General features: G+C 46.7%; 1 protein-coding gene and 1 pseudogene across 7 annotated transcripts; one reads left to right on the forward strand and one right to left on the reverse strand.

Annotated features, from left to right (window-relative positions):
* Window positions 1–18,779: 18,779 nt before the first annotated feature.
* On the forward strand, window positions 18,780–19,267 carry LOC112658848 (nucleotide triphosphate diphosphatase NUDT15-like; annotated as a pseudogene).
* Window positions 19,268–76,846: 57,579 nt separating this feature from the next.
* On the reverse strand, window positions 76,847–223,671 carry PFKFB3 (6-phosphofructo-2-kinase/fructose-2,6-biphosphatase 3). Of its 7 annotated transcripts, XR_007405868.1 has the most exons (20): window positions 205,369–205,543; window positions 204,990–205,213; window positions 168,001–168,126; window positions 167,328–167,424; window positions 166,560–166,626; window positions 165,924–165,998; window positions 165,515–165,571; window positions 163,016–163,140; window positions 161,953–162,160; window positions 161,578–161,724; window positions 161,295–161,399; window positions 159,731–159,860; window positions 158,925–158,987; window positions 158,724–158,788; window positions 156,763–156,936; window positions 137,215–137,415; window positions 127,228–127,267; window positions 109,229–109,450; window positions 79,429–83,322; window positions 76,847–79,226 (listed from the first exon to the last, which is right to left on the reverse strand). XR_007405868.1 is itself a non-coding variant. In XM_025445529.3 (17 exons), the coding sequence occupies exons 1-16, from the start codon at window positions 175,597–175,599 to the stop codon at window positions 152,533–152,535; spliced, it is 1,581 nt and encodes a 526-aa protein (XP_025301314.1). In that variant the 5' UTR covers window positions 175,600–175,829; the 3' UTR covers window positions 148,406–151,079; window positions 152,523–152,532. The 7 variants fall into 7 exon arrangements, 3 of the variants coding, with proteins under 3 accessions (XP_025301314.1, XP_025301316.1, XP_025301315.1); XR_007405867.1 differs by lacking the exons at window positions 204,990–205,213; window positions 205,369–205,543 and adding an exon at window positions 223,543–223,671; XR_007405864.1 differs by lacking the exons at window positions 204,990–205,213; window positions 205,369–205,543 and adding an exon at window positions 175,524–175,829.
* Window positions 223,672–245,562: the final 21,891 nt, after the last annotated feature.

Consider the following 245,562-nt stretch of genomic DNA (forward strand, 5'->3'; position numbering starts at 1 on the left):
CCCAGGAAATAGGTACTATAAATACATGTGTGTGCAAATATGCATTTCAATATCCACCTATTTCTATGCTTATGTCTACATCTATATATTTAAAAACCATGAATTTATAACAATACTTCCAATTTCACCCCAACACCATAGCATTCATTCTGTCTCTCTGCCTTTTCATATTTGTAACTACTTTATCCAACAGTGAAAAATATTATTCCTGCTATTTACAATATATTTATCTAGACCTACAATCCCAGAATATATAGACAGTGGTTTCAGCTTGTTGCTGTGTGAAAAAAAACTACTAACTGTAATCCATTATTTAGAGTTCTCTGTGTCATTTGCTGAAGAGTATACAGTTCATGCAACTGATATTTAACTTTATTTTCCATCTGGCACAAGTATATTTAAAATATAATAGATTTTTTGTATGTTTTTTATAATATAATTGATTTTTTATGTTGACTTCCTATCCTGCTACTTCATTTACATCTAGTTTCAAGAGCATTTTGTAGATTTCTTAGAGTTTTCTGTTGAAACATGTTATGTGCTAATGAAAACAATTTTACTTCTTTCTCTACAAGCTGTACATTCTTGTTTCCTCTTGCTCAACTGGCTGTGGCCTCTAGTCTGATGTCAAATCGAAGTGGTGAGCACAAGCATTCCTTTCTTGTTCCCAGTTTTAGGGGGACAAAGATTAATATTCCGCCAATAAGTACGATGTCAGTAATCGAATTTTTATAGATGCTTTTTTATCAGGATGATGCATTTTCCTTCTATTCTCAGGATGATGCATTTTCCTTCTATTCTTGATTTTTGAGACTGTGTTTTCATAAACTGGATTTTAACTTCACCTAATGCTTTTACTGCATCTGATGAAATGACTGTGTACTTTCCCTCTCCTTTATTCTTAATGTGGTGAATAACTCTGACCGATTTTCAAAGATTAAATCAACTTTGTACTCTCTGAATACCCCTACTTGGTCATGACAGATTGCCTATATACTGCTGAAGATATTTGTATACATTTCTGCACAAGAGGTTCCAGGCTTTTCATGTACTTCTCCACTCTATCCCTGCATATCAGCTTCTTGTGACTATAGTAACAAATTACCACAAACTGGATGGCTTAAAACAGCAGGTGGTTCTTCTCTAGCAGTTCTGGAGAAAGTCTGAAGTCAGTATCACTGAGTCAAAGTCAAGGTGTCAGCAGGGCCATGTTCCCTCTGGAGACTCAAGGGAAGGACCTGCTCCTTACCTCTGCCAGCTTCTGTGGCTACATAACCACAATCTCTGCCTCCATGCCTCCATGCGTTCTCCTCTTCTGGGTGTGCATGATATCCTCCTGCCTCCCTCTTACAAGGATACATGGGATTATTGTGGGATCACCTGGATAACCCAGGATAAATCCTCCATCCCAAGATCCTTAAATTCATCCCATCTGCAAAGGCTCTTTTTATGCCATATCAGGTCACATTCACTGTTCCAGGGATGAGGTTATGACAGTTCTTGGGGTCCATTATTAGCCTACCACATCTACTTTAATTTTTTTCCCTTAGCATTTTAAATATGTCATTCTGTTGTCTTCTAGCTTAAATTATTTATGATGAGAAGTCAGATCCTATTATCATTGTTCTTCTCATACATAGTGTGTTTGGGATTGGGTTTTTTGTGTGTGTTTGGTTGTTTTGTTTTGTTTGGCTACATTTATCTCTTTATCTTTGGCTTTCAGCAATATTACCTGCATCTTCATGTGATTTCCTTTGTATTTATCCTGCTTGGGGTTTGTTGAGTTTCTTCAATCTACAATTTGATATTTTTTATCATTTGGAGAAAGTCATTCAGTATTTCCTTAATTACTGTGCCTCATTTGCATATGGTTTCCTCATTATACTACTATTGTCATGAAAATCTCATTACATGGGCAGTGAGCAAAGACAACTTTGGAAGATATTTTTGATCAGATTCGTTGTGTTCCTGTTTAGTCTCATTCTTGTGCTTGGAAGTAGATAAGCTATTCCAAGTTTCTGCCTATTTTCCATCATTGCTTTACATCTCTCCTCAATTTCTGATGTTAACATTTTGGTACCTTCCTTATTCCCGCAATTCCCCATCTGATTCATCCTCAGATCCATACTTCTTTTTTAAAGATTTTATTTATTTATTCATCACACACACACACACACACACACACACACACACACACACACAGAGGCGCAGAGGGAGAAGCAGACTCCATGATGCAGGACTTGATCCTGGGACTCCAGGATCACGCCCTGGGCAGAAAGCAGGCTCCAAACTACTGAGCCACCCAGGGATCCCTTAGATCCATACTTCTGATGTAATATCTATGTCAATTATGCATGGCATAAACATTATCTAGTACCTTATAGCTTACCTTTTACAATTAGTCCCTTTTCTTCAGAAAAAAATCTTTAATTTTAGTGTAGTCAAATTTACCAGTCTTTTCCTTGTTCTTATGGCTGATGATAAGGATTTGCTACTATATTTTCTTTTAAGGACTCAAAATGCTTATCTAACTGGAATTTACTTTGTGTTTGATATAAGTAGTCACATAATTTTATTTCTTTTTTCTAATTTGGATAACCAATTGAACCAGAATGTATTGAATATATGATCCTTTCCCTAGTGTTTTATAATACCATCCTATAATTTACCAAGTTTCCATACATACATGGGTCTGTCTTAACTCTCTACTTTGTTCCCTTCTCTCTGATCTGAACAAACACCACACTCTTATAAATGTGTCTCAATGTCTAGTTTCACAAATATCATCCGTTTCCCTATCCTGATCCTACTTAAAGAAAATCTATATTCATAGCCTATGTAAACATTTAGGGATAAATTTGTCAAGTGTCATTTTTAAAAATATCTTATAGTTTTTACTGTAATGGAATTTATGGATTATATGAAAAGAAGCACCATCTTTATAAGTCTCCCATCCACCATTATCATTATCTGTTGTTTCATTTGTCAAGGTCTTTTTTTTGGTTCACCAATAATATTTTTTTTCCATAAAGATATCCTATATCTTTTGTTAAATGTATTACTAGGCATATTTCAATTATTATAAATGGTATATTTTCTTTCTTATACATTATATAAATGATTATTGTTAATCTATAGAAAAGCTACTAATATTTTAATATTTAGCTTGGGTCCAGAAATATTACTAAAGTTTCTTATTAGTTGTTTTCTTGAATTCCCTATATAGTAATCTTAGTATCTCAAAATAATGACTTCTTGACTCTCTTTTTCATCTAACTCTTACACATTTTTCTTTCTTATTTTTCAGCCTAGGTTAGTACTTCTGGAACAATATTTAATAATGGTATAATAAAGGCTTTTTGTTTCTAAATTTAATACAAAGTATTTTAGAATTTCATCATCAAATACGATGTTCTTTAATTTTTATTAAAGAAATTCCTTTCTATTCTTATTTGCTGATAATTTTGTTTTGTTTTGTTTTACCATGAATGTTGAATTTCATTGAAAACTTTCTTTGCATGCATTACATTAATCATAGGTTTTTTTCACCTTTAATCTGTAAGGAAGTAAGATAATACTAATTTTTCCAAAGTGGAAACATCCTCACATTTCCCCACATTTCTGGGAAAGATGTATATTGGTCATAATGCATAATTGAATACAATACAAACTTCATTTGCTAAATTTTTTGTCTCTAAATTCATCAATAAGATTATTGTGTAATTATCTTTTCTCATATTTTGTATGTCTGGCTTTAAATGTTACACTAGTCTCATAAAAGAGAATCATTTATTTATTTATTTATTTTAGTCCTTTAAAATAAACAAGAGAGATTTTCTCCTTGAAGGTTTGGAAACCATTTAGACATTTGTGCAATAGATCAAATTCCCTAAGGGCATTGACTAATACATAATTCCTATTTCTAGGGAAGTTTATTTCATTTATACTTTTTAGAAAATGTTTTACTTAAGTTGTGTTTTTAAAATCATAGTTACAAAATTTTCAAAGTACTTTTAACTCTGTTCCTTCAGGATATTTGGGACTAAAGCCAATCCATGTGAGACAGAGGACTATACACACAAAAAAAATGTCATATATAAAAACAGTAGTAACCACAAATCTAAAGCCTTTAATAGATACACATAAAATAAAGAGAAAGAAATCCAAACATAATACTAAAGAAAGCCATCAAACCACAAGGTAAGAGAGCAAGAGAAGAAGAAAGGAACAGGAAATATGTACTAAATACCAGAAAACAATTAACAAAAAGGCAATAAGTACACGCCTATCAATAATTACTTTAAATAAATGGACTAAATGCTCCAATCAAAGGACATAGAGTAACTGAATAGATTAAAAACTAAGATTCATCTCTATGCTACCTATAATAGACTAACCTCACACCTGAGACAAACACAAACTTGTGTCACCTGAGTGGTTCAGTCAGTTAAGTCAGCTCAGGTCATGATCCTGGAAGAGTCCTAGGATTGTACCAAAAAGAACAAAATACCTAGGAATAAATTTAACCAAAGAGATGAAAGACCCATACTCTAAAAATGACAAGATATTCATAAAAGAAATTGAAGATGACACAAACAAATGAAAAGATACATTATGCTCATGGATTGGAAAAATTAATATCATTAACATGTCCATACTACAGAACAAGAACAAATTATCTAAAATTTATATGGAACCACAAAAGACCTCAAATAATTAAAGCAATCTTGAGAAAGAATAAAGTTGGATGTATCACAATCCTAGAGTTTAAGATATACCACAAAGCTATAGAAATCAGAACAGTATGGTACTGGCAACAGACACATAGATCAATGGGGCAGGATAGAGAGCCCAGAAATAAACCCACATATTGCCAATTAACCTACAACAAAGGAGATGAAAACACACAATGGGGATAAAAGACACTCTTTTCAAAAAATGGTGCTGGGAAAACCTGACAGCTACATGCAGAAGAATGAAATTGGACCACTTTCTTAAACCATACACATAAATAAACTCAAAATGGATTAAAGACCTGAAATGTGAAACCTGAACAAAGTAATACAGTAATACACTCCTAAAAGAAAACAAAAGCAGTAATCTCTTGGACATTGGTCCTAGCAACATTTTTGTGTATATTTCTCCTCGGGCAAGGAAAATAAAAGCAAAAGTCAACTATTTGTTTTGCACAGCAAAGGAAACCATCAAAACAAAAAGGCAGTTTCCTGAATGGAAGAAGACATTTCAGATGATATATCTGATAAGAGGTTAATATTCAAAAATATATAAAGAACAATAACAAAAAATCCAATTAAAAATGAGCAGGGGAGCTTTTCTGCCCCTGGACATCTCCAAGTAAGCATCATAAAGTCTCCCTTCCCACTACCATCATGTCTAAGTCAGAGTCTCCCAAAGACCCTCAACAGCTGCAGGAGCTCTTCATCAGGGTTTGAGCTTTGAAACAACTGTTGAGAGTCTAAGGAGCTATTTTTGAGCAACGGGGAATGCTTACGGACTGTGTGGTAATGAGAGATCCAAACACCTAGTGCTCCAGGGGCCTTGGGTTTGTCACATATGCCACTCTGAAGGAGGAGGTGAATTCAACCATCAATGCAGGGCCAAACAAGGTAGGTGGAAGAGATGTGGAACCAAAGAGGGCTGTCTCAAGAGAAGATTCTCAAAGACCTGGTGCCCACTTAGTTGTGAAAAAGATTTTTGTTGGTAACATTAGAGAAGACACAGAAGAACATCATCTAAGAGATTATTTTTGAACAGTACTGGAAAATTAAAGTGTTTGAGATCATAACTGAGCAAGGCAGTAGCTAAATGAGAGGTTTTGCTTTTGTGACATTTGATGACCAGGACTCCGGAGACAAGATTATCATTAAAAAATCCCATACTGTGAATGGCCACAACTGTGAAGTAAGGAAAGACTTATCTAAGCAAGAGATGGCTAGTGCTTCATCCAGACAAAGAGTTTGAAGTGGTTCTGGAAACTTTGGTGGTGATCATGAAGGTGGTTTTGATGGGAATGACAACTTTGGTTGTGGAGGGAACTTCAGTGGATGAGGTGCCTTTGGTGGCAGTCGAGGTGGTGGCATATATGGTGGCAGTGGGGGTGGTTATCATGGATTTGGTAATAATGGAAGCAACTCTGTAGATAATGGAAGCTATAATTATTTTGGCAATTGTAACAATCAATCTTCAAATTTTGGACCCATGAAAGGAGGAAATTTTGGAGGCAAAAGCTCTGACCCTTATGCTGGTGGAGGCCAATACTTTGCCACCTCATGAAACCAAGGTGGCTATAGCGGTTCCAGCAGCAGCAATAGCTATGGCAGGGGCAGAAGGTTTTAATTACCCCCAGGAAACAAAGCTTAGCAGGAAAGGAGAGCCAGAGAAGTGACAGGGAGGCTACAGGTTACAACAGATTTGTGAACTCAGCAGGGCCAAGCTGCTACAAAGAAGACATGCTCTAGACAACACTCATGTGTACGGGCAAAAAACTCAAGGACTGTATTTGTGACTAATTGTGTAACAGGTTATTTTAGTTTCTGTCCTATGGGAAGTATAAAGCATTCCAACAGAGGGTTTTAATGTAGATTTTTTTTTGTTTGCACCCATGCTATTGATTGCTAAATGTAATAGTTTGATTATGATGTTGAATAAATGTGTCTTTTTTAAAAAAAATGAGCAGGGGACTTGAAGAAACATTTTTCCAAAGAAGATGTACAGAAGACCAACAGACACATGAAAAGATGTTCAATGTTACTGGTCATCAGGGAAATATAAATCAAAACTATGATGAGATACCACCTGACACTTATCAGAATGACTAAAATCAAAAAGGCAATAAATAATAAGTGTTGGCAAGGATGTGGAAAAAAGGAAACCCTTGTGCATTATTGGGAAGAATGTAAATTGGTAGATCCACTATGGAAAACAGTGGAGGCTCCTCAAAAAATTAGAAATACCATCTGCTCCAGTAATTCCACTACTTTGAGTATTTACCCAAAGAAAACAAAAACACTAATTCAAGAAGTTACACACACCTCTGCATTTATTGCAGTATTATTTATAATAGCAAGACATGGAAGCAACCCAAGTGTCCACTGACAAATGAATAGGCATAGAAAATGTAATGTATATATGTATATACACAATAGAATATTACTCTTCCATAAAAAAATAATGAAACCTTGTCACTTGCAACATGCATGGATCATGAGAGTATTATGCTAAGTGAGTAAGTCAGACAAAGACAAATGCCCTATGATTTTACTTACATGTGGAATCTAAAAAAAAAAAAACAAAAGTAAACTAAGAAAAGAATAGAAACAGATTCATAAATACAAAAAACAATCTGGGATCTGTCAGAAGGGACGTAAGTGGGGGTGTGGGTGAATTAGATAAAGGAAATTAACAGTTGCCAACTTTATAAAATAAATCAGACATGGAGATGAAAATACAGCAGAGGAATATAGTCAATAATCCTGTAATAGCATGTGGTAACAGATGGTCACTGCACTTATTGTGGTGAGCACTGAGTAATGTATGGAACTGCTGAATCCACTACAGTGTACACCTGAAACTAATATAACATTGCATGTCAACTATACCTCAATGGTAATAAAAAAGTTACAACATACTCTACATGTTCAACATGTATTCATTCATTTCTACTTGATTACTCACTTCATCCAACAATTACTCCAGTGTCTTTATTCCACTTTTTAATTGCATCAGAGTTTTACATGTTAATAAGGTAACTAGCTATTATTAAGTCATGAAGTATCAGAGAGTTTCAGTGGTCCCCTCTCAGCAACAGCTTGAGGGCTGAGAAGGGTGGAAGGAAGTAGGAAAGGTTGAGAGAGGAAATGGTCTTCCTGTGGAGTAGCTTATGGGAGAGCATAGGTGAGCTGCAGGTGCTCACCCTCCTGGGAATTTCTCCAGCACCCCAGTGAGCAGATTCCTTCAGATCATCAGTAGCATGTCACCACTGCAGCAAATATCTCTGTCAAAGACAGATCTGGCCTGAATACTATACAAGCTTCTTCACCAGCAGCCAGGACATGCACCCAGGGGCAACTGTACACTCTGCCTCTCGCTCTCAGCCTCAGCTTTGGAAGGTGCCTTCCGAGATCATGGCTCCTTCCTTGTTCACATACTTCCTCTTGCTGCTGAGGTTGTAGCTGCTTCCTGTGCCCATATTGCTATATAGCTATATATAGTTTTACCCCTTCCTAACATTCTTTTACTAATTAATGGCTTTTTTTTTGTATTGAATTTTTCTGTTCCAGTACAGGGGAAAAATCAATATCATAAAGATGGCAAATCTCCATGAATCAATCAGCAAATTAAATGCATATCTCAAACTCCCAGCAGAATTGGTGTGTGTGTGTGTGTGTGTGTGTGTGTGTGTGTGTTGGGGAAGAGCAGAGAGAGATTTTTGCTTGGGGAACTGGAATGATTGACCTTAAAGTTTACATAGAAAGAGTAAAGGACAAAAACCAGCCAAGATAATTTTGAAGAAGAATATGGCAGAGAGACTTGGCCTATTAGATAAGGTACTCATTATGCAGCTCTAATAATTTATATCATGTGGCATTGGAGCAAAGACAGAAAACTAGACAAATAGAAACAGCATAGAGAATCCAGACCTAGACCTAGACACAAGTGAAAATTTGATATAGGACAGAGACAGCCATTAGAAATTTGCGATAAAAATAATGGCTAATATGTATGAGTCTTTTTTGTTTCCAATCTTTATTTAAATTCCAGTTAGTCAGCAGATAGTGTAGTATGGATTTTAGCAGTAGAATTCAGCGATTCATCACTTACATACAACACCCAGTGCTCCACCCCAAATGTCCTCAACTTTGTGACAGGCACTAAGTGTTTCAGATTTAACTCATTTAACCTGCCCCCCAACTGTCCGGTAACTAGTGTTATTATTATTATTATATAGGTGGTGAAATTGAAAGCCAGATAAATTGAGTAGCATTTTCAATTAGATCACAGCCCTAATTGAAAGTGAAGCTGGAGTTTGGACCCAGGCCATTTGATCCCACAGCTCCCTCCCTTAGGAGAGAGAAAAAAAAAAGTTCAATAAATGGTGATAGGACTATTAGTTATATAAAATTTTAATTAGTTCCCAACATCACACCAAACACAAAATCAAATACAGGAGAATTAAAGACTTGGATGAAAAAAAAAAACTTTTTTAACATTCAAAAGACCATCTATTGGAGTATTTGTATGACTTAAGAGTGGCAAAGAACTGCATAAACATAACACACACAAAATAAAACAAGCCATGAAGAAAAATAATAAATTTGACTTCCTTAAAGTGTAAAACTTATCTGACAAAAAAGCATCATTGTGAAAGTGAAAAAAATAATCCATATACTGGAAGAAAGTGTACTCTGAAAAGTTGTCATCTATGTGTAAAGAGCTCTTACAAATAAATAAGAAGACTTTCAGATCAGTAGAAAAATGAAACAAGGATTGGAAAAGGTAGTCACAGAGAGAAAATCAAATGGCAAATAAAAATATGAAAACACGCCTAACCTCTCTAGTCATAAAAAAAACAGAATTTCCTATCAGATTGGCAGAAAGAAATTAAATCAGACAACTGCGAGTGTTGGTGAATATCTGAGGAAGTGGGAACTGTCTGTTAGGAGCATAGATGGGTAGAACTATCTGGGGGAGTAATTTGCATTAAAGGAGCATTTTTGTGGAGACCTCACAATTCTACTCCTAAACTGATACATGTCGTTCTAGATAATTCTTACTCTTGTATAGTATTCATTGGGCAAACATGCTACTATTCCACCAATAGACATTTGGGCTATTTCTAATTGTCATTTTAATACATAAAATCATAATACACAGCCATCAAGATTTCTTTTCACATTTATGTAAAAGTTCCTCTGGAGTACAGTGAGAACAAGCTGTACATGGAAAGAACTCCCACCACTTACTGATGGCTTGTGTGCCAGTTGTGGTAAGTGCATTATTTGAGTTAAAAAGGTAATCACTGTGGTGTTATAGAAGTTAAGTTTCTTACTAAAATCAGAAATTCTGCACTGGTATAATCTGCAATTTAAATTTTAGTCACTGGAGGACAACTCAAATTAACATCATTATAGCCAATTTCTGGAGCCACAGGTTAGAGTGTAAAAGAACATAGGGCTTCACCGTCAAACCTACCCTTTCAGAGATGCCAAAAAAAGTGACCTGGTTCGTGGGTGGCAGAGACTAATCTAGAACACAGTTTTGAGTTTTAAAAGAATAATCTTAGGGTGATATTTGGTAAGGCATGCTCTAAGGTACCCAGTTCTAAAATAAATCAAGAATTTTCTAAAATGTGGTATATTTTAAATCCATACCATTGTTTACAAACCAACCTCAACTTCAAAGGACATAACTATTATGCTTTTTTGCCACTTTAATAAAATATGAAAAATGCTAGTTGCTACAGAGGTTCAAAACAACCAGCCAAACTGCCCTCAAAGATGGGACACCTTGGGTGTGCAAGCTCTTAGTAGCCAACATGCCTAACTTGAAATCCTGCCCAAGCTGGAATCATGATTCCACCCAGAGGATTTCACTGGCAACAGATGCCTTAGATTTTGGAGCTATCACTGTTCCCATGAGCACAATAGGGAACATGGACAGTAGGGTAAAGCAGCCGGTACTCTCACATCCTCCATTCAAAGCCTGGTGCCTCTAAAATAATGTGAATGTCTTTTTGGAAAGAACAGAACATAAAACTGAGTCACCTCCAGGGAGTAGTTTGGAAGATGCCAGGCAAATTTACTCTTCCAAAACATCTGTCTTCCCACCTACCCAGCTTAACATTTTACTGTTAAAAATCTTATTATTTTTTTAAAATTAATATTGAGGACACAAAGAAATGGAAAAACATTACATGTTCATGGATTAGAAGAACAACATCATTAAAATGTACATGCCAGGATACCTGGGTGGCTCAGTGGTTGAGCAGCTGCATTCGGCTCAGAGTGTGATCTCAGGGTCCTGGGATTAAGTCCCACATGGGGCTCCCCTCAGGGAGCCTGCTTCTTCCTCTGCCTTTCTCTGCCTCTGTGTCTCTCATGTATAAATAAAAACCTTTTTTAAAAAATGTACATACTACCCAAAGCAATCCATAAAAATACCAACAGCATTTTCTACAGAGCTAGAACAAAGAATCCTAAAATTTGTATGGAACCATGAAAGATCCCAAACAGCCAAAGTAATATGGAAAAAGAAAAACAAAGCTGGAAGCATCATGATTCTGGGCTTCAGCTATATTATAAAGCTGTAGTCATCAAGATAGTATGGTACCAGCACAAAAACAGACACATGGATCAATGGAACAGAATAGAAAACCCAGAAATGGACCCTCAACTCTGTGGTCAACTCATCTTTGACGAAGCAGGAAAGAATATCTACTGGAAAAAAGTCTCTTCAGCAATGGTGTTGGGAAAACTGGACAGCCAGATGCAGAAGAATGAAACTGAACCACTTTCTTACACCATACACAAAGATAAACTTAAAATGGATGAAAGACCTAAAAGTGAGACAGTAAACCATCGAAATCCTAGAAGAGAACACAGGGAGCAACCTTTTTGACCTTGGTCAGAGCAACTTCTTACTAGACCTGATGCCAGAGGCAAGGGAAACAAAGGCAAAGATGACTATTGGGACTTCATCAAGATAAAAAGCTTCTGCACCATGAAGAAAACAACCAATAAAACTAACCTCCAGCAATCTACAGAATAGGAGAAGATATTTACAAATAACATATCTGATAAAGGGTTAGTATTTAAAATCTATAAAGAACTTATCAAATTCAATACCCGAAAAACAAATAATCCAGTTAAAAAATGAGAAGATATGAATAGACAGTTTTCCAAAGAAGCCATTCAGGTGGCTAACAACAAACATGAAAAGATGCTCAACATCACTCATCCTAAGGGAAATGAAGGTCGAAACCATAATGAGATACACCTCACACCTGTTAGAATGGCTAAAATTAGAAACACAAAAAAACATCCGGTGTTGATGAGTATATGGAGAAAGGGGAACCCTCTTGCACTGTTGGTGGGAATGCACACTGTGCAGCGTCTCTCCAAAACAGTGTGGAGGGTCCTCAAAAAGTTAAAAATACAACTGCCCTATGATCCAGCAATTGCACTACTAGGTATTTATCCAAAGGATACAAAAATACAGATTCAAAGGGGTGCATGTACAATGATGTTTGTAACACCATCATCAACCACAGCCAAACTACAGAAAGAGCCCAAATGTCCATTGACTAATGAATAGATAAGAAAGATGTGGGGGAGATTATATGAATATTATTCAGCCATCAAAAAGAATGAAATCTTGCCATTTGCAATGATGTGGATAGGGCTAGAGTGTATTATACTCTGCAAAATAAGTCAGAGAAAAATATATACCATTTAATTTCACTCATATGTGGAATTTAAGAAAACAGAACAGATGAACATATGCGAGGGGAGAAAAAAAAAGAAAATGAAGAAATAGAGGGAAACAAACCATAACAGACTCAAAGATAAAGAACAAACTGAGGGTTGAGGAAGGGAAATGGGTGGAGGGATGGGCTAGATGGGTGATGAGTACTAAGGAGGGCACTTGTTATGATGAACACTGTTGTTGTATGTAAGTGATGTAAGTGAGGAATCACTGAATGCAACCCCTAAAACCAATATTGCATTGTATGTTAACTAACTAGAACTTAAATAAAAATTTGAAAAGAAAAAAAAAGATATTTGACATAAAATACCATATTAGTTTTAAGGTGGACGTCATAATGATGTGATAAATGTATATATTGTGATATATTGTGTGCATGTGATATATATATCTCCATAAGTTTTTTCAAAGATTTTATTCATTGATTTAAGAGAAAGCTAGAGAGAGAGCATGAATGGGGGGCAGGGCAGAGGAAGAGGAAGAGAGACAAAATCTCCAGCAAACTCCCCACTGAGTGGGGAGCCTGATGTGGGACTTGATCCCAGGACCCTGCGATCATGACCTGAGCTGAAGGCAGACACTTAACTGACTGAGCCACCCAGGGGCCCCGCACTGTAATAAATTTGTTACTATTCTAGATCAGAAAGATTTTCAGGGTGTGGGAGTTTCCTGATTAAAATGTCAATTGCACAGGGAAATTAAGGGTTCGCAATTTGAAGACCTGTGAGAAATAAGACCGGAAGAGCCCTGGGGGTGTCGGCAAGGGCACGAAGCAGGAGGACAGCTCATGAACATGGAGGTGAGTAAAGGCCAACTTAGAGTTGCCTAATGCACAGATTTGCTAGAAGGCAAATGACTGCCCAGAACAAGCAAATCTGGTTAATATGGAAAACACAACCCATTGTCAAAAGAGATTGGTGGTGAAGAGACTCTCTAAACCTTATGTGAGATTTGAGTATGTCCAAATCTCACAGTTTCCATATAATACCTCTCTCTCCTCTCTCTCTCTCTCTCTCTCTCTCTCTCTCTCTCTTGATTTTGCCTTTTATTAACCTTGGGAAGGAAAGTGTTGAATTGTGTCTTTTATCCTGATTGCTGGAACTGTGGCCATAATGGCTAGAAAGTGTGTCTGAGTTACAAAATTGGTAGGTACCTTTTATCACAGTTTGTCTTTTTTGCTTGTTTTTGGTTCGTTTGCCTTTGTACCCTGGTATCTTAAGTTCATATGTACCTTTATGCCTTATCTCTCACCATGAAGATTATGAAATCACAAAGACCCTTCTCAAAAGCCTTCATATCGCACTTACCTGTTGTCCCAGAAAGTGTGCTTAGGAGTATAATTTGTGTGTCTCAAAATCAGAACAAAGTATTGCTGAACCTAATCATTACTTGTTTATTCATTCATTCGCTCATTCTTGAAACAAGTAACTATTGAACACCAACCATGTCCCAGATGCTGGGAAACCCAAAAATAGATTCACGTAATTTAAGCCATACAGCTATTTCCATCCTGGTGGGCAAGATAAACCCTGGATGAGATTACATTGTGCTTCGGTACAGTGAGAAACACGCAGATAAAAACTGCCTGGAATTCTAGATGAAATATTCATGTAATATCTTTCCCAAGTCCCCTTAAGTCACTAGCATGGGGTGAAGCACAGTTTCTGTGCCTATCAAAGGTCCCCTAGGAGTGATCCAGGAACGCCTGGTCCAGAGACACTGGGCAGCAGGACAGTGATGGGGATGCTACACTAGACTCCTCAGGTATTGGATGGGGCGATCAAGCCACTTGAACCTGTAGGGGCCAAGGGCAGACTGCCACGAAATGTGCCACTTTGGCATATTGATGATTTTAAATAAAAGTTACCTAAGAGACAGCCTGTGCAAGAACACTACTCAGACCCTCTTCTGTCACCCTGAAAGCAGGAAATAAATCTCCCCTGTGAAAAGAGACGTCCTTCTCGCCAGGGACAGAACATTTGGGCCCAGAAGGCTATATGAAGAAACCTTATTACTTTGTATTGATTTACTATCACAGTCCAAAGTCTGTTTATAATTCCTCACTAATGGAAGCTCTCAAAGTTACATTTTCTTAGTCTTATCAATTCCTCACAGACTTCTTATCTCTTTGTCTAAAAAAGTATATATAAAGACAACATGCCTTGGTCATTCTTTAGTTCTCAATTTCATTACTGGGTGTTTATGTGCATGTGATAAAGCTTTGGATTTTTTTTTCTCCTGTTCATCTATGTCATGTAAATTTTATTCTTAGTCCAGCTGGAAGACCTTTCAGGGTAGAGGAAGAATTTTTCCTTCCCTTCAGATCCTTCTGTACCGAGAACATGCTAGAAACCCTTCCTTGCCTTCCTGATTTCCAATCTAGAAGGGACTACCTGGACTAGACTGCAGTCTTGCCTTGTTTTGACTAAATGGCTAGTGGCAAATTCTGTGTTTGTGTGATTACAGTGTCATTGAGAAGCCTGGTTCCTGCCCCACCCTGCCTGAGTTTTTACTGCCTACAAGTTTCTGGAAACTAAATGTTCTAGCATGGAGGTGAGGGATCTCTTTAGCCGTGAGAGCCAGCAGCAGGGCTGAGCGGTGCCTGAGGCTGTCTCTGGCTTCTGTGTCTAGAATATAGATTGGCAGAGGAGATAAAACATAAAATAAAAGCGCATTGGAAGAACAGGGAGAGGAAAACAGGAAGGCATGAAGGACAAAGGTGGTCAGAATATAGTTTCTGAATGGATGGATGTCTCAAGTGCCACACCATGCTTAACTTGGTATAAGAAAGACTGGAACCAGGAGTAGTTATTTCCACTCTTCTTTGAAATTTTAAGTCTTCTGTATCTTTAGGTACAAAGAGGGTATGCTGAAGAATTGTAAAGTGGGGAAACGCTGAGTCAGGCTTTTATCTTGGTGTCCTTGGTATTGAGTTCAATGTTTCACGCATATAAGATGTAAAGGAGGTAAGGGGGGAATAAATGAGGCTTGGCTTTTATTTATTTATTTTTGTAGCTTCTGTGTCCTTGCAGTAACCCCTAACTCCCTACTACAAAATGTGTGTGTAAAATATATATATGTAAAATGCATATACACAAAATGCATACATACATATATATGGTAGAGTCACTAGAGGGAGACAGAGGAACGTGAGAAAAGCTGCAGTTGCCACCAGGAGCCGGGACCATCCTAGACTTGATCTGAGAACATGTGCACTGCATTGACCAGGCAAGATCAGAAATCAGAATTTGATTGTCCTTAATTCAAAATGTGCATCTACATTTAATCAGTGTAATCAACACATTTCCTAAGAATGAGAAAAAGAGCTGCTCATTATAGAGCAATGCAGAATGAGTGAGTCCAAGTCATAACGGGCTATCAGGTCATCTGGCCCGTGCTCTTACTCAGCAGGAAAACATGTGGGAGCCAGAGCCTTGAGCCATGTGCTCTCTAGCTATGCAACTTTTACCAAGTTATCGGTCCACTCTGAACCCATTTTGATCAGGAAAAGAGTAACCATAATTGTTTCCACCTTATTGGGTTGCTGTATAAACTCATAAATGGAAAACTTCTTCATAAAATAGCAAAGAACTACATGGATATGAATCCAACTATTATTAACCAGCAGTTCAAGATCCAAAGTTGTCTATTTAATCATGTTCTGAAAGTTCTCCAGTGAGAGAGCCCACAAACCGTAAGTTGTGGAAAAGAAGGAGCTATGGCCCTTACTCTTAGCATCTAAAATGGTACCTGGTAAAAAGTAGGTATATTTTTTAAGTTTCTTAAATGAATGAATAAAAACACTTACATGTAAGAAAATCATATAATTTAGTATCCAAAACAAATCTTTTTTTTTTTTAACTGAAAGGAAGCACTATTAGTAACTACTCCAGGAAATGGGTCATAAGCAGAACTGTCCCAGGCCAGCCAGGACATAAGACACATGGTCACTCTAATCATATAGCACTTAGTAAGCCATAGACACTACCACAAACATATTATAGTACTAAATCGCTTAATCTTCATAACAATACATCTAGGTTGGTACTATTATTAACTATCTCTGGCAAATATTTATTGACCATCTATGACATGTCTCAAGTCTTCTAGATTCTCAGGACACATCAAAAACAACCACCACAAAAACAAAGATTTCTGTTATTTAAGGGGAGGGGACAAGAAAGTCAGACAGTAAGCTATAAACATGATAAATAAACTGCAGAGCATATGAAAAGGTCACAGAGCTGCAGATAAAAGCAAGAGACATTGGAGTGTTGAGTGAGAAAACATGGGTGCAGAAATATCATGTGGGTTGCCCACCATCTCCAACAGAGATGCTGGAGTGATTGAACCCCCGTTCCAACTGAGGTGGTCTGTCTCCAGTCCCTGATTTCAACCTTAACACTGTTTTTATTTCAGCTCTGACATCCAGCTAATCTTGCTCCACATGCAAATTCATTTCCTCATAAGTACAGAGAGAACCACACAAAATCTGGTGATCCTCTCTTAAACTCAACTCAGTACCCTCTTTTTATGCCAGACATTTGCCCCAGTGGATGATGTGATTAGGGTTATAGCTGGGCTCACTCTGGAGGTTGGACACCTGGAACCGCTTGCCTACCCAGCAGGAATGAAGGCTCCGCCTGAAGAACTCTGTTCATGAGTTTGGGGAAATGGCCAGGCAACTCACCAGATAAGAGTAAACAAATGACTCGAAGGGGAAAGGGACAGCATCTCAGTAAGTCTCCATTGCTTGAACTAACACTGACACTTATGTATGCTCGAGCCAGTGAAACCACATGATGTTGAACTTTCTCTGCGTCCCCCCACCAGCATCCTCCCCAGCTCCTGTGTGTGCTTCTTGCCCTTCCTCATCTTGTGACTCTGGAGGAACTCCAGGGTGCTTATTCAATCTGTCTCCAGACACCCTGGGCCAAAAAAGGAAGAAAGGGCAAGTGCAGGCTCCAGGGCAAAGCTGACTGCCAAAAGCACTGTCGATGGCCTGAGGCCGGCCAGCAAGTACAAAGCGATCTTTAAATGGGAAAGTCAGCCTGCAGAAAGAGATTGAGCATACCCCCCATGCAAAGGATATCCACATGCAAAAGGGTGAATACACACACATACAATACACAAAAATTAACTTGCAAATAAGTCGCAGACCCAAAAGAAAAAAAAAAAAGAAACTACAAAATTCAGGAAAAAAAATAGGGGAGTAAACCTTCATGACCTTGGATTAGGCAAAGATTTCTCAGACTTAACAAAAACACAGAAGAGAAAAAATTAATAAATTGGACTTTGTCAAAATTAAAAATGTTTACACTCCAAGTAACATTAAGAAAGTATAAAGACAATCAACAGACTTGAAAAATCTACTTGCAAATCATATATCCAATAAGGGTCTAGCATAAACAATATATAATTCTTACAACTTAACAAGAAAAAGATAATCTAATTTTAAAACGGGCCAAGGAAAAATAAATAATTAATTAATTAAAAATTTTAGGGATCCCTGGGTGGCGCAGCGGTTTGGCGCCTGCCTTTGGCCCAGGGCGCGATCCTGGAGACCCGGGATCGAATCCCACGTCAGGCTCCCGGTGCATGGAGCCTGCTTCTCCCTCTGCCTATGTCTCTGCCTCTCTCTCTCTGTGTGTGACTATCATAAATAAATAAAAATTTTAAAAAAATTTTAAAATAAAATTTTAAAAAATGGGCCAAGGATGTAAATGGATAGTTTTCTAAAGTAGATATATACAAAGAGTCCACAAGCACATGAAAAGATGCTCAATCATTCAGGAAATGTAAATAAAACCACAATGAGCTGCTACTTCACACCCCCTGGGATGGCTGAAATTAAAAAGGTGGACAATCACAAGTGTTGTCAAGGATGTAGAGAAATTAGAACCACCATAGACTGCCAATAGGGATGTAAGATGTGCAATGACTTTGAAAAACAGTTTGGCAGTTAAATGTTAAACATATAGTTCCCAGATAAATTAGCAGCTCCTCTCTAGGTATCTACCCAAGAGAAATGAAAACATATGGCCACATAAAGATTTGTACGTAAAGCTTCACTGCAACATTTGCCTAAAAGTATAAGCAATCCAATTGCTCATCAAATGATGAATGAATATATAAATGTGGTATATCCATACAACAGAATACTATTCAGCAATAAAAAGGAGTGAAGTGCTGATATATGCTACAATATGGTTAAAACTCAAAAAAACTATCCTAAGGGCTGTGTCCCTCACCCCCAGCTCCAGGGGTTGTGAGCTATGACCATTAAGCATAGGCCCGCTGGGGAAGTGCCTGGAGTCGTGGTAGGAGCAGTGGTGACTAGCGGCAGGCATCCTCACTGCGTCTTCCTGGGGAAGAAATAAAGGTCAAATGGAGCCAGCAGGTTCCAACTTCTCTAGGGCCATTTGTGTTCAGTAAGTAGGAAAGAATGAGCTCAGTGCTCAAAGGAGAACCAGAAAAGAAGCAGCTCTTGACCTGAAAAATGTTTGCTTTGCCTCAGTTGTGAATTCTTTTATTGAGAAAGAATTACCAGCATGTCCCTATATTCATGAAAGGAGAGGTGGGTGTGACTCCAGAACCACAGAAGGCAGAGCCTGAAAAAAATGAAAGCTGAAACCAGGAAGAGTCTCCTCCACTGGACCAGCCTTTCCAGGCACCATGTTGCTTAAGGGAACAAGGTTCTGACCCATTTAAAGAAGATGTGGACCATCTGGCAGGATACAAGGGGAACAAGAAGATAACCTGATTTATTTAAAGAAGACAAAATAAGGTCCAACTAGAGAATGAAAAGAACCTACATTTCAGAGCAACTCCATTGTATGTAATAAGTTCCATGGGATTGCCAGCTGTTTGCCACCTCTTTATATACCCACCACCCTTTCAGCCTGTACTTGAGGGACATTTTCTGGCATTAGGTCATGAGTTGCATTTCAGACTCAGAAAATGTGATAAACGGTGACATCGTGGTAATTCCATACTTCTCTATTATACTTACTATGCAGCTGGTCGCAGCGGCTTGCATGGACTGGAATGCAATAGGACTTGCCTTAGTGCTTCAGTTCAAATAGAGATCCTAATTCAGGATGCCAGTTGCAGAATTTTACCATGGTTGCTGATTTTTTTCCTTTTATTTAAAACAAAACAGTTTTGAGATAGTCTTTGCAATGACAGTGAACAGGACAAGGACAGGTCATTAGGGTCTACTTCCCAGGTTTCTGATTGGGAACCTAAGAGAAGTGAAACAATCCATCTGGGATTTTTGTCCTATAGTTAGCTTAATCTCTGTGAGATCCAGCTTTCTAGTATGTAAAATGAGATTAGACTAGGGCAGTGGTTCCCAAAGTAGTCTGGGAAGGTCCTTGAGACCTTTTCAAGGGCACTCAAGGTCAAAGCTGCTTTTGTAATGCTAAGACATCAGAAGAATTTTCAGATGCTACAGGATGTCTGTTATTTTAACAAACTAAACGCAAGAAGAAACCAGGCAAGTCCATGGATAAAAGTCTCTTGCATAGGTTTATCCCAAATATACTTGATGGGGAATTCATTGAGATATCTCTTTAGGCCAGTACCTATCCCAAGCAGATGTTTTAGAGCTTCAAAAACACCGCAAACCTGTAGAGTTTTTCCATCCCTGCTAAATTTTTAGTAGATGGACTTCTTAGGAGCTTGTGAGGTTTTTCTATTTGTTTTAAATTCACCCAAATAGATATGAAGGCTTATTTCAAAAGAAAGTAAAAATTACCTGGCCTCTTATTTATAGGAAAAGGTAAAACAAGAAGTTTCACATCAGAAGAGGAATGCATTTACCTACCCCAACACCTAATATGCTCGGTTGGCATCCAGTAATCACTCAGTAAATATTTCTCCCAATGAACAGGATTTGCTCTTAAGTAAGCAGTTAATTCTTAAATGGTTTGAGAATTACCTTTAATAGAAAAAAAAAAAACTAATGCTGACTACTAGCAATATTCTCATAAAATTAAATGTCAGCTTAAGTTCCTGAAATATGCCTCCCTCTGCCAGGATGCTGGGGAGTCTGAAATATCTCTTCATCTATTTGCTACACCAAGCCTTGCAGTGTCCTTTATCCTAAGATAAGCAAGTGCAACATCCTACCAAAGGTCTTTCCGGTGGAGTTGGATGTGAACTTGGCCTCCCTTAGCTCCACTTAGAAGAGAGGGTTCCTTGATATCTTCACTGCCAGCTTTCCAAGCAAGACAAATGCTTTCAGATGAAAAATTATCTTCTTTGGGGCACCAAAGATGATGTTAACTGGACAGTGTGGAGAAGGAAAGTTCAGGGAGTCATCTGTACGGGAGAAAACAGTCTTCTTCCAGCATAAAACCAATCACATACTGATGCTGCCTTTAGGTGTTGTTTTTTGTTTTTGTTTTTTAATGAGATTATTTGTGTTGTACTTAGAAGTCAGTACTGCACTTGAGTGCAAATTTGGAAAAGATGCAAATTAAAGATAACAATATGAGCTGAGAGGTGTGTGCCAAGCCTTCCATTTTATGGGCTTCAAGAAATTGAACGTATGAGTCCATATATAAAATCCTCCACAAACATTTAATTTGTATCTACTGTGTGCCAAGTACTATGATAGGTACTTAATAACATTTATACTGTAAATTAAATCTATCACACATTTACTTAATTCCAAATTCCCATTCTAGATACTGTTCTATTTCTATGTTTAAATATTTAAGTACCCTTTTTTTTTTTGCAAAATGATGTTGCTCAATAGCTTTATAGACAAGGTATCATTCCTCATTTTATTTATGAGAATAATTCATGGGCAAAAGGAACAAAGCAGCAAGCAAGGTTCACCTTGCTGTGAACAGCAAGTTGTTCACCAACTTCAGGTTGACTTAACCCTGTTCTTTTTTTATCCTGTTCAGATTCACTTTCCACCTATTGTATGGTGATTCCCCAACAGCATTATCTACAGCTCAAATCTTTGCTCTAAGCTCTATTCCCAATCACACACTAGTCATTGCTACCTGAGATGTTCCACATCCCTCTGCTTTGACATGTTCCCAACTGCGTTTCCTCTTGCATTCCTCTCCGGGAATGACTCCGCCATCTGCTGACCTGCCCAAATTAGATTCCCTTTCCCCACATAAAGCAGCCACTTGTGTTTGTCCATTCTGTTTCTCTCATGCCTTTGTTTATTTGTGTAATGGTTAAAATGGCAAATGTTATGCTATATGTATTTTACAACTTTAAGAGATTAATAATGTTCTATACTAAAAACATTAAATTGTGCACCTTTTTTCTAGTGTAATTAACATACAGTGTTACATCAGCTTCAGGTGTACAATATGGTGATTCAATAATTCTATACATTTCTCAGTTCTCATCACAAGTTCCCTCTTAATTTTTTTTTTTTTTTACTTATGATAGTCACAGAGAGAGAGAGAGGCAGAGACACAGGCAGAGAGAGAAACAGGCTCCATGCACTGGGAGCCCGACGTGGGATTCGATCCCGGGTCTCCAGGATCGCGCCCTGGGCCAAAGGCAGGCACCAAACCGCTGCGCCACCCAGGGATCCCCCACAAGTGCCCTCTTAATCCACTTCACCTACTTCTCCGATCCTCTCCACCGCCCCTCTGGTAACCATCTGTTTGTTCTCTGTATTGAGTCTGTTCCTTGGTTTGTCTCTTTGTTTTTTTAATTTCCACATATGGGTGAAGTCATATGGTATTTGTCTTTCCCTTACTAACTTATTTCACTTAGCATAATAATCTCTAGATCCATCCATGTTGTTGCAAATGGCAAGATTTCATTTTTTATGGCTGAGTAATATTCCATTGTATATATATATGCCACATCTTTATCCATTCATCAGTTGATGGACACTTGAGCTGTTTCCATAATTTGGCTATTGTAAATGACGCTTCAATAAACACAGGGGTGAATATATCTTTTTGAACTAGTGTTTTCATTTTCTTTGGGTAAATACCCAGTAGGGGAATTAGTGGATCATATGTATTTCTATTTTTAATTTTTTGAGGAACCTCCATACTGTTTTCCACAGTGGCTGCTCCAGTTTGCATTCCTACCAACAGTACATGAGGGTTCCTTTTCTCCATACCCTCCCCAACATGTTGTTTATTGCATTTTTTTAATTTTAGCCATTCTGACAGGTGTGAGATGATATCTCACTGTAGTTTTGATCTGCATGTCCCTGATGATGAGTGATGATAGATAAATTCCCAGAAATATGTCACCTCCCAAAACTAAATCAGGAAGAAATAGAAAATTTCAGCAGACTGAGTACCAGCAACCAAATTGAAGTAGAAATCAAACAACTCCCAACAAACAAAAGTCCAAGACCAGATGGCTTCAGAGGTGAATACTACAAAGCATTTAAAGAAGAGTTAATACCTAATCTTCTCAGGCTATTCCAAAAAAATAAGAGAGGAGAGAAAGCTTCCAAATTTGTTCTGAGACCAGCATTACCCTAATACCAAAACCAAATAGAGATACTGCGGAAAAAGAGAACTAGCCAATATCTCTGATGAACCTACAGGCACAAATCATCAACAGAAAATTAGCAAATCAAATCCAACAATACATTGTAAGAAATTATTCACCATGATCAAATGGTGAGTTGCAAGCGTAGTTCAATATTCATAAATTACTCAGTGTGATACACCACATTAATAAAAGAAAGGATAAGAACAGGATGATATTTTCAATAGATGCAAAAAAAGTATATGACAAAGTACAACATCCATTCATGATTTAAAAAAAAAAAGACTTCAACAAAATAGGTTTAGAGGAAATATACCTCAACCTCATAATAAAGGCCATGTATGAAAACGCCACAGCTAATATCATGTTCAATGGGGGAAAACCTGAGAGATTTTCCCCTAAAGTCAGGAACAAGACAGGGATGCCCACTGTCTCCACTGTTTTTCACCATAACCCTTGAAGTCTTAGTCTCAGCAATAAGACAAAAAAGAAATAAAAAGCATCCAAATCGGCAAGGAAGAAGTCAAACTATTTTACAGATGACATGGTACTCTATAGAAAACCCTAAAGATGCCACCAAAAAACTCCTCAAGCCTTTGAATTCTTCATCACATTGTCCCAGCTACCTCTCCCCTGGTCCAGATCTTCAACACATTTTCCCAAGCCTGTGCCTACAAGCTTTACTCTTCTTACTGATTAAAGTAAAATATACGTGACATAAGATTTACCACCCTAACTCTCCAACTTTTGACAGTACTCCTAGGGTGACTTTCCAAAAGCATAAATTTCATGGTCACTTGGCTTTTTCCTAGTTTGGGGCCATGACAAATAAAGCTGCTATGAACAAAAGTACATGCTAGTTTGGGGGTTCACATGTGTACTTATTTCTGTTGGAGGAAAGAATCCTAAATGTGCAAAGGTTGGGTGATAAAGCATATATAACTTCACCAGAGAAATTTTAGTGTGTTCAATTTATAAGATGCTTCTTCAAACCTTGTTGGTGGTTATATAAATCCTATTAACATGCTAGAATATTTTTAAAACTCCAAATTTTGAAATGTATTTAGACCCAAGAGTTTTAGATGAGGGGTTGCAGAGTTGTGCATAAAATGCAAAGTGAGCATATACACAGCAATTTGGTTTCTTTGAAGTATACATCAAATTCCCATTTGTTTTCCAATCCACTACCCCATCAATGCTCCTAAGGAATCAATATTTCTTATTCCTATTTTTCTGTTTGCGTTTATTTGTTACCATGTTAATTGCTGTGTTGGTTTGTTAAGTGCCCAAACCATAGAAGGTAGAGGTGCTAAGATTCTTGGATGGCAGTGACCGAGAAGGGTCCTCAAAGGCTTTAGACTTGGTGCTCACACTTGGATGGAAAGGCCTCACACAGATTCCCATTCCATGGGTAAGGAGCAAGTTCTTGAATCTGTCCATTAGCAGCCGTCCGGTAATTCTGTTATGCTTGGTTATGGCCACACTTTGAGAAATACCACTTTTAACACAGTTTGCAATATAACCAATATGGCCATTGTGCCTGCCAAGTCTAATATCCTTGATACAGGATGTGCTTTTCCTAAAGGCAGTTGTAGGACACTAAAGCAAGTTGTCTTAAATGTTTTGGATACTTTGAATGGAATCCTATTGTAATAAATTTGACCAAATATCAACATTATTATTTATAGTTCATTAAAATGAAACTGTCATTACACAACAGGGAAGAACACAGTACTTTCTTTGTGTACACAAAGTATACCTAGGTTAGAAAAAAAAAAACTGAGCAGATGGAATTTTGAAAAAGCCCATTCTTACAGCACTAAATAGTGATGCCTTAAGATGTATTCATACCAAACATGCAGCAACTGTGTTTTCAATGACAGAGAAATGAGTGATGTTGGGTGAAGGGAAACACAATATGCCACCCCAAAATAAGCCATTTTGGTATATTGATTATTTTATTTTTTTTAAGATTTTATTTATTTATTCATGAAAGACAATGAGAGAGAGACAGAGACACAGGCAGAGGGAGAAGCAGGCTCCATGCAAGGAGCCCGATGTGGGACTCAATCCTGGATCCCGGGATCACACCCTGAGCCAAAGGCAGACGCTCAACCGCTGAGCCACTCAGGTGTCCCTATTGATTATTTTAAATTAAAGTTACTTAAACAGTCAAGTGCAAAAAGGATACTCTGACCTTCTTCTGTCCCCTAAAATCAGGAAATAAATCTCCCATGTGAAAGGCACCCTTCCTGTACCAGGAGGAAGAGAGACAACCTTATCACCAGAGACAGGGAATTTAGGGCCATGAGGCTACATACAAAAATTACTTCTTCATTAGTTTACTACCAAGTCCAAACCCCTTATACTGTCAATTCTTCACTAATTTATTGTTTCTCTTTCTAAAAGATATAAAAACTAAGACCATCTGCTTTAATAATTTCTTTGAGTCTCATGTTTTTTTAAATATTTTATTTATTCATGAGAGAGAGAGAGAGGCAGAGACATAGGCAGAGGGAGAAGCAGGCTTCATGCAGGGTGCCTGACGTTGGACTCGATTCCGATTCCAGGTCTCCAGGATCAGGCCCTGGGCTGAAGGCGGCGCTAAACCACTGGGCCACCTGGGCTGCCCAAGTCTCCTATTTTTCTGGGCTCCTATATGTATGAAATTTAATTTGCTTTTATCCTGTTAATCCTTTTTATCCTGTTAACTAATCATTAATTAGCCAAAGAACCTAATGGGCCATTGACTTTATGGATTATTTTGTTGTGAAAAACAAAGGTACTTTGCCTGTGAATCATTAAAAACATAGGCACAAACAAACAAAAAACCCCACTATGCTAAGAGGAAGAAGCCAGTCATAAAAGACCATTTATTATGTGATTCCATTCTTATGAAATATCCAGTCTAAGCAACTCTAGAGACAGATAATAGATTAACAGTTACCTAGGGTCAGAGATTGGGGAAATGGAGAAATCTCTTTGGAGGTGATGAAAATGTTCTAAAATTAGATTATAGTGGTAGTTGCACAACTCTGTAAATTTACAAAAAGCACTGAGTTGTATATTTTAAAAGGATAAATTTTGTGGTATGTGAATTATATCTCAATAAAGCTTGTTTTAAAAAATCAACTTTTTAGGGGGAAAAAGACTTGTTTTTAGCTAAAGAATTAAAATCTAGCAAGTGATAATGGGAATTAATTGTTGGGCTCTAGCACTTATAGATGATTTTTTTTGAGTTATGATACATTTTAGTGTGATAATATTAGCCTTTACCTTCCCAGAGCAGAAATGATATCACTATTAATTAGCTATTTGATATTGGGCAATTTTAATATCTATTAATTTTTTTGTCCCTTGAGTTGGAAGGTCTTACTACTTGCAGATTCTGTTAAGTCTGCATACCTCTCACTGAGAAAGAAAATTAGGAAAATATTACAGTGGTTCATTCAGACTGTCATGACAGCTAAGAAAAGTGGAAAAGCAAAAGGGCAGCTTCTGTGAGATGTACTCAGCATAGTGTCCTGACAGACAGGACCCCAGCAGTGTTGAAAATAATGAATGCAGCACTCCTCTGGCACATGGAGGTTCTTCAGGAAATAATCATTAAAAGAAGGGATGAAAGACATGTTTCTGGAGAAAAACATTCTCAGGTATTCAATCATTCTTATTCAGGCATACTCATCATTTATTTTTTAGAAAATAGACTGTAAACTTGTTCCATGTTCTTGGAAGCAACATGGGTTTTCTTTTTCCTCCTGGATTTTCAACTGTCACTTCCTATTTTCTCAATCAGTTGTTGAGCCAAATAAGTTGACTTCAACAGACTATCCAGTATGTATTCCAGTTGCAATAATTTGGCACACACAATTGACAATGAGTGCCTGAGAAAGCAGGTTCCCCTGGTCCCTAACACAACCAGGCTCCAAGCTGTGCCCATAGTCAGGATGAGGGATGGTGTTGCTCATTGAACTTGAAACCAATAACCTGATTACTCCCACATTTTCAGACACTTTTAGATAGATATTTTAATTCTTCCCCCTCAACTTTAGGAAATAAGTGGCAAATTCGAAAAATGTTCAAGGCTCCAGGCCATCAAAAGTTTGTCATTTGCCCTATGAATCAGCAAGCAGACTGGAGACACAACACTTCTCCAGAAACCAGGCCTCCAAATGAAAGACAATGAGGCAGAGACAGATGGCCTAGAGTGTGTCAAAGTCAAAATCCCTCAGGTCTCTGCTAAATACCCATCTACCACCAAAGATAAGGAACACACTGAAGCCCACCTGTGCGAATAAACTAAGCAGACTTTAACAGTCCTACATAAATGGTAGTAGCAGCTTCCTTTTCACATGTATTCTATGAAATCATTTCTCCCTGCACATTAGTATCTGGGGGATACTAGAGGCTTCACAAAAGGGATTAAGTGAACATATACATATGCTGAGACCTCCTCCATCCCCACCCCAGCCCTCTTTCCCTCTTTGATTCTCAGAATTCAGAGTCAGGACTTTATCCCAGACAAGAGATCCATGTATTTTCTGTAGAATCTGCTCCATTCAAGAGGACAGGAGAGCAGGACAACCAAGGAAGCTCTCAAATTCAACAACTCAGTTGGATGGTCCTTCCCTAAAGCTCTGTTAGCATGCTCCATCCACACGCACATATCTCTATTAATGTCACAGTTGATCTATGGTTGTCAGGAAACAATCACAGATTACCAGACAGCTGAAGAACACCTCTAATAAGAAAGACAGAGGCCAAATTTTTTAAAAAAGAAAAAAATTAATTTAGAGAAAACAGAGCCTAGGTTTAAAGGGAAAATTAACTTCCAAAAGAGAAGTTATACTAATAGCTTTAGAGAGCTATACAAGAAACAAGAAAATACACTATGTAAGGGACACCTGGCTGCTCAGCGGTTGAGCATCCGCCTTTGACTCAGGTCATGATCCCAGAATCCTGGAATCGAGTCCCACATCGGGCTTCCTGCAGGGAGCCTCGTTCTCCCTCTGCCTATGTCTCTGCCTCTCTCTCTGGGTCTCTCATGAATAAATAAATAAAATCTTTTTTAAAAAGAATAAATAAAATCTTAAAACAAAAGAAATAAAACACACTGTGTAAAAGTAACACTCCAAGGACAACAACAACAAAAAAAGAATTCTTGAAAATTCAAAATACAAGTGCAGAAATGAAAAACAATAGGAGACCTGAAATATAAAATTGGGAAAATATCCTATAAGGGAGAGAAAATAAAGAGATGGATAATAGGAAATAAAAATAAGAAAATTAGAGTCAGGCCAGTGGATCCAATCCCTGAAACTAGGAATACAGAAAGCAATAGAGAAAACAGAGGAGAGGGTATCATCAGGGAGGTGGTTCTGGGAAATTTATCAGAATTGAAGGGCATGCATGTGAAGATTAAAGGTATTACAAAATATCCAGGAGGACGAAAGAACATTGCTCCAAGGAATATTATCACATAATTTCAGAACACCAGGAACAAGAGATGAGCCTACAGCCTTCCAAGAGGGATGGAGAATAGTTTTTTTTTCAAAGTCTCAGGAATTAGAATAACATCACATCTCTCAGTAGTACACTGGGAGATAGAAGGCCATAGAGCAATGTCTTCAAAGTCCTGATAGAAAAAGGATTCCTAGGGCAGCCCGGGTGGCTCAGCGGTTTAGCGCCACCTTCAGCCCAGGGTGTGATCCTGGAGACCTGGAATCTAGTCCCATGTTGGGCTCCCTGCATGGAGCCTGCTTCTCCCTCTGCCTGTGTCTCTGCCTCTGTGTGTGTGTGTGTGTGTGTGTCTCGTGAATAAATAAATAAAATCTTTAAAAAAAAATAGAGAGAAAGCAAGGATTCCCAACCCACACTAGTATATCCAGATAAAACATTATTCAGGTGTCAGGAGGAAATATACACATTTTTGGACATGCAAAGTAAAAGGAAAAAAAAATCACCTACCATGCACCATTTTCAAGAAGGTATCAGAGGATGCTTCACCAAATTGAAAAAATAAACTAAGAAAGATGAAATCAGGAAATATGAGAAACATGATTTTCACCTCCGAGTGAATAAGGGAATCCCTGAGACACTGATGAAGAGAAATCCCAAGGTGACAGCTGTCCTCCCTAGCACAGAGTTCAGGTAGTCAAGAAGTGGAGCAGGTTGGAAGGCTCCAGTCTTTAAGAAGATGACATAGAACACCTGAATGACATAGAACACCTGAAGCCTCTAAATGTCTTAAGGAGATATTTGATAGAAAAATCTGGGGTTTTATTAGTGAAGTGATAGGTGCATTAAAAAAATCAAGAAAATGAAATACAAGCTTGGTTTAACTTTATAGAAAACAGAAGGCTGTGTCAAGTAAAATAAGATTTACCACTAGAGGAAGAGTATGTGTGAACTCTATACTATTTTTACAACTTTTCTATATCCCTAAAATCATTTCAAAAGAAAAAGTAATGATAGTATATGTAGCAGACTGTCTCTAAAATGATCCCTGGGTTAGCTGCTCAGGCTACCAGAACAAAACATCACAGACTGCATGGCTTAAACAACAGACACTTCTCTCTCACAGTTTTGGAGGCCAGAAGTCCAAGATCAAGGAAATAGGAGGGCTGGTCTCTGTGGAGGGCTCACTTCCTGTCTTGTGGATGGCGCCTTCTTGCTGAGTCCTCACAGGGTGGAGAAAGGGAAATTTCTGGTGTCTGTTCCTCTTCTTATAAAAGTCCTATCACATTATAGCCCCACCCTCATGACTTCATTTAACCTTAGTTACCTTCCAAAATCCCCCCCCCCCAATACAGTCACATAGGTGATTAGGACCTCAACATGTGAATGGGTGCAACTGAAAGGACAGAATTCAGTCCCTACCAGCCTACAATTATCCTGGCCTCTAGACATTCCCACCTTTGCAAGGTCCCATGGCAGACAGAGTCAACTGGTAACCCCGTGACCCCATGTCCACACCCTCTGTAATCCCTTCCCCTTGAGTATGGGTGCAACCTGTGATTTGCTTCTAGCCAATTGGATACAACAAAAATGATGGAATGAGTATGGTTACATCATGTTAAGACTGTAGCACTTATCCTGCTGAAGTCTCTGTCATTGCTGACTTTAAGGGAATGAGCAGCCATGTTGGGGAGCCCCACATGACAAGGCTGGGTGGGTGTCCGGGTCAAACTAAGGGCAGCCTCCAGCAGGGAGCCAGCAAGAAACCACAGCCTTCAGCCCTGCAACTACAAGACCAGCAACCTGGATAAGCTTGGAGATGGTTCCCTTCCCAGTCAAGTGTCAGAGGAGATGGCAGCTCTGGCTGATTCCTTCCGTGCAGCTTTGAGACCCTCACCAGAAGGCACAGCTCAGCCATGGCCAGGCTCCTGACCCACAGATACCCCGAAATAATAAATAAGCTACTAAAAGTGTGGTAATACTGCTATCAGCAGTAGATAACTACACAAACCCCTCCTCTTAACTGTGTGGATGGACCCACTGACTCACCTCTAATGACAAAAATGATGGAGTGTCACTCCTGAGATCAGGTGACAAAGAGAATGACCTCCATCCTGCTCTCTCCTTCTCTCTCTGAGGGGAGTCACCTGCCATGTCGTGAGCTGCCATCTGGGAAGGCCTAGGCAGCAGGAGTTGATACATCCTGCCCACAGCCACGTGAGTGAGCTTGTAAACAAATGTCCCTAGGTTGGTCCCCACGGTGACCACAGCCCCAGCCAGCAACCTTCATGGCCATGTGTAAGAGACCAGAGGCCTTGGAGAGCCATACATGAGCTCTAACCACAGAAACGGTGAGATGATAAACACGTATGGTTTTAAGCCACAGAGGTAATTGGTTATACAGAAATCGACAACCAGTATAGTATCCTAGGTGGCTCAGCAGGTAGACAGTCCTGGGAAGGCAAACACTAAAAATGAATCTGCTGGGATTATAAACCCAGCTGGATAACTACATGACTCTTGAAACTTGGTGAACATATAACTTTGATAAAAACTGAAGTTTAAAGACATTTCCTCACTGCAGAACTCATATGTGATTTTTTTTTCTTTTCATGTCATCTAAATTTCTTCTTCTGTCTTCCACAGAGTGGAAAGATGTGGGTGGCTTTCCTCTAAAAAATGTTCCTTTACATTATGTTCTGACCCTTGAGTCCTCATTCAATATTTTCTAGTTTTTACAACCTCAAATTTTTTCACTCTGTATTGAAGCTTCTGTTTCCTTAAATCCCATATTCTTTCATCCTTGTTTCCTTTCCTTTGGCTTTGTGTGCATGTGTGTGTGTACTTGGTCCTTTCCACTTTTCCCTCAATGAAACAGGAAGTCCGACCATTATATTTGTTGAGTCTCAACTTCTAGCCAGTGCCTGACACATAGAAGGTATTCCATACCTTTTCTGTAAAGGAATGAGCCTCCAAACTGAACATGTAGTCCACCAAAGAAGCCTGGAAAGTTCGAGAACTGGTGACACTGAAAGTCAAGGAGTGACGGGAGGCTGTTGGCTAAGAAACCTGCTTAATCCCTCATGAGTGCCTGTAGCTGTTTGGCTCAGAGGCAAGCCCTGAGACGCAAACCAGGTAGCAACAAGCTAATGGCTAAAAGAGCAGAAAAGAAGCCAGGACTGCAGCCAAAGAGATGTCATGCTCAACACCAGGCAGTAATCGGCTCTGCAGTGTCAGTGCTCATCACCAAAGATGGAATCCACTCCCCCAAAGCAAACAAATAACATGCCAGGGCAAGCGAGTCAAGGACTGAGCCTTCAGAATGACGGGACTTGACTTCTGCTTAGGGTGGTACTGTTGTTGACCAAGGCCAAGTCAAGGAAACTCTCCCTGGCCAACTCAGGAGAGTTCCTGTTAATTTGGGGCCTTGGACTGCCAGGAATTGGTGACTCTCTCTCTCTCTCTCTCTTTTTTTTTTTTTTTTTTTTATGAGTTATGAGGTCCAGAGCCTGAAGAGAGGTATTTAACTTCAGAAGAGCTACAAGGGACCTCAGAAATCCTCTAATCCAGAGCCTTTCAGATTATTGGATTAGTGTCTGCCTACCCCTCTAAGCACCAGCTCCAGGGGTGCAGGGGCCTTACCGGTTCTTGTTCCTCATTGATTCCCCAGTATCATACTCAGTGCCAGGGACAAAACAGGTGCCCAGTAAATACTGAACAAATGAATGGGTGAATGAATGAATGGGTGAATGAATGAATGAGATCCCTGGGAGCTGGGGATGGTTAATTTTATATATCATCTTAACTGGCCACAGGGAACCCAGATTAGACATTATTTCAGGGTTTCTAGATGAAATTAGCATTTGAATCCATGGACTCAGTAAACAGCCCTGCCCCATGTGCGTAGGCGTCAACCACTCTGCTGAGAGCCTGAATAGAGAAAAAAGGAGAGAAAAGAGAAATTGACCCCTTTTTTCCTGCCTTATTATTTGAGCTGGAACATCTCATCTCATCTTCTCCGGCACTCGGACTGGGGCTTATACCATCAGTTTCCCTGGTTGTCAGACCTTCAGGCTCAGACTGAATCACACCACCAGCCTTCCTGGGTTTCCAGCTTGTAAAGGGCAGAGTGTGGGACTTCCCAGCCTCTAGACTTGCATGAGCCAGTCCTTGTAATAAGCCTCTCTCCAGCATAGATATGGACGGCAGATATAGGTGTGTGTCATGTTTGTGTGTATACCTACTGGTTCTGTTTCTCTGGAGAACCTAGAGAAATTATTCTAATACAAAACCAACCCATCTGTGTTCCTTGTCAGGAATCCTGGCTGGATATTTTGAGTTTTGGAGAAAACTGTCTTCTTGACAATTTTTGACGGGAAGAGAGTAACTCAAGCCTTCCACTGCTCTATCTCCATGGAATCAGATGTTGATGTTGGGGGATGGCACAGGCTGGAAGGTGATACCCCCCAACCAGGGATTACCTCCAACTGAAGCCTCAGGGTCTCCTGGGGGATGGCAGGCCTGGTCATGCCTCCACGCACATGGAAGCATCTGTGTTTGCTCTCTGCTGGCTGAAATTGTACTCCACTTGTTAGGATCCGTGATGTTTGTCACCAGCTTGAGATGACCTCCTCAAAGAAAAATCACTCAACTCCTGTGATGCCAGACCTCAGCAGAGAGTTTTCAGGAAAGAAAAAAGATGGCAAAGAAATATCTGATCACCCTCTGAGACAGTTTCATAGGTTCACACTCAGCACACTTTGAGGACTGAACAGATAGTAGATGTGTCCTCACTTTTCCACATTGTGCCAGGAGCCTGTGCATCATGTATTTAGGTGACAAATACACACTGGGCACAGCTACCCAACTCACTAGTCTGGGTTTATAAAAATAGGAGATTTTAATGCAATAATTCACTCTCATGGGAGGCTCTAAATAGGACAAAAATAGCTAGTTTACTGGGCTCATATGAAGTGCTGGGCACCATGCTGGGTATGTTTCTCATGTAGGCTTATCTCCAAATCTCACTGCAAGAAAGGTATCCCCTGGGCTAATGAAGGATGGAACTAAGGTTTCAGTGGTGGTGAGCATTTTACCCAGACCTCAGTGCCCATATCGGACAGAACCAGAATTCAAACCTGGGGGATAGATGTGACCCTAGAGACAAATTACCTGGGTATGGGTCCTGGATCAGCCACAGCTACCGGGGCCCATGAGGGTAGGCAGGGACCCCATCGGTCCTGCTCACTGTTCTGAGCAGAGAACCCAATACAACGTCATTATGGAGCGCAGTATACAGACGGAGCTCAATAGTTATGTGCTGGCGATGTGCCCAAAGCCAGTTCCTGGACTCTCCCACTCCCACCCCACATTCATAAGCAGGAGATAGCAATACCCTCTCAGAGGGTTGTCCGGGGATGAGGGGGATAATACAAAAATAGCACTTAGAAGACTATCTCAGGTACAAAGCAAATCCTCCATAAATGGTAACTCATAATTAAAACATGGCACTGCCCTTTCACACACACACACACACACACACACACACACACACACACACACACTTAGCACCATTCACAGCTTATCTGCAAAATGCAGTCAGGCCTTCATTAGCACAAGGGCAGAGCTAATCTAATCATTATCCGTGACCAAGTCTAGCAGTGAAACAAATGGATCCTTTATACCTTAAAATAGCTGCACAGTTAAGATTGCTGCTCTTCGAAATAACACAAAGAATAACAAATTCCACCATTTACTGGAGGCACAAGCTTCTTCTCACACCACCTTCCGTGGCTTCCTAGAGGAGACGACATTATGTGCCAATGGCTTCTGCCTCAGGAGTACGTTTTGTGCTCTAATTATTTGCCCAGGATCTAGTGTTCTGTATAGACTGGTGTTGTTCCACAGAAATATAATATGAGCCACATGTGTAATCTTAAGTTGTCTAGTAGCTGCATTTAAAAAAACTAAAAACAAGTGATATCAATTTCAATAAAGCCTCCTATTTAGTCCATTAAGTCCAATATATTACAGGTACAACATGCAATCAATAGAAAAAGTCATTAACAGTATATCTTACCCTTCGTTATACTAAGTCTTTGAAATCGGCATACATCTTACACCTGCAGTACACCTCAGCAAGGCCCCACCACGTATCAAGTGCTCAATAGTCAGGAGTGGCCGGTGGCTACTGGGGCCCTTGAGGGCAGGCAGGGACCTCATCGGTACTGCTCGCTGTTCTGAACACAGCTCAATACAACGTCATTATGGAGCGCAGTATACAGAAGGAGCTCAATAGTTATGTGCGGGGTGATTGCGTGGATGAACGAATGGATGGGATTCTAAATGCATGGTTGACATGGAATCTTAAAGGATTGGTCACACTTGTGAAACAAACCCTCACAGGTCAGCCGTCTTGCCGTGATCTGGGGAGTGTGCAACACCATTCTGCTGTTGTCACAGAAACACTGGGACTTGTGTTTCTAAACAGAAAGGTAACTTCAGCCTATACAACAAACTGTTTACCGAAAGCATGTTCTATAGTGACCTGGGAGGTCTTTCTAACGTCTGTCATGTCTTCGCGTGGGTCTCTGGTGGGGGTCTGGGAGGGGCAGAGGAGGCCTGGCAGGGGAAGGACCGGCTCCTGACCCTGCCTCCCTCCAGCTGCAGGGGCCTTAGGCAAATTACTGCTCCTTTTTGCATCTCAGCTTCCCCATCTGTAAAACCTCATTAGATTGCTCCGATGGTTTAGTAAAAGAATCCAAATAAAGCCCTCGGAGCAAGGTCTGATGTAGAGTGATGCTCCGTAACTAACTAACCACGGCGTCTCAGCAAACAAGTTTCCTCTGCGATCACCCCACTCTTCTCTTCGGCCTCCCTCCCTGTCCAACCTGCCAATTCTCAAAGTTTTCCACTGTGTCCTTTCTATGTTGCTTCCTAGCTCTGGGGCAAAATATTTGCCCAGGAACTAGGACAGTCATCGGTTAAACCAGTCTGTTTGAATCTTTGTGAAATTTGGCGTAAATAACAGGGAAATAAGTGGCTCGTCAGGAAGAGGAGGCCACAGCACACACATATAGAGAAGCAGCTGCACCAGACAAAGAGAACACTGGGGTGTCCGTTCCCTATGGGCCACTTCTGGGGTTCACAGGTAGACTGAGTTAGAAGGAGCACTTGCGTGTGGCATGTTCCTAGCTTCTTGGTTATGTCCACAAGCAAATCTCACCTGCTGGTGCTTTACAGAGAGGCGAGTGCAGTCCCCAGGGCGGCCAGAGTGAGGGGAGAAGGGAAGGGAAGTGAGAACATGGGAAAAGCAAATACAAGGTGTGTGCTACCCAGCTGTCATCACCTCGAAAGAAAACACAGCTGTCTGGTCAGTCATGTGGAACATTTCGGGGAAGGTCAAATGGCATCGCTGCACTAAAAGAGTTCATGTGTGGGGGCAGGAGGAAGGTGGGAAGGGGCGGGTGAAGGAATTTACGTGCCAACTCCTTCCCCTCTACTGTCTCGTTGGTCAGAGCTGACTGCACCGGGCATTGAGCATCCCTGCTTCCCACCCCCCACCCCCCACCCCATGCTGTGTGAACACACCTGCATCTCCAGGTTGAGCTTCTCCAATTAGCACCTGGGAATCCAGATCCTACACCACCTTGCAGCACCCCACCTGAGGCTGGATGTGGTGGGAGCAGCCAGGGCCACCAGGAGACCTTGAGGTGGGGAGGAGGAATCATTGCCAGAGCTGCTGTAGTTCCCACCACTGGACAAGCACCTGAGGGCCCTGGTGAGGTCAGGTAGGAATGGAAAGATGCATGTATACATTCAGCCCAACGTGCCCTTTTTCAGTAAGGTGAGGTTTTACTTTTTACAGTTAAAAAAGCCTAACTCAAAATCCTCACTGTGTCGTGATCACCCTCGTCATGCCTCCTCACTCCAGTGCCAGGTATAATCTCTTCCAAAATCAGCTCAGGTGAAAACCCTTCTTAGCTTCATGCATTCCAGATCCCCTTTATTATACCCTCCCCTCCCTAATAAAACAAACAAACAAACAAACAAAACATCAGAACTTTCCTTAATCTAACATTTCCATATCCAAAGACTCAAGTGTTCCAGCCAGAGGTAAGGACTATGTGCCCCAATAATTTAATTCAGAAAACATGATGGCTATCACCACAGCTCTACGGTATGCCGAGGGCAGAGAATTCCTCATTCCCAAAGTCTTTACATTCTTGTTGGGGGATGTTTACAAAAACTTCATAGTGTGTTTTGTTTTGTTTTGTTTTTTACTACTTCAAAGTACCAGGCCTGAGCAATGATATATAGGATTCAATATGCTTCGTTACATCACGTTGCATGAGGACGTGGATATAAGGCTGTGTGATGTCATGGGGAGAGTTGATAGGAGTCAGGAAAACTGGCTTGCACTCCCCACTCAGGCACTAACAGCCTGTGTGTGGGGGATGAACCAGTCCGCCTCCAGAAGTTCTCAGTGTCCTCCTCCAGAACAGGAGGGAGTTAGATCCCCGCAGTGCTAGCATCCTGTGATTCTATTTTATATGACTAAGCAAAAGAAAGCTACTTTCAAAGGTTTTTACCTCGACTTTCAAAAATCTAGAATTCCCCAGGTTCAAAATGGAGAGGCATAGTGCTCACCAGCACTTCTCTTCTCTCCAGTGGAGTATAAAACATTCCAACCAGGCCACAGAGGGGTTGGCATTCATATTAGTTTACTGAGTTTCCTTTGATTCTTATGACTTGTATGACCATGTGATTAGAATCTCAAAGTCTGCTTAGCTGGACGGGCTCCTCCCATAGTAACACGGGAAGCCTCCCTTCTGGATGTCACATTATCTATAAAACAGCCAAGCGGTGCCTACAGAAACCCTACAGGAGGACTCCCTGGTGCTTTGAGAGACTACCACTCAGAAGTGTATCCCTGAACAGTTCATCTTAAAATACCTTGATTCTGCTACTTCTGCACAACAGCTCACCGTAAGAAAAACATGACAATCAAAAAGGGGGGGGGGCGGGGAATCAAAGATCAAATAAGAAAGAGAAGACTGGGCTACATGGACCAGAGGCACACAAGTAGGTCTGTGAGCCATGCAAGAGGGACAGGACAGGACTTGAGACACACTATACAAATTCCTGAAATGAAGCTCAGGAATTGTCAGTGAGGGTCACAATGCTGAATCCGAGGGATGCAAGCCCATCAACATCTTCCTGAAATCCCAACTGGGGAATGCAGACTTGGAGGGTTGGTCACTAAAATGTCACTCACTTCCGTGTAAGGTTATGTCAGCTTTAGCAAGTATTAAATATGGAGCCAGCCATGGACGGCTTACCAAACTTGAAGAGACACTAAATCTGGAAGGAACTTAAATTTTCCTACAGGTAAGCGAAGAAAGCTTGCTCACTGTTCTCTAGAGCTCTTTAAATCGAAAGAACACTCATCAGGCTCTAGAGATGAACTATAACCTGCGTTATAATTTGAGACAGGGAAAGACTTTGGATCTCATCAAATAATGTAAGGTTCTCAATGATGCATAGATATACCAAGTATGTATGTGTGATTCTATAGAAAGTAACTTGCATGTGGTTCTGCTTTTCTTAACTACACCACATGTGTTCTATTAAGAGCCTCTTAAGTATGATGGATAATTGCTTAACTATGTCCATATTGTAGGCACTTCCTTACTTTTTACATATAATGGGTACGATTCTGGGGCAAGAAATATTTCCTAAATAACTAGTAGTTTTTAGTGCAGAGAGCAACAGGAGTGCAGGCCAGAGATGATGAGTGCCTTTGGGGCCAGGAATCATGTGTGGATTAGCCAAGTATCAAAATGATGGCTGACAATGAAAAAACAGTAGGAGACTAGTAGAAATACCATTGGACCGGAAGTCAGATGACGTGAACTGGAACCTCGTCTCTACCACTTCTCTGTGTATGATCTTAGTCACTGACTCACTTCTACAGACTTCAGTTTCTTTACATATAAAATAAGAGCATAAGGGGCTCCTGGGTGGCTCAATCGGCTGAGCGTCTGCCTTTGGCTTAGGCCATGATCTCAAGGTCCCGGGATTGAGCCTCACACAGGCTCCCCGCTCAGCAGGGAGTCTGCTTCTCCCTCTCTCTCTACCCCTCACACTGTTCGTGCTCTCTCTCATGCTCACTCTGTCTGCCTCTCAAATAAATAAAATCTTAAAAAAAAAAAAAAGAGCATTAGACCCTATGATCTCTATACTCCCTTCCAGCTCTGAATTTCTATTCTGTAGAATGACTTGGGCCTTCCCTGGACATAAACAGACATATCTTTAGATCTCTAAAGGAAATATTTAGCAAAAATGATTCATAGGACCCAACGTAATCCTAGAAGTGAGACAATATGACTTCTAGAATCAATATGTACTGACTCAGGTAACCCATTCATCAATAGGCTCTGTAAATATCTAAGCTTTTTTGAAATAGATTAATGAGGTCATAAGAAAACACTGTGTGTGACTCAGTGGAATATAAGTTGTTGTGAAAATATCAGGGGTAAAGGCCACAACTCAGGTGACAAAACCTTCACGTTAGGCTCTACGATGGGCAGCTCTATCTCCTCTTTCCCACAACTTGAGAGGGGTATGGAGAGTCTGGAGTTCAGAGGACTAGGGCATTCAGATGTCAACCACGGCAAAGGGGACCCGAAACAAATAGTACCATTTGGGGAGGAAGAAGCTGCCTTAGAAACAGTCTCTAAGGGTATAAAGGGTTAACACGCCCAGGGCTGCTGCCCTGCTACTCTACTGTCTGTAAAACAGAAGGATTTGCTGTAGCTCCCATCAGAGCTGACCTTTGTCACAGTCACATGCTGGCCACACACTGAAATCTCCAGAAGTTTCAAATCCACATGACTGGACCCCTGAAACTCTGACTCGGTCAGTCTGACAAGGTGACAGCCTCGTGGACAAGGAAGTAGCTGTGGATGGTGGGTCTGGGTGGTCCAGATTTCCCATCCATCGTGCACACTTAGCCCCATCTGAAACATGGCATGTTCTCCGAGACTCCATCAGGGGTTCTGGAAGGCAAGAGCTTCTCAAGGATCCGGAGATCTCAGAGGCTTCTGGGGCAGCTTCCAAGGCACAGAAGAAGCCTCATGCCATTGCTGGGAGGCTGGACAACCAATATTCTCTAGGAAAACTGTGGGCAACAGGTCTACCTCGCTTCTCCTTTCGGTTTTCTTCACTCTCTTCCTCACTTTTCCCATCTCAGGCGAGCGTGTATTTCTGAGTTTTTACTGACTCCTTCTAGATCAAGAGGTTCCCTGAAAGGAAGGGCAGTGTTCCCATCATTCCTTCTACTGTATGCTTCCAGCACATGCTGGGCCGCTGCAGGGCCCTGCTCGCTTCCTGGTGGCAAAGCGCAGTGCCCAGCGAGGCAGCAGGCAGGGACCGAGGAGAGCAAAGCGGTGGCAATCTCCACCCCCGCAGCCGTAGGACCAGCACTGGGAATGAAACAGAGGCAGTTTCCACTCCTTTTGGTGGAAAGTTTCCACCATAGGAAAACACATGTCCCCTCCTGCATTCTTGACATGCCAGGCCCCCACCGCCCCCACCCATAAACCCGGGTGCTAGGGTAACCACTTCACACTTGGTTCCCGACAGCCTCCAGCAGAGCCCCCCAGGCTCTTTACATTCCAACCAGTCCTCAGCTTGTCTTGCAATGAAGCAGCAACAAGATAAACCAGTTTCTACAAAGGCACTAGTTTAGAGACAGCCAATTGCTTCCTCTCAAATCCTGGAGCAGTTAGGGGCTTTGGGAAAAGAAGATCTTGCCCGCAGCCTCCATCCCATAATTCTGCTGGTAGAGAAGGCAGCTGGCCAGCCACTAGGGTGACTGGAGAGAGCTCCGAAGGCTCTATTTGGCCAAAGACATCTCCTTCCCATCAGGCTCCTCATTCCTAATATGAAGGCCAATTCTGTCTCTATAAGGAGCTTTGCACTGGTTTGAGTGAAATCGTGATCATTTCTAAAGGTGTCCTCCATGGCAAGGACCCATGAATGACACATTGCAAGTACAACCTGGAGGCCACAGGACGGAGAAGAGGCGAGTGTTGCAAGGGAAGCTAGTTAGGGCTGTCGGAGGCAGTCCGCCTGGTAGGGGTGTGGCTCCATAGACACAGCCGGAGGGCGCTGGACAAGTGAAAGGGACCAGAAGGCCCTGGAAGCAGGCCTCGAGGGTCACAAGAAAAATCCTTGTAAATGCTCACAACAGTGCCCAGGAAGACTCTGTCCCGTGGTGACATTCCAGCTCCCCCCAGCGAACGCGAAGCCCTGGAGAATGAATGGGTTTTGTTTGGCTTTTCTGAGATGCATCTTAATTCAAGGGCCTTTGCCTGAATGAGTCAGAGACAGAAAAGTCTCCAGCCTCACACCAGCTGGTACTTTTCCATCCCTTCCCCTGGGTTACATAACATGGCACATTTTTAGAAACTTGGTTCTAGCTGTAGAGACTCCTGTGCTAAAATATTAGTTTTCCCATCCTCATACTCTCAAACTTTCAAGAAAGGAGACGCTAATGTTTTTAAGCTAATGAAGAGAATAATGTGTCTTCCTATATGTAAAAGGAATAAGGAGTTTTGTGCAGTCTTCTCCAAATAGCCCCTTCCTATCCCTGTGTGTACACAGGAACAGGGCAAGAGAACCCGCAAAAGGCTGCATTTTATCTTGTTGCTCCTAGGGAAGCAGCTGGAAAAGTGCCCAGCTTGGAGATTTTTAAATGTAGTGTCACATATGGAGGTAGAACGTTAGCTTAAATTTATACTAACATGTAGATGACTGATAGAGTAGTTTTCCATAGCAAGGAGGTTTCATGGGGACATCTTGAGAGAACTAGGCTCCTGAAATAAGGAGAGGTTAAAGCCAGAGGACAGAGATGCGTTGACAGAGATGGAAAGAAAGGGGCTCAGGGTAGAAAGGAAATCCAAGGCAGACCGCTTCGGTGACTGTCAAGTTCGTACTACAGGGTGACAAGTCCCAAGGTTCCCTCATTTCTCAGCTTACTTAATAGAAGGTCCAGCCTCATCTTCTCTGAGTCCAAAGCAGACTCTCCAAGTCCCCTGAGAGCAAGTCGCCTGCGGTCTAAGTTCCCAGGAAAGAGAAAAGCAACAGTCTAGTGCCAATGTGACCTCCTCAGTGGGGCTTCGGGCAGAGCCATTGCACTGGGAGAAGTGTCCTCTTGCTGGATGTCTTCTTAGCCACCAAAGATCACGAAACCTTAGTCATAGCCCAAAACCCTGAGCCAAGCCCCAGCAGGAATGGAAAGGAGCAAAGGAAGGGGAGAGCAAAGTGAGCCAGACGTCCTCGCTGGCGTGTGTCTGCTCTATTCCTCTGCGTGCCCACAAGCGCTGACATCTGCACACATGCCACCCCCGCAGGCCTTTGAACCTAAAATCCATCTTTTTCAGCTGCCTTGCATGGTAATAATGTCACATCAACCATGTGGAGAGCTGAAGCTTAGTTCAGGCCTGATATTTTTGGGGCGACTTTTTTTTTTTTTTTTTTTGCAGCGAGTGGCTCCTGGCCCATCTCTGGGACAACCTTTCACGGTGCCCATGGGACATCCCTGCACCCACCACTTCAGCTGTAGCTACATTTTAGATTAACATTAATCCTAGAGTTTGTGAGGCAAACTAGTGGAGAAGCGGAAAGATCTTGATAGAGGAGTCCCCAGATCTCTGTCCCTGTTTCCAGAATAAAGACGGCCGCATGTATGCTGCTTGTCCTGCATCCCACTGGGTGATGTGGCTTTCTTTAGGGTGCCCCGTGTACGCGCAGTCACAGTGACCCCATCCACAGATTCATCCAGCCTGTGGGTTCATGGGGAGCTTTGGTGACCAGCTAGACTTTCATGTGATAAATAGCTGCTGCTGGCTATTTATCACATGAAAGTCTTGCTATATGCCAAATACAGGATTAGACCCCAGACCCCAAAGATGAGCAAGACGTGCCCCCACTCTCCATATCATCAAAACATCAGCAGTCTATGTGAAAACTGTAGGCATCTCTCCCCAACCCCACATCAGAAATGTCACAGGAGCTTGGGACCAACCACGGTGGGAGTATTTACACTGTAGAAACTGGTCACCACTACAGACCAGGCTCTTACTATTGTTCTTTTGGTTTCTGTTGTGTGGTTTTTGTTTTTTGGTGGGGCTTTTGGTTTTGTTTGGTTTTGTTTTTGAGGTGGTTTACCAGCACACCATCGTCTGTAATGATGGGTCACTGAAATACAATAGCAGAGAGCCTATTTTTCTGCTTTTAAGGGATGGGGTGAGGCTTTACATAAGAGATGATATACTGGTTGTACATTTAAAGCTGAGTAAGATCTCACTAAGGAGCAAAAGAGGAACAGAGAATTTCAGGGAAAAAAAATAGCATAAGTAGAGACACAGACATTTCTAATTTTAAAAGCACTAGGGATTCAGAAAAGGAAACCAATACAACCTGTTGTCCTGCCCAGGGAAGGTTACTGGCCCTTAAAGGATTAACCGGTCTCCACCAGATGGGGCTGGGGGCAGGCAGGAAGGACTTGAGAAGACAGAGCAGATGGGACCACCAGCAGGAGGGGCACCCAGCTAAGCTATAAAAGATTGACGAGACAAAAGCAGCATCCTCTCTCCTCCCATCCTAGGAGAGCTCGGCCCCATGAAAATTGGAACCCCCATGGTAGAACTGACATGTGAAAAAGAACACTGAATGAAATTGCAGAGAAATATCAAGGTTTCTACATATCTGCAAGTTGCAAGGATGGAGGAGGAGTCTGTCTTTACTTCAGGTGCTAAGCAAAATTCCAATTTCCCTGGATTTGGCGAAAGGTACCGGTATCTCCTCCAGGTGAGAAATTCCTTCCTTTGAAAGCACTGCTTATTCCCTTCCTTCTCCCCAGTAACATAAACAGCGAGTGAAGAACTTCTGAATTAGAAGTTAGAATGGCCAAAATCCAGAGTCATGACAACACCAAACGCTGCTGAGGACGTAGAGCCAAAGGAACTGCCCCTCACTGCTGGTGGGAATGCAACATGGTGCAGCCACTTTGGAAGCCAGTTTCGCCGTTTCTTGCAAAACTAAACATACTCCTACCATACGATCCAGCAATCACACTCCTTGATATTTACCCGAAAGAGCTGAAATCTTACATCCACACAGAAAAACTGCACATGGATATTTCCAGAAGCTCTATTCATAACTGTCAAACTTGGAAGCAACCACGATATCCTTCAGGAGATGGATCAACAAACTGCGCCATATCCAGAAAATGAAATAGTAATCACTACTAAAAAGAAGTGAGCCATCAAGCCATGGAGAGACACCGAGGACTTAGGGAGCCAGTGTGGAGAGGCTCCATACTGCAGTGTTCCAACTATGTGACATTCCAGGAAGGGCAGCACCATGGAGACAGTAAAGGGATCAGTGGTCATTGAGGGTGGGGAACAAACAGGCAAAGCAGAGGGGAGTTTTAGGGCAGCGAACCTACTCTGTTGGTTCTATACATTCTATACTATAATGGTGGATACCTGTCCTGATACCTTTATCCAAACCCATAGAACGTACAACACCAAGAGTAACCCCTAATGTAAACCATGGACTTGCGGTGATGATGGGGGATGGAATGTAGAAATGGGGAATCTCTGTACTTTCCCCTCAAGCTTGCTATGAACCTAAACTGCTCTAAAAAAAATAAAGTGTAATTAAAAAAAGAAAAAGTTGGGGCATCTGGGTGACACAGTCGGTTAAGTGTCTAACTCTTGGTTTTGGCTCAGGTCATTATCTCGGGGTCTTGAGATTGAGCCTCCTGGTCAGGTTCTGAGCTGAGCACAGTCTGCTTCAGACTCTCTCCCACTCCCTCTGCCCCTCCCGCTCATGCTCTCTCACTCCCTCTCTCCAAAATCAATCAATCAATCTTTAAAATAAAATGAAAGACCAAACAATTAGCACAAGGAAAGAAGCCTGAGTTCTTAAGGGGTCTCTGCTCCTCCCACTGCATGAACTTCCTTCCCCTAGGAACGTTCACCCCTCGCTGCAGTGCCCGGAAGCCACCAGGTGGCACTGTTGTAGCCATAAGGGGCTCCCTTGGGTTGGAGATACAGGTGATGATGCTGTTGAGTCAACCAGTTTTGGAGCTCCAGGTATATGCAAAGCTCTGCCCAGATAATTAAATGCATATCAAGTTAAGGAAACTAGTGTTGCCATCAGGAGGTTTAAATGCTAGCAAGAGGGGCGCCTGGGTGGCTCGGTGGTGGAGTGTCTGCCTTCGGCTCAGGGCATGATCCCGGGGTCCTGGGATCGAGTCCCGCATCGGACTCCCCATAGGGAGCCTGCTCCTCCCTCTGCCTGTGTCTCTGCCTCACTCTGTGTGTCTCTCATAAATAAATAAAATCTTTTAAAAATAAAATAAATAAACACTAGCAAGCATGTGGGACCCACAAGAATGGAAAAACCTAGGTTGAGAGTCAGGAGACCCAGCAGCTAATCCTGACTTTGCCACTGTTCCAACCAGCCTCTGCTAGTTGCCAGGAAGAGATGCCAAGATTATCTTTAATGTAATAAAACAGAGGGGGAAGTGGTCATCACTGGATACAAATGCATCATGGACTACCAGTCTGTCTGTTGTCTAAGCCCTCCCCAAACTCAGGCTTGCGACAGCAGCCCAAGCAGCCAGTATAGCATCTTAACCACATTTAAGCGTACAGTTCAATGGCATTAAGTACATTTGCACTCTCATGCAAAATTGGGTTTGTTATCAGGGAAATACAAATCAAAATCACAATGAGATCCCACACCAGTGAGAATGGGGACAATTAACAAGGCAGGAAACAAATGTTGGAGAGGATGTGGAGAAAGGGGAACCCTCTTGCACTGTGGGTGGGAATGTGAACTGGTGCAGCCACTTGGGAAAACTGTGTGGAGGGTCCTCAAAGAGTGAAAAATAGAGCTGCCCTAGGACCCAGCAATTGCACTGCTGGGGATTTACCCCAAAGATACAGATGCAGTGAAATGCCAGGATGCCTGCACCCCGATGTTCACAGCAGCAATGTCCACAATAGCCAGACTGTGGAAGGAGTCTCGGGGTCCATGGACAAATGAAGGCATCAAGAAGATGTGGTCTATGTATACAATGGAATATTCCTCAGCCATTAGAAAGGACGGATACCCACCATTTGCTACAACATGGGTGGAACTGGAGCGTATTACACTGAGTGAAGTAAGCCAGTCGGAGAAGGACAATCATCATATGGTCTCACTCATACGGGGAATATAAGAAACAGTGAAAGGGATTATAGGGGAAAGGAGGGAAAATGAGTGGGAAAAAACATGAGAGACTCCTAATTCTGGGTAATGAACAAGGGGTAGTGGAAGGGGAGGCGGGCAGGGGGATGGGGTGACTGGGTGACAGGCACTGAGGGGGGCACTTGATGGGATGAGCACTGGATGTTATGCTATATGTTGACAAATCAAACTTCAATTAAAAATATATATATAATTTTTTAAATTGGGGTTTGTTAACGCTATTTATTTTTTTGTTAATGCTATTTAATTAGCAGTGAGACAATTGTAAAAAAATTAGGGATGAAATAATGAAAGTATAGATATGCATTCAGATCACTTTTCGAGCATCTTAAATTCTCACTTTTTAAAAGTGGAAAACAAAACTTTCTGACTATTGTTTACGAAGAAAGCCAATAAAGGATTTTAATTGGTGAAAGCACACTCAAAAAGCCTTACACCAAAGAGTCAATAAATGAATGTTCTCAATATAAGTGACAATGTTTAAGTAGTTTTTTTTTTTTTTAATTTTCTTCCTTAACTGACTCTTGCTTGATCAGCTATTGGTGGTGTCAACCATGTCAGATAAGGCAATGTGTACAGATTCCATTTCATTTGGCCATGCCTTAATGGATGAATGGGTGTACACCAGGCAAAAGAGGAAAAGATTAATAATCCAGGCAGAGGAAACAGGTGGAACCAAGGTCACAGAAGCGTGAGCACGCATGACCTGTTATGGAACTGGTGAGATGTGGAGCTCGACTGGGGCTCTGGATCACAAGGGCAGCCCAGGAGGAAAAGTCAGAAAGGCTTGCTGGTCCCAGACCGCTCATGGGTTGGAAAATCAGCCTGAGACAAGTGGACTTGTTCCTAATGACAGCCATGGAAAGTTCTCCTTGGGGCTATGTTCAGGTGCAAGCTATGGTTAAACACAGTGCCTACACGGAAGGAGGGACAGCTGGCTTCGGGCACTTTCTGCAAGAGTCCACATAAGAGATAAAGATCTGAAACAAACAGTAGTGGCAAAAATAGAAATGTGGAAACCAACATGGCAGGACTTTTCTCAAATAAAGTTGACCTTTCGTAAAGAAAAAGATGGAAGGCATTTTCAAGGCTGGTGCAGAGGTGTCTAGTTGTGTCAACAGTGATCACAAATGGAGCTGGCAGGAAATTGGCCTCTGTCTCCCAAGCAAATATCTTTTTTTTTTAACAAGGTAAATTAATTTTAATGGACGGCTGCATATTTCTGAGATATTGTCACATTGAACACAGAGAACAAGGCTTGAAGTGTGAGAGAGAACCCAACACTCCTCTGGTCACAGTGACCTGAAACACCAGGCAGGGTAACAGCAAAGACTGTGAATTCTCCTGGAATTGGCTGCACAGCCAGACAAGGGTGGAGGTTCTGCCTCTGTTGGAAGACAGAAATGTGCCAAAACAACACGCATTCAGTGATCCCATAGAGCTGGACAAAAATACCATCTTCCCTTGTGCCTAATGGGATCAGTAAATTGAAACTTAGTGAATTATCTTGGTCATGTACTTCCAGACAAGCCTCATCCACTTCAATTCCTTTCCCATACAGGAGTCCTTTGAGACATTTCCAGCAGAGTTTGAACCTTAAGCCTTTTTTATGACTCAGAGTATTCAGTGGTAGTTACTCGACCATGAATATTCACAGATATACCTTTTGGCTACATCTTTTGTGTATGTTTAATAATCGACAGCATAAATGGCCACATAAACTTGAGTCAATACTCTGATTATGATAATCTTGCCTGGGAGATGTTTATAATCTAGAAAGACAGGATGATATATAAACAACTCTAATACAAATAAAAGTACAAAAAAAATTGTATCAAGAGGGAAGAGGTAAAGTGCCCCTGTAGTTAAGAGAAGCAGAAGTTTCATCCTCTTAACCTGGAGAAAATGTTAGCCAGGCTCCCACTATATCACTGCCCCCTCTTTGATTTCAACCTTCTGATCAAGCCTTATCCAAGTCATGGTCCAGACTGGCTTTTATTGAAATGGGTCTATATTCTCTTGAGTGCAAACTTTCTCAAGGGGGATAGAAAGAATACACACATGCTATGGGAAAATCCAAGAATGTCTAGATGTGGTAAAAATACTAATGTTCCTCTGGTATGCACATCCAGATGCTGGTCCTGGAATAGGAGGCTGATCTGTTTACCCTGAAGGCAATTAAGACTGAGTTCCTCTGGAACTTCAACTTCACATTCCTTATGTCTGTCCTTCCTGAAAGCCTCCATTAGAAATATCTTTGTTAACTTTTTATGATAGCTTCTCAGTCTGCCAGCAGTAAACTCAACTGAAGTAAGGGAAATTAATTTAAATTCTAGATCAAGATGCTAAGTCTTCTAAAATTGTGCCTCCAACAGCATGCTCCAAGTTAGTTTAGATGCAATTTCTGTCTGAGACCAGGCACTTGTGATTTCTTCTAATCCTAGAATTCTGTAATCCTAAACTTACTGGGGAAAAATTGAAGCTCAATGAAAAGACTACCATCTATTAAATCTTAACATCTGCCAATATGTCTCTATAGATGTCTTTTATTTAATCTCCACAATACCCCTATGAGGAGGTATGAATCACCCCATTTTAGAAATAGAGAATCTGAGACTCAGAGAGGTAAACTGGCTCTAAAACTCACACAGCTTGAAAGTATCAGATCAGAAATCAGAACCCAGATCTGTGTGATGCCAAAATCTTTCTGCTTCTGTTAGAGACAAGTCCAGTTCTTAGTGTGATGCCAGCAAACTGAACTGTATGGAATAGCAACTGATAAAAATCTAAGACTGCAATGAAACTGATACTACAGAAGGCACTTTGTATAATAAAATAAAAAAAGGATCTCCATTGTCTGGGAATTTATAGCCCATGAAGCAACATAGGGCATGCCACACAATGAGAAACAGCTGAAAATGAATGATCTTTTTCATCTCCTTCCTCTTCCCCATCCTGAGGTATGGAAGTTAGGAGGTCATGGGATGCCGGGATCCTCTCAACTTTTTTCCCCACTACAGTTGTCCTAAAGCAACTACTGTAAAGAGGTAATATGCTTCCAATTTTCAGCTGCATGACATGCTGGATGTCCTCATCAATTCTCCCACTGCAGATAAGTAAAAGTGTTGGCAAGACATGTCTTTAAAAGGAGCAACAAGATGGCCAAAAAGGAAAGAGTACATGAATGCCAAATTATAAGACACTCAGAGAGGTAAATCTGCTCTCATCTTGATGGTATTTTCTATACCAAGTGGATTTAAGCTTGGGCATTCAGAGGTTCCTGTGGTACAGTAAATAGAAATAAAGCCCAGAGCCAGCTCAAGGTGACAAGAAGTCTACTAGAAAACAGCTCCAAACACATTCACAATAAGATGAAAAAGAAATAAGTTTGCTCTTAGGAGGAAAGTTGCCTATTTCAGGCCAAGGTACAAACTGGAAAACAATACTTCTCAGAGGTTATGGCCATAGGCCAGTACCCAAGTCTGCAATCCAAACTCATACCATGGGTCTTGACAGTCTCAAGATGAAAATTTTGTATAAAGACGTTGAAGGTTGGAGATGGCCCCAGGCTGTGGCAGAAGCAAATGCAAGTCATCCCCTCCCATATGGACATGATAGCATTTCCCATAAAGTCCAGGAACCACTAATGCTGCTGGTCCGCAGACCACATTTTCAGCAGCAAGGTGGTCTCCGGGGTCAGAAAAAAGTCCACTTTTTCTCTTACTTCCCCTTCCTTTATCACGAGGGCTTCCCCTCTATCATACCCCCTTCTTCCAAACGTCAGCCCATGCCTTAGCCTTAACAACAAGATTCAGGTTGAGAAATTGGCTTACGCTTACGGAATTGGAAGGATTGTCAAGATATCAGATTCCATCATACCCAGTCAATGCCTGGGAAATGTCTGCTGTTCCTCTCACATCCCCCTAGCCCTTGGGTGCATAGCCCTAAACAGCTTGGATTTGTTAGATGCTGTTGTTCATGGCATTTTCCAGGTTTAATTAGCACATTTCTCCCAAAATAGCATCAGCCTTCAAAGGCAAGGACAGCAACACTGCCACCACCAATAATAAAAATAAAAACAAATTTTTAAACCATACTGCAGAATGGTTTTGTAACCTGTTAAGTGTACCCACTTTCACACCCCACCTGACACCCATCCTTAAAGAATCGGTGCAGGCTTCACTGGCTCTGAATATTCTTCTCTAGGCTGATGAGGACACACTATCACATTTTGAGGTTTTGTTTATTTATAGATCTTATTCCCCACTATAAACTCCTTGACGATAGAATCTGTGTCTCTGGCACATATAGGTTTGTGCTGCTCAGAACATCATCTAGAATGATGAGCGATTTGATTTACACTTATAATGTTCACCACCACCGTGTCTTATCTCCATTTTGCTGGTGAGAAACCGAAGGCTGAGAAGATAAGCAACCTGCCCAAGGTCACACTGGCTGCTGCCAAAACTCCAACTCTTCCCCTCTGCCATATAATCACCCCCCAACTGCCATCACCAATTGCCTGTGCCTTTAAGTCTCCCAAGAGAGGTTTTGGGGAATTTTCTCCTCAAATGATGTCATTTGACATGTTCCACTCTGGGGGTGGTGACTTGGTCACACACAGAAGTGTCATTGTTCACCTAAGTTCCCAGAGTAGCCGCTGGCAGACAAGGAATCAAGTTCCAGTCTGACTTCCCATATGCCTCCAGCATTCACTTCACTTCTCCACCCACATTGGGGACCAGTTTATATACGGGGTCCAGTCCTAGGTACAGTTATAGTGCTTAGCCCCCATGGTGACTATCCAGGGCCAACCGTCAATTTTAGAATTGAATTTTCCATAAGTGACTCTTCCTAGCTTTCAAGTGATTTGACTTTAGCAGAAAAACACTTTAAAACATGCTATGTAGTATTTTTGCCTTCTTTGGCATTTAGAATGTCAATATGGGATAAATACAAATTAACTCATCAAAATAAAAGCAGTAAGAGAAGCCAGTTATCTCCAATATTTCCTGCCAACGCATCCCTTTACTCTCTCCAAAGAGGCAGAACCAGGCTGTCTGTTGATATTTAGCACTCAGGTGACACTTTACAAACCCAGCATCCATTTTAAATGAATTATCGTACATACAAGCCCAAAAAGAGAACTTACAGGAGATAGCTCTTTCCAACAAATAAAAGACACATCATAAATATACATAATATGTCTAATTAATAGAAATAGGAATGGGCTGGTGAGAGACTTTATATTCTTTAGTGTTTAATGGTTGCCTAAAATGTGTGTTGATTTCTATTTTTTTAGAAATTCAAATGGATGAAGGAGTTGTAAACACAGAGTTTACAATTAGCATGTCAAGTGACCTGATTCAACTCAATCATTCAAAATTATCAGACTCTGCACATCTAATAACTAAACATAAGAACTATAGCTCTCATCATCCATTACTGAGCTTCTAGAAGATGTCTGATTGAGACAAGTCCCAGGCCAAATTCTACCACACGTAGAAATATTCATTAGCAAGGAGGCACAAAAACAGTCATTTCTGTAAACTCAATGAAGTACCAAAGCTCTGACCTTTCCATGAAATATTAAATCAAAACAGATGTAACAATATACTAGCACTAGTATTCAGCTGCCATGTTTCGTGGGGTCAAGTTGCTAGAACCCTTGATTCTACACAAATTGGTGTATCTGGCCTAGACATCACTGCAAAGTTTATAATTTGCTAGAATTACTGGATTCCTAAACCCTATTCATGCAAGAAAATCTTTAAATAGTTCTAGCCAACTCATGTATCAAGAACATCACTCAAGTCTCCAATGAATAAAACTTCCCATATTTATTAGGCTTATTAAGGAACCCTCTAGAACTGACCAGAGATAAAGATCACTAAAGCCTTATAGTAACTCCTCAATACTCCTAAAGAATATGTCCAGTTAGGGACACCACCTGGTTGGCTCAGTTGATTAAGCATCCGATTCTTGGTTTCTTTTTTTTTTTTTTTATTGGTGTTCAATTTACTAACATACAGAATAACACCCAGTGCCCGTCACCCATTCACTCCCAACCCCGCCCTCCTCCCCTTCTACCACCCCTAGTTCGTTTCCCAGAGTTAGCAGTCTTTACGTTCTGTCTCCCTTTCTGATATTTCCCACACATTTCTTCTCCCTTCCCTTATATTCCCTTTCACTATTATTTATATTCCCCAAATGAATGAGAACATATAATGTTTGTCCTTCTCCGACTGACTTACTTCACTCAGCATAATACCCTCCAGTTCCATCCACGTTGAAGCAAATGGTGGGTATTTGTCATTTCTAATAGCTGAGTAATTTCCATTGTATACATAAACCACATCTTCTTTATCCATTCATCTTTCGATGGACACCGAGGCTCCTTCCACAGTTTGGCTATCGTGGCCATTGCTGCTATAAACATCGGGGTGCAGGTGTCCCGGCGTTTCATTGCATTTGTATCTTTGGGGTAAATCCCCAACAGTGCAATTGCTGGGTCGTAGGGCAGGTATATTTTTAACTGTTTGAGGAACCTCCACACAGTTTTCCAGAGTGGCTGCACCAGTTCACATTCCCACCAACAATGTAAGAGGGTTCCCTTTTCTCCACATCCTCTCCAACATTTGTTGTTTCCTGCCTTGTTAATTTTCCCCATTCTCACTGGTGTGAGGTGGTATCTCATTGTAGTTTTGATTTGTATTTCCCTGATGGCAAGTGATGCAGAGCATTTTCTCATATGCATGTTGGCCATGTCTATGTCTTCCTCTGTGAGATTTCTGTTCTTGGTTTCATATCAGGTCATGATCTCAGGGTCTGGAGATCAAGCCCTATGTTTGGCTCCATGCTTAGTGTAGAACCTGATTAAGATTTTCTCTCTCTGTCCCTCTCCCTCTGCTCCTCCCTGCTACTTGTACACTGTATCTCTCTTTTAAAAAAAAAGTCAAGGTATTGTATTTTATTGTATTTTATTTTATTTTATTTTACTTTATTTTATTTTATTTTTAAGTCATGGTATTTTAAATGTTAACTAACAACCCCATATAGGATTACGAACAAAATATACATACATACATATGTATGTATGTACATACACACACACACACGCACCACTATCTATGCTAAAATATTTAAAAGTAAATCAGAAGGGACACATAGGTGGCTCAGTTGTTGAGCATCTGCCTTCAGCTCAGGGCATGATCCTGGGGTTCTGGGACTGAGATGAGTCCCACAACAGGCTCCCTGAGGAGCCTCTGCCTGTGTCTCTGTCTCTGTCTCTCTCTCTCTCTCTCATGAATAAATAAAATATTTTTTAAAAAAGATACACAGGAGTATAATGATGGACCCTCTGAGCTCCTTCCACAAAAGTAAGCACATTTTTTTAAACCTTAGCTTGAGTCTTAATTACACATAAAAATCACAGCTTAGTCTCTTCATTTTAAATCCAACAAACTGAAGCCCAGACAAGGGACATGACTTGCTCAAGGTTGTCCTGAGAATTAATGACAGAGCTAAAACCAGCACCAAACTTGAGTCTTTCCATGGCTACTGTGGAGCTTCTGAAAAAAAACTTTTCCAAACATAAAAATAATACACAACTTTTTTTTTAAAGACTTAGCTTAGCCCCCATGGTGACTATCCAGGGCCAACCGTCAATTTTAGAATTGAATTTTCCATAAGTGACTCTTATCCATTTGAGAGAGAAAGAGAGAGAAATAGTGTGAGGGGAAGGGGAGAAAGAAGAATCCTCTAGCAGGCTCCCCTTTGAGCAGGGACCCCCACCCCACCAGACTGATCCCACAACCCCAAGAACATGACCTGGGCCGAAATCAAGAGTTGGCCGCCCAGCCAACCAAGCCATCCAGGTGCCCCTACAAGTTTTTGTAGAAAATGTATAGGAAAAAAATTAAAATACGTAGATTTAATAAAATGCTATCCATAATTCCTATGCTCAGATATACCCACTATTGGTGTACCTCCTTACATCCATACCTAGTAATTTTAATTTATATTATACCTTACGGTTTTGTGGACTGCTTTTATTTAATTTGCTTTTACATTGGAAACATGTAATCCCCATGACATATAATAATCTTCAAAAACATTATTTTTGTAATGATTGTATGCAGGACAGTTCATCATTTATTTATCCATTCCTCTATTGTTGGACATAAATATTATCTCTAAGGGTTTGCTATAATCACTCTAAGATGAACATTTTGTTCCTAGAATGTAAGTATTATGAAGGTAGAGAATTTGTCTTATTGCTCACAGTACCCTCAGCCCCCAAAGGGTGTCTAGCACATAGTAAAAGCTCAGGATGGATGGATGGATGGATGGATGGACGGACATAGATGGATAGGAATGGATAGATAGATATCAATGGATGATTGATATGGATTTGTATGCATCTCTGATAACTTCTCAAAACTCTTTTTAGTTTGAGGGATAACATAGATTTTCTGGTTAAGGTACCGTGTAAAAATAGGGCATCGATTTATTTGAAATGATTTATTATCCCATATACTAAAAACCTATTCGTTCTTTATTTGTCATTTAAATGGAAGTATTTATTTACCTGAAATTCAAATTTAACTTGGCATGCCACAGTTAGATTTGCTAAATCTGACAGACATAATTCTTAATATACCACCTTCATAGTATAAGCTGCCCAGAATACCCACACTGGTCCCTGAGCAAGACTCCAATCCTCTTAAGGAGTTTAAACCCATTGGCCTGTGGCAACCAAACGGGGAATGCTATAAACAGCCACTATCTTTTGAGCCCCTGATCTTCCTTCATGAGTCAAGACAAATGAGAAAAACAACAGCAGAGAGAACACCCAGCAATGGTGACGCACCCAGCCAGAACAGGATTTTTTCACACAAATCACGGTACAAGAGTGTCTTCTCAGCACTGCTCTCTCCTCTACCCCCACCTCTCCTCTTCTACTCATGACGTGAGTCATTCCTTTGCCCCCTCGCTGCTCCTGTCATGACCTATAAGAAACTGCATGATCTGTCCCCTGCCTAGATAGGCATGTTTATCCATCTGCCTCTCTCTTCCTCTCATTCTCTGCACTACAGCCACCCTGGACTTTTTCAGTTCCTCTCATGTACTGGGCTCCTTCCTACCACAAGATCTTCACACACACACACACACACACACACACACACACACACACACACTTGCTTCTGCCCAGAAAGTCCTCGCTTTCTCCTCCTCCTCCCGTTATTCAGGTCACTCTCCATCTCATCTCCAAAGGCACTCTCTCAAGAAGCTGTCCCAAACTTATTTTGCAGGCTAGGTCACATTCATTTTTTTCTAAGTCGTTAAAAGCACTGTATGTTCGTCCTTCCCTGCACTTACCATAGTTGACATTTTAATTTCGTTTTCGTGGTTGTTTGCTTAATATGTATCTCTACTAGAATCTAAACTCTAGGAGGCCTAGAAAACCATGTCTCTTTTTTTGTAATCAGTCTGTTCCCAGCACCTAACAGAGTTTCCGCCAAAAGAAAACAACTGGGACACTCAAATATTTATTGAGCAGGAAACGGAAGCCTGCAAGCTTGCTAACATCTTATCCTTCCCAAAGTGGACAAATAGCCACTCCTGACTTGGGAGACTGACTCACTCCAGGTGGGCAAAAGGAGGAAGATCAAAAATCCAACTTCTTCTTTGACTAAATGTCTACAGAACTATATATAATCCCCATATTACACATACAACAGGACATATGACCACAAACAATTATAATGTTTGTGTGGTGCAATGTGATATTTTCAGAGGCATACAGGGGTATAATTTAGAAAATGTAGGCAAATATGGAGTGAAAATTAAGAACTTTGTCCTGTCATTCAAACTAACTTTTCTTCTAGCTGAAAGTTTCCAAACTTACAGGTCCATGGGGATTTTCAGTCATCCAGAGGATGGTCTTCTGTTAGCTTACCCCCTACACTGGATCCTCTTCCTCTTTCAGACCTAGGCCTCTTTTCGCCTTACTCTAAATTATTAGAAACATGTTCAAACATATGTAAAGGTAAAAAGACCAACAGTACTCATCATCCAGTTCAACAAATATCAACACATGGCCAATTTTGTTTTATATCCCACTCACTTTCCTTCCCAACACCACTGGATTATTTTTGAAGCAAGTCTCAAATATCATATTATTCCATCTATCAATACTTCAATATGTACTGCTGAAAGATAAAGACTTCCACAAATGTCATAATTTATCAACAATTGGCTTGTTCAAATTAAGATCCAAATAAGGGCAATGCATCAGTCTGACTGTATCTCTTAAATCTCTATAGGTTCATTCTCCCTAATTCTTGCATTTTATTTATTGAAGAAACAGAGCTATTTGCCCTATAGAGTCTCCCACACCCCAGGTCTTTTTTTTTTTTTTTAGTCACACCCTAGATCTTATTAATTACAACCCCTAAAGTGTCTTTCATCATGTTCCCCTGCCCTCTGTAGTTTCTTTCTCTAAACTGGCAGAACTAAAAGCAGAATAAATGTATGATCTTTCCTCCTTTACTTGGCTAGTTTTCAGAATAATCACAGGTGACAGACTTCTCCAAACAAAACAAATGAACTGTTGTTTTGAAGATCATTGTGAATTCATGGATTTATACATATTTATGTGTTTAAATCCCTTGTAGTCATTATACTTTGTGATATTCAAATTGTCCTGTCTTTGGCCAATGGGAACTTCTGTGCCCTTGTGATCTGACCCCAGTTGTCATTAATGGTTTCCATGCTGGTTTGAGAAAAGGTTCTTGGCTCCTCTTATATAGTTCCTGACCCAAATCTGGATCAGCTATTTATCCAAGGACATTTGGTCACTTGTACGTTGTAATTCACCTACGGTTTCAATTTCCCCATTCAGTGACCCTAAATACTCCTGTTAAGGGGTTCAGAATAAAAATGGCATAAAAATTATTTTGAGCTGAAGGCATTTGAATTCCTGAAATGGCTTATCTGTCTAAACACTGAGCCTCCTATAATAACTCAACTGGCATAAGTCCCTCCTTGAGAGCAACGGTAACCCTTTTGGAGATAACTCAGCACCACACTCAGACATTGTCAAAAATTGTCGTATCTCCCATCCATTTCCTTTGGGACCATTTATCTTTCCAAAAAGAAAGATAACCATTTTACGTTTAAATTGTTTTCTCATAAAAAAATAATAAAAATAATAGTTTTCCCATAAGTGCCCTTCTCCCCGTCCCCTTCACCTCATAAGATGGTATATAAGCCCCAAATTCTAACTGTCCTTTGAGCCACAGGACTTTGTAAACTCCCATGTGTACATATATGATGAAAGTTTGTCCTTTCTCCTGCTAATCGGTCAGTCTGAGTTTAATTTGCAGACACCTCCAAACAATGAACCTAAGAGAGAAAAGTCTTTCCTCTCCAACACCGTTCAGATTTTCCTACTGTTCTATAGATGCATATGCTCAACAGCTAACTGGACATTGACATCTCTGCATCCACTGGACACATTTCAAATTCAACTGTTCAGATATGAACTCATCCTCTTTCCCTCACACCTGTTCTCTAATTATTATGGCCTTTGTCGGTACTCCGGTATCTGTGTTTGGAGTCAAGTCAGAGCAAGACTGTTAGAAACATGTGGATTCCACCCACACCCTCATGAAGCAGCCCTCTGTGGCTGTCCTGGTTAAAGCAAACTTCTACGGTACAGCATGATCCTGGGCTTTGCAACACTCATGAGGCTCAAACATGCTGAAGACTCTCAGCCAGCCACATCCCTTAATTTGCATGAGGCTGTGAAAAAAAAAAAAAAGTCTTTGAAGAAGTCTGGCCCTGAGCAGGCTAGTGTAGAAGATGATGAGAACAGTTCTTACAGCATGAAGCTGTTGTCCGATCTTATTTTGACACCATGCTGGCAAAAAGAGGTGGAGGTATAAAAGCTGGGTCAGCTCTCCGAAGCCCCTCTGAATAAGCTGTAGTTGAAGGGAGAAAACACTAGAAGGTGTAGGGCTTTCCAGGTGGGCCTCACACAGACAGCAGCACAGATGTTAACCTAGGGGCAGGAGAGGCACCACAGGAAGAGGGCCGAGGCTTTGGGTAGGACAGCAGAAGGATGGCAACAGCTCTGATTGGACAAAGCAAAGGGGTGACTGAGGGTGGGGTGGAGTAGACTGGACATGCTGCCGACAATCAGACAGGGCCTCAGGGCACTAAGACTGTGGCCAATGTAAACTTGTCCCAGCCACGGCTGAGTCCTGGGACACAGTGGGCACACGAGAGGCACATTCCCTCACGGGCCGAACCCAACCCCTCTACTCCCAGACCCGTGGCCCCTTCAGGAACCAGCTCCTCCAGTTCTGGCTCCCTCTGCTCTGGAACAGGGGGCTTCCTCAGCTAACAGTGTCCTCCTGGATCACTGACTGCTTCCAATGGCTCCTCCCCCTCGGGCTGCCTCCCCTGCAGGCCCTCCTCTACTGCCTAGCATGGCTTCATCTTACCCCACACCCCAAACATAAAGTTCAACACTTTGAACCCACCCCCAAATATATTTATATTTATGCACAAACCAACAATGCCTCCACTGAGCTGAAGTGTAGGCATAAACACGCACAAAAGAGAAATTAAAAGGGAATGGGAAAAATAAATGGGTACATGTGCTGGTACTGTCTTCCTTTAGCCCCCAGTGGACTGTCTCCCCAGCCTCACCTGAAACCTCCCTGCAACATTACTGAAGGAGTTTTGGATTGGATGTGTGGCTGATGTCTTATTTGGCCTGGACAGGATTTGTGAACCCTGAAAGTGAGTTTTCATGATCTCAAAAAAGAGACTATGCTTCAGGCTGAAGGTGACAGGGAAGGGGTAAATTAAGGAATCTGTCCAAGACCGCTTCTTTGACAGCAGAGACAGAAAATAAATAAATCCATTTCCTGGTCCCACCTCCACTGAATTCAGTCTATTTAATGTACTCTTTGTCCAGAGCCTACACTACATCGTTCTGGCTAAGACTTAAATTTCTTACCTGGTCCTGGAATAGAACACACAAGTGGCAGCTACATGATCATCAGGTGTTGCTTAGGGGCTGAGTCTTCAAATCAAACACGGGTATTAGAAGTACAAAAGCAAAGGACAGGGACCCTGCAGCCTGGCAGTGGTCCCACAAGACCACAGCTGTTAAAAGACAAAGATGATTCTTGCAAGATCAAAAACCAACTTAGGTGACCTCAAGTCCGACCCTAAAATAGATCTGTAGGCATCGTTTAAGACTCAGGTTTGCTTTTCCTGTTTTTCCATCAAAGCAAATTAGTCCTTAAAAGAAAAAAAAAAATAACATTCCAAGTGACCTAAGGTTAGAAAAATGGTCCTGCCAGTGTTTTGAATTCTTTGTCGCCCCTGATTTCTTTCACGACTGAGTACGGTCCATCAGCGAGGTTACTGGCTTGGGGAGTGACAGCTTCAATGTCAAAACAGGATGTGTCCCCACCAAGGCCCCTGCTTTGCCGCAATCTACTGGAATTAATTGGTCTTGGGGTTTTTTTTTGTTGGTGGTGACGGCGGTTTTCTTCTTTTCTTTCTTTTTTGCTTAAGAGCCTCAGATGGGCAGACATGGAAACAGCTTCTCATTTGCATAGAGCCTGGCCCGACAAGGGTGAGCTGAGGACACGCTGAGTTGCCTTCTTGGCAAAGGCAGGAAGTCAGCTGCAAGAAGCTACCACTTTTCAACCCTGGGTGGCTTTTCCTTCTCTCTCTCTCTCTCTGTCATTCATTTTGGAAGAAAACATACATTTAATTTCAAACAGAGCACAAGAGCTTCAAAAGGGAAGGGAAAGAAGGCAGCCAAATGCTCCAGGCTGGCCCAATAATTCCTGCCCCCACATTCCTCCTTACTCAATTAGAGATGCCAAGCCATCAAACTGAAAGGGGCTCGGGGTCCCCAGCCATGCCAGAGGATGGTTGGTGATGACTAACATGACCGTGCCCTGCACGTGCCCCTTTCCACGTGGTGGGGAGTTGACACCCAGGGGTGCAGCACCTTCTCAGCCACATGGGCAAATCCAAACCTGAGTTTGTCATTCCACCTGAGAGAAGTCCCTCCCCTGTCCAAGGAACATTTCTGCATGAATAGGTGAGAGATCAGAGCAGAAAGATCTAACACTGACAGCAATGGCTGCATTGCTTCAAAGCAAATTGCTTCCTTCTTACTGACGTCCAGATGCAGGTTAATGCTCCCTAATTTTTTTTCTCTTGATTTGAATCTCTTTCTCAGATAACTGCTGTCTGATACCTGAGCTCCATATAAGATATGCCCAGGGACACAACTGAGCAGCCTTGCTTTGATATGGGTGGCGAAAAGGCAGGCAGGCACAGACCAAAGGAAACTTTTTTTTCCTACCATGCATATAGATATTTATTAGGCAGGTAGTAGAAACCAGTTCATACCATCCTGTCCTGTGGGCCCAATAAAGTCCTTTAGGAGCTTCTACTACTGCTTTGCATCTCTTCTGGCGATATGACATTGTGCAGAGGGGGATTCTGAACTAGTTGGCATCAGGCGACCAGAAATTCTCCAGCCCTGTGGCTGAATGCAGGGCCTTTGGGTCCAGCCGCAGGCCCAGCACCAAGGATATGTGTTCTTCCCATTTCTGGACTCTCAATCCCTGATCCTACAGGGAAGTGTCTCTAGATTAAAAGGAAACTGTAGGGGTAGCCCGGTGGTGCAGTGGTTTAGCGCCGCCTGCAGCCCAGGGTGTGATCCTGGAGACCAGGGATCGAGTCCCACATTGGGTTCCTTGCATGGAGCCTGCTTCTCCCTCTGCCTGTGTCTCTGCCTCTCTCTCTCTCTCTCTGTTTCTCATGAATAAATAAATCTTTAAAAAAATAAAAAATAAAAAAAATAAAAGGAAACTGTATTTTGTGGGTGGTATCTGGTCAGGATTCATGTCATGTCTCAGATAAAACAATGAGTTCTTCCCCCAACAGAAGCGACATAATAAAGTGTATTTATATGTTCATTTGTTATAAGGAACAAAAAAGAGTGGGAAATTAAACGCAGTAATAAGGCACATGGTAATATTCAGAAATGCATATTCCCTTTCATGAGTGTTTCACCAATTTTATAAAAATCCTGAATTACCTCGGTCCCCCAACAGACCTTACACACTCGTAAAGAACGTATTCCCAGACTTCTAGAGAGTTCCAGACTATTGAATCAAATGTATTCATGGGTTCCTGACTTTCCGGAGTCATATGCCACTGAGTCACAGTTCTAGAAATATCCTCATCCCACAAGTTGTCTTTTCAACTTAATATTTTGTCTCATATCAAATTACTAGAAATCTATATTTCTAACAAGAAAGGAATATTTCATCACTCAAAATGCTCTACAGGGTTCGCTAGTCCCCTCACCCCTCACAAACCGTGGAATTCCAGATACTGGTTGGATGGAGCATGGACAGTATCGCAAGCGTATAAAACTAACTACACCTCCACAAAATTAAAATAACTACATATTAGGGACTTTTGAGGTTGGTTGGGAGATCGACACTGGAATGCTATGTCCTTTGAAGGACTAAGAGTACATGCTAAGCTGTGAAACAGAACACATTTATAATTCAGATATTCAGGTATCCAGCAAAGAACTCACATTTAAGACATGGTTTGGCTGACCTTCTTCTACCCAGTTATATCTAAGGAAGGCATGATAGGAAAGGTGGATATATCTGAATTGAGGGGATAAGTCATAATCTAGGAGGGTTCCTTTTCTATTGACCATTGGAGACTTGCATTTCATTAGCCTTTGCCACTAAAATGATTTCCTCTTACTCAACTCATCTGATGACTTTTTTGAAGACTTATTTATTTATTTTTAGAGAGAGAGTGTGGGATGTGGGTAGGGGGGAAGGGTAGAGGGAAAGGGGGAGAGAGAGAATCTCAAACGGACCCCATGTGGAGCACAGAGCCCAGGACAGGGCTCAATCTCATGACCCCGAGATCGTGACCTGAGCTGAAATCAAGAGTCCTATGCTTAACTGACTGAGCCACCCAAGCGCTCCATCCAATGACTTTTAACATCACACCTTTTTTACTGGGCATTTTAAGCAAGTTTCTAGAGCACAGGGCAAACAGCGATAGGTTGTACACAGAGTCTTCTACCAAAGGCCATCAAACAAATGTTTTTAATACTATCTGCCCAGGGTCTGCACAATCAGTATGGATTGGCTGAGATGAATCCTCTGTCTGCTTGTCATGTAGACATGTAAACCACTGCAAGTCAACCTAGAAAAGCAATTCGGTATCTCATTGTGCAGCAATGTCCACAATAGCCAAACTGTGGAAGGAGCCTCGGTGTCCATCGAAAGATGAGTGGATCAAGAAGCTGTGGTCTATGTATACAATGGAATATTCCTCAGCCATTAGAAATGACAAATACCCACCATTTGCTTCGACGTGGATGGAACTGGAGGGTATTATGCTGAGTGAAGTTAGTCAATCGGAGAAGGACAAACATTATATGGTCTCATTCATTTGGGGAATATAAAAAATAGTGAAAGGGAATAAAGGGGAAAGGAGGAAAAAATGAGTGGGAAATATCAGAAAGGGAGACAGAACATGAGAGACTTGTAACTCTGGGAAATGAACTAGGGGTGGTGGAAGTGGAGGAGGGCGGGGGTGGGGGTGACTGGGTGACGGGCACTGAGGGGGGCACTTGATGGGATGAGCACTGGGTGTTCTATATGTTGGCAAATTGAACACCAATAAAAAATAAATTTATATTAAAAAATAAAATAAAATAAAATAAGCAGCAATAAAACAACAACAACAAAAAAAAAAGAAAAGCAATTCGGTGTGTAGGGTTTAGAACCAGATCGACACATACAAAATATTGGGCATGAAAAAAAAATATTGGGCATGTTAGCTCTTCGATCTCAGGCAAATTACTTAACTATTTTTAATATCTTTAATCTCATTTCCTAATTTACATACCTCATGGGTTTCTTCCTTTTTTAAATTTAAATTCAATTAACATATAGTGTATTATTAGTCTCAGAGGTAGAGTTCAGTGATTCATGGGTTTCATAGAACACCCACTGCTCATTCCATCAAGTGCCCTCCTGAATGCCCATCACTCAATTACCCCATCTCCCTCACCTGTCGCCACCCTCCAGCGACCCTCAGTTTGTTTCCTATAGTTGAGCCGCTTAACTTCACCAGTTTCTTAGGAGTACTGTGTATATAAAACGTTTAGCAGAGTTTTCCTGAAACACTTGATAAGTAGGTAGACAGATACTCAAATATTTTGGAGGAAAAGGTGAGTTTATTTCTCAAAAACTCTTCCTGGGGCAAACCATCCAACTACCCAAATAATAAAAGAACTGGTCCTCAGTGTTTCGCACTGTGAAGTATTAGTACCTCCAGCTCCAACCTGCAATCTCCATTTCTTTTCAGGAATTCCACTCGTAATTTTAATTCACTATTCTTGATCCTATCCTTCCCCACCTACAATTCAGCTCTGTTTGGGGAAATAACACTTGAAGGAGACAGCAGGAGGGCCTAAATTGCATTCTTCCTTGCAGCCAATTTCACAGCGGCGTCAGATACATTCAGCCAACCTGGGGTAGTCGCCGTCTGTGAAAAAGGCATTATTTTTCTAAATCGTTGGGGGCAGTGATAGAGATAAATCAGATCATTTTTTGCACAGCGCTATTGATTCCTTAAAATAAAAGAATATATACTGACTTTCTGGCCTAGTTGCCATGACCCCTCACAGCGCTATGCTGCTTGCACGGGTCCCTCCTCTCCCAGGCCCCTCCAGGCCCCAGCCCCCCTTCCATGTGTCCTTAAACCAAACTCACCTGTGTTTGCTTTCATTGGCATCAGCGATCCCACCGCTGGGGTCTGATGTGAAATGATTTGGGACAAACCTCCCAATATCCTTCTAATTTCAAAGGGTCATATGGTGATGAAGGGGAGTGGGGGCAAAAGAAAGTGGGTGACGCTTAAGGTCATTTTCAATGCCCTGATTCCGAGATAAAAATAGGATACTGAGCAAGCAGGTAACAGTCTCAGACAGGGTTCCTTCCCCCAAAGCTCTTAGGGGGTCCTAGTCCCAGGCACCTTCCCTGCACTGTTCCTCCTTCCTCTCCAACCTTACAGGAGCATCCTAGCCCCCCCTCAGGCAGCTCCCTAGCAAGGCTCCCTTTCCCATCCTGACTTTGGATTCCTACTCGGGGAGAAGCATCCTCTGGAGCCTCTCCAACCTCGACTTCCCGCTCCCAGGGGCACAAATGTGTGGAAGGGGAGCCGGGACCGCGCAAGGAGCAGAAGGGCAGTCCTGGAGCTGGCTCCCAGGCTGGCATCTCTACCCCTGACCTTTAACCAAAAGAGACCTCGGGGAGCAGTTTCCTTTCCTTAGCCCGACCTCAGAGCATGGCTGCCCCTCCTGCCTGTTTTATGATTAGCAAGAAAAAAACAATATGCGTCCAAAGGAGGAAGAAAGGAGCCCCCCCTGCCCCCCCAGTACCCCTCCCAGGCGCAGCCAGGGGGGGTCCCCGGGGAGATGGGGGAGGCCGCGGCCCCACGCACACCTGTTGAGCCTGCAGCACCCACCTGATGGACCCCGCAGAGCAGGCTGGGGATCCCCCCCACACCCGGGGCTGCCCCTGCCCGCGTAGACTCCACAGGCCCGCGCTCCCACAGACGCAGAGCCCGGGTTGGGGAAGGGCAGGTCGGCACCCACCCGCCCCCTGGCACCCACCCAGGACCGCCCGGCTCCCCCCGCCTCCCGCTCAATCTGTGCGCAGCCCCGCAGCCCACGAGCGCACGCTCACAGGAGCGCAGGTGCACAAGCAGGTGCACACGCAGGTACACAAGCTTCGCTCCCGCCGAAGGTCGCCATGCAGGTGCGTCCCTGCTCTGTTTGGGTCTGCGGCTCAGGACCCCTGCGCCCTGGCTTCGGACCCACTGCCCAGCCAGGAGCGACGGGGCTGGGGCCAGCAGCCTGCCTCCGCACCCAGGAGGCCCTCCGGGTGCAGCACCCCAGCGTCCCGCACTGACCCCCAGGGCCCCCGCCTACCAATGGAGACCTCCGGGTTGCAGAGCCGGTTCCACCATCTTTCACCTGGGGGTATCCGGGTGCGTGGCAGGCCCTACCAGGCCTCAAAGTCTGCCCTATGCACTTGGTTTCTAGCACATATTTTCAATATCTAGACAATTTCAATATCTAGAAGGTAATTCTCCGTCAAGTGCCCATGTCTCTGGTTTAAAGAGAAAAACAATCACACTCAAGTAATGTCAACCTTCCAGCCCTGGGCTCACTGGAGCTGTCCCTCTCTCCCCCACACCGCCAGTCCTCTCCTTCCCACTCCCTTCGTTTAGACTCAGGTTCTAGAACCTTCTCCGCCCTCCAGCCTCCACTGGAACCAAATACCAAAGCCTGATCCGAATCCCTGAGCTCTGTGGCCTGTCCGCCGGGAACAACTTGGCAAACCTCGCCTCCCCACCTGCAGCTGAGTTCTTTCTTAAAACCATGTCCCCTGCTCCCACCCGCAGACACCCACTCCTCAGTGTAGACACTGACATGGACTATTCCTGGCCCCTAGCCTAGTCCAGGTTTGTGAGTGGTAAATTCTGCCCCGGAGAAGTACCAATTTTTAGTAGCACTTGCTCTTAGGAAGTTCTTACATATTCAGAAAAATCATAATCATTTCCAAACGAGATCCTCACTGATACTCACTCCCGGGCCAACTGGAGTAGGTGCAGGAAATACAAACTAGTCGTAAGCTCCAAAGTAAGTCTCCTCTAAGAGGCGGAGAGGAAGAGGAATTCCCATTAAATATTTGTGCATGGTAACGTAGCTGATGTTTTGGTGACCATTAGAATATGACACTGGTATTAATCTCACTTCCAGATGAGAATGTTTGCTATCTAGGTTAGTTGATTCTTGCCTGCTGATTCCAAAGCTTCGGTCAGACTAGTCAAAGGAAAAGTGAGGGGGGAACTATTCAAACACAAGTAGGTTGAAACAGCAAAAAGCTTGATATTTTGAGGTAGACTGTGAATCTAGTTGGTCTACACCCCCTCCTGGCCATCACAGTTGGTCTTAATTCTCTTTCTCATGTCCAACCTCCTCAAGCAGAGAGCGATTGGAAAGGTTGGCTTAGTGAGACAGGATACTCAGCACCTGGGCTCATGCTCTGACCCCTTCTCCAGCTACATGGGCCGCCAATAGTCTCCATCTTGCACCTGGGGGTATCCGGGTACGTGGCAGGCACTACCGGACCTCAAAGTCTGCCCTACGCACTTGGTTTCTAGCACATATTTTCAATATCTAGACAATTTCAATATCTAGAAAGTAATTCTCCGTCAAGTGCCCATGTCTCTGGTTTAAAGAGAAAAACAAGCACACTCATGTAATGTCAACCCTCCAGCCCTGGGCTCACTGCATTTCTTGGACTGCCTTTTGTACTCACTGGTCTACACTCTGTTGACACAATCTCATGTGATCCTCTGACTTGTCACCTCCCCGTTCCTATCCTTCTGAGCTCCTGGCCTGTATATCTGATCCCTATTTGATGGCTGCACTTGGATCCTTCACAGACATATTGATCGCAGTGTAACCAAACCTGAGCATTAGAACCCAACTCCCAACCTCCCTCCACCTCCAATATGTTCCTCCTCCGGTGTTTGCCATCTCAGTAAGTGGTGTTTTTAGTGTCTCATTGCTCATGTCAGTAACCACGGTGGCGTCCGACACCTCCCTCCCTGGCAGCTCTGTCCCCATCTCCCTCATCACTACCCCCGGGTCCACACCTAGGGGATGTCAACCCCTTGACAAGGTTGTCAAGTCAACCTTGAAAATGATTTGAGGATCCATCCGATTCTGCTCATCTCTACCTGTTCTGTCCTGCCCTCTTATCAGGGCTACGCAAGAGCCTGCGGGCTGGCTTCCATTTTGCTTCCCACCCCCACCTCCCTGTGTAGCAACTGTAGAAAACCTTTTTTTTTAAATTGTGGTAAAATATACATAACATTTACCACTTTAGCCTATTTACATAGGCTTCGAGTGGCATACACATGGCCAATGGGTACATGAAGAGGTGTCCAGCATCACTAGTCATATCCCATGATAATTTTGTGGCACATAAGTACATTGTATGCAACCGTCACCACCATCCACCCCCAGAACTTTTTCATCTTTCCCAGTTGAAACTCAGTTCCTATTAGATAATTACACCCATTCTCCCCACCCATCCACCAGCTGACCCCTGGTAACCACCATTCTAAATTTCTGTGAATCTATTCTAGATACCTCAACAGTATCTAGAATACTGTATCTAGAATCATATAGTATTTGTCCCTCTGTATCTGGCTTATTTTTTTCTTAGCATAATGCTTTCAAGGTTCATCCGTGTGGTAGCAGGTGTCCTAACTTCCTTATTAAGTCTGAATATCCCATTGTGTGTGTATATATATATGTGTGTGTGTATATATATATATATATATATATACACACACACATTTTGTTTATTCTTTCATTTTGTTTTCCACCTTTTGGCTATTGAGAATAATGCTGCTAAGAACATGAGTGTACAAACATCTGTTTGAGTCCCTGCTTTCGATTCTTTGGGGTATCCTCCCAGGAGTAGGATCCATGATAATTCTGTTTAATTTCTCGAGGAACCATAATAAACTTTTATAAACATTAGCCAGATTATGTCTTTCCTTAAAGTCCTTTGACGACCCCCTGTCACACCTGCTCAGCAAGAAAACAGTGTCCCAGTTTTGCTTGATCTGCCCTGACCTTTCCCACCTCACCCACTAGCTCAGCCCCTCCCGGGCCTCTCCAGCCTCACTGGTCTTCTTCTCATCACTAGGGGGCACAAAGCACTTCCCTGTTGCACCCCCTCACGCAGACCGTCCCTGTGCCTGGAATTTCCTTTCTTCTGTTCTTCTGCTCTCCTGCAGTTTAAACGTCATGTACTCAGGAAACCCCTCCCTGAGCTGGTCCTAGACCTCCCCACCATCTGAGCTTGATGCTCCCCTATAATCTCTGACAGAGCCGCCAGCTGGCTGGTGGAGGGACCATGAGGTCAGGTGTCCTGACTCTCCCATTCCCACTCTTATCCACAGCATCCGATCCCGTGGTTGAATGAAGACCCCTTGTTTCACTAAGGGTTTTGTCGTTGTTGTCATTGTCGCTGCTGCTGTCTCCAAGCAGAGCTAAAGTTTACCAGAGTGGCAGCAAGGCAGTGCTTGTCCTCATAAAGTCATGGCTGAGCTTCTATTGGATATTGAGAACTTCTGTATGCCATTGCCATCTGTCACAGACTGAATGTCGCAGCCCTACTGCTCCACGTGATGGTATTTGGAGGTGGGCCTTTGGGAGGTGATTTGATCATGAGCGCCAGGCCCTGGTCTGATGGGATTTGTGCCCTCATAAGAAGAGACAGCAGAGCACTTGATCTCTCTGCCTCCCTCCCTGCACTAAGGAAAGGCCATGTGAGGACATAGCCTGAAGGCAGCCATCTGCAAGCCAAGAAGAGGGCTCTCACCAGAACCCAACCATGCTGGCCCCTGACCTCAGACTTCCAGTCTCCAGAGCTGTGAGAAAATAAATGTCTGTTGTTGAAGCCTCCGGGCTACGGTATTTTTTATGGCAACCAGAGGGAACTGAAATACCGTCATCTCAAACCCATCATGTTACACACAACTGTTACAACTTGAGCTTGTTACTACTCCAGCTTTCCTTCAGCACAGCTGTCATCCCGTCTCATTATAGCCTTAGCCATTCATGTGCCCCTTTCTGCCTCCAAACTTGAACTAGTTGGGGTATGAACCACACGTGATGTACTTTTTTTGATCTCGCCTGCTGTTAACCGGATCCCGAGCCATCCCCTCAGCAAGCATGTTTGTTAAAGTTGGCTGAAATGACTCGGTGGCTTCTATATGCCTCCAGAACTTTGACAGTTTATGAACGTTTCCTCTTTCCAAAAACCGTTTCAAATCAACTTGGTTTCTCAAATAGTTAGATAATCGTTAAACAGTTATATTGCTATCTAGCCATATTGCAATTAGAGCAAACATATGATACATCCTTTATGCTAAGGAGTGATTTATCACATTTCTCTCTGTATTTGTGAATGTTTTATCAGTACACAGCACTTACTGTGTACGTAAGTTATTTAAATGCCTCTGTATGTATATACATGAATGTTAATAATGACTACCCTTGTTGAGCTCTTACATCTGGTAAACCCATTGTGTTGGGCTCTTACACTTTTCTAAGTGTTATGTGTGATATCATTTAATCTTCATAGAATTCTGGAATATGGGTATTTTAATGCCAGGTTTATGGAAAGGAGAGTGATCTCTGACAAAGACTGGGTAAGTCCCTAAGCCTATGCAGCAAATGAGTAGTAGTACCGGGATTTGAACTCAGGACTGCCTGATTCCAAACCCTATGCCCTCACCTATTCTCTGTATGTCAGCTTTATCTTCGCTGAAGTTCCAGCAAAGCCCATTTCTTTCTGTGATGCACCCTCAGTGCAATGGAAAGTGCATACCCTTTGAATCTACCTTATTTCTCAAGTCGGGGAGGCCTTCCCATGAACAGAAGTTACAGTTTAGGAAAAATATCAAGTCACATAATAGTCAAGACAGGCTAGGTCATGCTGCAAGGAGAAACAGCCTTAAAATCCCAAAAGTCTAGGATAACAAACAATTTATTTGCAGCTGACAGTGTGTCCATGGCAGGTCAGTAAAGGCTTAGCTCCACGTCTGGAACCAAAGCTGGGGGCAGCCTCTATCTGAAACGTTGCCTATCTTCAGACAGGAGGAAAAGGGGGAACTGTGAAAACCCACAATGACTTTGTTGGCCAAAGACACATGAGCCAGCCTGATCTCTTGGGGTGAGAATTATAATCCTCAGTAACTGCCCAGAAAGGAGCAGTTACTACTTTTAACAATACTGTAGTCTATCATAAAATTCTTTTCACTGTGGAAGAAAGAGATTATTTCAATCTGGCAAAAACATTTCTGTTCTTTATTCTACAAATCCACAGCACTGTGCTCTTTTTGCCAGAACGCTATGATAATTACTTTTTTTCTTTTTAATTTAAAAAGGCAACATTTGGGGGCGCCTGAGTGGCTCAGTTGGTTAAGCATCTGCCTTCAGCTCAGGTCATGATCCTGGGGTCCTCGAATCCAGCCGCAGGATCATGACCTGCTGGGGTTCCCTGCTCAGCAGGGAGTCTGCCTCTCTCTCTCCCTCTGCCTCTCCCTTTGCTCCTGCTCTCCCTCCCTCTCTCAAATAAATAAATAAAACCTTTTAAAAAATAAAAAATAAATTAAAAGGCAACATTTCATTTAAGAATTTAGAATCCAGAGTATACACCTTTTAAGTAAACACAACCACATGAATATAATAAGATTAATTTTCCAAAAGTCAAATACAGACCCTTCTATATATGTGTACGTTATCTTTTCTGAATAACAGTCATTGATTCAAAACTTAGAAATACTTTCACCACTTAATTTTGGTCTTGTATCGTCACTATAACTCTCTAGTTGAGCTTTTGGAGTTTTTTGGTTTTGTTTTTGTTTTCTCACAGTTCTGGAGGGTAGAAGCCCAAGATGAAGGTGCCAGTAGGCTATGTCTGATGAAGGCCACCTCCTGGCTCAGCGACAGCTGTCTTTTCAATGTAACCTCACTTGGCAGAATGGGAAAGGGAACTCTCTGGGGTCTCTTTATAAGGGCGCTAATCCCATTGGTGAGGGCTCTGCTTTCATGACCTCATCACCTCCCAAAGGCCCCACCTCCTAATACCATGACAGGGGGCATTAGCTTTCAACATAAGAGTCTGGTAGGGGACTCAAATATTCAGCTATAGTACTGTATGAGATTAATATTTGAGTCAACAGACTGAGTAAAGCAGATTGTTCATTCTCCCCACGGTGGGTGGGCCTCATCCAGTCCACGGCAAGACTTATTGCCTTCAAGCTGAGATGCAGATCATGTCCTGCCTTAGGACTCAGACTCAGACTATAACATCAGCTCCACTGGGTCTCCAGCTTGGCAGCTACATAGATCGTGAGACTTGTCAGCCTCCATAATTGACATGAGCCAATTCTTTATCATTTATACATATAATATTCCTTGTATATTTATTATTCTTTATAATTAACAGATGTATTTCTCATGATTTATATTTATGTGTGTGTGTGTGTGTATCTCATTGGTTCTGCTTCTCTAGAGAACCATGATGGATATAAATAGATTGGAAAATCTTCCTTCTATACAGATGGGAAAACTGGCTTAAGAAGATGAGACTTCTCTTGGGTCATACCACAAGCAAGTTTTCTGGACTCTAGACTCTAAATTCCCAGCTTGGACCAAGCCAGAAGGATTAAAATTGGCCAGCACCCCCCCTCCAACTCCAAGGCCAAGGTGGCACAGACGAGTGTGGGCTCTGTTGCTTGTGGTTGCTTCCACGAACCTGGCGCCAGGAGATCTCTCAGAGGCCTGCCTTGCCCACACTAAGCACAGGGGAGAGGTTCTGCCTTTTTCCAGTTAGGTTGTGGCGAGCCAGAGGCATTGAACTTTCAGATGGTTTGGCTCCTGGTTGGGAATTTTCAAGGACAAGGTCAGAGATTAGTCTGGTTGGCTCTTCCCGTGCCAGCCAAAATATTCTTAACTATAATCAAAACCAAAATGAAAAGTGCCAAATAAAATGTGCAAGGGCCAAACTTTTCATTCCTTTAACCTGATAACCAGTTTTAAGACCAAGGAATCAGACAAGGTTAGGAAAGTTATTTTGTTCAGCTGAAGTGACCCCACCCAACTTTCTGTTCCATGGAGGGTGTCTAATCTAAGCAGAAGCTCATAGTAAATCTCCTGGTTGCTCTTACCACAGTGGTTGTACATGAAGTTAGCCTGCAGTTACATAGGCTTCGCGTGGCATACACTTGGCCAATGGGTACATGAAGAGGTGCCCAGCATCACTAGTCATCAGGAAAATGCAAATCAAAACCATTATGGTTCTTTATACTTTTCCAATGTGAGGAAATGCGCATACGTCCACATACATATTTTAGTCCATTTCAATTTGTTTCTGAAAGCATTATATATTCACATATCAACAAACGTATATGGATTTATTTATGTAATTTCATCATTAAAAATATGTAAGATACCACCTCACTTGTTAGGATGGCTTTTGTCAAAAAAGACAAGAGATAACAAGCATTGGCGAGGATGTGGAGAATAGGGAACCCTCGTGTACTGTTGAAGGGAATGTTAAATTGGTGCAGCCACTGTGGAAAACAGTAGAGGTTCCCCAAAAAAATTTTAAGTGGAGCTATCTTATGATCCAGCAACCCCATGTCTGGGTATTTATGGAAAGGAAAGGAAATCAGTATCTTGATGAGATATCTGCACTCCCATCTCCTCTGAGCATCTTTCACAATGGTCAAAACATGGAAGCAACCAAAGTGTCCATTGACAGATGAATGGGTGAAGAAAATGTGATACATCCGTGCACACACGTGTGCACACACACACACACTGTAATATCATTCAGCCATAGAAAAGAAGGAAATCCTACCATTTGCAACAATATAGATGAATCTGGAGGACATTTGCTAATGGAAATAAGCCAGACACATACTGCATGATCTCACTTACACATGAAATCTAAAAAAGTCAAACTCATAGAAGTAGAAAGCAAGCATGATGGTGGTTGTCAGAGGTTCAAGAAAGGAGCAAACGGGAAGGTGTTGGTCAGGGAACACAAAGTTTCAGTTATGCAGAACGAAAAGTTATGCACGTAGAGCATAGTGGTGATAGTCAACAATACCGTATTGGATACTTGAAATTTGTTAAGAGAATGGATCCTAACTGTTCTCACCACAAATAAATAAATATAGATAGATGATAGATGATAGATAGATAGATAGATAGATAGATAGATAGATAGATAGATAGATAGATAGATAGATACCTATGTGAAGTGATGGACATGTTAATGAGCTTGATTTGGTAGCAATATATGCATATATCAAAACATCACATGGTGCACATTAAATATATACAATGTTTGTCAATTATACCTCAATATAGCTGGGTGAGCCAAACAAACAAACAAAACAAGCTTAGCCTGAGGTCCCTGGCTTCTGACTTACAATCTTGAATGAATAACTCATCAGCCCTTGCTGTGGGGGGTCCTAATTGTAATGATATCCAGCTCATGCAGTCATTGCAAAGACTAAATGAGATCCTATGTGTCAGAGTTTCTCAACCCAGGAAAAATATATGTTCTTTATTCTCACCAATTTAAATGTACTATTAAGCCTATCCTCACATCTTTACTCCCCTTTAATGGTTTAAAGTAAATTATAGACATTTAGGCCAGATAACCTTTTGTTGTGGGGCTGTCCTGTGCAGTATAGGATATTTAGCAACAAGTCTGGCCTCTACCTATTAGAGTAACACTCTCACCAGCTGGAACAACCAAGAATGTCTCTGGACAACACCAAATGTTCACGTGGGGAGAGGAGGGACGTCCTGGAGTTTCTCCTGGTTGAGGAACACTGCTTAACCTGAAGGTATTTTATAGAAACATAAAGCATTGCCCAATTGTTTATTATTATTATTAACATGCAGTGATTTTAAACTAACCACTTTCAAATCTGGACTGGCTGTATGTGTACAGAAAAGCAGTGGCACCAAAAATGTAAAAGCCACCGAGATTCTCTATTGAAATGTCCAAAGGTTGTTGTGTGGCAAGCCGAAGTCCTGGTTGTTTTATGTTTCTAACAATGTTTGAGCACAGGGCAGCTGTTGGAAGAGGAAGCAGTCCCATGGTCTTCGAGCATGTGAGCAGCAGGAGAGAGCCCATGACCAAACGCATGGGGCTCCCTTCCATCTTTGGCTGTGTAGCCCCAGATGTGTCCCCTGCAAGTACTGGCACCATATCTTCACCTTTGCAAAGTCAGCATCTGTCTTAGTCCATTTGGGCTGCTATAACAAAAACACCACCAACTGGGTGGTTTAAATAAGAGACACTTAGTTCTCTCAGCTCCAGAGGCTGGATGTGTAAGACAAAGCTGTTGGCAGATCTAGGGTCTTGCGAGAGCCCTTATCCTGGTCTGCAGATGACTGTCATCTCACTCTCCCTCCCACGTGGTGGAGAACAGAGAGACAAAGCAAGCTCTCTAGTGTCTCCTTATGAGGGTTCTAATCTCATTTTAATCTGTGGTCAAGGTGAGAACCACTGGCAGAGAAGGAACATAATGGAGCTATTGCCTTTGGCTGCACAGGTGAGCAGAATCCACAGAGGGTTCCCATCCGGGCAGCTGCTTTCCACTTGTCCAGTGTCCAAGCTGTCCGTGGGACGTTCCAACCAGTCCTGTCTCACCATCTCCCGGGAGACAGTCTCCGGGGCACACTTTTCTCCTCTTCTGCTTTAAAGTCTCCTGAATGCATTTCTGTGTCTTTGGCCTCCTCTCAAGAGTCAGAGGCCACTCAGCCTCACATCAAATGTACTTCCTGGAGAAGTTCCAGAAGCCTCGCATAAAGATTACATAACCAAGAGGGAAAGGGGAAGGCCAACGTGCTGGCAAGGAGGGTGAGAGGGAAGGAGGCCCGGCTCAGAGGCTCGGTAAAACGTAAATTATCAATTCACCCACAAGCGTTTCCATCACTGTTAACACCTGCATGTGTGACTCTTCTGGAGAACAGAGCTTTGGAAATTTCAGTCCATTCAGCAGAGGGGAATGTGGGCCTTGGAGCATTTTCTCACATCCTCCAAAGCACAAGAGTGATCAGCTTTCTCCTCTACCTGTGCCTACAGCTCTCTCTGGGTTGAAAGTGAAACTGAGATCTTCCCAGTTTCTCATACTTTGGAGACAAGGGGTAAATTCCTAGTTATGCTCTTAATTCTTTTGAAAGCGCTCAGCACATAGAAGTTCAAGGGCTTTTATAAGATTAACCGAGTTTTTAAAACATCAGATGATTTAATCACTGTACAACGTTGAGTGATAACCTGAACGGATGCATTCACTTGCGCATTTCACAGAAGTAGGTGTAGGAGCTGCTCTGTGTGCATCTATCTGACTTAGTGCATTCCAGAAAAAAAGCTAGAAGCAAAATAGATGCAATTTAATAACACGATGTCCGAGTCATTTCTCAATTTACTTTGGGGGAGGATTTCTTTTCATCCCTTGGTTTCAGCCAAGTACGAGAAAAGCAGGCGTATGTGAATGGGTCTGTCAAAGTCTTACCCAGCATGGAGATCTTTGTTTAACCCATTGGCAAGATACTGATCAGACACCACATTCTTGGTGAAAAGCCTCTTTCACAGAGAGAGTGCATTCAAGAAGAAAATAAAACTTGAATTGCTATTTATAAAGCAGAGTTTGAAAGACAGATGGAAGGAGCAGGTTCCATGGGAAAGGAAAGAGAGAAAGAAAGGGAAAGCAGTGACTTGCCAAAGTAAAGCTGGCTGCGGCTTCGAGTTCTTTCCAAAATGCCAGGAACCTTGGGAGGCGAACAGTCCTCTCCTGGGAGGAGACCCAGGGTAAAATGGCACTTCAGTAACTGCAATGCACTCCTCGGAGGCAGAGCCCACTTGGAGAGCATTAAAGGAGTTCACAGAAGGCCTTCTCTCCTTTAGTGACTCAACTGTGGAATGGGTAAGAAGCACATAAAACTCCCCAAGTAGCAGGATTCTTCACGTGGACTCTGAACCTCTGGAAGGTTCGTGAATGAGCACTAGGAGTTCTGTGAAAACCCCAGAATGTAGACGACAGCTAAGTTCAGGAAGAGGTCAGTAGAAGAATTCTAGGCCAGATGGGTCATGTCGAGAAGACGTTTTCCTAGTATAACCATTGTTCTGTGTGCGCGTTTTAGTCTTCACTTACGTGGGTATAGTTGACCACAAGTACCTTTATGAGACCTTTAACCTTTCCCGATGTTCTAAAGTTCCCGATCAGAACTAGTTCATCGCAGGGTAGTGGAGGGAGAGAAGGAAGTTTGGGGAGGGAACTACGCAGGTGTGTTTTTATTTCCATCTTGATGAACCACTGCTGAGTGTGAAATAAGTGTGCATTTCTGGGCTGTGCTGTCCGCAGACACCATTCAAGAAATCAATGAAAATATGCCTTCTTCTTTTAATTTTTTTATTGGAGTTCAATTTGCCAACATATAGCATAACACCCACTGCTCATCCCGCCAAGTGACCGCCTCATTGCCCATAACCCAGTCACCCCAACCCCTCGCCCACTTCCCCTTCCACTACCCCTTGTTCATTTCCCAGAGTTGAGTTTCTCATGTTTTGTCACCCTCACTGATATTCACTCATTTTCTCTCCTTTCCTTTTTTTCCCTTTCACTAATTTTTATATTCCCCAAATGAATGAGACCATATAATGTTTGTTCTTTTCCAATTGACTTATTTCACTCAGCGTAATACCCTCCAGTTCCCTCCACGTTGAAGCAAATAGTGGGTATTTGCCGGAAAACATGCCTTATTGCTACTGTTTCCATCGGACAATCTGATCATTTCCTTAGAAATTATACTCACCGTGTTCTATTACTTTATATGTCACTTTAAATTGATCCTTAAGGGGATGCTCCATTTTAATTTAATTCTGAAAACATCTTTATTCAGAGTGCTGCTGCCATTTTTCTCTTTTAAGAAATTTCTGTCTCCATGAAAGGCAAGATTATATTTATTTTCCTGATTGAGTTGGGGTAGTGTATTTTTGGTTACTAAAATACTCATGGCTTTTCCTGGGCTCCTCTTTCTGAGAGGCCTACATGCAAGGTACCCCTTTTATTCACCATGCTAGCCTTACACAGGCCTTTCTTCCCTTCCCTGACAAATGTCAGAACTCTCCCTGGAGTTTCTGGAAGGATTTATGATCCTACAGGTCACAGGGTAACTGGAAACACTTATTTAATGATCCCAAGAAGAGTGAGCTTCTTGGGTGAGTCACACTGAGGTCCCTGGTGTCACACCCTGAAGCGCTAGAAATCTTCCAGGTCTGTCTCTCTCTCTCTCTCTCTCTCTCACACACACACACACACACACACACAGTCACAGTCACTTTCATGACTTTGGAATTTTGGTAAATATTCATGATGCATGAAATAGCATGATAGATACTATTTGACCTTATCTCCAGAACAATACGAAGGGCAACTTAGAAGGTCAAGGTCAAATATAAAGTGCTTGTGATTATGAATGATTTCTGCATTCTTCACTCTTAGTGTTTCATATTTTCAATAATGCATACATTATTTTCAATAATGCATGATAAATTATATTTTAAAAATATATGCTGAAGCTTTTATGTATATGCATATACGCATATCTGTAGGAAGAGGATTTATTTTTATAGACTCAGAGAAGCTGTAAACTCCCAAAATCAAGGTCAACTGTGCTTTCTCAATGTTTTTTCCCCATTTTCTTTTTTTTGTGGTAAAATATATATAACATAAAATCTGCCATTTTGATCATTTTTAAGTGTACAGTTCAGAGGCATTAAACATACTCTGTTGTACAGCCATCACCACCATCTGTCTCCAGAACTTTTTCATTTTCCTCAACTGAAACTCTGTACCAATTAAACACTAACTCCCCCATTCCACCCTCACTCCAGCCCGTGTTCTACTTCCTGTCTCCATAATTTGACTTGGTATCTAATATAAGTAGAATCCTGCATCTGTCTTTTTGCCAGCTTATTGCACTCAGCATGATGTCCTCCAGATTCATCCATGTTGTAGCAGGTGTCACAATTTCATTCCTTTTTTAAGGCTGAACAATACTCCATTGTATGAATGGACCACAAGAAGACTACACGAGAATGTTTATCCATTCTTCTGTGGATGGACATTTCAGTTGTTTTGACCTTTTAGCTATTGGAATAATGCTGCTATGAACACGGGTATGCAAGTAATCCATTTGTGTTTCTGCTTTCGATTCTTTAGCCTCAAAAGTGGGATTTTTGACTAATTTTATGTTTAATTTTTTGAGGAAACACCATACTCTTTTCCAAAGCAGCTTTATAATTTTACATTCCCTCCAGCAAATGCACAAGGGTTCCAATTTCTCCACATCCTCACCCTCACTTCTTGTTTTATATGTATATGTGTATGTATGTATATATGTATATAGTACATAGGATATATATGTGTGTGTGTATAAACATATATAAATGGCTTTCTAAATGGGTGTGAAATGGCACCAGTGCTCTTTTAATTACCTTACAGAGTCAGAGTTAGCAATCCTGGCCTCAGATCCTCACCTGTCCTAATGTGCAACTTGAAGAAAGCCTCTTTTTTTTCTTTTTTTTTCTTTTTCTTTTTTTTTTTTTTTTTGAAGCAAGCTTCTTTAAGTGAAGTTGTTTCCTCATTTCTGAAATAGGAAGATTAAATTATTTATATAGCAAACACATATAGTGTGTAAAACGTAAGGCTAGGTCTCAGAGGGTGAGAAGTGGGGAGAAAAGGGTGTTAGGATGAATAAGATGGAAGAACTCTGCTTTCAAAAGAGTTCACAGTCTGCTGAGGAAATGAGCCTGGAGTTGAGGGGAAGAGGAGGAGATGAGGGATCAAGCACTGAGGTGGGCTTGCTATCAAAATTCCCAACTGGTGTTGGTGTCACGGTGGCATTCTGAACACCGGCACAGTGGGTGTTAATAGCTTTGTCCAGATCAGGCTAGAGAACAAACACCCTGCCGGTCACCATGTAATGACATCTACACTGCCTTGATTCCCCCTCTCCCACTAAGTAATCTGCATTATCCCTTCCTTTGACCTCATGTGCTAGATACCCAGCATCACAATTTGATCTTAGTCTAGAAGGGAACAAATATAAAGAAATTGCACTGCTGATGTTACAAGGCATCAGAAAAGCTTTAGATGATTCCCAAATGATGAATTTTTGAAGTTACTACAACACTTACTATCAACAGAAGGGTTGAAGAAGTTCTTTTAACCCTTCAGAAGAGTGAAGATTGATAGGTTTAGTTTATAGTAACTGTCCCACAGGAATATGAAAGTAGTCTTAAAGAAGTCATAATACCAAGTGATTTTTTAAATTTATCTTTCTCTATTATTTCAGAAGATGTCATTATGAGAAATCTCTGACTGATTCCAGAACAGTTCATTTCAGTCATAGTGCCATCTGCACCTTCTGTCACTCATAGAATTAATGCCTCTTCCTTCCTTCCTTTTCCCCTCCTTTCTATTTTTCCTTCCCTCTCATTAATGACTAGACTTAGATGTGTTCATAAACATTACCTTAGACAGTACTCATAACAATAAAATAGAAAGATTATTGTAATTCTTTTTACAATGTGGGAAACTGAGTCTCAGAAACATTAAATAACTTGCCCAGAGTCACACTTCACAGTCTACATTAAAACCTAAGACTGAGGGATCCCTGGGTGGCGCAGCGGTTTGGCGCCTGCCTTTGGCCCAGGGCGCGATCCTGGAGACCCGGGATCGAATCCCACATCGGGCTCCCAGTGCATGGAGCCTGCTTCTCCCTCTGCCTGAGTCTCTGCCTCTCTCTCTCTCTCTCTCTGTGACTATCATAAATAAATAAAAATTTAAAAAAAAAAAAACCTAAGACTGAAAGACTCCAAGATCTATGATCAGTCAATTTTATCAGTTTGTTTCTGATTTTTAAAAAATGTAGTGTTGAATAATCCCAAAACTTGTATGAAACCACAAAAGACCTCAAATAGCCAAACAATCTTGAGAAAGAGGAACAACGCTGGAGGTACAAAACTCCAGATTTCAAGATACACTACAAAGCTATAAAAATCCAAACAAAATGATAGGGCAGCCCGGGTGGCTCAGTGGTTTAGCACCACGTTCGGCCCAGGGCCTGATTCTGGAGTCCCGGGATCGACTCCCACATTGGGCTCCCTGCATGGAGCCTGCTTCTCCCTCTGCCTGTGTCTCTGCCTCTCTCTCTCTCTCAATCTCTCTCTCTCTCTGTGTCTCTCATGAATAAATATATAAATTTTTAAAATAAACAAACAAAATGATAGTGGCACAAAAATAGATCAATGGAATAGAGTCCAAATAAACCCATGCTTATATGATTAATTCATGTTTTTGAAGTTTTCATTGATTTCTTTAAGAAAGAGAGAGCATATGCAGGAGGAGGGGCAAAGAAAGAGGGAGAAGCAGACTCCCCACTGAGCAGGGAGCCCAACGCAGGGCTGGATCCCCAGACCCCAAGATCATGATCTGAGCCAAAGACAGACATTTAACCAACTGAGCCACCCAGGCATCCCATGGGTAATTCATTTACAACAAAGGAGGCAAGAATATACAATGGGGAAAAGACAGTCTCTTCGATAAATGATGTTGGGAAAACTGGACAGCTATGTGCAAAAGAATAAAATTGGACCACCTTCTTATACCACACACAAAAATAAGCTTAAAGACCTAAATGCGAGACTTGAAACTATAAAACTCCCAAAAGAAAACATTGGTAGTAATCACTCAGACATCAGCATTAGCATTGCCTTGTCTCCTCGGGCAAGAGAAACAAAAGCAAAAATAACCTATTGGGACTACATCAAACTAAAAAGCTTTTATAATTTTTTAAAAATATTGTATTTATGTATGGATGTCTGTATTTGAGAAGGGGGGGAGAGAGGGACATAGAATCTGAAGCAGACTCTGCAGTGAGCAAAGAGCCCAAGTCAGGACTTAATCCCATGACCTTGAGATCATGACCCAAGCCAAAACCAAGAGTTGAACACTCAACCAACTGAGCCACCCAAGTGCTTCAAACTATAAAGCTTTGCAAGCAAAGAAAACCATAAACACAATAAAAAGGCAACCTATGAAATGGAAGAACATATTTGCAAATAATATGCCTATAAGCAGTTAATATCCAAAATACGCAGAGAACTCAACACCCAAAAAATATTCAATTAAAAATGGGCAGAAGACCTGAATAGACATATTTTCCAAAGAAGACATACAGATGGCCAACAGACACATGAGAAGATGCTCATCGTCAGGGAAATGCAAATCAAAACTACCATGGGATATTACCTCACAACTGTCAGAATGGATTAAATCACAAATACAAGGAACAGCAGTGTTGGCAAGGATGTGGAGAAAGGGGAACCCTCTTGCACTGTTAGTGGGAATGGAAACTGGTGCAGCCTCTGTGGGAAAAAGTATGGAAGTTTTTCCAGAAGTCAAAAACAGAAATACCTGATCCCAATAATTCCACTAGTAGGTATTTATCCAAATACAGAAACATTAATCCAAAAAAAAAAATACATGCACCTGTATGTTCATTGCAGCATTGCTTACAATAGCCAAGACATGAGAGCAACCTTCATGTGCACTGATAGATGAATGGATAAAGATGTGGTGTATATATACAATGAATATTACTCATGAAAAAGAATGAGCTCTTACCACTTGCAATGACATGGATTCTCCTTGAGGGTATTATACTAAGTGCAATAAGTTGGACAGGAAAGATAAGTATGATTCCACTTATATGTGGAATCTAAAAACCAAAACAAATGAACAAACAAAAAAAAACAGAAACAGACTCATAGATACGGAGAACAAACTGAGGGTTGTCAGAGGAATGAGGGGTTGAGGGTTGGGCAAGATAAGTGGAGGTGATTAAGAAGTACACATTTCCAGTTACAAAATACGTAAGTCACAAACATGAAAAGCACAGCATAGGGGATACAGTCAGTAATATTTTAATAATGTTGTATGGTGACAGCTGGAAACCATACTTATGGTGATGAGTAGTACATAATGTATGCAATTGTTGAGTCACTGTGTTGAACATCTGAAATTAATATAACATTGTATGTCAACTAAGATAACAGAAAGTTCTTTAAATGTAATTGTTTAAAAAAAACAGTGAGGTCTTTTAGAGGTTATTAAAAGTTAATTTTAAAGCTAATGTTAAGGGGTGCCTGGGTGGCTCAGTCAGTCAAGCATCTGCCTTCAGCTCAGCTCATGATCTCAGAGCCCTGGGATGGAGCCCCACATCAAGCTCCTCTCTCTCTGCTCTTCTCCCCTGCTCACGCTTGCTCTTGCTCTCTCTCAATAAATAAAATCTTTTTTAAAAAGCTAATATTAAGGTAGAAAAAACTGGCAAAACATAAGATAATTTGAGAAGACAACATGCTTTTTATAGCCTTAAGCAAAAGATAGACTAGAGGAAACGTAATGCATTATTAGAATTGATCATATGAAAAAAAAAGGAATTGATCACACATCCTTTAAAAACATAATATAATTATCTGGGGGGTTGGGGGGAAGTCAGGAAAAGAAGGAATAGTCAGCAAAAGAAAATGAGAAGAAGAAAGGTATAGACGTGTCAGATGATGGAAAACCTGGTAAAGGAAACAAAATAGAATTTCCATGTGGAGTTGAGCTTTCACTTAAGGCTTTCATAATTGTGAAGCCACTCAATGCAAGGTAAGAGTTTCTCCAACAATATTCATTAGTTCAGTTCAAGTACAAAGGAAGGAGATCATTGGATTCAATTCAACCAGGGTTGGAATTTTGCCAGGTGAGTGCAAAAGAGAGTAGATGGACTCTTAATATATGCTTATTGACCTGCATAAGAGTCATACTCTACAGGGTGAATTTTTTTTCTTTCAGGGGAAAGAAAGCCAAATAAAATTATGTAAACACAGTAAGATTATAGAATATACCAAAGTGGAAGAAGATATGCCAAGGGAGGTCATTTATCAGGAATCATCAGAATGAGTAATTCTTGTCCAATTTGTTGACCACTGAATCTCCAGCATCTAGAACATATAAGGGACTCAGTAAATATTAGTTGAAAGGCTTCCTCTTATGAATATCAAGCACCTACTCTCAGGCCCTGTGCCAGACACGATGCTAGGATGTGGGGAAATGCAGGTCTCAAATAGCAAAAAGCCACACTTTGAACCAGGACCACAGCAGGATGATGGTGAAGCATATGGATGGAGGCAGCCTTGGAAAATCTCCCTTGGCCTCCAAACCTTTGCCAGGCCTGTTCACATTTGTGCATGACACATTCCCAATTTCACCGCAAAGCTGGAGCTCCATGCAATGGCCTGAGTCCACAGCCCCGTGGAGGGATTGCCTGCTGGGAATAATATTTTTCCCCTTTACACAAATTGTCCGTGGCCTCCCACATGCTTTCCTCCAGGCGCTTGATCTGTGAGGCTCCTGGGATTTTTCCACAGGGGAGTAAATGACATCAATCACTACAAAGCCACAGCAGACAAATCATAGTGGTCGGGTGTAAACATGGAATGAGCATCTGTTTCAAGTCAAAACATCGGAGTGATTGTTGGCAGGAATGTGGCCAGCCACAGTCTGCTGGCAGAAACTGAAGCACAGCTCTGGAGATGGGCAGGAGACTTCATATCCTTCTGACTTTCTGTCCACGTCTGAGCTTCCAAGAGATAAAGTTGCCAGCCAGTCAGGTTGTCCTGGAACCTCAAGGCCATCATTGTACACCTGCCCAAAAAAAGAAAGCAAGTGACATGCCTTTCAAAAATCCTCTGCTCTTCCAGTATGGTCCTCATCAAAGAGGAGCCATTTGGGGCACTGTAGGACACACCTGCTCCCAGGACCAGTCTCGGGAAAGGCAGGTGGCCCAATGCAACATCGGGTGGGGTCCTCCAAACACCTTCGGTGAGTCTTCCCCACTGAAGGAGCCTTGCACCCATCCCTTCCCCTAAAATGAGGAGCACATAGAAATTCTGGAATGTTCCTGGTAATAGTAAGTACCTCCTAGGAAGTGGATGTAGGATGGGGGGACCATAGTGCAGTGAAAGGCAATTTTCACACTTTTACTTTACATATGTCTATTATCTGAATTGCTATCATGAGCACACATTGCTTCTATCATAAGGATTTTTTAAAAATCCCTGGTCATGCTGGGAATCACTGAGATGCTTCCAAAGATTCTGTACCTATCACACCAAATGTAAAGCCACTGTCCCCTGAGAACATGCAGTCTTTGCTCAGTTTCCCCTCTCTCCAATACCCTTCCCCTGATCTATCCCTCCTACACAGCCCACCCTCAAACTTCTTCATGATTTTTCACCCATTCCTACCCTCAGCCTCCAACCTCCAAATTATACATATTTTACATAATCACTCAAAAATGCATTTCATCTTGGATCTGCTATCATTGCTCTTTATGGAAGAAGGCAAGATAGAAACCAATGTAAATGAGGTATTGATGTAACTAATTTGCTGAATCCTAGACCTCAGGGTTTTGAAGTGCTCATTTTCCTGCTACAATATCCCCATCCAGCTCCTTTCACTCCACAGCCCTGAGAACACAGCACCAACCCTCAATAAATGCATACTCTTTTTTTAATAAACATGACAATTTTCTAGACTCCCTACCATCTTCCTTGCCCTGGTTGAGTTGGACAATCTAGGAAGAACCTGAAAATGGATTTTTTCCTTCTCATCGTTGACTCTAAGATGCCAGCTTTCCTAGATTCCAGTGTCTGCCACCCTGCTTCTCTGGAGTGAAATACAGAAATCCCCCCTGGATACCAAAAGGTCTCAGAACAATTTGTTACCTCCTCTTCACAAAGGCTCACTACCAGAAGAAAGGTTGCCTATACCTAGGAGGTAAAAGGCGGGGAAATATGTTGCTACTACCCTAGAATAAGACAAAGCTTGAATTAATTTTAAAATCATAACACTTCCTGGACCCACTATGTCTCATAATGGGCAGGCTCTTATGCCACTTCCTTTCTAAGTCTCTGGCCAGGGCAGCCACCTTAGGAAACCTGCCCTGGGTGACCACCCAGTCATTGAATGAGGATTGCCCAGTCATTGACTGAGGATTTGCTGGGAGGAGTGTGGCTTTGTGAACCACTGAGTTGGATCCTGAAGGAGCTAATAGAGACAGCTGGCCAACCACAGTTCTCAGAGCTGGGGGCCTAAAGAGGGAAAGAAAGATGGATCTACCACAGTCTGCCTCTTGCTCCTCACAGAACCACTTCATACACACATGTCAGGATCAGCCCCCAAGGTTCCAGTGGGCTGCTCTTCCTAAGGGCAAATTTACCTCCTAAGAGGGAGGTAAGTGGGAAGAAATACAGTTCCTATCACTGCAGTTTGTCATTGCCTCCTTCCTATACCACCTACTCAAAATTCATCTTGCTCTAAGCTGCTACCTCTGCAAGCCCTGGGAACTTACCTGGTAATATGATACAAATCTTTATTCCTGAGGATTTAAGCCCTTGGTACCCATACCTTTCTCTAGCAGTGTTGCTGCCCTTGTCCATTCAGTCACAAGGGGTACCCAAGTAGGTGACCTATGTTGCACTCCTCTCCTCCCCCACAGCATGACAACAACCCCACCTCCTCCTGCTGATTAGAGTCATTTACCCCTGCCACGATGGTGACTCTTCTCCTTGCCTGCAGGTCTCTGGACACCAGGAGCTCACACTACCCAATCAGCTGCCATGGACTATAATTTAGTGGGAACCTTACTTTTCTGCTGGTGAGAGAACACTCCTTTTGCAGAGCTCAGAGTTGCGGAGACAAAAAACACAAAGCTTCTTAGTGGGTCACTGGGACTAATGATAGCTTCTACTCTTAGTTCCCAGATCCATGTGTTTCTCCCAGTGGGCATGCAGAACCATATACAGGTCTCCAATTCAGATATTTTATCTTGGAAATTGGGTACCATCTACACAGGGCACTGCATCTGAGCTTCAGTGGCATCTTAGCAGTCCATCCCAACAATCTGTCAAGCTGACAGCTTCTGGATAGGATGGAATGTATACAGCCAGTGAACCCATGTCATGGAGCCACATCCACACCTCCTCTGATGAAAGTGGGGCCATGGTCTGACACAGTGTTACATGGGATCCCATGACAGTGACTCAAACACTCCATGAGGAGTTTCTACTCCCACCTACAATACAGAAAAGCTAGAAAAAAATATTGCTGTCATCCCTACAAGAGAAAGATGAATAAAATTTAAAAGCATAACTTTTCCTGAACTCATAGAGAGATTAAATTGTAGAGAAAAGAAATAGCCTAAAATCCAAGGGAAGACAGTTGTCTCCAAGGAGAGATGGATCCAAGCATGGCTCACCTGTGGCAGAGCACAAGAGGAAGAGACCTCGGTCATCACACCAGCAAGTAGGAAGAATTTCAGATTTTTAACAAAATGCTAAAATATCAGAGAGGGTAACAAAACATGAGAGACTTCTAACTCTGGGAAACAAACAAGGGGTAGTGGAAGGGGAGGTGGGTGGGGGGATGGGGTGATTGGGTAAAGGGCACTGAAGGAGGCACTTGACAGAATGAGCACTGGGTGTTATACTATATGTTGGCAAATCAAACTCCAATAAAAAATATATAAAAAATTAAAAAATAAAATAAAAATGAACACCACCATTATATTATTTAAAAATGCTAAAATAAAATGAATATGGGCTACCATGGGGATATAGAATACCAGATGTTGCAGACCCAAAGAGTTTGCACCTACCCAGAGCGTTCTCCATGGATCTCTATGGTATATTCATAAGAAAGATTAGAGGCTGGAAAGAAAACCAGAGAAACTGTTCCTTCAGTGTTTTAGGCTTAGGGGAGAAAAGTAGCTATCTCCGTGAGAAAGTCACAGAGTCTCCTTGAAACTTCCCTTCCTACATAACAACAATCTTAAGCCACTTGGAAAGGGACAGAAGACCCTAGTACAGGAATATAGGGAAAGCTAAAATCTGGGGGTAGAATGAAGATACTGAGGACAAATCCTCCAGCACCTCAGATAAAAGCACAAGAAAATTCTAGAGAAATTTGAAACTAGTGATGCTCTGAAGGTAATCATATCCATAACAAAATCCAACTTCCTCTTAACTTCTAACTGTATTCTGACTCAGATACCAATTTTTTTTTCTGATACCAATTCTAATGTATGTGGTGCAGGGGGAAGTTGCACACCAAATAAGCCTCTAACGCCAGCTGGGTGTGCTACAATTCAACTCAATCCTGACACTATCTACATGGAGATAGTCAGATCCCACAGGTTAAGGGATAAGTTCTACAAGATTGTCCTCCCACTGCTTCAGGCACTGATTACAAGTCCAGGTTGTTACCTGTGCTTCTGACTGACCAGCTAAAGATTGGAGATTCAAAAACCCCACCACCACACACCCACCTTGAGTTCAATTAATTTGCTTGAGTGGCTCATGGAACTCAGAGAAATATTTTACTTACTAGATTACTAGTTTATTATACAATTAAATTTATCTATTAATGTAAACTCAGTTGTGGTTGTAAGGGGCTTATTTCCCAGAAATAATGAAATACACCAAACCATAAATGTAAGAATCCTCAAAACCCCCAAGCAAGATAAAAAAAATAAAATAAATGAAACAGGTAAACATAATGCAAGCCATAAACAATGGGATATTTTTAAGTGCTGAAAGAAAAACAGTCAATCAAGAATTCTATAGCCAGCAAAAAATACATTTCACTGACCATACAACCTGGAAATTGCATTTCTCATCATTTATTCCAGAGAAATAAGTTTATGTCTACACATTCCCCTGAAGTATCATGCATAAACCAACAACACCCTGACTTCTGTCTCTCTTCCTTGATTCTTTGAATAGCTTTGAGATCACCTCTTAGAACTGCTTTTAACCTTTAGCTGCAGTGGCCATGCTGCCACACGTGTGTATATATATGATGTTGTACAATGTACATATCCTTGGATCTCCATAGCTTGATCCGCCTCCCAGGACCCCTCTACAGTATGATGAGTTAACAGGCTGGTGACATTTACAAAGTAAGACACAGCTATTTAATTTCTTGCCATACATCACCCCTCTTAGCATAATGGGGAAAAAATGTTATGTTCACACAAAAAAGTTTACACGAATGTTCATAGGAATAGCCATATACCTTAGGGCCCTCAAATAGTGGTACTACTTGAAGCTCTGTAGGAACAAAGGGCAAACCCATTCCTGGAATATGTGTCTATTTCTATTATAACAAACCTCTGGCTCTTCCATAATGGAAGGGGCCCAATGTAGTAAACTGGTCACCTAGTTATACTTCAAAGTATAACCCTAATCAAGAGCTCAGCATTGGTTTCTATTGCTGGCCGGTTGAATATTAGAGAGTTGCAATAGCTACATCTGCTTTGGTAAAAGGAGTCCATAATGATGAGCCCATGCATAGCTTTTATTCTCTCCTACCATGGACTCCTTGTTCATGTGTCACCAGCACTGACATTTGACCAATGTCAACTGGCCAAAACATTAATGCCTCTTCTATGATGGTTGTTCCCTGGCGGGTTTAACATGTGATAAAACTATCTCCATATTTTATTCCATCCCTCCTCCAAACTTCCTTGTCCCTAGTCTTCCAAAATCTCTCCCTTCAGACTTTCATGGCTGGCTAAGCTATCCATGCCATTTTCCATTCTGAGTCAACAAATATTTTAAACTCAGAATACTTCTCCTTCAGCACAAAGTAGTCAATCAGCTTCAACACCCAAAGTTCTACCCACTGGGAGATTCTTTCCTCACTACTGTCTTTCATGGCCACTTCTAACTAGCCACAGGCCATTTTTGGTTTGCATCACCTACTTAGATGATATGTCCATAAACCAAGCTCAGAGATTATCCTCCTCTATTTTGCTAATAATTTCATGGATTTCTGTCAAATCCTGTTAATCAACACATAAGGCTTTCAACTTTTCTATTCCAGAAGGCCATGTCTCTGTCAGCATCCCACCTTCATCATCAAAACTGTCAAAATCTGTGATGGATCTGAGATTTTTACCCTTGAAAGCTATCAAGTTCACCTGGCATAGCATAGATGCTGGCACAAAACTTGGGTCAGAGACAAATGACAGTTTGTTATTCACAGCAATAGCAGCTTTCAGAGTAGCAGCATTTCCACTCATTCCCCAAACCCTAGTTCCCATGAAGCTACAAATGACTGCCAGGTAAGGCATGTGTCTCTATGGGGTTGCATTACAGTAGACAAATCCCAAGCTAATGGAACCTTTTAGAATAGGCAAAGACTACCTAACCATTGCACCAAAGAGAAACACTAAATTTGCCACACTGAAGAGTAAACAACCTCACCTTTGCTCTAGAAGGAGACACCATCTCTGATTCTCAAGGTTGCTTACTACACAAATATCTTTGAAAAGATCATATGAAACAAAAGCCATGAGTGACATGTAGAAACATGAGAGACCCACAGAGAATTGTCTTCCAAAATAATTCTGACAATTTCATTTTTAGAATTCATCCTACAGATAGAATTGTGCCAGTGTGAAAATATATATATATCTTTGAATATGATGATGAATATATGATGAATATATATAATGAATATATATATTCATTAAAGCACTGCTTGTAACAGCAAAAGATCACAAACAACATAAATGGCAATCAATAGAGACTGTATTAGATAAATTTTGGTACATCCAAACAATGGAATGAAATATTACAGAGTCACTAAAAAGAAAACTTGTTCTACTTATGCATATATGGAGCAATCCATGATATATTAAGTAAAAATGAAATAAAACAAGATATAGAGAATGATATAGTAAACTGTGTTTATATAAAAATTAAGAACATATTTTATAGATATTTGCCTGTTTATAAATATCTCTGAAAAGATATATAAAAATCTAACAACTGTAGTTGCATCTAGGGCAAGAAGTTGAGAGACGGGGGTTAGAGAAAGTCTTATTTTATACTGTAAGCTCTTTCGTACTTACAATTTTTAAACCTACACCTATGTTAATTATGCAAAATGATGAAATTTTTTTAAGAAAACCGGAATTTTAAACTTTTGATGGCTCTTAGTGTATCTATGGATAGAGCATTGGAATTAATGGCTTTTTGCTTAAGGGGATACCCTGATGGTCTATTTTGATTAAAAAAATAATGGCCCTAGGAAGAAAATATGGCATTGCATAATAAAGCAACATGAATTTGTTATTTTCCTAGTGAGAATTTTAAAGGTTTGGGGAAGAGAAGTGGGGAGAGCTTGTAGAACTGAGAAAAAAATAGAGTTCATGGTTGTGCAATACAGCAATAATGATATCTAAGTAGAAAGATTGCTGTTGAGGATATCCCTGTGACATACAGAAACTATCTAGTACTGAGTCTTAAGCTATTTCTTTTTTCTAATATTTTTATTTATTTATTCATGAGAGACACAGAGAGAGAGAGAGGCAAAGACATAGGCAGAGGGAGGAGAAGCAGGCTCCATGCAGACAGCGGATGTGGGACTCCATCCCCGGATTCCGGGATCATGCCCTGAGCCAAAGGCAGACACTCAACCATTGAGCCACCCAGGTGTCCCAAGCTATTTCTTTTTCTATGTTCTGCTAAAAATCCATTCTACTATTCTCAAATACTAGCATTAGTCTATTATATATAATTGTATATATATTATAATAAGAAGGAAACTGCTCTGGACACCATTCTTGGAGTATCAAATTTGACAAATCTATCATTGCTAATAGTAGGACAATCTGAAATTGCGAGCTATTTGGTATGACACTATATGAACACAGAATCTATTGATATGACAACTATAAGAACCTATTGCCAAAAAATGTTTTACCTGAATTCAATCAGTATACAAAAAACACTGGGGATAGAGAAACAATTTAAATGACATCTCAAAGAATAATCAGACAGATCTAGAATTTAGGACATACTATAAGACAACTGGTCTGGTATCTTTAAAAGATTACGGTCATAGGGCAAAAAATAGTGGGGAGATTATTCTGGCACAAAAGAGATTAAAGAGACACAAAAACCACAATGCAATGCATGACCCTTGATTGATCTCAGTTCGAAAAATATGTAGAACATATATATAAATGTATTTGGTGCATGAGTGGAAATTTATTCAAATATTCATGGGCTGAATCTTACAAGATATTGAAGTTTTTTTTTTTTTTCAGTGAGAGAAAAAGAGTACCAGCAAGAGTAAGGGCAGAGAGCTAGAGAATCTTAAGTAGCTTTCACGCTCAGTACAGAGCCTGATGTGGGGCTCTATCTCACAACCCTGAAATTATGACCTGAGCTGATATCAAGAGTTGGACACTTAACCAACTGAGACACCCAGGCACCCCAAGATAATGAAGACTTCTTAATTGTTTTGAGTGACATCATGTTTTCGTAATTATGTAGGACAATGTCAATAAGAGATGTAAACAAAAGAGTTAGGAGGGAAGTGTCATGTATGTAAATATTCTATATATTTGTAGACAAAGCAGGTATGAAATCTGAAAAATTTCACAATACATAATTGAGGATAGAGATTAGGTTTGCGCAGAAATCCAGTGCAAGGGTAGCCCGGGTGGCTCAGCGGTTTAGCGCCGCCTTCAGCCCAGGGCCTGATCCTGGAGACCTGGGATCGAATCCCACATTGGGCTTCCTGCATGGAGCCTGCTTCTCCTTCTGCCTGTGTCTCTCATGAATAAATAAATAAAATCGAAAAGAAAGGAAAAGAAAAGAAAGGAAAAGAAAAGAAAGAAAAATCCAGTGCAAGAGGCCATAGAAGCTAGGCACCACCTCAGGAATCTTTGAAATTTTCACCAAAACTCCAGGTGAACTCTTAGCCTTTCTTTTGAATATTTTTTAAAGGATGACCCAAGAAGGACTTCATTCAGTCAATCCTTTATTAAGCCCCCACTACATGTCAAATACTCTGTTTGCAGTGGTGATAAGAAAGCAGACCTTGGGCCCAATGAAGTCTCCAGTTGGGAAACATCTGTAGTGGCATTCACCCTTGGAGGCTAGCAGCCCATCCCCCTGCCTCCTTTGTTGGGGAACTTGATTTAGTTGGGGCAGTTTGTGCCAAGCCCCAGAGATTTGTCATGTTTGAAGTCAGTCAGTCAGGGTGATTTCACTCCCCTTTACAATTGGCTGCCTAGAGACAGGCAGGCGAGCCAGGTTTAGCTAATGTGATGCAAGAGAAAGACTGTTGGGAGCTTCTAGGTCAGGTTTTCCTCCTTAATCACAGAGGGGACAGTGTCAGGGAAAGTCCCTCGCCCTGGACCTTTCCCTTCCTGCTTGAACTCCACCATGTGAGTACACAATGCTTTGAGCCGTGGCATCTGTCATCACCTGTGACAGGAGACATTTTCAACCACACAAAAAAATGACAGCATAGGAAGAAGGGAGAGCCTGATCCTTCATGGCTTCATGGGTGCAGAACTGACCATGGAATCCCCTACCTCTAGGCCAGGCTTCTTCTTATAGGACAGTAACAAACCCATACGAACCTTTTTATCTATTACCTGCAGCTTATCAACTCTTAACCTTTAATCTAGCAGCTCCACTTCCAGGAATTTATCTGAAGGGTCATTAAGCATTAATTCATTTCCTTAAGGATTCATTTATGATCACAAACAGCATAGATATTGTTCTTAAGCAGTAAGAATAAGTTTAAAACAAACTTAAAGATTCATTAACGGAATGTGAGTTAAATAAATTATGATATAATCGTACAGAGCGATACTAGTCAGGTATCACAAATAATACTATAAATTTTTTTAGGATTTTATTTATTTATTCATGAGAGACACACAGAGAGAGGCAGAGACACAGGCAGAGGGAGAAGCAGGCTCCCTGCGGGGAGCCCAATGCAGGGACTCAATTCCAGGACCTCGGGATCATGACCTGAGCCCAAGGCAGACGCTCAACCACTGAGCCACCCAGGTGTCCCTTACCAATTTAAATCTTAAACACTAATGAATAATTCCAGGTGGTCACAGACAACCGTGAAATAACTCAAGTTCTGTTTCTCAGTCCTTCCAACCAACTGGCTTCCTTGTTTCCAACCAACCAACTGGTCCTTCTGACTGGCTGTCCTTGTTTATTTGAACCTGTTTAAATATAGGTATATGTAGTAAGGCAGCCACCGGGGACAGTAACTGTGTCCAAAATGCATCAGAATGGTGCTGGGCTATTCCAAACTTCCTCTTGAAACAAAGGTGGGTACCCAAGTCCATGTGTGTTGGAGGCTGACTCCATAACTAGGAGTTTTCAAGATTAACTGTCACGTGGGAAACAATATTTATGAACAAACAAGTAATAAAAATCTACTCACTTTAAATTTATATGATTAAAACCCAGCCATAAGCACAGCGACTATTTAGAAGTTATACCATCGAAAGACTTTTCTTGTGGGAGGTATATCTGTCACTGACATTGCTTAAAAGTGTTAGGGAGATGTGTGTCAAGAATGCTGAGAAGGCTATATGTGAACCCAGTGGCATCCAAAACAAATAACAATGCTAGCTCCTGAGGAGCTTTTCCACTGAAAATCTATTGTAAGGATTTTCATCACCTGTTGGGCTATAGCACCAGACTGTGGATGCTCAGATTCTGGATTATCAAATTTCTGCCATGACCAAGGTGGTGCAAGATATAATTATGGCAGAAGAAAGGAAGGGGAAAAAAAGTCAGGGAAGGAGGTAGTGAGGTAGGAAAGAAGGAAGGAAAGAAGGCAGGCATTTTAAGCCGATCCGTTCTCAGAGCATTGAAATTATCCTTCCCTTAGGGCCACTCTTGGTACCCATCTACATCCCGGATGTATTAGTCAGGGTTCTCCAGACAACAGAACCAATAGGATGCATTATATACCTGGGAGTTATATAATACAAATATAAAAAGATTTATTATAAGGAATTGGCTCATATAATTATGGAGGCTGGCAAGTCCAAAATCTGCAGGGTGGGCAAGCAGGCTGGAGGATCCAGGAGAGGCAATATTCCAGTTTAAGTCTGAAGGTTGTCTGCTGTGGAAACAAGAAGAGTTGATGGTACAGAGGTAGTCTGCTGGAGAATTCCCTCTGGCTTGGGAGAGATCAGGCCTTTTGCTCTATTCAAGATTTCAGCTGATTAGATAAGGCTGCCCACATTATGGACAGCAACCTGATTTCCAACCATTTAAATGTTAACCTCATCCATGAACACCTCACAGAGACACCCAGCATAATATGAGACCAAATATCTGGGCACCTGGGCACCTGGTCGAATTGACACATAAGTTTAGCCATCACTCTGAAGAGCTGGGAAAGTTGCCCTGATTACTGCTTTTATTGCCCTACAGCTTAGTTATCCCACCTCCTATTGGAAAAGCCTCATGGAAGAAACGTGAGTGTGTCCTCATCTTTAGCCAGTCCTGAGACTGCACTGCTCTGTGGGCCAAGGACAGGGCTTTCCCCATACAATGTCTTGAAAAAATAATGATTCCACTGAACAGAGCCTCTGTGGTAGGACTGAAGGCGCTACCTCCTCCCTCTACTCACTCAATCTCTGAGCTCACCTTTCTGGAGAGTCTATATGGTTATTTCATTGTTTGGGGGAGTATAATATGTAGGCAAATATGTTACATTTAAGAAAAGCAAACCTGACTTCAGCTACCTGTTGATCTGAGCCAACCCCCACCTCCCTCCCACCACATCACTGTCACTGGGCTGACCCACAAACCCATGGGGAAGCTGCATAAACAGTCCATTTGCAGCAGTCTAGAGGACTGAATACCCTCAAAGAGTCTTGCAATGAAAATAGCCAAAAAGCTAGATTCAGCATTGAACAGATGTTTTCAAATGCATGTCTGAGAGGTAAGGCACCATGGAAGCCCATTCATATGCTAAGTTTCTGCCTTGGCAGATGCACAGGCCTGAAAACAAGAGATAAAGCTCAGGGCATGATCAAGGTATGCTCTTGACATGGCCTCTCCCCACAACTCCACCCCAAACCCCGACACACACATACTCCCCTCAACCACCCACCAAGGACAGATTACCAGAATAAGAGGAAGGAGAAACTAACCTAATACATACAAAGAAAGGCAACAAAACTTGCTTATCTTGACCTTGGCACAGTGTGGAAAGGGGGAAAAAATCTGCTTTTAGAAGTTGTTACCAGAAACCTTAATTAACTGAATTTAAATAAAACTAAATTAAATTTTTTTAAGTCGTTACCAGAAACCAGATTTCAGTCATGTTTTGAGTCTGAACGCAAGTTTGCTGTGTGATCTGAAAAGGTTCATTTTGATATTTTTATTTAAAGTGGTCAAGGTTGATAGCACTCCCAGACAACCAGCAGAAGCAGAAATTCTCTAGAGAGATGCATTTCAACCAAGGCTTCAAAGAAATCCCACAGATAAAGCAACTGAGGAAGATTAGCAACTCTCAATAAGAGGATCTCTAAACACAAAAGAAAGCAAAGCACCATGTGTGAAAGTAAGCAACAACAACAAGCGGCTGAATCAGGCTTGCCAATATTTCCTACATATTGGGATTATCTGATACAGAATATTTTTTCGACTATATTTGCTAACCTTAAAGAAATGGATGGAAACTTGAAAGCAAAAGCAAGGAATGTGAGACAATAAGGAAGGGCTGAGCATATTTGAAAAGATATAAATTTCATAAATGGAAGAATGCATAATTTCCACTAAAATTTCTGGGGGATTAGGGAGCAGAGTAGATACAAACAGAAACTAGTTGTGGTAGCATATGAAGAGAATTCGTATCCTGGAACAGAGGCCTGAAGCAATGACGGGGGATACAGCACAGACGCAGGCTGACTACGGTAATCCATTGACCCAAATGCATCACTACTCGAACTCAACACAGGTTGACTTTTATTTAGAACACTGATCAGAGCAAATGAGCTTTGTTCACAACTGCTCCACGAGGTAATTCAGAGACCCAGGATCCTTCCACCTTGTGTCTCTACCATCCTCTGGACACTCTTTCTCATTCGAATGCAGCCAGCAGGTGAACCCTGAAGCATGGAGATGCACCTGTGTCTTCAAAGTCTTGCCTAAAAATGAACAGCTTCTGTCACTGTTCCACTGGCTATAACTCACTATCATCATTTATTTCTCATTTTCCCGATTTTTGTCTTTTAATCAAGAGTAAATCAATGCTATTTTAGCATTTATTGAAGTCATGAGCTTTCTGTATTAGACCCAACTTTGTGATATTTACATTTATAAAACTTTTTATATTAAGACACCAGTGCTTTCTTTGACATCAAACCATCATTGTATGGTGTGATATTGCTATATTGTACCACTTACTCATTTTTTTCTTTTTATATAATTTTATTTTTTATTGGTGTTCAATTTGACAACATACAGAATAACACCCAGTGCTCATCCCATCAAGTGCCCCCCTCAGTGACCGCCACCCAGTCACTCCCACCCCCAGCCATGTCCCCTTCCACCCCCCCACCCAGTTCATTTCCCAGAGTTAGGAGTCTCTCAAGTTCTGTCTCCCTTTTTGATATTTCCCACTCATTTTTTTTCTCCTTTCCCCTTTATTCCCTGTCACTATTTTTTATATTCCCCAAATGAATGAGACCATAAAATGTTTGTCCTTCTCCGATTGACTTATTTCACTCAGCATAATTTTTATTAGAATTTCTACTTCTCTATAAAGGAAATCAGTCTCTTCTTATTTCCTTTCTTCTCCTCTTTCTAGTTCTTTGTATGAGATTTCTTCTACCTTTGTAAATGAATCAATGTGCTGCCTACACAGTATATGACAAATTTATTACTCTTGTAAGATTGTAGTGGTCCATAAATCCTAACGACATCAAGCAGGATTAAGAGTTAATGCATAGTTGTCGAAAAACAAAATATTTATGCTTTATAAGACTTTCCAGATGATTGCTTTTATCAGCATGTTGGCACATGCCAGCCATTAGAGGACGGATACTAGTCCCTGCTCTGTTCCACTTTTACCTGGGGCATGTCACAATGCTACATCACCTAGAGTTTCATTTTTATCCGTAAAAAAGGTACTGAATAGATGTGATATCCAAAACTTCTTCCAACAACCCAAGTTTTTTTCTGAATTCCACAGATGACTTCTTCAGCTCAGAAGTTAAGGAAGATCACTTTAAAACCAAGACTGTTTTTCTCTTTCTTTGTTTTGTCTTCCTACCTAAAAGGGAGGCAGGTGTGGAAAAAATCACAAATATGTTAGCTTTGTATAAGTAATAAAATCAGCACACTTCTCTGTCCCTGTCCCATGAGGAAGTGGAGAAAGCGAAGTGATACTCTGGTCACTGAACAGTCTCATGAGGAATCTGTCAGGTTGATCAGTCATTAATCATTTACCAGAACAAATAGCACAGCAGGTGGACCTCCACCCAGCTTTCTGCAGGGGGATATTGTGAGCTCTCATTTCCTGGAAATTAGTCATAACAGGGGTGATCTGCAGTGAGCCTCCCTTATCAGGATGGAGTAATGATGATTAATTAGAATCCCATCTCTGCTGTGGTTTGCCCCTATTAGGACAATGCCCACACAAGATCTTTGAGCTAAGCTGCTACTTAAGGCAGACTTGTTGCCCTACTAAGTCAAGCTGTTATTCGCAATTATATCAACCGGTGCTTTTCAAAGGGGGGGGGGAGATTTCTTTAATCTATTTGTTATCACATTAAGTATCTGAAAATCCAAATTAGCACAATTCTGTTTAAAAAAGAACTCTTCACTTTAAGAATGGCATGCTTCCCTAGTATATTTAGAACAAGTCAATTTCCAAAAAGAAAACCCTTTTGATCAACACTCAATATTTTTAAAGGATATATCTCAAACAATCCAAGACTATACATTGACCATTACCTACAGGAATAGTGAAGGGAAATAATCTTTATCAAGTTCCTTAAACATCCAGGAACTACAAGATGACTTATATAGATTCTAGGAATAAATCTTAGTCCTGCATTCCAGATATGCATGAATCATCACATTTCTTTATTTCCTTAAATCAAAATCATCTCCAACTCACTGAGATAGTGCAAAGTCCAATTGTGGATGCTTCTTCCCATTCAACACCTTATCCAAGGTTATAAAGAGGTACAAAGAGCAAAACATTCATCTTCTGTTCATACTCACATAGCCCTTTGGAATCTGATAGCCTGTGGCTCCCATGCCAAACTTGGGCAGAGGAATCTGCAGCAAGATGGTAGCTTCAGTTGCTAGGGTTCGAATCCATGGTGCACCACATGGCCATTCCCTTCACTATTCTTCCCACCTTTTCAGGTGTTGCCAGAGAGAGAAGAGCAGGATCTCCCTATTCATGGGACCCACAGGTTCCTGACCCCTTCCTAATCTTGAATTTACCCTTCTCTTAAAGGCAATAGCTTGTCTTTACTACCTATGGCATAATGACCTCAAGAAGCCAAGGCTTCCAGAACTCAAATCTGGAAAGAAATCAATCCCACTGTATACAACTCCTGACTTCCATTCTGCATCACAAGACTGGCTTTGCTGAAACCTGAGCTTCTGGGTGCAGTTAATAAGAAAATAGCATGGGACGCCTGGGGCACTCACTTGGTTAAGCATCCAACTCTTGATTTCGGCTCAGGTCATGATCTCAGGGTCACGAGATCGAGCCTGCACTGCGCATAGAGCCTGCTTAAGATTCTCTGTCAGGCCAAGAGAAAACCTAATCCTTTCAGAAGTGAAGACTGACTTGACTCAGACTCTTGAGTTAACTTTACAGGATCTAAACCAACTTTGAGCATTCAGATACTGGACCAAATGGAGCCAGAGAATTGATGATGCTTATTTTGAGCTGGACTCAGTCACCTTAAGATGACTTGCCTCCGTTCCATGCTGTATTCCCCATTGTGCAAGCCCCTTCATGAATACATAAACACCCTTAACTTAAAATGTCTCAATTTTGTTGTTCAGGGAGATCTGCTTTGAGAAATATCCCCAGTGTTCCCCAGTGTTGCATGTAAAACTCTTCCTTTTCCTATTCTTTGGCTTGGTGTTGCCTTTTGGCTCAACACCCACCAACAAGGAAACCCAGTTTCAGTTTTAAAAAGTGCTGTAATCAAAACATTTTCATGGTTAATGGGAAAGTAAAATGGTACAACCACTGTGGAAAATAGTATAGACGGCCCCCAGATAATTAAAAATGGAACTATATTTTGATCCAGTGGTCCCACTTCTGGGTATATATCCAAAGGAATTGGAAGCAGGATCTCGAAGAAATATTTGCACACCCATGTTCATTACAGCATTATTTCTAATATCCAAGATATAGGAGCCCCCTAAGTGTCTATCAAAGAATGAATGGATAAAGGAAACGTGGCATATGGTCTATCCACACAATGGAATATTATTCAGCCTTAAAAAAGAAGGAAATCCGGTCACATGCAACAATATGGACAAACCTTGAGGGCATTATGCTGAGTGAGATAAGCCAGTAACAAGAAGACAAATACTGCATGATCTCACTTATTGAGGTAGGTAGAATAGTCAAATTCACAGAGACAGAGAGGAGAATGGTGGTTTTCAGGGGCCATGAGAAATGGGAAGACTGAGTTGTTGCTGTTTAGTGCATATAGAGTTTCCATGTCAGAAGATGAAGAAGCCCTGGGGGTCTGTTGTACTATAACATGCATATAGTTACTATTACTCTACACTGAAAATTGTTAGGAGGGTAAATTTGTGTTACATGTTTTTTTAAAAACACACACACACACACACATTTTCAGGCTTTAGCCTTGCTCAGGAATCACAGTTTTCAAGAAAAGGGGTGCTGTCTCCACAAAGCCTCATAGGAAGGGTAGAGATTAGGAGGAGAAGCAAAGTTGGGGGAAGAGGTTCTAAGCCAAGGAAATATACAGAGCCCATACGACTGGGCAATTTCTTGGGAAGACAAGTTTGAGCGATTCCTGCTTGAGGAGCACAAGTAGTAAAATCAGAGAAAAGAGGAAAAGTACTATCCTTTATCCGCCCTAACAGAGGGAACAACAGCCTGTGAATGATCAATGCCAGGGAGAGACTGAAGTTCATGTCCAACAGCCCTTGACCTGCTGCACATGATTTAGCTACTTTATCTCCACAAAACTACATAAGCACCATGAGGTGGCTCCATGCCTTCCAGGGACTCTCTCTCTCTCTGTCCAGGCTTTGGAAACACCACCCCCTGGGGTCAGCCAATTCACGCCTGCCCATAAATCCTAGTCCAGGAGAAAGGAACAATGTAGACATACGAGTATAAATCCTGCCTCTGAATAAAGACAAAAACCAAGTATGGCTCATTATAGCGACAACACAGTCATCACTGCAAGCACGTATCATTCCTGAAAAATACAGGCAGAATGTATCCCTGTAGGTTAGCAACTGATATCTCCCCTTGTGGTGTTAGCTGACCTATCTCCCCTAGTGTGGAAGCTAGGCCATCATTTTCAGTCCTACAAAGAAAGCACTGGGAAAAACAGAATTTAAAAGTCATGTAGGTTAAGCAAGGAGTCAACAGCTATAGTTTGGGTTCTTTTGCTTTATCAGGGAAGGAAATGAAATCAGCAGAGGTCAGCACGGGTTTGGGGCTTTATGGGAAATACAGAGATGAAAGAGACACATCCTCAAGAAGCTCAGAGTCAGGCAGAGAAAATAAGACATTTTACACATCAGAGCAGTGATTGGTACCACACAATAAGCTCTTTAAATGATCGACATTACTCACAGCCACCAAATGCTGGGCTCTTTTTTAAGACCAACAGATTTGGGAAGGCTGTAGGGAGTATCCACTTGGGGGTATATCACAGAGATCCATCTGGAAGACCCTAAATCTTTTAAGACCGTTCACAACTCGAATACACCTGAGCAGCTGCCTGGGATTGAGAATGCCTCTGAGGATGAAGGATGCACTGAAAAATGGACTATGGCTTCGCTGTTTTCCCACCTCCTTTCTCAATCCAGCTTCTATGGGCATCACCCAAGGACATTCTGTAATGGTTACCCTGGAAGAAGCAGCACCAATCTCATGGAGCTGAAATATAGCTGTGGGCTAGGCTTGATTTGCACCTACATGTCCCTGGGTTGGGTCACAGCATGTGCACCTTTTCTTTTGGCTTTTACTCAGACTGATTTGCAAGGTAGGTAGACTGCTAGCCAAGAAGTCTCTTTTCCTCTTCTTATTGCTTTGATAAGTTCTTCAACTAAACAGAACATAGTGACTTATGGGACCAGCCCAATTATTAAGAGCCACTTTAGTTTGAAAATGCAATTTATTTTTGTTCATCCACATGCTTTTTTTTTAAATAAATTTATTTTTTATTGGTGTTCAATTTACCAACATACAGAATAACACCCAGTGCTCATCCCGTCAAGTGCCCCCCTCAGTGCCTGTCACCCATTCACCCCCACCCCCTGCCCTCCTCCCCTTCCACCACCCCTAGTTCGTTTCCCAGAGTTAGGAGTCTTTATGTTCTGTCTCCCTTTCTGATATTTCCCACACATTTCTTCTCCCTTCCCTTATATTCCCTTTCACTATTATTTATATTCCCCAAATGAATGAGAACATACACTGTTTGTCCTTCTCCAATTGACTTACTTCACTCAGCATAATACCCTCCAGTTCCATCCACGTTGAAGCAAATGGTGGGTATTTGTCATTTCTAATGGCTGAGTAATATTCCATTGTATACATAAACCACATTCTTAACAGATGAATAGAGTGATGCCCCTAGGAAGTTGTCAACAGAGGGAAGAAAGCCTGGTCTTTAGGGACACCTTTGACTCAGCTGTTAAACAAAAATACAAGGACAGGGACAGGTATTAGAGCCAGAATATCTAGACAGGAAGAAGACCCACCTGTGATATAGTGAGAAGGAAAGGTTTGCCCACTCAAAGGTATTCTCCACTTTGCACAGCCTCTAATACCTCATCATCAAGAGAGCACTGATCCACATAACAAGCCTCTTGCTCAAATGCAAATGACCTCAGACAGGTCCCCACACTCAGAAACAGGTCTGCTTGTACTCCATCCTCCATGCATCCCTCATGGTGGCATCTTGCCAGAGCTCCTGCAACAGAAAACATTCTTCTTCCTCCCAACGATATCCCTACACCCCACCCAACTGTGCTGCATCCATAAAATCTCTGCAAAGAATAGGATGGACACCTCACTGACAACTCTATTCCAGATTCTGACATTTCATCTTGTCACCTAGGCCCTACAACAGCCCTCCTCCTGTCCTTGACTCACACAAAAGCAGTATTTTTATCTTTTACCTACTCTCTCCCTGGAGTTCAGACATCATCCCTGTGTCCTTCCTACCTTGAGAATAAGTGGTATATTCCATTTTCTCTCTGAAATCTGCACAAAATAATTTCTCCCATGAAAAACTCTTCTTTCATGCATGTCAACCATTATAAATGCATACTTGGCAGTGGGACACTAGGCCATTATTCTAGCACTCAGACTAACTTTTACTGTCAGATTATGCTCTAGTGGAACACATAAAGATGTCCTCAGATACCCCCTCCCTCCAATAAAAAAAATCCCAATTTGCCCAGGAAGTCTGATCAGTGATAGATCAGTAATTCATCTCAAGATTGTGTTGCCATTTTCCTTACACCTTTATCATGCACAGGTGAGGTCCAGTCCAATCATTCCTCTGCCTTAGCGTTCTATAAACTAGGTATGGGAGCCCCTTTTATGAATTGAGTAGCTTCCAGGGAGTCTCTGACATTAGTTGCAGACATCTATCTATAGTAGGTAATCTCAGTCCTCAAACTGAGATGTACTTTCTGAAAAGCGCTAACTTCTTGTTTCCAGTCCAACAGGTATAGAAGTTAGAAGTCATCACTACCATCCTCACAAACGAGAAAAAAAAGTTGAGCAAACTAAATATCAACAAATCTTGTTAGAGCCATCAGAAAATTGAGGTCACAAGGCAAATGGCTGTCCCCAAAACTGGAGAGATAGACAGGCAAATACAAAAAAAAAAAAAATCACAGCTCACCCAAAGTAGAAGCCTGCAGCTGGAGCTGGAGTTCCTACTGTGTAGAACACAGTAAGCTGTAATTGACTAATTGCTAGAGGCTCAGTGTAGACAAGCTTGAGAATGAGAAATTCTAGTGGGACTCAGTCCTAGGACTTTCCTCACACTTGTATAAGTTTTACCTCCAGGGACCCTGCCAAGTTCTTACTGTGAAGATCTGAGAAAAATCTCCTCTTGCTTCCAACAGGAAGAATGGAAAGCTCTATTCTCATTAACAAGGCCTGCCCTCAAGAGGAATTATTTACCAGAGTCTCACCAACTGGGGCTTTACCAAAGCTAGGGTGGGAAGATGGGGGAGGAATATTCAACTGAGGCTCATGGAAAAAACGAGACCTCATAATCTTTACTACCCCTCACATCTCACCACCACATCAGTAGGGCTCCTGTATATAACAGCTGATTACAGCAGAAAAAAAAAACAAACAAAACAAAACAATTTTTTTTAAGAAAAGAAAACCACCAACTGTATTTAAGAACCCTTTAGGAAAATCTAAGACAGCAAAGAACAAGAATATTATGAAAACAAGAACATTAAAGGAAATTTTAGCATCTGAGACCACAGCTACAGTAAAGAGTAAACACAGACTAACTTCTAGCCAATTAGACCTAAAATTCATATCAAAGGCCTACCTACCTTATTTCCTTTCACCTGATATATCATATCTGACTTCTAACTTCCAAAAATTACAAGGCAGCTAAAAGGCAAAAGGCATAATCTGAAGAGGCAAAGCAAACATCTGAACCAGACTCAGATATGGCAGAAATTGTGGGATTATGAGACTGAGATTTTAAAAGAACTATGATTCATATTCTAAGGGCTCTAATGGAAAAAGACAGACAACATGAAAGAACCCATGAGTAATGTAAGCAGAGAGATGGAAACATCTAAAAAAGACTCAAAAGGAAATGCTTGAAATTGAAACCACTGTAACAGAAATGAAGAATGCCTTTGATGAGTTCATCAATAGACTGGATATAGCCAAAGAATCAGTGAGTTTGAAGAGGTGTCAATAGTAACTTCAAAATGGAAAAGCAAAGAAAAAATAATGAAAAAGGTGGAGCAGAATATCCCAGAACTGTGAACAACTATAAGCAATGTAACATACACATAATGAGACTATCAGAAATTAAAAAAAGAGTAAGGAACAAAAAAATATTTGAGATAATAACAGGTGAGCATTTCCTGAAGAGAAACTCAGAGAACACCAACCAGAATAAATATTTTTAAAAATCTATATCTAGGTATATCATATTGAAACTGCAGAAAGTCAAAGAAAAAGAAAAAAATCTTAAAAGAAGCCATGGGGGTAAAAAACACTTTACCTACAGATAAACTAGAATAAGAATTACATCAGACTTCTCTTCAGAAACCATGCCAGCAAGAAGAAAGTGAAATGAAATGTTTAAAGTGTTAGAAGAAAAATAATCAAACTAGAACTCTGTATCTAATAAAACTATTATTCAAAAGTGAAGAAGAAATGAAGATGTTTATAGAAAAACAAATAATGAGGAAATTTGTTACCAGTAGAACTGTCTTATAAGAAGTCATTTTTAAAATTCTTCAGAGAGAAGAAAAATGATATAGGTAAAAAAAATCAAATGTACAAAAGAAAGGAAGAGCATTAGAGAAGTAATAAGTGAAGGTAAAATTCAATCTTCTTAGATGATCAAATAGATAACCGTTTGTTCAAAATAATAACAATAATTTGGTTATTATAGCTTACAATGAAATGAATGACGACAACATTATAAAAGACAGGAGAGAAGAATTGGGAGTACTCTGTTATAAGGTTATTTGCACTAACAGTGAAGCAGCACTGTTGTTTGAAATTGGACTTGAATTAGTTATAAATGTAGATTGCACTCTCTAGGACAACCACTGAGAGAAGTAAAAAAAAAAAAGTATAATTGACATGCTAAGAGAAGAGAAAAAATAAAATCATACAAAGTGTTCAATTAAAACCAGAGAAGGCATTCAAAAAGATGCATGCACACCTATGTTTATTGCAGCATTATTTACAATAACTAAGATATAAAAGCAATCCAAATGTCCATTGATAGATGAATGGATTAAAAAGATGTGAGGTACAATAGCCAGACTGTGGAAGGAACCTTGATGTCCACTGACAGATGAATGGATAAAGAAGATGCGGTCTATGTATACAATGGAATATTCCTCAGCCATTAGAAACAACAAATACCCACCATTTGTTTCAACGTGGATGGAACTGGAGGGTATTATGCTGAGTGAAGTTAGTCAATCAGAGAAGGACAAACATTATATGGTCTCATTCATTTGGGGAATATAAAAAATAGTGAAAGGGAATAAAAGGGAAAGGAGAGGAAATGAGTGGGAAATATCAGTGAGGGAGACAGAACATGAGAGACACCTAACTCTGGGAAACGAACAAGGGGTGGTGGAAAGGAAGGTGGGTGGGGGGATGGGGTGACTGGGTGATGGGCACTGAGAGGGGCACTTGATGGGATGAGCACTGGGTAATACGCTATATGTTGGCAAATTGAACTCCAATAAAAAAAAGATGTGAGATATATATAATGGAATATTACTCAGCCATAAAAAAGAATGAAATCTTGCCATCTGTGAGAACATAGATGGACCTAGAAGGTATTATGCTAAGTTAAATAAATGAGACAGAGAAAGACAAATATCAATATGATTTTACTCATACATATAATCTAAAAAACAAAATAAATGACCAAACAAAACAAAACAGAAACTGACCATTAATACAGAGAACAAATTGGCAGTTGCCAAAGTAGACAGGGGAGGATGGTGAAAAAAAGGTGAAAAGGATTAAGAAGTACAAACTTCCAGTTATAAAATATATTAACTGGGGAATATAAAGTACAATATAGGAAATACAATCAATAATCTTGTAATAACATTGTATGGTGACATGGTAACTACACTTGTGGTGATAATTTCATACTGTATATAAATGTTGAATCACTATCTTGTACACCTTAACTAACATAATATTGTATCTTAACTATACTTCAAAAAATAAAATAAGACAGAAAAAGGGTAGACATGGGGAAAAAAGAAAGAACCAAGGGCAGGGACAGCCTGGTGGCTCAGCAGGTTGGTGCCTGCCTTCAGCCCAGGGCATGATCCTGGAGACCTGGGATCATGTCCCACATCTGGCTCCCTGCATGGAGCCTGCTTCTCCCTCTGCCTGTGTCTCTGCCTCTCTCTCTGTGTGTCTCTCATTAATAAATAAATAAAATCTTAAAAAAAAAAGAACCAAGGGCAATGAGGCAATGAATAGAAAACAGTTACAAACATAGTAAATACTAAACCAATTATAATAATAATCACAACAATCACTTTAAATATGAATGGTCTAAATATACCAATTCAAAGACAGAGATTGTCAGAGTAAATTAAAAACACAAAACCCATTCAATTGCATGTTGTCTATAAGAAACCCATTTGAAATATAACAATACAGATAGATTAAAAGTAAATAGGTAGAGAAGAAATTAAAATTCTTGTATACTTCTGGTAGAAATGCAAACTAGGGGCACCTGGGTGGCTCAGTTGGTTGAATGTCCAACTGTTGATATCAGCTCAGGTTATGATCTCAGGGTCATGGGATTGAGCCCCATGTCAGGTTCCACACTCAGTAGGGAGTCTACTGGGTATTTTTCTCTCTCCTACTCCTTTTGCCTTCTCCTTTTGCCCCTCCCACATTCTCACATTCTCTCTCTCTCTCTCTCACACACACGCACACAAACACACATAAATTAATATTAAAAGAAAAATAAATGCTAACTAATGCAGCTGTTGTAGGAAACAGTTTGATAGTTCCTAAAAACTTAAGCATAAAATTATCATATGATCCAGCAAGTCCACTTCAAGGTTTCTACCCCAAAGAATTGAAAGTAGAGACCCAAACAAATACATGTTCATAGCAGCATTATTCATAAAAGCCAAAAAGTAGAAACAACCCAGATGTTTACTAATGGATAAATGAATGAACAGAATGTGGTATATACATATAATGAGATATTATTCAGCCTTAAAAACGGAATGAAGCTCTGATATGTTACAACATGGATAAAATTTGAAAACATTATAAATTTTAAAAGTCAGAAACAAAAGAACAAACTTTGTACAATTCCACTTACATGAGGTACTCACAATAGACAAATTCATATAGGCAGAAAGTAGAATAGAGGCTACCAGCTGTGTGTGTAGGCAGGGGTAGTTATCCTTAAATGTTAGAGTTTCTGTTTCCAAGTTCTGGAAATGAGTAGCCATGATAGTTGCACAATACCGTGAACATACTTAATGCCACTGATTTGTACACATAAAAATGGTTAAAATGGTAAATTTTACATTATGTGTTTTACCACAGTAAAAAAAAAATTAAGAGAAGGAATAGAGAAAGATATATCATGCTATCATGATCAAAAGAAAACTGGGGAAAAAAAAAGAAAACTGGAGTAGCTATATTAATTTCAGACTTGAGAGCAAGAAAAATAACCAGGGATAAAGAGGAGAATTACATAATAATAAAAGGGTCAATTCTCCAAGGAGACATAACAGTTCTTAACATGTATGTGCCTAAAACAAAGTATCAAAATTCATGAAGTAAAAACTAATGGAACTGCAAAGTGAAACAGAAAAATTCAATAAATACCCCTCTATCAGAAATGGTCAGATCCAACAGGCAGAAAATCAGTAAAGACACAGCTGAGCTGAACAGCACCATCATTCAACTGAATGTGACTGACATTTATAGACCACTTCATCCAAAAACAGAGTATACATTCTTCTCAAGCTCACATGGAGCAATCACCAGGAGACCATATTCTGGGGCAAGAAAATGTATCATACAAAATATATTCTCAAACACAGCGGCATGAAACTGGAGATTAATGGTAGAAAGATGGCAGGACCAAAACAACAACAACAACAACACAAAATAATTGGAGATTAAACAGCACACTCCTAAATAACACAAGTCAAAGAAGATCAAAGAAAAAAATTTTAATGTTTTGAAGAAAATTAAAATACAACCCACCAAAATTGTTAGAAGCAATGCTTGAAGGGAAATTTTTAGCATGGAATGCATATATTAAATATATGTATATTCATAAATATATATAAATATATGTATAATCAATTATCTAAGCTTCTATGTTAGGCAACTAGAAATGGTAGAGCAAATTAAATCCAAAGTAAGCAGAAGAAAAGAAATAAAAATTAGAGCAGAAATCGGTGAAATTGGAAACAGGAAAACAATAGATAACATCAATCAACCCAAGAGGTACTTCTTTGAAAAGATCAATAAAATTAGTAAACCCCTAGCCATGCTAACCAAGGGAAAAATAAAGACACAAATTACTAATACATGAAATGAAAGGACCTCATCACCAAAGATCCCACAGACATTAAAAAGGTAACAAGGGAATATTATGGATTACTATATAGCCACAAATTTGATAACTTATATTAAATGAACTAATTCTAAATAATAATAATAATTAATTAATTAATAAACAAACAAACTAATTCCTTAAAAGACACAGTCTATTAAAACTCACACAAGAAGAAATAGACAATCTGAATGGGCCTATATCTATTAAATAAATTGACTCAATAATTAATAATCTTCCAAAATGGAAAGCACCAGGCTCAGGTAGTTTCACTGGTAAATTTTGCTAAACGTTTAAGGAGCAAGCCTCACTCATTATTTACCATCCGTTCTCGAAAATAGGAGAGGGAACACCTCCTAACTATTCTATGAGCATTCCCCTAACACCAAAACCAGACAAAGACACCCCAAGGAAACTACAAACCATTATCTCTCATCAACATAGATGCAAAAAATCCTCAACAAAATATTAGCAAATTGGATCCAACCATGTACAAAAAGAATAATACTTCACAGACCAGTGGAATTGGTTCCAGTATGCAAAGCTGGCTCAACATTTCAAAATCAATGAACATATTCCATCTCATCAATAGGCTAAAGATATATTTTATTATATATTTATAGTTTTTTATGACTAATCATATAAATATAATAAAGGGCTGTCACCACAAAGGAAAAAAATAAAAAACCTGACTTCTATCTGGTAGAAGTAAGGAAGGCATCATAGAGGAAGTGACGCTAGAACTAGGTCTTGAGAGATGAGTAGAATTTCTCCAGGGAAGGGTGGTTTAGGGAGAAGAGGCACCTGAGTGAAGATACCATGGCAGGAAGGTAACTAGTCAGGTGTGGCTAGTGTGTGATGTTGACAGTATAGAAAGCTCCGGAATCCTTTGTCTGTCATATCTGGCTATTTCACCCACCTGCAAATCCCAGATTCCTCCAAGAGGCATTTCTTAACAACCTTTCTTACACACACTGCATCCTGCCAGGGTCAAGCACAATGACAAAGTAATCTTTATAAACCCAACGTTGCCTCGCACACCTCCCTCACAGAAGGGCCTTGACATGTCAAAGCCAGTTGACTCTAGCTCCATTTATGTAATGGTAAATATCACTGGTCTTTATTTGTCAAATAGCTGGAAATTTTACTCACCTCCTCCTGCCCCTGCAGCTAGTTAATGGTTAGTTTCTAATTGCTGCCTCATGTTGTCTGGCGGGAGGTTCTGTATGACTCAGGGTTTTATTGAGTATGACATTCCAGGAGGTCACTGGAGACACTCCTCCTGAACGTGACCCCAGGCACACAGGCTGCGAGCACAAGTGGACAAGAGGAGATACTCTCTCTTCTCTAAGTGTTCAGATAGCATTGAAATTTCTGAAAAAGAAAAGACAAAAAAGAACCAAGACACTTGCTGCAGATAGTAGGAAGGAAAGGGAAAAATAAAATCTGTTCACCCACTTTTATGAGACTAGATGCCATTTTCCAAGGTTGATAGAAACCACTGAGCATCTGCACAGAAAAGAACATTTCCATCCTTCCAAATGCCTAAAGATATGGCCATATGCATGTTAGATGTTTGACTATGAATGTTCATGGCACCATAATTTACAATGTTAAGCAAGAGCTGTCATTTCAAAAAAGGAGACACAAGGCATTTTAAACGTTCGTGTGCACATAAATGCAATTTAAATTTGCATAAATGTCATGAATATAATGGTGCATCTTCAATCAAATGATTAAGCATTTCTGAAGAAAAGCAATTAAGAGTTACAGTGACTGCATCATGATGATCTTAGGTAGAACCATGATCTGCTTCGGGATAGTTAGTACCAACAACGAAAATTGATTATCCACTTACAAAAAAACCAGACTATGCTCAGAGCTTCATGGGTCTTCACAATAATGCCCCTACGACAGCTGGCCTGGAATCATCCCATTTTACAGATGAGGAACAGAGGTCTGCATTAGATCGGCCAGGCCCCAAATTCTAGCCTGGATCTAAATCTTTTATTTTAACCAGCCCCCTACTGTCTCCTTGAAATGGCTGGTTGGCATCTATCCTGTCACTAACTAAGCATTTATTGAGCATGTAAACAGTAACCTAAGAACAGGGAATAATGTGTATAAAATGCAATCTGCCCTCAGCAAACTGTTGGTCTAGTAGGCACTTTTTTTTTTTTTACCTTTAATATTACTATGCAGAAAGCAGCTTTATTCATAAGAGAGAGAAAAAAAAACAGGAAAAACATTTCCTTCCTTGGAGAAATAGTCAAATAAAACCATGGTACACCCATATCACAGGACTATTATTTCAGCGATAAAAAGGAACAAATTACTCATACATGCAACATCTTGGATGGGTCTCAAAGGAATTATGCCAAGTGAAAAAAAAAGTCAACCAAAAGGTTAAGCGCCGTATGATTCCATTGATGTAACATTCTTGAAATAACACAATTATAGAGATGGAAAACAGGTTACAAGTTGCCTGGGGTTAGGGATGGGAGATGGGTGTAGCTTGAGGAAGACTTATATTGATGGAACCGGTTGACTTTGGTGAGTTAAAGGAATCTACACATGAGCTAATACTGCATAGTAGTCACACACACACACACACACACGCACACACACACACGAATGCATATAAAACACGGGGAATCTGGATAAACTCTGTGGACCGATGTCAACACCCTGGTGGTAATATTGTCCTATAGTCACGTGGCATGTTACCATTGAGGGAAGCTAGGCGAAGAGCACGAGGACCTCCCAGTGCTTTTTGTTTTGCAACTCCCTTAAATCTACAAGGATTTCAAAATTTTTTTCAAAAAATTTAACTGCTATGCAAGTAATTCTCCTTTTTTAGACACTGTTGAACTCCACTGGGAGCTGTAACTCCTCTGCCATTGCCCTGAGGCCATTGCCCTGAGAAAGCAAAGATTTTGCTGGTCCTTGGCAGAAATTGAGGTTATTATAGTCAATAGTTTAGTAAATCAGCCGTTAACACGCAACTAACCAGCATGTTAAAATGACAGTCTCGTATAGAGATTTTTGTTTTTTGCTGAAGCATAATCCTTTTGTTAAATAGATCCACAAACACACATTTTGTACTTTTATACGTTTTAAATTTTTTTTTTATTTATTCATGAGAGACACACAGAGAGGCAGAGACACAGGCAGAGGGAGAAGCAGGCTCCCTGCGGGGAGGCCGATGTGGGACTCGATCTCAGGACCCCTGGATCATGCCCTGAGCCAAGGGCAGATGCTCCACCTCTGAGCCATGCAGGTGCCACTATACATGTTTTAAAGTATGATCTAGGGATCCCTGGGTGGCGCAGCGGTTTGGCGCCTGCCTTTGGCCCAGGGCGCGATCCTGGAGACCCGGGATCGAATCCCACGTCGGGCTCCCGGTGCATGGAGCCTGCTTCTCCTTCTGCTTATGTCTCTGCCTCTCTCTCTCTCTCTCTCTGTGTGACTATCATAAATAAATAAAAATTAAAAAAAAAAAAATAAAGTATGATCTAAAACACATTATGACCCATACATAAAAAAATATGTCTTTCTATTCCTATGCCATGCTTTTTAAAGAATTATCCTGCTTGTAATCTGTACATAAAATATACTGCCCATGAACTTGATTCATGGCCAAAAATCCCACAAAATTAAGGAAGCATTTGGCTATCTACTCTAAGTGACCAAAGTTTCCTCATGGGTGGGCAGATGTGTTGGTCTTCTTTTCCATCAAAATCTTCTACTTCTCTAATGGGCTTTCTTCTTATGCCCCCTTTTGACCCCATTTTGTCAAATACAAGATGCCTGGAATTATAAGAAACATCCTGACTTCAGAGATATTCAAGCATGAAAGAAGCGTGTCTTAGAATCAGTAGAACACTGTGGCTCAGCTCAGTTGGTTAAGTGTCTGACTCTTGATTTCGGCTCAGGTCATGACCTCAGGGTCATGAGATTGAGCCCCATGTTGGGCTCCATGTGGGGCATGGAGACTGCTGAAGGTTCTCTCTTTCCCTCTGTTCATGCTCATGCACGCTCCCTCTCTCACTCTCAAATCAAGTCAATCAATCAATCATAGAATCAGTGGAACACTATAATATTCCATCCAAATACCTCCAAAATTCCATCCAGATACATCCAAAGGTAACCCCTGTGTTTATTTGAACCAGGATCCTCCCTGATGCCATAAAGAAAATGTTTCTACTTATGGTGATGCAATCCCTCCATTCAAACTACAAGGTCCAAACAGAGGTTTCCTTTTTGTGGGTTAAGAACCTATATGAGGAAGGGGAGAGTGTGTGGTTATTTGCAATAATGAGATGAGTTCATGTGAAACTTCCCAGAGAGACCAGAGCCTGGGATACGCCATGTGTGAGTGGAGACCAGCTGACTGGAGGCCCATGATTCATCGACCACTAGCTCCATTACAAGAGCAAGGATGCAGTTTCTGGGATAGATAATCAGCTACTTCCTGCCTGTGTGGGACCCCAGGAAGGCTTAGCTGAGTCACACAGCAATGATTGGGGTGGCTCTGCTGAGTCACAGGCCAGCTATGCAGAGAAGTCTTCCCGAATAAGCACTGTGCTGCTTATGCTTGAGAAGGGGGTCACTTCCAGAAACCAAACAGGCCCTGCCACCATGACAACAGAAAGGAGGGTACGGCATGACCACAGCTCCTGGCACCAAGTCACCAAGGCCCAGCTGGAGGGTTAGCGGGACCAGGCAAGAAAGCCACAGACTTTAGCCTCCAAGAGGAATTAATCCAGAGTCTCCTAATCACAGATTAGGCCATAGACCTCATCCAGTCCAGGAATAGGTACACTTGGATGAAAAAAATAGAAAAATCTTTGTTCTGCTAACCAACAATGGAGATTTAGCATTTAAAAAAAAAAAGATTTTATTTATTTATTTGAGAGAGAGAGCACAAGCTGGGGGAGGAGCAGAGGGAGAAGCAGGCTCCTTGCTGAGCAGGGACCCCAATGTGGGGCTCCATCCCAGGATCCTGAGATCATGAACTGAGCTGAAGGCGATGCCCAACTGACTGAGCCACCCGGGCTCCCAGATATTTAGTATTTTAAGTATGAATGTAGTTCATCAGCCTCATCTGTGCCTGCAACCAATAAAAATCATAATATGTTCACATCACATTATGGTTGTTGCAAATATCTTGAAATATCGTTCGCCCTTCATCCCTCCTTAGAACTAATGGTTGTTTTAGACTCGCCACAATATCTTGCCATTTTAATCCATTATTAAAGTAGCACCTACGTTCCTCTTCACAAATGTTTGGGTTTTTCGAGAACTGTATTTCAACAGACATTCTTAGTCATTCGATGTAATGTTTTTCACATGGAGGCATATTCTGAGAAAGGGATCCAGGGTCAATCTTAGATCACCAAAGGGAAAGAGCATAAAAGCATCATACTAGTTGGCTAGGGTTGCCATAGTAAAGTACCACAGACAAGTGGCTTAAGCAACAGAAATTTGCCTCACATTTCTGGAGGCTGGAAGCCCAAGATCGAGGGGTCGGCAGGGTTGATTGCTTCTGAGGCCTCTCTCCTTGGCTTGTAGAAAATGGGCCTTCCTTGTGTCTGTTCACATTGTCCCTGTGTCCAAACTGTTTCTCAGGACCCCAGTCATGTTGAGTGAGAGCCCACCCTAATGACCTCATTTTAACCTCGTTAACTCTGCAAAGACCCTATCTCCAAGTAAGGTCACATTCTGGGGTACTGGAGGGGAGGACTCCAACATATGGTATTTTTGGAGGGGGAGGGGGGACAATTCAACTCACAACAGGCACATACTGTCGTCCAATCTCCCTGCTTTCTTGGTGAGGAGCCTCAGCCCCAGAGCAGAGGAGTAACTGACAAAATTACTAGTAGAACTCAGGCTTCCCAACACCTCGTTCAGGACTTAAAGGGCTTTGTGGACTGTAAAGGGCTGCACAGTCATAGGTAAATGGCAATCTCCCCGCTGCAGACTCTCTCAGTTGCCCGAGAGGCCCAATCTGAATGCTAAACCTTTCATCTACCGGGCAGCCAGTTCTTTGGTCCCAGAAGAGGAGGAATGGGAATCACCTGTGATACAATTTATTTTCTGTTGGAAGCTGCTTGCTATCCCATCTTTACATTTTGCAGCAGTTATGATCACCTGCATACAAGGTGGCGAGTGATGGGGCATGGGGAGTCCACTTGCGGTCCCCAAGAAAATGCCTGCAACCCTGACTGCACTTACTGCACCAAAGACATTTGAACACTTCAGGAAAATGAGAATATTTTCTCACCCTTTATTTTCTCTCTGAGACTCTCCCTCTCTGATAAATCTTGACCTCAGGCCTATTAACCCACTGAAATCCTGTCTCCCCCGTCTGACCCTGTTCTCTGAAGAACTGAAATGGACTCTTTCCGCAGAGCTGTTGGCATGCACAAACCCAAGATGCAGAACAAGTCTGATGGAAAGCAGTCCAAGCAGAGAGCTGCTGGGATCCAGATAGACCGACTTCAATACACTGGCCAGGATCCATATATCTGATTGTCATTCAGGGTTTAGTTAAGAAACCAGCACCCCCATGTCTTCCTGGGGCAATCATAATGGTCACCTCCTCTAGCTGGAAGGTGGAAGTCAAGGCAGGGAACAGGAGAGACTATTGCCTGCAAGTCCTAAAGCGACATCTGGGACACTTGTCATCTCTGAGCTGTGCCCTCCTCGGCCCTTCACCAAAGCGTACAGACTGCTTACAGCCTGCACGTGGCGTGAACCCAGGGCGCTTTGCACTTCTCCCCACATACTAACTACACACACGACGGTGATTAAACACCTAACTGCTGCATCCCTGTCTTCCCCACTAGATCCTAGGGCAGGGGCCACCGTGTCTCCTTCCCACCACCGTGCTCTCAGTGCTAAGCACAGATTCCCACACATGGCCCACACCCATCAATATTTGCTCAGCAAATAAACGAATGCCTCTCCCACTCCAATACCCACCTCCCTGAGAGCCTATGCCCTGTTGCAGTCCTCTCTGCCCTTCAAAGTGACCCAAGTTCATTTAAATTTAGCTTTAAAAATATGCTCAAAAAAGGTGGAGCAAAAACCCCTGCTGCAACCTGCCTTATGGACCCGCCTCTCAATGAGGCCCTGCGGCTGTCGGGTAATAGTACCCCAGCTGCCTTTATACTTGCTATCAAGTATAAAGACTTGATACTTGGACACTGCCTCATTTATTCTCCACAATGGCTTCATTTTAGAGACTCTCAGGCTCAGGGTTGGACCTCTTATGTAAGGTCACACAGCTAAGAGGGCATACTGGGAAATATGTTTGGTCTGTGTACCCTATTCCTGGGGCAGCGCTCCTAAAACCCTTGGAATTTCCTGAGTAATAGGAGTATCTTTTGCTTTTCACTTTTTGATCACACCTGAGTTTATGCTAACGAGGTGACACAGGTGGAGCCCCCAGATAGCCTCAGGATGGGGCTTTCAGGGCGGGGAAACTTCAGCCCTACTCACGGACCCCTCAATAGGGCAGTGGGGACCGCAGATGGAGCCCCATAAAACCTTTGAACCAAGAGATGTGCTTCCTGGTTGGTGATGGTGGAGAGGTGCTGGGAGGGTGCTATGGCAGAGAGAGCACGCGAGCCCCCCCCCCCCCCGCAAAAGACCTAGGCATGTCTTCCCCCTGGAGGGGGGTCTGAGGGGGTGGTGCATCCCCCCCACCCCTAGGGGGGTTGCATTCTTGGGATAAACCAGTAACAGCTAGTCAAGTGTTTTCTCTGAGTTCTGTGAACGGTTTAAGCAGATCATCAGGGGCGCCTGCTTGGCTTGGTGGCTGAGCACCTGCGTTGAGCCCAGGGCATGACTCCGGGACCTGGGATGGAGTTCCCGGGGGCCTGCTTCTCCCTCTGCCTGGGTCTCTGCCTGTCTTTGTGTGTCTCTTGTAAAGAAATTAAAGGCTTAGCAGATCCTCAAACCTGCATTGGAGGCAGTCCGCCGGGAGTGTAGGTGACCGCTGGTGCCCACGACTGGTTCCACTGAGGCTGAGCCCTCCCGCCATGGGCCAGGATGTGCCTGCCCCCAGACAGCCCATCAAGGAGGGGGCGCGGGTCCTCGGGGAGAAGCCCCCGTGGGGAGTCAGGGCTGCTCTGCTCCACCGGGAGGAACCAGGCCCAGGGCCCGGACACTAGGCCTGTAAACGTCTGGCTGTGGCTTTGCCACCTGCAAAGTCCTCCTGGCTTAGGTCTCTAAGCGCCGCGCCCATGCTTCTTGGCCTGGGACTAGAGGCCTTCCCAGGCTGTCAGCCGGGAGACCACACTTCTTTGCCAGCTCTCAGCCCTGTCCTACCTGAGGAACCTCAGCACCAGGGCAGCAGCAATCACCACCAGTCCCTGCTGCCCCGGCTGATAAGCAAAGGGAAGAGGTCTCCCCACTTCCTGGAAACACCAATGCCCCTCCCCTGACCCTGTAGGTCCTCACTACTACAAAGCCCGCAGCTAAAAAAAAAAAAAAAAAGAAGAAGCGAGAACCTATAAGGGACAGAGATTTTTCACCCACACAGCCTCCTTGGATGTATCTTCGCAATTGCGTTGCACGAATGTTTCCAGGAGAATCTGTTTAAATTCTAAACACATTTTCCCTTGGCACTTGAAGCCAGGTTCCAGACGAGGGAAGCAGCTGAATACTAATTACTTGTAGCCAAGGACATTTAAAGACCAATCTTTCACTTCTTTTCACAACTTGAATCATCTGTTCCTAATGCGATTTGCCCAACCCCCTTTACAGAAAACAAGTTAATAAACCAGCAAAATCCACAGAGAGGATGAATTAAATGAAATTAACAAGCTTGCTTTCCTTCCTTCATTTATTTGACAAATATTTACTGGATGCTTCCCATCCCCAGGCAGTGGGCTAAATGCTGGGGAGAGAGCGATGAGCAAACACTGGCAGGGTGCCTCCCCCCAGGTGCTGAAGTCTAGTAAGAGAGGAGGCATGAAGGAAATAATCACACCAACGAACATAAAACTGCAATTCTGGGGGCCCAACAGGAGAGAGGTTAGGCCTGCTGGTCTAATGAGTGCATTTCACGGGGATCTGAGCTAGTCACCAGGCTGGGAAGACTGCCCTGAGGACAAGACCCTAGATGCATCAGGAGCTAAGTGGGCCAGGGGGCCAGGGGGACACTTGCTAGCCAGATGCACTTTCCAAGGAAGGGAACATGGCCAGGTCAAGGGAGCTTCAGAAAGTCAGTAGGACTGGAGGAGTAAATGGTCTAAGATGAGGCCAGGGACCTGGGCAGGGGCCAGGCCACCAGGTACGGGGTGAGCTGTGCTGGGCGAGTTTGTCACTAAGCCCAAGAGCATGGGGAGACACTGAAGGGCTTTGATCACCCGCGTGCCACAATGAAACTGTTGCCTCCAAAACAGTACTCTCATGGTAGCAGAATGAGTAATATGGGTCATGCTGTACTTTTCATCTGAAATAGGAAAGATTAAAAAAATGAAATAGGAAAGAGTATGAATTATTATCTCTTCTAGAGATGACAGTAATGACATGTTGAGAAGGAAAGTGACTTGTCCACTCGTAGCACACTAGAAGCTAAAACATGGAACTCTTGTCCCATGTTCCCAAGTCTCTAAACACCCAGTTTTTAAAAAGTAGATTGAAAAATCTGTCAATTGGGACGCCTGGGTGGCTCAGTGGTTGAGCATCGGCATTCGGCTCAGGGTATGATCCTGGAACTCCAGGATTGAATCCCACATCGGGCTCCCCACAGGGAGCCTACCTCTCCCTTGGCCTCTGTCTCTGCCTCTCTGTGTCTCATGAATAAATAAAATCTTTTAAAAAAAGAAAAAAATCTGTCAATTATCATATTAGATATGACCTCTCAACTTATGCATTTGACATGCTAAGTTGTGACATCCCGTGGCTATAAAGGACTCAGCCAGGGGCCAGAAATATAAGCCACCTGTCGTCCACTCCTAGGAGTGGTTATGTCTTACTCCCTCTTCTCTCCACACACTGGACCTATTTCTCCTCCCTTTCTCTGCTCTAAGTCACCCGAACTTCTTCACTGCTGTGTTACTCCTTAATACAAGTCTAAATCATCCTAGACCACTGAGTGATAAACAGTGGGGAAAAAAAGACCCAGGGCCCCCAATGAACTAGCACAGACTGGCAAATGTTTCATATGCCAAGGAGATAACATACAAAACTAAAACTTTTAGCAGAAGAATGGAAATTATTTCTTTGAAGAAGAGCCAATGGGAGCTCTAGAACTGAAAATACAATGCCCAAAATTAAGAAGATTCTATGGATAGGCTTAAGAGAAAGTTAGGAAATCAAAAAATACAGAGAGGGGGGGAAGCAAAGCATAATAAGAAGGCACAGAGCAACAAGAACATGGAAAGCACAACAGAGTAGGTGACTCAGAGGATACACTGAGAATGTCTGGTATATGTACATACAAAATTCGAGGAGAGACGAGAATGAGGGAAATGTGATATTTAAGAAATAATGGCTAAGAAGTTTCCAAAAATGGTGAAGATCAAACTTCAAAGTCGGAAAACCCCGAGAATTCCAGCAGGATAAACAAACAACAAAAAAAAGAAACCCTTCCCTAGGCACACCATAATGAAACAGATGAAAGTCAAAGACAAAAGGAGTCTCTTGAATACAGCAAGAGGCAAAAAAAAGGCATATTATCTTAAAAAGACCTAAAATAAAATGTCAACTGACTTCTCACTGGGGAACAATAGAGTGGTATCTTTAAAGTGTTTAGAAACAGGGATGCCTGGGTGGCTCAACAGTTGAGCATCTGCCTTTGGCTCGGGGCATCATCCCAGGGTCCCAGGATCAAGTCCCACATCAGGCTCCCTGCATGGAGCCTGCTCTCCCTCTATGTCTCTGCCTCTCTCTCTCTCTGTCTCTCATGAATAAATAAATAAATAAAATCTCTTTTTAAAAAGTGCTTAGAAGCAGCACACATATACTAAGTCAGGAATAAAAAAGCAGCAGCAAAGTCCCACACATATTAAAAATATACTATGAAGGTATTAGAAACAACCCTGTGAAAGGTTGGATGGATGGTCAACTTATCAGAGGAATAAAGCTTACCCAAACTGGCACAATAAAGTAGAAAATACAGCCATGTTACTATTAAAGTAATTGAATACATAATTTAAACTCCCTCAAAAAGAAAATCCTGGTCCAGATATATTCACTGATATTTCCAAACACTTGGAAAAGAAATAACAACGTTTACACAAACTCCAGGGGGGGGGGGGGGGAAGGCAATCACAAACTTGTTTTTTTGACCATAATCTAAAACTTCTTAAGAATATTACAAGAATGGAAAATTTCAGAACATTCTTACTCATGAACACACAGAACCTTAAAGCCAATTGAACAGTATATATAAAGAAATTAACACATTATAGCCAAGGTAGGCTCCTTCCAGGAACACTGGGTTTGTGTAACCTTCAAAAACCAGCGAGTCATAATCACATGACATCTCAATAGATGCAGGAAAGACATAAAATTCAACATACATTCATCATTATAAAAACAAGCCCATAGAAGACTAGGAATAGAAGCTAACTCTGTTTTTATATTTAAAAAGCATCTACTAAAAACATTGTTGGTAACAAAATTACACACTTTCCTTCTGAGATCAGGAATGAGTGCCCACCATCACCACACTCCTATTCAATGCCCTACCAGAGGGCCTAACAGCAGTAAATCAAGAAAAATGGAGAAAGGATAGCATTGGAAAGAAAGAAAGAAAACTGTCATCATTCTCCCTGACTACATGATCGATTTATGTCCCCAAAAAATTACAGCTGAACTATTAAGAGCTAGTTTGTGAATTTAACAAGGTCTGGAACTACAAGGATACTTTTTTTTTTAAGTTATTTCTACATAACTGTAGTAAATAATTAGAAAATGAAAATTTTAATATACCTTTAACTTCTTTATGCTTGATCTTTGTGAATGTATTATCCAGTCCACACCCCCACCCCGAAAAAAGTTTTTGATTAAACAGTCTTTTGTTGTGGAAAAAGAAGATAAATTTTAACAATAGCATCAAACACACTTATACACACACACACACACACACACATACACACATCCTAATCTGTAGGATAACAGCAGCCACTTGAGCTTAAAACTCTGCACACAACCTCCCCCAAACTGCCTAAGATCAAGGAGTAAAAATAAACCACACATGCCTTCAGCATTACCAGAATTGAGAGGAACTTCAAGTTATGCAGAGAAATATGCACCAAATGGCAACAGACTGGGTGACGGGCACTGAGGGGGGCACTTGATGGGATGAGCACTGGGTGTTATGCTATATGTTGGTAAATTGAACTCCAATAAAAAATAAATAAAATAAAAAATAAAATAAAATAAAATAAATAAAATAAAAAAATAAAATTAAAATAAAATAAAATAAAATGGCAACAGAGCAAGTTGTGGCTGGAGCTCTGCTCGGGCTTTAAGACTTTGGGAGTAAAGAGTGGGGAGGGAAGCTTAAGAAGATGCTTGAAAAATAGGAATCCTGCGCACCGTGCAGTCACACAGGGCTCTGTACTCAGAAGGATGCACTTGGCCTAAAGTTCTGTGGTCACCATCCTGAAATTCTTCACAGGTTTATCTTTGAAGGGACACCATCAGTGTAGAATTCAGGGAGGCTCGAAGTGAGTGCAAAGAATGTGTGTAATGCCCACAACTGGGTAGGTGAGACGAGAGCCCCAGGAGACCACGCTTCGTTGAGTCAGAACTTGCTGTGACTGCGCACAGAAGGCGGCGTGTCCGTCGTAGGGCAGGCTCACGGCCAAGGAGTCCAGGGCCACCTTCCTCCCCCTCATCCACCAACCACATAGGCCGAAAACGATGACATACAGAGAAGGGGAGAGACAGATGACCAGGGTGTCCTTTTCTTGCCTTTTCTTCCCAGTCCTTCCTCACTTATCAGTAACCCCAAGAAGGGTTACTAGAACTGTTGGTCGAATGTGAGCACATTCAGAAGTGAAGCAGAAAAAGTTAGTTTTGTACAACCATCCCGCTTTCTTCCTAAGAACAAAATACACACACACGTACAGGCTAGGAAATAGTCACATCATGTGATTTGGGGGATTTCATTCAAGAGTTGCTTGATTTTTTTTTTTAAGATTTTATTTATTTGACAGAGAGAGAGAGAGAGCACAAGCAGGAGAGGCAGAGGGAGAGGGAGAAGCGGGCTCCCCATTGAGCAGAGAGCCCCATGCGGGACTTGATCCCAGGACCCCAGGATGATGGCCTGAGCCAGAGGCAGATGCTGACCCTCCCAGGCGCCCCTTCACTTAGGATTTAAATGCTCTTATATTTGCATTTAAAATGGCCATTGTAAAAAAATAAAAATTAAAAAATTTTTAAAAATTAAAAAAATAAAAAGGCCATTGTGCAATATAAAGATGAACAGTAGAATTCATGCAAATAATTCAAATTTAATTTTTTTTTATTTGGGACGAGGTTAAATAGCAAATAAAAAACGCCATGGAAAAATGAGGAGATGGCAAAATCAATTCCAGGAGGATGGAAAGTAAATACAAAAGGCGAAACAAAAAACAAAAACAAAAAAAAAAAAAGGCGAAACAATAAAACTTCAAGAAGATTTCTGTGCCAGGTATGAGGCTCTTGTCTCTCAGCTCTGGATCTACTCTGCTTTGTGATTCGGGGGCTGGGACCCTACATTTCTCCTGTTAGTTGGTTTCCTGCTAGATTCCGCGTCAGGTGCTGCACGGGGGAGACTGGGAGACGGGAGAAGCCTAGAAGAGCCTTGTGCTGTTGTGCACGCGTCTCCCCAGCTGCAGCCTCCCAGGCCCCTAGCACCTGCTTCCAGGTCCGGCTCAGGGTATCCCCCCAGGCCCCTCCAGTCCCACCCCCCCCCCCAGGACCCAGCAGCAGCTGGAGCGCACCTGCACCTGCCTCCCCGGCTGGGCTGCCAGAATCCCTTCTCTCAAGTTCAGGTTCTGGTAACACCACCTCTTCTCTTTGCTCCCCTCCTCTTAGGGGCACCCCTGTTTTCTGAAGCCGTTATCTCCATGCTGCTGTGAGCTTCCTTGTTTGTCTTCGGGCTCTGATATCCGTGCAACCATTTCTCCTTGTGAGATCCTCTCTGTTGTACGTGGTGTCCGTTTCCTGGCTCCGCCACCACCGATACAATAACATGCAAGAAGATTTCTTTTATGACCTCAGGGGAAGGAAAGGTTTCTTAAGCAGGACACAAAGAGTGCTAAACACAAAGGAAAAAGCTATCGAAAAATAGCATTTAAAGGATTAAAAGGCAATTATACCTCAATAAAGCTGATCAAAGGGGTGAAGACTTCAAAATGTACTTCACAAAAGGTGATAGACAAATGTCCCAAAAATATACAAAAAGGCTTTCAACCTAATTTGTCATGAATGGGATGCAGATTAAACCCAAGAGGAGAGACCACTACAAACCATCCAAAAAAGCCAGAATTAAAAAGACTGGACATAGCGCCACAAACATACTGGTACACTTCGGGTGGAAGGGTAAATTAGTACCACCAGTTTGGAAAACCGTTTTGCATTACCTACCAAAATTCAATGCATGCCTATCACCAAGCAAGTTCACTCCTATTTGAAAACCCAAGTAAAATTCAGGCTCTTTTCACTGAAAGTTATGCACAGAAATGTTCATAGCAGCATTTTCGGTAATTGCCAAAAATTGGAAAACCACAAATGCCCAAAAAAATAGTAGACTGGAAAATAAATGGTGCTATATTCATATAAGAAAATACTATACAGGAAAGAGAACTAGATACAACTAATGCAACAACATGAACCTTAAAAATTTAATGTTGTGGGGGGAGAAAACAAAATCACTAAAGAAAACATACAATATGATTTATGTTTAACAAAACAAGCAGGACCAAACTATAGTGTTTAGCGACACATGCTTACACGTTAAAACTATTTTTTTGAAAAAGTAGAGGTCCTTATTATACACATATATATCTATATATAAAATCTCAGGATGGTGGTGATGTCTAGAAGGTAAGGAGTGGGTGGCACTGAAGGAGGGGCACACAGAGGGCTTCTGGGTATATATATATATGTATATATATATACACAACTTTGCTTTTCAATAAATTATAGAGTCATACTTTATTGTGGGGGTGCATTTCTTGATATGTGTTGTATCTCACAATTAAGAGGATGAAAATGTAGATAATACACACGTCTTAGGATCCCTGTAAGGATTTTTTTCTTTTTTTTTGGATCCCTGTAAGGATTAAATGAGATAAGGTGTACAGGGAATTTTGCAAAGTACCTGACAGGTAATGAGCATTCAGTACCTGGTAGTTGTTATCCGGTGTGGTAGTACTGAGAGACAGAAGGAGCTACGAACCCAAAGCAAGGAGAAAACAAACCCTAATGAGAAGTAGTCAGAGGACCTGACATGGTTTCTAATATATGCTAAAGGCTGTAGGTAAAAGCTGAAGTGAGTTTTAAGAGTGTTTGCAGATAAATGCAAAAGACTAGGAATGCCTACCGCATTGCCTGGCTCATGAGAGTCTCTCAAAAATTATTAGAAAGATGGATGGATGGATGGATGGATGGATGGATGGATGGATGGATGGGGAAATGAGCAGGTGGGTGAATGGGTGCATAGATCAATGGAAAGACAGGTGGGTGGCTGGATGAAGAGTAAGTGAGTGGATTGGTGGGTGAGCAGATGGTTGGGTGGATGAGTGAATGGACTGGAGGATGGGTCGATAAATTGAAACAAGAGTTGGTCTGATGCAAATCTTGCAGCTCCAAAGTGAGGAGACGGTTCTTCAAGCCCTTCTCTTTGACCACAGCTTAACACCAGTACACAAAGCTTTTATTTCAGGCTTTGTGATTACAGGGATGTTGGTACCACTCTTGCAGACCTTTTCATGGTTCTTTTTGGTTGTTTACTGGCCAGAGGAAGGGATTATATCAACCTGGATCTAGAATACCTACCATCAAGGAGGAGGAGAGCTGATTTCACCTACAAATTAAGCGTCTGGCAGGGCTACCAATTCAGGCTGAAGGCAGAGTATTAGAATAGTTTTTATACCCAGACAGACCCCCCAGGGGGAGGGGAGGCTAAACCAATGAACATCCAAGGGATAGGGACTCAAGCATGAAGAGGAGGCACCAGGCTAAAAACATGTTTTCTTAAGACAGTCGAAAATGACAAACAGGCATCTGGAATGGAGACCACTGAAGCCACAATTTCCAGTCTAGTCTTGTACGTAATTGTAGACTTCAAAGTTTTGTCCATCGCGGGGAAACAGCACCATATGCACCAAGCGATCACTATGGCACTCGGTCCGTAAGCCTGTCTGGTTCTCAGAACTGCACACAGAGATGCCCATGGGCCACAGAGGCACACGCTCTTGTCACATGACAGAGGTCTTGTACACTGCTTTATTTTTTTTTCCTATTATAAAGCATAACGACACGCTTGCTCAGAAATCTGAACATCTCTGCCTACCCCCCCACCCCAGCCTTCCCCAGTCCCTCATGTGGTAACACAATCAACAGTTCGATCTGTTTCTTTCCAGACTTTTTTCTTTACGTGCACACAGATGCACACTTCTTTTTATTAAAAAAAAAAGTTATCAAAATATCTCTGTATGGTATAAGAAGCAATCTCTTTGGTCTTGTCCCCAGTCCCTGGAACAGAGCTCCTAAAATCCTTGGAATTTCCTGAGTGATTGGAGTGCCTTTTTATGCATAAGGGACCCATTTGGATCACACCTGAGTTTATGCCAAGGAGGTGACACAAGTAGGGCCCCTAAATAGCTTCAGGATGGGGCTGCTCCCAGGCGATTACAGAATCAGAACTTCCAGCTCCTTCCACCAACCTCAGGGAAGAGGGGAGATGGGGCTGGAAATTAAGCTCTATAAAAACTCTTGCATGAGGTTTGATGAGCTTCCAGGTCAGTGAACACGTGGTGGTGCTGGGAGGGGAGCTGCACCCAGAGAGGGAACTGGAGACTCTGTGCCCCTTCCTACATCCCTCGTCCTAGGCATCTCCTCTACTGGCCTTTTCCTGAGCTGTACGCTTTATAATAAAATGGTAACGTTGGGTAAAAGTGTTTTCCTGAGCCCTGTCAGCCATCGTAACAAATTGTCAAACTTGAGTGGGTGGTCCTGAGAGCCCCAACAAGTAGCCAGTCGGCCAGAAGGACAGCTGACCCCCTGGGACTGCAGTGGGGGCTCCTGTGGGACTTAAGGAAACTGAAACTCACTCCAGAATGGAACTGAATCCCTGGAGACCCAGCTGGTTGGTGCCAGGAAACACCCTAGGATATGTTGCTTCTGAACCTGCTTTTTCGCTCAGAATTTACCATAAAATATTTTTTTTTCAATGGAAGGACTTGGCACTTCCTTCTCTTCAATAGTTGGATAGTAAAGCCAACACTAACCAAACCCTCCCTCCAATCCCTTCACCATTTCAGTGTGTGTCCCTCTAGCCACAGGCACCTGCAACTCCTTTCTTGGAAAACTTTCTGCCCTTGAGGTTCTGGAGCCATTCTACCTGTTAACACAGAGAGCTAGGAGGGGCTGTGGGACTGTGGGACCCTAGCTCCTTGCATCCAGTTGGTTCAATCTGTGCTCCAGAGCTACCCTCTCACCCACCCCCACCCCAGGGATCAATTACTAAGTGCTGGGATTTGTCTGAAGTCACTCCCTGACTTGATTTCTTTCCCTTTCCCACTCCTGCCTCCCTCCTCCTAGGGGCCTAGGAAGGCTTCTGTAATAAATCATTAACAAATCATATGCAGACGAGTCCTCACTGCAGGCTGTTTCTGGAAAGATGATGCACCATATTCCATGGTATACAATGTGCCCTCATCGGCCCAAGTGATCTGTTAATGGACTTTCAGGTTATTTCTGAATTTGCCTATCCCAGACCGTGCCACACACATTCGTGCACACTACTTCTACAGCAGAGGTCCCTCGCGGTACCCACCCCTCACCCGGCTACGCTTACCAGTTGCTCTGGTGGTCAAGTCAGTTGTCTGGCCTCCCAACGTCAGACTTTAAAAATAAGAAGGTAAACGCCCCTGCAAGCAGCCCACTACCTTTATTAGCAACCCTGACGATAAATGACTCAGTGTGCCTGTTTATTTTTCCTGGAGTTAAGTTAGGATCAAAGAGCTCAGCCCACACTGCTTCCCGAAACACCCTACTCTCAGATTCCTAAGTAATCAATGGTTATTATCACACACCCTCCCTGGAGGCTGGTGTAGACGTTTATTCAGATCAATGACTCAGAAAGAGTCCTTTGTCTGAGAAATTACGGGGTCTTACGTCTCTCATCTCTCTCGTGTGTAACCTTCAACTAACTCCTTGGATGGTCCCAAATAAAAAAAGATGAGCTCCTGGTGCCTGAGAACTTCATTTACTGACACTACTGTGAAATTTTCTGGGAATTCCTGAAAGGAAAGGGCTCCAAGCGGGCTGGATATTTCTTTTTGAAACCATCAGCGAGGACGTATGAAAATCTGCTTGCAACTCTTCTTTAGGAAACCTTGAAAAATGAGCTCAACTGTCTTACTCTCCAGGGAATCCCCAGAATAGAGATTTCCTCCGTATCCTTCTCTTTTGGCACAGAACCTCAGGCTGCAGTAATCTGGTTCCTTCCTTTTTCTCTCCTCATGGGTGAAATTATCTACCAACGTCTGAAAGGCCCCCCCTTCACCTCCGACTATGTATTTCCACTCACTGAATAAGTTCCGCATGAAGTTTCAGGATGACAAATCCCCATCACCTCCAACATGCCTGGTAGTGAGCCCCACTTCGTTCTTGCGGTTTCCCAGGGCGATCAAAGAAGTTGGTCCACTTACAACACAGCCATCGCGTGAAAAAAGAAGTGTGGTGGCTGCATCTCCCCAGTTCCATGGCAGCTTGGCCTCAGTGGGGAGTAGGAGAGAGCACTGCACACATCTTCCCAACACCCAGCCCTGGGACCAGCTGGGTACAGACACAGCCATCTCCCCTGGGTGCTAGCACTCACATCCTAGCAAGGACACTATCTTTCTTGTTTTTTTGTTTTGGTTTTTGTTTTTTTCCATCAGGGATGACAAACTTAAAACAGGTTGACTCACCTGTACTTCTCAGTCTCCTACTGACCCACCCCTTCCTGTCCTGAAAAAAAAAAAAAATTCTTCAATTAGTCTCAGGCAGTTCACTTCCTCTGGTTGGCTGGATGCTGGGCCAAACCTTCCAGAAGGGGAGAATGAAATGTTCAGAAAGTCATCTCATTCTGATGCTGAGCCAAAGACAAAGTAAATGCTGAGGGCACAGCCCTAGAATCTCGGTGTAGAAGGGAACCCGGCGATCAGACTGCGAGGGTGTGGGGTGTGGAATACAAGTTTTCAGAGCCTCAGTGGTTTACCCCAAAGCAGGCCATTAGCAGCAAGTCAGAGATTGCAGCCTGCTTTCTCAGTTCCTGGCCTGGGGCTCTTTCCACTAGAATACATTGCTAATGTCATTAGAAGCCCAAGGAACACAAGAGAGAGAATAGTCAAGGCCCCTCTGATCACCTGCCAACATTCTCTTTTTATTATTATTACTATTATTGGTAGTATTATTATTATTATAGAATGCTGTTGTCACTTTTATTTTCACACTTAGCTAAACTAATGGCCCTGAGGGGGAAGCAGCAGTGCTTCCTTTCCCTGACTGTAGGGTCAGGCCCGCCCAAGCCACCCCCTGGACCAAGAACCCAGAGCATTGCCGGTGGGCTGATGTTCAAAACGCAGGGCCTTCACCCCATGAAATCCACGCATCCAGACTGGGCAAAGCCTGCCCATCGAACAAACCCCACTGTTTGCCTGACCTGGCGGAGTTCTGCATGCTAACCGAACAACACAAAAAAATTACTCTTTATTGCTCTCAAGTTTTCATCATCGCAAGGGGAAGACACCTGTTGAAAGCATCTTACCCGGACAAAACATATTTTGCATTTGTGTATTAAAATTGATTGATTTTTTTAAAAAAGAAGTTGATTCAATTTTATTTTATTCACATCGGGGTTAGACATATAAAGAGATGTAAATACTCCTCATGATGCTCTAAATGGGGCCCAAGAGAACTAATGGCACAAAAAAAAAAAAAAAAAAAAAAAAAAGGCCAGGCGAAGGGATGTCTAGGTGGCTCAGCTGTTGAGCATCTGCCTTGGGCCCAGGGCGTGATCCCGGAGTCCCAGGATCGAGTCCCAGGTTGGGCTCCCCGCATGAAGCCTGTTTCTCCCTTGGCCTGTGTTTCTACAACTTCTATTTTACACAACTTACTCTGACCTGAGAAAGTGCCAAATGGCCACAGAATCCTTGTCTCTGAGGCTCATCTTGGTCTCAGGTTAATGTGGTTACTGTCAGCCAGGTATCAGCTGCTTTCAGGAGAACCAGAGAAGTGCAGGAGCAGTAAAAGACCAGTCTGGGCCCCAGGCTGCTGGGTGGAGAGCCAGCTCCGCACCTGGATCCCCTGGATGCCCTGTCTACCTACGCCCACCAGCTTCGACTCCTAAATAGGAAGGAGCACACCGTGGGTTGACTGGCTCGAGTGGATCATCAGAAGTGGATAAAGAGGGAAGTACATGAGTTAAAAGACTATTTCTGGTCCCAAGTGAAACATGCTGCTTTTTTCTAAAGGCTGCCTAGCGACAGTGCTCTTTCCCTTGTCTTGATGGAGCACCAGCTGCCCTCCCTGCAGCTACCCCACCACCAGGCTACAGCCACGCACTTTAGCTTTCTCTTCTCTATGCCAGCAACCCAGGGAGCAGATTGTGGGAACGAAGGACGGGGGTGCTCACCCCGAGGTAACAACACAGTGTCACAGAACACACCCTGCCACTGGCTGTGGGGTGACGACACCCTGTCACCCTCACGTGGAGCAAATCTGTCTGCATTAGACCACATCCTGCCACCCACAGACATCCACTTCAACACACCTGTTTGCAACTTTGCCAAGTAGCCCATTCACCTCAAACCATTTTCCCAATTTGTTTAATTTTATGAAACCACTTTAGATCTCTAGAAGGTATTTTTTTTTTGTCTTGCAATAAGCAGCCAAGCTTCAAAAGAAGGTACATAGGAAGAAACTAAAGGTCAAGGCTTTTTAAGATTTTACTATTTTTAATTATATATGTAGTGGATATAATTGTTCTCTTTGGAAGCGATCCAAATATAGATGTTTACAGAATAAAACATAAAGGTCCTGCTTTATCATCTCCACCCATTTCACCTCCAAAACTAACTTATCTCCATTAACAGTTTGATATGCATCTTTCTATATGCATAAGATTTTTTTCTCTGAAATAGCACATAACATATATAAATAGCATATACAGGACATAAATGACTCCATACTGTCAATAATATGTATTAGAGATCTTTTCAAATCTGCACATGTATATTGATCTCATTATTTTTAATTATTGCTTTCCATTGTATGACTATATCATAGTTTTTTTAGCCACTTCCATATTGATAGCCATTTAGTTGTTGCTAACCCTGTTATAACCATATTTAAATGACTTTACACATATGTGTGTGTGTATATATATATATGTCATTCCTTAATGTAAGACTTTTCAATAATTTCCAAATTTATCCTTATTATATATGACTTTCTGTATAAATCTTTGTCTGCCTTTATATCTTGGGACAGATTTCTAGAAGCTGAATCACTGAATTGGAAGAGACAAACTTTTTAAAACAAAAGTCTTACATCCTTACTTACCTGATTACCAATCAGAAAGCATACACCACTGTTAATCACAAACAACACCAAAAAAGTCACAAGGGACACTTTTATAGACAACGATCTGGGTATCTGTTACCAATTATACCATGAGTTTTGGCATAAGTTTTCCGAACTATGTCATTCATTCTCAGATCAAAGTTCTGTGTAGGAGTCCCAAGAGCCAAAAGTATATTCTACAAATACACCAGAATAACAGCTTAAGCCAAACAGTATTATTTCTATATTAGCCATTCGGCAGGGGCAGTAGCTTCCTGTGGCCAATTACACAAAGGATACAGATTAAAAAGTTCAGGCATTGGAGTCAGACACCAATTTAAATCTTTCCCTACCTACAACTGAAGCTTTTTCTCTCATAATACCTCTCTCATTCATCAACTTCCGTTCCATTCTTACAACATCCTCCCTCCTGCCCATATCCTGGCTCTCCTAAATTTAACTCATCCTGCCTTTGCCCCCAGATGAATCTTCCCATACAGCAATTTGCATGCTTCCCTTTCCAGGGCTTCCCAGTACCTAAAAGAATTCCACTTCCTACAGGAATGTAGAAGAGACCATCACACCCACCTACCACAACACCTGGAAACAGGGAAGCAGAAAAAGAAAACTAGATAAACCAACAAACATGTATTTGTTAAAAAGCTATTAGGAAGTATGGATTCAAGGCAGTCTACAAATTAAATTGTAGAAGGAGCAAGGGTCTCCTCCCTGTAAATGTAGAAGGCACTTCATTCCGAAGGCAATGGTGGTTGGTGGATGGGTGGATGGGTCTGCCGTAGACTGAGGGAAGACGATGAATAATCCCTACAACGATTCACTGAGATAAAATATTTAGTTTGGTGGTTTCATCCAAGGTTTCCTCACATCAATTTAGACTTACATAATCTGAGAGTTGGAAAAGATACCTTGGGTTATTGTAGTTCAGTGGTTCTCAACCTTGGCTGCACATTAGAATCACCTAGGAAACTTGAAAGAACAGCCATGGAGGGGGAGGAGGTGCAGGGGCAAGGGTGCATCCAGACCAATTAAAACAAAACCTCTGTGGTTAAGGACCAGACCTCAGCACTCAGTAAAGTTCACAAGGTGATTCTGGTGTGCAGGCCAAAATTAAGAGGCACTGGCTTAGTTCAACATGCTCATATGATCCCTTATGGCTTAGGTTAGATTTTTATGTGTTACACTATTTTATCTCCTTCCCAATTTTGAGGGCTCAGGCAATATATAAGCCATCTTTATATCTTTCACAGCATTCAACATAGACTTTACCAAAGCCAGTAGAAGAAGGAAATAATAAAAATAAGAGCAGAAATAAATGAAATAGAGACTTAAAAAATAATAGAACAGATCAATAAAACCAGGCACTGGTTCTTTGATAAACCTTCAACCAGACTCATTATAAAAAGAAGAGAGAAGACTCAAATAAATAAAACCAGAAATGAAGGAGAAATAAGTACCAACAGCACAGGAATACAAAGGATTATAAGAGAATATTATAGAAAATTATATGCCAACAAATTGGACAATCTAGAAGAAATGGATAAATTCCTAGAAACATATAACCTTCTAAAAGTAAATCAGAAAGAAATTGAAAAATTTGAACAGACCTATTACTAGCAATGAATTTGGATCAGTAATCAAAAAAACTCTCAACAAACAAAAGTCTGGGACCAGACAGCTTCAGAAGTGAGTTCTATCAAACATTTAAAGAAGAATTAACATGTATTTTTTTCAAACTATTCCAATATTAGAAGAGGAAGGAAAGCTTCCAAATTCATTCCAGAGGTGAGCATTATCCTGATATGAAAACTAGATAAAGACACTACAGAAAAAAAAAACTACAGACCAATATCTCTGATGAACATAGATGCAAAAATCCTCAACAATATACTGGCAAAATGATTCTAGCAACACATTTTTAAAAAAATCATTCACCACATCAAGTGAGATTTATTCCAGGAATGAAAGGGTGGTTCACTACTCACAAATCAATCAACATGATGCATCACAAGAAAAAGGGTTAAAAATATATGATTATCTCAATATATGCAGAAAAAGCATTTGAGAAAGCACAACATTCGTTTATAATAAAAACTCTCAACACAACAGGTTTAGAGGGATGTACCTCAACATAATAAAGGCCATATATATATAAAAGCACAGCTAACATGATACCTAATCATGAAAAATTGAGAGATTTTCCTCTAAAGTCAATAGCAAGAAAAAGATGTCTACTCTCACCACTTTTACTCAACATAGTACCAAAAGTCCTAGCCACAGCAATCAGACAAGAAAGATAAATAAATAGCATCCAAATTGGTAAGAAAGAAGCAAAACTGTCACTATTTGCAGATGACATGACATCATGTATAGAAAACCCTAAAGACTCCACCAAAAAACCACTAGAACTGATAAATTCAAGAAAGTCACAGGATACAAAATTTATATAGAGAGATATGTTGCATTTCTATACACTAATAATGAAGCAGCAGAAAGAGAAATTTAGAAAACAATCCCATTGATGATAGCACTAAAAAGAATACCTAGGAATAAACTTAAGCAAGGAGGTAAAAGATCTGTACTTTGAAAACTATAAAAGAAAGAAATTGAAGATGACATAAACAAATGGAAAGATAGTTCATGCGCATGGATTGGAAGAACAAATATTGTTAAGATGTCCATACTTACCCAGAGTAATCTACAGATTCAATGCCATCCCTATCAAAATACCAACAGCATTTTTCACAGAACTAGAACAAATAATCCTAAAATTTATATGGAACCACAAAAAACCTTGAATAGCCAAAGCCATATTGAAAAAGAAGAGCAAAACTAGAAGTATCATAATCCCAGACTTTAAGATATACTAGAAGACTGCAGCGATTAAAAGTGTATGGTACTAGCACAAAAATAGATACATAGATCAATGGAACAGAATAAAGAGTCCAAAAATAAACCTATGATTATATGGCAAATTAATCTATGACAAAAGAGGCAAGAATATTTCATGGGAAAATGACAGTCTCTTCAACAAATGGTGGTGGGAAACTGGGACAGCTATATGCAAAAGATTGAACCTGGACCACTTTCTTACACCATATACAAAAGCAAACTCAAGATGAATTAAAGACTTAAATGTGAGACCTGAAACCACAAAATTCCTAGAAGAAAACATAGACAGTAATTTCTTTAACATTGGCCATAGAAACATTTTTCTAGATGTATCTTCTCCGGCAAGGGAAACAAAGGCAAAATTAAACTATTGGGACTACACCAAGATAAAAAGCTTCTGCACAGTGAAGGAAACCATTAAAAAAAGACAAGCTACTGAATGGAAGATTATATTTGCAAATGATATATGGGATAAGGGGGTTAATATTCATTTTATAAAGAACTCATGCAACTTAACACCAAAAAAGCAAATAACCCAATAAAAAAATACACAGACCTGAATAGACATTTTTCCAAAGAAGACATACACATGGCCAACAAACACATGAAAAGGTGCTCAACACCACTATCGGGAAAATGCAAATTAAAACCACAATAAGGTATCACTTTACACCTGTCAGAATGGCTAAAATCAAAAACACAAGAAATAACAAGTGTTGGCAAGGATGTGGAGAAAAAGAAACCCTCATGCACTGTTGGTGGGAATGCAAATTGGTGCAGCCACTGTGGTTCCTCAAAAAATTAAAAATAATCATATGATCCAGTAATTCCACTATTGGCTATTTACCCAAAGAAAATGAAAACACTAGTCAAAAAGATATATGCACCCCTATGTTTACTGCAGCATTATTTACAATAGCCAAGGTCTGGGAGCAGCCCAAGTGCCCATCAATAGATGAATGGATAAAGAAGACATGGTATATATACTCAATGGAGTAGTACTCAACCATAAGAAAGAATGACACTTGCCATTTGCAATGACATGGATGGAGCCAGAGAGTATAATGCTAAGTGAAGCAAGTAACTCAGAGAAAGACAAATACCATAGGATTTCACTTGTATGTGGAATTTGAGCAAGAAAAGAAATAAAGAAAAAGAGACAAACAAAAAAGACCATTAAATACAGAGAACGAAGTAGTAGTTGCTGATGGGAGGTAGGTGGGAGGATGGGGTGAAATAGATAAAGGGGCTTGATGATGAACACTTGATGAGCACTGAGGAATGTATGGAATTGTTGAATCATTATATTGTATACCTGAAACTAATATAACATTGTGTGTTAAATACACTCAAAATTTTAAAAAATAAAAAAAATTTTAAATTATTAAAGTGATAAATAAAGACAGTGCTTTACATATAATAGGGATTCAATAAATGTTTTCAAGGTGACTGATTAAACACACTCCCATGAGAGTTAGTCTTTAGGAACTCAACATCAGGAACCAAATGCATGTTTTTAAACTTAAAAAACATTAAAATTATAATTTATTAAAATTATAAATGTAACACTTTAAGTAAGTAAAGAGAGAGAATGGTATTACCATGCCAGAAAAATTCAGACCTTACACTACCGGCTCAGGAAAGTGAAAGTGACTAGTGACTACATTTCCGTGGAAATCACATGAACAGAAATGAAAGGAAAGGTCCATTTTCTCATCTCACAATCTTGTTCCCACAGGGTTTCTCCTCTTTCTGGAAACTCACTGACTTTTCTCTAATCAAGTCGGATCCAGCAAAAGAACAAAGGCGTTGGCTTTAAGGCCACCTGGTAACTGTGGTTCCCTGCTTTCATTCCCCTTCTACCCATGACCATCTGTGTGATCTGGGGCAAATTATTCAAGTTCTCAAAATTATTTAACCTTTGAGCCAGACTTCTCTCATACATGTTGTTAAAAGATAAGCTGAGGCCTATTACAATTTTTGAGAGTTTGAGCAAAAATCCATTCATATAGGACAGCATCCAATCTAGAAGATAAAGAGGAATTCTGAGTTGCTGCGCAAAATGAAAGACTTTTATAGGCAGAGGGGAGTGGGAACAAGGCTGTACTAAGCCAAAAAAAAAAAAAATGCATGTTGTTTATTGCAAGGTCACTTTCCTCAGGAGGTGGCAGGGGTCTATCACGCGCATGACCTAGCCAGTGCTGATCGGAAGATTCTTGACCCGCAAATTTAGGATTCCATTTCTGGGAGAGCCCGAGCTGTAATTAAGTTAAGTCTTGCTTTGGTGACATGGAGCTTAGCACAACTGACTCCCCTTGGAAGCTGTTATCTTGTTTTTAACAATATAAAATAGAAAAGGAACAGAGAAGTAGCTCATTAAGCTATGGAGAAGATTGGGTGCAATGTCCTAAAATTAAACATCTAGCCCAGAGTAGGCATCAGACAGTACTTCTGATTGTTCTTTGGGACCATTTTTCATATGTTCTCTGGTAAGAAAATCAAGTTCGCGCTTCTAGTGATTCCCAGAACTGTCTGAGCACCCAACCTGACCGCTGAAGAGATAGGAGATATGCCTGCCCAAAGCAGAAAGGTTCAATTAGGAAAGGCCTGGAAGATAAAACATCACAGCAGTGGAATGAGAACAGAGCTCCAGACGGGCCAGGAAAAGAGAGATGGTTTTTTCTCCTAATGAAGGGAGAGAGCTGAACTCTTGAACCAACTAGATGTGTTTTCCTTTGTTTTGCCTTCCCCTGGACTAACCCAGAGCAGTGGGCGGATGGAGGTCATTGCCTATTTCCTCCCGGTTGTTTTCATAGACCTACATTTTGAGAGGGCTAATTGTTGGAGTCCTCTTCCTTCTTCCCCACAAAGAAAAGAGCTTTGTGCAGCAATTAAATCGGGCTGTCTGAGATGCGAAGCCCCTCACATCAGAGGCTCGAGGTTTGGCCCCCAAAGTAAAAGAAATGCTGCCTCTTTTTTATTGAGCTGACGATGTTTTCTCCCCCAGAGACCAAACTAGACTTTTCCACCCGAAAAAAAAAAAAAAAAAACCACCGGTCCCACTGTGACACATAGCAGGAGGTGAGGCCCTGCTGGCGGAGCAGGGCAGGAAGGCCACCATTTAGACATCTTGTTTCTACCTTCCAGTGAACCAATGCAAGCAGATTGCCTCCGGTTTATCCATATAACCGCCTCGGGTCTCTCCCTTCCCTTGTTCTCTCAAATATCAGACTCCTAGGGAAGGGTAACCCCACCAGCCACTGGTTACCCATGCTGGCTAGCTGTTGCCACCTCAACAAAAGTTCTGGGCACCCGACTTTGCAAAACTGATGTATTCTTCTTCAGCATGCTGGAGCCCCTAAGAACTTCTTGTCATTCTTTTAAGTGATTGTCTGCTCTGAGATGAAATGGTTGTGTTCTGTGGTTTTAATCTTTTTTTTTTTTTAAGATTTTATTTATTTATTCATGAGAAGCACAGAGAGAGGCAGAGACACAGGCAGAGGGAGAAGCAGGCTCCATGCAGGGACTCGATCCCAGAACCCCGGGGTCACACCCTGAGCTGGAGACAAGATGCTCAGCCACTGAACCCCCCAGGCTCCCTACACTTCTCTTTGATAAGAACTAATGCTTTTCTCCTGCAACTCCTATAAAAGTTCCTCCTGGCATGTAGCACGGTGTTGGGCCATAATGGGAACTCCATGAATTTGGAGTGAGTGAGTGAATGAACCTGATTTGAGGCCACTCTTGGCACTTGGGCACAGTGCCATCCTCAGGACATGGGGCCCCAGACGGCAGGGCGATACACCTTTGTCCTTACCTGCTCCACCCTAATCCTTTGTGAGCTGTGGATTTAAAAGACCCAGAATGACTTGTCCACGTACAATCTGCTGGCCCACCATGTGCTACAGAGCCCAGATTCTTGACTGGGCTAGGGTGTACTTTCGGGTCCAACTGACCCAGAACACCTGCCGAGTGCAGCTTTTCCCAGGTGCTGGGCCCACACTGTCAGGCGTGGTCTGAATTGGAATACAGTTCATGTCCTTCTGAGACAGAGTGAGCAAGCAGATTGCTCCAGGGACACCGTAGTGTCCCCAGGAATTCCCTTCCACTCGGACCAACTCCGCCTTCCTGTGGCCCGTGGTGGTCCAGCTCCCTCGGAGAGCTGGGTCAGGGGGTCCCTAAACCTGCTTCACTGAGTCGCCTGTGTCTAGTGCTTTGTTAGTCCGGGTAAGGGATCGGAGGCCCAGAAAGGCCTGCGCAGCTGAGCTGAGGTCGCCCTGTCCCCTGATGCGCAGAAGAAACAGAGCCAACCCTTCAACTCCCCAGCCCCGAGGTTATAAAATGAAGACTAATGGTTTATGTCGCACCTTCTTCCCCATTCCGCGTAGTCGAGGTGCAAAGTGAATTAGAAAAAGAGAATAGGCCCCGGTAGGAAAACGTACCTGCTTCTAGGGCTCCGGTGTGCAAAGGACATCGAATGACAGGGCCCAAAGGCCAGCCTGCTCAGAGGGGCCACGTCCTCGCTGCCTGGCAGAAGGGAAGGAGGCTTTTCCCGAATCCGTCACGGGGGGTTACTTCTCCCTCCTTGTGTGTGACTCTCTCTCTACTTGTCGTTCCTCAGACACTGCATCCACTGATGCCTTCTGGAATTTAAGAACAACAGAAAGAAGTCTGGGACCAAGCTTCCCTCAAGTCTTGGACAAAAGATGCTAAGTGTGTTGTGCTGAGACCAGCAGGTGCTCCATTTCCAAACATGTGTGAAGGAATCTCTCTCTCCCTTCTCTTTCCCGTTCTCTGAAGCTCTTGCCTCCCTCTCCACACAGCTACCTTGGCTGTTCTGGAACTTCACGGACCTGAGCATCCCTAGAGAATCCATTAGATTGCTGCTAGCTCTGATACCTACCACACTTAGCCTTGCACGTCACAGGCGGTCCACAGGGGCTTGCCCCGGGGCTAACCCCCCCACCCCCCGTCACATGGGAAGGCCTCACGGAATAGCTAAAACCGAACCCCTCCAGGCTGCACAGTCACCAAACATGCTTTTTTTTTTTTTCAAGATTTTATTTACTTATTCATGAGAGACATAGAGAGGCAGAGACACAGGCAGAGGGAGAAGCAGGCTCCATGCAGGGAGCCCGACATGGGACTCGATCCCAGGACTCCAGGGTCATGCCCTGGGCTGAAGGCAGTGCTAAACCGCTGAGCCACCCAGGGATTCCCCCAAACGTACTATTTATAAAAACATTTTCTGGAGCACCTGGGTGGCTCAGTGGTTGAGCATCTGCCTTCAGTTCAGGTCGTGACCCTGGGGTCCTGGGATCGAGTCCCACATCAGGCTCCCCACATGGAGCCTGCTTCTCCCTTTGCCTGTGTCTCTGCCTCTCTCTCTGTATGTCTCTAATGAATAAATATAATCTTTAAAAATAATTAAAAAGATAAAAAACCGTTTTCAGTGCATTACCATGAGAATATTTTCAACCTACAGGCTTCATCTGAACAGCCAAGTGAAATCTTGCCATACTAGTTAAGCCATTTGAGGAAAATATGAGCCAGGATGGTGCTGACTTGTAGGTCAGAGTGGAAACCCAGGGATCCACCTCTTGCCCAGTCAGGTATATTAGGTGCTTAATATTCTGGGTGGTGGAGGCCTGTCGTTCATGGAAATTGAAGAACTACAAAGCTGGTAAGAAACATACAAACTCATCTATGGGGACACCTGGGTGGCTCCGCAGTTGAGAGTCTGCCTTCGGCCCAGGACATGATCCTGGGATCCTGGGGTCGAGTCCCACATTGGGCTCCCTGCATGGAGCCTGCTTCTCCCTCTGCCTGTGTCTCTGCCTCTCTGTGTCTCTCATGAATAAATAAATAAAATCTTAAAAAAAAAAAAAAACCTCATCTATGAAGGAAGATCTGTGATTCCATAGTGATATAAACACACAGTTGAATTAAAAACAAAAATAGGGAAAAGGCAAAATTTTCCTTAGGAAAGAATTACTCATAATAAGTGTAAAAGGAATAAGGAAATTTAAAAATTGCCATTAGACCATCATAGTATTTGCTGCAAGGAAAATAGGCTCATGGGCACTAAAATCAGAGGCTGAAACTTTAAGAACCAAAATCTTTGTATGTCCTCAAAGTATCTCTCCCAATATACATATTAATTACTGCGGTGGTTTTAACATATGTCCACAAATTCTTTGATACTCCTCCCTGCTGGAAGTGGAGCTAATGGTCTTCCTCGCATGGGAACTGTGACTCATTGCCAAATAACTAAACATTGAGAGGGAAAAATACTAATTCGACAGTGGCAAAAACCGGCAGATGCCACCTTCCAAGTCATGGGTTAACATTACCAGTAGTAAGTCCTATTGTTGTCACAACTTCCCCCACACAGGGTGTGATGAGAGAGTCACCTCACCTCTGCACGCCTCTTCCCCAAAATGCATAACCTTAATCCAATCACCAGAAAACACCAGATAAGCCCCAAATAAGGAACATTCTACAGGACACCTGACAAGCACTCTTCAAAGGCATCAAGGCCATGAGAGAAGAGGAGAGACAGATTATCACAGATGGGTTGAGGTTTAGGAGACAGCAGAGCAAAATGCAATGCGCCATCCTGACCCGGCATGCTGGAACCAAAAATAAAAAAAGGACACTATTGGAAAAACTGGGGAAAATTCAAACAAAGTCTGTAGTTTTAATAGTATTGTATTAATGTTAATTCTTAGTTTTGATGACTGTGCCGTATGTTTGTAAGATGTTAACATTCGGGAAGACGGATGAAGGGCATATGGGGACTCTCTGTACTATCTTTGCAACTCTTCTGTAAATCTAAAACTATTTAAAATTTAAAAGTCTTTTAGGGGCGCTTGGGTGGTTCAGCCAGTGAAGCATCGGACTCGATTTCGGCTCAGGTCATGATCTCAGGGTCATGAGCTCCAGCCCTGCATTGGGCTCCATGGTCAGTGGGGAGTCTGCTTGACATTCTCTCTCTCCCCTTCCCTCTGCCCCTCTCCCTCCACTCTTTCTCTCTCTCTCTGATAAATAAATCTTTTGACAAAGTTTTAAAGAGATTGGGGTCTAAGCTCTTCATTTTATATATAAATCTAGGTAGGGGTCCTAAGCTTAAAAATGTCCAGCATCCTAGAAGCAGGCACATGGTAAGTGTTTGATGAATTTTTAATTATGTGGATTTTATTCTAATAGCTAGTGAGTAAACAGCCTTCAGAACCCAGGTGTCCTGGGCAGGTCCAAACAAATGATGACTCTGTAAAGTAAGGATAGTCATGTTTTTTAAGTTTTGTTTTTAAAAGATAAAACAAAGTAAAAATCAGAAGTAGCTTCATTGCTTCTACTAGCCATCAAGTTCCGATTTTCTCTACATACACTTCATGATAAAGAAAGGCAGGCATATCTAAAATCTAGTCTGTCGGGCCATGGGCACAGAATTTTAATTTTTGTTAATAGGAGGTAGACATTACTGCACAGAATATAAAATATAGGGAGGATTGGCAGTAATCAGAATAAATATTTTATCATGATTTGATATCACAGGTTTTAGTCTCACCTTAAATGGCAGAGACTCTTCAAGAATTCATGAAATCCTTTAAGAAGAAACTATTTTACACATTTTCTATATCTACGTGTTCATGTTATCACCCTTTCCGTTTTGTGAGAAACACTGGACAGAGCTTTGTCTTTTCTAGTCCTTGTTGGTCTATCAATTTAAAAGCCAACTCTGTAGACATCTTCGGAGTTTAGTTTTGTAACAAAAACCGTTTGAATAATTAGACCTTTATATTCCTGAAGATGAAATGAACCTGTAATCTTTTATCCTATTTGGCTCAATAAAACTGTTCAGAAGATCAAAAGTGGTAAAGACAATGTGAAAAGTTAACTTTTGCGGGGATCTGTGGGTGGCTCAGCGGTTTAGGGCCTGCCTTCAGCTCAGGACATGATCCTGGAGTTGAGTCCCACGTCGGGCTCCCTGCATGGAGCCTGCTTCTCCCTCTGCCTGTGTCTCTGCCTGTCTCTGTCTCTCATGAATAAATAAAATCTTTTTTTAAAAAGTTAACTTTTAAAAATATTGATGTTGGACATTATTTTACTGAACATTTCAGGGAGTAACTGCTTCCGACTTCGACTTGAGAAAACACTTTTTTGTTTGCAAGACTATTATAAGAATATCGCAAAATTGCAGGAATAAGAAGAGAACCACAGCAAACTATATGCTTTTACCAGATGTACTTATTGTCAACACTGTACTCCATTTGCTTTACTATTCATTCTGTGCATGTGTGTGTGTGTGAATTTAGCTCAATCATTTTAGAGTAAGTTGTAGGTATGGAGACATCACGGTCCTGGAGCTTCTGTAGCATAACAGATGACAAGAGAAGTTTTTATCTGTGGGGATTTTTCCAATGTTTTCTGAAAATACTTTTAGTTCTAGAAAACATTTCCATCACATTTTAAAGAATATGTATGGCTAACCTATATTGTTGTTCCAACTATTTAAAGGTACTTTTCTTTCCAGCTCGAGAATATTGAGAATGTTGTTCGTGTTTTTACGTTTTTAATTTTTAGCATTCGGTATTTCTTTCTGATATTCTCTGCTTTGCTTTCAAGGGGAACTCTCTCACAAGAAGGCTATATCCTCCGATACTAGCAGAGAAATAGAAGAGGGCAAGACACTGAGACAAAATTATCATCTCTACCACTTCATTCTACCATATATTATTTGGAATAATATATCAAAATGACTCTCCCTGTAAAAAAAAAAATGCATATGGCACAAAAATCCTTAAACTCTGTGTGTATTCTTTTGCAGATCCGATCTGAGAATGCACCTCTTGTCTATCTCAAATCTCACTTAGCTGCATGGCCCCCAGGACATAAGAAAATTCTAGGGCACAAAACAAAGAATAAGACTCCCTTAATTATTCAATGAAGGTAGCATAAACCGGGGATTTCAAGATCTGAGCTGGCTAGAAAGTATTGCTATTTCCCCTACTTCTTAGAAGGCCTTCCCTAAATCCCCAGGGGCAACCCTGTACCAGTTTAAAGGCCACTTTGCTAAACAAATCATGGTTGTCTGAGAAAAGAAGGGATTCAACTGGGGGAAGACCAACTGGTCCCAGATTCTGCAAAAGCAGTCAGGGACACAGGCCATCCCCACCTGACTCCTGGGATCAGAGGGAAGTGCAGAGTTGCATGGGTTCCATTTTGCCCATTGGTTAGTGGCTATAGTTAGAGCATCTAACAAATACTGTATGATCAGAATGGTGGCTGAGAATATGATGTGTGATCAATCAAGTGAAAAACAATTTGGTTGACAAAGACAAAAAGGTAGGAAGTAACCTGAAACAGAAGGATGAGAGACCCCACAAGATGGTCCTTTCCTCACTCATTCACCATCATCTTATTCATTCTGTGGTTGGTTACTGAGTACTTAACACACACACACACACACACACACACACACACACACACACACAGAGTCCACTCATTCTGCTCCTCTGGAGAATAACCCTGACACCTCCACATTCCATACTCTGAGAGCACCCCACACTCAGCTTCATGTTGTCATATGGCTACATAATAGTCTGTTTATAATCTGTACACTTTATGTATATGTATTTATATATATATATTTGAAGGGGGGGGAGCTAACAAATCCCAAGATATGCAGGACCAGTCAGCAAGCTAGAGACCCAAAAGAGCTGATGGAGGTCAGCCTTTCGTTTTATTCAGGCCTTCAGCAGATTTGGTGAGGCCCATCCATATGAGGCAGGGCAATCTGCTTTATGCCATTTACCCATTTAGATGTTAATCTCATCCAAAAACACTCTTGCAAAACAACAACAACAAACAACGCCCTTGCAGATATTTAATATCTGGGCATCCTATGGCCCAGTCGATACATAAAATTAACCATCACAAAGGTGAAGGGAAGACAGACCCAAAGACTGACATCTCAGATTGAATCTTAAAGGATTAATGGGACTTGGTGGAATTGGAGGGAAATATTTGTGATCCCGCCAGAGAGGAGAAAGTGGAGAGGTTCAAGAATGGAGGGCATGGCTCAGGATGGTGACAGTTGGGATGGCAATGTCTGGAGGTCATGAGGGCGGGATTAAGAGGTAAGCAGAGGGTCCTTGGCTTGGGGAATTTGTCACCATGCTAACATCCTATCCTTTTCTTGTGGGAAATAAATGGGTGGCCAGTGAAAGGATTTATGCATAGGAATTGTCAGATTTCCACTCTACAATAAGGGGGGGGGGGCATTTAAATTGTAAAAACAATACCTAGAGTCTCTAAAAAATGCAGTGAGCTACCACTATGGAAAACAACTGACAGTATTTGTTGGAAATTTCAAGTTTTGAAATAAAAATTAGAAATGTAGAAAACATATCTGTCATTACAAGACTGATAGTTTTTCAATGCTTCGAGAATTTTCTAACGAGATTAAAAGGATATTAATCTTAGTATATATGATGCTGAAGCGAGCATTAGAAGGATATCCATCAATGTGATTTTTTAATATTACGTTTTGAAATGTGTCAGCATTTAGAAGATCTCTGTAACTCGGTGAACCAATGTTTTCCAAATGACCTATGTTGGATATTATATAATTATGCATGGATGAAAAAAATCAATTCAAAGAGCAAGATCAACCAAATGAATTTTAATGTAACAAAGTATGAAAAATTCACTGATACCGTTGCAGATCCAACACCCCAACAAAATTTTAAAACACTATAATGTGTCCACTTTGGGTGTAGGATCAAAGAATACTCATGATTATCTGAAAAGGATATTAATATACTCTGCTCATGTTCATCTACATAACTGTATGAAGCCAGATTTTCATTATATACTTACTTCAACCCAAGCAATAAATATATCACAACAGATGGAATACCAAAATCAGATATGAGAATTAGCCCTGAAAGAGATTTATAAAAAAATACAAATGCCATTCTTCTCACTGCATATTTTCTATTTTGAAAATCAGTTGCTTTGCATGTCATTTATCACCTGTAAGGAGTTTGTTATTTTAAAATAAATTATTAAGTACACGTCTTTTTAAAAAAATGTCACGGTTTTCATTTCAAATACACTACATATGGGTAGAAGTAATCCATATCAACAAGGGCTCTTTGGAATCTTTAGAAATTTTAAGAGTCTAAAAAAATCTTGAGACCAGAAAGTCGGGGAACTGCTGTACTAATTTATAGTGCTTCACTTGTTCTCAATTTAGAACATTCCAGTAGTAGCGGAATCCCAGCTTTAATAGAGAGCCAGGTTAGGAAAGAAATCCATGGGCGTTCACAGTGTCTGGAGTTAATCATTAAAGGAGGCTTCCCTCTGCTGGGTGCCCAGGAGCTGTTTCCACCCTTGGGCAATGCACTCTAGTAACTGCTTTTGGGGTGGGTGAGGGATTGCCTTTTGTTTGCAAAGCAGAGAAACATGAACTGTGAAGGTGGGTAAACTTCTCAGGCTGTTTTAGAAAGAGTGATGGAATATAAAAAATAGTGAAAGGGAATAAAGGGGAAAGGAGAGAAAATGAGTGGGAAATATCAGAGAGGGAGACAGAACATGAGAGACTCCTAACTCTGGGAAATGAACAAGGGGTGGTGGAAAGGAAGGTGGGCGGGGGATGGGGTGACTGGGTGACGGGCACTGAGGGGGGCACTTGATGGGATGAGCACTGGGTGTTATGCTATGTGTTGGCAAATTGAACTCCAATAAAAAATAAAAATATATTAAAAATATATTAAAAAATAATATAAAAGAGTGACTATGGAAGTTGAGGATCTGTAAATCTATTCCCCTAAAACTATCTACGTGTGTGTGATACGGAAAGTCTTTTCGTGTACGAAAGTCTTCATGTACACCCAGGAATAGGATAGCCCCAAAGACGCTGGTCTATAGGCCCTATTTGGAAGAGGTGAGTGGAGGAAAACACAGAACCTTAGACACTGGATATCTGGTCTTCAAGGCTCTGCAAGCCTCCTGAATCACAGGCCTTTAAAGAAAATCTGCTCTTCATTTGGATGCAGACAGACCTCTCCATAGCCCCAGGACACAAAAGCGAGCTCGCTAATTAACATGCAACTCGGCCCCAGTCTTGTGGTTGGTGACTCATCCAGCAGGGCCTTGCTCAGCCGTGTGGTTCTTAGGCTGCGTGATTTGGCAGTCTAACCAGCCTGGGGCTTACCCCTAGTAGTGGCTAGGCAAAAATCAAGCAGGATCCTTCATCTCTCCTGGCCTCAGCCACACCTCTATAAGGTGGGAGTAACAATATCTGCTTTGCATTTGAAGCATCTGATGCGCATCATTAGATTAATAGCTATCACTTGGGTGCTTACTCTGTCAAGGTCTCATTTATAAAAGTCCCTCACAAAGTCTGAAAAGTAATTATGGTATTTCTCCACTTCTAAGGACAAATTTCGTCTACATTTAACACACCCAAAAGTTCAACTTTTTTCTTGCATTGGATGTGCAGATGGTTCATTCTGCTTTGTGTGAAAATCAAATCGACAGTGAATCTTATTTAAAAATAAAAAAATAAAAAATTGATAGTGAATCTTATTTAAAAATTTAAAAAAAAGATAGTAAATCTTATTTAAAAAAATGTGGTATGAACTTCTCCACTTTATGACTGAGAAACAAGTTAAAAAACATGAACTTGTCCAAGGCCACACATCTAGAACGTGGTGGGAAAAGAGATGGACCTGAGACTATCCATCTCCAAAGCCTGGGGTTGCCTGGTCAATTCATCGCCCCAGTCCCCGAATTCTATCACACAGCCAGAACTTGGAGATGAACTGAGTCCCACCCAGACCTTGAGTGTCCCCTCTGTCCTTTACTCGCCAAATGCAGTTGCCAAAATATCCAGGTGAGGCATCTTTTGTTCAGTGATCCAACATGTCGAAGTAGAGTTACTCTGATGCCTGCAGCCTGGAAAGAGCTTACCTGTACCCCCACCTGACCCCAGCATTGAGGATTCATTGACAACGCAATGTCATGAAGCCTGTTGCACAAGGGGACACTTCTCCACTGAGCCCACCCACCTCCCCACCACCATTAGGTTTCTTTCCTACAGTCTTTTACTTACAACGGTGGCTAATGACTTTGAAATTAGAAGTATTTACATTGTGGAATCTCAGTGTTTCCTCTGTGGCTTCTTTTATAGCTTTTAAGCTTGATTTTTGTCCACCCAGTATTTTCTTCTCCTTTTTAATAGTTTGATACTTTTTAACACCTCGCTCAAATGGATGGTGCAACACTATGGTCTAATTAGCTGCTGCTTGTCAAATACTGGACTATTTTTCTCAGTTAGGTTTATTAAATAATCCCAAATTAAAATATTCCCAACAATGCTGGTGAGAAAAATGTTAAAGGAGCTGAGGGCAAAGTGTGACGAGAGTCAGACTAGCTGGTTGCTCCCACCAGCAGGTCTGGACTACAGGGGGGGAGCATCTAGCATCAGGAATGCAGGTCCTGCCCAGGTCCCCAGAAGAGTGATGCCACCAGCTCTGTTTACTCAGAGGTAAACCTCCCTGAGCACCCACTTGCCCACTCCCCACCCCTCCCGGGCCTCCCACCCTTTATGGCACAGTGCTATCTGCTACTTCTTGGAAGTGCCAATAAAATTCTTGGGAGGAACTCCTGCCAAGATAGATTTTGGATATTACCTGGGGATTTCTGAAATCTGAGCCATGGCTCCCATCTTCTGCTGATGACTTCTCTAAAGATCCTGACCATCTGACCACCAGCTGAGCACCACAGGGAGCACGATGGGAGGGAATGCCCATGCCTCCCAGCCCGACAGGCAAGCAGCTTAAAGCCGCCCTGCTTCCACTGCTAACTCACTTTACTGTGGAAAGACCAAGGAGACATGAAGGAAACATTTTTTAATGGTTAAAGCCACCAACTCTAGGGTCCCAGATACCTGGATTTGAATCACTAAAAGTTACCTGCCAACGCAAGGGCTAAGTCACCTTCATTAAGTCTCAGATTCTTCATCCATAAAATAGATGTGACAGTAACAGTCCCTGAAGATGGTTAACTAAGTCCTCCGCAATGTAGTGGTTAGTCCTTGGCATAGCTTTATCTGCTCCAGGGGAATTCCTACTCTGGTTTTCAAGGTATAAAGAGGCACAGCGTGGCTTGTAGGACCTCAGTAATGAATCAATTTCCTTCTGGCATTCGCCTTCCCGCAGCTTTCTGCCTCTCTTCCCCCACTCACCCACCTGGTCACCCTTTCCTCAATATTTATTCAGTCATTATAGCTCTGGCCCAAGGTGACACACAGATGTATTCAGGAGATTGCCCAAAAGGTCAGGAAACTTGCAGATTCCCATCACCTGGTAGGCCCAGGACTTTAAAGTATGCAAACAGGGGCACCTGGGTGGTTCAGCATCTGCCTTTGGCTCAGATTGTGATCCCGGGGTCCTGGGATTGAATCCCACATCAGGCTCCCCACGGAGCCTGATTAATTCTCCTTCTGCCTGTGTCTCTCATGAATAAATGGGGTCTTAAAAAAAAAAAGTATGCATACAACCTCTTTTAGGACCACCTTCTAATTTCTTTGGTAGATAACCTAAGACATCAGCCCCAATCTAGGGGCAAAGACCCACATCTGTGAAGGCCACATAGTGAAGCCCTGCACCCAACGCATAACGAGCACTCAAACATGGGCTCAGAACTTGAGAGGCTGGCCTGAAGCGTGGGTCAGGCCTGGCCTGCAGCGGCTGCCTGCACTCCCTGTTGCCAGCCAAGGCCCTTTATCAAAGCGCTTGGCCCCGCCACGCTGGTTACAGATAACCTTGGAATAGAGGTGCCCAACTGCTGACTCCTGTTCTCTTCACAGCTAGGGTTGAGAAAGCGAAAGGGAGGCGGAAAGAATATTTGGGAGCAAGGTCTATTTCTGGAGCAGAACAGGGGGCGCCCATGGGAGAAAAGTCAGACCCAATGAGAGCACTGTCGGTCATCAATACTCTGTGTGAAGGAGATTCTCAGGGCTGCCTTCCGGCCACTCACGTGTTCTCATCCAGCCCTCGACCCTGCCTGTATGAGAGAGTCCTCATCCGTAGAGACAAAAGTGCTAAAGCAAAATAACTTGCTCAGGAATAGTAGCAGAGTGACCCTAGAAGTTCGACTGAGTTTTTTCCCCAGTAGAAACTGAAAGGGCCACAAGGGGGTAGGGGGAAGGCAGGGAAAGTGAAAGGAACCCAGAACCTAAAACCAAATGCCTTCCTCTAATTCTGCCCAGGGCCATCATGAGCTGCAATGCTTGCATGAGCATGCTTCTGTTGAACGGGCTGAAGAGCAAGGGTATGGGATGAAGGGAACACAAAACGTGGGGCCTCTGTATGTGGTGATGGGACACCCCATCGGTATGCATCTGTCAAAACCCATAGAACCCAAAGGGCACCCTACTGTAAACTGGGGGTTCTAGTCCACCAGGACCTATCAGGACCTGCATGTCCTGGTTAAAGGACGATGATGGATGGTAGGTCAGTCAAGAGCCCAGTGGTAGAAACTTGGTGCACTGACCACAAGTGTCACCACCACCACACCCCCCACACCCCCAGAGAAGGATCAGAGGTATACTTCATCCGCTTATTTCAACCAGGTATTTTATTGTTTCGGCAATTGCAAAATATACAAATTTCTGAAAAGCATCCCCTGTTTGAAAGCTGGCACAGCCTCATCCCAGGTCATTAATTCAGACAACATACAGAACACAGAGAAGTCTTAAGTCACACGTAAAAGGCCCCCAAACCAACCAACGAACAACTAAACCCAATCTATACAGCTTTCTATTTTCAGGCTCCCTTATACATATTAAATAAATAAATAGCACATCTGCTATCAAAATAATAAAAAAATAAATTTCAAGTATTACAAACGAAAACATCATTGGTGTGGTTGTGTCTCTTCTCCCCACAAGTGATGAGCTTCGCCCGTGGTCTCAGGACAGAATTACGGGCAGGGGTAAACCCACCCAAAAACAAACTTATGCCAAGTTAACAAAATTGGTCCCGAATATTTTTCAGGGGGTGGAGTGGGGGGGGGGGTGAGAGGCAAGAGTCCAGAGCAGCAGGCGCCCCGTGACTGCAGCTCAAACACTCCCTCTGTCCGGCGCCTCAAGTCAGATCACGGCTTTCATCCGGACAGCATTCTGTTCTCTCAGAGGTCTCTCTCCTCGTCCGTGTTTGTTCTCTCGCCCCACCTGGGCCTTTACAGCCGGCTGTTCAGGATGTTAGCTTCCGTAGGGACCGAACTCAGCAGTCAGGCAGGGGGGGTGCACCTGATGGCTGGGAAGGGTCAAGACTCCGAGTCGGCTCTGGCAGCCAGCGTGAAAAGGAGAAGGCCATTCTCAAGAGCAGAGCCGCAGGCCCTTCTGTCAAAAACTACGACCAACCTACAAGCACGTGCTGGTGCGCACACACACTTGCCATCTGACGGGACTCGGGATGGCAGGAAAGGGAAATCAACCCATCTTCGGTTGCACAGGAACTGGGCTACACGGACATCCTCTCGGGCAAAGTGCCCCACTGGGGAAGAATGGGGGGAGGATCTGAATGGCTCGGTGTGAACCCCATGGACGGGACTCTATGGTACCTGAAGCACGCCCCAGGTTCCCACCGAACCCCAAGCAGGGAAACGCGCATCGTCCGGTTCCCGCTCTGGATGCCCAAGCCCCGGTGACCCTGCTCCCAGCACCTGCCTCGAGACCTAGGAGGGGCAAGGCTGTCAGGCTCGAAAGCAGAGGGCGAGCAAGGGAAGTGACCTTTGGCACCAGCTTTTAGAGATCCTTCAAAGGGTCGTTTGGACAAATTCTACCAGAGTCTCCAAATCCTTTCTTCTGGGCCTCAAGACACCTCCTGGTCCCCAGTCCACGGAGGCAGCAAGGAGAAACCAGTAGGCAGACACTATAGGTCTTCAGAACCGTATGTCCCACAAGCCCTGCTTTGAACCACCCCCCAAAGATGCCACAGGAGCCACGAAGGCGAGGACATTCTCTTCTTCGGAATTCCGAGCAACCCGGCAGCGTGCCAGGTGTACAGCAGATGCTCCACAAAAATACGCAGGATTGAGCTCAGTCCTGCCAGGAGACCACAGCCAGCCTCCTGGAAGTGGCCACAGCTGAGGCCTGGGCTGGGCCACTGTCCCCTCCCCGGAAACACAGGGAGGCGACAAACATCCCGGAAGGAAGGAGGCCGGACCCCTGATCACCTCTACTCCATGTGCCGGGTCAGCCTTGCAATGATCCGAACAGCGTGCTCCCGGCCTGGTGGACTGGGGTCCCCCAGAGCTCCCCATTGCGCGGGCGGCATGCCCCACTCCCCATGGAGCTCTGGCCTCCCAGGGCACGAAACCCAGACATCACCCAAGGTCCTCCAGAGAAGGTGCATCCCTCCGGCCTCGCGCTCCGCCACTTAGAAAGTGCAAAAGCAAGCGGCCCCCGGGGAGCCACCTCACGGGTGCCTCGGTTCGGGTGCCTCGGTTCTCGCAGGACGGCAGCCCCAGGGCTATGCCGGCAAGATTATTTCCTCTTGTCTACAAGGCCAGACTGTCCGTCAGCATCTCCAGGGGCAGAACAGAGGTGGGGCGTGGGGACCCGCGGCGGGGGGCTGCTGATGGCACAGGCGCATCTGGCTCACCGCCCCCCTCTCCACCTGCGGCCCCCGCCCCGCACCCGTTCGCACCCTTCCTTCGCAGGGCGGCGTCCCAGGCCCCGAGGCACAGAAGAGCCCTGTGAAAGTGTTCACCATCCCTTCATCTTCAGCAACTGGGATCTAGGCTGCCTTGAAATTTAGGATTGTGGGGCCAGCGTCACCTCCCCAAGCTGGGGACATACCAGGTCAGGATCATAGAAACTACAACAAAATGAAACAGCATGGAGGCCAACATCCCCTCCTGGGGAGGGGCTCGTCCCACGTCTTCCACAGCTCATTGTCCTTCCCAAGCCCCGTGGAGGGTCCGCAAGTCCAAGGAGAGCGCGGGGCGGGGGTGGCCGCAGCACGGATTCCACACGTGTGCGCACACAAGGAGAGGCCTCCTGGGGTCTGGGCCGCCCCGCTGCTGGCGGGTGGGGGGCACGGTTCTCTGCGGCCGGCGGGCCCCGCTTCCACACCACCCACCCGGGGCTGGAAGCAGTCCTTGGGATCGCTGGCCTCAGGTAGATGGAAAAGCACTAACTAAGCGGTAGGAATGGAACTGGCATGGAACCGACGGGGCTGCCTCAGTGGGTCCTGGCGTCGATGCCGCTCTGGGTGCCTTTCAGGTTCTGTTTCCAGGAGAAGAGAGGGGCGAGGAAGGGGAATTATTACTTACCATCCACTAGGCTCCTAAACCCAAAGACTAAATGAAGCCATGCAGTCGAGACCACCCCCCCTCCCTCAGACAAAGGACATGGCCCCAGAAGAGCGCCAGGGCCTAACAGGTGGAAAGAAGGGCAGGTGGGCTGCAGGAGCGTGGTGGAAGCTAGGCCCGGGTCACCGGGAGAGGGCCCTCGGGGCAGAGGCCTGGCATCTGCCTCTAGGAGGCAGGGGGCAGCAGGCAGCTCTCGTGGGTCGGGGCTCTGGGGACTGTTGGGAGCCCTGGGACTGCCCCCGCCTGTACCTGGAGGGCTCCTGCCGCCTGCGGAGATATGGGGAGGGGTGGGGGATGGCGCCTTCCTCCATAGAAGTGTAAGGACTCTCCTCCCAACGTGGCTCAAGTAGACCACACACTCCGGCCCCTGGAATCTCAGTTCCAGAACATGGGCTGGGCAGCTTGGACACGGGTGCCACTGGCTGGCGGGTGGGGACGGGGACAACCCCGGCGAGGAAGCCAGGCAGGGACAGGCAAGTATTACTAAAGCTCTTCCTGTTCTAACAAAAGCAACTGTAGCTGGAAGTCCCACCCCCTGTGAAGCTGACCAGTCTCAAAACCCCCTTAAAAAAAAAAAAAGTGTTCCCATCAGCTGGGGACAGATGGCAGCTGCCACTGCCCAGCGGCGGGCTCTCTGTCCAACCTCAATCCACCCCACAAAGAAAGGAAACCCAATCTGGGAAGGTGCTCTTTCCCATCCCGAGTGTCTCCAGCAAGTCGGTGCAAAGGGGGCAGGGTTAAGGGGAGGGCGGAAGCCGGGGACACAGACACGCAGGGGTCCAGGGATGGCGCCAGCCGGCTCCCCTGCCGTGCGGGACCGGGGACATCTGCAGAGAAGAGCCTCGTGGGAAGCACCGGGCTACGCAAGCCCGTGCTCAGCCCCACCCAGCCCGGGCCGCCCCCCGCCACAAGGACACCACGCGGCGTCTGTGGCCGGGGGGCCTCCTCGGGGGGCACCTGGCAGCCTGCACCCCGCCACTCGTGGGGGCTCCCGCCGCACCTGCCGGCCCGAGCCCGCCCGCACACCTCTCACGCCCAGGGCTTGGAGCGCCCGCAGATGATGACAGATGCAACAATGACACTGGGGACTGCAGGCACAGGCCACGTCACATCACTCACTCATGGTGCCCTGGCTCAGGCCATGTGGAGGGAAACGGGGAAACGAGGAAACGAGAGAGAGGACCTCCAGACAATGGTGCGGCTCTTGGAAGACACGTGTTCTCCGGCACGGGGTGTATGAGTCACAGACTTGACAATGGCCAGTCTTCACACAGACCGAGATGCCCTGGCAGGCTGAGATGCCATGACTCGGGGAGATGTGGGGGGGACGGGGAGGGGCATGCACCGAGCCATTTACCTTTCCAAGGTTAGTAGGGAGAAAACTTTGAGAAAATGTGACAAACAGTTCGTCTTTCAAGCATAGTGGGGGGGAAGGGAAGAGCATGTCAGAAAAGAACAGAAAACAGCTTTAGTAGGAGCTTCTTTCTCGTGTGCGTTTGAAACTTCAAAATCGAGGCCGCCCGATGGCCAGCCGGCCCCAGAGCACGGGCGCCACCCCGGGGGAGGACTGCAGGGCGCTGCGCCCAGCCCGGGTGTGCTCAGGCCACACCCCGGAGAGCCCCAGGGGTCCCCCCGGTCCCCAGTCCTGGCGCTCTTGCTGCTCCTGAGAAGACACCCCACCGGGCCCGTGCAGAGGAATGGGGAGGAGGGATCAAAGTGCAGTGGGAGCCAAACCCCAGCACCCCAGGCACCGCAGCAAAGCAGGGGGCGCGGACTCTCCTACACTAACGGCTCCTGCCCGCCCCGCGCTCTCTGTGCCGGGTATCCTAAGCGCTGCACCTGCAGCGTCACCACCAAAACGCCTCGTAACGTTACCGTCTCCGTCTTGCAGATGAGAAAACAGAAGAGCCTGGAATGGCAGGACCTCGCCCAGAATTCCAAAGACAGAGGGTCAGATAGGAAAACCAAGATCCAAACCCGGCTCGGTTTGAATGGAGGCGTAAAACCGGGGGCCTGCGGTCTCAGACACGGGCTCACCCTTCCAGGCTGGGCTGGATGCCGGGACCCCGGAGTGGAATGCAGGGTGTGATGGGTCCAGAGGGTACATTTTTTGCTGACCTGGAGGGATTCTAGCCAAAGGCATTAGGAGCCATGGAGAAGGGGCAAGTTCAACCTTAGAAGGTCGGGGGTGGGACACCTGGATGGCTCAGCGGTTGGGCATCTACCTTCAGCTCAGGGCCTGATCCTGGCAGGATTGAGTCCCACATCAGGACCCCTGCAGGGAGCCTGCTTCTCCCTCCACCTGTGTCTCTGCCTCTTTCTGTGTGTCTCTCATGAATCAATAAATAAAATCTTTTTTTTTTTTTAAGATTTTATTTATTCATAGAGACAGAGGGAGAGAGGGGCAGAGACACAGGCAGAGGGAGAAGCAGGCTCCATACAGGAAGCCTGATGTGGGACTCGATCCCAGGTCTTCAGGATCACACCTGGCTGCAGGCGGCACTAAACCGCTGCGCCACCAGGGCTGCCCAATAAATAAAATCTTAAAAAAAAAAGAAGGTGGGCGAGATGCCCAAGGGGGACCCTCCTCCCAGCAGGAAGCTCTCTTTCCTGGCAACACCAGGCCATGAGACTCAAAAAGAAGAGGATATGCACAGATGCAAAAGTAGAAGGCTCCAAATCCAAAGGCTGATTTTCACGGCAGGGGATCTCCTGCTCTAGAAGCACTCGGTGTGCAACGCCTGGGTTCCAGGAGGAACCAGACATAGGACAGTCTGTCTTTAAAGACTGAATTTAACGGACAGGCCCCCGGTAAGTAAACACAGCCTAGGCGCAGAGGACAGCTGCAAGGGAGAAGCTGCAAGAGCTGAAAGGAGCACCCAACAGCTCTGGCCAGTGCCCCACGGGCCGCAGACGTCAGGTGCCCGGGGCCAGGGGTAGGTGAGAGCACCCGGACTGTGCCCAGACTATGCCAGCAGAGGGAAAGTGGTCGGCCTTCAGGAGAAGGAGACCCGGGTGTGCTACTGACTAGCTGGACGGCCACAGGCAAGTGCCTGACTCTGGGTCATCTGGTAAAAAGGGCCAGAACTGCCCCCCACGGACCTCCTAGGGTATTTTAAGGCCCAAAGACACGGGCTATATGCAAACAAGCCGCATCGCAAAATAGATTCCGCTGCAGGTGGGGGCCCCTGATCCAAGCACGATGAAACAACCGTTTTCCAAGAACAAGCCACACTTTTAAGCCCCCAGGCTGAGCTCACCGAGTCACCCGACTGGCAAAAGGGACAATGGGCAGATAATGCCCTGAGCGGCCGGGGCAGGTGGGTATCATGGTGGCTGTTAATGGAACTCCAGGATGGAAGGCCTCAGGGCTCCTTCCTTGGTGGGGGCCACAGGAGCCCTGGAGACACCGAATTATCTAGCAGCTGCTCCAGCTGACGGTTAGCCAGAGACGCCTTGCAGAACGCCAGCAAAGGACATGGGAAACCAACGGGTCTGATTCAAATGCTGCACCCAATCCTGAACGTGACCATCACGGCTAAGCAGGTGCTGGTACAGGACAACCAGATCCACAGCCACGGTCCCCAAAGAGACCTCCCCAGAGTGCCGGGGTCCCGGAGCCCCGAGGGAAGCGGGTCTCTGCTGGGACAGAAGGGAGAGGCTGCAGGGCTGCAGCCCCCACCCCCACCCCCCAGAGTCTGTCCTCCTGTCTTGCAAACTAGGCCCTGAGTTACTTTTCCTTTCATCATGAAAGGCCTCTCCCCGCGGAGGCACAGACCCTCAAAGACGATGCATCCGATGCATCGGGCATAAGGCATCGTCGACTGGCACCAAATTCTGACTCCGAGGGAAAAAGTAGACTCAGGTCTAGCCATGCCCTACAGCAAGTCCAAACAGTCACCAGGACCCCAAGGTGCGGGCAAGGAAGGAGCCAGCCGTGGCCAGTGGCGGCAGCAGGACGCACTGAGGGCAGCTGGGCCACATAGCTTCTTGGCTCCTTTTCTAAATATTCATGAGTCCCCTTCCCCCTCCCGCATGGCCATCTCCCTCTGTCAGATTTGACAGGAACTGTCCTCATCCTCCACATTTTATCAGGCAGGAGGCCACACTGGCAAGCAAGGAGAAACAGGTGCGAGTAGCAAAATTATTCAGAGAAAAATACTTACAAACAGGCTTTCCCTAGCAAAGGCTGCAGAGAGAAAAAGTAGAGAGAGAGAAGTGAGTAGAGGGACAGGGTACAGGCCCCGCATCACTTGAAACCAGGACATCCTCTGCTGGGATGAGGCCCCGTGGACCCTCCCCGCCCAGCACCACCCAATGGCTTCCAGACTTCCTGAGGATTCGGGTGGACCACCCCCAAGGGCTGTCCTGTCAGAGTCGGGGGAGCCCCAGCCGCGCGTCCTCCGTGACCTTGCAGACGCAGCCCCAGCCCAGGCCAGTCCGGCCTCGGAGTGTCTGTGACAGCAGCCTCTCAACTTCCAACTGTGCCCGCACAGCAAACGCCAAATGTCACCCACAAACCACTTCAGTCCTCGGTTTTCACGCAAAGACACGATAAGATCCCACAGCTGGCGCCAGTGGCGGACACCGACGTGTCAGAGGCTCAGCACAAACCGCCCCGCATGACCCGCCTTTTGCAGGAGGTACCATCTCTCCCTGCCCCCAACCCACAGATGGGAAAACTGAGGCCTGAAGAGGTTCAGTGGCCTGTCTGAGGCTGCCCGGCACTGTCCCCCACGACCCAAGTCCAGACACCACCAGATTTAAACATGCCTCCAAACGCGGGTTTGTGGGCCCCGGCACTGAGCTCCTACATCCAATTTGAGATTCAGCCTCTGGCTTATTATCTGCGAAGGGCCCGGACACGGTGGGTGGAGGTGAGGGGAGATCTGGAGGTGGCCCCCAAATTTGTGCCCGGGAAACTCCTAGGTCTCACGTAGTGGCAAAGATTCCTAGTGGCCACTGAGAAAGACAATTGCTGCTCTTCTGAAAATAAATCCTAGCGCCCAACAGCCAATATCTTGCAGCTTTTCATCTTCACAGCAAACGGCACAAGGGAAAGCTAGCTGGGGTTTTTGCCTTTTGAGGTCTTTACTACGTGGCGTGAGGTGGCACCCGTGTCACGTGAGAAGGCGGCTCTACCCCGGCTCTGGAGGAAGACACGCTTTTCCCTACGACAGGGAATGTGCACGGGGGCACGTGAGGCAGATACTCGGCCATCGGCCTGGGACAGAAGAGGCGTCCTCAGGCCACGCGTGGCCGGTGACCCAGAGCTGAATGAAGGGAGGCTTGTCGACTAGGGCTTGGTCTTCGATCTCGTGTGACAACAGAGCATTCGGGAATGAGAGTGGGGTGCAGATGCTCGGGAATTTCTTCTGCTCTGCCCAGTTCTGCCCCATGGAGACCAGCTCCTCAGAAAGCGGCCGGCGAGGAAGGACCCCAGGGTGCACGACCTCGGGGGGACACCCCCACGCTCCCCCGCTCTGCCCCCCGCCACCGCCCACACACGCAGGCCTGGGTTTGCGGCCCCCCGCGGCCCCCCGGGCGCTCTCCTCCCGACCCACAGTGACTGTGAGAGAGGAAAGGGGTCAACGCACTTGTCCGGGCAGCTGCGTGGGCACCTCCGGGGGCAGGCAGTTGGGCAGGGCAGCGGAGGTGGAAGCCACATGCTCCTCAAAGCTGTTGATGCGAGGCTTTTTGGTGGGCTCGGGGCTGGCTAGTGGGGTGACACTATTGCGTCTCATGAGCGGGTTAGGTGCCTTCTTTGCATCCTAAGCGAGACAAAGACAAAAGAGAGAAGGCGACAGTTACGAGGAGTGGGGCGGTAAATAAGCCAAAAACAAAAACACCAAAAAAAAAAAAAAAAAAAAAACCAACACCAAACAAAACATGTTTCTCTGCTTCTGGATTTTACAGACTCAAGACTGAGCGCGGTGACTGGCCCCGGGACCTCGGGGCTGCCATTTGGTGCTGATTCCCTGGTCGGCACAAACGAGGGACGACGTGCTGAACCCCTTTTCGGGAACATTCCAAGACTCCCACTTGGACAAACGCGACGCTCGCAAAGCAGGGGAGGGCAGAGCAGCAGGACCAGCTGTGCAGACAGCCGTCCCATGACGGCAGCTAACGAGGTCGAGGTCAGAGGAGGGACCCGGCTGCCAGCCTCCAAGAGCGCCGAGAACGGGGAAAGGGGACCTGAGCGGAGGGGACAGCGGGAGGGGGAGGGGGCGGTGCTGGGCTCTCCTCGCCCAGTCGCGAGCCAGCAGGTGTACAGTGGCTCCTGCTCCCCATCACGACACCTGACACCCCGGCTTAGGGCCAGAAACGTGAGCTTCAACCCCTGCCAAGGAGACCAAAGAGGCAGAAAACCTGAGGTTTGCAGAACGGCAAGCCAGGGCCGAACGAGAGCCTTCCCAGCAAGTAACAATGCAACTGGAACCTGGGGAACCCGGGCCCAGTCCCCAGGCCTGTGCCCCTACAGCCTGCAGCCCCGCGGCCTGCGTGGAGGTCTGACTGTCTCCCTTGAGGCGCTGCCCCAGCTCCGCACAGTGTCCACGGGCCATCGGAGCCCAGCGGAGGCCCCGGCCCGCGGCAGGAGTCAGGCAGAGTGTCTGGCCCTCACCCCCACCCACGGCCGGGAGCGGGGCCGACACAGGGCCGAGGCTGGCCGTCCTCCTTTCCCTATGGCCAACCAGCCAGCCAACCGCTGGTGGAAGCTGGGATCTTCAAGCCAGAATCTTGTGGCCACGCTTGGGAATGGGGAGGCAGGTGTCCTGCTCAGACGGGACAGTCGCCGTGGTGTGAGAGCAAGGGTCAGCGGGCGACGGATGCGCTGCGGTCTGACGGCTGGTATACAGCAAGCCCGCCATTCCCTCCCAACCACGCCCTGGGCAGCGCGCTGCTTGGCCCCTGGGGGCTCCGGCCAGGCTGCCCCCCAAGTGCAAGGCCTCCCCAGGGGAAATCGGATATGACCAGGCCTAGGGTCTCCTGATGGAGCCTTCCACATCCAGCCTCCCTCGAGTCCCTACTTCCCAAACCACAGCATCTGGCCAGCCCCGGCTCCTTTCCATGGTTTTCGTCTTCCTGCTAATTCTGCGCCTCCACCCATCCTGTTTGCACCAGTAACTCTGGAACCCGAAGAAAGGAGACTTAGCTGCCCCAGAGGAACAGACAGCAGCTGTGCTACGGTCAAGCTTGCAGGAGCGGAATGCATCTTCTGCTCTGATACCCACTTGAGTCGAAATGGGGGAGGAAAATAGGGAAAATAAGAAAAAGAAGATGCAAGAAGCCACATAGAAAGACACGGCAGGAACGCATGGATGGAAAGGCAGGCGGGCAGGGGAGGGTCAAGACCGGCCAACTCCACACACGCTTCTCCAGCGAGAACCCGCTGGAAGACACAGGCGCACGGTTACAGGCAACACAATGTGGGGACCTCTCGAGGGCTCGCAGCCACCGGCCCTGTCACTCCACAGAGTCCCTCTGGGAACGGAGGACAGGATGGATGGAGGACAAGGTGGGGATGCTGGAGGGCCGGGGGCACCGGGCTCGCACTCACCTCTGACCTCTCCCGGTGCGTGCTCACGGACTCCACATTCAGGTAGATGGACTCTACGCGGCAGCCTGGGGGAGGGTGGGGACAGAGGTTGGCTTCGGCTCCAGGGGACAGGCCACTTCTAGCCCCAGAGACGCCAGGAGCCACCGTCCCGGGGGGTGGGAAGGGTGCAGGGTGTGACAGGAGCTGAGCCGAGGTACTCACCGTAAGCGACAGGGGTCAGCTTGAGGACCGTGTGAAGGGGGCATTTCAGATAAGGCATCTCCTCTGAAAAGAAAAGAAAGGGCCTCACGGTGAGACAGGAGCCTCGAGGATGGACACCTGCAGGTCCCCAGGGACAGCTCCTTCCGTGGTGGTGGTGGTGGTGGCGGCACCCTTGGGGTCCGGGCCAAGCAGGAGCATCTCTGCCTCCCCCCACCCCACACACAGGCCTCTCCTGCTCAAGGCAGGTGGCCCTAGAAGCAACATCCAGCCAAACGAACAGAATTAAAACCAACCCCAAAAACACCCTCACACATTAGAATTTACAAAAAAAGAAAAAAAAAAGGTGGGGGGGTCATTTCTCAATTCCCCAAACAGTTTAGGTATGAGCCCTGGGTAGACACAGGTTTAAATTTCAAGTCTCGTGAGAGTTTTCTGGGTGCTTTGTTCTTTACAGGTGGGCTGAAGGGAAGAGCGGCCCCCCCCAGGCCCCCCGACCCAGGGCCCCTAAGCCCCTGAGATGTGAACAGCTGAGGACTCTTGGGGCCGTTTCACAAAGCCAGCAGGTCCACTGTGCATCAGACTGAGCATCACAGGGTGCTCTGCAGACCAGTCCCGAGGGTGGCCAGGAAGCCCTGGGCCGGGAAGGCCTCTCTGCAAGCCGCCAGGCCTGCGTGCTCTGGTGGGCAAGGCCTGGTTTGCAGCAACCCCAAACTCAAAGACCAGTTCCCTCCTCCGTTTTGGGGAGCCCAACTGGCTCCTAATCCCCTACCCAACCACCAAGAGGAAGCTTCAGTAGCCAGCAGCACCTGCACTCTTGTCCAGGAAGTAGGCCAAGAGGCAACGCAGGACAGCCTGATGGCAGATGACCAGCACATTCTCCTGGCGCTCCAGCTCCATGATCACCGGCTCCAGGCGCTGGACCAGGTCCTGGTAGGACTGCAAGACAGGGACGGGGACGCTGGGTTTGGGCAGAGGCACAGGCAGGCAGGGTGGGGGCTCTGCTAGCCCAGCACGCCCCTCCTATCGTTAGAAACCAGGGCACAGGGGCGCCCGGGTGGCTCAGTGGTCGAGCACCTGCCTTGGGCTCAGGTCATGACCCCAGGGTCCTGGGATCGAGTCTCACATCGGGCTCCCCACAGGGAGCCTCCTTCTCCCTCTGCCTGTGTCTCTGCCTCTTTCTCTGTCTCACTCATGAATAAAATCTTTAAAAAAAAGAAAAACAAGAGGATGTGGGATCATTCATCAACAGCCGGTGGCAGTTTCAGGGGTGCAGCCCTCATAGGCACTGGGGGACCCCCCTCAACCAGCTTCCTAGGCAAGAGGCACTGTCCCCATGCTGGTGAGGATGTGGAGAAGCAATCCTCCAAGAGTTGCACAGAGCATCCTCTCTCCCACTACCGCATCCTAATCCTCTGCACGGGGGAGGGAGGGGACGACGACCCGACACAGGCTTACAACGTGGACCTTGAACGTGTTAACTCGGTGAAAGAGGCCAGACACAGAAGACCACGTGCTGTACGACCCCATGCCCATGAAACGTCCAGAATCGGCCACTCCACAGAGACACAAACAGTCCGTGGTCACCAGGGCCGGGGCTAGGCAGTCACAGGCTGGGGTTTCTTTTGGAGTGATAGAATGTTCTAGAATTAGCGGCGATGGTTACACGGTATCCCGAGTATACTAAACACTGCCGAACCATATACTTCAAGATGGCAAGTTTTATATTATGTGCATTTCCTCTTAATAAAATAAAGAAATTGAGGAAGAAAGGGGCAGGCCCGTGGCTCTTAAGACCACCGAGGCTCCCACGCACGCCACTCCCTCTGGGGTCCCCCCTCTTTCTCTTACTAATCAGGCTCCAGGAACGAGGGCCAGAGCCTCAGAGGAGGTCAGCGCCCTGAGCGCGAGCAAGACGGAGACGGAGACGGAGACAGCCTGCAGACGGTGGCGAGGAGCCAGCAGATGTCACCTGGTGGCCTGCACAGACCCCCCAGAGTGCCACCCACACTCCAGCGCTCACTTGGCCAGATGGGGCTACGCGTGCCCTCAGTTCGATTCGTGCCCACGGCCTGCGGACCAATGTCACGTCTGCCGTCTGGTCTGCAGCCGAGGGAATGACCGCCCGTGACTTCAGTACGAACTCCTCAGAGGAGCACGCCTCCCGCTGTTGCTCACGGGGAAAATACAACTGTGCTTCTCTGGGGCCCTTTACAAGGTTCAGTCCAGGAAGCCTCGAGTCGGGGGTGAGTGTGCCCGGAACAAGCGTCCGAAGGCGCTGGGGGAGGCGGGATACAAGAGCCCGTCCTGCCCACTCCGCCTCCCCAGGTCCATGCCCGGCCTAGACACACGCGGCCACACCTGTGCACGTACCTCCCCGGTGGGGTAGCGGTAGTAGTACTTGTCCTGCTCCCGCAGCGCGTACTCCTCGGGGTAGGTGGCCCTGATCTCCTCGTAGGTCATCTCCTCGCAGACGCCCTGGCAGGAACACGGGCGTCACCGCCAGCCAGGCCCACACTGGCAGGGGCTCTCACTTTGAGCAGATGGGGAGGGGAGAAGCCTCCGAGCCCTCTGGCTCCAGTCTCCCGCCTCCCACAGCCAAGGCCGGGGGTGGGGCCCACCCCCGACCACCCCGACCACCCCGCGCTGCACTCACAGCATCAATCTCGTTGAGCGCCTTCCACTGCTCATAGGGGAGACGAAGGGCCTCTGCCGTCTGGATGGTGCTTTTCAGCTGGCTGGTCCACACCTTGAGGTCCTTCAGGTTCTGCTCCTCCACGAATTTGCTCAGGGCGTTCGCGAACTGGGAGGGCACGGGACAAGAGGGACACGCAGACTGGGCTCAGGCTCCTGCACCCACCCTGCGCCCCCCGGAGAAGCGGCGCAGGCCTGTCCCACGCCACGTCAGGGACGTTACTCTGCCATCCTCAGAAGAGTGAGGAGCAGCCCCTGCAGGGACATGCTCCCTCAAAGCCCTGGAGACCCCCCCCAACCCCACACACATGCAGGGACTCCCTGCACTCCCCCCTACCTTCCTGCCTCTGCTGGACAGACCCGAGTCCCCTCCGATCTTCCCCTGGAGGTTGTGCTCGCTCTCCCCGTGCCGACACAGGTAGATGGTGCGGGGCTGCACGTGGATGTTCATCAGGTAGTACACGATGCGGCTCTGAATGTGGTCCTGAACTCTGTTCACCAGGAACCGCCGGCCCACATCAATCACCTTGATCAAGGAGAGGTCCCTGCACGGGAGGGCGGCCAGTTGAGCGGCAGCCCCTGGGCCCACACCCCCCGGGGGCCCCCAGGCTGAGCGCACACACTCAGCCCCACCAGAACCACCACGTCGGACGTCTGGCCGAGAGCCCCGTGAGGGCACAGACTGTGTGTGTTTGCTCAGAGACTGAGAAGAAGGGTGCAGGGCATGCTGGAAAGGCCGCTGCCTCCCAGACGGGGAGAAGAGCAAAGCATGGGGACAGAACAGGACAGAAAGGACACAGGGACACCTGGGTGGCATCTGCCTTTGGCCCAGGCCGTGATCCCAGGGTCTCGGGATCGAGTCCCACACATCAGGCTCCCCGCAGGGAGCCTGCTTCTCCCTCTGCCTGTGTCTCTGCCTCTGGCTCTCTCATGAATAAATAAAATCTTTTTTTTTTTTTTTAAGATTTTACTTATTTATTCATGAGAGACAGAGAGAGAGACAAGAGGCAGAGACAGGTAAAGGGAGAAGCAGGCTCCCTGCGGGGAGCCCAATGTGGGACTCGATCCCGGGACCCCGGGATCACGGCCTGGGCCGAAGGCAGGCGCTAAACCACTGAGTCATCCGGGGATCCCCAATAAATAAAATATTTAAAAAATCAAAAAAAAAAAACAAAACAGAAAGGAAGCAACAGGAGCAAGACGGCGCTCAGCACGCACTTTCCACACCTCGACTCAGCACCTGAGACATTTACACTGAACACATGCGATCAAGGACTTCTTTAAAAGACATTTTAAAAGGTAGTTTTTGAGAGTATTCAGGAGCAAGTGCTTTCACGTGGACAGCAAGAAAACACTAACGCAGGGGATTGGGCAATGGTCCCCTCTTAGGAATGAATTACCTGTCACATTTGTCGGGGTCGAGGGGCTGGTAGCTGGCTTCATAGCAACTGATTCTCTTCATGAAGTCGTCCATAGCTTCTGCTGAATTGCAATCTTTGTAATCCGGGCTGGAGATTTTGACTTCCTGCAACACCACAAAAAGGCAGCTGATGAATCACGCTGTGCAAGGCTTTCTGCTTAGACGAAGCGGGATTTGGGGCTTGCAAACAGGGAAAGCACAGACCAGCTCAGAATAATGATGATCCTACCCGGCATTTAAGAGGAAAAAAAAGGGGGAAAAAAAAAAAAAAACCACCGGGGATTGAGTCATAGTCTGATGATTACATGGGGAAAGCACCCAAGGGACACAGAGGATCCCTGCCTGGAGGGATGGAAACAGAAAACCCACAGGATTCTAACGAACACATCTGAATGGGCCACGTTTGGGGATAAACCCAGTGGCCAGGACGCCACCGGACCGCCACCCTCAATCCCAGCTCTGGATAGGCACCCATGACGTTCCGCGCGTGGACAGTAGGTGGCCCGCTCGCAAAGGTGCACTCGGGGGTGCCAGCGGTGCTCTGCCCTGCGCGCCAGGCGGGACTCTTCCTCCCACCTGCCCTAGACGGGCAGCACATGCCTGCAACCCGGCCCCGGTCAGAGCTTCTCCCCCTGGACCACACGCCTTGGGCCTTCCTCAGGTTTGCTCCCACACAAAAGAGGTCAAGGAGGAAGGACCCCCAGACCCGCCGTCTCCTGTAAGTGAGCAACATGTCTGAGAAACAGGGCAGGTTTTAGGGACACTCAGGATTTGTTCCTGCGTGTGCTCTCTCCAACAAGCCGTGAGACAGGCGGACACTCTCCAAAACCCCGAGTCCGCGGGGAGTTAGGGGTCCACGACACTAGGGCCTCCGCCTGGGAAGACGCGGACCTTCTGCCGTCCGGGGAGGTGACCACTGCGCGGAGACGGGAGCGCGCTGAACGCCGCAGGCGCGGAACGCTCGCACGGGTCAGACGGCAAATCTGGTCTCGTGTGTATTTATCGGGCCGCGATGAAAAGCGATCTAAGTGGCCAAATCCCTCTCTCCCTGGCACGGCCACCACAAAGAGCGCAGCGGGAAGGCCTAAGCTCCAAAGCTGCTCCAGGGCTTAAGCAGAGCCCCGGATTTCTGAACACAGAGGGGTCAGGGCAAACGACCAGATGTGTTAACAGAGCACGAGATAAGCGGGGAGCTCCCAGCCAAGCACGTGGGGCCCACTCGCTGCGGAACACCAACTGTGCAGCTGCACCCTGCTTCGCCACCAAGGGGAATGAGGACCAAACCCAAGAGACACAAGCAAAACCCTCTGTTCCGATGACCGCCACGTCTGTGCTACGTCCCCGTACTTTGAGCCTCTTCCTTTGGACGTGCTGAAAACTAACCGGGCCTGATTTTCCACTAGTTGAATAGCACTTCCTGACATACAAACTCATTTCTTAGAAACGCTCGTGAATATTCCCGCTGCCTTCCAAGCCAATGGATCTTCAGCAACCCCCTAAGGATGCACGCGTGGGGGATCCCTGGGTGGCTCAGCAGTTTAGCCCCTGCCTTCGGCCCAGGGTGTGATCCTGGAGACCCGGGACTGAGTCCCATGTCGGGCTCCCTGCATGGAGCTTGCTTCTCCCTCTGCCTGTGTCTCTGCCCCTCTCTCTGTGTCTCTCGTCAATAAATAAAATCTTTAAAACAAAAATAAAGATGCACGTGTGTATACAGCAAACCGGAGCACTCCCTGTACAAGCCTCAGACCCGCTTGTCATTAGAGACATGTCTTACTCTCATGTAATTTACACAGAAAATTATCTACTTGGGAAGGTGACCTGTGGTAAGGTCTTCATGGTAATAGTTTCCACTTACAATGTATCGCTCTCAAGTGGCAAAATTTAAGAATCAATCAAATTAAGCTGCCAGTTACCTTCAATTTATCTGGGCAAACTCCCCCTTGGCACCGGGAGAGGAGAAGGTTACATTACAGATGCAAAAGCAGGAAGATCGTTTTCCTACCTCCAGTCTTCCCACACATGGGGGTTCTGGTTGAGTTGGCTGCGTCCTATGGCGTTTTATCGATACACGATCATTCTTACTAAGACCTTAACAGCTAAGAGTCCACCCCACTGCCTCCTTTCCCATCTGGAGGGGGTGAGCTGCCCTTTGTCCCAAGCAGCCCCGTCCCCAGCTGGCTGCCAAGCTACCCACAGAAACTGTTTCCAATCTCCTGCTTTATCTCTCACGTCCTGCAAAGATTGGTTTCTGCCAACGGTCTGCAAGGACCCCAGATAAAAGCCAGCCCAGGTCACAGAACATGCTTCTAAATTAAATACTGCTCTGCACCTCCCTCCTCCCTGGATTCCCATTTCTCCGACAAAACCAACAAGTGGGTCAGCCAGCTCGCTCTCAGCACCCAGTTATTGCTCTGGGCCTGACCTGGTTCCCCACTTTTCTCTCACCGCCACCCTAGAGTGGGGTTCTGCGTGGTCTTACCATGATGTTCGAGGCCACAACCATAGGGTCATCGCACACAGACTCAATGAAAAACACCTGGAAGTAAAAGTAAGGCAAAAACGTTAGGACACCACAAATGTGGTTAACACAAAGGGCTGACTTGGGTGTCACTGTGATGTCATCACCACACTGGAGGAGACAGGACCTCTTTAAAAATACCCAAACACATAAAACCAACCACTTGCTCAATCCTACCTCCTAGTCATGGTAACCCCTGAGAGTCCCCACCAGGGAGACTCAATCTGTAAGGCAGCAAAGCAGGGGCAGCAGGAGGTAAAGATGCAAGCAAGGAGCAGCGGTGCCCCAGACATGGCAATCAGCCAGTTCCCGAGGGGTATGTTTTCCTCACTCCTCCATGCTCCAGAGCAAGACAAGAAGTTTGGCTCACCTTGAAATCATTTTCTTTGGCAAAATGAAGGATCATGTGTCTCCTCTCTCTGGTAGTATTGGTGGCATCGAAAACCTGATAGCAAGAAAGACGGGCAGTGAGGAGAGCCCAAGTTTGAGATATATAGTATTTACCAAACCACAAGTAGGTCAGGCCTGTCACCTCCAGGTGTAAGCCAAACGAGGTTCCAGGAGAGATGGTGCCCTGCCCCCTGGGCCTCCTGCTGCCTCCAGCACTCTGGGACAGATAGGGAGCTGGGGGATGGTACTTAAACCAAATGAACAGTAGCAACGCACAGGAGAGGGTGCAAGGGAAGGGACCCTGGCTACCATGGCACAGGTACCCCAGGCCCATCCTGCCTTGGAGGGTGGTGTCCAACGGCATACAGATGAGGGGTGATCAGAGCATACCAACCAGCTGTGCCCCGGGTCTGCACCCAGTTAACCCCCTTCCTGGGTCCCTGTGCTGCACTAGCCACTTGCTTCCCTCAACTCTCAGGCCAGAGGCACTTGTCCCAGTAGAGGTGTCCCTGCAATGTCTCTTGGCACTGCTCTGGCCACTGTTCTACATTTTGCTCCCTCCAGGGCACTACCCCACTATGGCACTGGAGACAGGGCTGGCAATTCCCAGACTTACTGCAATTTGGCCCCCTTCCTTCATCAGGTAACTTTTGACGTCTCTCAAGGCAGCTAGAGCACACTGCCTGGAACACACAGAAAGAGAATGCAGGCATCAGAGCAGCACAGCCCAAGGGGGAAGCCCACGCAACCCCCCATTCATCCTAACAAACAGACTGACCGGCAATTCCACCCCTAAACCGCCAGGCTGGCCAGGGCGGCCAGGCCCAGCCCCCACACACCCAGAGGCTCTAGGGGATGCTTGCACGGGTGGCCACAGTCACCCTCGGGAGATGGTGCTCATGCCTGGCTGCACACAGAAATCTCTCCGGGAGCTTTTACACATCAGCCGCCCAGGTCCTGCCCCTGGATTCTCACTGCACTATCTAGGGGAGGGCTGGCATCAGGAGCTTCCCAAGCTCCCGGGTGCATCTAGAATGCTGTCAGGGGTTGAGCGCCACGGGACCTGGGTTTCACGACCACCCCGGGCTTAAAAGAAAAATGCTCAGCAAATGTAAACAGATGATTTTACACACACATACACACACACACATTTTGTTCGTCCTCGACGAGGCATCACTGCTGATCTGTATCAACCCTCAGATGAACTGGGCCACGGGTTGCAGATGAAGCAGCGAGCCCCAGCGAGGCCGACACACACCCTAGCACACTCGGAGGCCCGTCTGGGGAGCCACACCGCAGGCAGCTTCCTCTTTCTCCCAGAGAACCCGGCTTCAGGAAGCAGAGCAAACCCACGTCCAGGCTCCCGCAGCAGCTCGGGCCTTACTTGCGGACTTTCATGGCTTCCTCATTGTCGGGGCGGAAGAAGCTGTAGGAGCTGTACTGCTTCACGGCCTCCCGGCGGTACTCCCCGACGTTGAACACTGCGGGGGCAAAGGCAAGGACCCTTACTGACCCCCTCTCTACCAAAGGAAGCCACGCCAACGCACCGACGCCAACCCGAGTAAGGTTCCGCTAAGACGCAGAGACCAGGGAGTGGACCTCCCCACGCGGGGCTGGGAGGCCAGAGGCAGCCCCGCTTCCCCAGCCCCAGTGCCGCTCACGGTGGCCTGCTCTTCCAGAGCCCGTCTTCCACCGCCCCGCCTGCAGTCCAGCTGCATGAGACCGTGCAAAGAGGCCGCAGCACACAACTACGTGCTGGTGGGACTTAAGGGACACGGATCCCCCCAGACCATGTGGCCAGAGAAGGCGTCTTGAAGGAGGTGCAGGGCAGTAGGAAATGAGCAGCAGGTGGGAAAACATCCAGCACAAACGAAGGGTATGTCCATAGGGTGGTGAGTGACACGGCCAGAGGGACGCCCCCCACAACCACAGGGGGCAGGCCAGCCCCAGCGGGGCCCCACAAGGCAGGTCCCAGCAGCCATTTAATCGGTTGCAGGGGTCAGCGAGCAAGACCACAGAGCTCCAGGTGACCAGCCTGGCCGTGGCACTGGCCTCACCTTTCGTGGGGACGCCAATCCAGTTGAGGTAGCGAGTCAGCTTCTTCGAGATGTACGTCTTACCCCGGGCTGGGAGGCCCACCATGACGATCACGGTGGGGGAGTTGGTCAGCTTCGGCCCACAGGCTAGGGGGAGAACAAAGAAGGGAGTGAGCGAGGAAGCAGGTGCCGTGACGAACTAAATCCACGATGAACTCTCAGGAATTCTGCAGCAATTCCTATTTCATTCCCACCTCAAAGCCCAGGGTCCAGCGGGGCTGAGACACCCACACACACACCCCACCCCAGTTACGCATCCCCATCTTGTTTTCAGGTCATGAGTGGCAGGGGCTGTCCCAACCCCAAATACCGACCCGATACCTGAGGGCCCTAAACCCAGCCAGGAACCCCATTACTAACCCCAGAGCAGAAAGCACTCTTGGGGAGAATGAGGAAGGGACTCCCCAATACCAGTGGGGGTGCGTTAGTGGTAGGAAAGGTGTTTCAATAAGACAAAACATCAGGGAGAGAGGTTTTCACTGGTTTTAAGAAAGGAGCCCAAAGAACCCTGTTCTGGACACTCAATGGGCAACGTTTTCTTGGCTGGTGTCTTGCCCTTGAGATGCTAAGGTGACTCCAGCATCCTGGGGACAAGCATGTCAGGGGCCCATTGGGGACAGGAAACCAGCCGCCTGCCCACTCCCAGCCCAGCCACACTGCCTGGTGCTCGCTGGCCGCCTGGACGGTTACGTGGCATTGCTTCCTGGCACCGGCCACGTGGTTGCAGACAGAGCTACTGTCACCACACCACAGGTCTAGGCAGACGTCAGATTTAAACGTCAGATTCTGTCTGCTTCTAGGCGAGTGAGTGCCAGATGGGGAAGGAAGGAGAGCCAGCAGGCCACTGACAGGCACCGGCTTGAAGGAGGACACCACCTCCAAGGGGGACGCCCCAACACGGTCCCATGCTGAGCCTGTGACCATGCAACCACGTGTCCAAACACCCACCGTATTATTCTAGGATCTGCCCCCTGGACCTGTGGGCTGGGGGCAAGGAGGAAGCAAACCACACAGAGGGGGCTGTTTCTTCTTTCACATTTGAGACCATCAGTGACCTTCTCCACGCAGAGTCAGGAGGAGGACAGGCCATCAGAAGGCCAGGAGACATTTGGGAACCACAAAACCCCTTGGCTGGGAACAAACGAGTTCGTAGCAAAGAGGCATTTCCCTGCCCGGCCTAGGTACCCAAGTTGAGCAAAGAAGCGCCAGTGGGCTTTCTTGAATCCCAAGGGGCGAGAAGAGAAAAGTGTTGGCCTTCCGGAAAACCAGTGGGGCCCTAAGACACACTCTCTGCATTGTGGCAGCTGCAGGTGACTCATGAGAAGACTCTTCTCACTTATGCCTGGAACCATTTACTCTGCAAGCCCTTCCCTCAAGCCACTGGCTTTCCTCTGCTCTTGCGTGATGTCCCCACCATGCCACTGCTCCACGAGCATCCTAATATGCAGGCACCAACCAACTGACTCCCCCCACAGCTGTGCCCATGTATGCGATGCTTATGATGGACTCATGCCAAGTAAGTGGAGACAGAGGCTGACCGATTTATCAAATAGGGGATCAAGGAATCCTATGCACAAATCTCTGGCAGGAGATGCTTTGGAAGGAAAAAAAAAAGCCATGTGGACACAGCAGAGTAAATATCTTAAGCCAAAAATTCAAGCTGAATCTCAAACCCCAATAAATCATTTCTCTCTGATTTGGCAAAGCAGAAGCGATTTTCCCTATTCCTTTGGCTTCTTGCACAAGATTCAGTGGAACCCTCGGCAGAGGTCGCAGCCGTCCCTCCACCCTGGCACTCCTGGGACTCCAAGCAGGGAAACCTTTTGACTAAGCTCAGAGTCTGACTCTCCCTCATCGCTCCCGGCTCCTTTTGTAAACTCCCAGGTGATCTCAAGAGCCTTCACGCTATAATCATCTGCCCAGGCTGCAGCCCCCCACTACCCCCCCCCTCGATTTCTTCTTCTCTGCAGATCCTTCTTAGCCCATGGAAGAGGAGCACCTCTGTCCCCCTGTCACACCAGGCTCACTGGGGCTCTGCTTTCTCCTCCTCTCCCCCAACAGCAAGGGACTGGGGGAGAGCAGGTAGGAATTTAACACAAAAGTCTCCAAAAAGTTCGTGTATGTTTCCCTTCATCTGATACAAACATTTAATATTTTAACTTCTTTTTGACCCTCCCTCCCCCAAGTTTTTATACTCAGATATATTTAGATGTCAGTGTATAAGCATGTTTCGGGGGATGCGTATATGTTCACGATGTTAAAGCCAGAGAAGCAATTGTTGAAAGGAGCTGGGTTAACAGACTATTAACACCTTGACTGTGGTTTGCAGCAGGGAGGGGGACGGAGCTCGGGCTAAAAGCCACATCCAGGGTTAAGGCTGTCACTAGAGCAAGAGCCGAGTTCTGGGCGCCCCCCCTCAACTCCCGTCATTCCATTCATTCATTCATTGGCCCACGGAACACACGTGCTGGGTGCCCTGGGAGCACAGCCCCTGTGCTCACAGCATCTGGTCTGGGGTGGGGAAGTGACAAAGTATGAGCAAACAAACGCACAAAGTCATTTCGGAGCGTGGTGAACGCTGTGAGGGCGCAGAACAGGTGTATGCGTGGAGTGCTGGGGCGGGGCGGGTGTGGGCATGGGGGGGGTGAATTGGGGCGCTAGGGCCAGTGTCCCTGAAGAGCACCTGAGCCCAGCCCTCGCCATCCACGGCCAGCCACACCAGTCCATCAGCCCGCGATGCCCCCTGCCCACTGGGTGCCAGCCCCTGGGTGTCAGTGGACACAGGAAAGTCTGCAAACGGTAACCAGGAAGCCAGCTGCCCAGGCCAGTGAGCAGCAGCCCCTGGGGTGACCTGAGTGGCCGGTCCTAAAAACAGTCAGTGAGACGGGCCAGGGTAATGCCCCTCGCCCTGCACACAGGTTCATTCTAGGGTTCCAGCTCCAGCCCTACTCCCCAGATTAAATGACTCACTTCTCTGATAACGTGTAACCACGGACACCAGCAGGCACCCAGCAGCTGTCCTCACCCACCACACCGACACCCACAACCCACGCTCAGAAAAGAAACGAAACCATCGGAAGACACTTTATTGTCGCTCCCCTATTTCCTGCGAGAAGCTTCCTTCTACCCAAAGGCACTCGGAAACGCCAGCTTCCAGAGATGCCAAGTCACTGGCATGCCTTTCTGCAAGCAGGTAATCATGCTTCCCGTGCTGAGTTCCGGGGAAACAAATGGAAGGGGTGTTTCAGACAGACGGACAAGCTGCACACGCGGATGGGGTCAAAGCCCAGAACGTCCCGATGGGGGACTCCCCTGCCGGGGGTCTACAGGACAGTTTGCAAGAGCAAACCAAATGCTGCAGACAGAGACCCTCTGGGACGCGGCCACCTCTGCAGGGCTCCTTGGGAAGGGCTCACATACCTGACCCTGGGGTGACAGAAGGCAGGCCCAGAACGCTCTCCAGTCCCACTGCTGGATACCAAATCGCTCAATGCTTTGCATGCAACACTTCAACCCACGCATGTCCAACAAATGGCCCTCCTCCCCTGACATGGTCTCTGCAGGCCATAGTGAGGAACCGGGCATTTTAGTGACTCATCTGACAACCCCGGGAGGCGAGCCGAAGTGCGGTGGCTGAGAGAACAGAGCGTGCAGTCGAATAAACAGCGTTGGACGCACAGCCCCACCACTTCCTCGGACCTGGGCCAAGTTACTTGAGCTCTCAGCATCTTGGTTTCCTTGCCCGGGAAATGGAGGGACGCTTCATAAAGGCTCTTGGGAGGATCAACTGCAATGCAATAGGCATAAAACATGCTCCCTGCAGCATCCTCATCAGTATGAGCCGTTATGGTTTCCATCATTCTAGACGTGACGAAGAGCCGCAGGTGAAGATGGGTCCCCCTACACCCGTGGTGAGGGACAGAACTGGGGCTCGCCTAGATTTTTCTCACCTGGAAGTCTTCAGGTGCGCTCTCCTAAACTAAACTGGCTGTTCTCAACCGGTGGCTGAACCGAAAACAGCCCCACTGTAACACTTCCCACTTGGCTTGGGCTACCCCTAACGATTTTTTTTTCCCCAAAATCTCCCCCCAAAGAACTCTAAAGTGCAGCCAGGGCAGAGAATCACTGCTAGATAAGGTTGGGAATTCTCCGGAACACCCTCCTTTCCCTTCTGTCTTCAACTTGGAATGCCACCCACGGGCTGAAGCCCCTACCGAGATGAAAGTCCATCAACAGTACGTACCCTATTAGATAGACTAGAAACTCAGGTTTTGCGTGGATAACTACCTCGCCCAAAAAAGTAGAGGCTCACATACAGAGGTTCTTAACTATCAGCGCTGGTAAACTAAGCGCACAGCTGGCCTTTCCCACTAATTTACTTCCTTGTCGACGGCTTCCTTGTCAGTAAGTCCTGCCACAGTTTGCAATCGAAGGAAACTGCAGGTTTTGTAAGAAACGTTTACTACAACGTGGGTGCGGCAACAGGGCAACCCAACTGATGTGCTTTAGACACAGACATCATCGTCAGACTAACCCACCTGGAGCGCTCGGTCGTTGTTTTACTGTTCCTTGTATACAAACACTAATGGTCACCATGTCATCTTTTAATTAATAAAGCTCAGAGGAATCTGCTGCAGACCTTCAATTAGGACACCAATTAGAAAGGCGGTTGACAGGTTTTAGAAGGAAGAAAATCCACCCAAGTTTCCAAGTACCATTAAAGAAGGGGAAGAAGGTGATGGGGTTGGGAAGGGAACCAGGAAAGACCCTTCAAGGAAAAATACCCTCTTCTCCCCATTCTGTCGAGAGACAAATGTGACTATGTGACCCGAGAAAGACCCCACTACTTGAAATAAGGTCATGTAATAAATACCCAGGCTGCAGATATTTTTATAAGGAAGAATGTGTCTGAGACTACACCCCAGAACAGGGATTCCAGGAGTGGGCGGGGACAGGAGACTTAATCTATCAGCTTTAGCACACACACACCCCTCCCCCATGCACACACCAAGCTCTAATGGTTCTCACAGGGATTTTAGGCAAATCTCTCATCTGCGTGTGAGACGTGCAGACTGATAACGTCTAATGGATGGGTCTCTGAAGCCCAGAGGAAGGAAGCATAGCTGCACGCTTGTGTCTCTCCGATTCACACGACTGAGCGAATGCCAGCCAATCTCAGTGTGCTCCACACCAAACCTCACGTCTCCACCATGAACCTCGGGGCCCTTCTAAATGGGTGCACATGTGTACACACACACCCCTACAAAAACACGTGTTTTACCTATAGAGCGAGAACCAACCTACATTTGTATGGCCAATTATAGCTTACAAAGTGCTCCATAAATACTGGTTTTATTCAAAAGCCAAGAGGGTGGGGCTGTTTCTGTGTCTTGCTGTGGCCACATCTCCCACACGACTCAGGGTACTGCCCACTCCCCCACCCCAACAGGGGAATATTGTGGTCAGCCCCAGTGCAGAAAGCTACTTAAGAGTGTGTCTGAAAGGGCTGGGAGCAAGAAACAGACCTGCAGAGAGCCCCTGCCCGTGGCTGCCTTGCAAGGAAACCAGTTCTTAAGGCTTCTGTGGCCCCAAGAACCTGAGGTCCAGCAGAGGAGACAAAATCGTGGAGGAGAGGCCCCCACTGTCAGGAGCACCTTGCCAGGTCCCCATCAACAGGATGACCTAGAAGCACCCCAGAGCCAGCTCTCCCCGCCTCCTGTCTGGGACAGGGAGAGAGGGGGGAGGGTTGGTGATTCAGACCTGGGCAAAGCCTGAGGTGGCAAGATGTCACCATAGCCTCAGCGGCCATCTCCTGAGAAACGTGGCAAGAGAGGAGGCCAGCAGGCAGCCTGGCGCTCAGGAGCCACCCCTGACTGGAAGCCACCCTGAGGATCGCTACCCAGGATTCCCTGTGTAGTCTCAGGTAACCTGACCCCACCTGAAGCCCAACACCCAGCATTCCACTGGCCCCATTCGGCCCCTTAGGCTCCTGGGTGGGTTACCTGGACAGCAGGTGTTGCCTTCAAACCACTGGGACCACTCTTACTAGGGGCCTCTCTCTGCGGCTAGGGAAGAGCCCAAGTTAAAGGTAAACTTTTCCAAAGCATTTATGGCTGATGACAGGGCAGGAAGGTGAACTGCCAGCAAAATCCAAGCACAGTGGAGTGTGTGTGTGTGGGGGGGGGGGGGGGGGGGTGCGTGTGTGGGTGTGCTCATGCACGCAAGTGAGAAATGCTGCCAACTGTGTGGTCACTGATGTGCGGACCCTCTCCAAACCCAGGAGCAGAGGCCTGGTTCCCGGCCGCTCTCTTGTCACCCCCAACATAGAAACTGATGGTGGAGGCCCGGAGAAGAGGGCACGGGAAGGAGAAAGAAAATGCACCAAGGGAGAAGGAGGGAGCGAGGCGACAGGGAGGCAAAGGAGGGAGCCGACAGCAATATAAAGAGGGCTGGGCAGACCGGGGCTCAGCGGTGCAGTGCCTGCCTTGGGCCCAGAGCGTGACCCAGGAGACCCGGGATCGAGTCCCACACTGTGCTCCCTGCAGGGAGCCTGCTCTCCCTCTGCTTGTGTCTCTGCCTTTCTCTGTGTCTCATGATAAATAAATAAAATCTTTAAAAAATAATAATAAAGACGAGTGGAGATTTCAAACCCCCAGAAAGAAGAGAGAAACTGGAGATGGAAATCCAGAGAAGGGACAGATGCATGGGCAGCGGGAGGGAGAGGCGGCGGAAACCGAGGTAGGGGGCCGGGAGGGAGAGGCTGGGCGGGGGGCACCCGCCGCGGCTCCCGGGGGACTGGGCGCCCCGGGGCCCCGCGTCCCCGCAGCAGAGGCTCCCGCACGCGGGGCCCCCGCACTTCCGACTGTCCCGGCGCCTGTGCGCTCCCCACGCCGGCCGAGCCGAGCCGAGCCGAGCCGCGCCGAGCCCAGCCGAGCCGAGCCCAGCCGAGTCGAGCCCAGCCGAGTCGAGCCCAGCCGAGTCGAGCCGAGCCCCGCCAGCCGAGCCGAGTCGAGCCGAGCCGAGCCGAGCCCAGCCAGCCGCGCCGAGCCCAGCCGAGCCAAGCGGAGCGGAGCAAAGCCGAGCCCAGCCCAGCTCAGCCAGCCGAGCCGAGTCGAGCCCCGCCAGCCGAGCGCAGCCGAGCCGAGCCGAGCCGAGCCGAGCCGAGCCGAGCCCCGCCAGCCGAGCGCAGCCGAGCCGAGCCGAGCCGAGCCCCGCCGCGCCCCGCGGGCCGGGCCACAGCGCCCCCGACGCCGGCCGCAGGAGGCGCAGCGCGCGCCCCAGCCCGGCCGGCCGCCCGCGGGGAGGAGCGGGGAGGAGCGGCGAGCGCCCGGCCCGGCCCGCGGGGACCGCCGAGGAGGGCGGCGCCCGAGCCCGGAGCCCGCAGCCCCGCGCCCCGCCGGCGCCGGCGCCCGCCACACAATGGCCCGGCCGTGCACGCGGCGCGCCGCCCCCGGCAGCCCGGCCCCGCGCGGACCCGCACTCACATCTGGGCAGCGAGGGGCGGTGGTCGACGGGGATCCAGATCTTCTGCACTCGGCTCTGCGTCAGCTCCAAGGGCATCTTCACAGCCTGCACTCGGCGGCCCTGCGCCCCCCCGCGAAGAAGTCCGGCGTGGGGAGGAGCGCGGCCTGCCGACCCCCGAAACAAAGGGGAAGGGGGTGGGGGTGCGCGGGAGCTCTCCCGTGCGCCGCTTTTTGGAAACGTGCTTTGTGCTAAATGACGAACGCTCGCCCGGGGCGTGAGGCTCCACGCGCGCCGCGCCGGGGCCGGGGCGGGGGCCGGGGCCGGGGCCGGGGCGGGCGGGGCTGGGGCTGCACCCGCGGCCGCCGCGGGGCCGGGCGCGTCTACGCGGGAGCCCGGGATGCTCGGAGCGCGCTGACAGCCGCGGTCGCCGGGTGCCCGCTCCGTTCCGGCGCCCGCGCACCCGCTCGCCGCCTCTCCAGCTCTGCTAGGACTCCGCGCGCTGCGCCCGGGCTTTTTAAGAGTCGGGGCCGGCAGCTCCGCACGTCAGCCTCGGGGCGGGGCCGCATTCTTCGGGTTCCAGCCCTCTTTCACGTGGGGGGTGGGCAGGCCCGCCGGCGGCCTGCGGGCGCCCCCTGCAGGTGGGCTCCTGCGGTCCCGGGGCGGACGCACGACACTCGGCTCGGGCGAGGAGGCCCACTCTGAGCCTGCCCCTCCTGCGTCCCCTAAAGATGCCTGGCGCGGCTGCCCAGGAGCATCCCCGCAGCAGCGCTGGCAGGGACGCAGCGGCGCCGTCCATGTGGTGCGCGGAAGGGCCCTGGCGGCCCCGTCGCCTAGGATGCTGGTTAAAATGCATCCTGCTGACCCGGCCTCTCTGGGACGGGGACCCCAACACTCGACATTCTTAACGCGCGATCCAGGTCAGGCGCGATGAAGTTGAAGACTCGGGCCCAGGGCTACAGATGGAAGAGGGGTTGGGGGGTTCGGGGGTGGGGGGGTCTCTGCTACCTTAGGGAGAGCCCGAGGAGGATGTCCAGAGCGCCTGTGTGGCACAGGTCTCCGGGTCACCCCGCTTGCCAAAGCTGCTCCTTGATAATCATGCGTGTTGAGTCTCACCCGCCACGACCCCTGCACCCCCCCCACCCGGGGAGGGGGCTTCCCTGGTCCTTCATCCTCACCCCGCCCGCCTTCCTAAATCCCTTAGAAACCTTGACTTGTGCTGAGCACCGTTCCCCCCACAAGCAGCCCCGAGACCTGGAACCAGCCCCCCTCCCCCGCCCCGGGGGTCTGGGCACCAGACCCAGACTGGAAAGCTGGAGCGGGGTGGGGGTGGGGGGGAGGGGGTGCAGAATGCAACGGGCCAGGCACCTTGGTCTTCGCTGTCACCTTTTACAATATTCACGGTACTGTCAACTCCGAGCAGAAGAGTGAGTCAAACTAGAGCCTGCAATGCGTCCCCTTGACTACAAAACCCTGGAATAACTATTGGGAGGTGGCCCCTGGATTATGCAAACCCCTAAAATTCAGGACGTTCACCCTGCACAGCTCGAACCTCCTCCTCGCCGTGTTTTGGGTTTGTGTGTCTCCGGCCTCCACGGCCCTTGGGGTTTTGCATCGGCTCGTGCGTGACACGGGACAGCCGCGTGGTCATGCCGGTGACCCCCCCCCCTGCCCCCGGGAAGATCCGGGTGTTTAGAGCGGGGACTGCCGCCCGCACACTGGCCCTTAGGCAAGGGGACGGCACCGAGGGGCTGCGCTGCCCTGCAGAGATGCACGGGGCTCCCTCCGCGACTCCAGTGCGCCTGGAAGGAAGAAGGCGGCGCTGCTGGAATCCACTCTGCAGCAGAACAGCGCGCAGAGCCTGCCACACGTCGCTCACGTCCCGCATGGCTCGGCTGGACCGCGCCCGCTCCCTGGCGGCGGGCGCAGCTGCTCCGCCCCGCCCCTCCCGGGCCTCCCTCCCGGGCCTCCCTCCCTTCCCTGCACCCCAGCCCGACCCTCACTCCGGGCGCCCCCGCCCCCCCCCCCAGGGCCTTCCCCTCCCCTTCCCCGCACCCCAGCCGGCCCAGGGGCCGCGGGCGCCACCCCCCCCCCCCGCCCTGGGCATCCCGACTGCAACCCCCCCCCGCCCCCCCGCGGCCCTCCCCGGAGTCCCTGCTCTCTCTCTGACAGCTTTGCTGACTGTCTGGTTTCGGCGCTCGGGCAGCTGTTCAGAAACCCGAGTGCATTGCAATGGACTTGTTTTTCTGCAGTGGGAGCAAATGCCAGAGATGACACCCTATAACGCCCCAGGGAGAGTCCCACTCCACTCCTGAAACAAGAGTGGGCTGATCCAAAGAGAAAAACAGCAGCAAGCGGGCGCTGGAGCCCCCCGGGAGAGCTGCTGGCTGGGCGTTGACTGGGGTCAGGGAAGGGGGGGGGCCCCGTCGTGCACGTGAGGCCGGCTGCACCCCTACACGCTTGCACGCTTGCCTCTCCGAGAAGAATCAGTGTGCCTGCTCGCGTGCCTGCTACCTTGCCATCGGCGTTTTTGGACAGACAGGCAGGGCGCAGGGACGAGGTGGCATTCTTCCAACCTCTAAGCTTGCAAACAGCTGTGGGGGCCAGCTCAGGGGCAGTGGGGTCCTCGCTAGCGGCGGCCAATCTTTAGTGTCCTGACCTAGATAATGTGTCTGGCAGGGGCCGCTTCTGAGGGCAGGAGGCACCTGAAGTTCCCCAGCAAGCACGGGCACTCGCCACCAGACCCCTCGCCCTACCTGTGTGTCCATAAATGCCTCGGGCTCGTGTGTGTCCTGGGCCATGGATCAAAGACCAAATTCTTCCCCCATCATCTCCTGCACCTGACAGGGGGACAGGCAAACGGAAGTTCACATAATCCCCCTAGCTTCTGATATGGGAGTACAAACAATGTGGGAACTGGTGGGGTTCAGGGAGGAATCCACACGTGACCACAAGACAAGGGGACAGCTAAAACCCATGTGGCAATTGCAACCCTCAAGTACATTAGGGTAGCGTCCTTAGGAGGGTAAGATTGCCTCACTGCAAAACAGTTTAAAAACAACCCCACTGTAACCGAATTCCAAGAATGTGCGAGTTCAGACTTTATGGATTTAGACATCGTCCTACCCCCCGCCCCCCCAACCCCGCTCTGTTAATAGCTCCATCTCCGGCCAACTCCCCTGTCCCCAAGCTGGCAAGAAGGCACGCAGTCCTTTGGAAAAGGCTGCAGGGGATACACAAATCTGTCCAACGGTGATGTTTTACAGACAGGACGGCTCCGCGCACCAGGGGAGATTCCATGATCCTCGGTGCACCTAAGGCTACCAGACTCCTCCAGACTAGTCAGCCCTTTGTTTTAATTGAGTAAGAGGAAGTTTAGAGAGAGAGGTTAAGGAACTAGGGCAAAGGTCAGGACCGCCAGTTATTAACTTCTTTTCCCCGACTTGACACAGGCATCCGATAGTTCCCAAGGGGCCATGTGATGGGCACGGCAACCTCAGGGTGCTGAGTAGAGTCTGTGGTTTGGGCCTTCTCGCCCAGAACAGCTGAGCTGTTGGACAGAAAAGGGCACAGAAAGACCTTGCACAGTCATGCCTGGTGGAGGTGCTTATAGAGAATTCTTGAATAAGGTAGAGACTCAGAGAAAGGTGGTGGAAGAGTGGCACCCTCTTCTACCCCCTGTTGGCCAGTGTCATCGAACCCTTACCCCTGCTCCCCGGCGGGGCTACACAGCAGCAAAAAAGCAAACCCCACTTCCAAGATCTCGTGCCAGCGAGCCAGACTGAAACCCTGAAACCATGCGATACCCACCTCCTCTCCGGCGGGAGAATGACAGAACAAGCTGTGGCAGGCTGGGAGCCATCAGAAGTTGTTAATTAGACACAAAGTGTCATCATTTGCTCCCTTAACAATCCCGAGTCTGAGAGAGCGAGGCAAGACACCAAATAAAAGACTGAAATAAACCCTTACCTCACCATCCATCCAAAAACAAGAGAGAGGGTGAGTTGTTTTTTTTTTTTTTTTTTTTTTTGTATGTTCCTCACTCATGCACGAATGGTTTCGCAGACACAGGTGCCCACCCAAGTCCACATCGGTGGGTTGAAAACCCAACTCAAAACCTGCACATGGAGCTTGGTGGCAGCTCCATTCATCATCGCCAAAGAATGCAAGCAGCCAAGATGTGCTTCGGGAGGTGAGCGGATAAATAAAGTGGGGTCTGTCCAGACAGTGGGATAGCATTCAGCACTGAAAGGAAATGAGCCATCAAGCCAAGAAAAGACATGGAGACGATAATGTGCATATTATTACTGTCTGACTGCAAGTCTACGACACGCTGGAAAAGGCACAACCACAGAGACAGTAAAATGATCAGGGACGCCTGGGTGGCTCAGAGGTTAGGTATCTGCCTTTGGCTCAGGGCGTGATCCTGGAGACCCGGGATTGAGTCCCGCATCGGGCTCCCTGCATGGAGCCCGCTTCTCCCTCTATGTCTCTGCCTCCCTCTCTCTGTGTCTCTCATGAATAAATAAAAATCTTTAAAAAAAAGTGATCGATGGTTTGCCGAGGGTTGTGGGAGGGGATGGTTAATGGGAGAAACACGGGGTTATGTAGGGCAGTGCAACCGCCGTGTCAGAGGCTGTAATGGAGGGTGCACGTCATTACACGTGTGTCCAAACTCCTAGCATGCACGACACCAAGAGTGAGCCCCGAGGTCAACTATGGACTCTGGGTGATGATGCTGTGTCAGCGGGAGTTCATCCTCAGCCACAACGCCCCACTCTGGTGGGAGATGCTGCTAATGCGGGGTGCCAGACCTGTGCGGGGCGGGGATATACGGCAGCTCCACGTTCCTCTCACTTTTGCTGCGGACCTAAAACTGCTCCAAAAATAAAGTCTATTTGAAAAATTGTTATGTTTCTGCCGGTGGCATAAGCTTGTCTCCGATCAAGTGGACTCACACGTCTCATTATGAGGCTGTGACAACAGCCCAACATGGCAAAAAGCACACCATGCAGTCCCACCAAACCCAACAGCAAGTTTCCATCTCCCTCCACCCGGGCTCTGTTTCTCCACTTTCTCCAGGCCTTTCCTTTCTTTAGGGTGCCCCTGAGCTTGGGACCAGGCTCTTAAAACTGCCCGACCTTGTTTCTTATCCAGCATCAAGCCTGGCTACTGCTTTCAGAGTATCTTTCGCTCCTGTCAACCTCCTCACCCAATACCAAGACATAAATCATTTGCGTTTTAAAAACACTATTAAAAAAAAAATAAAAATAAAAACACTATTTTACAACTTCAGAATATTGGTGCTTTTTAAAAACCAAATATCCCACAGTCTGGGTAACAATATCATAGCAATGTAACATTCATTTCCCGGTTTTGATATTTTGCTGTCATGTAAGATGTTGCCAACAGAGGAAGCTGGGTGAAGGGTTCACGGGACTCTATGAACTATTTTGTAACTTCTGGTATTTCAAAATAAAAAGCTTTAAGAAACAAAAAAATCTAAAATAGGTGAGAGTACAGGGCCTCTGAGCCAATGTCTATTTGGACTACTAGCGCCAACATGAACTGGTGCAGATTGTGCAGATCCAGGCATTGAGGGAGAAGGGAATTGCCAGAAAGGTAGTCAACAACTCTACAGTGATTTGCATATGCACCTAACATCTCTGCTTCTTGCAAATGACACACATATACAAACAGAATTTGCATGAATCCTGTACCTGTGGAAAAGCAGAATCAAGCTCAAGCTGTGTTTTAATTTAGGGGGAAATGATTCTATTTCTGGGCATTGCATAGACTTTTGGGAGAATACCAATGGGTCTGTAGTTTGTCCCCAGTGTGCATGCTGAAAATTTGAAAAAGACAGTCATGCAGAGTTCAGCTGACTCCAGAGTTCAGTGGCTCCAAGAGGTTCACGCTGATCCCCTGTCTTTCCTGGAGTGGAAAGGCGTGCAAGGATGGGTAACTACTTGAGAAGCTCACTGCCCAATCTTCTGGTGTCTATTCATTAAATGCTCACATTTATTAGACACTCACAGCAGCGACTGTGTGTCAGACGCTGCAAAGAACAAGCCACACCAGGATCTCAATGATCTGGGGTCCAGCCAGGGAAGACAAGTGGGCGGGCAACTAGCTATCATCATGGTGTTCTGTGCCCAGCCTCATGCTGAGTATCACAAAGAAAAAGCTCCCACGCCCAAGGCCTTGTAACTGAAGACTGGAGTGGGGAATGTACATGTATGGGAATCAAAGCAGGAAACAGAGAGGCGGTAGGTAAAGGGAGGCTATGGGTAGATCCGTTTGGGACAGTAAGAAACGTTTGCACCTCAAGGGGGGAAGCCAGCTGGCAATTTCATGTCCTAGTCATCTCATGCTTCTTCGGTGTTTGTCTAAGAAGACACATCGAACAAAGTCAACATCTCTCATTTCTTGCCATATGCAACAAGTACCTGCTGAGAGCCACTGTACCAGAGAGGATGAGGACAAGCAGGATGTGGTCCTTGCCAGAACTGCAAATTCACTTTTGAATTTTATAGTGTCCCCCTAGCACGCATGTGCGCGCACACACACACTCACTCACTCCTCCCTTTGTTCCTTACAGTTAACAAAACTGAGGTTCAAAACTATTAAATTACTTTTCTGTGGTCACATAGCTAATGAGCCAAGGAATAAAAAAAACCATGATCTTCAACGAGCCTGGTAGTCTTTCAAGTCTCTCCCATTTCAATCCCCTTCCAAGTGGGACATGCAATTTCCTTCCCGATAACAATGCCAACGACAAAATCTTGAATCCAAGTGGCTTTGACGACGGACTCAAAATTACTTAGAATTTGGCTATGATTTTGAAATAAGATGAAGAATCATCTTCAGAAACTACTGGGAAGATTAAGACCTAAAAACTCTCACATGATCCTACAGTGGAAGGTGCTACTTAACCTATGAAAACAAAGCCAGCCCCGCGGAGATGCCCACATCTCTGTAACCCAGCAGGCACGCCTGGAGAGCCTTCCACCTAACGGTGTAGGAAAGCCTCATGGTCGCCAGTATGGTAAATTTAGAAAGAAACAATGGTTTTGTGGAATGAAAATGCATCAGCATTCAAAAAGAAAAAAAAAAGGTGGAGGAGGCCTTGGCATTTTGTGTACTTCCCAAAACAAAAGTTTTAGGATGTCCTGATTTATTAGCAAAGGGAAAGAAGAAAAGAAGAAATATTTCCCCATCTCCAACCTCATTCAAATGATTAGATAAACCTCAAATTTCTATTGTTAATAATTCATTTTTACAGAATGGTCACCTCACCCCGGTTGTCAAGAGCCTGACATCTTCATGAGCTCTAAGGCAGCGCCATTCCATAGAAGCTACAATCTTAAGATTTTCTAGTCGTAAAAAGAAACAGGAGAAACTAGCATCACTCATATATTTTAGTTAACGTCATAAATCCAAAATATCATTTCCACATGTTACGGTATGACACACTGAGGTACTTTACACCTCCGATCTCCCTTCCAGACATCTGGAGGGAGAGCCATCCAAGGAGAGGGAACAGGAACAAAGGCTCTGGCCTGGGATCTTGATTTGGGGATGGAGCCAGGGTGGGTGGGACAGGCAGGGCTTCGGAGGAAGGGGGAAAGAGGTGCTACATGGAGTAGCACCTTGTAGATCCATCAGGAAGGCTGGGTCCTTTTCTGACAAAGGTAGGAAGCCACCAGAGGGTGATAAGAAGGCTGAGCAATACACAGATGACCCGCTAGGGCAGGGAGGCCGTGTTCAGGAACACATTCACGTTCACTGGTGTAGCCGTCCCAGGTGCCTAGAACACAGGCACAGCCACGGTAGACACCCATGGGTTGACCGAATGAGAACATGTTTAAAGAGTGGCCTCTGGTTGCTGAGTTAAGAACAGGTTCTAACAGGCAGGCAATGATCCCAGGATCCTGAAGTAATCATAAGGTCCAGAATCTCTGGTCTGGATTTATAAGGAAGAGGGGGTGAATGACCAGGCCCCTGCATGGAGACATCCAGGCCCCTGCATGGAGACAAGTCTCAAACAACTTGGCTCTCGAGTTCTCTTGCACGCCTCCCCCTGACCCCATAGTGTTAACCTTGCAAAACTGAAAGAGGAGGGCGAACCAGAAAGCTTTATTCTGGAAAATTCCTCTCGAAGGCTTGAAAACAAGAGGAAGGGATGGGGCAGCAAAAGAGCTGGATGTGGGAACCCGTAACTGAGCTCTATGAAGCAGCAAGGGGCCCTCCTATGATGAAAAAGGTCATCATCTGCAGTGAGAAAAAAATTCATGGATAATTCACTGCGAACCCGATGTCTTGGGCGGCCTTGGCTCTTCGACAATAGCCAATAACCCACTTTCTCCTTTCTCTGTTCTACCCTGCACAGCAGCCTTCTAATTATCACTCACCTCCCCTCGCAGAGAGAACTACCACTTACCTCCCCTCGCAGAGAGAACTACCACTTACCTCCTCTCGCAGAACTATCATTTATCTTCTCTCACACAGAACCCACGGGTGAGCTGCTGTGAATGTTCTGTTCCAACCAGCAGCTGGAAATGTGTCAAGTGGGCAATCTATACTTACATGCCATTCTCTTAGCAGTTTGGTTTGTGACTCAGTCTCCCGAAGCTCGACTATCTCCGGATGCACTGCTAAAACCCAGTTCTAAACAGAAACACCTGAGGACCAGACACTGGACCAGACACTCGGCCAGTGGACCACAGCCACCCGAGCCACATTGGTCCCTCCACTGGCCCGGTGATTTCTGACACCTCCATCTTGCTTCTTTTCATTGTAAGCCTGGAGATATGCCCTAGAACACTCGTGGCTATGCTTCTTGCCAGAGTAGCTTCCCAATGACAATATTTTATTGACACAGATACAAAACACAGATTGAAGAAAACATCCAGGAGTGTAGTTAAGACCCAGAAAAGCTGGTGTAACAATCTCTGGGTAGACTCATTATGGGGTAGAGAGAAACCACGACTACCCCAACCCCAGATGTCTCCTATCTAAGGGTCTCCAATGATCCTTATGACACTTTCTCCCAAATCACAGGTGAAAAGGTAATGGGAGAAAACTCACCTTTCTAAGAAAAAGACCATGGGACTTTCAGAAGGTGCAAGATTTTCAGAGTGCGTGATTGGATAAACTGTATACAGGTCTGTTCAAGGAGGGTAAGTCAGACAACTCCTGGCGTTATCATTATTATTGTTCTTGAGAGTTCAGGCTGTTTCTTCATCAGTAAGAAAATGATTACTCAGCCATCAGTCACCCATCAATTTGGATCAGGGATGCCAAGAGCAGTGCGCAACCAGCTGGACAGCAATTAAGCCCGTGAAAGAGGCCAACCCCTTCGCCCGTCCCGTGGCAAGCTCACAACAACACAGCTTGTCGCCAGACACCTGTGTGCCAGCCTCAGGGGGACAGCGATGTCAGAACTAACCCTGATAGCGAAGGCTGGACGTTGCATGCGCACCCGGCCACTTAACCACCAGTGTCTGGGACAGTGTACACTTGCTACCTGGCCCTCTCTCCCATCCGCCCCCCAGGGCCAGTAACCTCTTTGTGTAAAGAGACAGTGGGCGTAGCAACATTATTCACAATAGCCCAAGGCCCCCATGTCCATCAACATATGAATGGATAAACAAAATGTGGTCTAGCCACACAATGGAATATTCTTCAGCCACGAAAAGGAAGAAAGTACTGAAGCATGCTGCAACACGGATGAACCCTGAACTGTCACTTTGATGGACCAGAATTGTCCTCTCCCAAAACCCTTATGTGGAACCCTAACCCCTAGCACCTCAGCATGTCACTGCGTTTGGACACAGTGTCCTGAAACACATAATTACGCTAAATGAGGTTAGGACGGGCCCCAATCCAACCTGATGAATTTCTCTGCGAGAACATTTGACCCACAAAGAGACTCCGGGCACACGTGCACACAGAGGAAAGACCCTACGAGGACATGGCAAGGCAGCAGTCGTCTGCAAGCCAAGGAGAGAGGCCTGAGGGAAAACCAGAGCTCATCTTGGACTTCCGGCTTCGAGAACTATGAGAAAATAAATTTCAGCAGGCTAGAGTATTTTGTTATGGCAGCCAGAGCAAACTAATACAATCATGCTCAGTGAAAGAAACCAGACACAGAAAGCCACATATCATATGATACCACTGATGTAAAATCTCCAGAATTGGCAAATCTAGAGGAACAGAAGGCAGATTTGTGACGACCAGGGACTGGGGGAAAAGGAGAAGGCCTACTTCGTGGGGACGGGGTTTCCTTTTGGAATGATGACAACATTCTGGAGCCTGACCAAGGTGATGGTCGTACAACACCGTGAACGTGCTAAGTGCTACTCAACTGTGCACTTTAAAATGGTTGGTTTTAAAAAATAAAAATAAAAACAAAAAAAATAAAAATAAAAAAATAAAATGGTTGGTTTTACAAGACAAAATCAGAGAGGGAGACACACCGTAAGAGACTCTTAATCATAGGAAACACACTGAGGGTCGGTGGAGGGGAGGGGGTTAGGGGGATGGGGTAACCGGGGGATGGGCACAAAGGAGCGCATATGATGTGCCGGGCACCGGGTGTTCTACACAACTGATGAATCACCGAACTCAACCTCTGAAACCAAGAATACATTATATGTCAATTAACTGAATTGAATAAAATGAAATTAAAAATGAAACGGTTTTATATTATGTGATCTCAATTCAATTAAAAAAGGCAAAAAATAAAATTAAAAAAACCAATGACCGTAGATCAGAAAGCTATCTGAAACATGAAGATGTGAAGCCTGTTGGAGTTACAACAAGGCAGTTAACTAGACCCAGGAGAGGGGGGTGGTAGGAAGAGCAGGGAAAAGCAAATTCAAGAGACTTGAGATGGTGGGAAAAGCCACGGTGGGCCCAGAGCTCCCCACGGGAGGCCCAGGGCACCAGCAGCATGGGTGGTGGCAGGCAGAGGAGCGGAGTCTGAGGACTTGGAATGAATCACCCCCTGTCAAGCGGGTCTCCCGTGCATGGCTACAGTGGCTTGGTGCGCTGTAGAGCAGGGACGATGGCCACCGCTGACAGATGGTTATGCCCAGTGCAGAGCACAGGACCTGGCATGTGGTACACTCAATACCCGGGGCCACAAGCTCTATGCGAACGGAGCCCTCAGCTTTCCACGGAATCTGCCTCTCTCCCAACCCTACACCAGGTTGCGGCACCTACGTTAGAGGATGGAGGGTTTCCTGGTTCCTCCTCCTTTCTCATTCCTGCCAAGGATCACGTATTGGGGAGGTTTCGTTACTTCCTGTTACTCAGGGCTCTGGAAGGAAGGGAGGAAAGAAGGAGAGAGAGAGAGGAGGGAGGGGCGGAGGGTGGGTGAAAATTAGTGAAGGGAAACCTTTGACATGGAGTCAGGAAGGCCAGAAGGGGGAGCTTTTGGGCACGTGCCCCCTGGGGCAGCTGACTCCACATTCCCTGGCAGGAGGAGGCTGACTTGACTACCCCAAGGGGACCAAGGAAGATTTTCTCCTGGTCCAGCAACAGCCCAGCCAATGAGAAGCCCCTGCACCTCAAACTCCCAGGCTCCTCCCATGGATTGGACTTTTGTCAACACTACTCCTTCCTTCTAAGTCCCCTCTCTTCTCCATAAAAGAATGTTCCTCTCCTTTGTTCTCTGGCCTGTGATTTACCAGAGTGGGCATGTCCCAAATTGCAATTCCTCTGCTATTCCCAAATAAACTCATTTTGCTGGTCGACTAACTGGTTTGTTTTTTTTAAGACTTCATGTCTTTATTTATTTGAGAGAATGTGCAAGCGTGTAAGCAAGGGGAGGGGCAGAGAGAGAGAGGGAGTCTCAAGCAGACTCCACACTGAGCACAGAGCATGGAGCCCCACACGGGGCTCAATCTCACCACCCTGAGATCATGGCCCGAGCTGAAAATAAGAGTCCATTTGTTTCACCAACTGAGCCACCCAGGCGCCCCTGGTTATTTTTATTTTTTAAGGTTGGAAGTACATATGCATGAGAAGAGACAGTCTAGTATTTGGCCCATATGGTCATGGAGGCTGAGAAGTCCAACGATACGCCATCTGCAAGTTGGAGAACCAGGAAAGCCAATGTCCTTCAGTCCAGAGTCTGAAGGCCTAAGAACTAGGAGCGCCTCTGTCCAAAGACAGGAGAAGGTGGATGTCCTCACATGGAATGTCACCCTTCCTCCACCTTTCCGTCCCATTCAGGACCTCAGCAGATAGGATGATGCCCACCGCAGTGGAGAGAGCCATCTGCTTTACTCCATCCCTCAAATCAAACGTGATCTCTTCCAGAAACATCCTCATGGCCACGCCCAAAAATTGTGTCTCACCAGCGACCTGGGCATCCCTTGGTCCACATGTAGAAGATGTGTTACATCGCAGTCCCATCTTCCTTCACAGCAGAGCCCTGGTTTGTAGCTGCCGGCTAAGCACTATTTTTGAGACTTTTAGACACGGCTGAAAGGCTACGGCGGGCTCCCCTCACCCTCCCCTGGGCGTCTTCTGTGGCTGCAACAGCATCTACATGAGGAACAGCAAGTGCGAGGTGTTCCCAGCAGTGAACCGGCTCATCCTGCTCCAGCCAAACCTCGGGTGTCCCTCAGGCCACTTCCTCCCTGAATTTCTAGAAACCCCCCTCAGACAGCCCTCCTGCGCAGCCTCAGCTCAAGCTCGTGGCTTCAGGCTGCTTGTTCCATTTTTAGACAGTGCTACTGGCCAGACAGCCTTTCTCACACTGAGCCAAACACCTCTTCCCATAACTTTCCCCCGTCGGGTTGGTTGTCACTCTGCTGCTGGGGACACAAGCTTGTGCTCCATCCTGGCAAGAGAGGCTTGCCCTCTAACATTTGTGAGCAGCTATCATGTTCCCACAAAAACACACAACCTTCAGGCCAAGAAGCTCACCCCTGGGCCTGAAAACAGCGTCAATATGGTCTTCAGCACACGGTAAAGCCAACAAAAAGCGTGAATTTGTCTCGTGATGTTAAAAGCACCAGGTTCGAGGGAGAAGTTGTGGAGTGATGCCATTCGATCTATGGTAAAGACTGGAATGAGCCAGGCACTCAAACCTACTGTGACAAAAAGCAATTCTAGGGAACCTATGGAGGATCTCAGTAGGTTTTGATTCTCACCTACTGAGAACCAGAGGTCTGCTCTCCTGCCAGAGGGAGCGGGGGAGGGGCCTCGGGCTGGAGCCAGGAGCCTGGGCCCTGCTGCTGGCCCCCGCTACGCCAGGCCGCAGGGCTTCTGGACCTCGGTTCCCTCATCCGCTGATCTGGGTGGATGGTAGGTGGTCTCTCGGCATCCCTTCCACCTCCCCAACGATCCTAATCGTTCTCGGTGAAATATAAATAGAAACTTGATCATAATCATGGGGCTATAAGCTCTGTGTCACCAGAGCCTACCAAAGTGTTGGGCACGTGGGAGGTGTTCATATACATCTGTTTGATGCAAAGAGCGGCTCTAGCACAATGACCCAGGGTGGCTCCCATCGTGGACTGGAAACAGCCTCCACAGCTGCTCCAGGGACCACAGGGCCTACAGGTGGCCACGCGCTGCGGCTACCAGACGTTCATCTGCAGAGTGAGGGCAACACCGGCCCTGTCCACCCTGAGAGGGCCTCGGGAGGATCAAATCAGACCTGCACGAAAGCGCTCCTGGCAAGACCACGAGGTACTCCGCAAATATGCGAAGATTAGAATTTCTGAATTGCCCTGGCCCACCCGTGGTGGGTGATGAAGACGTCTGGGTGCCCTACTCTGTGATCTGGCCTCCATCCCCCCCGGTTTCCTTAGCACCCAACGCCGGCCCCCCAGCACACACACAATGAGGGGAAGAGCCCAGGTTACAAGGGCTGAGGTCCCTGCCCCCCCACCTCTGGTGAGAACAGAAACTGGCCAGCAGACCACCTGCTGCTGAGTATGAAAAGCGCACCATGGGGACACGCCGAGGGGGGCCCAATGTGAAGAAAGTTGGGAATGGGTGCTATGTTGCAAGGCCTGCTTGCGTGGTGCGGTGCACGCAACTCTGGGATTGCCACATCAGAACTGGCATCCTGGCCCTTCTCTGTTCTCCTTACACTTCTTCCTTCTCCCAGGGGAAAGCATTCTAAAAATAGAGCTAAATCAAGACCAAAAAAAAAAAAAAAAAAATTTTTTTTTTTTAAGTAGGTTCCACACCCAGCATGGAGCCCAACTCAAGGCTTTATCCAACTGTAATTTACTTTCTATGTGAGATAAGTAGTCATGTAATTTTCTTTTTTTTTTTAATTTAGAGAACCAATTGAACCAGAATGTATTTTCAAAAAATTTTTAAATTAAAATCAATTTAATTAACATATACTGTATTGTTAGTTTCAGAGGTAGAATTCAGTTAATTCGTCAGTTGCAAAGAACACCCAGCGCTCACCCCATCCCATGCCCTCCTCCATGCCTGTCACCCAGTGACCCCACCTTCCCTCCAGCATCTGTTTCCTAGAGTTAAGAGTCTCTTATGGTTTGTCTCCTTCTCTGATTTTGTCTTATTTTTTCTCTCCCTTCCCCTATGTTCATCTGTTTTGTTTCTTAAATTCCACATGAGTGAAATCACGCGGTATTTGTCTTTATTTCACCGAGCATAACACCCTCTAGTTCCATCCACATCATTGCAAATGGCAAGATCTCATTCTTTTCAATGGCTGAGTACTATCCGGTTGTGTACATCACATCTCTAACCATTCATCTGTCGATGGACATCTGGGCTCTTTCCATAGTTTGGCTATGGCGGGCACTGCTGCTATAAACATTGGGGTGCAGGTCCCCTTTGGATCACTATGTTTGTGTCCTGTGGATAAATCCCTAGTAGTACAAATGCTGGGTCATAGGGTAGCTCCACATTTAACTTTTTGAGGAACCTCCAGACTGTTTTCCAGAGTGGCCGCACCAGCTTGCATTCCAACAGTGCAAGAGGGTTCCCCTTTCTCTGCTTCCTCGCCAACATCTGTTGTTTCCTCACTTGTTAATTTTAGGCATCCTGGCTGGTGTGAGGTGGCATCTCATTGCGGTTTTGATTTGTATTTCCCTGATGCCGAGTGAGCATTTTTTCCATGTGTCTGTTGGCCATTTGTATGTTTTCTTTGGAGAAATGTCTATTCATGTCTTCTGCCCATTTCTTGACTGGATTTTTTTTTGGGGGGGGGGGTGTTGACTTTGATAGGTTTTGGATACTAGCCCTTTATCTGAGAATATCCTCTCCCATTCTGTAGGTTGTCTTTTAGTTTTGTTGACTGTTTCCTTAGCTGTGCAAAAGCTTTTCATCTGGATGAAGTCCCAGTAGTTCATTTTTGCCTTTGTTTCCCTTGACTTTGGAGACCTGTCTAGTAAGACGTTGCTGCGGCTGAGGTCACAGGGGTTACTGCCTGTGTTCTCCTCTAGGATTTTGATGGATTCCTGTCTTACATTTACGTCTGTCATCCATTTTGAGTTTATTTCTGTGTATGGTGTAAGAAAGTATGACCATTCTTTTTGGTAAAAAATAAGTGACATTCCTCTGGTTTAAGCTACTGTTGGTCAGGTATTCTGTTAGTTGCAGCCAAAAGCGTTCCTAACTGGTTAACAAATCATGACTCTCATCAAAATTTCACTAGTACGAACTTTATAATTAAAATGTTAATAATTGAGAATAGTTTTAATTAAAATCATTTCTCTCTCATAAACCACCAAAAACACCACCAAAAACTTTTGATTTCGGCCACTCTGCAACCCTGAAAGCAAGGTAAGCTACCAACAGCCTCACTGGAGCCACCCCAGAAAATTCAGCCAAGGCTCCTGCTCTTGCAGGAGAGTCAGAGACTACATCGCTGTGAAAGGGGTTCCAGAGGCTTTTCTAATGGGGGGGGGGGACTTTTGATGTAGTACAACCAGGTGAGGTCTGAACCGGAGTGGCTCGGCTGGGCCTTCAGATGGAGTACTGGTCCAGCCACCCCAGATGGAAGACAAACGAGACCAGAAGGGACAACTTGGAGGCCCTGGTCTTCTTCCAATGCCCTCCTCCCCCCATCAATGGACAGTTTTTATGGTCTGTGATCTCCATCCTTATTAAACTTGCTTTGGGAAAAGAATCTGCACGCCATTGCAGTTAGAGTGTCTATGACTGCTAAATGGCTTCCAGCAAACCCTGTCCCATGGTGTTTGACTTCTAACTTTTCTCCAGGACTTAAGCAGAGGGAGAAAGCTGAAGGAACAGCATGTCAGGCACCAACCAAAGCCCTGCATTAGACAATGGGCACCTGCCCCTGGCTGGGCTTGGGAATGGCATCTTATGGCTTATGTCTACTTCAAGGGACTGGTCTCTTCTGGAAGGATCCGTGAGCCCCTTCACAGGCTGCCTTCTGAAGGGGTTCCCCCTTCACTTTGGTCTTTAGGAAACTGGGTGGAGCCACTCAGCGTACTGGCCCAGGAATGCTCCAGATTGCCACCCTAAGAGTTGGAAAGACACCCCAAAGAAGGCAGAGGCATGAGGCTGGACTAGCAGAGATGTGTCGGGAAAGCAGCACTTGCTCCAAACAAGAGGGAACCCCTAAGGGGATAGAGGGGCACAGCTCTGTCTACAAGGGCGTCTCTTGGTGTGGGTAAATCAAGTAGAAAGCACCATCGTAGACGAAGAGGAGCCCATCCAATGACACGCTGCTGCTGTGAGTCGTCAGAAACTCATCACCAGGAAACAAGAAACAAAAAGATAAAAGGCAGAGCACACAGATGGCACAGGACACGATGGGGTCACTGTCAACATGACCAAATCCTTTGAAAACTGTGATGAGCCATGTATAAGGTGTACTAACAGCAGATACGGTGGCAAGGAAATTCTACATGAAAGTAATGCTAGTGGAATCTCAATTTTCTAAAATGCATTGGGTGTCACCACACGTTCAAAAATAATACATCTAGGTGGTTGAATTACAGGCGATTGTCATTCTTGTTTTGTGTGTCTTCCGTGTATTTTATAGTAACTACATAATATGCTACTATCACGGCAACCACTTTATAACCCTAATAGCAATCATTATTAAAACAGCTACCATTTACTGAGCACCGATCCTGGGCCAGACTCTGTGCTCAAATTTTGCAAATATTTTCCCAACCATTCATTGGTAAGTAAGTGTCAGTATTTTTCAGATAAAGAAATGCAGACTGAGAGAGACAGAAGCCTTACAGTGGGCCACGTAACAGGGATTCCAATACAGATGAGCTCTATGCCCTACTGATTTCCAGAAATGAAACCTATTTTTTATTTATTTTTTTAGTAATGCATATAGAAATCTGGTGAAAGGGAGCAAGGAAAGAGGAAGCGCAGCAGGTCTGGGCTGGAGAAGGTCTGCCAGGAGGCCTCAGGCAGGAGGGGCCACCGAGAGCCCCCATGTCATTCCAGAGGACGCGGCTGCCTGGAAGGACACCCCCTCAATGAACCAAATAGCAGTTAACAAGCGGAAATGAAGGTGTCTTCTTCTGATCCTCTTTTTTTTTTTTTTTTTTTTTGGCGAAGGGACAGTTGTGTAAGAGAACTCAGGAGCCCTACATTGGAAGGTGGGGTAAAGGCACTGAGAGGAGGAACTTCTGAGTCAGCCAAGGACAGCCAGGGTCAGCAGGGGTCAGCCGGGGTCAGCCAGGAACAGAGCAAGGCTGTGCCTAGCCACAGGTAATTTTGACACAGCTGCAAAGTGTTTTAAATGGGTTGACATGTAATACTAAAAGGAGCTTTCTGGGCACCCAGGGGGCTCAGCAGTTGAGCCTTCAGCTCAGGTTGTGATCCCGGGGTCCCAGAATCGAGTCCTGCATTGGGCTCCCTGCATGGAGCCTGCTTCTCCCTCTGCCTGTGTCTCTCTCTGTGTGTCTCATGAATAAATAAATAAAATCTTAAAATAAAATAAAATAAAATAAAATAAAATAAAATAATAAAAATAAAATAAAATAAAATAAAAAATAAAATAAATAAAATAAAATAAATAAAATAAAATGGGCTTTCTTCCACAAAGTCCCATCACTGAGAGGCCCCTGTGTGTGGTCTCTGAGATGCTCAGGGCCTCATCAGAAGAACACAGAGACCAGCTCAGCCCTTTCCATATGAAACAGAAAACTGAACTGCTCAGTCCCACCTCACCTCGTGACCTCTGGGACCCTGAAGACACCCCACAATTTAGATGGCTCTGCCTAAAATGACGAGCCTCACAAGCAGGAGACAGTAACCAGTTATTCATGGTTCAAAATCAGGTATCACAGGTTTACTAGGCAGGAAAGGGGGACCAGAGGATCCCTACAGCATGCACCCTCGGAAAGGGAGCCAAGGTCAGGACACGTTGTTCCCAAAAGCTCTGGCCCCCTTGGAAAGTGGATGAGCTTAGCTACCTGCACAAACAGCCCATCCTGGGATGCCTTCTAAATGGATTACGCACTAAACCAGCCGCAGTTTCCATAATCCTCCCAAAGCAACGAGGGGGTCACATGAAAATGTACAGAAGCAGCTGGAAGGTCCTGTGGGCAGAGAGGAGATGTGACCCAACTTCACCAGGAAGCCCTCCGGGGCCCAGTTTGCTGGCCTAAGCATTGCTTCCCCTGGAGTCTGCATGGAAAGCCAGAACTCGGCCTCCCGGCTACTTAAATCAGGTTTCCAATGTCTGAATTGCCAGGCTGATACGCTGTATAATCGAGGGGACAGGGGAGAGTGAACCCGAAAACTGATGGGCCTGCACCACCCAGGTCCCTTGGTTTTCAACACCTGTGATGTGTAAGCATCACCCGGAGAACCTTTTAACAATACCCAGTGTGTAAAGCCCAGGCTAGACCAGTTGGATCACAACTGCTGGGTGGGGGGCCCCTGGGTGGCTCAGGGGTTAAGCCTCTGCCTTCGGCTCAGGGTGTGACCCCGGGGGCCTGGGATCAAGTCCCACATGGAGCTACCTGCAGGGATGGAGCCTGCTTCTCCCTCCACCTGTCTCTGCCTCTCTGTCTCTCATGAATAAATAAATAAAATGTTTTAAAAAATTAAAAAAAAAAAAAAAAAAGGAAGGCTGGGTGGGGTTCAGGCTGTGCAATTTCTTAAAAGCTCTCCAGCGAGTCCAGTGGCGAGCCCATGAAGACTCTGGGTTTCGCCTGCATCAGGCCAGTGCTGCGGGACCAGGGAGGAGTACATGGCACCTGAATGCAACTATTTTTTACCCTGTTGAGGAAACGGGCAGTAGATGCATGGGAAGCAAGGAGCAAACAAAATCACAGTGGAGCGTGGAGGTATTTTAGGGAGATTTCTGAGCAAAAAATCAAGAGTCTAGAACAAGTGAGCCCTTTGGAATCGACATTCCTGCTGCGTCTGCAACTTTTTTTTTTTCCTAAGTGGCTTATGACCAGCCAGCCATTCAGCAGCCTTGAAAACCCTTTTGTTTGTTTCGCTTATGAGGATGAGGAACTGGGCTGGCCTTGTCCAAGAAGCTGAATAAGCGACCTTAGGATCCCGAACTCCTAGGTAGTTTCCAGAGACAAAGCCCTCCTGCCTGCTATCTCAGGATTAAAACAAGTCCCCCCTAGAGGCCGCCCATCCCACGCAGGCCCTGGCCCAGCAGACAGGCACCGAAGTCCCCGTGGAGGGCGGCAGGTGTGGCCCATGGGGACGTGTCCGAGGTGCCCCGGGCTCTGCGTGGCCGCCTCCGCAGCCTGAGGTCAACGAGTGGGTTCACGGGGACAGGCGGCCGCAGCGCAGGGGGCTCCCCTCCCTCCTCCGCTGGCCCCTGCCTCGGCTCCCACTCCCTCCCGGCCTGTTGTGGCGGGAGCCCCGCCAAGGGCCAAGGCCTGGGGGACCGACAGGGTGCTTGTGCACCACCAGTGCTAGCCCCCACGGAGCTCGCCACCCCGCTAGGCCCGCTGCGCTTTAGAGCCAAGTACAGACTGCTGCGGACAGAGGCCATGCAGACCCTGGGGAAGAGCCGGGCCTGCGTCTCCCAGGAAGTGGCATTAGGAGTCCCCCCCCACCCCACGGGCGCGCTGCACTCCCATCCAGCTGCTTTTCCTTCCCGCTCTCATCTCATCCAGTCGCCCTCTCACCATCCCCACCCCGTCCCTGCATCAAAAACTTCCATTAGTTCCATTATTGGATTCTATTATGTGTAGGGGGGGAAATCTGGTAAGAGCAATTCATACTAAGATGTGAACGGCTGCCGCTCAGTCACCAGGTAGCCTCTGAACTTCTCCACCCACCAGGAGGAAAATCAAATGAGTCAGCCAACCCCATCAGAGTTTACAGTCCAGCCAGGCAATCTGTCACGCAGGAAGCCATCACGAAGTGCTGTAGTAGCCCCACGCGGGCCGAGGGCTTTAGAAGCCTGGAGCCGCCTCCCAGTGTGGAAATGCAGCCCTGCAGTTCTCCCCGCCCCCCAGGGCTGAGTCAGGGTGCTCCTGCCTGCCTCCTGGACCCTCAGCCAGACAGTGGCCACGGCTCCTTGGCTGCTGTCACGCCCAATCGCACCCCAACCCACGGGATCTGCTTCATATTTAGATTTCGGGCAACGCTTTATACAGAGATGGTTCTGGGCTGTGACGGATTTGCAAACCGTGGTCCGGTCCAAACCATCGATTTTGCAGAAAGCGGATCCAGGCAGGAGTGATTTGCTTGAGGTCCCCACAAGTCAGGCGGACGGGGCGGGGGTCCTCAGGGACCCAGGCTCCCTGTCCCCCCAGTCATGTCTCAAATATGAAACATGCATGGATCCATAAACGCTCCGAACAAACACACCTGAGTAACCATCGCTCAGCTCAAGAGCTAGGTCATGTGCCAGCACCTCAGAAGCCCCCCCGGTGCCCCCTGCCAGTCCACCCCCCCACCTCCCCGTAACCAGTATCCTGACTCAGGGAATTGTTGGTACGGTCTGGACTTTGTATCAGTGGATTCGCACAGTATGTATCCTACGGGTCTGGCTTCAGTCACTCAACATTTGTCCATGAGCCTCTCTCGAGTGGCCTCCACAGCGGAACTTCCTTCACTGTCACGGTTCTACAGATCCCGCTGCACAAATATACCGCGATTTATTTACCCACGTTGACGGTACATCGAATGGCATCACTTTGAGGCTGTCACAGGTAATGCTGCCGCGGACACTCTCGCACACGTCAAGGCAGGTCTGTAGGGTCTATGCCCCTCCGTGGACTTGCTAGATCACATGTGTGTGTCCGCTCGGCCAAATGGTTTTCCGAAGTGATTACATCAATTTTCACTCCACGTGACAGTTCCCATCATTCCGTTCTGGTACAGAGTAGTACAAAATATGTATACAGGGGTACCTCACAGTAGCTTCCCTTTCTATTTCCTAGATGATTTTTTTTTAAGATTTTATTTACTTATTCATGAGAGATGCAGAGAGAGAGGCAGAGGGAGAAGCAGGCTCCCTGTGGGGGGCCTGATGCAGGACTCGATCTCGGGACCCTGTGATCACGCCCTGAGCCGAAGGCAGGCGCTTAACCGCTGAGCCCCCCAGGCGCCCCCTATTTCTTAGATGATTAAGGCGCTGGAGTGGCTTTTCATTACTTACCGGCCCCCTGGAGATCTCCTTGTGTGAATACTATTAAACGCACACCTGTTTCCGTGCCAGTTTGCTTGGTTTGTGTTTTTCCTTTCTCCATGGTTGACCTCGGTGGATCCACAGGTGCATGAACAAAACCCCTTCCCGAGCAAGGGCTCGGGAGCCAGACCACCCGGGAGATGTTCCAGCCCTAGCAGGGCCTGCCTGTGCCTCTGGGTGGCTCAGGTCCCGTCCAGCCCCCGCTGTAAGATCAGACGGGGGTACCGGGACCTCCTCCGGGCTGCGTGAGTGAGCGCATGCGTGCAAACACCTAGAACAATCTAGGCACATCCCACGTGCTCCATACGCTGGGCTTCGTGCAGTTAGCCCTAGCACGCCATCCCTGGGAGGGCTCAAGACTGAGGCGGGCACGGAGCAAGACCGAGATGAGGTTGCACAGTCCGCTGGTAGCGGGCACCACCTGCACTGCAGCAAACAACCCCCCTGCTACCGAGAGCTTTCCCTTGTGCGTGGAACCCAAACTGGGGGTGAATCTGGCATGTGGGGGAGACGCTGGGGCGCACAGATCTCAGCTGAACAGAAATGAAACAGAAGGAGACACACAAGGGCCCCACGTCCTGGCATCACCCGCATGGGCTGCATTACAGGGACGCCAAGTCCGTGCAGCGAGGAGCCCCCCAGCCCTCCGAGTGAGCACCAAGTGCAGCTGGGCCCCCCACTTCCACTCCCCCCAGGAGACGCTCACGGCCCAGGGGGCCAGGAAATGAAGGGGAAGGGCCTCCCCACCCCCGGCTTAGTCTGGCCCCCAGCTGGAGCCCCCGCCCGGGGCCAGCAGGCTGGCTCCAGAGACAGAGCTCCACCCGCCGACCCAGCCTGAGGCCTCGGCTTCGGCCCCGGGGCTGCGGGGCTGCAGGGCCCGGCAGCGCTGTGAGGTCAGACAGGAGGAGGCCGGGGAAGGGTCTGCCGCCTCCGTGTGCGTGAACACAGCGAGCGTGGCCTCCCCAACCAGGTCTGGCACAAAACCCGACTGGGTCACAGGGGCCCATTCCCTTATCCGACGCACTAGGAAACGGAGGCTCCCAGCCTCTGGAGGGGGCCCCCGGAAAGCCCTGGCCGCTCCTCACACCCCGGCCGCTCCGAGTCCTACCTTCCGTGCGGCTCACGCCGGTGATCGGCCTTCTTCCCCCCAGACCTGGACGCCTCACCCAGAGCACAGGGCGCCAGCTGCCATCGCGCCCCCAGCCGCCCCCAGCGCAGGCCAGGTGCGCACCTCCGGGGCCTCCCCCAGCTCTGCTCTTCCCCTGTTCACAGCCTGCGTGTCCCGATTCCTCCGGGGCCCCGCCGGGGGCTCCCGACCCAGGTTCTCCGTCACCCCTCTGCTCATCCGAACTGTCTGCCCCCCACATCCTCTCTTCCCATGCACGTCTGCCTCTCCACCGCTCCCCCAGGTCCTTCTCCTGGCTCATCGCCATGCATCCCACGTGTCCACTAGCGTCCCCCACTTGCTGTGACCACACGCTTCTGGGCCCCGGCTACCTGAGACTGGCGACCGGCCCGCACCTGTGCGTACAGGTGGGTATGTGCCGTGCAGCCCGAAGTGCACGAGCCGGGGGGCGGGGGCAGCCCATCCCCGGTGGCAGACGGGCAGAGATGGGGTGCCAGGGGCTGCCACAGAGACCTGAATGACTGCCGCGGGCGAGGCCTGAGGATTATAATCGAAGCCTCCACGAGGCTTAACGGGGTGAAGACACCGGGTTAGAGTGACTCCCCGCAGGGAGGGATGGGCCAGCCATGCCCCAGCGCCGCAGGCCACGGTGGAAGAGCTGGTTCTGTTCCTTCCTCCGCGGCAACTGTCTGGCCTTGGGCAAGCCTGCACACTGCTCCAGGCCCCAGGGCCTCGGGGGGCATTTGCCTCCTGCCTTCCTGTCCAGCGGGGTGACCCCGAAGAATCCACCTGTGCCTTAGGAAAACCACACCCACACACGCAGCGCATTACCCGCCAGGTGGCTCGCCCCGCAGACCCTAGGTCTTCTGCTCCAGTCTAAGGCACAGGCGTCCCGCCTCTGGTGGCTCCTCCCAACCAGGAAGGAGCCCGCGCCCGCTGACCTGGTCTCATTAGGGATCTGAGAGCTCAGGGGTGGCACTGCAAGAGCCCGGGGCCCGGCCAGAGCGCACCAACAGGGCTCGTGGCTATTTACCCAGAGACCGTGGCTATTTACCTGGAGACCGTGGCTATTTGTCCATCTGGATGGGACAGACACAGAGGTGGATATCCTTTCCCAAGCCCAGGGCCAATCCCCTTTGCCACAGGTCGTGTCACGTCGTCCTGGCCATTGCACTGCAGACTTGAGGAAAGGAGGTAGAAATGCTGCCTTTGAAGGGATTTTTCTTCTGCTGCCTTGGCGCTGCTCACCGCAGCCCAGGAAGCTGTGAGATCCACACTGGTTCTGTGTACGCTACGGAAGGAAACCCCTTTTGCAAATCAAGCAGCTCTGGAGGATTATAAGGCATCCTCATGAGGCCAGTGAGCTTTTCTCAGGCCAGAAAGGGATTCGAGGGGAAATGCTGGAGGCCTTCCACGGCAGGATGTGGGTGCGAGGGCGGAGAGAGTGGTTTCTACACTGGCTGCACCGGCTGGCCATTTCCTTCTCAAACTAGCACTCCAAACCTGAGCTCCACGAGCCCCACGTCCAGGAGGCCACTGATCCTGGGGCCGCTGCTGAGGAAATCTTCTCTAGAGCAAGCCAGCCCAACCCACATCCGGACTCTGGCTCAGAACAGGCTGGACAAACAATCCTTCCTGCCCCACATCTCTGCTCCCCTGAGAGGAATGAGGGACGAGGAGCTTCTGGTTCTTGCACCTGATGACGGTTTATAATTACACTAAGTGTAAACGGTCTAAACCCTAATCAAAAGACACAATAACACTGGATAAAATGAGAAAGCAAGCCCGATGCTAAGAGATCCCACTGGAAATAGAAAGACGTGGACACTTCAAAGTAAAATACACCAGGCAAACAGTGATGGGCAGAAAAAGGAGTAGCTATATCAAGAGCAAAGTAAATTTCAAAACCAAGACTACCTGTGGGGTTCAAGAGGGATATTTCATAACGATTAAACCAGTCGATCTGGCAAGAAGACTCAGCAATTAACAAGCATGTCATTAGGATTATCTTTATTAAGTTTCAAACGTATTAATTACCATCGTGTCTATTTGGGTCGTATTGAGGAACCCTTCCTGATGTCAGCATCCTGATTTCCCTGCCGGGAGCATCCTTCCCCTCTGTCCTCTTGTGGGATTATTCACCCTTCAGAGACGCTCGTGCCAGGTAACTGTGCCGTGCCCTCTGTGGGCAATGGGACCCTGACCCCTTCAGGACACTCAACAGCCAGGTAAATGCATCTTTGCTTCTCTGCCCCCCTCCTGAAGGCCACGGACTATTTCTGTCCATCTCTGAATCCTGAAGACCTAGTACCAGACACATCATCTTGCTTGATGGATGGATGAATGAAGGAGAAGGTCTCAGAAACTCAAGCCTCTGAACTCTCATGGCTCCCAGAACAGCGGCAGGTTTTGCTCAAGCAGAAAGCACACTGAGCCCATGGCCAGAGGAACGTGCCCTGCTCCACGGCGTACGTACGAGCCCTATGATCTTAGATCTGTGACTTAACTATTCAGGGCCTCAGCTTCCGTATCTGTAGGTGATGAAAGAGAGGAGTGGCCTCATGGAACTGTCGGTTGAAATGTGCTCAGCAAATGTTAGCTAACAATAGAAAGGCCAAGGAAGGCCCCCAAGCCGGCCGGGTACAGAACAGCAGGCGGGGACGGCCGCCGCCGCGTAATGGGTGCACCTGTCTACCCCCCAGCCATCGGCTTTTCCCCACCTGCACCCAGCGCCTTCCAACTCTGAGACGTGGGCCACAGACACCATCTGGACCGAGAAGCAAATTAGCGTCACGTGACATAGGACAGTGATGCATCCCTAATGGGATGGGAACGGATGCCGGCAAGTTGATCCACACGCGGGACTTCCTGGCGGTGTCAAGAGCGAGGGCGAGCGGGGCATTCCAGGAAAGGAAAAGCCGGAGCATCTGTTCCTGACCGCCCGGCAGCTTCGGGTTTCCCTCTCGTCCGAGACCCCAAGTGCCACCAGCAGCACGCAGAGGAGAACACCATCTCCCTCCACCTGAGTCAGTTCCACCTGCAGAACCTGGGGCTTTGGCCCAGGCCTGCCGACCACTAATCTGCGCTGCGACAACGCCGCCGAGGACTCTTCTGTATTCAAGTCTGAGAAGCAGGGCCTGTTTCCCTGCTCTGTCATCACTTCTGGGAGGAGGAGCAGCCTCCCAACGTTGGCCACAAACTATCACCTCCCAAAAAGGCATTTTTTTTAAATTGTAAATTATACACATGTGCTCTTATACCGTATCAAACTTCAGCAAAAACTAGAAATTCAAAAGGATGCGCTGAAATAAACAGAAGGGAAGCTGTAATATTTTCTTCCTGCACCCAAAGTAATCTTTTTTTTGGGGGGGTGGGGAGGCCACAGAAGGACGTGAGGTGTGCCCTGCCTGTCCTGACGCCTGGATTAATGGAAACCCTACTGGTCCTCTCCTCTTCTCGGAAACCCACCCAGCTCCCAGACCACCACCTCCTTACACTCCGTCCACCCCACGCACATGTCCACCCCACCCCAATTTTACTCCTCATCTTCCCTTTCCCAGCATCAACAGCCCTGGGAATTGCAGTGGCTGAAAGTTTCTAGTCCCATTTAAATGTACATCTGCCTTTCTTTCATTAGAGGAGTAAGAAAGAAAATATAAACAAGGGGTGGAGGCGAGTGGGAGGGCAAGAGTCTGGCAGGTGGATTTCTTTTTTTTTTTTTTTTTTTTTACGGTAAGGCACTCAGTATTCTTCCTCATTCCTAGGTCAACAAACAATGTGACAAGTCACTCAAGATAAGGTGATAGTCAAGAGCGACAGGGGTTTTTTAATTGCTTCTCAGCCTGCCACCGCCTCCTGTCTTGGGATAAGCATCTATTTTTGGAGCTCTGGTAGCCGGTAAACATGATTCTCCTGCTTGAAAGCAAAACCATGGTATCCTCCTTGGAGAACCAGAGGGTGGGTCTCCCAGGGCACATTCCCCCAACCCCACCACTTCAAAACAACCACAAACAGAAGTCCAGGAAAGTCATCACATTAAAAAAAAAAAAAAAATTCCCAAAACGTTGCTAATTGAAGGTTCCTTCAAGTAGAGAATAGGGCAAGTCTTTCCGGAGAACACGCCACACACATACATACCACCAATCAATATTGCCACCTTCTCAGGATCTAGACCCAGAATCTCCAAGAAGCTGGGAAAGGTTTGAGAAAATGCACATCCATGAAAGAACTACAAAAACACTAATCTGGGAGTCAAGCAGGGGCCAGTCCTCCCTTGAATCCCTCTGAGCCTTGTGGCCAATTCCATACGCAAGAGCTCAGGGACTGGGATATTACCCCACAGCGTAACATTTAGATACTGAATTTTTCACAAGTATTTTTAAAGACTCTGCACACGTGTGAGCTTTGGTCTAGACCCCAGCAAACAATCCCCTTCCTCCGGTCCCTGAGCCACACCTCCCAGCCCACCATCAGCAAGGGCAAGGTCAGCCCCAGAGCAGCTTAGGGAGCAGAAACAAAGGCCCAAGAGCAACATCAAAGCCTCCGGTCTTTTCGGCACCTGTTGATGCCCCCTGCCTCCAGCCCCTTATCATCAGCCCACCTTGGAGCTACTTCATTCCTCCTTTCACTAAAATTAAGTTCCAGGCCTACTGGTCCCCGCCAGAGACCCCATCTCAATTCCGCAGGTAGGAGAAGGAGAAAGAATGGGAAGCCTTGTTTCCCAGCCGCATGAGCCACCCAATCTGTTACTTCATAGCAAGAGTACAGGACAGGCGACCCTGTTAGAGAACTCAGGGGACAGGAAGGAGAGGCGTTTGGCTAAGGACCCATCTGGGAGAGGTTGTCTCGGGCGGATCGACCATCAGCAAGTTTGCTGGATGCGAGTCAGGGCCCTGCAGACCGCCTGGCCTTCCACGGGGCAGGCCTGGAGGATAGGTTAGTGCTTGGGGCGGGAGCAGCTGTGCTGACCACCCATCCTTGAGGCTCCCAGCCCATTTCAGCTCACACGGAAGCCGTGGTGACAGCTCTGTGGGTGCTGTCACTGCCGGGCTGAGGGCTCCTTCAAGTCAGGAGTCAAAGCCACCGCCTATGAGGCCCAAGCAGGTGCCAGGCGTGTTTGGAGAGCTTGGGGCCTACTCCTCACGACCACCCAATGCCACTGAAGGTGAGGAAGCTGACGCACAGAGACGTAAAGACACTTCTCCAAGGTCACACAGCTTCTGCGAGGTGGACCTGGTGTGGGAGCCCAGGAGGTCTGACCTCGGAGCCCAGGCGCAGCTTCCCACCCCCTCACTCTGGCTCCCTGCTGCAGCAAGAGCCAGAGGGGTTCCATCTCTGCCTCATCCATGAATACAAAGACGGCCAGGTGGGTGACCAGGGAGCTCGAGACTAGTCTTCCCACACACCACCTCCACTTCTCCAGCTGCCTGACCTGAGCTGCCCTGTCAGACGAGGACGCTGGGGTGGAGACAGCATAGGGCCAGGGACGGAATAACGTGTCCAAACTTTTGCTCCAACCCTCTTCCTAAACTGTTTATGCTGTAAAGCCCATCATGAGGATACCCTCCCTTGAGTTCAAGATCTTTGACATCAGTTAAAATGCAAACTGAGCATTATCGCTTTAAGAATCCTCCTGAATGGGGCAGCCCAGGTGGCTCAGCGGTTTAGCGCCACCTTTGGCCTGGGGCCTGACCCGGGGCCCAGAATAGAGTCCCATGTTGGGCTCCCTGCATGGAGCCTGCTTCTTCCTCTGCCTGTGTCTCTGCTCCCTGCCCCAATCTCTCATAAATTAAAAAAAAAAAAAAAAAAAAGAATCCTCCTGAATGGAAGGATCTAGGGGAGGAGAACGCAGGAGAGTACTTGCAGGTGGACACATTTCACCTCCTCTACAAGCACTGCTTAGATCTTAATCCGAGATCTAAGCACTGCTTAGCTGGGCTGGACGGGCTACCTGGAAGATCTCCAAAGCCTTGATACCCCGGAGGAGACACGTAACACCCAGGAGGTTAAGAAGGAAGAACCACAGACTCACTGAAAGGAAGGTAAGCAGGTCCTCAGCGACAGCTCCTAGATCTCTGAAAATACGTCCAGGGTAGAGAGGGGCCCAACTCTGGATGCTGCCTCTGGGGGAGGAGGACTAGGTTTGGCATTTCCTGGCTGGATTTTGATTAAGAAATCGTAACCAGGTCTGCTGGAGAGCCGAGAAAAACCAGGTATTGCTTCTTTACACCGTCCCATATGCCCACCTTCCTCCCAGGGATGCCATCGTGGGTTTGTTTTTCGACAATTTAATACATGAAGTGGAGGCAAAAGTAGATTCGTAAAGGAGCTCCTATCTTTTCATAGTGTGTGAAACAATTAATTCATAAAATGAATCCAAACCTTCAGGGAGCTGTGCCCCTCCCCTACAGGCTTGAGGTACGCTGTGCACCTCCCCTACAGGCTTGAGGTACGCTGTATCAGACACCGAGGGCCGCGGAGCGAGTGGGAGCAGCCCAGGTGCTTCCCACCTGACCTTTCCTGACACCGGGATCTGGTGCTGCCTGACACCCAAGTTCCCAGGCCTCCACTCCTCAGCTCTTACTGCGTGGCTCCCAGGCAGAGAGCTGGGCAACAGGAAGGAGGGTCAGATTTGGAAAAAAGGAAGGGCCAAGAGGCAGTAAGTTATGCTGGATGACAGTTGCATACGGGGACTGCATTTGTTAAACTCAACGTCAAGATTACTGCTTTAACAGGGTGAAGAGCACTCACAGGCACGGGGGTCAGAGCTGTGCCCTGCTGGAAAAACGTGACTTGCTGGTGAGACAGGTGGCCTCCTCCCTCTCAGGTAGCCCTGGCCTCCTCCTCTGGCCCAGGATGACCTCCCTCTTCATCCCAGGTAGAGAAGCAGTGACACGGCTGAACACGGCTGAATGACCTCTAGCCCAGCAGGTTCCATCCATGCAGAAGCCCTTTGGCACGGCTCCCAAAGCCACCTGGTCCATGAAACAAATGCATCATGAAAGCCAAAGGCTTTGGAGTCTGGCAGATCAGAAGTCGAAACCGAGCTCCCCCCATTTTCCTGATACAGATGCAGAGGTTTCCTGGAGGGAACTCCACAAAGTGCATTCCTCCCCCTTCTCTAACTGACCTGGAATTCACCTTCCCCCAACAGCTCGGTCCCGTCCTCTGGGGCAGCACGGGGACCAGTCAGAACTGATCACATGAGTCTTTAAATACTTGCAGACAGGCTCACAGGGCCCCGGGGCCTGTCTGGTCCGGGCTCCACACCCCCGGTTCTTCGAGCTCTCCCAGGACCGCGTTTCCTGCCCTCCACCAGCTGAGTCACTCTCTGCAAGCCGAAAGGGTCAGATGCAACCAAGGTCCCAATTCCTTCCAGGCCAGGGGATGGGGGATGGGAGGGGAGCAGTGTCCTCAGCTCATGGGGAGTCGGGGCCCCAAAGCAGGGGCTGGGACGACCTGTGCCCAGGGGGACCGCGCGGCCCGCAGCACCTGTGCCTGCTGTTTACAGCGGGACAGAACATCGCGTCCACGTCCGTCCGGCAGAGACAAGCAGCGCCAGGCACTTCCAGTTACTCCGCAAAGGGACAAAGGCACCTGTTGATGCCCCCGCACGCTCCGGCGCGTGCATGCTCTTTTGCAACCTCGCGCGTCCTCTCTCCGGACGCTGCCCCGCGTGTCCTTCCCGCGCCCCCGCCCCGCCCGGGCCCGCCAGCCACCTGCCGACCTACTTCCTCTGGCGCCCTGACAGCGCGCGTCCGCTCCCAGGCCTAATCGGGGAGAAAGCGCGGCCCCGAACGCGAAAGCAGGCCACGGGGCGGGGGCGCTCCAGCCGCCTCCAGCCCCGCAGCTGCGCCGGTGCACGCCGCGCCCACGTGCCGGGCCCGGGAGGCGGGCGGGCCGCGGCGGCGCCACGTGAACGCGGCGTGCCGCGCGGGGGGGAGGGGGGGGGGAGGGGGGGCGGGGCGTGCGCGGGGGGGGCGGGGGCGTGCGCGGGGGGGGCGGGGCGTGCGCGCGGGGGGGGCGGGGCGGGGCGGGGCGGGCGCGCGGGGGGGCGGGGCGGGCGCGCGCTGGACGGTGGGAATGTGACCTGGTGCAGCCACTCTGGAAAACTGTGTGGAGGTTCCTCAAAGAGTGAAAAACAGACCTGCCCTACGACCCAGCAATTGCACTGCTGGGGATTTACCCCAAAGATTCAGATGCAGTGAAACGCCAGGACACCTGCACCCCGATGTTTATAGCAGCAACGTCCACAGTAGCCACACTGTGGAAGGAGCCTCGGTGTCTGTGGACAGATGAATGTATAAAGATGTGGTCTATGTATACGATGGAATATTCCTCAGCCATTAGAAACGACAAATACCCACCATTTGCTTCAGTGTGCTTGGACCTGGATGGTATGATGCTGAGTGAAGTAAGTCAATCGGAGAAGGACAAACATTAATATGGTCTCATTCACTTGGGGAATATAAAAAATAGTGAAAGGGAATAAAGGGGAAAGGAGAAAAAATGAGTGGGGAATAGCAGAAAGGGAGACAGAACATAAAGACTCCTAACTCTGGGAAAGGAACTAGGGGTGGTGGAAGGGGAGGTGGGTGGGGGCTGGGGGTGACTGGGTGGCGGGCACTGAGCGGGGCACTTGACGGGATGAGCACTGGGTGTTATTCTCTATGTTGGCAAATTGAACACCAATAAAAAATAAATTTATTATTAAAAAAAATATCGGCGCGCCCGCCCCGCCCTCCGCCCCGCCCACCCAGCAGGCCCCGCCCCCGCCCCGCGGCCCCGCCCACCCGGCCGGCCTAGGCTCCAGGCCCCGCCCCCATGTCCCGCCGGCCCCGCCCACCCCGCCCCTCCTGCGCCCCACGTCCCCAGACGACCTCTCCCCTACCCGCCGAGCCCCGCTGACCTCGTCGTCCCCGAGCATCAGCGGGAGCGAGGGAGCGGCGCCCTGGGCCTGACAGGTGGCACCGGCCCCACCCGCACGGCCGGGGGGCTGGGGTGGGCACCGTCCGGGAAGCCGGGGTGCAGGGGGAGGGGGAGCGGGCGCTCCTCCTCGACCGCCCCCAGCCCTGCCCTTCACCTGCCACCCGCCTTGTCGGTCTGTCCTTGGTCACCTCTGCCCCCGCGGTGCCTGGCTCCTAGGAGACATGTGGACAGGCAGCAAATGCAACACCCCCCAAACATGCCTCTTGGGCATAAGGATTATCTGGTGCAGACGCAGGAGCTCTGCAGGAGCTCTGCACACAGGGTCCAGGATACCCCTTTGCAGGGGGACTTTACACGGAAGGGGGGAGAACTGAGCCCACCCGTCACTGCACCTGACACCTGCGGGGCGGGGCTGACTTTGTTTGCCACAGCCTCCTCTTCTGACCCTCCTGGGCATAGTCTTTTTTTTTTTTTTTAATGTTTTATTTATTTAATTTTTACTTATTTGTGATAGTCACACAGAGAGAGAGAGGGGGGCAGAGACACAGGCAGAGGGAGAAGCAGGCTCCATGCACCGGGAGCCCAATGTGGGATTCGATCCCAGGTCCCCAGGATCGCGCCCTGGGCCAAAGGCAGGAGCCAAACCGCTGCACCACCCAGGGATCCCGGGCATAGTCTTCCTTGCCTGGGACACCACAGCTCAGAATGATCCGTGAGCCTCTACCACCTGGCAATTTGAGTCTTTGTGGGGCTGCTGAACGTATGCACATACATCATTATAAAATTGGCTTTTTCTCTCCTGTTTATCTATTTTTTATGGAGGCAGGGAGAGTCTCAGCCAAGAATCTAAAAGGGCAAAGGGAAAATTGTTTCTCCTTCCCTACAATAGTAGGACCAAGGTGTTGACATCCAACCTACAGATAGGTTCCTTTTGCCTTAAAATACTCCTATGTATTACTTTAAAAGGAATATCCTTTTCATGGTGAAATGACAGGAAAATATGGAAGAAACATTCCCAGTTGTGTTTCCTTCCAGGCTCTCCTATCTGTGCAGACTGGTTTTTTTGGAGCCTCAGGAGATCTGGCATCAGCCTTCACCTTTGCATTAAATTGATGATCTACTCAATGTCATCACTTATGAGGAAAATAGACATCAATCATGAAGATTTTTTCATAATTAGTAAGGCCAGGAGTAAAGGAGGGTCAAGATTTTTTTTTAATTCCTGGGAAAAAATATAAAAAGCAAATGAAAAATATAATCTATGGAAGGGGAAAAGGAGAGGGAGAACTTTCTGGAACTGGACTGGATGAAGAGCAATATGAACTTACAATCTTAAAAAACTTGTTTCCCAGCTCTGTCCATTGGAAAGGCCCTAGAAACAATGCTACCCCAGGAACAAGGAGCACACGGGAGCGCAGACCCTGGTTTCTAACTATCATCGTTCAGATGAGTGTCACCAGGGCTCCCTGGGGAAGTTTCTGAGCCTGGAACAGCTGGTTGTGCCAGAATATAAGATAGAGCTCACAAACTAAGGGGGATGTGTCAAAAGGATATGGCTTGAAAAGGCTTTTATCCAAATTTGGAACAATTTGAACATCAAGATGAATAATGTCAGGAATGGATTATAATACATACAATAATTTTTAAAATCCCTGAATCTATATTGATACTATTACTACTGTTAAAAATAATGAAATGGAATCTATTTCAAAGGGGAGAGTGGGTAGGAAAGCCCTTCTTTACAAAAGACGGCCACTAATAAATGTTGAAAGGATGACTGAAATGGGGGCGCCTGGGGGGCCTCAGTCAGTGAAGCATCTACCTTCAGGTCAGGTCATGACCCCAGGGTCCTGGGTTGGGCTCGCTACTCAGCAGGGAATCTGCTTCTCCCTCTGCCTCTGCCCCTGCTCATGTTCTCGTTCTCTCTCAAATAAATACAATCTTAAAAAAAGAAAAAAAAAAAAAAAACAAGGAGACCATCAGCCAATTCCAAAGTGAGGGGCTCCCTGCAAAAGCAGCAGCCAGGATCTTCACAAATACCAGTATCACTGAAATAACACTAAATAAGGCTGCAGAACTCTTCTAGAGAAAAAGAAACTTCTAGATAAATGTGTGACACTTGATTGGACCCTAGATGCAAAAAGAAAAATAAATCTATAAAAGACACGACTGAGACGATTCAAATACGGACTGGCAACTAGGTAGCGGACTTGTGTCCTTGCTAAGTTTCCAGCTAGGATGATAACTGTACCGTGGTAATTGAAGAGAATGCTCTTGTTCTTGGGAAGAACATGCTGGTGCACGTTAGGGATGAAGTGTCATGATGTCTGCAACCGGTTCCCAGATGGTTCAACATCAACAACATCAACTGAGAAACGAAGACGGTAAAATGCAGCAGCAGGTGAATCTGAATGATGGAGGTTGTGCACTATCCCATTCCTGCAACTTTTCTGAAGGCCTGACATTCGTTAAGGTAGAAAGAAACAGAAATGGAAACTTCCCCAGGCAAGAGTCCCTCCTTGCCCTCGCACACTTTTACTAACACACAGAAACTTCACTTCTGAGTCATCGAGCAAACACAAGTCAAAGCTGGTATGTCCGTGTAGATATGAAATCACATAGGAAATTAAAGGGACAAGTCGGTGACAAGTGAGAACTACGCCCAGGTAGTTCAGTGCCCCAAAGTATTTCCCACCTGTTTACGAGCCATGTCTCGAGCCTCCCTCCCTCCGGGGCCAGCATACAAACACACAGCAAATCCGAGAGAGTCACGAGAGTCACGGCTCTCTCTCGGCTATCGGAAAGGCAGGGAGGGGCCACTTTCTGTTTCAAGTCAAAGAACTAGATGGACATTGGTCATTAGGAGGCTCTGTAAGGGGGTGGGTGGCGATGGACGCCTGGGTGGCTCAGTTGGTGAAGCATCTGCTTTCAGCTCAGGTCATGATCCCAGGGTCCTGGGATCGAGCCCCATATCAGGCCCCTGCTCAGTGGGGAGTCTGCTTCTCTCTTTCCCTCTCCCTCTATGCTCTCTCTCACTCTCACTCTCTCAAATACATAAAGCTCTTGAGAAAAAAAAAAAAAGGCTCAATGAGTCAGAGAGATCTGAAATCGAGGGCTCCCTTTGGCCACTTTTGCTGTGATGCGTGTCTGGCTGTTGCTTAAGTATCCCTGGGTCTCCTTTTGTTAGGGAGGCCACCAAGCCTGTCTTGTCCACTCATTCGACAGATGTGTGCAGTGGGTCCCACACCTTCTAGAGGAGAGCTGCTTACCGCTGAACTTTGGTACCTTGCACACCCTCTCAGAGCTTCTGTTTCAATTCCTAATGTCCACCCGACACTCTAGGTGATCGTGATGGAGGATAATTCCAAGTAGAATAACTTTGGACACAACCCAAGCAACGCAGAGAAAGCAACATGGAAGCAAAAGTGGTCTCCCTCTAAAAAATAAGTGTGTGACTTGTCAGAGGGGGGAGGGACCAGGAAGGGTGCACGGGAGAATAAAACAAAATGCAACACCCCAACATAAGTCACCCGAATGATTTCACAGGTTCAGCTACACCTAGAGACCCAAAGGCCAGGAGTTCCATGAGCCCGACGGGGAAAGCTGCACACCTTCTATTCCTCCCTTAGCAGATCCCTAACCACACCTTTCCTACGACCATTGTAAGGAAGTACTAGAAGATTCCGATGCACTCTGAAATTTTAATCAAGAATGGAGAATGAGGGCAGCCTGGGTGGCTCAGCCGTTTAGCGCCTGCCCTCAGCCCAGGGCATGATCCTGGAGTCCCAGGATAGAGTCCCACGTCGGGCTCCCTGCATGGAGCCTGCTTCTCCCTCTGCCTGTGCCTCTTTCTCTCTCTCTCTATCATGAATAAATAAATAAAATCTTAAACAAACAAACAAAAAAGAATGGAGAATGAAGGGTGCCTGGGTGGCTCAGTTGGTGAAGCATCTGCCTTTGGCTCAGGTCAGGACCCCGGGATCCTGGGATCCAGCCCCCCCCCATCAAGCTCCCTGCTCAGAGGGGAGTCTGCTTCTCCCTCCGCCTACAGGGAGAACTTCCCCATAAATGAATCACCTGAACGTAAGCTGTCAGTCGTCCAGCAGGCATGAGGCTGGATAGCAGGAGCACTGCCCAGAGTGGTTACGGTCAGGCTGGGGGGACCAAGTGATCACAGATCAGAGCGCAAGAACCATGATCACGTCCAGCTTTAAGACGTCGAGGCCGACTGTGGTTTGAGTGGAGCCTTGAAGGTAGAGGCACAGACACAGGAAAGCAGGTCGCTGATGAGAAAGTGCACAGCTGAGAGGGCAAGGGGCGTGCACAGCGAAGAGCATGAGCCAGCCTGTTACCATGCAGAACTGGGCAGTGTCTGCAGGGGCGAAGACACCGGCAGGAAGGGGTGACGGGGAAAAATCATGAGAAGGTAAACTTTTCCCGAGGAAGATAGAACCTTTCTCCAGATCAGATAGACGATGCTGTCTCTAGGTCCCAGAGGGGAAAACCATCCGAGCAAGGCTGATGTCAGAGCTAAGCCAGCACTGCACTCGGACCCAGCAGGTCCATAGAAGCATGTACTCTTGCCAACCAGAAGACAGGTACCAATAGAATGTTCACGGTGGCTCTGAACGTCATAACCCAACCCAGAAACAACCCAAAGGCCCATCGACCCCAGAAGGGCCGGGATGAGTACTGAAAGATAGGAAAGTGTTGAATCACCTACCATGCACCTGAAAATAATATAACACTGCTTGTTAGTCGTATTGGAATTAAAATTCTTAGAATAAAAAAAATTTTTTTGAAAATCAAAGGGACAGGGATCCCTGGATGGCGCAGCGGTTTAGCACCTGTCTTTGGCCCAGGGCGCGATCCTGGAGACCCCGGATCGAATCCCACGTCGGGCTCCCGGTGCATGGAGCCTGCTTCTCCCTCTGCCTGTGTCTCTGCCTCTCTCTCTCTCTCTCTCTCTCTCTCTCTCTCTGTGACTATCATAAAAAAAAAATTAAAAAAAAAAAAAAGAAAATCAAAGGGACAAACTGTCATCTATTTACACAACAGAATACTATACAGCAATGAAGATGAACTAAGGATTTCCATACACAACAACATGGAAAAATCCAGGTGGGATGTTGATGGAAAGAAGCCACATTCAAAAGCTATAATGTACGAGGCGCCTGGGTGGCTCAGTCGGTTGAGCATCTGCCTTCGGCTCAGGTCACTATCTCAGGGTCCTGATATCGAGCCTAGCATCAGGCTCTGCGCTTGCTGGGCAGTCTCCCTCTGCCCCTCCCCTACTCTCACCCAAGTTCCATCTAAAATAAATGAAACATTTTTAAAAAGATACACGACGTATAATTCCATCTGTGTGAATTTCAAGAACAAGCAAAATTTATTTATAATGAGAGAAGCCAGCCTAGTGGTTTCTGCTGAGAAGCAAGGGCATGAAGGAGCTGTCGGGGGGTACTGCACATGTCCTATCACTTGATCAGGTGTTGGGTTAACAGATATACACATATGTGTGAAACCCAATTGGAATGTGTTTTTTGTGTTTTTCAATTTTATTTATTTATTCATGAGAGACACACACAGAGAGAGGCAGAGACACAGGCAGAGGGAGAAGCAGGCCCCATGCAGGGAGCCTGAGGTGGGACTCGACCCTGGGGTCACACCCTGAGCCAAAGGCCGATGCTCCACCACAGAGCCACCCAGGCGTCCCGCATCTCTCATTTCTGTTTTAACTTCTCGTTTTGACATCATTTCAACTTTACAGAAAAATTCCAAGTAGGTCAAGGAATTTCCATGTATCCCTCACCCTGACTCACCAATTAACGTTAACAGGTGGCCACATCTGCTTTATCGTTCTCTCTGTACATTATCACAGTCTTAAATACGTATTTTTATATACAAAATAGTACACAAGTTTTAAAAAATGTATACATATCATTTTTTGCTGAACCACGAAGATAAAATCTGCTCCCCTCCCTCTTAATACTTAAGTGTCTATTACGTAAAAGCCAAGATGCTTTCCTCCATCCATAATTATGATACGGCCATCAAAAGCAGGAAATTAACTTGAATGCAGTACAGACTCCAAATGCATTTGGCCAATTGCCACACTAATGCCCAGGCTCCAGTCCAGCATTTACACTCAATGTCTGTCTGTCTCTCTCTCTCCAATCTGGGTCCTTACCTCTAAGGATCTAATACTGAAAAGTACCTACCACTTGACATGGGCTCTCTAAATAATTTCATTTCCTTGTTAAAACTCAAATATAGAGGCGCCTGGGTGGCTCATCTGGGGAAGCGTCTGCCTCGGGCTCAGGTCCTGATCCCCGGGGTCCTGGGATCAAGTCCTGCATCCAGATCCCTGCTCAGCGGGGACTCTGCTTCTCCCTCTACCTCTGCCTGCCCCTCCCCGCCCCAGATAAATAAATAAAATCTTTTTAAAAAAATGTAAATTGGTAATAACGGGAACGAGCAATTAAAATTCGAAACCACAAAGTCATGCTCTATTTTGAGGAGGTACCACATTCAGTCCCGGGTGGACCATACCCTTCCTGCTGCGGCTCCACTGCGTTCAGAAGACCATCACCACCGCAGGCAGAAAGGGCACTGGAATTGCCTTGCAACCGTTTGACGGACCCTGAAAACACGGTTTTGGGAATGGCTGATCTCGCTAACAAGTAGGAGGAACCATTCCTCTTCACTCCTTCTTGGTCACTGGGCCCCCAGCGCAGACACGTGGCTTCCTCATAACCCTTGGTTCATCTCGAACACTCATCACTGATCCCCGAATGGTCCTCTTTCATGGTTCGTTGAAGTGCTGCAATGGACGAGCAGAGATCCCCCAGCCACCGACATCCATAGCTCAGCTCCCCCTCCCTGCTCCTGCCTCCCTCCAAACAGAAGTCACCATGACCCTGAATTTTACAAAAGACGTACTGTTTGGTTGCATAGGTCGTGCTCAAAAGCATATTGTTTTAGGTGTTTTAATTTTACTTAAAAAGAAGTATTTGGGGACATGTGGGTGGCTCGGTGGTTGAGCATCTGCCTTTGGCTCAGGGCATGATCCTGGAGTCCCAGGATCGAGTCCCACGTCGGGCTCCCTGCAGGAAACCTGTTTCTCCCTCTGCCTGTGTCTCTGCCTCTCTCTCTCAATGTTTCTCATGAATAAATAAATAAAATCTTTTTTTAAAAAAAGTATTTTACTGCACCTAATGCTTTGTGATTTGTTTTAAGCAGTCGTGACATCGAATACAGCTGTCCCTCAGAGTGGGGCCATCCGACAGCCACACGACTAACATCCCGCGCGGGTCAGGGGCAAGGGCACATCTACGCTTCCCCCGGAGCATGTGCAGCTGCTCGTTTGGAGCCCAGACTGAATGTCATCTGCGCAGAAGCTTCCCTCGGTGACCAGCCCGGGAAGGGCATGGGGAGCCCAGCTTCACAAGACAACTCCAGACTGCTTGCTGGGCACGTCTACACCGTGCCCACCCCCGCGGCGCATCACAGCGCTTCGGACCCACATTCTCCCCGACGCCCAACATGGGCAGGCTTCTCCCTTATGCCACCCGCGTCGGGGCAAAACTGCATCGCCCATTGGGGTCTCTATTTGCACTTCCCTGCTCCCTGAGGAGGTCCAATGTTTTTATCTCCTTCTCTTACATTACATACTACCTGATTTTTTTTTTTTTAAAGGTGTTACCAGTCATTCAGCTCTTTTTAACAGAAGCCGGAGAAAGGAACAGACCCACAAAGAAAAAAAAGGACTGTCTCACTGCTCAGGACGGGTGGCTCTTCTGCAGCGTGGATTATGACTGTATGGTCACGCCATCTATCACTAATTGGTATGCATTCCATAATGAATTTTTTAAAGATTTTATTTATTTATTCATGGGAGACACACAGAAAGAGGCAGAGACGCAGGCAGAGGGAGAAGCAGGCTCCCTGCAAGGAGCCCGAGGCGGACCTCGATCTCGGGACCCTGGGGTCACGCTCTAAGCTGAAGGCAGCCGCTCAACTGCTGAGCCCCCCAGCCGCCCCCCATAATGAATTTTTTTGACGTTTTATAAGGTAAAGAAATTTCCTACAGAGCAGCAGTGACGACACAACCTTTTGCTTCATTCGAATGACTTCAAAGGAAAAGCTTTTATATACTCCAGGATTTGCACAAAACATAATTTTGGCTCAGAGTCGATTCCACGTTTTTTGTCCTCCATTCACGTTTAGCCAACACGACTCATGGCAAAGCGGATGGATGCCAACTGCCTCGCTTTTTCTATTATAAAAGTGTGACGTTCGAGCTTTAGATTTTTCACACAGAGACCAGCCAGTGCGCCGACTCAGATCCCTGTGCCGTTGCACTGAGGCAGCAAGTTGATGATAAAATCCCCGTTTTGCTTTTCTTACACGTCTGGGGGCAGAGCGGCTGGGAAACAGATCTTCCACAGTTTCAAGTCCAGAGCCCAGGGCCACCAAATTTGCTTGGATTCTTTCCTTTTGTTATTCAAACATTAATGAGCTTTTAAAACCTATTTCTCTAAATGAGGCCAGCAGGCCTGTGGCACAGGGTTGGCTGGAGGTAAGTGGGGTGATCTGCAGTCCTGGGACTGGGGAGGGGGGGCTGCTGGGTCTCATGATTCTCCACACTCTACAGGGGAAATCCAGGCCAAGCCAGGCCGAGTCGGTGACCCTGCCCGGAGGCTAACTTGGCCAGCCGGTAGCCAGGCTGGGTTTGTGCAGGGACTCTTTCTGGAGTAGAGTTTTCCCTTCTCCTACAATTGAGCCGTTCACAGCGTAAGGAGACCGAAGAATGGACAGAAAATCACTGGCAGGGGCCCCTGAGGGCTCAGTGGTTGAGCGTCTGCCTTCAGCTCAGGGCGTGACCCCGGGGTCCTGGGATCGAGTCCTGCACCCGGCTCCCCACCGGGAGCCTGCTTCTCCCTCTGCCTGTGTCTCTGCCCCTCTCTATGTCTCTCATGAATAAATAAATAAAATCTTAAAAAAAAGAAAGAAAGAAAGAAGAAAAGAAAAGAAAAGAAAAGAAAAGAAAAGAAAAGAAAAGAAGAGAAAAGAAAAGAAAAGAAAAGAAAAGTCAGTCACTGGTAGTTGGGGAACCACTGACACGGAAGCACCGGCAACAGGAAAAGCCCACCACGTGCTTGTCCACTGGCTCGGACGACATCCATGCACAGCGACCGTCCCTGAGACCCAGCCAAGCGTTATGGAATCCCTTACGTGGGGCAAGAATAATCAGCCCTGACTCTCAAAGCCAGTTTTCTCTTAAAAGAAGCGTCTGTCCGGCAATTGGCCCGGAGCATAATAGATCTTTCTGGAAGGCTCCGTGCTGAGCCCCAAGCCTCTGGAACCATGAATACCAAGTCTGTAGGCTACTGGACACAGCCCACTGAGCTCCAGCCGTCAGGATAACCACCGGGGCTCTGGGCCTCCCCGGGCGCCTCCAGAGAAGGCAGCTCCAGGAGCCCCCCGCGGCAACCCTCCCTCTTCCCTGGCATCCAATCCTCACACCGCGTGCGGCCCGTGTCTCCTACACACACTCAGCATCCAGCCCCGTATGACCCCCGCCCTCCCTGACCTCAGCCGACCTCGCCGCTCACGGACAGACTCCCACCTGGTCTCCTCGATCCACCCTCACCACCCTACAGTCTGTTCCCAGGAAGGCAGCTACATACTGCATAGACAGCCTGTAATGCAGAGCTCATTCACACAACGGTTCCCCCTACACCCTCCAAGGGCTTCCCTATCCCACCCCACATAAGAGGCTGAGGCCTCAGGGAAGCCTTGGTCTTCAGGAGCCGCCTGCTACCTTTCTGAATGGGGTCCTACACTGACGCAGCTCCAGCCTCACCGGCCTCCATGTGTTCCCCCCAACATTCAGCCCACTATGGCCACAGGACCTTTGCACCTACACGTCCCCTTGCTAGAGCACTCTCCTAACAAACTGCACGGTCCACTCCTCACTCCCTGCAGTCTCTACCCAAATGTCACCCTCCAGTGACCATCCTATTTAAAACAGCCGCTCACCCTCATCCCCAACTTCCTTCCTCCTCCTCCTCCTCTTTCTTGCTTCATTTTTCCCCACAGCACTTCATCCCACTGGGCACACTCACGTCTCTGTTTACTGTCTGCCTACCCCAGTTAGAATGTAAGTCCCACGGAGGCAGGCAGTTCTGCCCATAGTGGTCACTGCTGTACCCTCGGCTCTTCACCCATGCCTGGCCCACTAGGCGCTGAACAGATGTTTGCCCAATGACTGAAGGGTGTGTGCCAGCGAATGAAGTAACACAACCGGCTAGGAGAGGCAGCCAGCTGCAATCCAGTTGTTTCTTGCCTTTTATACTAAGTGTCCTCAGCTACCAGTCTATAACCTCCACTCCCCTTTTCTTCCCAAATGGTTATTTCGTGAATGTCCCCAGAGAAATGTGGCCTCTGCACATGGCTGATGGGGGGGGGGCTCCCCTTTTATCCAGATTCACTGCTTCCCCCCAAGGCTGCCTGGTTGGGGAAGCCCCCACCAAGTGGTTGGATGCCTCCGCAGCAGTACCTGCCAGAGGCCTTGAGCAGGAGCACGCTGATCTTGCTGCAGACCCTACATCACGCTCAGAGCCCTAGCTGCAAGGGAGTCTGGGAAATGCAGTTTCCAGCTTCCCAGCAGCTTCCCAGCCTCCCCGGCGCGAGCTGTCACGCTAGAGCAGTATTTTCAAGACCGTGGATTTATTCACCACTAGCGGCCTTGAAATCAATTTATTGGAAGCCGACCAGAGTCCTTTTTAATGAAGTGGAACAGACGACAAAGTACCACGGTGTACCCTACATTCTGGGATGAGTGCTGTTTCATGAAAATTTCTGTCCAAGCATCAACCCAAACTATTACATCAGAAATTCTGGCGCATCAGGCTTTTTTTCAAAAAGCTCCCTGGTTCATCCAAATGTGTGGCCAGGAATAAGAGCCACGGGGGTCTGGTTTCTCCCTTAGAGAAACGATGCTTCTGTACCCATAACTGTCCCCCAGGATCCCACTCAGCCAGCCCGACCTGCGGCCACGCTTCCTCGGGGTATGTCCCTGAGCCTCTGCTCGCCCCCCTGACTGATGAAACTTTGCTCTTCCTGCAGCTGGGCCCGGTCCCCAAGCCTCAGGGTGGGGGGAAGAGGGGGTGCTTCCTGAATCCAATCCATTGCTAGGGTTCAGTATGTCAGGCATACAGTAAAAACACCAAAGCGATTCAGCCCTAAGGAGGACACAGTTGTTCCCTCAAAAAGCATCCGCACAGCTCAGCACCGTGCACACCCAGGGAGCACACTTCTGGAAGGCTGCTTCGTTTCATCTGGCCCAGGACGTGGGGGACGAGCTGACCGTCAACCCAGCGTCGGGCACGGCCACTCCACCTGACGCCCCATGTGGGAAGGCCGGCTAGTAGTGACTGCTTTAGACTCGGGGAAGATTAGCAAAAAATTCTTCACCCCAGAGCTTCCTGAAGGGACTGCAGGCCAATGACTCTGAAGGCCTGACGTCACGGACAGAGACCCCCCGACTGACTTCACCAGACCACAGGGCTACGTCCACTCAAGAACTGGACACCGACACCAACTTCCTTCTGGCACAGATGTCAGACCTGACTCGGAAACCACAGGTCGCAGGGCCGTGACCCCATCATTCACCACCTGCCTGAAACTTAGCCTCCCTCGTGGAGACACTGGGAGAGGCCAGGCCAGGGTGCCCTGTGCGTTCTTTGAAGACAAAGGCACAGAGGGGATCCCTCCCGCCCCCTGCAGCCAGCACAGGCAAGAAGCTGGGGCCACTCCGTGTACATGTGACAAATGGCCAGAGGGCACTGAGTTGGACTGGGAGGGAAACTCAGCTCGCATCCTCCTTTTCCAGATGGGTAAACTGAGGCCGAGTGCTCCTCAGCCACTATGTGACACAGGTGGGCCTGTCACTACCTGGTCCCTGAGCTCTTAGGCCAAGGTTTTTCCCCGACCCCATGGTGCTGTCATACACATCATCCCTGGGTCTCCGTCCTCGGGGAGCACACCGCGGGCGCATCAGGGACAGAGCTGTGACACGGCCAGGCCAGGGAGCCTTCCTTCATCCGTAAGCCACCGGGCCCCAGGGGACGCGGACAGAGCATAGGGTGGCCCCCGCACAGTGAGGACCCAGGCAGGGAAGGCCGCCAGCCGCCCGGCCCCATGAGGGCGTCTGTGCACGGCTGCCACCAGCCACCACCGGCCACCACCTGCCACCGGGGAAGCAGAGACGAAGGAAGGAGAGCTCCTGGGTGTGAGGTCAAAACGCTGACCTCAGTTTGCAAAATCGCAAGAATTGCGACTGTTTTCCTGCTGCCAGGGCCGCGCTGCCCCAATTCCCAAGGGGCTGCCCCGCGTGCTTCCCTCGGTGCCACCACGAGCGTCCCCGGACACTGCCCAGCAGCTGCGGCCTGTGGCCTGGTGGCGCGGCAACCCCCGCAGGGTACTGGGGTGAGCGCCAAGGTCTCCGCTCATGGCTCAGCTCGTGGGAAGGCCACAGCGGCTGCCACGGGCCTCCCGGTGGTGACCAGCTCCCACCTCGTCCCCACCAGTCCTGCAAGGCCGCGGAGGCGCAGCACACAGTGTGCAGCCCTGGTGCACACATGGCTCCACGCGGGAACCCAGCCCAGCTGCATGATCCCCACGGCCGCGGGTCTTCATTGTCATGATGGAAACGATGCCACGTGCGTCACACAGTAGCTGTGAGGACAAGTGAACCCATGGAAGGCTCTCCGGGTGTGGGCGTGTACAGAACGCTAGCTCGGTTTCCCTACGGGCCTCCAAGCCTCCCCCCCATTCCCCATCCCCTCCCAGGGATGCTACACCCCCAATTCCCCGCCCCCTCTGAAGGGGGGACTGCACCCACAATTCCCCATCTCCTCAGAGGGGGGCTGCACCTCCGATTCCCCACCCCCTCCGAGGGGGGCTGCACTCCAATTCCCCACCCCCTCCGAGGGGGTGCTGTGTAGAATCCTTGGGACCCTGCTCCCTGAAGACCATTTTGCAGGCTTGTCAATCAGAAAGGGCCCTAGGAACTCAGCGGAGACCCTGGCCTTGGAGCAGAGCACCCATAGTCGCAGGGGAAGTGGCCACCTCCACCTGTGGAGCCCCCCAGAGGAAGAGTCCCTATCCCACGCCCCACCTGGCTCCCCAGCTCCCCCAGACAGGTGTGGCCCCCCTCCTGGCGTCTGGCCCCAGCTTTCCTGACCACCCCCACCCCTCCTGTGCTCAGGGCAGCCCGGGCCTCCTCCTGCCCCATCCCAATCTCAAGGCCCACTTCTCCAGACCCAGCCCTGGTCCCCATCCGTGGCCACCATCACCCTGGAACCAAGAGAAGACCGAGCATCTGCCTTTCACCCCGACCCACCCCGTGGGGAAGGTCACCATCACCCGTGGGGAAGGTCATCCGGCTGGGATTCTGCGGGAGCTGGGGTGGGGGTGGGGGGCGCCTGGACCAGGCTGCAGATGCAGGCCGTGGAGCCTAAGCCCAGGGAGGGAACTGCCACGCGTGTTCAGCTAGCACCTTGCCTGTGCCTGGCGCAGAGCAAGCCCTCAATCTAGAGGATGAAGGACCGAATGAACAAATGAGTGAACGAATGAATGATGTAGCGTGCAATCCCTGAACTCTGCATTCGGGAGACATCAGCCGTGTTGCTCAGTCCCAATACCTGAGATCCCGGGCTGGACCAGCTTTCTCACCAGATCCACCCTCCAGCAAAGGGGAGTCCGCCCAGCGCTGCGTCCTAGGAGGCGGACCTGCAAGGACACCCGTGGGCCCCCTGGCCCTCTGGCTGCGGTGCCCTGAGGTCAGAGGGCAGGAGGGGCAGAGGTCGGAGGATCCTTCCAGTGTGCTCGCTCTCTGGGGGCTCTTCAATCCTCGGGGTGGGGGGCTCCAATCAGGCCACCGGCTCCTCGGCCCTGAGGCCTGAGGTGGTAACGCCAGGGGGCCCTGCGCTCTCTTCTGTGGCCTTCCTACGCTTTACCCACGGGGTCTGGTGAGAAACAGGTCAGCAGCCCAGGATCCCAGGTGCTGATCCTGTGCCCTGAGTGTGGGAGGAACGGCTGATGTGCCCCGAATGCAGAGTCCAGGCTCTGCACGCTAGCTGTCAGGACGCAGAGACAGGGCCAGGGAAGGTGCCGTTCTAGAGGTTGGCCGGAAGGAAGTCCTTCCCCATCTGGCTTGGGGTCATCTTGGGAGGGGGGCCAGGAAAGTCCTTCCTTCTTTCTTAAATTGCTTTTTTGGATAGTTAATACATCCAGGCGGCTCAAAAATCCCAAAAGACATAAAAGAGTACTTGCCCTGAAGTCTCCACCATCTGGGCAGTTCCAGGATTGGGGTGCTGAGCGCCCTCCCAGGCCGACCTCCAGCCCTGCAGCAGCTGCACCCCATGTCCCACCACAACCCTGAACAAACCCGGTCTCCGGGACATTTCCACCAAGTAGGAGATCACACCTGGACAAGGCGGGGAAGCCCTGCCTGGGACGCGAGGCCTCCAGAGTCCCTGCCCCCGGCTGGCCACCAAGGCTCCCGGAAAACCCAGCTGAGGGCTATTCCTCACATCCTGGACCTTCAGGAACTGCATCCACAGAACGGGGGAAGCGCATCTTCCCTCCGGCAGCAGTGTTCTCTTCAGATCGAAAAACCCAACACAGCTTAGCACTGAGCAGCGGCCAGTGTGCGGTCCTGCGCCATCGGCATCGTTCGGTGCCACCGCCAAGTGCAACCTCACAGAGAAACTCCCTTAGCAGCCCCGGTGCTTTATCTGGGCGCCCAAGCCCCTCTGCCCTCCCCCACCCCCCCCTCCCCGCGCCCCTGCAGCAAGTGCGGTGCCCAGCCCACAGGCATCTCTGCCTTCTGGAAGCCTGCCAGCAGAGCCGGGGACCAGCGGGCAGAGAGGGGGTGAAGGCGGCCATCCACGGGTACTCCCGCTGCGGCTCCGAGGGAACCTCCAGACAAGGGCGGCAGGCTGTCATAGCATCGCAGAGACGAGGACAGTCAGCACGGGAAGCAGGTGTCATCAGCACCGCAGAACCTCAGTCACCTCACTTCTCACCATCCCCCCAGGAACAAGGAGTGCCAAGCACCCCCCTTCGGCCCCCGCGGCATCTCAGGCTCTGGGCCAGGCGCACAGGCCACAGGGGCCTCGCCGCCACCACAGCAGGAACCTGTTTCACCGCTGAGGGAAGAGAGGGTGCGCAGGGGACCCAGGGAACAGGGTGCCGGCCACACGGCTGGGTCCAGGCACCGGCAGGGAGCACATGCTTCCTCCCACTCACTTCTCACGGGGCCTGGCGCCCAGGCGGGTGCAGAGGCCTGGGGTTCCCAGTGACAGGGGCTCACCCCAGCCGAGCCCCTCCCAACAGGGCAGAAAAGGGAAGGAGTCCCATGGCTCTGATGGCAAAGTAAAAGTCTCCCAGCCGGCTCGGTGGGGACTTGGGGGCATCAGGGCCTCCCTCATCCTGCCCGGAAGAGGAGGCCAAATGCAACGGGGACCCCCTTCCGGGACAGGGGGCCGTGGAGCATCTTGGGGCCACCGCCCCTGCAGAGGGGGCGCGGGTCGGGCCTGCAGGTGGGCCAGGTGGGGCGCCCCAGGCAGGGCCCCGGGTGGGCAGGTGCTGCCGGCCAGGCCTACCTCGCGTCCCTCGGCCTGGGTGCTTTCTGAGCACTGCCCCCCCCGCCCCCCACGCAGTCATCCCCACTCAGGTCCATTTCACCAGGGATCGGAGGACTTCCGAGAGTCCGAGGGCAGAGGCGGGCGGCGGCAGGACTCGCACACAGAGCCGCCTTCCGCACGGCGCGCCCTGGCCCGACCCTCCCCGGGACCCAGGGCCGCCACCGAGGGCCCCCCCGGCGGTGCCAACCTGCCCCACCGGCGCCCCCGGACTTGGACGCAGTTGGTCCAAGGCGGGGCTGGTTCCGAGTCGGGGTGCGCGGGGCACGTGCGGCGGGCGGGGCCCGGGAGGAGGGTGCGGGGGTGCGCGGGGAGGGTGCGGGGGCGCGGGGGTCCGGGGAGGCCGGGTGGGGTGCGCGGGGGGGGGTCCGGGGAGGGCGGAGGAGGAGGGCGCGGGGGTCCGGGGAGGGCCAGGCAGGAGGCGCGGGGGGTCCAGGGAGGCCGGGCGGGGTGCGCAGGGGTCCGGGGAGGCCGGGTGGGGGTGCGCGGGGGGTCCGGGGAGGGCGGAGGAGGAGGCGCGGGGGTCCGGGGAGGCCGGGCGGGGTGCGCGGGGGGTCCGGGGAGGCTGGGCGGGGTGCGCGGGGGGCGGCGCGCACCGAGGCGGGGACCTGCGGGCGGCGGGCTGCGGGGCGGGGGCTCCGCGCGGGGGGCGCGCCTACCTTTCCTGAAGGGCATCGCGGAGGGGGCGCCCCGCGGGGCCGGCCCGGGACACCGAGGCCGGGCGACGTCCGAATGGCAGCCCCGCGGCTCGGGGGCGCCTGCGGGCCCCGGGCGAGGGCGGGCGAGGGCGGGGGGCGGGCGGAGGAGGGACGTATTTGGGCCGAGCGGGCGCGTCACGGCCGCAGGGAGGCTCCGCGGCGGGCTCGGGGCGGGCTCCGGGGCGGGCCCCGCGGAAGCCGCTTAACCCCCGCGCTGCCGGCGCCGGGGGGCCGCGCGTCCGCTGGCCTGGGAAGGGCTTGGGCAACTTCAGCCGGTGTCCGCGGGCACACAGGGCGGGTACAGGGACGCCTCCAGCTTGAACTGCAATTAAAGGACGGATGGAGGGACCCCCCGCCCCCCCCCCCCGCAAAAGCGCAAAGTGCATCCCCGCAGGCAGCCTCCCGAGCACCCTCCTGCAAAAGCCTTCCCATCCGGGGCTCCTGCGCCCCAGCAGCCCCCACCTCTGACATTCAATCCCGCCCTCTGTGGTCCCCGGGTCCTGGGGAACCCAGACCAGCACTTTGCACGCAGGGCAGTAAGTATGTCAAAAAGAACTTAAAAATCACCGCGACGCGCAGAGGCAGGAGGGAGACCTCCCCGCACTTGGCTCGTCCCTGTGAAGGCCAGCACCTGGAAGTGCTGTTTGATGGGATCAAATATCTCATCAGGCCGGTCACCCTTCCTTCAGGTGAGAGCTATTTCTTGTGAAAAGTGCTACTTTAGGCTGCAGTTTGAAGAAAGGATATTAGGAACGATCTCCTGACCTAATTAATATTTGAGACACGCATGCTGATAGCAATTTCTCCCACTTTCTTTTTTTTTTCTCTCTTTAAGATTTTATTTATTTATTCATGAAAGACACAGAGCGAAAGAGAGGCAGAGACTCGGGCAGAGGGAGAAGCAGGCTCCATGCAGGGAGGCAGGACTCCATCCCAGGACTCCAGGATCACATCTTGGGCGGAAGGCAGGCACCACAAGCTGAGCCACCCAGGGATCCCCTCCCACTTTCTATGAAATGAAAAAAAAAAAAAAAAAAAAAAAAAAACCCATACGGGTGAACCGAAAAGTCAGTTGTTTGTTTTTGATCATTTCTTGGTCACAGTTTCTTAGCCTATTCTCCCTTGTGGGTAGAGCAGCCCAAACTCCTGCCCTGCATTCAAAGGCTCAGAGCCCATGTCTCAGGGAAGAAAGTCACTGCTTGTTCAGACAGGGTGTTGCCAGTGGGCCTGGGACATGGCCGTGGTGGAACCTTCTGGAAAGCCACTGTCGCATGGGCCTGGCTGGAGATTGGGACCATGAGCTCTCAGGCTTCGGCTCCTGTGCCACAGGCCTCCTGAGAGTGGGTGTGAGTCTGTGTAAGAGGAACAGGAAGTGAGGGATGGGGCGGTGTTTTGAGAGATTATCACCTCCCTCTACCCTTTCCCCTGCCACATCTGTACCCTCTGGTGGACTTGCACTTTACTCCATGGACTCACACGCCAAGGAAAGCAAATTTTATCTAAGGCCCGATAAAGTGTGCAAGACCGCACATCTCAGAACTGTCCAGCCACACGTCACAGTGAAGCCAGAGGACGTGCACTTTGGAGTGGGTGGGCCCACCTTCCTTGTACCTGGCACCTTTACTGCCTCATGAGACCTCATGTGGCTGTGATGCAATAAGAAATCTGCATTTGGTCCCTGTCCACAGTTCCTGGCACATGGGAACCTTGGAATCTCCACAGGGAGGAGGGAGTGTTTGCGTGATCGTGGAAGGACTGATGGTGGCCGGGGCACCCAGGCAGCTTTGGGATAGGGGCTGGTGGCCAGAAAGACCACCTCATGCTTAGGGGGTTGGGACTTTTTAGCACCACCCCTCCACCTCCAGGGAGGAGAGAGGGCCTGGGAAATGAGTGGGGTCTGGGCCACCCAGGTGGCTCAGTGGTTGAGCATCTGCTTTCGGCTCAGGGCGTGACCCCAGGGTCCCGGGATTGGTTCCCTCATCGGGCTCCCCGCAGGGAACCTTCTTTTCCCTCTGCTTATGTCTCTTCCTCTCTGTTTCTCATGAATAAATAAATAAAATCTTTAAAAAAAAGAAAAAATGAGGAGGATCATGAGTGGTCAGTCACACCAACATAATGAAACCTCATTAACCCCCCTAAAAGATGGGGTTCAGAGAGCTTCCAGGTTGGTGAGCACGGGGAGGCACTGGGAGGGTGGCGAGCTCAGGGCACGGGCAGTCGGTGCACCTGTACCCTCTCGCCTCGTCCTAGCCATCTCTTCCACTTGGCAGATCCTGAGTCGTATCCTTTATAATAAACTGATAATAACAAATAAAGCACTTTTCTGAGTTCTGTGAGCAGCTCTAGCAGATTATCAACCCTGAAAGAGGGAAAGTTCTGGATCTCCCTGACTTTGTAGCCCAATTGGACAGAAGAGTTGGTGCCCAGCAGCTGCACTGGCATCTGAAGTGGGGGGTGGTCTTGGGGGGCTGAGCCCCCTACCTCCCCTGTGGGGTCTGTGCTAACTCCAGGGAGTTATGTCAGAACTGAACAGGATTGCGGGACCCCTGGAGAACGGGCTTGCCGGCGGCGGGGACACCCCACACACTGCGTCTCAGGAGCCTCCAGAGGAAAACCGGTCCGGGCTCACGGAGCCCGATGGCCCCGCGTTGGCCGCAGTCCTCTAGAGGAACAAGAGCACGGGTGGGACTCTGGGCTGCCTTGCACCTGTCACTGTGGAGCAGCAGCCCTCCAGGACGTCAGCTGTTGTTAATAACCCCGGGGACATTCTTTCGCTCCCAATCAGAATCAGCCATGATGGTGGCATTTCAGAACTCAAAGAGTGTGTCCTCCGCACAAGGGAGTCCGCACAAGAGATAAGCGAGTGGCGGGAAAAACTGGATCTGCTCATGGCAGCCAGGACCAGGTGCGGGGTGGGCAGCTGGGCCGGGTGGGGGGCCTGGCGTCCCGGGCTCACGTGGAGGCAAGACGTGAAGCAATTTTAGATTGAGAATATATTCCCAGGCGCCGTGAACAATATAGTGGGAATCATAGAGTGAAGTCATCGTGTCGTTACTCGCTGAACCCCCAACCCGTGTCCGCTCACATTTCTGCTCTCAGGCTAATGGACTTAACCCTGCTCTTCTGAGGAGCATTTAACAGCAAAGGGGCGCCTGGAAATCTAGTGGCTGGAACCCTGGGGGAACCGAGGAGTGTTGCCGGGCCAGCTTCAACTCTTCCTGTGGGTCCCAGTGCCGGTCACTTTAGAACGGTGGCCGTCAGGGGCATGGTGGGGTCACTGAGGTCCGGAGAACAGAGGCGCTGCGGGCAGGGGAGCGGGCTGGAGGCTGGGTGGGTAACGGGGTGGCTGGGCCTCCGCAGCAGTTTCTGATTTAGTAGGGCCAGGGGTGAGGGTGCAGGAGTCTGCGCCGCTAGCAAGCTTCTCAGGTGATCGGGATGTTGCTAGTTCTCCTCGACAGAGACCCAGGGAGGAGCGTGGAACCGGGCTGTGAAGGGGAAGGGCCCTGGCGGGACTGGATCAAAATTGGGGGCTCCTTTCACCCAGGGCACCAGCCAGCCTCCCCCTCGGGCATCCGTGCATGCTGCTGGGTGCCACCCTGCGCAGGCTCTTGGGGCAGGAAGCGCCAGGCCCCTAGCCTCGGGTTTTCTTACTGCAGGAGGAGAAGGGCCCCCTTCCCAGACCTCTTTCATGCTGTCCCCACAGGGAGGGTAACATGCAAGTAGAAGAGATCTATGGCTTTCTACCCTGGCAGTTCCTCCCTGGCGGGGGGCCTTTCCCTAGCAAGAATTTGCATCTCCAAGCCTTCCCTCTTTAGCAGAAGGTAAGGTTTTGTCTCCAACGAAGGAATTAGGGCCCTAGGAGGGAACCTTTTGATGGGGTCAGGGAGCAGCGGTAATGAGCCTTTGAAGGAGGAAGGAAGGAAAGGGAGTGCCTGGGGACTGGGAGCAGCAGGGCCCTGCCCCACCTCCACCGGAATCCCCCTGTGGAGAGTCCAGCGGGGGGCGTCCCCACTGCAGGGCACCCCCTTGCCCCATGCCCCTCAGCCTGGTTCCCTTAGTGGGGAGCTCCTGCTTCCTTCAGCTTTCCAGGACCTGGGGTCCTGCTGAGAGCCAGCCCTAGGATGGGTCCGACAGAGCAGGGATGGAGGGAAGAGACTGGTGGGAACCCTGCCGCGGCTTCCTATGCTCTGTGACATACCCTCCTCCAGCCTCAGTGTTTTGTCTGTAAAATGGGCGTAATGTGTTCTTCATAGATTGCTGTAAGGATTCGATGAAATCATATTTTCCTGGAGCACAAGTGCTCAATGAAAGGTAGCTGGCTTTATTGTTGTTGTTGTTGTTAGAGCTGGAACAGGGTCCCTGGGGTCCCAGAAGAGCAGAGAAGCCATTCGGAGCATCTGGGAGGTGCAGGCTGGGAGCATGTGGGCCGGCCCAGGAATGTCGGAGCTGAGCATCTGTGGGGTCGAGTGAGACAAGGGAAATGCAGCTGCCTGGGGATGAGCTCCCTAACTGTCCATTACCAAATTGTGAGTGTGTGTGTGCATGTGTGCGTGCACACGCATGTCTACGTAGGTAACTATGAAAGAATCGATGATCCACATAGATTTTCTCATCAGGAGAAAACTGTAAACAGTAATACCAGTCTCCCACCAAAGGAACCAAGAGACCTGGGAGGATCGGAACAGCGAGACACAAGAGGAGCCGGGAAGGTTTTGTGGTGCCCCCCAAAATAAGTAATCATTCTGCCGAGGTGCCAACAAATGACGAGGACGTGTCCAGAAGACACAGAGGCCAACCTGAGCCAGAAGATAACGCATGGTAGTAATGGACTGTGACCCAGAGAATAAAGTAAGAACCCAGGAGTCCATACTGACATAAATTTTTTTTAAAAATTGAATAAATATATAAGGGAGGAGGAAAAGCTCTTCCTCACAAATTCTAGAATTTATGGACATGGTCAGAATCCTAGCTAATAGACGCAGAAGGAATCACGGAGCCAGAAAAGTCGCTGTTTGGTGAGAAGCACAGGCATAATTGTTTCATAGCAGGCCTGTCGGTGGGTGAGGGGATCAGCCAGCAAAAGCGCAGCGAGAAAGATCAACGGTCCCCAAGTATCTCCCCCAAGGTACTTGCGAATTACGAAGGGGAAGGGTGGGGGGACTTTGCGGTAGAGACGCCTGGAAGCCTCCTCGACCACATCCTCGAAGCTAACGTCACCTGTAAGGGCCCAAACCGGCATCAGGTGCCGCTTGACATGACGTGCTGAGGACCCGGCACAGTACTGTGACATACTCTCACCCCAAACGCAATAACCCGAACTTGCCCGTGAGGAGACGTGACACCCTTTAGACGACGCGACAAAAATAACTTGCAGATGGTTCTTCAAAAATGTCAAAACCGTGAAAGACAAAGGCACACAGAGGAAGCGTTCTTGCTGAAAGGCAGCTGCAGACACGTGAGGCCCAAATGGGGATGCGGGCCCCGGGGTGGCCTCCTGTGCCACACGAGGGACATGAGTAGGGCAGCTGGTAACCCGGGAAGCCTACTGGGGCCACCCCCAGATGCGGTAACCGTGCCCTGCTTACTTAACACTGGGGAACGTGGGTGAGGTCCGGGGTGGGGGTGGTGAGAATTCTGTCCTCTTTGCAGTATCTTTTGTAACCTTGAAATTTCAAAATAAAAAGTTTAAAAAAAAAAAAAAGCAAAAGCAAAAGCAAAACCAATATCTCTAGCAATCGCGGAGGCCGCAGATAGAACTCACCAAAGGAGGGCAGCCCAGGTCGCTCAGTGGTTTAGCGCCGCCTTCAGCCCCAGGTGTGATCCTGGAGACCGGGGATCGAATCCCACATCGGGCTCCCTGCGTGGAGTCTGCTTCTCCCTCTGCCTGTGTTTCTGTGTCTCTCATGAATAAATAAATACAATCTAAAAAAAAAAAAAAAAAAAAACTCACCAAAGGAGAGACCTGAAAAATTAACCGGCTGTGCCCTGGGCCCCTCGGGGCCCTTAGTGATGGGAACCCCCAGATTTCCAGGCAGTATAGCCAGCCTGTCACCACACATTTGGTGACTTCAAACACCACCTGTCCTGTAGGTGGGGAGACACGCAGGCGTCTGGGGGCTCTGCCCAGAGTCCCCGGAGGCTGCCATCGAGGTGAGCATGACCTGCAGACCATCTGCAGGAAACCCAGCTTCCGAGCTCACGCCCAGCAGCAGAGTTCAGCTCCGGGGTCTGTGGGAATGAACGTCCCTGCGTCCTGCTGGCTATCAGCCGGGGCCACCCTTATTCCCAGGGCGGCGTGCTTGCCACAAGCCCCCCCCCCCCCCCCCCCCGCCATTCTTCAGGTCAGCTGGGCAGGCTGATGGCTTCTCCCACTTTGAGCCCTGACCTCTTCTTCGGGGACCCCAGAGCTCCCTGCCCTAAAGGACTCAGGCCTGGTGCACGTAACCTCCCTACCCTCAGCCCAGCCGATTTGGGATCTGAATTTTACCCACCAGTTCTCTTCCTGGCAGTGCTTAGATTAGCTCTGGAGTAACCGGAAGCTTTGTGGATGCCAGGGCCGGGAATCCTGGGGTCCACATGGGATTCCTGCCGGCCAGAGAGTAAGTCCTCAAATGGGATAAACGAGTACAAACTGGCACCAGGTTTATGGATGATGGGGGGGGGGGGGGCGCGGTGCCCAGCAAATCAGTCCGACCTGGCTCCCAGAGGGTGTCCTCCTTCCCCATGACCCTCCCGTTTGAACCGGTCCCCAGGCCGGCCCTGACTGCATTGGGATGTAATTTATTCTCTTCCTCTTTCCAGTTGGAGTTTCAGAAATCAGGGCCTGGTCTCTAGGGGACAGATCCTGTTCCGATTCTGGAGGCCGGGGATGGGAGGACGTGCCACTGTATTCATACCCTGCTGTTGGCTCCAGGCTGCATGCTGGTGGCGCCCTCAGGCTGCCCAGCTCCTGCCGGGTTGGGTTGGGGACAGCTGCCCTGTGCTCGGGAAGGAAAGAGCCACAGAAACAAGGCTCCACACTAGGGGGTGGACCCGGTCCTCGACGCACCCTGAGCCCAGGGCTGGAGTTGAATTGAGGATGAAGCCCCGGAAAAGACCAGAGCCCTAAAGGACTCCAGGATGGAGCCAAGCTGCTCCACCCAGTGTGTGACCAGGCTATGGTTGCTTCTTCATAGCATGTGGACCAATACTGGGTCCCAGCAGAGGCGAGGGGCCACCCGTTTCTCTGTGGACAAAGCTGGCCTCCACTGGGGAGGCGGCTGCCTAGTGCCCAGCTAGAAAGGATGGAGCACAGGCCTCCCGATCACCTTGTCCTCTGGGGTCCCCGTCCTGCAGCCAGGATGTCGCAGTCCTCAGGGGGCTAGGGAACCATCCATCCTCGGCCGACCTTGTCTTAATGATCTATTTAGGGCTGAGGAGCCAGGCTGCCTCCTTCCCAGAAATCAGGCTCCAGGGCTCTGGCCAAGGGCTTCCCGCCCCCACTGTGGTCCTTCTGCAGGGGGACGAGCAGTCGCCGTGATTAAAATTAGTCACATAATCACTTCCAGAGAAGCAGGGCAAGTCTTTGCAATGGGCTCTCACTGACCCCGAGATAGGGACGACTGAGAGGAGCGGTGGGGTGGACGGTGGGCCAGCCAGGCTGCGGGAGTGTGGAAGATTCAGGGGCAGCGTCACGGCTGGCTCTCCTTCTGCCCGCGGGGGGCATTTCTTCCCTCCTTTGCCCTCTGTCTCCCCGTCTGTAAGATGCAGGGAATATTAGTTGTTGCCCAAAGGTGAGGACCGCATGACTGCTGGGAAGAGAGCACAGACTTTCCAATGTGAGAGGAGCGTCTATTTTTACTGTACACGAGGGTGGCTTTTATACACACGAAAGACTGCTCGGAGTTATTCCTAAAACTAGAGGATGGTTTTTCTATTTTTATTTTTAATATTCAGTTTATCCAAATCTGAAAGTTGGGGTTTTCCTTCAGCTTTTAGGCTTAACTTAAACCTATGCTATTCTACTTAAAACCTTAGCACATAAACTGTAGTAAAATATAACAGTCACTGTTAAGGGGAACCTTTGTGACTGGCCCCGTGTAGAAATACGGTTATTTAAACTGCCTTCTTGAGGACCCTGGGTGGTTCAGTGGGTTAAGCGTCCGCCTTCAGGTCAGGTCAGGTCATGATCCTGGCGTCCTGGGATCGAGCCCCACACTGGGCTCGATTCTCTCTCTCCCTCTCTCTCAAATAAATAAATAAAATCTTAAAAAAAAAAGACCTTCTCAACTTAAAACTGCATTTATGAAATGCTTTATGCAAGCCTTCCCAAATAACCAACTAAATATGGTGAATCTTAAGTCCTGTTAGATGTCCCCATATTGCTTATAATCTTAACAAAATGACACTGTACCTTTTAGCTCAAATCACAAGTCTACATCAATTACTCAAATATATATATTAACGTGGGACCGAGGTCGGTCCACTGGATACTCACATTCGCCACATTCTCTTAAAACTACAAGTTCTTAAAATGCCGAGTAGATACTAGTCACCTGAACTTAACCCCAAATATCGAAAGTATGAATTTACTGTGCTTCATGTTCCTCTGCTTAAATAGAAGCTTTTCCACAGTTAAAAGAAAGGGACTCTATAAAGGAACAATCATGTCATTATCAGCAAGTCCAGGTCCTGTCCCAAGACACTGAGGTTATTTATCGACCAAAAATATCCCAATGAAGACAGTAAAAGATATAAAACAGGGTAAGGGTTTTCCAGACGTTCTGAATTGAGGGTTATTTTTGCAAGAAAATGTTTAAACCTCAAAAGAAAGCAAGATTCTAAATCTGCTGCTGAGGAGTTTCTAGAGGGGGCTGGAGAAGAGCTTTCGAGACCCTCGCTGCTGCAAGCCGGCTTCAAGAGTTAGCCGGGGACCGAATTTCTAAATGGTGCCGTGTCCCCGGGGGCGCCCGGTGGCCGTGTCCCTGTGGAGTGTCCCAAGGCCCAGGGCCCGCACGGAAGGACAGCTGTTGACTCGAGGGAGGGCCGGCTCTGGGCGGTTAGAGAAAGGGCAAGAGTTGAAACCACAGTCCCACGGGGCAAGGGCGCTTCGCTAGTAGCCATGGAGGTCACCCAGGCTCTTGGTGCCAAGGGACAGTGACCAAACCTGAGGGAGCTTAGGCCAAAGGACAGTTATGTGGAAGGAAGCTGACGTGACCCAGCTCGAGAGCCAGAGCCCTCAAGCCGCGGGGAGGGGTGACGGCCTGCGGGGCCTCTGGGACCAGCCTCACGGCCTCCTGGCATCCGTCATCTGGCTCGCTGCTGGCTGGGGGGGCCCCCTCACCACCAACCACGGAGCCGTCTTGGGGAGGCGGGAGGAAGGGGTCAGGAGAGTGGCTCGCCCCGCGCTGTCCAAGATGCAGCAATGGTTTCAGCAGAAGGGCGGGGAACCGGGGGATGGGGGCAGGTGCCAGCGCCCACTGGGCCGCCGCACTCATCTCCCGTCTCCACTGCCAAGTGACCCAGAGAGGCTCTGGGCCCTGACGGGACAGCTACAGCGGCTCTATCGGGAGCAAGGAAGGGGTGACAAGGGCGGGCATTGGGGGCACAGGAACTCCCCACGGGAAGCAGAGCTGGAGAGAGGATGCTGGCCTTCTGACCAGGGGAATGTCCTCACTCACGGGAAGCAAGGGGGAAAGGCTGGTGCACGAGTCACTCGGGGACCTCACCCCCCCACGGAGAGAGCTAGCAGACCCACGGGGGCGCCTCAGGCCGGCCCCCAGCCCCCCAAGTCCAGCCTTTGGTACTTAAGACCCTCCCCCAAAAGCAGAGCAAGGCTGTAACCCTGTTGACCCATATTTTCCTTCAGGACCTGAGCCCCTGAGCCTGCCCCGTCGTGGTTCCTCCACATTTAGGGGACAAAGGCTGCATGTTTGCAAGATTGTGCTCCTAGAAGCACTGACCGAGAACATTCACCTGTGTCTCTTCAGCTCCAAGAGCCTGAGCCACTACAGATGAGCAACGAGTATTTGTTAAATGAGTGAGTCAGCCGATCACAAGGCGACCTTTGCTGAATTCGTGCTGGTATTTCCGTGTGGCCTGGAATGCAGATACATCTTGGTCCTCCTGGTCTCGCACAGGGCCTGGCACATAAAAAGTGCTCAGTAAACATTTGTTACAATGACAGTTAAATAAGCAATACCAAAAAGATATAAATAAATAAATAAATAAATAAATAAATAAATAAATAAATAAATAAAAAATAAGCAAGCAAGCAATACCTCCTAAGCTTTGTGTTCAATTTAAAAAAAAAAAAAAATAGTCCTGAGAGGGGACGCCTGGGTGGCTCAGCGGTCGAGCATCTGCCTTCAGCTCAAGGAGTGATCCCGGGGTCCCGGGATCAAGTCCAGCATCAGGCTCCCCACAGAGGGAGCCTGCTTCTCCCTCTGCCTGTGTCTCTGCCTCTCTCTCTCTCTCTCTCTCTGTGACTATCATAAATAAATAAAAATTAAAAAAATAAATAAAAATTAAAAAAAAAAAAGAAATAACATCATTTCCCTGAATATGTTTTTCACCCTGCTCCAGTCAGCGAATGAATTATAGTTTAGCTTAAATAATTACTCTATGCAGATAAGCAGGGAGATGGCATCTCGTAATATTGAAAAAAAAACAAGTTAGAGCCCTATTCCCTCCTCATCTAATATTTCCAATCTGACTTGCAACATAAAGCAGTTGGACATCTTGCTCCAGCACCCCCTTCCCCTTTGCGCCCTGGGAAGAGGAAACGTCTCAGCACAAATGAGCTCGCCCGGACCATCAGAGAGCACGGTGGATCTCATGCACCGCCCAGGTGGCAGTGTCTTCAGTCTCTGGAAGCAACGGCTGGTCCTGCCGCAAGGACGTGTCGGAGAAAGGTTTATTTGTGGCAGAAAGCACGCATCTGTCTAATGGTCTGGAGGACAAGCATGGCCTTCATTCCTGCAGAATTACTGTTAGAAAAATAATACAGTCCCGAGATGTCACAAAGTGTGGAAATTGCACCCTCACCGTCGAGCTTGCATCAGCCACCGTCCAGTAGGGAGCCTACTGAGAGTCTCGGGAGAGGGCTCGTTTTCATTTCCTCAAGAAACAGGAAGCATTCTGCAGCTAGTGGTGTCGGGCAACGGCCTGCTCCGCGCGGCCCTCAGGGTGCCCTCGCTCCGAGATAAGGAGCACAGAAGTCAGGGAGGTGGGCAGGGAGGGCCCTCCCCGCACACCTGCCACCCCAGCTCTCCACGGGAGCCCGGACGACCGTGCCCTCCCCACCGGCACGTCTCCTCCACGAGGCTCACTGAAATCCTTTATGTGTGGGACACCGACAACTGCCGGGGCTGCTGAGGCCCAGGGGAGACACAAACATGAGGACAAACTGGAGGAGGACACGATCTTCGCCAATGAGGGGCTCACCTCGGCCGAACACTCGGAACAGGCGGACACAGAAGCCAAGTGACTCAGACTCCACGAGTCGACTCCAAGAGGCTGAGTCAGCCGACCAGGGGAGGTGTGCGGTGGCAGGAGGTGAGAAAACCGGCTTCCTCCATCCTTGTCCCAGCCTCCTGGAGACTGCCTACGGGGCCAAAGGTCTTTATTTTTAGCAGATATGGCATCTCTGTCCCTCACTCCCCAAAAAGGTCTTCCCCCTTGGTTCTGAGAACGTCCAGACTGGTTGGGTTGAGGCCGAACCCCAATGCTGTACCTTTGGGAGCTCGGTGGACCTGCACGGACGGGCATGACAGAGACCGTGTTTAGAGGAAGAGCAGCGCGGAGCAGACTCAGTGGCCTGGATGCAGGAGGGTGAGGGGGACTCATCTCCCCAGACCGGAGGACTCTTGGGCACGATATGGGAGGCTGGCACTGTTTTATGGTCATGCTTGCACAACGGTACACCTTGAGCATTGCGACATCCCCGGAGTTTCTAGAGTAATGCAGTGGCTCTGGATTTCAAGGAAAAAAAAGTCAGTTGAGGAGTTCCTTAGCCAGCTCTGAGTCCTACAGACATAGATCAGGGTTTTGTTTTGTTTGCTTTTTTTAAAGATTGTATTTATTTATTCATGAGAGAGACAGAGAGAGAGAGAGAGAGAGAGTGAGAGAGAGAGTCAGAGACACAGGCAGAAGGAGAAGCAGGCTCCATGCAGGGAGCCCGACGTGGGATTCGAACCCGGAACCCCAGGATCACACCCTGGGCTGAAGGCAGATGCTAAACCGCTGAGCCCCCCAGGGATCCCGTGTTTGTTTGTTTTTAAGATGTTATTTATTTATTCATGAGAGACACAGAGACATAGGCAGAGGGAGAAGCAGGCTCCGTGCAGGGGGCCCAATGCAGGACTCGATCCCGGGACCCCGGGGTCACGCCCTGAGTTGAAGGCAGACACTCGACCACTGAGCCACCCAGGCATCCAAAAAGCATTCTCTTATTGAAGCTACTGGACTGGGTTGAATAGTGTCCTCCTCCCCCCACCCCCAATTTATGTCCTTTCCGACCTCTCAGAATATGAGCTGGAAACAGTGTCTTTGCAGATGTAATCAGTCACGATGAGATCATACTGGAGTAGGGTGAGCCCTAAAGCCAACGGGACTGGTGGCCTTGGAAGAGAAGAGAATGGAGACAGAGCGCCACGTGATGACAACCGGAATCAAGTCCCTAAGTCAGAGAATGCCAAGGGTGGCCAGCAGTTGCCAGAAGCCAGGGAGAGGCGAGGAAGGACCCTCCCGAGAGCACGCCACCCTACTGGCACCTTGATTTCAGAAATGTAACTTCCAGAACTGTGGAAGCAAAAAAATTCAGTCTGAATCCACAGGGTTGTGGTGATTTGCTCTGGGCTGCCCAGGAAACCGATAGAGCTACGGTTACATTTTGTCGTCTCTGTTATAATAGGAGGCCTAACCACGCAGAATGCAGCTTTTCCATGTGGCTCCAGGGTCACTGTCCACTGAGGAACTGATGATTCTCACTGATTTATGGGAGATTACGGCAGTTCTATGGCCAGCTCCATTCTGATCCTGCCCGGAACCTCTCTACAATGCCTAGAGACTCAGCCCTGTTCTGTGTGAACACTTTTCCTTACAATTTCATTAAAAAAAAAAAAAAAAAAAAAGCCAGATGAGGTAGGAAAACTGATTAACGAGATGGCTCAGAGCTCACTTCCTAACACAGGGGTGCCCTCCATTCCTGCCCCACCCTCCCCCTGCTGACCCATCCGTGCTATGCTAGGAAGCTGGAGGCCACCGCAGAAACAAGCTCAGAGAGCTCCCTGGGGGGCGTACTTTAGACCCAAGGAGGCCTTCTTCACTCTCAAATGCCAGATGTGTAACCGCACGGACTTGGAGCAGAAGGCAGCAGCAGCCAGAGCTGCAGGCGGACAGCCGCCACGGCAAGCTAAGCAGACAACAGGTGCTTTCAAACGTGCGAGGGCCTCGCCCTTTGCTTCTCCTCGTGACACGAAGGTCAGGCATCAAGCTAAAGGGCAGATGCAGCAGCCCCTGCGGATGGCCTTGTCCATCAGCGCCCCCCCGTCACGGCAACGATGCTCTGACAAGAAGGTACATGCCAAGTCGCTCCTTCTCCAACGCTGTATGCGACTCCGCTCAGCCGTGAATTTTCAATCACATTAATGCCTGGAGGATGTGAGACCATACAAGGTAGGAGACTCCAAAAATTAGGGCCCAACATGAAACACGGCCAAGGGAAGTGCATCGAACATGCAGCAGGTCTTGGAAGTGAGTGGTCCAGACTGGGGAGGAGGACGCCAGGAAAAATTCAAAAGCGAGAGATTAACTGATATGCCTGGCCTGGGGGAAAATATTAGATGGCAGATAAACTCCAATGGAGAAATTAGAAAAATCCTAAAATAGATATATACATTAAACAATTGTTTAAAAAAAACTGGGCAATTATTAATTCTAGAAGACCCAAGGGTTGTATAAAAAAATGAACTGTAATATACTACTCAGATCGTGCATGAATCATATTTATGTCCTAGTGAGTTTGCAGTGACTACTGCTTTAATACAGAATTTTGATGTAAGCAGTTTACAAGAGTTGGAGGGAGAAACCCTCCTCTCCTGTAACAGAAAAGCACTAGAAACATATCTACAAATAATAAGTCAAGACATAGCTTACTTATGAGCAAATGAGTTCAAAATAGAAATAAATGCTATAAAAAGTCAGTTACGAGACTTGAATGTGTTTTCCTGAGGGCAGCAAGACGGGTGAGGCAGAGGGCTGTTCTAATTGGCTTCGAGCCTCTGAGCACTTAGTGGATTTTATAATTATGTGCATATATTATTTTGAAAAATTAAAATGAAAACTGAAATAGAAATAACAGCCCTGAACTTACTTTTCAACCAGAACTGTGATAAGAATTATGCAAAATCCAGGTCAGAATGACTCAATACACCTGGCCCCTCATAAAGTACCCTTATCCACACTCGCCTGCAAGGGTTCATTGACTTGCCATCTGTTTACTTCCAAATGATACAGCACCAGCATGACTTCAGGTTTCTTAGTTCTTGAGTAAGAGCTCAGCATTGCAAGCAACTGCGAAGTGTGTCTTTGCTGGTTTAAGATTGTTTGCTAGGTTATCAGACTTTGATTCTGTTTCTTCCTTCTGTTTTTTGAAGATAAGTCAGTAGTGATAAAATGGCCTCAGCTACTCCACTCTTGTGGACCTACTTCCTCCCCTCATGTCAGCTCCGGTTTCAACAAGCCAGGGACCCGCCCACAGGCTACAAGGCGTTGGCTTATCAGAAACGAAAAAATCAGGTGTCCCCTGCTTATCCGGACACTGACGAGGTGGGAGAAAAGTGCAGCAGGAAGAGGAGAATACAAGGGGTTTAATAAGAGGTATTTTTAATCATTCGATAGTGCAGAGGAGGGGAAGAAGGCGGTTGCTAAAGAGAAGGACCCAGCTGTTTCCAAATTTGGAAGTCACTGGTCTCCTGAAACATTTAAAAATAATCTGCAAGCTATACACCTTTGAGAGGGACGATAATGTCATTAACAGGGTTGTTCTCTGATCGTAGCTGTACGAACCCAAGACATTCCCCATGTAAGATATTTCTCTAATCTTGCCCTTTCTCACACTTAAAAAAAAAGTTTTAGGTTATCTTTAAAAAATAAAATCTAGGGACACCTGGGTAGCTCAGTGGTTGAGTGCCTTTGGCTCAGGGCATGATCTCGGGGTCCTGGGATTGGGTCCCACCGGGGTTGCTGCAGGGAGGCTGCTTCTCCCTCTGCCTGTGTCTCTGCCTCTCTCTCTGTGTCTCTCATGAATAAATAAATAAAATATTTTTAAAAATAAAAAATAAGATCTATTTTGCGAATGTCTAGCTGGTAACTGAAAAAGGAAACTTACTAAATTGCATTTCACCGAATAAGGTCTATGTCTTACTCTTTATTTAGCAAATAACATCTACCTCTTAATAACTAAATGCTAAAAGGAATATACTTCTAGAAGGAAATTGCTAACTTTCCCACATTGTCGGTGTATGTGCATTTATATGTCATTATTAAATTAATTGTTCTTCAAAAGGTGTGGAAAATCTCCATAATGCACTGCTTCTAAAAAAATAAAACAACACATGCATCTCCACAATTCAGATACATCTAAACCCTTAAGGTTCTGGTCCAGGACTCAGCCACTTCTGTATTGTATTGCCTTAGATGAGAGGTCAGCGAATAAGAAAAGATAGACCAATTCAACAGCAAACTAATAAAATCTCCAAAAGAGATACAATGAAGGAAGATGTAATGATAGAAGGGGAGGAAGTTATCAAATATCACATATTATGTGAAAAATTTCCAGGATTGGAATTCAAAGGACATGAACTTCCAGGTTGAATGAGTCCGTCCCAAACGCCTAGCATAACAAATGAAGATATATAAACCAAGACGCATAATCATAAACCTTCCAGAGAGAAGAGAAACAGATCAGCAAGGATAATATTTTCTCAACAGCACCAAGGAAAGAGGACAAGGTAGCAATGCCTTTATATATTGAGGGAGGGGGCAGTGAGTTTTAACCAAGAATCTATATTTAATCAAATTATCAAGGGAGATGACAAAATCAAGATATTTTCAGATCAAGGCCTCCAAAAATATATCTCCCAAGTGTCTTTTCTCAGGAAACTACTAGAGGGTAAGCCCCACCAAAAATTGGGAAGAAATCCAGAAAATGAAGACAGAGAATCCAGCATAGATATCCAACGTGGGGGAGCCCAAGATAATTTTAACAATCTGGTAACCTTCTGGGAAATGGCAGCATTAGCCTTTCTACCCGCCGCCCCCCCCCCCATTTGTCCTTTCAGTTTAGTCAGAGAGCAGGATTAAAAATAGACCAGAAATGAGTATTTATGTGTATTGTTGCAACATTCTGTATATTATTCTCAGCTGAGCCACTTGCCTACCATAGTTAATTTTCATTATTGTACAACTTTTCCTGGAATTACTTGAGTCAAATTTTTCCTGGCAGTGAGTCAGAGTATCCCGTTTCTCCCTGGAGGTGTCCATTCTGAGAGCCCTCACCTTCCTGCTCCCACGGGGACCGAGTTCTCCAGGACCTTCTCCACAGCTACGGGGCCAAGGCTTCTTTCACCATCATCATGGGGTTTACTTTTCCCTCTCTTCTGTGCTGGGCCCCCTATTGCCGGGAGTTGGTGTCTTCCTTTTCCTGGATTTTCTCCTTACATTGTAGTGGGTTGGAAAGTGAATGGAAGTTAGGAAGGCAGAAACCGAGTTCAGACTATCCTTAGAAACGTGTTTAGGACGAGAAAGACGAAGAATGGGAGCCGTGAAGGAGGGGGCAGTTGGTGGAAAGTAACCTCACGAGGATATATTTAGGAATAAGGAGGCAGAATCAGAAGCGACCCCGCTAAAACAGTTAGAAGTAGTTACCACAGGTGGGGTATAGAGCAGAGGACTTTTGTTTTCCGTCATAAGGCTTGTGGTGCCAACAAGCCCTGCATGAGTAGGGTGGGTGTGGGATATTTGTTGGGAGAACACAAGCAACGGTCAATTCTCCAGGCGGAGGGAAGAACATGAACAAAACAACCTGCCAATGTTTCTACCTGCTGGAATATAAGGTGAAGGTGCGGAGGGGTGAGAGTGAGCACGAGGGTGAGGGAGGCTCCCCAGCTTACTAGCGTATGGAGCCGAGGCTTGGCTAGACCAAAGACTCTCTTATTTGGGAGTAAAGTATGACTTAGGCAGATTAGAAGTGTGCGAGGTCAGAATCGGGAGACTAACTGGGAGACCACCATCCATTCCAGGCAAGAGGGAAGGAGGCTCTGAAATCAAGGCAGTACCCTGGGCTAATGTGACAGAAAAGAAAGAATACCAACAGGTCTCCATCACAGACAGAGCTGGGATAGAAAGGCTTCTGACTTAGGTGACGTTTTTCCCAAATTAGAGAGCTTACCAGGAGGTTTGGAAGGGAAAAGTGAGTGAAGTTCGAACACGTCTCAGATGGGAGGGAGACATCTAATTGGCACTTGGATACAGATGAGAAGTTTTGTGATGAGTGGCTGGGATAAAGACGTGTGTTAGTCACGGCAGAAACTAAAGGCCAGGAGAGCAGATAAAATCACCCAGGGAGAGGGTGAGTGATAAGCCAACACTAACAGGAAGAGTGGTCACAGGCCTCAAGGAGTGGTTAAGAGCGTCAAACGCCATAAAAGGTCAAGAAAGGGAACTGAGTAGACCCCCTTTGAAGTGGCTCACGGTGATCTTTGCAGGAGCAACTGAGAAGGTCTGGTGGCAGCAGAGGTCTGACTCCATGTCAGTTACAGTCCCCATCCTGTAAGTGTGCGCTGACCTGAGGGGGGGCGGGGAGCAAAGTCAGCAGGTGGCCACAGACAGCATGTGATTCTTTGAGAGTCAGGGTACTGGGGAGTAGGAGAGTGAGCTAAAAATTCAAGGGTTTAACTTTTCTCCCTTACAGAAGGGAGAGATTTGAGAATATTCACATGCTCCAGAAATGTAGCCAGTCTGGGGAGGGCTTGAAAAGACGGGAGAGGCTTAGCACATGGTCCAGCAATCACCCTCCTAGAGATTTATCCAACTAATGTCCACACTTGTGTCCACACAGAACCCGCACACAAACAGTGACAGCACTTGGTTTGTAATTGCCAACACCTAGAAGTGACCAGGATGTCCTGCAACAGGGACAATGAGACATTGCTCACTGATGGAAACTGAGCTACCAAGCCACAGAAACACACAAACGAATGGATGAATCTCAAATGAGGAATGTAAAGGGATGGAAGCCAGTTCTGAAAAGGCCACATACACAGTGTATGATTCCAATTACGAGGCATTCTGGAAAAAGCAAAACTACAGAGTCAGTAGTCACCAGGCATGAGAGAGGAGAGATTTGTTTTTTTTTTGTTTTTTTTTTTTTAAGATTTTATTTATTTATTCATAGACACAGAGAGAGAGAGGCAGAGACACAGGCAGAGGGAGAAGCAGGCTCCATGCAGGGAGCCTGATGTGGGACTCGATCCCAGGTCTCCAGGATCGCACCCCAGGCTGCAGGCGGCGCCAAACTGCGGTGCCAAACCGCTGCGCCACCAGGGCTGCCTGAGAGGAGAGATTTGAACAGGGGCCACACAGGGATGTTTATCAGGACAGTGCGACCATTCTATGGGATATGGTAATGGTGAGCCCGAGGCACAAGGTGGTTGTCAAAACCTCTAAGACTTCCGAGCCCAAGGAGTAAACCTTCATGTGTATATAAAAACTTAAAAACTCATCTAGGAGACTGGGGGATCCCAGGGTGAAGTGCACAATGTGACAGATAAATCTAAATGTATTACAAACATAAAAAACCACCTCCCTGAAGCTTGGGGCAGGAGAATAGGAGTTGACCTAAAAAAAAAAACTGGAAATGAGCAAAGTCTGTAAGACTAAAAGTGTGACAAACTGTACAGAAGCACTGTACTCTAGTTGATAAAGCTGTGTCCCATGAGAGTATGGATTAAGAATTCTGGAAGTGCTATAAATGTGTATCGGAATTGAAACAAGTAAACGGATGTTAGAAGCTGGGAGTCGCACTTCTCAATGTTGGGAGGAGGAGGTTACAGATAAGCCAGGAGAGGGGGCTAGAATGATCCAGGGGGCCAAGGGTCAGAGTTGGGGACATCAGTATGGGTTCATATTTACTCTATGCACATACAGATGGTCACACATATAAGGTTATTCCACACACATGTATTTCCTGGCACTAGGAGCTGAGAGGGCCTGGAAGCGATGGCACCCCAATCCCTAATGGCAATGAGCACACCTAATGCCCAGATCCCCAGTAAAAAGGACCGGACTGTGGCTCCTTGGGGAAAGTGCTGATGCTATGACTCAGGCAGGAAACTGGCAAGCTGAACAGGGAGCACCATGCAGTGCCAGAAAGTAAGGAAGTGCTGTAAACAGACCCTCCACAATGAGGGGGATGTCGAAGGCCAAAGGGATACAGGTGCCAACTGAAAAAGCTTCCAATGGCCAAAGGTGGAACAATTTGGGCCGAAAAAATAAATACTGGTTTATAACCTGAAGTATAAGCTACATATCAGTAAGTTCATGCTGACCTTAGGTGGCTGAAAAAGTAGGCCGATGATGGAAGAGAAGACACATCTTGCAGGCATAACTCCAAGTATTCATGTAGCTAGTCCTCCTTAAGGAGGTGAGCACACCTCCCATTCTAAGTGTGGGCTGTGCACCGTGACTTCCTTCCAGAGTAGAGCACAGAATGGAGGAGAAAAGAGAACCTTCGGGGCGGGGAAACCTGACTAAGACTGATTCAGTCCGGTGATCAAGGTAAACCTCGATAGTGACAAGTCATGTTCATAGTATGTGCCCTTGATACGTGATGAAATGGACATCCCGCCCCTGTGGTCTTCTCCTCCTTCTCCTCCTGCCCCCCCACTACATTACCCCAGTCGAACCAGGAGAGAAACAGACAAATCCCAACCAATGACTGTTTTACAAAATACCTGACCAGTAGTCAATTGTCACAATTATCAAAAAAAATGAAGGAAGTCTGAGAAATTGTCATAACCAAGAGGAGCCTAAGAAGACAGGGCTAACTAAATGCAAACTAGTGTCCTGAATGGGGTCCCAAAATAGAGAAAGGATTTTAGGTAAAAACTAAAGAAATCTGATTTAGCTATATATTAATAATTTATAATATATATTCTATAAGGAATATAATAGTCTGTCAATATTGTTCATGAATTGTGACAAACAGACCACATGAATGTAAGATTAGTGTACAAGGGAACTCGGTACTATTGTAATAATTCTGTAAATCTATAGTAAAAACTTTTTTTAAAAACTGGGAAAGGGGATCCCTGGGTAGCTCAGTGGTTGAGCACCTGCCTTTGGCCCAGGTTGTGATCCTGGAGACCCGGGATCGAGTCCCATATCGTGCTCCCTGCATGGAGCCTGCAGACACTGCCTGTGTCTCTGCCTCTCTCTGTGTGTGTTGCTCATGAATAAATACATCTTTAAAAAAAAAAAAAAAAAAAAAAAAAAACCTGGGAAAAGAGTAACTAATAGAGCGGAGGACGAAACCATCACTACTGCAAGGTCAGAATGCTGCAAGGCAGCAATGGCAGGCGGGCAGGGGCAGTGCCATCGCTCCCTTGCCCTTTCCCGGCAGTTGGGAAGCTGTCTTCCCGCCTCTTTCCAGCGGGCCATCCCTGGCCATCCCATCTCCCTTCAAGACCCACAGCACAAGTCACCTCCTCCTCAACTGCAGTCTCAGACTTTGCCACTAACAGATCTGCTCAGTCATCTGTCATCTGTGACCTCACAGTCAGCAAATTTACTGCCGATTTATTGTTTACCGGATGTGTGATAGATGCTGGGAAGAGAACGCTGTCATTAACCTCAAAGAATTCAGTCCAGTGACATATCTTATCTCAGCACGGTTCACCTTGTACGGTTTCTGCTTGTGTGTGTCTCTGAAATCAACCATGAACTCTCTGAAAACGCAGGTTATTACCTCATTCATGTCTTCATTCCCAATGCTAAAAACAATACCTGTGCACAGCAGCCGACAGAGACACTTGTTGAAACAAACAAAATTCTCTTTCAGTTTAAGTAGGGACTGCTTCTAGGAAAAGCAAACTGAGCAAGTTTTCATACTAATAGGTGATTTTTAATTACCTGCCAAAAAAAAAAAAATCTCCGTTTTCAAAAATATCACACACATTTTGGAAACAGACTGTATCCGCAAGAGGCAAATTCACCTTCAAGCGAAAGAGAAACAACTGTATGGAAAAGCTGAAAGATGAGACCCGCTGACGCTGGCACGCTGGCTAATCACCTGGACTACATGGTGGCTGTGGCTTCACCGGGAGAATAAAAGGAGTTCTAATACTACATCCCCACTCACAGCCCACGGGCCAGAAGTGTCACTTGGCCGGCCCGACTCCAGGTAAGACTTTTAATAACTTCTCCAGCCTTTAAAAAAGAGGCCCAAGATAGAATTTTGGGAATAGGTACCAGGCTATGCAGCGTCTGCCAGTCGACCTGTTAGGCTCCCCCAAATTTTCATCGTTCTTCCCACACATACACTTTGAAAGCATTCACCCCTGACTAGAGCCGACTCCAAGTCTCTTCCAGTTATTGACTGCAGCCACAGTCTTGGGAGTGAACGGTGTGGCTTTCCCCATCAGATCCAAATGGGGCCCCACCTGGTACACACTTACAGCCACCAGGCGAGGCAGCCTGCCCTGAACACAGGCCCTGACGCACAGAGGCAGGCCCGGCCCGGCCAACTGCCCGCTCCACGCCCCAGCAAGCCTGATGGACGAGCTCACCGAGGGGGCCCTGCACCCGAGCACTTACAGCACCTGCTCTCTGGGGGTCTGTCCAACCCCCTCACCTTACTTCACAGTTAAGGCTGTTGTCTTGGGCAGTTCAAAACCAACCTTTCAAGTAAAAAAGCAGTACCTTCAGATTCGTTTTTGCAAG

The sequence above is a fragment of the Canis lupus genome, chromosome 2 (genome assembly GCF_003254725.2).
Source record: "Canis lupus dingo isolate Sandy chromosome 2, ASM325472v2, whole genome shotgun sequence".
NCBI classification, from domain to species: domain Eukaryota; kingdom Metazoa; phylum Chordata; class Mammalia; order Carnivora; family Canidae; genus Canis; species Canis lupus.

Coding starts and splice junctions, on each gene's coding strand:
- PFKFB3 (XM_025445529.3), bottom strand. CDS start 175,599: ATGCCCTTGGAGCTGACGCAGAGCCGAGTGCAGAAGATCTGGATCCCC. Junction 168,127..175,523: donor CCGCCCCTCGCTGCCCAGAT/GTGAGTGCGGGT, acceptor TTCTCCCCCTAG/CCTGTGGGCCGAAGCTGACC. Junction 162,161..163,015: donor GACCCCGACAAATGTGACAG/GTAATTCATTCC, acceptor CCTCCCGTGCAG/GGACCTCTCCTTGATCAAGG.